This window comes from Netta rufina (genome assembly GCF_964035555.1).
Source record: "Netta rufina genome assembly, chromosome: 1".
In the NCBI taxonomy this organism is placed as follows: Eukaryota; Metazoa; Chordata; class Aves; order Anseriformes; family Anatidae; genus Netta; species Netta rufina.
In genome coordinates, this window is record NC_140123.1 from 155854300 (window position 1) to 156142657 (window position 288358).

Sequence of the window (288358 nt, forward strand, 5' to 3'; positions counted from 1 at the left end):
ATCAATACATATGGCATAGGAAAAGACAGTCACAGGCATAAGTAACATATATTTTAACTAAACAAAATGTAAACAGATAAGAGTAATCCTTAATCCTTGCTTTACATACAAAAGACAGACTAAAATTTATAGAAATTTAAGTAATTCAGGTAATAATTTTAGAAAAATAATAAGTAATATTTTTTAGTTTTCACTGCTATATACATGTAAATGTCATATAAGACCTGCGCATGCTAGAGGGATGAAAAAATACAGAAACACAGGCACTAGGAAAAAAAAAATAATAATATTTTAAAATTCATTAATTTATTTGGCTGGGTATTTGTTCATCATTTTCAAACATTTGCTGTTATTATTTTGCAAAGAAAATAATTTTGTACATAGGAGTGTAAACAAGTGCTGATTCATAACATTGTATTGATATGCAGATAAATTATGTATGTTTATAATGTATACTACACTTACATATGTCTTTAACATATTTAAATTAACATTAACATAAGTACTGTACTATATTTAATTTGAAATTTGTTTTTAGATTTCACACAAGCACATTTAATGCAGTAACTTTTTTTTGACTCTCTTCTTAACATAAACTGAATCTAACATGGATTTTAGGTACAAGTTCTTCCATAGCAAAACTAATCATCTCCTTTACTGCATCCTTCTGCTCAAAACAGAATTCAGAATAACACTTCTACGCCTACAAACAGATAACAATGGAGTTTGGGGTCAACTACAGAACCAAAAGGAAAACACCACTGATGGGATCCTTCACAGCTGAATTTAGTTGGCTGCAACATGGACACTGGCAGCTCATTTGTTCCTTGGTAATCAGTGAGAGAAACAGTCCATTTCATGGTGCAAATTCTTTAACCTCAGGAGGAAATTAAAGATGATGCCTCAGGTTCTGAGATGCCTCAGTTTCTCTACGCTGATTATGAGGAGGGTATGAATGACTAAAGGAGATGTATTGTGTACATCTAGTAAGATGATTCATGTTCTTGGTGTCTATTCATTTGTCTGTGTATTGATTAGAGCTATTACAGTAGACTATTTTTCTGTCTCTTCTTTCTTAATGAAAATATAAAAATGGTCACTGTATGGGTCATGTCATTTACACATCCACCAACGTAAGTGGTGTATGTTAGCAGTTGTCTTTAACTCATCCTCATTCCTCAAGGAAACTGGAAGGCAATTTGTACCCATTGGACCATAGGGTTACTTTAGGATTGCTCTGCTGAAACTGCTACAGCATTGTGAACATTCCATAAAGACCAACACATTAATTGGAGATCTAAGATATGTGCCCCATGAATCATCACTGTATGCTACACTGACATAGGGAGGAAAATTTGCATATATCAGTTATATTTCAAATATAGTTTCCTTAATTCTGTCTCCCACATCCAAACTTCAACTTCCTGTACAAGATGGCTTTAGGGCATCTTCTATCACCAAAAAAGAATTAGGAAACTTTAGGATTTGCATAAGATTTTTGGACAAATATCATTCCAAATAGAGGCCAAGAATGACAATCAATTAACCCCATATTACCAAAAAATACAAAATGCGTAACATGCTTATATTTAAAATGTTATGAAACAAACAGATGAAAATATGAAAATTGTATCTTCATGGAAAAATACTGTAATATTTAAAAAATATGTACAAAAGTGTATATTTTCAAGGAATTAATTAAACAATGATTACTGTATGTAGGCTAAACAAGAATATGATTAGAATCTTTTCCTGATCATTTTAGCAGTCCCAGCGTGATCCTTTGGACTGTTAACTTCTCCTTCATCTCTTACAAAAAATGACCTATCTATTTCTCACCCTACTCACAGATTTTACTGGTCTGTAATTTCATAGAAATTGTTTGCTTGTATCAAATATTTACTGCAGCTCTTCAGAGAGAGGTGCTTCTATACCAAGACAGCATTTGTTTCTAATTTAAGAATGCCTTAGCCTGACCAGGACACATGAAATCTTTATACCAAACAGTTCTACCCGTAAGATTTTAATTACTTTTTACTCCGATATACATGCTAACTTTGTCAGTATTCATATGTATATGTCATTTGAAACTTTATCTTACATAAAATAAAAGTACATATGAGTATGTTGAATTATAACAGAATAAACATTGTCATCATTCATCCATGAAATGTTTATTCCTTTGTTATGTCTCCATGACTCATGCTGAATTGTATATTACTCTTCAGTGAGTCATATTGCAACCTCTCTGGCAACTTGTAGAAAAAAGCAATCTGAAGATATAAAATATTTTTAAATAACTGCAGTTCTGATTTTCTTATAGCTTATACCAACATGGATGTCATTTTCAAGCTATGCAGTCGGATAGTCTGGCAAGAAACTGGACAGAATTACCTCTTTGTTAGCTCTTTTAACAGAACTTCTAGTGTTTCTGGGGATTTCTTCATTTGTGTAAGTATGTCAGTAAGTACATACCATTTTAAAAACCAGGATATTCTGTTTTCCCCTTTCATTTTTAAGGATGACCTTCTTTTTTTATTTCTTTCTTTTTTTTCTTTTTTTCTCTACACAACAAGTTGGAGTTAATTCACATGAATTTCAGTTTTGTTTGCATTAAAGAATACAAAAAAAAAAAATCTAATTGGGACCCCATCCAGATATTTTTTGCCGAAGTTCTTAGAATGACCAGGAAACTTTACTTGTAGGTCAACAAATATTTGTAATGAATATTTGATACGATATTCAGTAAACTTGGCATTACAACACTTAATAGCTACAAGCTTTTTTTTCACTTTAAATTTGGAAAACATATGCTGAAGGTTGTTGGTTTAGTGGTTTGGGTTTTGCTTCAATTTTCTACTGACTGTTTGTAGTACTTCTCAATGTTGCTGGTGGCAAGATTTATATAATAAAACAGTTCTGAGAGCAAACTGTTCTCATATCTACAAGCCTATTGCATACACAGGCACAGTTGGCTAAGTTGTACAGCAGAGGTATCTCATTTGCTTCAAAATGAACATCTATTGTATTTCAATTTGCCTGATGCTTTTTGTTTGTTTGTTTAAAAAGCAGCACTTTTTAAAAGGTTTTCAGTTCTTACTCATTTGATTTTGGGGGCAAGAATATGAGCTAAGATCAGAGGAGTGATTTTTGTAGACCACTCAGGTATGGAAACAAAGAATTCCTTGCTGGGGCAATGTTGTCCTAGTGGGGGAGAGGGATGAGGGGGGGATGTCACAAAGCAATACTCTACAAAGTCCACTTTCCAAAATGGTGGGGAACAGCAACACACAGCATGACATGCTAGAGGATGCAGGCTGTAACAGGTAGTTCAGTGATTTCAAAATGTAGTTTAACTTAATCTGTCTGAATTCTTCCTCATAATTTTGGCCTTGTTTAATTTTTTAATTACTGACTTTACAGAAAGAACAGCTGTTCAGTGCCAGTGTATGTCACCATGGTTGCATATTATGTGACTTTTTAACTTTTTATCTTTAGGAAATCGTCCTAAATACCATGTAGTAGTCACATGTCACTCATTTTATGTAGCAAATGTCTAATAAGTGTCCGGTGACTTCTCCAGATCATTTAAACATATCTGTGGAGATATGTGCAGACGAAAGGTACAAAAGAAAAGCGGGATTACTTACAGTACATTATTGGTGCATGAAGCTACATGTTCAGGAAAATTTGCCTGCCAAAATAATTAAATACTTCTACTGTCATGCATTTCTAATTGAATATAATTTTCAAAATATTTACTTGTCTGCAGTTCTTGACAAGTTGCTGCTACATATAATGTAGAAAATATATGACTTTAAGACTTGCTCAGCATTATGGTAAATATTTCATTCTATTGTTTGATTCTTTGAGGTCAAGGTGAGAAGAATTTGGGTTATTTTTATTCCTAAATTCTCTGAGTACCTTAAAAAATCTGGCAGATAAAGATCACTCATTATTCTTCCTCTTAAAAATAAATAAATAAATAAATCAGTCCATCCAAGTGTTAAAGCAAGTAGACGCAGTTAGCAACCTGATCCTTTCATTGTCAACTTCCAAAAAATCTTCATTTTGTTTAGCCTGCTAAGATGAACACCCAGCTTCCAAGGATAGATTTCTTTATTACTCTGACAGTCCATCAGCAAATGCCCATTCTATTATGCAATTTCTTTCTTCCTCTGCTCAGATATGTGATACAAATGGTCTATATTGTCTCAAGCTGTGTTTAGGATATTAGCTGTGGCAGGAAAGAAAATGTTAGTTGTTATATATTTTTTTTCAGGGGCAGAAGGAGGCATGTTCTGTTACAGTTGCAAAAATCTTAGAATAGACCCATTGTTTTAAACATATTTTCAATGACACAGGTTATTTCATTTAAGGGAATCTTAGAAAATAGCAGGAAAAAAACATGATGCTTTGCTGTAATATGTAAGCAGATCTTTGGTGTTACAGGATAGCTCTCACATCAGTTCCATAAATCATTGTATTCTAATGTCTTATGCAGGTATAAAATGAAAAAATTAAGAATATGTCTAGAGTGCTCTCCCAGTTAGGTTGTTTGAGTTAAGCACTGTTTCCCTCAAAATATGATGGCTAGCCTACTGCTGAACTAGTATTGCTCAACAATTTATATAGCATATGCTCTGGGTGAGCAGATATAAACCCTGTGAAGTACATTGGATGCAGAAGTCTTGCTAAACTGTACATTTCTTTTTTACCCTGAAGAAACCGCTGTTGGTGACAGAAACCTTTAGTCACTTGGGATCTCATCTGCCTAAACCGGTGCTGAGGAGAGAAGCATGATGAAAGGTAATGGAATCCAACTTGGATCTCAACTGTCAAGTTACAATGTTTATTTGAAAAGTGAGAAGACTGGCTTGTAGGCCCCATTCAATGTATATGTGAGTCAAGCTACACCTTCCACCTGGCAGACAACTGTTCCAGTCCTTGACCTTGAGGCATCTTCAATATGTACATTCCAGAGAAGTCATCATCCTGAACTTGATGCACTGCACAGCTGGAATTGGAAGTCTGTGATCCCAGATTGAGTGACAAGAACAGTAAATTCCTCAGTAGTGAATTCTAGTCGTAATTCCAAGATCTTTCAGTCTGTGTGACACTTTCCCCCCATCCACACTCTTCTACCTCCTCCCCCCAAGCAGCACAGGGCAACAGGGAAATGGGGGTTGTGGTCAATCTATAGCACTTCATCTCTGCAGCTCCTTCTCAGTCACTCTCTTCCCCTGCTTCAACATGGGAAGGAGTTGGAAGAGGGTGAATAAGGAGAGGGTGTTTTTGATATCTTTCCCTTGTTTCTCACTTCTTTAGCTTGTTAGTAATAGCCAATAAATTTTACTAATCTCCCTGTCCTGAGTCTGTTTTGCCTGTCACAGTAATTGTTGAGTGATCTCCCTGTCCATACCTCAACCCTTGAGTCCTTTGCATTGTATTTTCTTCCTCTTTCCCTTTGGGGAGGTGGAGTGAGAGAGAGGTTGTGGTGGAGCTCAGCTGCCCACCTGGGTAAAACCACCACACACCTGTACAATAAAAAGAAATCGTAAGATAATTTGATTCAAAGTTGTTCAGTCACTACTGTACTAACAGGGGAAATAAAGGGGATTTTCAGCACATACTGAAAATCTCCAGAGAAGCAGAATGACAACCAAGCCCGAGCTGAGCTCAACTGTGACATGGGTGTACTGCCAACAGTGCCTCAGCTAGCTGCTTTCGGTACAAGAAAAGCTACACTTAGAGCGTATGTCTCTGCCATTTTATTCAAGGTCAGATTGAAATAGCTCACTTGATGTTCCAGTCAAGTAAAATCAGTTTTGTGTAGCACTGCTGCTTCTTTGCATCTTGAGGAGTGAAAAAAAGATTGTGTACTTGTTTGTCTTGTAAGTGTAGTGGCTGAGTGAAATTGGGTACCTCTCAACAGCAGGATTCAGCAGGATTGTTTAATACTCATTCTCACAAACATGCTTTGATGCAAAGAAGCTTAAAGTGTCTTTCAGAATCTGTGTTTGCAGTAGAAATTATAGAACTTCTGTTTCAGAGCTGACTTTTCACAGATTTGGTGGTTCAATTTCTTCTGTCTACAGTTTTGATTCAGTAAGTACACAATGTCAATTAGAAGTTTCTAATGTTTAAGCATTAATAACAGAATCTAATCCCAAAAGTGTGTGAATCTTTAAATAATATGCTGAATTGAGCACATATGTACATCATATGCTGTAAATTGTGCTATAAAATGTTTTATACATATTTTCTATATACTTATACATAATGGTGCTATAAAATATATTTTTATATTTATATTTATATATTTATATATAAAGAATATAAAATATATTTTATAGCACAAAGAAAAGTAACTTTCTTCTTTGCAGGAAATCTGCAATCCAAAGTTGCCTATTACCTCTTTCCATCATTTGGGGTCATAAGATGAACATAAAATGTTAGTTCTCTTCTGAGTATTTTGAACTGGGTATGTCTGTTATAACTGTTTCTACTCATATTTTTTCTTTCATTTCCCCTGCAACACAATGAGTTAATCATTTTCAGATGGTATATCCACAAGAAAACATTATTCTTTAGGAGATATCTTAGAGTGTTCTCCTAAGGTCATATTAATAATTCTTCATTTGCAGTGTGGATATTCACATGATGTTCCACATTCTTCTAAGAGACCACAATTTAAGCTCTCCCATTTGCTCCTTCATGCCCTTTTGAAGTATTTATCTTTTGCAGTCATACAGGAAGGTTGAACATATGTGATCTCGTGAGATTTTAGTAATGTATACATATGAGAATGAATAAAAAAAATCATAGTATGCAGAACCCATTTGTAAGATACAGAGCTAACATTTTCAAGTGATATCTTACTGTTCAGTCTTTAAAGAAGTGATTATTTGTATTTAAAGTAGATATGAAATTGTTATATTCTTGGTAATCTTCATAGCTGAATGCCATTCTTCTGTCTAAGGTCTTCTGATGTTGTCTGCCTGCAGTGACACAGTTCAAGGAGGTCAACCAAACAGCTGGACACAATTGCTCAGCATATATATTTGGTTTGTATCCTGGACAAAGGAGAGCTTCCATACTGTACACAGGAGATAGCCTGCTTGTTGCCAGTCATCAGATGCCATATAAGAAAATGTTATGAAGTTGTATGTTATATAGTAAAATAGAAGTCATGAGAAACATATGTAGACAGTCTCTATTTTTTGTAATCAAAAGCCACATCTCCAAGGATATTTTAAACTACCTCTTTTAAGAAGCGATTTTCAGTTAGTGAAAATGAAATCCAATTGCATTATAAGATTTATTCTTAATACTTAGCTAATATAAACTATTTCTGTCAGGTCTCCTTGTACAGCCTGAGCGGCTCAGACATAGCCACAAAAAAATCCCTTTTGGAGACTAATTTATAATCTGCTCTGGTGTGTGCATATGCATCTGTCAAAGGGTATTTGTGACCTGATTACCAGTTTTCAGAAAGAAATTGAGAATCAGACTTTCAGTTCTGACTGGAAAGCTAAAGATATATTTATGTCAACATAATTTTGCTGCATAATTTGTGAATTATGAAGTCAAAAATCAAGGAAGGCATTGAAAACAGTATTTAAATGGAAGGTGATTAAAAATCAAGTGATTACTACATTATAACTTTGGCAGCAGTAACAGATCCTCTAACTAAACAGTATCATAGCAATTTATGAAGCTGAATTGTCTCAAGGTATCTCAACAGTGTGGGCAAAATAGACTTTCACAACTTCAAAAAAGAGGGACACAGGTACGAATAGGGGGAGGCTTCTTATGAGGAGAGGTAAAAGAAAAAGTGTAAGGGCAGGAATAGGTGCAGGCACATATATCATGCTCTTGGAAACAGTGAACTTCTCAGCTCCACCATGTTTCCTCAGCAATATCTCATCCCACCTCTTCCTTTTGTAGCTGTGCAGACCAGTAGAGAAAAAGTAAAGATGGTTTTGTGGCAATCGCAGTAAATCTTGGTCATATGAAAGAAAGAAAAGAAAAAAAAAGAAAGAAAAAAAAAAAAAAAGACAAATTCCAAAAGTTATATATGAGTTATATATGAGAAAATAATTTAGGAAATCTACATTCTGGAGTATTCCCAGGGAAATAGAATATCTTGTGGTCCTGTCCTACTCCCAGTAGAACTCAAATGGCATAATTCCCACTGGCTTCATGGGAAACAGAACTAGATACTATGAAAAGAATAAGTACGTTGCATTGGAATTTCATGATTCATTTTCAAATTCAACTTCAAAAATTAGTTTTGCTATTTAGATTTTAAGGTTATATAAACACAGAAAAAATTAAGAAGAGATTATTGGAAAGTTTTAAATAAGATAATTTTATTACCATGTATTTATACTCTTATGCTAAGGAGAAAACAAATGCATCAGTATTGTAATTATTGACACATGGGAAGTCACAGATACATCTCCTTCGTAAAGCCAGGGTACAATAAAAAGTTGCTCTTTCTTCTCTTAGCAACATAATTCCTTGATATCTGAAACAAAGAATGCCTTCAGAGAATTTTCCAGCAATACTGGAAGGAGTCAACAAGTCATTTTTTCACAGGGGCTGTCTGGACTAGGAACATACAAGCAAAATATGGTGAAATATTGTGTTCAGAGTGGACTTAAATTGTAATCTGAAATTTAAACTCTTACTGTTCAAATGAGTTAGACATAGGAAAAAAAAATGTTCTTTCATCTGCTGGCTATAGGTCGTTCTTGAGAATGTCTTTGTCTTTCTTGCTAAAGCATTCGCAACCAAGCCTCATTTTTCTTCTCTAAGTAGAAATAGCAAAAGTAATAGCGAATAATAATCTGATCAGTGTCTGACAGCAAGCTTGGACTGCATGAGCCTTTCATACGAAGATTAAGAATTTTGACTCTTTGATCTAGAGTCTTGCCTGTAGCAATTGGCCAGTTGCCAAAAGTACCTTGACAACACTTTGTGTCCACTCAGTGCTTATATTCTGTAGCTTCTGTGAAACTGTGCCATAATTAAATCTGTTTCTTTCAACAATTGTAAGAGATTTTCTTATCCTACGGAGTGGGATTAAATATATCTAGTTTCTGGCCCATTTATATAATCACTACAGGCTGAAATTTGAAGCTTCGAGGTCTTACCTTTTTTCTTGCTTATTCATTATACTATATTTACTATAAAACAAAACAGAATATAGCAGATATGAATCAAAACAAATACAACATAAACAAATAAAAAGAATATACCAAAAAAAAAAAAAAGTCAAATCTCAGTCCTACTACAGACAAATGCAAGACTTTTAGGTACTAGAGTTCATATTAAAAAGAGTATGAATGAAAATTCATTCTGTCAATCTGTACCATTGTAAGATATCTTTTTATTTTATTGCAGGTGCTTGAGATATTTTTCCTTAGAATGAAAAGCTAAAGAAAAATAATGATTCAATGTATTCAGATTATAATCTTAATGAGCAATTGAGCAATTTCTATTTTATTCTGTAACTTTTGCTCCATGAAGTGACCATATGAAGAAGGATATTTTATACATATCAATTTTCATCTTTATGAAAGAACACAGTTTACCATTTCTCTCTCTCTCTCTCTCTCTCTCTCTCTCTCTCTCTCTCTCTCTCTCTCTCTCTCTCTTTTTCTTGAACACAATTTTCTACAAGCTTACAAGAACATGAAGTTGTTTGGGAAGTAACAAGAAATATTTGTAGAGCTGATTGGGTGGAGTATTAGTTTTAATTTCTCAGGCACATATGTGATTTGCACTGAGAGGGATACTGATCATAGGATCCTGGGAAGTAAGACAGGTTCGTGTCCTTCTTTCAAATCATTAAACCAAGACTTAAACTTATATTTCTTATTTCTTAGTTAAGTACCTTTAGTACAAAGCAATGAGTTATAGGTTATAAGTATGTCACAGTATTTCTCAGTCAGGTCTAGACAGGACCTTATTACTTGAATGGCTCTGTCTTCCCCTGTGATCCATCAAAGCAAAAGGGAAGTACCATTAGCTGCAGTAAACAGGACAGTATGCTTGTCACTTGGACAAGTTGTTCTTCTACCTCTGGTCATTAAATGTTGAAGTTACAGACAATATTCATATAATTAAATTATTTAATAAGTCTTTTCTAGTATATTTTTCTACTACGCTGTACTGGTTTCAGATAGGATAGAGTTAATTTTCCTCCTAGTAGCTGGGAGGGTGCTATGTTTTAGATTTAGGATGAGAATAATGTTGATAACACATTGATGTTTTAATTGTTGAAGATCAGTGTTTACACTAACCTAAGGACTTTTCAGTTTCTAGTTCTGTCCTGCTAGCTGGTAGGCTGGGGGTGCAGCGGTAGCTGGGAGGGGACAGACCCAGGACAGCTGACCCAAACTGGCCAAAGGGGTATTCCATACCATCTGATGTCATGCTATACGGGTGGCAGGCCAGGGTGGGAGGACCGGCTGCTCGAGGATCCTGGCAACATACACAACAACATACACTTTACAGAGTTCTACCCATAAATGCTAACTGCATAATTCTGCTCTTCAGAATTTGGAAGGTTAAAATCCTTCCTTCAGGAAGTCCAACTCATAATATTTGCTGTGCTAATTAAATTTATCTATGACTTATTATACATATCATAGTGATATGGTGTGAAACAGAATATACAGGAAACCCTACAAAGAATAGATATGTAAGTTTCCTTAGCAGAAATCCTAGATATCTGATGATATTTGATTCTGTAGGGAACATTCAACAGTGTCAGAGAAAAAGTCTCAGCACCTATAAAATCTTAGGTCTTTCACCATACTTTCCTATGAATTTTACCGGTTATTTTCCTGTAATTGATATTGGCAAGAAAAAAGATAATGTAGAATGAGATAAGAGTGAAGAGTAAAATAAATACAGATCAGAACCTGCCATCTCTGTTATCTTGCTTAAGCCCAAAAGTAATTTCTTTAACGGAGTTATTAAAGGCCTTCTGAAAATATTAACCTCAGTTCTTATCAATGGACCATCTTGATAAGGAAATGGAATAACTTCTATAAAATCAAACATGAAAGAACTCTATAAAAAAAGCTGGACTTCTGATAATACAAAGTTCATTGTGGGTGGTTAATTACAGACAGTGGATTTTCTTTCTATCATTTGTTCTTTTTTATTAGGAGGTTGCTGACTGAAATGGGAGGGGAAAAAAAAAAAGAGAGAGAGAGAGAGAGAGAGAGAGAGAGAGAGAGAGAAAAGATTTAATGTTATTCAGCAGTAATGATTAAAAAGACAAACATTTACCCCACGGATTCTCTGCATTTTGGAGAAAGCAATAAATTCTATTGGTTTGTTTGATTGTTTGTTTTCCCTCTAAAACTGCTGTTAGGACTTAATTCTGAGTTTCTAAAACTATTTAACGTTTTTCTACATTTGGTTTGAAGTTAAAGAAAAAAACTCTTTATACATATTCCCCCTGGGTAAGTATACATATTCTGTAAAGTTCAAATACATAGATAAGAATAGGTGAGACACTTAAAATTTGTGAAATTAGATGACTGTAACATTTCAGTGTGTAAGTCTTCCTGCTGTAGGCATACCATTCTTACTTGTAGCCATGTAGACTCAACTCTGTACTAACACTTCAACCAATAGATTTGCAAAAGATGTTAATAATCTGAAGTATAAGGGCTACCTCGTGATAATTAAAAGCTGTGATGAACTATGATAAGCAGTTCTGCTGAATTGATATGCAACATTTCTTGAAACGTGGTTGCACATTCAGAAGATACTTAATGTTTCTTGAAATCAAAGTAGAATTTAAAAAATATTAACCCCAAAAGAAGTATTATTTCTGGTGCCTGCACTGTTCTGGAGGACTTCAGCATTCTAGAATCTGTGTTCAGTCTCCTGATCAAAACCCCACAAAAATAGCTACCAGCAGTCCTACCATCATAAGACTGAGGTAGACTCATTTTTTTTTTTGTCCTACAGATGGAGAGCCAGACATCAGGGGAAGCCCATATCAGAAGTCACCTGATAAGAGCTGGCAGTGGATTTGATGAAAGTTTGTGAACCTGGAAATATTGTGAATAAAACATTTCAAGTAAGCTGAAATTAACAAATGAAACTTGATTTAATAGAAAATACTTAACTGACTGAAACAGTAAAAATATATTTATTGATATATCTGATTGATGTCTTTTACATAGGTACTTATACCTTGGTAAGGAAAGTAAGAATGTAAATCTAAGAATACATATATGTATATATATATTACAGCGATATTCACTGTAATTTTCATGGTAATGAATGACAGAAGTTCATTTCAGAACTGGGTCTTGCATTTCTGCAAAGTGCAGCATGCTTGACCTCCAATACCCTTGTTATTCTAGTCCTAAGCCTTCCCTGAACAAATTCTGACAGTCATGCAAACTATGGCAATGTAGATCTGTAGAGAGTTAGCAGGAAAATAACAACAATAAATTCATTTCCACTTTTGACTTGAGGCAATTCTCCAGGTAAAATAGGTTAGAGAAGTAACCCACTTCTCCCTGACCTAAAACATCATTGTCTAATAACTGGTGTTCAGCTGGCTGTAATTCTGAAGCAATTACCACAGAAATATAACTTGATGATAAAATCAAATTTGAGACATCTTCACAACATAAACGAAGAGATTCAAATACACTTTCATTAACCATTTACCCCTTCTGTGTAGCTGAAAATTCAGGCATGTGTTGTGCAAGTCTATCACAGTAATAAAGAATAAATAATTTTATTTCTGACTGTCACTGCTTTAGTTCATGTGTTCTCAACATCAGCTTAAGGAATTCAAGGAGAGGCCATCTAAACCCAGGGTATGCTGCAACATGCCATGTGATGTGCAGGGACCACACTGTTGCCCATAGGAACATGGAAGCCTGTGATGGCTCCTGTAGGCCGGAGCCAGCCAGCAGCAGCCAGGGCTCAGCTTTCAGCAAGAGGGATAGAGAGATGGATTTGGACAGCTGGAGTTCTCCAGTGCATTGTAATAATCCACAATAATGTGGATTGGTAATTCTGGTGGATAAAGGGACAGGTATCTAAAAAGCCCAGTGGGCAGAAGTGCCAATTAATTTTCTAAGATATATCTCCAATAAAGATTTATTATTATTAATAATAATAATAATAACAACAACATGTAGCAGAAAAGAAGAAGAAGAAGAAGAGAGAAACAGAGAAAGAAACAGAGAGAAAGAGAAAGAGAAAGAGAAAGAGAAAGAGAAAGAGAAAGAGAAAGAGAAAGAGAAAGAGAAAGAGAAAGAGAAAGAGAAAGAGAAAGAGAAAGAGAAAGAGAAAGAACAAGAACAAGAACAAGAACAAGAACAAGAACAAGAACAAGAACAAGAACAAGAACAAGAACAAGAACAAGAACAAGAACAAGAACAAGAACAAGAAAAAAATCACTTGGTTGTGTTTTTATTTATGTCTACTATATTATAATGTAAGGGGAAAAAATGGCCAAGATATTAGCAGAAGAATTATCTTATATTCAGTAATGAAAATAAAGAATGAAGTAGAATATACATGGCTTTAATGGGACAAGGTAAGACTTATTCATTTTCCAGAGTTCTTTTAACCCCAGAAATTACAGAATCACAGAACTGTAGGGTGTTAAGGGTGGATAGAGAACTACTAGAATGAGGCAAAGCTACAATATATATCTGTACAGATATTTCACCAATTACTGATCTGAACAGTATAGCCTGTCAAATTGGTTTGACAAAAGATTATGAAAATAGTAAGTTGATTTACAGAATCACAAAACTGCAGGTGTTGGAAGGGACCTCCAGATATCATCAAGTCTACCCCCCCTGCCAAAGCAGGTTCCCTAGAACAGGCTGCACAGGTAGGTATCCAGACGGACCTTGAATATCTCCAGAAATGGAGATTCAACAACCTCCCTGGGCAGCCTGTTCCAGTGCTCTGTCACTCTCACTGTGAAAAAGTTCTTCCTCATATTGGTGTGGAACTTCCTATGCTCCATTTTGTGGCCATTGCCCCTTGTCCTGTTCCCACAGACCACCGAAAAGAGGTTTGCCATGTCCCTTTGTCTCCCACCCTTCAGGTATTTATAAACATTAATAAGATCCCCCCTCAGTCTTCTTTTCTCAAGGCTGAACGGACCCAGGTCCCTCAGCCTTTCCTCATAGAGAAGATGCTCCAGGCCCTGTATCATCTTTGTGGCTCTCCACTGGACTTTTTCCAGGAGATCCCTGTCTTTTTTGTACTGGGGAGCCCAGAACTGGACACATTACTCCAGGTGAGGCCTGACCAGGGCAGAGTAGAGGGGGAAGATACCTCCCTTGATCTGCTGGCCACGCTCCTTTTAATGCATGCCAGGATCCCATTGGCCTTCTTGGCCACAGGGGCACACTGCTGGCTCATGGTCAACTTGTCATCCACCAGGACCCCCAGGTCCTTGTCCTCAGAGCTCCTCTCCAGCAGGTCATCCCCTAGCCTGTACTGATACATGTGGTTGTTCCTTCCCAGGTGCAGGACTCTACACTCGCTTTTGTTAAACCTCATTTGATTTTTTCCTGCCCAGCTCTCCAGCCTGTCCAGGTCTCACTGAATGGCAGCACAACCTTTTGGTGTGTTGGCCACTTCTCCCAGCTTTGTATCATTGGCATACTAGCTGAGGGTGGACACTATTCCCTCATCAAGGTTGTTGATGTTGAACAAGACCAGACCTAGCACTGACCCCTGGGGAACATCACTTGTCACAGGTCTCCATCCAGACTCTGTGCCACCAATCAGCACCATCTGATCTTGGCCAGTCAGACAGTTCTCAACCCACCTTACCGTCCACTCCTCTATTCCACACTTTATCAGCTTTGTTAGCAGGATGTTGTTGGAGACAATATCAAAGGCTTTGCTAACATCGAGGTAGATGACATCCACCGCTCTCCCCCCATCTTACCCAGCTGGTGATCTTCATAGAAGGGAATGAGGTTGGTCGAGTATAATTGCCCCTTGGTGAATCCATGCTGACTACTCCTCATAACCTTCTTCTCTTCCAATTGCTTGGAGATGGCATCCAGAACAAGCTGTTCCAGCACTTTTCCAGGGACAGAGATGAGACAGACCGTCCTGTAGTTTCCCAGATCCTCTTTCTTGTCCTTTTGAAGACTGGAGTGACATTGACTATCCTCCAGTCTTCAGGCACCTCTCCTGTTTTCCGAGACCTTTCAAAGATGATAGCAGTTTGGTGATCACCTCTGCCAGCTCCCTTAGCACACATAGATTCATCCCATCAGGCCCCATGGATTTGTGTGCATTGATCCCTCCCAGACACTCACATACCACCCTTCCTCAAGCAGAGGGGAGCTCTCTATTTGCAGACTCTTTGACCTCCCTCCAGGGTCTAGGAGTCCCAATGGAGAGTCTTTAAAGCAAAGACCAAAGGAAAGAAGGCATTCAGTATCTCAGCATCCCCCATTACCAGGACACCCCCCTTGTTCATCAGGGGACCCACATTATCCCTAGTCTTCCTTTTACTGTTTACTTACTTAAAGAATCCTTCCTTATTATCTTTTATCTCTTTTTCCAGCTTCATCTCCAGGCGGGCTTTAGTTTCCCTCATCGCGTCTTTGCAGGCCCTGACAACACTCCTATACTTCTCCCAAGAGGACGGGCCCTTTTTCCACATTTCATAGACCTTCTTCTTCCTTTTGATCTTGTCGATGAGCTCCTTTATCATCCACACAGGTCTCCTGCCCTTATTTCATGAATTCCTACTCTTAGGAATGCACCAAACTTTAAGCTTGGAAGAAGTTCTGTTTAAATGTTGCCCAGCTCTCACAAGCACCCTTACCTTCTAGCAATCTGCCCCATGAGACTCCCCCAAGTAGGTCCTGGAAGAGGTTGAAGTTGGATCTCCAAAAGTCCAGGGTAGCAATCTTACTTTTTGCCTTACTTCTTCCACCACGTTCCATCTTGAACTCCACCATCTCATGATCGCTGCATCCCACGCTGCCCCCAACCTTTACATACCTAACAAGTCCATTCCTGTTGGTAAGAACAAGTTCCAGAAGCACCCCCCACCTCATCGGCTCCTCCACCACCTGCATCAGAAAATTATCTTCAATGCACTATAGGAACCTTTCAGACTGCGCGTGCTTGGCCAAGTTGCTTACCCAACAGATGTCTAGATGATTAAAGACCCTGTGAGAACCAGCACCTGGGATCACGAGGCTACTTCCAGCTGCTTGTAGAAGATCTCATCGACCTTCTCCACCTGATCTGGTAGTACAACCTCACAACAGTGTCATTCATACCAGCCTGCCCCTTCTCACCCACAAGCTCTCCACTTGTTCTTCACCCTCCCCCAAGTGGAGCTGGGTACATTCTAATTTCTCTTTCACATAAAGGGCAACTCCTCCCCCTTGCTTCCCCAGCCTGTCTTTCCTATAAAGCTCCATCACAGCATTTCAGTCATGTGAGCTGTCCCACCACATCTCCATGATTGCAATGAGATCATGGCCCTACGACTGTATGCAGATCTCGAGCTCATCCTGTTTATTTCCCACAGTTTCCGCATTGGTATACAGGCACTTTAGGGAAGCAGCAGGCACGGTTACCCCTAGAGGGATGCAAGAAGATTCTGGACAGAGATTTAGGACCATTACTTCTCTGAGGAGCCCTCGGATGATCCTATGGGACAACTCAGAGGTTTTTCCCTACTATCTTCAACATTGACAGCAATGACTACATCCCCCAGCCCTTCTCTGTCACATTTAACTCCTCTCCCTTACCCCGTCAAACCTAGTTTAAAGCTCTGGTAATCAGTCCAGAGAACTTGCTCCCCAATGCACTTGTGCCCCACTTGCTGAGTCAGAGTCCATCAGCAGCCCACATACCCGTCTTCTCAAAGGACTGCTCAAGATCGAAATACCCAAACCCTTGGTCTAGACACCACCCTTTCAGCCAGTCATTTACCTGTCCTGTTCTCCTCCTTCTTTCTGGTCCCAGTTACCCATCTTGAGGACAGAGGAGAATACTACTTGCACCCCTGATCCCTTCAATTTCCTCCCCAGGGATGCAAAGTCCTTTCTAATATTACTCATTTTTTCTTATCACAGCATCCCAGGACCCAGTCTGAATGATGATAAGAGGACAATAGTCCTCTGGTTTAATGAGCTGCAGCAGAGGCTTCCTAAAGTCTCTGACACGTGCTTCAGGAAGACAGCACACATCTCTGGAGAGGTTATCTGGATTTGAAACAATGAGGAAAGAAAACAATGAGGAAAGAAAACAAGAAGGGAAGGGAAGGGAAGGGAAGGGAAGGGAAGGGAAGGGAAGGGAAGGGAAGGGAAGGGAAGGGAAGGGAAGGGAAGGGAAGGGAAGGGAAGGGAAGGGAAGGGAAGGGAAGGGAAGGGAAGGGAAGGGAAGGGAAGGGAAGGGAAGGGAAGGGAAGGGAAGGGAATAAAATTTCATTAATTTTAATTCCAGTAGATATCTAGAAACATTGTGTAAAGCAAGTTAAAAACTTGCAAGTGGAATTTTGCTGTCAGAGAGTTGAACACAATAAATTTTGATGAGATATCATTTGCAATATAACAACTCAAGGTAGCCCAACATACTGGAAATCTTTCAATATTGCAGGTTTCAATGCCTTTTATTAATCTTCATTTGTTTTTGTTTTTATTAATTTAATTTTTTAATCATATTTTGGGTAATACATTACCTTTGTTGTTAATGCAAAATGCTTTTTATATATTTGGGTAACGCAAAAATAATTTTGAAAATAACTTCATATAAAGTTTTTTTATTTTTTATTTTTCTAAACACACACAAAAAAAGACATCTATTTGCAGAAGTTGAAATCCTCTTTTGTTCATAGTGTTATATTTACAGCAAAAATGTACTCACCAGATTACACAGAAGGTTAAAACTTTGTTATCTTTTTGCTTTATTCTTTCTGAAAATGTATGTGTTTGTCAAAGATACCTAAACTCCGTATCTATGCAGTTGATAAGAATATATGCCAGTGAGTATTTGTTATAATAATTTGTTATAGGCAGTGTTCAAGAAAAAACAGTAACAAAAATCACACAGATAATGTCATGTTGGATAAGGTATTTAGAGTAAAATTCTCTATTGTTATTCATTAGAACTATATCGCTAATACTAATGGCTTAATTGTGATACTTTATTTTGTTTTAAAGTAGAAATATATATTTTTTTTTTCAAGAAGAGAATTACATGCAAATCATAGAAACTTTTGCCATCTGACCATCACATTGCACCAGTATTCAACAGCTTGATTGCAGGAGGATCTTTCCCTCAGACTGAATAAAGAGAGTAATGTACATAAGATGAACTTGGGCAGATCGGAGATGACTGAAATAAAAAATCCCCTCACATGCCCAGTACCTAACCCTGGAGGCTGTTAAAATAAGTCGTTTCCTCCCTGTTTGATTTTAAGGTTCTGTAAACTCTTAAAATTTGTTTCAGTGCATGCCCAGGGCTTCCCCAGCCCCAGCAGCTTGTTGCTTATCTCCTGTCTAAACCTGATGAAGATCCAGAAATGAAGCATTGCCAGGCTGCTTCAGGGTCTGACACATGCTGACAGGACCTCACAAAGATGTTGTGGCTGCTTTCTTTACAGTTGCAGCAGAGGGGAGGAGGCAGTAGCCATACAGATTTCAGCATTTAAGGAGGAAACAGGCTATCTGGATCGAGCACTCTCCTTAGCCTGAGGGATGCAAACCCACACCACCTACCTTCAAGAGAGTCATGTATGAATGAAGCCATAGGTTATTTGAGGGAACAGAAATAAAACAGGTATGTGAAGGGGTGCTCTTTGCATATACTGCCTACATTTTACTTCTGTGGGGAAAAGCAGAAGTTAGTTTTTGTTTGTTTGTTTGTTTGTTTGTTTGTCTTTAGCAGAGCATCAACCTGAGAATGGAGAGTGTGGGTCATCTGTTTGCTTTAAAACAGTTATCTGTTGTATCTGTTACAGAAACTGTTGTAGAAGAAGGAACCCAGAAAATATTCCAACACTGTTCATGTCCTGGCCACCAGCTTAAGACTGTCTTCCACCTGCCTCATGAAAACATATCAGCTATTCAGCAGCTGTTCCTACTACTTTATTATAGAGATACAATTAAGTGGCTTTGTGAGATTCATTTCCATGACCTTTTTGCTAAGAGAAACATACAGTAGTAAGATACAGCTGACTGTAATAACTCAGAAGATAATTACTTTGCTTAATCAACAGAATTATGTCAAGCCCAGGTGGTGTGAACTAGTTATTTATTGAATTAGCTTCCTCTTAAAAGTGACTTCAGAACATTTGGATTGTTTGGGATCACAAACAATAACTAGCAAGTAAACAATGATGTCTCCTATCTGTGCCAACCAGAGAACAGTGCAAAGCTGCATCCCAATTTGTACAGAAACTTTGTGTACCAAGATTAACGTAACAATGGACTCCACATATCCTGGATATCCTTTCCTATAGATTCTTTTCTATTATTTTCTTATTCTTTTCTACTAACCTTCAATTGTGCTTATTACTGTAGGATTTTTTAATATTTTACAAACATACCATAAGTCATGAACAGATTATTTAAAAAACGTGCCCTTTGTGTTTGTTTCTGTTTCCAGCACTCAGACAGGTCACTCTTTATAGTACAATGATAACGTATGACTAACTACTTTAACTAAGTCTTGTTATATATTTGACAAATCTTCCAGAATCTCTGGGTAAGATACCAACTACTATATCATTACTACTATATCTGAAATTTGGTCCCTGTCCCAAATATCACAGTCCCTGTCCCAAAAAATCAAAACACCTACCTCTTCACAAGAGTTAATTTTGTCTTGAGTCCATAATTGATCTCTACTTGCTCTAATGTCATCCAAAGATGGTCATCTTCCCTGGCACACAGGATTCTGAATGAATAAGAATAAGATGAATAATTTTTCCTATAAACTGCAACTAACTCATTTTTTCTCCACAAAAGAGAGCAGAATACTGTTGGATGTGTGCTTCCATGTGTATCATAGAAATTATTAGCTTGGAGACATGACCTAAGCCCTTCAACAGCATATTGTTGCATAGATGTAGAAAATTATACACTATAGAACTAGCAGACAAACAATGATCTTAAGTACATAGAATGATAAAATTTCTTGGAAAGTAGGTAGTGTAGATGATTGCAGTCTAGATTTATCCTTTTGCCTTATATTGTTTTTCTGACAGCACAGTAGTCCTAAATGTTGAAGTTTTCTCTTGAAGCAACTAGTGAGTAACTAGTGAGCCCTCAGTGGCTGTAACAGAGATGCACCCATTGCTCTAAGCCAGGCAGTGGGAAAAGGCTGGCATTAACTGCATCTTTGATGAAGCATGGTCACCTTCTACTCCTGGCTGGCTGCCTTAGATCATGTACACACCAAAGAATTCAGTGAGCACAGGAGAATCTAATGGAAAGAGGTGAGTGTTCAAGGGCTCATAGGTAATAATTTAAATATATGTATATATATATATATATATATATATATATATATATATATATATGAGCAAAACTGGGCATTTATCATTCACTTGTTTTGTTCACAAGGAAAATTTTAAAACACCAGTTCATTACAGCCAGGAAAGCATAGTATATTGCTCATGTGGAACTAGTCCATAGCATTTAACACTACTCATTTCCAAAAGTTGGAATAGTGCTATACAAATGGGAGAAATAAAAAGAAGTCCTAACTGTTATTGAAAAAAATAGTTTTAATTTCAGTGTAAAGTTTCTGTTTTTCTTGGGAAGTGGAGTCAAAACTTCTTTGATAAATAAAAATCCATAAAATATCTTTCACCCTTACCTGTAACTTTGAGAGACAGAAAGGGAAAACAGTCTCCACTGATTGAGATAGAGCTTTAAAAACACTTTGTAAGCCTAAGAATTGTAAAATTGTTGCCTAAAATCTTTTTACCCTTCAGAAAAAAAAAAAAAAAAAAAAAGTAATTTCATTAGCAATTACCTTATGTTGTATCAGATAATTAAATTATAGAAGACTAAGAAACATTTGAGAAACAGACTTATAATTCAGACACCACCTTTGACATTGCAACAGTCACAGCTGGGTTTTGCCTGTTTTTATGGAATAATGGTAGCTATTTATTGTATGTGCCCATTTGACATGTAACTGTCAGAGGTTAATTAAATGAAAGAAATAGGTGTTTTTCACAGTACTTGGGTTATCCATAAATCACAATACCACTCTATATCAATAAGAAATTCAGAGATTGACTTTATTATACAGACACTTTAATTCAGAACATAGAAATAGCTAAAAATAAGTTCTCAGAGGTATTTCTATGTTGTCCCACACAGTTTCAGAGAGTTTGATATTGGGAGATTTAGTGCATGCCTACACGACTGTCAGAAGGATAAAGAATTATTATTTATTTTTTTTTTCCCAGAAAGTGACGTAAGGAGAGCTGGAGTGGAGGACTCAGTGCTGGTGTGAATTTCCCCACCTAGGTTGTCTCCCCAAAAGAAACAAAGCTGATTACTAATATCTTTCCTTCAATCTCCAGGGCAAGAGGGAAATGTAGATAGATGATGCTGTAAGAATTGAACGCATATGTGCTGATTGACTGGCTTCTGGAGCTGTGTTACCCTGTGATTTTATTTGTAGCATGGCTGGGACTGGGCAGGGAATCATGACACTGGTATTTGGTATATGACTGGAAAGCTGCAGAATAGTTATTTAATGATATATGAACCATTTTCTGGATTACTGGTTGTATGTTTGACAATTCCTTTTCCTTTTTAAGTCTAAATAGGATGAAATACTAAATTATACGAGTGCTTCTATTGATACAGTAGAGAGCAGAAAGGACAAAAAGAAGAATTTATCTGACCATTTGTGCAAGGAATCGAATCATAAGTCTCCAAAATGGGTATTTATGTTTTTCGTTATGAAATGGATCCCATTTGAAATGTCATCTTTTATTTAGGTGATTTAAAGACATACTGAGAGTTCCCAGAATAAATACCCTGGTATCTACTATGGGTTTTCTAGTGGTGGAATTTTTTTTCTATCCACATGGATGGTTACCTAGATTTAACATAGAAGTTAATTGTCAGGAATAATTTTTAATAAACATAAAATAATATATGTATATTTAAAATGTCCAAATGTATTAGAAAATTTCCTGAATACCTTTTAGTTTACAGGAAGAAACTGATTGTTGATTTATGTCTTCAAATTTATTCTGTGTGTCATCTTTGACTTATGTCCATGAAAGCATGATTAAGATAGAAAATATGCAAATAGCATTTGCACATGTAAAACGTAAGACTTGCATCTTTAAATGCATCTTTAAAATTTGTCATATCTGCTATATGTCATAGCTTTAATATATCATATCTTTAAAACATTGTAAATTCATTGAGATTTCTGTATGCAGTAACATGTATCCTCTGTACAAAATATCTTGTTCTGATTTGTCTTTTTTCCCACTCTAACCATAGAATCATAACAAAACATTGTCTGGAGGGGACCATAGAGGTTCACAGTGCTTCCTGAAGCAAGGCTAATGCTGAAGTTAGCTAAGGTAGTTCAGGATCTTGTCCAGATGAATTCTGAAAATCTTAAAGACTGGAGATCTCACAACTTCTTGGACAGCATGTTCCAATTTTTCACCAAAGTGGCTTTGTTTCACTAAAGATGGCCTTGATTTCCAAACCTTCTTTTTAGGCAGTCAGTTGTGAGTCACCTCTGGTCAGCAAATATAATTAAAGTTATTATTCAACCTAGTTCTTGTGCTTAATTTTGAATACTTAAGTAGTTGTTTTCAACTGTCAGATATCAGAGACAAGAGTAGTTCCACTGGGATTTCAGGTCCTACATCAGTTGGCTTAACTGAAAAATCAGTACACTGTAGATTTAATAAAATGTGAAAAAAAAAAAAAAAAAAAAAAAAGTATAGGAAAGTATGTCTCTTCATTCAACTCCTGGCATCCTCTAGCTCAGTTGTCTTTTCAGGAACACTTTTTAACTTTCAGGCAAAAAATAACTAGTTCAGGAAAAGAAAACAGGGAGAAAACAAACAAACAAAAAATCTCTGGGTCTATTATACTTACTAGTTTATTTTTTTCCAGAACAATGAGAAGCCAGTGAGCTAAATCTCATGAACATAAGACCACAGACAGAAATAAGTTTTGGATGTAGGTTAGACAGAGGTTTCTGCAACAATTTTCCAAATACAGTAGTAGAAGTAAAGAGCATATCTACTTTTAATAGAGAACAAAAGATCCATGCCTTCCTTCAATAGATATGATGACACAAAACATGGCTCATTAGCATTTGTTTGCTCTTAGATATATTCTATAACAGGTTCATGAGTGACAGAATAGACTTTAATCCAGAAAATAGAAATTCTGGTTAATCCAGAAAATAAAACCATTTTATGTGTCTATATATATATCCCTATGCGTGTATGTGTATTTATTGCCCAAAGACATGTACAACAAGTTTCTATAGAAAATGTATCTAAAATGTTACTCTTCTAACCCTAATATTCAATCAAGAATAATTTCCTGGCATTGTGAAATTTTTAAAAAGACCTCTTAAAAATATTTTACGACCTTTTAAAATTCATTTATTGATCTTTTGTTATTTGTTGCCATTGAACAAAAGTGTAGAAATTTGTCCTCATTAGCAATATTTTAAGTTATTAAACTTCCAGTAAACCTAAATATTGAAAAAAGACTTATGTCAATGCAATGCATGACAACATAAAATCATATAGTGCAAATGGGTAACTGACCAAGGCCTACAGAGTTTGTTTGTTTTGTGTTGTTTTGTTGTTTGTTTGTTTTTTTTTTAATAATGTTTTTGTAGGCAAGTTGTGTTTAGTGTTGCTTAATTTTTTTGTATTTATTTACTTTTCATCCATGTTCATACATATAAGAATTATCTATCCATATGAATAAGAAGATGAAATTTTAACAAATTTTATGAAGAGTTTATAAAGATCAGACTCACAGTCTTTGTATTAGATTAATGAATCTAAGAACTTGGTAATTTAGGAACTAAAAGTTCTGATTCTGAAGTGTGACAAGGTACTTCTTCAAGGCTCCTCTGCACTCTCAAATCTCTCTGAAAGCAGCAGTGGTTAAAGATACTCAGCGTCCTTAAGAAAAAAGTTCAAATTCATATTATACACTTATAATCCATACACACCCACACTTAAACCATGTTTGAATAGTGTTGCTTATATTAGTAATGACACAATTAACTAGCTGAGCCCTCTTATCCTATTCAGGAATTGATACAAAGTCGGACAATATTGATGAATCCAGACATTTTCAAGGGTCATAGCAGTTAAAAATTCAGATAATGTGTTGCAGATTATAATCCTATTAAAGGAATAAGAGCAAATCTTGGGAAAAAAAAACGGAGGACTGTGAAAGAGATTGCTTTATAGAAGGTGACCGTTACATTTCATGCATGTTTAAGACTTGAGAAGTATTAACCGGTCAATAACCTGAGATGTAGTGGCTCACAACTTAAATGCAAACTATGTAAATTTTTAAATGACCTTCCCAGCAAAAGTATTAAGGAGGGGATTAATGTCTGGGATTAACACAATTATAATTCTCTACTGAGGAGTTATGGCTAAAATTGACTGAAATTCCATGAATCTAATTGAAAATTAAATGTTCCTTTAGAAAAACCACTACAAATGCACAAAATAAGATTACACTGTGTGAAAAACATGGGGACACCCTTCTCAGTTCATTTAGTGGTTTGTATATTTGATTAAGACAAATAATTTGTAATATCCGATAAACTATTGTTATATTTTCTTTCCCTGTCCTGCTGCTCCACTCCATGACTCTAATAGATCTCCAGAGGTACTTCCTGTCTTAGTATAGAGCTCAGGTATTTCAATGGAAGAGCATAGCATGGGATGAAAGCCGATGGCCCATGAAGTGCTCTAAAGAAAATGCATAAAGAGAGAAACTCATGAACTATGTAAGGAATATTCTTGGGATATCATAAGAAAAATTTGGGATTGAGGACATTATCATTCACAACGTTGGAACGAGTTAATACTGGTTAGGAAAGGGTAAGAATAACAAATAACTCTTTAGAGATGAAGGAAGGTTGAAAGACCTTGGGAAATAGTATGTATATGCACTCCCCCAGTCCCAAGCAGTGCCTAAAATATCTGCCAAAAGTACAGACACAACAAAAAAGATCATGACACCCCCACTACTTTCATATTCAGAAACAGGTTTTCTAAATCTTTAAGAAGCTATTGGTTTAAAAACTCATTCTTTCTTCCTCAGTGAGATACTTTTTTTTTTTTTTTTTTTGTAACACAATTTTCATGATTTGTGTTGTTATGAAACAAAATGGAGAAGATATCTGTTATCTGTCTGGAATACATCTATATGGAAGATACAGAAAATAGAAATATAGAAGATATATATATATATTAATTTTAAGCTACTCTGTAACACAACAGTTTGTATTTTTCCAGTCATTATTACAATCATTATTACATGGAGTTAAGAAGAGCATTTTAATATAGAGGTAATTTTTTTCTGGATCAATCTATTGTGCTTCTCCAAAATTTTAAGTGTTTTTAGAACTATGCTTTTAGATGAATTAGGTCAATCTGTAATTTAGATACAAATTGCAAGTCCAAATGCCTCCTAAACTAGAATTTCTTTCAAGGATTAATCTGAGATAATCTTTCGTTTAAGATAAATATATCCTATTTTCTTTTTTTTAGAAGGGTTTCAGAAATGCCTTGGGCAAAGCCACTTACATGTATAAGATATTAGTAGCTTAATGCAGAAACCTATCACAAGCCTTTTCTAAGAACAATACTTCTATCTTTGAATTTTGTTGCTTTTCCACAATTCTTTTTACATCTAATCTATGTTGCACTTTCTGTCTTTGGAGTGTTCTTTTGCAAAGAAGGTCCTGGAATGGACCTTTTGAGCTATTGATATCATCCACTGGGTATAACTACTAAATCCCATTTTTATGGAATTCAATCACTAATTTTACTTTTTAACCTCAATGACTCCTTTGCTGTTATGACTACATGAAGATTATCCACAGTGAATACATCAACTTCCATTTGCAGGTACAGGCAGGGTGTAAAAGAAATATGATTCTTCTCCAATCTAATGCACCAACCATTACAGCTCAGTCAAGAACTAAAACAGGTAAAGGACCACCAATCATATCATATACTTGTGCAATATATGTTTTCTGGAAGGAAACAGGAAATGATACAAATTATAATTTAATCCAAACATAAACATTCAGAACCAGAAATTTTATGTTTTCTCTCATTAGGAGACTGAATACTGAATATTCAATCCACCTTCATGTTATGAATGTTTTGGACCAAGGACCACATCTTCCTGTGTTTTTGTAATACTTAAACTCACAACAAAGTCAGACTAAAATTCTTCTACAGATGGTAAGGCACTTGAAAATATACATCACTGGATGCAATTCTAATTCTTGCACATGAATATCTTTGTTTACATAAAATTTGTATGCACTCATAAGCAAATAAGTAATTTTACAAATGTGAATTTTGTTTTGAACACACTCAAAGAAACATTTGCCTCATTCAGTGAAAATATATTATGAGAGGAAAGAAGATAGAATGGGATAATTTAAAATAAACCCATAGCCTTTCTGATAATACTGTTTTAATAAAGCTTTCATTAAGAAAAGCAACATTTTATCACTACATTTTTTCTAGTATTGATCAAGTAAGGAAGATTTCTCAAATTAGAATAATGAATAATGTTTTCTCAGGTATTTTTCATGTAAATATGAGAAAAGATACAGCAAAAAAAGTTCAAGTGAATTCTACCCCAGGTTGAATTTGCAGGTGTAAAATATAATTTGTCCTGCTGTGTTGCTTCAGCAAGTAGGACAGCAGAGAATATGACATATATCTTCCTCTCCTCTGCTCTGGTCTGTGTTAGAGATACAGAACTGGTTCTTTACTTGGTGCTTCAGCTGAAGTGGGTGGAACAACCTCTGAAGGAGAGCAGGAAGTGTGTGGCTCCATATTCTATGTCCTGGTTTTTGTTGTGTCTGCCATGAGGACAGACAGCTGTAGACATGGGACATGTACCCTTGCTTCAGTAACTCAGCATGAAGGTGCTGATGGCTGACCTATTTTCTGCTGCTACAGCCATGGGAGAAAAAGTTCCTGGAAGAGGAAGGGGGTAAACATCTGGAAGCCAGCTTGTAGCACTGAGCAGAGAGCAGTGACTTTTTTTTTTTTTTCTTTTTCTGATGTTGCAGAAATTCCTTTGAGCTTGATAATCATGGCTTTTCACTTTTCCTTCTTACTGAGAGATAGCAATGTACTGTAGTGATGATGAATTTTCCCCTTTTCTTGACATTACTTTTTGGCTAGAAGCCTGTTGCTCCATCATCTCCATGTTGTCAGTTCCTATTGCATTATTGCTTTTTTTTTTTTAAAGTTCTTGCTCCAAAATTATATGATTATGTGAGAATTTAAGTCTTTGATTTATGACAGTGCGCTGCTCTAATCCTACCCCATGTGCCCATGCGTGGAAAAAGTTTCAATGTATAACCTGTGTGTAGTCTGGTGGCTCAGAAATCATAAATCAAAAAGAAATGTAAACCTTTTTTTTTTTTTTTTTTTTTAATCTTGTGAGTTTCACATCAGACACATGATATTTTCAGGCCTCACTCATGATTCTCACATGCTTGGAGCCAGTAAAATTACTGTCTCTTGCCACCCACCCACTTCCTGACGAGCTGCTTCAGGAGAAGTAGGTATACTGCTACTGTTTACTCCAGGATCCAGCATTATATTGCCTTGCAGGGCCAGCATGAGGTTGATCTTTTCCTGATCCAAACACATACAGATTTCCTAAGATGCAAGCTACATATAAAACCGTCTGATCACAGACAGGGAATACAGTTTAGTAAGAGAACTTGTTTCAAACTGTTGAACATTACTGCTTCTTTGTCTTCACAGGAACGGTTCTTGCCTTGGAAAACATACAAGTCTAATTCTGACTATACTTTGCTAGTGAATAATAGCTCAGAAACATTGTACAGATTAAAAATACTGGGACAAAACTACATTTTATTCCTGTAATTCAAAGTGGAAGGTAAGTACAAAATACAGAAGTCCAATCAATGTCAGAGGAGGGATTTAAAGGTTAAAAAAAATCTCTGCTTTTTTTTTTTTTCCTTTTTTCTTTTTCTTCTGAAAAACAGAAAGAATCCTTTGAAAAACAAAGCATAAAGAGATCTGAATAGTTCTGGCTTAACATTATTTGTCAGGAACCTAAACTGCATTCATGTAAATGATAGCTGACCAATAAGTATTTCATAGGTGTCGTTTCATTGCTTACTCCCTTGTCAGCCTCTGCAGCCCAGGATGCCTGACTTTCTCACTAATTCTGCTTTAAGGTTTTACTTGGAAATGGGAGGCTATAGCTGTAGGTCATTGTCACAGGAAATCTATAGTGTGGCAACACCATCAGTTCCATAAAGATAGCAATTATCTTGTGAACATCCACTGGCTGTAGAGAAAATAATTCCAAGGTATTATTCTTAATGGAATGTTTTAATATGACACATTTTGCATAGAGAGAAAAAACAAACAAGCAAACAAATAAAAAACTTCTAATGCTACTGTTTTATTTGAATATCCTTGTACATGTTAGATCTTTATATATATATACATATATATGTATATTTTTAAAATGGTTTATAAACCAAGTTTTTGGACATAAATATGTACTTCATTCTCACACATGCATGGAGGGATGATGAGATAAAAACAAAGTACTCAGAGTAAAAAATGTGTGGTGAAAGCTGAAGAATTGCTGAAGTCAAAGAAGGCTTTACTACTCACTTCTATGAATTTTCACTTAAATTTTCACTCCAGAGTATATGCGCTCTGCCAGAATTTCTTATTATAACAGGCAGATTGCACATTTTCTTACTCTGAAAACTACCTGTTAAATTTTATCTGCTGTAACTATCTCCTTAAATTTAAACATGTAAGAAATCTACTTGGGCTTTCTGTATCTCATTTTTCTTTACATCTGTGATAAGTTCAAAAGATTTCATTGTCAACCAAGTGAAGATGAAGCAAAATTAAAACTGCCATCTGCACATGGAAAGCAGACCGAAATACTAATTGTCATTGCAGCGTGTATAAGGAATCTATTTTGCTGTCTTACAATACAATCCTTTCATGATAAAGATACAATGTCTGAGGCTAGTTGTTATGATGTGCATTGTTATTACCCTTGTAGGACATAAGTCAGAACAGATCCAAACATGCAATGATACGCTTTATCCACAGTGCAAGGATACGCTTTAAATCCCCTCACAGTTGAAGTCTCCAAAGCAAGATGTTGGAAAGTCAGAAGCCTGAGTGGCTATGTTATCACCTTATTTTACACTACCAAAATGCACTTTCTTCCTCATGGGAGAGAGAGATCCTGAATCCTTTCCTAAAGATGTGTACTTCTTTCAAAGATGGAACAGAGTTTGTTTCTTCCTCCTAAAAAGCAGCTGTAGATGTCGATAATTCAGTGGTTAGAGCACTTAAACTCACTTGCCTGAGGGTTGTATTATACCCTGCCAATCCTCCAGATGCATCCTACCCACAACTCATTAAGTTTTTCAAGAGTGTGTGGGAGGTCAAACTTCACCCCTGCCTTTGGAAGAGCAATTCTCTGAAAGAAAATAATGCCAGTTTCAGTGGACCACAACAGGCAACAGGCAACAAGTGAAAGCTTGACTGTCTCATCCAGTGACTGGGACACTCCCAAGAGCAGGAAAGCCTAGTCTGATCTTTACCCTAACAGTATATTTCATGATAAAAAGTCTTTGGAGGAGGCTCACCCTCAGATGAGTAGCTGAGCTAGGGAGAATTGTTAACTTCTGCTCTAAGGCTCTATGGCCCAGGTAATCTTTATGTTCGCAGTAAGAAACAGATTTAATGCATGAATGGAGAATGTTCTTCCTCTTTTTTCTTCACAGATAACCTGCTATTAGAGTACTGCTCTGAAGCTGAGAGCTATGGACTTGATTCCCCTGCAACAGCAACAAGATTTGAGCAACTAAGTTAGTTCAAACTGATGTTAAAGCTATAGCTAGTTTCTAAATTGGATGTTAAACCTACTTATTTACTTCCAGCTATCACTGCATCCTATTCCAGTGCTCACCACTTCTGTGTACTGAGTCACATAGGAAACTTCTGTTGTTCTCCTCACTCTCAAAGAATCACAGAATGGCTGAGGTTGGAAGGGACCTCTGGAGGTTATCTGACTTAACCCCCCTGCTCAATCAGGGTCACCTAGGACATGTTGCCTAAGACCATGTCCCAGGAGGATTTGAAGATCTTTAAGGAGGGAGATTCCACAGTCTCAGTGGGTAGCCTATGCCAATGCTTGGTCACCCTCATAGTAAAAAAGTGTTTCCTAATGTTCATGGGGAACCTCCTGTGTTTCAATTTGTGCCCATTGCCTCTTGTCCTGTCACTGGACACCACTGGAAAGAGCCTGGCTCTCATAGTGAGAAAACACAAAACCAACTGTTTTGAGTGTTGAAAATTCTTTGGCTAGAAATGAGATAATCGTTTTTATTTTTCCCTTTCCTTATTTGAACTCTGTCACTCTTGGCTTGCATCTACTTACTCCCTGAGTTCAATCTGAGCTTATTCATTCCTTTCCCTTTTCGGTTGCCAAAAATGATAATGCCATGGTAAAAGCAGCAGCAAAATGGAGGAAGGACAAAGTCACTTATTTGGCACTTAACATACCCATAAGCTCACTACTTTTCTCTCACCTGCTATGCAGAACTCTGCTCCTTGATCTTGTCTCCACAGCATCCAGTTTGAAAACACATGCAAATCATTCACGTGCTGGATGAGTGTATGGCTGCATCTGCAAATTTGCTTGGCAAGAGCCCGACATTATAAGGGAGCTCTGAGGACACTGGCTGGGTTGTACCCCTCAAGGGACAAGACCTAGCTGATGAATTCTGATCAGACTTATAGGCTTGTATACAAGCAACAATCTGAGCTTTTGTCTGAGCTCGCAAGACAGAGTTTAAATATATATATATATATATATATATATATAGTTTAAAATAAGGCAAGAAATTTCTAGTGATTTTTCAGACCCACAGCTTTGGTTTCCCAAAGTGTTGGCACTTGTTTTATTTTTTTTTCCTGACCTTAGCTTTACTTAAATGTAGATTTTTTTTAAGTTTGTATTATCATGCTATTTGTTAACCTGAGGGCACTCAGCTGATCCCTGGTTATTGCTTGATCTGTTAAATAACAAGACTCTTCCTGTACTTACAAGTGTTATAATTGTCAATTATGAAATGGTATGTTGAACCATTGTGAAACTACGTGTCTCATGACACATCTGTCAGTGGGCATATTATAGTACTTTTTTTTTTAACAGTTTGGGGCTTTTTTTTTTTGCCTTTTTTTTTTTTTCTTAATAAATTGCATTTCCTAGTACTATTCTTTATAACTGAAACTACATTAATGATAATTAAAACTCATCAAGCTAGTACAGGCACAGATTTTAAGAGACTTACACAACACTACTGATAAAAAGATAGAAAACACACTAAGAATTCATTATGTGTGCTGTCATCCAATCTTTCAAAAACATGAATATAATAAGCTACTGAAGTTATGATCTCCCTCTTTGAAATTCAGAAGTTCAACTCAAATTTCATTTGAACTCCTAAATCAATTGTAAATAAATTTGTGAATGAATTTAGGAAAGTATTTTCTAGAGAATATTTTCTTGATTTTGTTTTTAGTTTTAATACTCAAGATCTCAAGATTTTTTAAGCATTTTCTCCATGAGACAGCATAATTTATGATTTTTGACTTGTTTCAACTCTATTTTAAATATTCTGCCTTCCTGAGACCAAAACAGAACTCTTCCTCAGTTAAATGGTCTGTGATTCTCCCTCTCAACTATTTATAAAATTACCTTTTACAACTTTAGGTAAGCATATTTTTTTTGCCATCTTTAAATCCCCAAAGATGAGGAAGATTGTTGTTGACCCCTGATGGTGAACAAAGAGAAAAATGTCCCAGAGCTTCATTAAGATCTCCAGGTGGACAGAGAGATTTTAGGTAAGTAAACCATCCACGTATTTATGCTGATGAAAAACAAAACAAAACAAAAACTACAGAAATGGGACAATTATTTGACAGCTTAGTGTCACTGTTGCTGTTATTTTTAAAATCCACAAAGAATAATGAAAAATGGAAGGAAAGAAAAGCGGATAGACAAAAAATTCTGTTGTGGTAGTCTTTCATTTTGGTAAGTTATCATTCTGGATTCCTGTTGTCTAAAACCAGTAGTTCAGTGGGTAGACTCCAGTGAGCCTTTCCAAGCTAGCTATGATTGATCATGTGGGCCATGTAGTAAAATGTTGTAAGATCTTCAGAGGTAACAGTTGGATCACCTCACTATCAGCATCAGCTAAACCAGGACAACTGCTGGTAGGTGGAAAAAGGAGTGCACTGGATACCTTTTTTGCCATTGCTCCCAACACCTTTCATGAAGAAAGGACAGGGTCTAGGACTGTGGCAGAAGGATCCAGAAGACATCACTCTTTGCATACCTGATTTCAAATTTTTATAAACACATAGGGTTTATTTTAGACTCTCTTGGACTCACTGAGGGAAATGCAGTTTACTATACCAGATTTCAGAGATGCTTGGGATTTGAAAATTTTCAGGAGACATCCAGAAACAACAGAAAATCATTGTTTTCATAGCTAAGCAGTTCCTGGGAAAATATCTTTATTTATTGGTGGCCAATACTTTCATCAGTGATTTCAAAATGTCAGCATCCAAAGGCCTCACTGCAAAGGCCTGCACTGCTAAGTCATATGCTAAGGTTCAACAAAATGTAGTGGAAAACAAATCTGGTCTTAATGCACAGGACAAGTATAGCATATATTCATTTCAAAGTAATTTTTAGCAAATCTTAAAATTATTAATCATAGAATCATTCAGGTTGGAAATGACCTCTGAGATCATTTGGTCCAACCATCCCCCTACCACCAATGTCACCTACTAAACCATGTCCCCAAAAACCACATCCAACATTTCCTTGAATACCCCCAGGGATGGTGACTCCACCACCTCCCTGGGCAACCCGTTCCAATGACTACTCTTTCTGAGAAGAAATTTCTCACAGTTTCCAACCTGAACCTCTCCCAGTTCAGTGTGGGGCCATTCCCTCTAGTCTTATCACTAATTATCCACAAGAAGAGGCTGAAACCCAGCTCCCTACAACTTTCTTTCAGGTAGTTGGAGAGAGCAAGAAGGTCTCCCCTGAGCCTCCTCTTCTCCAGACTAAACAACCTCAGTTCCCTCAACCAATTCTTATAGGACTTATGTTCCAGGCCCTTCACCAGGTTCTCTGGACACATTCCAGGGCTTCAATGTCCTTCTTGTAGTGAGGGGCTCAAAACTGAACACAGTACTTAAGGTGTGGCCTCACCAGAGCAGAATACAGGGGGATAATCACCTCCCTGGTCCTACTGGCTACACTATTCCTGATACAAGACAGGATGTCATTTGCCTTCTTGGCCACCTGGGCACTCTTCCGGCTCATGTTCAGGTGAGCATTGACCAACATCCCCAGTTCCTTTTCCTCTGCACAGCTCTCAAGCCACTGTCCCGCAAGCCCGTAGCATTGCATGGGGTTATTGTGACCAAAGTGCATTTAGCCATTGTGACCTGGCATTTAGCCATGTTGAACCTTATCCCATTGGCCTCTGCCCATCGATCCAACCTGTTCAGGTCCCTGTGCAGAGCCTTCCTACCCTCCGGCACGATGAATTTAACAGCAAAGGATCCCAAAGCACTGTGGCATGTCTGTCATGTGAAAAAAAGTTGAGTGGGAAATTTATATCTCTACATTACTTGAAGTGAAAGAAAGACAGTTTCCTGTTTAGGAAGATGACTTGAAGCAAGGGAGTAAACATATAAATGTTTGTTTGTTAAGCATGAAACCTTGTCTGAATTTGGCCTCATCTATTCCAGCAGACGCGACCTTCTCATCATAGGGTTTGAGTTTGTTCCTATAACTGCTGATGCAAGAAATTCGTTAGGAGGTGCTGTTAGTCAGCTGCCCTTAAGGCTAGTTTATAATTATTGAAGACAATTACAAGATATGTTAAATTATTATATGATGTTATTCGAGCAGGTTAAAACTCATTAGAAACCACATAAAACCTTCTTTTCATTAATGGCATGAAACAATCCAGCACCTTATTTTTGTGTCATAGGCAATTTTCTCTGATGTTACAAACACACCCTCTCATGTATAGTACTGGACTACGATCATGGCCAAGTAGATTAAGAATAGATTAAAAATCATTAGATTTAGGTTCCAATTCCTTTCACTACTATTAATGTGTACACTGGGGAGCAATCTATTAGTAGTGATAGCCTAAATCTCTTTTGCTTCTCCAACCTCTGTTCAAACCTGCTTGTTCTTGCTGTCACATTGCTTCCTGTGCTCTGCCAGCTGCAGAAACTCTTGCATAATGTTCACCCACAGCCTGAGTGTCTGCATGTGATCATACATAAGTCATCTACACTCTCTGAACAACAGCTCATAGCCAGGAAGGAGTGCAGGGAAACTTTTCTTATAATGTCTATTTATAATTTGTCTGCAGGGTTGGTCTTAGTAGATGACTATTGAGTGCTTAGATGAACTGATCTTCTACCACCACTCAATAAACCATTCTGTTGAGTTAGCTACTGACTGATGACTTTTCTCAAATATAGAAGCTTTATTTCATGCAAATTTCATGGGTATTTCCCCCCCATTTTGCATGAAGTAAAACTTCTGGGACTACATAAATATAGCTATTCTATGAAATAGCACACTTAGGTGCATATAAATGTCAAAAGACCAAAAGAAACTTACAAGGTGTAAAAATTAAAAAAAATGATGTCTCTATTTCTTAAAGAGTAGAGTTTAAAAACAAACAAACAAAAAATAAAAATAAACATACAAACACAGATACAATGACAACAACAACAACAAATAGTCATGCCATGAACTACAGTAAAAACCTGAAACTGCTGAGCCTGGAGATAAAACACAAACACATCTTTGATTTGGGAAATATTTGTCCTGCTGTTGCACAATCAAGTGAGTAAGGAAGGGAAAGAGTATGTAAGTTTATAGGCTGCCATCACTTATGCAAGACTTTCACCTGAGATTAAGCAGGTTCTAACAGTAAAATTTCAATGGGATTATAGTTCCTATGTCTGCTAGTTACATTCTGAGTGTTTTCTTTGTTTCCACTTTGGATAAGTAGAAAACAAGAAAAATGGCTAAAGATTTCTACTTCTTAACTGTCAGGGCTGAGCTGCTGGCTTCCATTTCCTTCATGAAACAAGAGAATGGGAGGAAGACAGAAAAGTAACTGCTGGTGTGAGGGTTGTTCTGAGATCATGTATTTTCTAGCTGTGGATAAAAAATAATACTCTGTTCAAGAATTAAGAAAAAAAAAGTCTAGCAAACTTGAAAGATGGGGTAAAAGCTTTTCTGATTTGAACCAGCTGTGGCCATTATGAATGGAATTATCCTAACGTGGTTAGTTGAAACATAAAAGAAGGTGCTTCCTAGTTTGTCAGTATTTTATAACCCCAAAGGAGTTCTCACGATACAGAAGTTGTTTTGAAAAAAATCTGTAATCCTAATTAGTTGCAATGGTCTTAAAAATTTGTACTTTGGACAATTTAGCTGACCTAGTTCTCCAGCCTTTGAGGTTAACTTGTCAAGAATATTCATAATTTCTATGAAACATAACATCACAAGTCTGACTTAAGTTATGAAAATGTAAGGATTCAGATTTAACCTTGAAAAACCCTCTCTCTTGCCTGTATCAGATGTCAGGATTCATAACAAGAGTATGATCACGCATCATTTGATATATTGTAGGGTAACTTTTTGAATTACAGACTATAAAAATATGCCTTGTTGATTTGGGCTTTCCTCTTGGTTATTGTTTGAGGGCTAAATTCAATAACAACCAATCTGTATCCCACCCACTGCAAGTAACTTAGTTTAACATTCAAATGATCACATCCATCAGAATCCTCTGTCAGCATGGGAATATTACTATCAATATCTCTTAATGACAAAAATTTCTTTAAAGGCACTTCTGCATAACAAATCAAGCAGTTTGCAATAGCAGAGATTCCTACCAGGGAGCACAAATTAATCTTAAAATTTACTCCACTGTCAGTACATATTTTAAAAGAAATTTCTTTTTTACTTTCATAAATTCCTTGTTTTTCTGTGCCAGACACTTATGAAAATGTCTACACACATTTCCCCTAACAATACAATACTAAAATGCAGTTGTTAAAAATACCTTGGTAATATAAACAGAAATGCTATCCAAACTTGTGTCTTTTTGGACTGGATTTACTATTGATGGTATAAGCTTTGTGCAAATCTGTGGATGAAGCTGTCTGGCCCTTGTCTGGATTTAACCAGCTTCAACAAAAGAGCTGAACACCTTTCTCACTGATTGAGAGCAAAAGCACTGATTGTTGCTAATAGGAGCAGACATAGCCTGCTGATGGCTGTTTTTTAAGCAGCTTCACTTGAATTTTATAAATGAGTTTATTATGATCCTAGCATGTGAATTTTGACTTTTACACTTCAAGGACCAGACTCAAGTAACCTTAATAGTAACAGTAGAACTATTTATTAGAGAGCACCCAGTGACTCTCAACAAAAACCACTAAACAAATATCCAGTTAATAAACAGGCCCTATAGCATAAAATTCAAAAAAGATTAAGTCACACAAATGAAAAATAGAAAGTGTTCTTATTCCATTTTACAAAGGGGGATTTGTAAAAATAAGAAATTAGAAGATTTCCCTACAATGACAAAATATGTCAGTGGCAGAAAAGAAAAATGAATCAAGAATTTCTGAGTCTCCATCTATTGCTCTAAGTATAACCCTCCCAAACTGATTTCAATGCTTTACATCTAAATCAAGATCCAAATAATAGTGGTCTCAAGTACCTTTTTAGCTTTAACCTCTCCTTTCTTTCTATATTTCTAATAAACTTCACAATAGTTTATCTTACCTATACATAGCACATTCAGTATGTTAAATATTATATCAATACAAAATACAATCCAAACCAGTTCTCAACACATTTTGACAGATGAAAAAATACTCGTATATTGATACGAAGACGGCAAAAGAAACACACACCTTCAATTCTTTACACATTCCTCTCTTCTCCAAAAAAGCTGGGCAAAGCATTGTAATTCAGTCTGTATTCCTGATCACCACAAAACATGGTGGAGTTTGGCCCATGTGGATTGGTATGAAGTAAAGGACCAGGCCTTTCTCTTGAAGAATTCCTCCTCAGCTTTTACAGCCAGACATAACACAATGAAATGTGTGCTATGCAAACAAGCCAATTACAGTATAATATGAAAGATATATTCTTGATGTGCTTAAAATAATTTTGTCTTTGTGATGGAGGAAATTGAAAAGCCTATGAGTACATGTGCAGAAATATTTCAGCTGACCTTTTTCCCTTTGTGTTCACAGAGATTTACCAACCTTGTAAATGTGTTTACTCTTATTTTTTCATTTGTATTTATTACCTTTTCAAAGTATAATAAGTCTGTGTAGAAAATAAATAAATAAATAAATAAATAAATCACCTCCTGGAGGATGTGAGCTGGTGCTTAAAGAACCTAAGAAATCACTAAGAAATCTATGATTTTAGCAGTGGCATGACACAGGACTTTGGAAAGAGCATACTGGTGACTGTGCTATTTGCATTTAGAAATATTTTACTGTCTTTGTTATTTGTTTATTTTCTCGAAAATATAAGTACTTTCTAACATATGGGTCAGACCCATAGCTAGAGTGAATTCCCAGAGACAACTGAATGTTCTAGAGTTAGATTGAGGGTTTGAAAATTATTAGTGCCCACAGCTATCTTTCATAGGTAATGAGAAAGAAAGCTTTGCTTTCTAGTAAAGGGAAATATTGTTAGCATTTTGAGCTGTTTACATACAGTCATAGTCCAGTGTGGAGATCATATCATTCAGAGCTATAGGCAATAGATTTAGGAAGTGTGCTGACAGTCTAACAGTGTAACACTTCAGCTGCACTTCTCAGGAAAAAAAAAAAAAAAAAAAAAAAAAAAAAGAGAGAGAGAGAGAGAGAGAGACCCAATTGTATAGTTGTGCTGTAATGGTATGTCTGTGTAAGTGCACATGGCTACAAATTTGCCCTCAGGGATTTGCAAATATGCCTTTTCTGAGTGTCCATCTTTCATTCTTTCCCCATATTTTTTGCATCTGTTGGACATTCTCAACCAGATTTGCCAGAGGAAGGCTTGAAAAGTTTCAAAGTCTTCAGGTTCCTGCTGTTGTAAATAAAACAGATGACTGAGAAGAGAAGACTCTTAGAGGAAGGACTGCTACATAAACACACCCTTGATTAGAAACATAAGTTAGACATGATACAGAAAATAAATGGTCAGAATGCCTAAGCATGGGAAAAACTTCAATTGAAGCTTTACAGAGAGTAGCAAAATGCATGCAAGACTGAGTCTAAAAACATTTAAATTATACTTCTTGCTTTTAGTCTGTGGTGAATGTGGGGATATCACTGAAAGAGTTTTTACTTCAGTCCTTCCTCTGTGAATGATACATAGGTAGCTGTGTCTGAATTAGCTAAGGAAGCAACACGGGTTCACAGAAACATTAGAAGTGTATCTAATCCACATAAGCACATGAAACATTGTTCAAAATGAGACAGAAATCTTAAAATTTCCATCACACTGCTAGTGATTGATGAATGGAATAACTTATAAATAAGAATGTGGTGGGTGTGATATGGCAACAGGAATGCCCAGGAATACTGGAGAAGAAAGTAATGAAGGGTGTAGCAGTAATGTTCATCCAATAATTCAGCACTGTGTCCTGGTTCAGACTGAAGAGGCAGTGAGAAATGCTTCATTTACATTCTGCAGCAGTATTTTGTTTCCAAAGACTATAGCTATTAAATAAAACAGTGTTTTGTCAAACTGCAGCAGACTTTCAAGAATTACAATTAGTTTCTACATAGCAATTCAAAAATATATTCGTTGCTATCCACATTCAAACTAGAATAACATTCAAAATCATACACTCACTGTCAATTCATGGTGTTAGCAAGTAATCTAAGAATCTAAGTATCTAAGTATCTAAGTATCAAGTATCTAAGAATCACATGCTATACTAGGCTTTAACACTCTAGGTTGACATTTTCAATTCTTATTAAATTAGGACACATAATAAGGTAGTAAACCTTTAGCTTCCCCTGGATTGAGTAAGTGTGGAACTATAGACACAGATCTAGGTTGGACTATATCTTGAAAGAGGAAACCATCTGCATTTATTTCATACAGTGGAGAGGTTAAGGGTTGTGTCCCACACAGACATATGGAATGTTATTATATTCTTTACCTTACAGTCAACAAAGAGGGGAGACGTGGGGATTGTCTGATGAACCCTGCAGTTCCCATGGGCCTCATAAATGTCTAATATTAGAAGTCTGTTCCTCCAAATTTGTCATGACCTTTGCCCTTTCCCTGAGAGGACCTTTAAGTTCCCCTACACTTCATGAGTACTGGGCACATGGGAATGGAACTGAATTTGGGTAGAAGTATATGATCTGTGTGATAATCCTACTTAATTATGCCCCTTTGTTAGAGACAAAGGGGCATAATTAACCATTGATTTCTTGCAGCTTTAATTTTCATTCACTGGATTTGAACTTGCAGTTCAATAGCTGCCCTGTTGAGTGTTGTAATAATGAGATGAGTTGTTCCTGAAAAACATTTGGATGCAGATGGACACCATAACTAATGCAAATTCAAAATAGCTAGACCAGGCTCCATGGCATGCAGTATTAACAACTCTACCCAAGCTCAGTGCCCACAAAATATGTGATTTGATCAATCTTTACAAGCTTTTTTTTTTTTTAATACAGTCTGTTCCTCCCTCCCACATTTGGACTTTTTTAAGCCTGTATGTCTTGCTGTATTTTTTTATTTTCAGATAGGATGGGTATAAGTGAATCTTTAATGAAAGTTCTCACATGAGAATCTAGAACTTTAAGAAATAAATCAAGTATCACCTCATATTTGACAAACCTTAAGAATTAGCACCACTCTAGGACTATAAAAAGACTCAATCAAAATAAAACCGAAGTGCAAAATGTGTTAACAAAAAAGGCAAAACTTACCATAAGCTAATTTTACGGTTATTCTCCAATAGTTCAAGATTATGAAACTGTCAATATATATGAAAAGTGATTTTTCACAATAGAAGTATTTGAAAAGATCATTTAATGAGCATCAAATTCCACTAATTTACAGGAGATTTTTTTCCCATGCCCTTTAAAGAAGTTGAAATACTTTATACATTTGATCTGTAATAAAATATTGATTCTTTGTCTTCGAAAACTCCTGATATAGGACAATATTAAAAAGTGTAAGTTAAAAAAAAAAAAAAAAAAAAGAAAAAAGTTTGGATTGGGAAAATATAAACATGTATTACTTCCAAGGGAAGAAGGGAATCTAGTTGGGAAGATTATATATATATATATATAATTATTTATATTTATATATATATAAAGAAAATATGAAATATACACATCATTTAAATCATCTTATTGTCACAAGGGATAAATTACATACGTTCTGTGATCAAAGCATGGTGCAGGACTATCTGCATGTGTATTTAGCATAATTGAGGCTTAACAATGTTCTTTAAAGAAAGAAAGGTCAGCTTTCATTCTGAAATATCATTGGAGAGCTGGGATCATACGTTAATGCTGCTACCTCTGTTAAAGCAAAAAGATTATTATTTACTGTAATCTTTTTTAAATTCTAAACATTTTTACAAGAATGGAGAATAGGAGCTTGGTTAATGATTATTCAAAGAGTTAGAAACTGACTCACTATTAAAAAAATAGGTATTGACAACTTTTTTCATTTATTTTTTCATGCTAGGTGTTCCTATTTTGTTTGTTAATGGATGATAGTGGTCTCACAGTTAGTATTCTTCTATTAAGAAGTGGTACCACTTTTACATTACAAAAAGCTTTTCATTCTAGAGAAATTATATTTTTGATCTGTTTTGTTCTTTTGAACTTATATGTTCAAATTCTTGGAGGTCATACCTTAAATTTTCACATCCATTCTAGTCCTAACTGGTATTTAAATTATCTGGATTTGTTCCCCAAGACTTTTGTACTGGAGTAGTACAGGGTTTATCTACAGGGTTACAATAGCTTCCCATTCAGAACACAGACATGACATTCACGGAACTGATGCTGACTTAAATTAGCTTTGGATAAGTACCAAAAAATAATTAGAAATGTCCTGTTGGAACTGCATATTCTGTTCCCTTGGGAGCTGAGCAGTATGGTGATAAGTGGAAACAAAATAGTTTTTGTTTGTTTGTTTTCAGAATATGAAATCAGTATAACCACATGGAATTCACACCACTGTTTTTCTAGGATTGCTTAGTCATGTAGGCACATTTGTCATTCGTGCCTCCTTACCTCATCCAGAATTTTGGGGAGAGCCTAACCTCAGTCACTACACAGTTTCAAAGCTCCTGCTTCATTGGTACCCAACATCTAGCTTGTACCTCTGTCTCTATGAAAATTCAAGTTCAAACTGAGCAATAGAGGATGTATCCAGAGCTCCCAAGAGATCCCAAGAGAATCCCAGAAAAATTATTCACTTTTTGTCTATGAGTATGACTGTTACTGCTCCTATGACTAACTTTGTTTGATGTAACACTGACAGTGAATCCAGATCTTTATCTTCTATAGTGGTCTAATAACTGGATACCCATCCATAAAAACATCCATTACAGAGGGAGGAAAAACAAGTTTTCAGGTTTGTTCTCTTCAAGGAGATTGAGCCCACAAATCTCAAGACAGCATCCTAGTCATGAGGCATTGTGAGTGAGAGCACTCACTGTTTTTACTGAAGCTGAAACATTGTTCATCTAGGCACATAACATTGTGGGGCAGATACAGAGAAAGAAAGAGGGAGATTTTTATTTTTATGGTTTTTTTTTGCATAAGGGTTAGACCACTTAATGTAGAGACAGACAGAACTAAAATTCAAAGCCCTGAAATTTCTATGTATTTCATACTTGACTAACATTGTCCATGAATACATACATACATACTTACATAAAGAGTAATAGTAATTATCATCAGTAATTACAGTAATTACATAGTAATAGTAATCATCATCAGCTAAACATACTGTTGTTTTTTTTTTTTTCGGAGGATTATTTTTACACTAGGCAAGGCTGGGAACTAATTCCCAACAAAGCTGTACAGACCAGTGCCAGCGTCAGTGCAAATGCAGGGATGGAAACGGCAAAGAATTTGAAGACAGCAAGATAGTCTCTTTAGCAACCACAGTATGTGTTTCCTCTATTTACTGACTTGTACAGGAAAATTATGTAGTTATGATTTTCCTCTGTGCTCTTCCACCATTTATCCCTTTAGGGACTTATTTTGGTGATACGATTTCTGAATTATCTGAATTGCATTCACATATTACCTTTCTGAACTTTAACAGCAACAGCAGCAGTGATTCATTTGCTGTGACACAGTTCTGTGAGGCATACTGTCTCTGAACACTTTTTCTCTAAAAGTGCAGTGTCACATGACTCTAACCTTGTGACTTATTCAATGTATTTTAAAGTGTGGACTACGAATAAGGTATGTACATTATGGCATTATGTGAATCTTGTATTTATTTTTCTATGCCCTGTATAATCCTTTAGCTTCCTGTGTGCTCTAGTGTCCACCTATCAGCATTGCACAAATTAGCATATAAAACAAATACTTGTTTCAATTTTCTTATCTCAAAACATTTTAAAAAAGAACAAAAAACATTATATCTTATAGATTTTATCCTCTGCTCTTTCCAACATTCTTTATTAGATGATGTATTAATAATGATATTTCTATAATTATTCTTGTAAGCACTAACAGCATCTGTGGCGGTACGGCCAATTTTACGTATTATCTTCATGCACAACCATTTTATAACACAAATACATTAGGAACAATTTCAGATTCCATAGGCAACTTTATTTTGGATTTTCTGAATTCTTGACTCTATAATATTAAAATGGCACCCAATTAATCTAGTTTATCTCTTTAAAGTTGTAAACACTATAAACTAGTGAAACGGTTCCCACTCAAACCAGAAAAAATACAGGTACATGACATCATTCTAGAGAACTACAACATATAATGCCTACCTAGGAAAGGTAAGATGAATTAATGGGAATGTCTTACTTTCCACATACTCATCCAGCTTTTGCTTGGCTGAATTTACCCAGATAATCACTGGGGACTGGGGAGGGAAGGTTTGCATGAATAACTCTTTCAAGTGTAACAAACCAGTGAAATGTGAATAGGTGTTTATTAGATCTGGATGGAATTCACTGTACTAGTGAAGAAACATCTTATATGGACTGAATAAAAGTATTTGTACATCTGCAGATGCCATTTCGCACTTGCTGAAGTATTCTGTATTTCTGAAAATGTAGCTCTTGGAGGGAAGGAGGCACCCTGCTACCAACTTGACTTGATATCTCGGGAAGAATGCAGAGATCTTTGCCATTAAAAAGATGATTGGTAAGGATCAAAGGGCACACTAAATCAGGTGATATCATAGTAGGTATCTATCAGAGGCTTCCAGACCAAGAAGGTGAAGTCCACAAAGTCTTTCTGTAACTGGAGGAAGCCTCATGATTGCTGTCCTCTGCACTCAGGGCAACTCTAACCACCAGATGTCTATGTAAAGGGCAAAACTGCTTGGTGCTAGCAATCCAGATTTCTGGAGTGTATTGATGATACTGTTTCTATGCAAGTCAAAGATCCACTGCCTGTGGAGAAACCCACACAGGACCAGCTCAGGAAGGTTGGTACCCCCCAGGAGGGACCCCACACCAAAGCAGAGGAGTGACCGTGAAGGAGCAGTGGAAACAAAGCACCATGGACTGACAGCAGTCCCCACTCCCAGCCCCCCCACGCCACTCAGGGCAAGGAAGAGGTGGAAGAGTTTCTCACCACTCCAGCCCACCAGCAACAGGTAATAAATTTTACTTATCTTCCTATGCTAAGTCTGTTTTGCCCACAACTATAATTGTAGAGTGATCCCCATTTCCTTATCTCAACCCCTGAGGCACACTTTTTCATTTATCAGGGGCTCTCAGTGGGACTAGCTTTCTAAGAAGCCCCAACTTCCCTATTCTGAATTTATAACAGCAATCTCTCCTCCTTCTTCTGCTCCAGATATTCCTACTTAAAGTGGCCGGCCTAGCCACATTTAAAACATATTCTCAAAGCCTGTCCCTGTTTAGGTTACAACACAGGTAGCTTTCCTTGCCTGCCAATCCTTTGTCTCTCTTCCTCTCCTGGAATTTTACACTGCAAAAACACCTTCTATTGCAAAGACACAACTTTGTTTCTCATAATTATGTGTTTTGTTTTCATGTTGAACATTGGATGTATGGAAAAAATAAGTGAAAAATTGCTGTTATTATCCTACTCTGTATCACAGACTTATTCAAGGTAATGGGTCTACTTACCAATGAAAAAGCAGCTTCTGCTATTTTACCAGGTTATTGGGATTTTTAAATGCATTGTTAGTTACAATGAAGTCAGTTTATTTTTATATTTTAGATTTATACTTATGAACTAAAATTCAAATTTTTGATCCCAGTTTTCTGAAGTAATCTGTAAATTGCAAAATGATTACTGAAAAACAAAACAAAACAAAACAATTGTTATTAATTTATTGGTTATTATTTAAAATCCTCCCCAGATTTTGTTCTCAGACTGAATTGCATCAGTAATACATTTAAAAATTCTTGACACATCACAGACTTCAAGATAACAGATAGCTGCCATTCTTAAGCTGATAAACTGAAGATTGGCATGACAGATTGAGAGACTTCATCACTCTGTTTTTTAGATTTTTACTGGTGGCCAAAAAAGAGATACAAGTTTGAAATTCAAACGCAGTTCCAAGCACATTCTTCATCTCTGAACTGACACTTTTATTTTAAGTTCTCTAAATAAGAAATTCAGACTGTGGCAGACACTTGGCATGGAAATTTTTTAGAGTAACTTAATAAAACTTACCAAATTCATAAGCATCAGAAAATGGATTGCTAAATGGCCAACAATAATTAACCATGCTATTACCTACACTTGTAATATGCCTGCATCAGTTTTCCTCAGGATATTCCAGGTCACCTAACTGCTCAGATGATAAAAAGTGTTTTAGGGTTTCAAGCTTACTCTGCCTAAGCCACAGAAGCCATTTGATTAAAGGAATGGTATTCAGCAAGAAGGAACAATTTCTACTACAACACTTCCTGGAAAAGAACTTAGCGATATGGTTTAGTGGAGGACTTGTTAGTGTTAGGTCAGAGGTTGGACTCGATGATCTTGAGGTCTCTTCCAACCTAGACAATTCTGTGATTCTGTGATTCTGTAACTAGTCAGGGTCAAATATATATGACTCAGTGAAATTCCCAGAAATTAAATTGTACAAGAGCCCACAACAAAATAAAGACAGATTAGAAGAAAAAGTAAAGTTCTAAAGGAACATCAGCAAGATTTATTAAGTATGTTTCTTGACTGAATTCTTCTGTTTCAAGGTGCACTATACTATATAGTACTATTTATAATACTCTCAATGATATTCTGGAGACTCAGAAAACTAATATTCAGTTTTTCAGGAAGTTTTAACCACCACCTTGTACATGGCATGCTGCCACAGACTTTCATAACATACCGTTATATCTATAACTATGAACAATAAGCAAACACATTATAGCCCAAATGTTAATATACTATTGATTACAATACATACAGTCCAATGGACATTTTAGTGGAAGTAATTTTGTTGATGTCACAGGCATGAATGAGATCTTCTTGCACCATAGCAATGCCCAGATATTCATCATTCATCTGATTCATCTGGCCAAATATTATTCTTTCTGATGTTTCTTAACAGCTGCATGGTTAGCTTGATCACAAATATCTAAAAAAGGAGAAATGATGAATTAAAAATAACAAAGAAAGTGTTGATGCTTGCTCATGACTGAGTCAATCTGACTGTTGACCTGGCTCCTATGAATGACAACGCAGAGGGATATAAAGGGGAATGATCAGCACATGTGCCTGAAGACACAAGCTGGATTCTCTGCCTAGGAACAGACTTGCTATGTGACCTTGAGAAAATCACTTAGGCCCACATTACAGAACTATCTTGGAATCTATTCAAGTGGCACATAATTTAGTTAAATGTTTCGGTGCCCTATGAATCTTATCATTACCCTCTTGAATTGGCATAACAGTTCTTTTCAACCTGACAAGGAAGTGTTTTAGATTGAACTGTACATTGAAGATCATGAGATACTCATACTGTGCTAATGAGGATTATGTGATTGTGTGTAACAAATATTTTCATCACTGATCTGGTCCATTCTATAGAATGCTTTTACTATATTCGTCTGTAGATAGTAGAGTACTCTGGGTACTACATATGGAAGAGGTAAAATAGCTATACATACATTTTTAATTCTCTGAGTAAAAATTAACTAATCTCATTTTCAACCCCATGATTTTAGATGCTATCAAAACATCCTTCTACCTGCTTGATGGCATTGAGCCTTCAGGCTGTCTGTGAAGAAATTTTTGTTACCATTATTCCTTTTTACCCAATAAAATTTTCTTATAGATATGTGGGGAGAGAGGTTTAATGATTTTGTACTCTTTGTTTTAGCACATTCATGGGCTAGGCTCTGTCTAAATACAGGAAAAAAAAAAAAAAAAAAAAAAAAAAAAAAGGTCTTCCATTCCACAGAAGTTTTATTCTCTTAACCGTTTCCTGTCCTGTCTTTGCAAAGCAGTTTGTTTTCACAAGTCAGGTTGAACATTTCATTCAACACACTTTGGACACCTCCATCCGTGATGGTGCTTGAATGTGAGAGTTGGGAGGAGTGGGGTGTCAATAAACAGTGCAAGATCTTATTTCTAATTAAAATTGATGCTTTAAAAAAAATTCATTTTTATTTTTTTATTTTTTTGCTTAAAAATAATCTTACCTGTGTAATTAGCAGGCTGATGTTAATTCCAGTTAAGATCAAAACATTATTTTCAAACCATGTATCTAAATATTTTTCACATCCCTAAGCAAGAACAGATTTCAAGAAAAATCACTTTGACTTTTGAATTCCCATTGCATATTTATAAGAACATGCTATTAGAATACATGGCATAAAACTTTCTGCAGGTTGAGTTCTGATATTTACTTGCCAGAAATCAAATACAATAGTAATGTATACTGCAGAGACAGCTATAAAGTTTTTTAAATGATCTAAACTAAGCAGGTTGTTCTGAAGTAAATCTGATAATTTTGAATGGAAATGTACCAGAGCTTGTGACTTAATAAAAAGGGATTTTTTTTTTTAAAATTTTTAATTTTTTATATAGATAAGAGATTACTTTAAAAGTAGAGGAAGTAGATGAAAGAATATGTTCAAGTTTTCAGGAACCTTTTGCATCCTGATGCAAATTTTGCAGATTACAGTCTATGCTTATTATGGTGTTTATTTTAAGAACTTATAAATTATTACATAGCATAAAATAGATATAAATATAATAAAACTTTCTTATAAATATATAATAATAATTATTAACAATAATATTATTATATATTATAATAATATTAGTTATATTATTATTATTATTATTATTATTATTATTATTATTATTATTATTATTATTATTATTATTGTTCCTGTAACCTATACCTTGAAATGATCTTCTAAAGACAAGGAACAGTCAAAATTACAAAATTACAAACTGATGAGTGAAGGAAGAGAAGAGATGTCATTTGGCAACATGCTTTCTATTAATTACAGTCCTGAACTGCCCATTGAATTCGTGTTTCCATCGGACAGTCCTATTAATACTGGAGAGCTTTTACAAGAGTATGCTTCTTGCTCCACATTTCTCTTATCAGGTGATAATATCTGACCTATGCAAATTGGTCCCTTTGTATTAGGACATGTAAATGCCAACATGAACTGGTCCTGGGCAACACATCACATATTTGAATGTCTAGCTCATTTCTCTTACTGTATACTGAAGATGCTTTGGAAACAAATAATGCAAACAGGTGAAGTAATTGTAATTCTATAAATAATGAATAATAATTACAAGTGGAAAAGGCACTATATACTTTTTATATATTGTCACTTTCCATTATCATTATTGATTTGTACAGCACTGATTTTTGAATGCCAGGATGCTTACTACTTCATAAATATCCCTGATACTGATTCTCTGATATTCACTTCTCTTTTCTTAAAGTATCCTTAATATAAAATTGCCTACATGACTGATACCTAATGAGTCAAAAAAAAAAAAAAAGGTTTCAGTGATAAGTGACAAACTAATGAACATTACTAATATTTTCATATTTGGAAAAAGTGTTTTCAGTATTTTTTCCAAAATCCATCTGGTAGCAAAACTTATATTCTTCAAGACAAGTTTTGTTTGTTTGTTTGTTTTTGTTTTGTTTTTGTTGCTTTATTTCTTACCGTACTGTAAGTTGAATTCCTTGGAACATCACAAAACCATTCCTTCAGACTAGATTTGGTGCATGAACATGGGATCTGAGTACTACTTTCCTTGTTTTTATTCTTTTCCCACTGTGTGACATCATATCTTCCACAGCATTCCATCTAGAATATAAATCCTATAATTTGTAATTCCAGTACCTATAAAGTTCTTGCGTTCCTTCACACAGAGGAACTTTCACCCCAACCAGTGCCATATTTGATTTAGTTGATTAAATTAGATAGATATTTTCCATCTATTTTAAGTAGAGAGAGGCTTCTGCAGAGGATAATTTAACCTTGTGTACATATAGTTTGCAAAGACATACACTGGAAGGTTAAGAAGGGTAGGTTCTTAAAATACAGCTTTGAAAAGAACATTCTTTTAGATACTAAAATGATTCTAGTATACATGTAAATAGAAAAAAAAAAAAAAGAAAGAAACATTAAATTTTATCTATTACCCTTAACTTTTGCAAACACTGCAGTTTACAATGTTCACAGGTATTTTCAGTGCAGAAACTGTGTAAGCAATTAAGTAAAGTAAGGGCAAGCTCACTGGTAAGTACAGCAAAAGAAGAAAGAATACTATGTTATTGGAAAAATATAATGAATGATGTTCCACAATGAATTCAATAAATACAGACATATTTTATAAAACACATTAAAAAATAATATATATATATATATATATATATATATATATAAAACAACACTGTTTTACTCTGACCTAGGAACCTAAATAAGGATTGGAATTTGAAATGCTTTTCATTATTCCTTTCTCACTTCTACGGTCATTTTAAAAAATGAAAGGATTTGCAAAAATCATTCGTTCTTAGCAAGAGGAGATCTTTAGAAAGTCTCCCTATTCAAATCTGTATTTTTGTAGGAATTTATCTCGTGTGCAAACACAGCTCAGATATTAAACACTAAACATATACTGTGTGCTGTTCAAAAGTGTCAGCTAACATTTCCCAAGAATATGACACAATATCAGCAAAACTAAACCACAGCAGATCAAAGCATAAAATAGTTTGGAGAACAGAATTCTTGCCATGTAGGAAATTCCAGCAACTTTTCATTCTGAATCAGAATGAAATTTCAGAAATGTCTGTGTTGCTTGTTTGTTTGTTTGTTTTGTTGTTGTTTGTGCTTTTGTTTGTTTTGTTTTTTAATGAAAAGTCTGTCATACATACAATATCCCAAGTTGGAAGGGACCCACAAGGGTCATTGAGTCCAACTCAACTCACATTCATTCTGCAACCATGAGAGGAATGACAGTGTAATTTTCAGCACAGAAGACTGCTAAACAAAAATATCTCCTTGTAGTGTTTTGAAGAATCAGTCCAGAATATTCTACTTTTAAATTTTGAAAAAATAAATAAATATAAAATAGATAACTTAGCTAGAACTGTCATTTTTATATAAAAGTTTCAGTTTAAAAAATCACCCTAAAATTTTAGTTTTAAAAATCACCAGCTTAACCAGTACTTCATATTTTACGAAGAATAAGTTAAAACTAGTTCTCTAATAATACTCTTATGCTTTTTTTTTTTTTTCCTCATGGTGGAAATAAATAACACATGACCTGGGGAAGGCAGTATTTCATTCAAAAGCATGATTAAAGTTCATCTTCATCTTGGCTGATTTGTTATCATTTTATTTGTCTTAGACATCAACACTGAAATATCTACAGGACTCTGAGAACTGCCAAAACATAAACAAGCCCACCAAGTACCTCCTAGGTTATGAAGCTTTGCTGAAATCTGTGAGCCCATAACAGCTCATTGAAGCTGAGCTCAAGTATGAGCCAGAATATAACCCAACTGTACCACTGACATAATGAGGTGACCATTAATCACTACAGAAATCCTGAATCCAATGAGAAAAGACTTGGTTTTCAAAGAACAGATTTTAAATGTACATTACAAATGAATTCATAATCTTGAGTCTAGGCGTACATGCTTTGTGAGTTATCTGGAATCATAAATTATATTCAACATTTGTCAAGAACCATGTAACTCATCTCTGCAGGAAGTCATATTAAGGAACTCACAGCTGACCTATAAAAATGTATTAAACCATGCTAAATTGTAAAGCCGTAGTGTTTGTAACTAGAAGCTCACGGTTCAGAATTAATTTGAAGACAGGTCAAAAACTTTGTTAACAATTTCTAAAATAATTGATCCCATAAAAATGCTTAAAAGGACTTCTTCTGAAAAAGGAACCAAATTACATGCTGCCAGGCCACAGAAATGATTAACAGTTAAATGTGTGTGCTGAAAGTATTGATTTGCAAGTTAATTTGAGGCTTTAAGCATTATTTCTAAAAGGCTCACTGAAAGGCAGAATCTATCTATTCAGATACCCTCGCAGTAGGAGCTCTGCTTTGACCTCGTAACACTGCTACTTGCCGATGGTTCAGGTCAGCCTTCAGATATAAACAGACCAAGTGTTTTATGTTATCACACGCTGCTGAAGATGTTAGGAAACTCATACATTTCTTCAGCTGCTGTAAAGTTCAGTGATTAGAACTGCTTCTGCTTCTATATACACGGACAGCCTGACATATGGCTAATATCATCCATGCCACTGTAACAGCAAGGAACCTGCACCCTCTCCCAACCACCACCACATATTACCAGCAGATCCTGAAAAAGGAATCCTTTATTAAAGGTGTGTATTTATTATATTTGTTAAGTCAATTCTGATTGGTGATATTTTATCTGTGATTTTTTTTTTCTCCTTACATTGTGCTGCACAGCATTCAGAATGTTCCACTCGAGTTCCTTCTCAGCCAGACTCTTATTTCCATATTCAGAAATAACTTCATCAATTCTCTTGTTCCATTGATGATGGACCTGTTCATAAATATTTATAGCATTTGTTACATGCATATTGATGACTGTGGATGGATAATCCTTGATCTTTTCCTGATATTCAGATTTCTTCATGGTCAATTGCAAGCAGTATCATTTCTACCAATTTGCTAAATATGATCTAAGACATGTCATAGCCATTGGACTAATAGTATAGTTGAAAGCAGAAGGGGAAGAAAAATGACCCAAAAGGGGAAGAAAAGTGACCCAAAGCACATACACAGTGCAGGCAGACAGAAGGCGACTAGCCCAAATGGAATCAGAAAAGCCAGGGAACATAGTTTACATGCACATTAGCTGTACTGAAATAGTAAATATTGTCTATCACATTTGTTAATAAGCACAGTTCCACATAATAATAAGCAGGGGAAAAAAATGGATTCGATACCTAATGTGATGCAAACTTGTATAAGCACAAGTTTTGTGCTTATTTGGCCTGGATATGTATTGCTTTGAGGTAGAGGAGTTAGCAGCTCATGTTGGCCCTAGATCAAGAATCTTTGTAGAGACTGTTAAAGTATACCTTCAACAGTCATTGAAGTAGATAAGCTGATCATAAAGAGTGTGATTATACAGAGTGTAGCAGGGAATAGATGCATGTGAGAACTCCTAGACCATTGAAAGGTTTGATTACAAAATTAAGTAACAACAACAAAAGGCTTCTCCAATTCATTCCAGTTGCTACAGCCATTTAACAGCAAAGTTTTAAAGCTGGCATAGTGAATGATGATGTTTCTATCATTTATTATACTTCAGCAGCACTTTAATTATGGTTGAGATCTACTGGCATTACAGTTGATGTAAAATAAATTTAACTGCAATCTTTCAACCAATTTTCCTAGCACAACTGACTCCAGACTGCATCATTCCTGACAGTTCAAATCTTTCAATATATAAAAATACAATATAAAACTGGGCGGACTCCATCATTATAAGTTAACATTTAACGAAGAAATCTTGATTATACATATTCACTTTGATGGAGAAAAGCTATTTGTGCTGAACAGCAGTGGGATTTAGAGAACCTTATAAAGTTTATGAGACCAGTGTCATGGGGTTTTTCTCAAACCACAGATTTTTGAATTGCAGAAGAGGGAAAAGGCCTCCTGTACCTTACAAATTTGGTACAGATTCCATTCATTACTGTGAGGAGTGCCTAAACTACTGGTATTGCTATTTATTGAAAAATGAATGACTGAACAAAGTTTTAAGGAAGTACAGTTACTAGTGATAGAATCTATGTTTGTATTTATTATCGCTTTCTCTTGTTAAAAGCAAAGGTAAATATTCAATGTAATAGATCTCTATTTGGATATCAAAAAGACTCAAACAATAAAAATCATAGTATTCATAGTTCATTAGTATACTTTAAATGTCATGATACCAATAACTTCTACTATCAATTGCAAAATGGACTATTATTATGATAGTTGATATATTATCATATCATAATTATAATATATTATATTATATTTGATATAAGATAATATTATTATATGATAATATTATTATATAGACTATCATCCGCTAGCAGACATGGATTGGCATCTGATACTTTCTCCTAAGTCTGCTAATGTCCAGGAAAGAGGGACTTTTTTGGTCATTCCTCAAAATCATAGAAAAATTATAAAAAATACATGATAAAAATGATAAAAAATAAAAATCTATCCCTGTATCCCTGCCACTGATGATTCTACATTCCTTAACAGGAAGAGTATGTTTTGTGGAAAATCAGAAAAGGAAGAATTGGAAATGTTATTTCCATGTATTCCCTTGTACAACTATTCAACCAGGCTGAATTTCTCAAATTGTTTTCCAAGTCCTCTGCTATGCCTGGTGGACATGTAGAATGTTCAAGTTCAAACTAAAAGTGATATAGAATGCAGTGCAAACTATTTATTTATTTATTTTTTAATCAACTGCAAGAAAGTATTTTGAAATTAACTGCAGTCCCATGTAGCAATTTATTTACATACCACTTCTTTCTTCAGAAATACCAGCACTGGCATTGTGATCTGGGTGACAAATACCAGGACTTGAAAACACATATACTAAAAAATAAAAATAGAAATAAATTATGGATTATGGATAAATGTAATATTGAATAAGTAAGCAGTGCATAAAGTATTCCAGAAGCTCCTTCATGACTATTACACAGTTTTACACAGTTTTTCCAACAAAAGTAAAATATTTCTTTTCCTGAAAGCCCTCAGAAAATGACATCATAGTTACTGCATTTTTGACTAAGAGTCAGGCTTCAAGTAAAGCACAACTCAGTGTTTTGGGGTTGATGACAAAGCCACAACTTCCATGGAAGTGAAGAACAAAAGATATTGGTAAGCAGCAAGCAGCTTTGCTCCAGTGAAGAAAACACTTCTTTCATTATTTCCTTTTTGAATTATCTTGGTGAGACCTAAAAGTTCGTATTTAGGCAAGAACTCCTTTAAACTAGAGGGTGCAAAACAAAACAAAAATTTCATAGATTTTATTTGTTTTCAATGAGACCAAATTCTCCTTCACATTGTTTAATTTTCAAACTTCATGGAAGTTAGAAATTAGACATTTCTGTCTCTATCATCATCTAATAGATTGTGAGGCAAACAGTAAATGTCTAGGGTAAAATAGCCAAAAGGATCGAGATTCCTGGGTTCCTCTCACTGCTGTACCCATTGATACTTGTAGTGCTTAGCACATGACTTAATATAAAAGTTCTCTGAGTTCTCTGCTTCAGCATAGTCTAAAAGAGATTGTTCAAAAATTGGGACAATAAACAAAAGAGAAGGGAAAAATGTAATCAAAGTGATCATCAGAATGCATAGCTAAAATATAATTTTGCAGTAATGAAAATGCCTTTCCTTTAGAAAGCATGAATAATATAGAAATATGAAGTATACCTGCAGGTCTACAGAGGTAACAGCTGTTCCTGTTTTGTTTAAATTCTGCTTTTTAATCATACTGTCCTTTTTGATATTACAGCCACACTGCAGACACTTGTGCCTTCAACCTGCAATATTTTGGGGTAAGCTTTTCTTTACTTCTTCAGCACATCCCAGCATGTGAGCGTATACTGAGAGATAGTTACTCTCAGTAAGTTCAATGCCAATTTAATTTTAAAGCTCGTAGTTTAATAAACACAGAAATCTTTGCTTCAACAAAATGCAATTGTTTTTCTCACTGAAAACATTCATGCAGTGATATCAGATTTGTTCTGATTTGTTTGGAGCCAGGATTTTATAAAAGAATATCTAACAGTCGATTATAGAAACACTGGAAAACATCAGTACAGGATCACACAGGTTTCACTCACATTTTACTAGAAAGCTGGAGTCTGGTTTTCACTTACTGTAGCTAGTAGACATTTGGTTTCTTGAACGCTTCCAATGAATCCCATGGCTGATGTAAAAGCAATAAGAGATCCAACTCCAAGTAACATAAAAGAAATACATGACACTGGTTGGTTCTCACCTGAAGAAACTTTAACACAGGGCATTCACATTGTCAATTCAATTTATTCAATACTTCTACTTAAAAAACTTACTCCAGAAAAAAACAATAAACCTTTGCAGTTCCATTAATGAAAAGATGGAACTACCCATAATGAGAACAGAGAACAATTAAAAGTTATAGATGTTTTAGTTTTAGTTACAGTTTTTGTTCACTAAAAATTATTATGACATACAAATCCTGTGTGGACACAGAATTCTCATTTAATCGACTCCATTCCATTGCTATCCTCCTTCTTTGTGACTGGCCACTTTCCCCTTTCCATTTTACTTGGTTTTGCTGTAAAATTTTTTTTTACTGATATTTTTACTGATATAGAAAGTAGCAGGTGTTCTCATTGCTCCCATCTCCAATGCTTCATCTCACAGTTTCCTCATTGGAAGGGTGCACTGGTGCTCCTTGGCATAATCAAGAAAGACAGCTCCTTAAGAGGACAGCTATTGTTATGTGGCTCAAAACTTACTTCTCTGTGAAATAATTTGATAGATGCTCTGAGAAAATGGAGAGCACAAGTGCCAACTGGTGTTTATTCCAGCCAAATACCCACTTAAATAATATTGCCAAATGCTGGCCTAATGCATTCTGAAATTATATAAAGAAAAGATCAATAGAGCTGATTTATATTTCAGTGATTCTTCTACAAGCCATACAGCAAGTGAGATAAATTGTATAAATTGTACTCATATATAAATTATAGATGTACAAAAACATGCTATATTTTCTCTTATTTTAATAATCATTATGGAATTTGATTTCCACATTATTTGATTTTTTTTTTATGGAATTTGATTTTTCCACATTATTGTGGAAAATATACACAACAGAATAAATAAACTATACATTTCAATTCAACACTGCCACCTTGTGAAAAAAAAAAAAAAGTCACTATGTTGATGCATCTTATACTTATTTGGAAAACAAAAACAAGAACAACAACAACAACAAAAAAAAAAACAAACACAACTATTTATACTCACACAACACACTGAATAAATTGTTTCTGTCAAATAAAAGCCACAAGCCAAATGTCAAAAGCATAATACCCAGAGCCTGGAAAAAAAAAAAAAAAAAAAAAAAAAGGATTAATTTTTTAAATTCAAACCATTTTTAAATAATTAATTTGAAGTTGGTAAATAAGAAAAAAAACGTTTTTTTTTACCAAGAAAATTCCATTGAAGACATTTAAGTAATATTTCCATGCCAATACTTTATTTCTTGTTTTCATTTTTCTGTTTTCTGTTTTGAATTGTAGCTGAAAATATAATCATATATTCAGTCAATATGAAACATATAACTAAGCCTATCAATTACTAAGGGATTTATTTCCTTCAGATACTGCTTTAGAAATTTAAACAGTCACCTGATACATTGAACAAAAAATGGAAGGATCAGCGAAAGCATCAACATGGTATCTGGTCTCAATTGCCTCTAATGTTATATTGTGCACTTTAAAAACACTTTTTTTTATTAACTGTTGAAAACATTTGGAGGCAACATGTATATAGAAAGATTTATATTGAAGAGCAAGCAAGAATTACAAAGGCTGTCATACACTTGTCCCAGAACTGCTGAATACACTATTAACTATTATATAGTTAACTATTTATTAATGATACTAAGGAAAAGTAAGATGGTGAAGCAGTAAAAATACAAGCTCCCTTCATCTACACATCTTGATTCAAAGTTTGTTGAAAACAGCAGATAAAGACTAATGATTTCAATAAGATCCAGCGCACAATTCTAGCACAGGTCTCTAGCACATGAGACCTGTAAAACGATGTAACTAGCTCTTGTGTCCTAACTCCTTAGTATGATTTTCACTTTAGAAGTGAATCTCTCAGTCATCCCCACTTCTAATCATGTGGAATGTAATGGGATGTCAAAAAGTTGAAAATTTCTTTCAAAGGAAATCAAGAGATGCACTCTGTCACCAGTCAGATATGGGCACTCAGTGGAAGGACCAGCCTAGACCGTGACCATAGCAATCCACCTTTAAATACATATAAAATGTACATTAGGACCCATGTACCACCTCAATCACTCTACTGATCAGTTTAGTATGCTGCTGCACTTGCAAACATAAACAAAACCTTAGGGAAACCACATAAGCATTGATGTTTTGAGCATACTCCAGGATAGTTGAGCAGGAAAGACCCTCAGCACTGTAAAGTCCCTGATGAAAGACTTCTATTTCTAAATATCATCATTATTATTATCATTATTGGATAACATATGTTAGTGTTAGGTCAGAGGTTGGACTCGATGATCTTGAGGTCTCTTCCAACCTAGACAATTTTGTGATTCTGTGATTATGGGTCTATCAAGATTCTTGCACTGAGAGTGAAACTCATACATTTGCCCCCCACCAGTTCCTTTTCACCTGTCTTGTATCTTCTGTAAACATATTCCAGCATTCTGGTCTGTCTGGCTTGGTGACAGAAGCTGAAAAGAGTCCAAGAGCAGTGTTAAGAGATGGCTTCTGCAATGGCAGCCCACTGGGACTGTCCTGCTCCTCTCACTTGTATGGTAGGCAGGCACACAAACATGCACAGACTTGTGTGCATGTGCAGCATGTGCATCCTCTTCAGGAAGTATTTTCTAATCCAAAGGGATGTGTTTAAAATGAATTCTGCAAGGTTCTTGTCTTTTGTCTGAATTACTACAGATTGATTACTGTTTGATTGTAAAATCAAAGAAAATGATACAGATGAAGCTTTGATGGTCAAAAACTATCTTGCATTATTACGAATATTATGTACAAAACGTTATATACATATCAAATCTGTTGACTAGAACAAAAGATTCAGCAAACACCATCTTTTCTTTTCTTGGTAAGATTCTCATTGCCTGCATTATAAAAATTTAGTTGCTGAATCACAAAACAAAGAAATCTAAAAGATTCTCAAACCAACTTCACATTGGGCTTGGGTCTATAATACACCATGTAAACTTACAAACAATATTAGACAAATTAGGTAAATGTTTTTTGCATTTTTCCTGGAGAAGATCCACTGCTTTTAATTAAATTAAATTTCCTAAGAATTTTCAAAGCTGGAAGTATTGAAACATTGTCATGGTGCACTGTTCTAATGAATAAAAAGAAAAAAGGTTACAAATTGAATGTGAAAACAGGTATCTGAAATTGTTCTCTTGTAATAATTATGTGGTTGCAATTCTTTATTTTGAGATACCTTAACAGTAATTCAATTTCTCTTAAATCATTTATCTGGAAAATATAAACATTATCTTTAAAAAATGATATACGCTTTAATTTCAATGGCTACAAGAAAATCTTTACCACCTCTGAATATTTCTGTCTTACCTTTGGGAGCACAATTTCATAATGATATGTTTCTTCCTTATTTATGCGCATTGTAACGACATATTTACCCTATGGATGTTTTCTTCTGTTTATCATCCATTATTTCCTGGTTGCAGAAGGCAGGCCTACAGAAACTTCTTTTTTTGTTGGTAAAGTTGTTGGCCAAATGCAGGAAACAATGTACTGTGGTTCAGTCACCATGATCACAACAGAACTCACATTACAAAACAAGTATCAAGTGTGCATTCAACTTACTGCATGAAAATTCTTTTTAACATGACTATCCTGAGAAGTTTACTGGTTTACATGATTCTGCAAAGAATCAGACCAAATGGACGAGTTTTCATAGCTTTAAGATTTGAATATCACAGTGATCCGTAACACTGGTAAGAAAAAGTTTGATGCCCTTGAATCCAGTATCTTGAGTTTAACTGACATAGGTCTTTCAGAAAGGTACTCAGTCTATTTTAAAGATACTGGGAGCTGGAAGAAAAACCTTCTACCCTTGATGGCTAGTGTGAATTGTAGATCCTTCAAAGTATCCACAAAAGCGCACAATTTTCTATGCAAAATCTGTCTGTGTTTTAACTTTCAGCTCTCGATTTCCTGTTATACATGTCTCTGCTCCTTGGCATTCCTAACCAGGCATTAGGAACAAACTGTAAATACTTCCCTGTAAATACCACTCTGAACACTAGAACTATATTGTCTGTACTCTCCCTGACCTAAATTACTTCTGCTTGATGGAATGACATGGATGTACTGGGTCTGGCAGGCATGCAGTTAATTTTCCCTGAAGCAGCCATTACAGTGCTGTGCTCTGCACTTGCAGCTAGAATAGCCCTGGTATCACACCAGTGTTTTGTCTATTGCTGAGCAGTGCTGGCACAGCACAGAGACTTCCTCCAACCCCCACAAAGCCAGTAGGCTGGGTGTGGACAAGAAGTGGGGAGAGGATATCACCAGGGCAGCTGACCTAAACCAACCAAGGGGATATTCCATACCATATGGTATAACACTCAGCAATAAAAGGTGGGAAAGGGGAAAGAGCAGGATGGGCTCTTGTTATGAAGATATCTGTCCTCTCCAACAACCACTATGCATATTGAGGCCCTGCTTCCCAGGACATGGCCGAACACCGCTTGTTGATTGGAAGTAGGGATTTCTTTTTCTCTCTGTGCTTCCGCGCAGCCTTTGCTTTTGTTTTGTTTTCCTTTTCCCTTTAATTATTAAATTATTATCTCAATCTGTAAGCCTTTTTTTTTTTTTTTTCTTTCCAGCATACTGTCTTCTGCTCTTCTGAGAGGAAATGAGAGAGCAGTTCTTGTGGAACTCAGCTGTCAAGCATGGTAAAACCACCCCAGTGGACTCCTGAATTCTGTGACTGGATATTTTCTCCAGCTCTCAAGTAATTTGTATGCAAGCTTTTATTTTCTTTTTTTTTTTCTATCTTTTTTTTTTTTTTTTTAACCTCAGCCTCAGCCTCAACCAGTGAGCCAGGCCAGCGTCCCCAACCAAGGTGGGACCCCAGCACAACACCTCTGAAGCGCAGCTGTCTGACTGGCATCATTTGCCGTATCGATAGAGTTGTCAAGATAAAATGGAAGGAAAAATACAAACTGAAATTCGTCTTTGCTAAACTTTTTTTTTTTGTCTTTGGTCTGCTTTTATTCTAATTTATTCTCAAAACCAAGTTCCTGTCCACGATTATAAAAACAAGGACACGACAGAAATGGTGGCGGGGTGTTTCGTCCCTCGCAGACGACCCCGACACAGCTGAATTCCGAGGGGGGCGCCCCCACACCCCGGGCGCGAATCGCCGAATGCTGGCGAAGTTTGGGCCCTCCCGCTTGTCTTCCGAGCGTCTGTTTCCCGTTGCCGTGGTGACGCTCCCAGGGCAGCGGCGGCGTTGCGGCGCTCTCGCCTATTGCTGCAGTTCGTGGCTGCGAGGCCTCCAGGTGGAGGGCTGATCGGCCTGCTTCCGCGGCGACCGGGAAAGTGTTGGCTCCGGTAGAAGGGTGGCTGCACGAGAAGTGAGTAGCCACTCGGAGCAGGTCGCGGAGACCCGCGGGCAACGAGTGCGCAGAGGGGCGGACTACAGCTCCCAGCATGTAGAGGGGTGGCTCGCTCCCCAGCCCTCCCGTGGAGCAGCGGCGGCAGTTGGCAGGTGCTCTTCCGCGGTGCCCTCTGGGAGTTGTAGTATCGGGGAGGCTGAGGTGCGCTCAGCGTGTCCCGCCTGTCCCATCCCCGGCGAGCGGCGGGGATGCTCGGTGCCTGCGAAGGAGCGGGCGTGAGCTGCTTCCCCTCCCCGAGCTTAGGGTTGGACTATGCGCCAGACATTCTCTTACCACAAACTAACGTTTTTCTTACATTTTGCTCGTTTACTCAGTAGTCTGAAGTGTTCAGAACAAAGTTATGCTATTTCTTTTCATATTCTAAGTCTAATGTTCAATATCTATATCTCAATAAATTTATGCTAAATGAGCACCCTCTTTACTTTGGTTCATGCAGTTCTAGAAGTTGATATTTTCTTTGTGTAGCTTTGAAAGCATATAACATGCTATGGAAAGCAGAATGTCAGAAGACATTGAAAGAATTGAAAAAGAAATAGAAATTGAATTAGACGGAATCAGTGTTTCTTCCTTTGAAGCAGATGATCCTAACGCAGAGGTATCAGAGAAAGCTTTGAGTGACACTGACACAGTAAGTATTTTATGAGCTCACACTGCTTTTATTTATGCTTGAAAGTAATACAGGCTTCAGGAGGCCTAACTAGTGAATGAACTTTTTCCTGACATACCAAACCTGAGGATTTCTCAGAAGCAGTCTAAGTAGTACGGCTTTGTGAAAAATGTAACCTTCAGTGGTGACAAGAAAATAAAAGAGATGAGCATCAACATTCTGCTTAAGTGAGAAAACAGGCCAATAGCTTATTTATAAAAAGTATTGTTTTATATATAAATATAAATTATTTTATAATAAATTTATTTTAGAATCTGAAGCTAGAAGTTTTTGTTTGTTTTTTAAAGCTAAAAAGGTAGATTAAAACTGGATAAATAAACCCATGTGTATTCATTTAAATGTGTATTTAAATGCTACAAGAGACCTATGTTTGAAGACTTCCTGTTATTGATTTCATACAAATTGGTGCTTCAAGTCCCTTTTTTTTTTTTTGTTGGACTTATTTTTTGGGGTAAAGACTTTCCTCTTAAATGTGATTAGTTATTTAGGCCTTTTTTCATTTACTTTGATCTTTCAGACTCATGGCAAAAGAAATAGGTCTGCAGGATATTAGAGTAGACTATTTGGTGCATATGTAACCATTAATTTGGTTAATATTCATATTTGATATGAATAAAGGCAGGCCAAGACATCAGTGTTGATTATTTATGCTAAACGCCATCAATATTTACAGCAATTTGCAAATCTAGAGAAGGCAGTCCATTTTCCCCACTCCTTGCAAAGACTTTTGAAATTTGAAATTTTTAAATTTTTGAAATTTGAATAGAAAGTATCTATGTAATAAAGTAATTTGAAACATCTGGTGTATATGCATACTGTAAATGTTTATATCACCAATTTTGAAATTGATTTGTTTTTTGAAAGAGTTGTAATATCTTTATGAAGAAGATTCTATATGTCATGTGTATTGGTTAATTTTTACCTTGATGCTTTTCTTAATTTCTTGGTCCAAGCTGGTTACAAAGAAAATGTTAATTGAACAATGTTTCTGGTGATAGCAGAAGATAAGTAACTATTATGTGTTCTGATTTTATTTTAATTAAAATGTAAATAAAAATGAAAATTATTGATTGTTGATTGGATGACAAGGCAATGGGAAGAGTGGGAATTCCCAGTACAGAAACTGGGAAAAATTTTGGTAGCAGCTACTAGTAAATTTTCATCAGTGCTTTAAAGGAGAAGTCTGTAGGAGTCTACGTTCTTATATATTATGTATTTGCATATAGTTGTGGCAGTCAGTTGAAAATGTAGAATTTATGTGAAACATCATGCTTTTCTAGATTTCAGATGAATTGCCAGAATTGATTGTCTCCTACTTAGACTTCATAAAAAACAGAAATCAAGATGCTGAAAAAATTATACTGCAAGACTTAGAAGATGATGAAACTACAGGTAAGCAGGGATCAGAGTTAAAATACGTATGCACCTCATATTGCCCATGGAAGTTATATTATCAATATACAATCATCAGTAAAACAATACAAGCTTTTAAGTAGAACAGGTAGTAAAACCTATACAAACTTTTAAGTAGAGCAAGTAGTGAAACCTATCGCATCAGCTTCTGAAAGCATACTGAATCTCTAGAAATAGAATCATGCAATGCTGTCTTCTCAGGTTAACCTTTCAGTATGAATGTATTTTTTTCCTAAAAGTTCATCTGATGCTAATCTATAGATCAAGGCAAGTTATGGGATCATTTTCTGAAACAGGACCAAGGCCAGGTTCTTCACGAGAATCTGAGATGCAGTCACTATGAGCTGAAATTAAAAGTGCAGATACAATTGAGCCCCAAAGGATGTTTAAAGTCTGTCTGTAGAGATATTCAAGCCATCACTGAATGAAAAGGCTTTGTAATTGGGACCAATCTTCCGCTGCCTACTGTGTGACTGAAGCCAAGCTCATAGTTATATTAGACACCTGGAATTGTCTGGTCCGTTTTAGTTATTCACAGCATCATGGGTTTCAAAATTATTTAGTGTAGTGGTCTTTGTGAACAAAAGTTCAATGTTGTCTCTACGGTTTGATATTTGGGGAATGTTTCTTTTCATCCTTTTTGTAATAGGCAGTTATTCTTTTTTCATTACTTTTGCATTTTTTTGTCAGTTTTTGACCTGTCTGTTTTAAGTTCTCCTGTATTTTTCTACCCAGCCTATGTTCCACCATTTTATGCTGTAGAATTTTTTTGCAGATACAGTTTGCACACATTAGGTTCGTACAGAATCATTGTGTGTGTTCCAGTTACATGTATCTGCTGCTTTTAATCTGTAAGAGTGACTCCCATATATGTTTGATCAATGCTTTGTGGTTTTGTTTTGTTTTAAAGAAAAAAAGTAAAGAAAAAATATGGTTTATTTCTTTATAGTGTAAGCTTAGTGTAAGTACACTAAACAGTGTAGCTAGAGCAGAACTGGGTACTGCTACACAATTTCTCTCAGTGTACTAGATTAAATATTTTTCTTCTTTAGGTAACAATTATGACATAGTTCCTTGCCATGCTTCAGATCACTTATCAGAGTTGGCTGCTGAATATAAAGAAGATCTCGAAAAAAATAAAGAAAGGGTATTCTCTATTTAATTTAATTAATATTTATAGTGAACAAAGTTCTATTCTGTAATTTAGATAATTTAAGCTCGGTTAGTTGGCCTCCTGAAGAGACATAGATGTGTTCAGTTTTATTCCTATTAGACTAACCATATGGTATTGAGTTTGTGTATGTTATTCTTCAGAATTGGGACTCAATTGTAATACACCGTATCTATAAGATTTAAAATTTGGAATCAATTTTCTTTATCAGTGCTTGAAATGCTGAGCATAAAAATCAACAAAATTAAAACAAACAAACAACTAAATAATCCTTTGCTATTGATTCCCAGAATATTATCTTAATAGTATTAGAATAGTTTTAAACTTCTCTAACCTTATTATTTTTATGATGACTGAAGGATGTGTTACTGTTAATCTTGTACCTAATATATCTCGTTATTTCATAGGAAATGTTAACATAATAAAACCTGTAACTTTCAAGGACAAATCAAGAGTTATGAACCTCATATTTTAATGGGATTAAAGTGAATACCTTGCTGAAGTTTGTAGAAAAACACAAACGTGTGTTTAATTTAATCACTTTTAATTTGTCACCTCTTTTATAATGTGAGCACTTTTTGTGAAGAAGAATTATTATTCTCAGAGGAACATTGTTTAAAAAGCAAGATTGCTGTTGTGTTTTTTTTTCTAATTACTATAACTTCAGCTATATTACAAATATTAATGTATATCCCAAGCATGTGATGAACAGATAAGCAGGAATAAATAAATAAGCAGGAATAGATTACTTCTTGCAAATAAAAAATAAATAAATGGAAAAAAAAATACAGCAAACCTTGTTTCAAATAGACAACTTAAAAATTTAGTAAGTAACTAGTTCTTTGGCTATGTCTAGAACAGCATTGATGCATAAATGTAGTGCTTACTTCCACAGAAAGTAAAACAAAAAATAAAACAAATGCAAAACACATATTTTTCCAGTTCAAAATGCAAAATACATTTTAAAAAATAATAATATTTATATATAAATAATTCTGCACAAAATACTGTGATTTTGGGGAATTGCTCTAGTATTTCTTACTCTGGAAAACAATTTTTGACTGATGTGCTTGCATTACTCAGTTTTTAAGGATGCTATTCATCAGTAAGTTTGATATTATTATACTTGTCATATGATGGGAAGATTATTCTTGTTCTGGAGGATTTTTATAATATTCTGTTTTAAATTTCATTGCTTGTTTCTTAATGATAATATTAAACCCTATTAGGTATTTTTTAAAATTGAAAATGAAGATTTGCAGATTGCTATAACACCTAGGTATAACAGTCAGTCCACCAATGAAGAAGTGGTCACTGATGACCATTTTGTTGCAGGTAAGCAAATGCATTATTTGTTTGTGTTGATCTTTATCACTATTTTCTGCTTTTCTGTTTTCACGAGTATCATAATATTCTTTGTAAAGAATTTAATGTTACAATATGCAACAGACTTCAGGGATTGGATGTACATGACATATGCTTGTGCTTTTATCTAATTTAAGGATCACAATACAATCTTTCTTTTCAATGTCTTGATAGAAACCTGTTTCAAAAATACTACCCCAGAATGATTGAAATAATTATTAAAAAATAAAATAAAATACAAGTGGTAGCTGGATTGGAGGCACTAAGCATGTTGTGCTTTGGCTGCAACTTGTTTTATTTTTTATAGTCACATTGGAATGTTTCCCTTCACCATGGCCATTGTATATTTTGGGGTAGAGTGGATCAGTTATAAAAAAAAAAAAACAAAACCTTCTGATACCCACAGAAGGCATTTATCCTGAAGCCAATGTGTAATCCTGATATATGCATTGGTGGAATAGGCATGATTGTGGCAGAATCTGAGGTTGCAATAGTAAGTGTACATCATTATTATACATCATGACATCACTAATAGAAAAGACTTGTAGTTCTGATTTCCATGGGGGTATACATTGCTGGCTAAATCAGCACAAGATCGTTTTTGTAGTATTTTCTTGTTAATGCATAAGTACCATTTATTCTTCTCCAATGCATAAGTACCATTTATTCTCCTCTTGAATTATTAAATTAAATTAAATGTTTGCTTGGCTGATTACAAATTTGTAGCTGATGTTGAAATGGGCATAAGCGTTACTTACCCTGAAATAGAAGAAAAATGTAGACAAGAATTTGAGCAGTGGGAGAAAAGACAAAGTGAGCTTGAAGATGAGAAGAGGAAAAAGTGGAAAGCTGAGAGGGAAGCACAGGAAAAAGAGAATGAAGAAGAACATGCCAGAAGGGTGCAGCGTCTGGAGGAATTTGAGGCTGAAAGAATGGAGTTAGAGCTTCTGCACAAGGTAATTAATGATACTTAAGCCAATATGTTGTTGCTGCCTAGATTAATTGAATTCAAGATTTAATGCAAAAAAAGAGAGTATTGTCACAAAGTCTATGACCATCCTAAACTATCTGCTTGTGTTCTTGTGATACCAAAGGAAGGTATAAGACGTAAGTACCATGATCTGTTGGGATTCCTTTTTTTTTTTTTTTTTCTTTTCTGTTTTCTTTGATAAACAGTGAATTGATTTACTATTTTAAATAGTAAATTATTCTTTAGGCTTTGCCTGTACTGAATTTTTACTATATGATACCAGCAAAAGTACTGGAAATGTGCTAAATTACTCACAAACAGTGGTCGCAGTGCCTTATTGGAAAATACTTTTGACCTCTAACCCTTATTTCATGTTTAGATGAAAAATCTAAATCTTAAATTGAAGTAATCTGAACAAAAATCATTCAATTTAGCTCAAGTTGTTCTTCATCTGGGTACAAGTTCCTATACTCCCTTTTCTTGTCTATGTCTGGAAGGCTGAGTCAGGCTTCATCCACTGAGTTCCATCAAAACAAAATATGACTCCCATTTTGACTTGTTTATCTCTTTGGTCGGTTTAGGTCAGCGGCCCTGGTGATGTCCCCTCCCCACTTCTTGCCCACCTCCAGCCTACTGGCTTTGGTGGGGGGGATAAAGGTGTGGGGGGGTGGGGTGGAGGTGGTTTAGAGGAAGTCTTGTTGCTGTGCCAGCACTGCTCAGCAATAGACAAAACATTAGTGTGATATCAGGGCAGAGTACAGCATTGTATGGGTCACTACAGGGAAAGTTAACTTCCTGCCAGCCAGACCCAGTACATTCACTGAACAAAATTCCTGTTTGAAAGATTGTAGGATTATCAGTAACATACCATCACAGAGTGATTTTTCATGCTACTTTCAGAACTTCTGTTTCTGTTCTGTTGCTGTAATGTACCTGTTCTTTGAATGTTTGTTTCATTACCATGGTTTTCATTTTCAATAATAGGGCAAAATTTGAAGTAGTACAATATAGAGGAGGGTGGCAGTTGTTTGGGCCAAATACCAAGACGCTAACTCTCTGATGTTACGCATCTTTCAGTACATGACCAACTCTGCTATTATTGATCAGAGTGTTAGGTTTATTTTGAGACTCACACACCTAAGTTTCTCATCTGAATTCAGACATTCACTGAAGTGGATGATTGTAAAGTCAAGTTATGGGAGTTTGAAGAGAGGATGTCTTGTACAATAGGTTTTATACAGCGTTTATTTTAATTGATTTATTGTACAGAAACAACAAACTGTGATGGAAGATGAGTTACAGAAGGAAAAGAAAGCTTGGAGAGACAAAATGATGCAACATGAGGTAAGATTGTACAATGAGATTTTGTCAAATACTGTGAAGCTACTGTCATATTTGAGAATGAATGTTATTCTGTAACAGTTAATAAACCAGATGCTGTTTATTAATAGTAAAAGTATGCTAATACATGTCTTATTTCAAAAGTGTTTGAAGTCCTTCCCAGTTGTTGTTTTGTCATAGGAATTGATCATGAAGCTACAGTTGCAAATGGAAGAGGAGAAAAAGGCCTCTGAAGAGCAGAAAGAAAAAGAAAGAAAACGCCTGGCAGAACAAAGGAATACAGCGGCTGTAAAAATCCAAGCTAGATTCAGAACACTTTTAGTCCATAAAAAATATGGTCCTATCTTAAAAGAGTGGAAAGATAAAATACAAAAGGCGAAGAAAGCACAAGAAGAAATTGAGAGAGAAGTTAAGGTAAAAGAGGAAAAAATGAAAAGGCAAATGGAAGAAAGGAGTCAAAAAAAAGAAGAGGAAAAAAGAAGACGAGGAGAACTAGAAAGAGAGAAATATTTGGAACAGGTAAGGAGGCGTGAGGAATATGAGAAAAAGAAAGCAAGCCTGAGACTTGAAAGAGACAAACAGCTGCAAATAAGAAGAGAAGAACAGAGAAGATCAAGAGAAAAAATAGCAAAAGCTATGATGACTGAAACTGGAGAAGACAACAAAGAAAGCATAAAAGAGGAACAGACAGAAAATAGGAAAGTAATAATAGAAGAGAAAAAGGAACTAAAAAAGCAAATAGAGGAACAAAAAGAAAAACAGACTGAACTGATGGATGAAACAAATAATTGGATGATTCCTACAGAAGGAAAACTGACACCAACAAATATGCTGAGCTCTGAGAAGAAGGAAGACTCTTCTCAAGTAAATAATGAAAACCTTTATATGAATTCAGTAATAGGCATAGAAGAAAATTACTCACAAACTGGGGAACTTGATAAAGCTTCAAGTATGAACACTTTGAAGCATGAATCTGTTAATTTTGAAGCTACTGACATGGTAGGAAATACACGCAGCAATTCATCAAATACCCAGTCAAATGCTGGTAATAGAGGAGTCAAAGATAAATTTTATCAGTCTGGAACAACAAAGAAATCTCTGTTTCTAGTGGAAGATGCTAATAAGGAAGTCAGGGAGATCTGGGACAGAATTCAAGAGGTCACTGATCATTCCAATAAACTAATTCTGCCTGATGATATTGAAAAAAAGAGAATAAATTGGATGAACACATGTAAATCGTGGTCTAAAATATATGAGGAAAACAAAAGAAAGAAATCAAATATTAAAAAACGACCAAGGAAAACTTCAGTTAGCAAGATGCCTCCATTAAGTATACAGAAGATAATGCATAGTGGCCCTTGGAGTACTCTGCAGCAGGTAACTATACAGATTTAGAATGAAATGGGAAGTTAAACTTTCACTACATTTTGGTATTTTTAGTTTTTGTGTGTGTCGTTGTTTGTTTTGTTTGTTTTGTTTTGGTTTGTTTGTTTTTTTACAGCAGAATGCTGTTTTGGAAGAATAGAAAATTACTGTTGGGTAGGATGTAGTGGGAGTTGTTCCTCTGCACAAATGCAAGATAAGGGAAATGAGAATGATGTTTGAATTCCTGTGAGCATAGTGGAGCACACTGGTGTGTCTTCAGATGACTGACAGCATCTTAAGACTGTAAATGGCAGGAGCTTCCAGCTCCTATCTTCAGCTAAACTAAAGTGGTTTTGCCATTGTATAAGGCTCTGTATTTCATCTCTTGCTTGTTTATCTTCAGAGTTTTGAGAAGACTATAGCCTCTTCCAGAAGCAAGACATTGCTGATCAGCTTATAGATGGTGTTTTGCTGTAAAGAACACCTGTTGCTTTCCAGCACTGAGTATCCCTGTATGCTTGCTTTGTGCTCTCCTCTTCACATCCAGTCTGAGATGACATACCGGACTACACACTCTTTCTAACTGAACTATTTTCATCTGTTCTTGCACACTCTCTCTTTATGTATGGTAGCGTGATGTGAAGCAATTCATACTATTATTTTTTTTTTCTTAGTTTCCATCCATTCAAATTCAATATCTTTAGTAGAACATCAGTTTTATTTATCTTAGTGTGGATATTAAAATCAAATCAAACATTGTTTTTATAATATATTTTCCTATTTAACAGATCAGACCCATCTGTATGAAAGAGTTAACATATTTGTTGTTTGCATTTTCTAAAGTTCTAGTAAAAAGTAGTTTTTGTCTCTCTTTTTAAAGACATATGACATTGTATAATGATATGTTCCATATAGCAACAATTAATCTTATTTATCATCAAATACATGTAGGTCACAGAACTAACACTTGAAGATTTGCCTGCTTGTAGCCTCTCAACGTTGTCTGAGTGTTCAAATCTTCAAGTTTTGACTCTGAGACGCTGTGGTCTAGTTGCACTGGAAGGACTAAGTAGCTGCAAAGACTTGAAGTATATCAACGTGGAGGTATCAGGCATAATTGATTCTTTATCATAACCGGAGTGAAAACTGTTGATTTTACTGCTCAGGTGGTTATGCAATTGCATCCAAATGAATATGGAATCATAGAAACATACAATCATCTACATTGTAAAAGACCTTCAAAATCGCCAAGTCCAAGCATCAGTCTGATCATTTCTACTTCGAAAAGGTCAAAGTCTGTGGTTTGGTCCTGTTGCAGCAAGTAAAAGCTGTAAAAGCCTTTAGTGCTTTAAAAGCATAGGAGTATCAACAACTGTTCCCAAAAGTGAACAATTACAGCAGCAGATTTGTGTTTTATATAGCAATATGTGTTACTAAAACAACATCCCACAAAAGAGCCAAAGTATACTAAGAAAAGTGCATGATAGTATCAGTCTAGAATTAGTATGGCTTGGTGATCTATCCTCATTATCTCATTCTGTCTGATTAATTAATGGATAGGTGCTGTTCACCATAGCACAGCTTAGGGAGGAGTACGTAGGAGAGAGTCCTTTGCTATACACACCATGGATATTAGTGAAAATTACACAGATGCTCAAGGAATGAAATGACATATTACTAGAGGCATAATCTCTGGGTACTTTTTACTGTACATTGTCTTATCAAGGCATTGTAAATTTAACTTCTAATAACTAAGGAAAACACTTTGATATATGACGTACCTTGGCTCTGGAACTTTATGATTTATATGGAACAATTCTTTTTAAATTTTTTCTTGTCTTTTAACACCAATTCATAAGAAAGTTAGTTATTATTAACTTACTTATCTGTTATCTATAATAGTCTTGAATGTTTCTACTTGCCCAGCCACTACTGTTCTTTCCACTATGTTTTTGTTTATTTATCTATCTATTTAAATAATATAATCCTGAGAAGAGAGCTGATAATAAATGTAATTAAAAGCAGTGTTGTCTGTCCAGTGATTAGAGCTGGGCAACAGGGTAGGTTGAAATACTTGTGTCCTTTTCCCAATTTGCTTATCTATTCAGAATGTAAAATTTGAGATCTCTTAATTTGGGATACCTCAAAACATAAAATACTAATATGAGAACATAATATGCATGTCTAAACTTTCAGTCTTTCTAATTCGGTATTTATAAGCAAAAAAAAAAAATCTAGATAAAATATCTAGATAAAATATTGCCTCTTCCAAAACTGTTTTTTTGTTTGTTTGTTTGTTTGTTTGTTTTTAATGTTATACTTTAAATAATAAACAGAATTACCTCCCTGAGCATTTTAAGAGCCAGAATACAGTGCAAAATATATCTTTGTTCAATCCCAGTAGAACACAAAATAAACACATTATTGTTTTAATGGAAAAAAATAGAAATGTTCTTGCACCTAGCCAGAAGTTTGGGATAAAAATAAACACTGGTGATAATCTACCATATTTTTATACTTTAATTCCATTGCTTCACTTCAGATGCTATTAATACTCTTATTTTGCTTTGTTTCAGGAAAACAGCATTGAGATGGTTGACTGTGAAAATCTAGAAAATCTCTGTATTCTAATTCTGAATAAGAACCATATTTCATCAGTTTGTGGCTTAGATGGCTGCATAAATCTCCAAAATCTTGAACTTTCCTACAATAGAATCACTCGAATTGGTAAGAAAATTAATGAAAAATTATTCCAATTTGTATAGGAGAATATTTGTGCTGTTTATATTCAGGATTGTGCTTCCTTTGGATTCAGGGCCAGCCAGGTGCTAAGCCCAAGGAGAATGATGAAATGGATCAGAAAACTCCTGCATTTTAAATCACACTCAAATTCACATTTATTTGTAGTATGGCTTAGCTACTGCCATGCATTCCACCCCCCAGATCCAATAAGTATGGTCAAAAAAAAAAAGAAAAAAAGAAAAAATATGAGAAATAAATGGTCAAAAGCTGAGAAAAGAATGAGTTTAGCATACAGTCATGCAAATCGTATAGGCATAGCAAGTATGCCAACACTTGCTATATTTACAGATGCAGTTAGTTATATTTTTTAGGCTCAACAGATGGCAGGCAACAGGTATACCATTTATCTGCAGTCAACCAGGTAGAATTCACATAACTGTAGACACCTCAACAGATGCATCAGTACATAAAAACTTTGGACTAGGAGTTACCTGTTGGTCATACAGGAATTTTTCATATAGTGAACAGCTATTTACCTCTCTACCTGTTTTATTCCCTCTCTGCCTGTGAAGTGCCTTTCGGTACATATTGTGGGTCAGCTTCTGGCAAGCCATAAATACTGTATGGTGAGCCTTTTGTCAAGTAGATTTGGTATAAATGTAACGAGGATCCAGAACCTTTTCAACTGACAAAAGGTCAGGAAACTGCAGTGCAGTGAGAATAACTGAGATCCTTGCTGTACCTCAGTGGAGAAGTTACTTTTATTGTTATTTGAGAATCATATACATAGGGAAGGCCATTAGGGGTCCCTCAAAAGCAACATTAACAGTTGGGAAAAGCTAGTAGTAAATTACTAGATCATTACTTGAAAGGGAGCTCTCAAGAAAGAAAGTAGTAAATTTTCTCCAGGAAGATAGAGCAGCAGATAGAATGGAACAAGATTTAGCAGCCTCCCTATGGCTATAGGGACTTGGGTTTTAGTACATGATATACTGTGGAATTTGTAAAAGCCAACAAAATACAGATCACTATCATTTGAGGATTATAATATTAACAGAAGTAAATCTTCAGAGATTCATTAATTGAAATAAAATTGTATTTTCTTATGATGAAGAAAAAAATGCATGTAATGAAACAAACAATTTTGTATGAATTACAAAATGTTTTGGGAAGACTAAAAAGGTGAATTTCTAGTTGTATTTTTGGTCTGTGCAGAGTTTGAAGATATTATTTGGAAAGAAGTCTGAGCTGGAAGTGGAAGGGAGATAAATAGACTGTAATTTTTGATTTCTTTTGTCCTGATTTAGACTGTTAATTCTCTTTAAAGTATGTGTAGTAGAGAGCTACCTGGACAGTGGGAAAACAACATAAAACAGTTTTTAAGCTAATGAATGAAACACATTCACATGAAATATTTTAATAAAGTGGTTTCCATTGCATTAAAAACCCACAAACATAAAACACAAAATTGGATCAGTGTGAAGATGAATAGTGCAATTCAGTGATAAATGGCAATGGTATAGGAAAGAGAAATAGGAAATTTAGGGGAAGAAAAAGCCAACCCATACAAACAGTCTGGAAATTTAGCAGGTTTTATATTGATATTTTGAATATTTTTTGCTAATCTGTGAAACATTAAAAACACGTGTAACATTAATACTCTTGAAGAATTTATATTACCTGTGAATAAGGGTGCTGGAATATCAATGCTTGCTACAAAAGCATATCAATATTCCAACAGGGAAAGATGAAACAAAGTGAATATAAATATTGGCTTTGTATCCTTGTGGCCAACAATGCTGGGTAAGATTCTTTCAGATGTACCACACTCGATAGAAATGTCTGCAAGATTACTCTAATTATTATTAGTAATAATAATTAGTAATTAGTAGTATTGGTGGATGAATTTAGGACTGTGGCATCTATGTGGAATGTAGTATCTTCCTGTGGAAGTCTTGTAAAAATACTTTTGTACTTTCTGTTTTATGCAATGTGGTGCTATTTGAACTAAGTTTCTAATGATTTTGAGTGGCTAAATAAATGTTTACAAAAATCAGCTTGGAACCTGCCTTTCACAGTTGCAATGGTGTACAGTGTTGTCTGTTCATTCAGCTTCCACAAAGGGCTTGTGCTGTTTGTTTGTGTTTTTTGTTTATTTAGTTTTTTTTGAGTGTGATTTTGTTTCCCCTAAAAAAAAAATTATATTTTTTTGTAATACTTGTGATTTATTAACTTATTGTTGGAAACATCAAGCACATTCTGATTTTTTTTTTTGATTTTTTTTTTTTGTCCTCATTTAAAATATAGCATCAGTAGAGGGAAAAATGAGAGTTGCCAGAAAACCCTTAACATAACAGTTAAAGTATAAGAAATATGTCTGTTATGATTTTCCACTTAAGGTTGCATGCTCACAAACTTAAGTGGAAAAATCGTGTCAGCAATATACTTAATTTCAGTGCATTCCTATTTGGAAGATGGATGCTTTGTGTAAAAATTTTCTTACACAAAAACTAGCATTTTGACTTTAATTATAGAATATGCTTTCTCAGGATGTCTGTAGTATGTAGGCTAAAATCCTAGTAGTGCTAAGAATAGCAATGAGTAACTCTTAAATACTCTTAAATGCCACTTTGGAATTATTATTTTTAAGAAAGCACATTGTTGTCGCACCTAGAAGTTACTTCAGAACTGCTTTCACAGAATCACAGAATTGAAGGGATTGGAAGGGACCTCGAGAGATCAATAGCTAATAGACAGGAGCTGTGCATAGCAATTTGTAACCACTGTATGCAGCCACTGTATGTAGCCTGGGCATGTCTGTTTAGAATTACTTCTAGTCTAATTAAACAAGACAGGAGATGTAAAAAAAAGGTGCTTAGTGCAGTATGCAGAATATGAAATTTCCAGATCCTCTATTAACTCTGACTCTTCTTACTCTGTGTGTAGTTTGTCCTCGGTCCCACTCCATGGCAATTCAGTGCATTTAAAGTTAACCAGTACTCCTATGCTGTTAACTTAGTAGTGGAAACGTAAAGACTGCTGTTCTGAGGAAGTCTTGGAAGCTGTTAATACTGTCTGAAAGGAAATTGTTTTGAGACCACTAGATGGTGCTAGTTCCCTTTTTGTTTTTATCCAAGGGAAAAAAAAAAAAAAAAAAAAGTGGACAAGAAAATACGAACACGATCTTACAATCAGGATAGTATGTCGTGTATGTTTGAAATTCTTTCAGAATAATTAAAGATTTGTATATTTATTTCCTGAAGCACCGTTTTGAAGTTAGAATATATAACATTTGTTTTAGGAATAGGATGTTATCTCTTTAATATCCAATGCTTTTTCAGGTGAATATGTTATTCAAACTATGTGCCATGGGCAGGGATGTCTCCTACTAGATCAGTTGCTCAGGGCCTCGTCCAACTTGGAACACTACCAGGGGTGGGGCATCCACAGATTCTCTGGGCAACCTGTTCCAGTGCCTCACCACTCTAAGAGTGAAGAATTTCCTCAGTGGCAATGTGGTCTTTAGTTTTATAATCTAATTGATTCTCAGAGGATAATCACAAAGATGTTCACTTCTGCAAAGTTTGCCCAACTTGCTTATGGGAACTTGGGAAGCTTTTGTTGACATAAAGCTGAGATAAAGTATTACATAAAACAATCCTATGAGGAATACCTGAAAGAAGTGTAAAATCAGCAACTCCTTTTTTTTTTTTTTTTTTTTTAAATGTGTTTTTTAAAGGCATACCCCCTCACAGAAGTTTTACTACTATACTTTACTGTATAGGAAAAAACTGCTTTGACCTGTAGCAAGTCAGACACATTGGTACTCCAAAAAGGCAGCCATCACAGAACATCTGGCATATAGTAAGACCATGGAATGAGTATGATTTTACCATTGTAAGAGAATGATTTGTGAGAAACTCTGAAATAAATATGGGTAAAAGAGCGTTTTCCTTTGCATCTTTTTGTAGGAGAGATCACACATTCTTGCTCTTTAGCTGGTAAGAGTAAGTTTGTTGTGAGTATAATGACTGTAGAAGTGTAGGTTTATACTTAAAGGTACTTCATAAAGGTTCTTCATTTCTTTGTTAAAAAAGTACTTAAACAGGAGGCATTTATATTAATAATGCTGGGCTGCCCTAGGTATTAATACAATTTATTATCACCTTGCTGAGAGCTTTCTAAAAACATTTAAAAATTAATTATTTAAAATTAACTTTTAAAGAAATACTGTTTCCATTTTGGGGGGTGATCTTAAGAGAGCTGTCAGTGTTTCATAGAGCTGATGGATTCTGGGTAGGTTATAAAGTCCTCAAGCACAGTAAGCATAGTTTATAATTTAAAGAATGTTCTGTTCCAACAGAAGTTCTAAAGGGGTTGTGAACTATTATTATCGCTTAGTTAATTGGATCAGAAGTTCATCACCTGTACGCGCTGCATATTTGATAGTGTCCAAATAGACTATTTTTTTAAAGTATAGGACTAATATTGTTACTATATATAATATGAATATGTTGAAACTTTAGAATTTTCTTGGTACTCGAAAACCAGACTTTTTTTTAATATATTATTATTTCAGGATGGCTTAACTCAGCTAAAACCTTTAATTTTCAGGTGGTTTGGAGTCACTGAAAAACCTTCAGCAATTAAATGTGGATCATAATCAATTAATCAACACAAAAGGTCTTTGTGAAGCACCTACTCTCATACACCTAGACTGCTCTTTTAATCATCTCACACAAATTGAAGGCATTGAGAGTTGTGGACTACTTCAAATTCTGAAGTTACAAGGCAATAACCTACAGGAGGTAAAAGCTTTGAATTAAGTGGATGTTTATTGTACATACATCTTTGTTAACAGTAGTGTTATTCAGAATGCTCTGTTTGCCTGGGGTGTTTTTGTTTGTTTGTTTTGTGTTTTTTTTTTTTTTTTTTGTTTTTTTTTTTTGGTCTTGTTATGTTTTCCTTTCAGAGAGAGATTTTTCAAAGGTAAAAATGGCTAGCAGTGGTAAAGTTTTTTCTTGTTCCTAAGTCCTTGAAAAATTGACCCTTCAATTATTATATTTCCCTCCTTGTTTTATGTGTTATTCTCTGTTTAAAATGATGTGAAGTACTATTGTCATTAAAGATAAGTAGTAATTTAGGTTAATTTCATGAATGCTGATTCTCCAGACGTTGAAATTTTTGCTGCAACATATATAATAGAAAAGTAGTTTGCTAAATGGACAAATAATAATCTTTACTGCCAAGGATTCTTTTATGCATATGGGAGCTGAAAACTATTTTCAATAATCAGCACAAATAAAGTAGTAAGATTGTGGCTCTTGACTCCCACTTTTTTTTTTAATTTATATTGACTATTCAGACTACGTAGAGGACATTGAAAAATATTTAACACATAATATACATAATAAGAAGATAATACATATATCCAAAATGTGTTTTTTTACTTATATTTAATAATGATTGATGAAAAGCAGATGGTAAGCATTCCATTGTTGTTTCTCTAATTTACATTAATTTTAAATAACCTTCTCTTCTCTATTTAGCTTCCAAGGCTGGAAAATCATGTTCTGCTAAGAGAACTATATTTGGATGACAATAGCATTTGTGCTATGAAAATGCTTCCTTTGTATTGGTTGCCTCTGTTGCAGATTCTTTCACTGTCTCAAAATAGGTAATCAAGAAATCTTTTCCCTTTATGAAGTTGATACAGAGGAATTTCTAACACTTATCTAAAAAGTATAATTCTCAGTATGCTTAAAATATCACCATCTTTTCCATACTTGGAAAGTATGTGGTTGACAAGTAATAGCATTGGCCACCTTCAGCTAAGAAAATTTGAAACAGCAGTAACTATGAAAAGTAATTTTTTCTATTAGATGTTATATGAAAATAATTTTTGAGCATTGCAGCATTATTAAAACCATGGTGTTTCTTTAGCAATTGTTTCTAGAGTTTGTCTGTCAAACTTCATATTTCTCATCTAGTTTATTCAAAACAGACTTTGAAGGCTATTTTAAGTATAACTGCTAGACCTAAATACTACAAGTTTGAATGTTCATTAGGCTGTTTTTTATTTCATATACATGATATATTAATGTCCCCAAAACCAAATGTCAGTACTGCATATCTGCTTTCATTCTTAACTGTTACGGTTCAGTTTGAAGATACAGAATAATAAAGCGAGGTCAAGACAAGCAGTATAAAACCAGATCATTTGTTGAAGTACTATATAATCAGGTTTCTTTTTCATTTTATAAAATATTTTGTACATCTGTAGAATAGAATGATGGTATTTTCAGGAGTCAAAATCTTGATTTTTATTTTATTTTGCCTCCCAACCCTTTCCTACACTTACACTGAGCTAACAAAAAAAAAAAAAAAAAAAAAGGTACAATTATAGTTTAATTTGTGTTGGTAGTGAAATGAATTTTGCTAGTAAATTACTGTTTTTTTCCATATTGCAATGTGTTCACTCTGAAAGGGATTTCTCACCTAAACACACAGAATATACCATTGCACACATGCTACACTGAATATACACTCTGAACTAATCATTCAGCACTTGAGTTAATGAAGAGGAGTTGTTTTAGCATGTGATTCATCTACCATTTCTAGACATTTTCTTTGAGACAAACCACACCCTACAAGTGACTGTACATCTTCACTGACTATTGACAGAGCCTGGACCATTAGCTCACATGTTGGTTTGTCTACATATGAACAGAAGAATCCCATCCTTGGTGACAGTAGTTCAGCAGAGTCAACTATATCTGTGAGCCTGTGGGATAACAGATCTATAAGTCTGAGTCCTTTTTATAAGGAATGCCCTTTATGGAAAATTAATGCTATTTAAGAAAATACAACCTATATTTTTATAACTTTATATAAACAGGTTGTTTTCAATCATCTCTAATGAAGTAGAATGCATGTAAGTTCATACATGGAAATATAACACCTAGTTATTTATATTTACAGAATCTAGTCCTTGAGTTTTAAAGCTCTTTAGGTTTTTTAAGTTCCTCTGGAGTTTGGAGAAACTTCATGCCTGTGCCTAGCAAGATCATTATCTGTTAAGTGTAAAACTCCAAATCACACGTATTGATTTCATTCATTTTTTATTTTTTTTTAGTTCGTTTGTTCTTGTTGCTTTTTTTGTTTTTGTTTTTGTTGTGTTTTTTTTTCCTGACCTGTTCAGCTTCTTATGGAACAGGCAGGAATGTGGAATTCCTGTATATTATGGAATTCCTGTATAATATGGAATGTGGCTCTTATCTTCTTGTAGTTTTCTTTTTTTTTTTTTTTTTTTTTTTTTTTTTTCTCACACATTAAGATGTGACTGCTGGAACACCCAATGTGCCTGCTAGTGAGAAAGCAAACCTAAGAGCCCAGTTTCAGCCATAGCTTGAATTCAGCCTCGAGATCTAGGTTGTGCTGGGCTGGCCATATAGATGTACCACTTGTCCATTCTGTGATCTTATGTTTTTTATTCTCTGTTCCAATGCTTACTTTGTTTGTCCAGTGCCTGCATTGAGATGTTGAATGTCGTCTGCTGAAATAGGAGAAAGCATGTATTTATGCATGAGCAAACTGGATGTGATACAAATAACAACAACAAAAAAAAATCCCTTTCTTTCCTTTTGGTATCTATACCTTATCTCAAATCTTTGGGACAAACAGGACAAGACAGCCTTAAATGCACATTAAAGGCCTCTAGATTCCTGGGATTTCAGTAGCATGCTTTGTTGCACTGACTTTATGTACACTTCTAAGCATCTCCATATGTGTGTGCTATAACATAAGTAAATTGATGTTCTATATAGCAACAGTGAATATAATGGTGCAAGCTATTGAAAGAAAAACTGTTTTTTTACTTTGATCCTATAGCTAGTGCAGTTTTATGGGTTTTGGATTTTTTGGTTTGTTTTTATTTTTGTTTTTAAAGTGTACATTGAGTGCCATTTCCTTTTTACTGGTTGCAGGAAGCCCATATATGTGAATCTGTTTTTTTTTTTTTTTTTTTTTTAATGTAGTACTATAAAAATAATTTTTTTTATGCTAATTTACAATGTTTTTTATTTCTGAGATATTTTGTCTGTGTCATAAACCCTAAAATTGCTAAAGATAAAACTCCAAATTAATTGTTTTAAACCTACAATATAGCAACAAGGAATTATGGCATGTAGTGATGTTCATCAAATATAAAAATGTTCATCTACATGTTCATCATATATAAAAATGGCAGTAATATTACCACCCCGGCTTTTATTAAGTGTTTTGCTGTGGTTTTCATGTACGAAGCTTATAGGAGGTCAACGTACAAGGTGAATACCCTCTTGACTTGATTACTGCAGAATTGGGACTATGAAGATCTGTGCTCTCTTTTGGAGCAGCTGGAGAACACAAACAATAAGTTAGTATAAATAGGATTATTTTTGATATGGTAGATAAAGGTTTCGGTGTAGGAGAGAAAAATATTTCCACTGGAACTAACATTTTTACATATTTAATATGCAGTAAGAATTCATGTGAGATTTATATTTACATGTATTTACAATTATGTAGCTTACTCGTTAATTTCTTCATATAAAACTTTTACAGTGAGACACAAAATCAATCTACTGTTCAAGTAGTCCTTACAGTTTTTGCGCAACTTGAAAATGGACAAATGTATCCCTCTTAATTTCTGTTATAATATTCCAAAGGTTTATTATTATTATTATTGTTTTGTTTTCTAACCTAAGTGTGGAAGATAAGAAGTTAATATTAAAAAAAAAAAAAAATGTAGGCAGCTGCAAAAATTCCTTTTCTGGGAAAACTGGTTTGACCAGGATCAAATTCTTTTTGAACTTGTTGCTCACATTTTTGCAACTAAATACATGCCAATAGGCTTATTATAGAAATGCTTAAAAGCAGCTGAATTCTGAGTTCTTGATACATGTTGTTCTCACCACTTCAATATACATGGTATGTGTATTTTTAACTTAATTTCTTACAGTGACAGTAAGCCATTCTGTTTTCAAAATTTGACAGATTTTCCAGAGCTGTCACAATACATATAAGTGTCATTGGATGTTGAATTCAGTCAATCATGAACAAACTGTCCTGTATTTATATTGTATCTATACTGTATTTATACTGTCATCATCCACATACACCCCTTATTGGTCTAGATTTGTTTATCATTTTCAGTAATTCTTCGCTGGTCATATGTGTATTTCTAAGAATGTAGCACCATGGACAATACTGATGAAGTATACTGCCTAACAGAGTATTCAGGAAACAAGTGACTTGTAGATTTCCTGTATTATGTTTGATTCAACATCAAATATGTTACAAATATGGCAAATATTGCAACATATTTGCAATATTTGTAAATAATTTGTATTGCAAGTTAAAAAATAATAACATTTTAAAGTATGAAAGAGGAATAAACATTACTTAAAGATCTAGATTAACATAAGTTTGTTTTAATTATCTTTCCCTCCTTACTGCTCATTAACATCAGTGACAACTTTCTGGGGAAAAACTGATGCAAAGCAAGATTTGGACCATCCTGAAGAGTTTGTGTTTAAAAAATTTTTGTTTAAAAAAGCAATCTTTATTTTCTCTGGTGTATACTTACAACTATTCTAGACTCTTAAATCTTGTTTTCTGACATATAGTTTCTGTGGCTATCTGTGTCCTGTCCTACTACAGCCTTAAATGGGAGCAGAAAGAGGAAGCTATGGCTTTCTTTTTTTGCAAATATCTTTTACTTTTGTGTCTTCTTTGTAATTTATATCTCTCTTATGCCCTGGGCTAATGTGACAAGGTCAAGTAGTATTAAGTTTTCAGTAATGTCCTTTGTCTTTCTGGTTTGAATTTTCTTAGGAAAAAAATTAACAAAGAATGTCAGTAAAAGGAAAGCTATAGAATGACGGGGAAATGTTTTAACTCTCATAATGCCAACGGCAGGCAAGGATAGTCCAGTAGTCAAATAGAATTTCTAATTCACCACAGTGTATACAGACAAAAATCCCCTGAACCAACTCACTTTAAAAATAAAATAAAATAAAAAATCCATTATGACTTGTAGAAAGAAAGGCTTTTTAGTGTGCAAGTCCCTCATACTTGTTATGTCATTTATTTCCCTGATATTCCTGAATATGTGAATCTTTAATATGTATTATGGATTTTAGTCTTTTAGTCAGTGTTTGCCACTGTTATCTATAATGATATTTGTTACAAATATTAAAAATATTTATGTGCTATTGACTGGTCATAAGAACCTAAAATGCTGATACTTTTTGCAGTGTGTACAAGAGTATTTGATGCTTAATGGTTTTTAGAGTTAATGCTTCTTCATATTTATTTGATACTTTCGAAAACTGACAGGGAGGTAATTGAACTAAATAGCATTAGAACAAGGACAACTTTAAAATATGGAGTGAGAGGGAAATGAAAGTATACTGGCACATACTCAATTGACTTTATATCCGTTTCTCTGAATTTACTATTACAATGGTTTTTTGTTGTTGTTGTTGTTTTTTTTTTGTTGTTTTTTTGGCATATAGTAGAGAAAACAAGCAATTTCCAACAAGAATAAAGAATCCACAACCGAATCTGGACCAGACTTGGTCCAGAATTTGTTAACTAGAATTAAATCCAACTTTGTCTTTCAGTTGTAATGTTTTCCAGCCTGTGCTGGAGAACAGATTTCAACAACAGAATAGCATTTTTGGCTCTGGCCAATTGTAAATTTGTGAAGTGAGTAAGTTTGGGATTTTTAATGGTTATATTTGTGACCATTTGAACCCTGTTCTATAGCTTTCAAAGGTAATAAATATTACCCTCAGAAAAAACTGCTTTCCATGAAAATTAACAGTTACAAAGTGAACACATGCATTGCCATGTGTGATGCCATTCTCCTGTTATGCTTAGGCCTTGTCCTTACAGAATTGAAATAAATTACCCAAAAGTAAGTTTTTCAGCAGATAGTTTGTTTATTGTATGTCTATACATAAACATTCTAGTTTTAGTTTAACACAATTTCAACATCTTGATTTTAATTTTTTTCCTCCCCCATTTATATTTAACATAAAAGTAACTGTTAAATCTGAAAGGTAATATTTGGAAATAGCTGACTGAATAGCTTAACATTTACTGGTAGTTACACCAATGCAAGTTTGTAACTAAACAAAATTTTAATAATAATGGATAATAAAGATTTTAATAGCTATGGTAATACACATCTCACAGTCCGTATCATTTGTACAGATGAATGTCATCTGTTTTCTCTCATCTATTCTTCAATACTACAAATAGGAATTTTATAGTGGCTTTAGCCCTGCTTTGCTGCTTTATTCCACAAGAAAAAACTCTGATAGGCAAGAAGTGCAATTTTGTAGCTGTCTGTATAACTGGCACTTCTGTGACACTGTCTTACTTCTGTACTCAGACAGAGGAAGTGCTAAAAATCTTTTACAGGACAGTGCAGCTTTGAATGGTTAAGAAATACAACTTTGGCAACAATTATGTTGGTTTTAGGGTCTAGGCAGTGGAGAGTGCTGAGTGGAGAAGAGAAACAAACTGACAAGAAGTATGATAAATGAAGAAAAAGGAAAGGGGAAAAGCAGATTTTATTTTTGTCTCCAAAATCAGGGCCTTCTGTTTTATTCTAGTCAAGTTGACTAAAGAAAAGCCAATTGAACTTGTAAATTTTACAATACTTTTGGATCCTCAGAACTAAATTTAAGAGAAATAGAATGAAATATTTACCAATTGAACGAAAACAGTAACACATACAAACAAAAAGTGACCTCCTGAGAAGACTAAGAAATGCTTTAAAGATAAAGGAGGAATTTCGGTAATTAATACTAGCACCTTGGATAGCTAAATGAGTATTTTCTCATGTAAATAAATAAGTTGATATAACTGTAAAAGATTCTGGTGCCTGTTTATGAGCTGCTGCTTTTCTTTAATTAAAAATAAACTTTTCTGTTTTGTTCTTAGTCTAACTGAGCTTGTGCCTTTAAATTCATTTGTATCTTTGGAAAAGCTGGACATCAAAAATAACTGCTTGTCAGGTGAGTTGTATAGAAAACATAAAACAAATGCCCATCCAGACTAGAAGTTCTTAAATAATTTATAAATTCATTTGAATTTGGATTGTTCCAAATATATATATATATATAAAATTCAAATATTATTTATGAGACATACAGAAAACATAAATATTTTTCAAATACGGATGTTATACATATTGATAATAACTGTAGTGTAAATGTAATAGAATTGCTTATAATTCTACATGGTTTTGGTACTATTTGTGATTTTAAATAAAATAATATGGTTCTACTTTCAAATTGATATTTAATTTTGTTTTCTATTACAATACAGACCTTAAAAGTGTCATTGCATGGTTAAGTGGCTGCAATAATCTAAGGGAGTTGTTGCTCAGTGGAAATCCTCTTCTCCAAGAAAGGAATTGCAAGTAAGAAAATAAATTGATTTGCTGAATAAAAATAAATAAATAAATAAAAGCCAGTTAGAAAATATGTTTTTTTTTGTTTTGTCAAAATAACCTAAATTTATAGTTCACTAAATAAATGTTCAGATCACTCTTCAGTTATATGCACTATGAAAATAGTTCTAGTATAATTTTTCCAGGCCTCTGACAATAGTGACAATGCACAATGTAGGTAGTTATATAGGTGCACTAACATTTTTTAAAATGTAAATACAATTTTAATTGAAAGGATTAATAATTTTTCATGTGAAAAAATATTAGGGCAATTTTATCCTCAGAGATTTTTATTTGAGCTGTACTTCTGTGAATGAGGGAAAAACTATCAGTTGTAAATTTCCATCTTTTCTTCTGTCTCCTTAATAAAAGAAAATCATATGTAAATACGTGGCCATAAGAATGGCTAGAGACCCAGTATTGCATGCCGTCTTGGAGAAATATACATTATTTTAAGTATGAACCATTCTAATAATTAATTATGAACCATTCTAGGAATTAATTTCAAAATGGTGCTGATCTTTAGTTATTTTCTATGTGAATAGTGACCAGAGATTCTTCCAGAACTGTGGAAAAATATGCCACCCGACTGTGGGGCTAATAATGTTAGGTCCCATTTCTGTAGTAGAAATGAACATAGTGCCAGTAGCAAAGGAGTTAAGACTGTATCTGCAGTTGCAAACTGTTGTTATTCCCTTCAAACTGTTTGCCATCATCTACTTGCTTTCTTTCTCATGTTTTCAAATGCGTTTTAGGACAAGAAAATATCTGCACCGTATTTAATGTTATGTATTGTTTAAAGGGCTCCCTTTGCCTTTTCTTGATCCCTCTCTTCCCTTCTTAGCATACAAATACTTAGAGAGCAGTCTGAGTACAATTAAGATTATCCAGTTGCATACAGTGAGTGCTCTGAGAAAGCAAACGAGAGGGATAAAAATAGTGCTTTCTGCAGCTAAAGGAAGAAAAATCATTCAGTTTGATACTCAGCCTATAGAGATTTGTTGATCTAAAGTGCATAGCTTCATGATAAGCTCCACCATCATCCAATGGATTTTTTGCAGCATGAGCAAAAGGGAGAGAAATCGGTTCTGCTGTCTGAGCAGTTGCCTGCCGTATTCTAGAACCAGTAGGGAAATGAGAAAGTCTATAGCCTATTTGGTCACAATGTATGATAAGATGTAAATTGACCACAGCTTGTTCTGTTCACTAAAAGGGTCCATCTCTTAGCATTAGAGGGTTTGTTGTTTGGTGGTGGTGGTGTTTTTTGTTTGTTGGTTTTTCCTTTTTTTCTTGCATCAGGCATCAAATGTCAGCCACAGTCATTACTTTGATTTCACTTCATGATGGGTAACAAAGAAATGAAATTTAAATGAGAAAAGGTAGGTATTAGTTCACTGTCTGGGAGAAACTGGAGAAGAATCACAAAATGGTCCAGGTTGTTGGGATAGCTACGTTTGTTTGGTATTAATTTGAGGGAATAAGTCACTACATTATATATAAATTTACATTTCTTTTACAAAGTATGTACCAGCCTAATAATATTTTAATTATTATTTAAAAATAAACTCTATGTAAGCAATAGATGAACATTTCCATTTATTTTGATGATGTATATAAAGGATACCCTTTTTTCTTTACTGTTTGCAGGGTCAAATTTACTCCATTCCATTGTGTGCAAGGATTTGGTTGAAAATTGAGCTGCTCCAGGTCTAATGTTTTTCAAAACTATTTCACCACAATTCTTCCTCCTTTCCCTAATTCCTTTTTCAGAGCTTAAATGCAAAACACACAATCATTTAAATTAAAAATGAGTCCTCATGGCAATCAACTGTAAAAGCACAAAAAACTTTGTAATGCAAGAAAACAGGTTAGATTTATAAAAACAAAACAAAACAAAAAACTACTTTTGCAGTCACCATTTTTACAGATTTAAGAGTATAGATTAATATTAACACATGAAGATATAGTTTCATTCCTTCCCATTCTTTTAATGACAAGAAATAACTTGGAAAAAAATAATCTTCGAAGTGTCCAGCGAATGAACAACTGAATTTTTTACTCTGATGAAATAGGTCCCTGTGTCTTTAGATTCTTGGTTTTGGTCAGATGTAGGTTCATCCTGGAGAAGAGAAGGCTTTGGGGTGACCTTATAGCAGTTTTCCAGCGCCTTAAGGGAGCCTACAAGAAAGCAGGAGAGGAGCTATTTGTCAGGGAGTGTAGTGACAGGACTAGGATTAGTGCTTTTAAACTAAAAAATGGTAGATTTCGATTAGATATTAGGAAGAAATTCTTTAACATGAAGATGGTGAGACACTGGAACAGGTTGCCCAGAGATGGGTGGATGCTCCATCCCTGGAAGTGTTCAAGGCCAGGTTCAATGGGAGCTTTAAGCAACTTGGTCTAGTGGGAGGTGTCCCTACCTATGGCAGGGAAATTTGAATTAGAAAATCTTTAAGGTCTTTAGAATCTTTAGAACCATTCTATGATTCTTTGATTATCCATGCCAAGCAAATCTATTTTTGGAAGCTTTGTAACCAGTAAAATTTGGCACTTAAAAATAAATGAAAATGAACAGTGAAAGTATATACAAAAGAAATGAGGTATGGACAAACACTACCACAAACTGGAAGAAAATTATATGAGAAGAACAAATGGAATTGAATTCTGTGATCTTTTTTTTTCCTGAGAATTCTAGTTTGTAGTTTTGTTTAAAAAAAAAAAAAACAACTTGAAATTTGGCCAAGCATTTGGAGCTTCAGTATGAAGTGTTTTGTTCCAAAACTCTGTGCTTTTTCACTGCTATCCTAAAGTATTTTTTCATATGACAATTTCTTTAGACAAATGTAGAAATTATAGAAATAAATGCCTTCTTTGTGGTGCTAATTTGTAACTTCTTTGTCCATTGACTTATCCAGAATATTGTTGTTTTCAGCTTGAATTCTACTTGTCACCTTTATTGACAAGTCACCTTTGGTGACTTTAACTTTCTGAATGAGCTTTTGTCTCACCTTTATTATCATATTTTATATTTCATTAAAACATTTGCGCAGATGTGACCATCCATTCATCCTTCTTCTCCTTCTCTTACATCTGCACTATTTTAAATCTTTACTATTCTCTTTCTGATTACTTATACTTACACTACTTACTTGCCCTTCTCAGAAACACCAGTTCCTGACTGTCCATCACATAGCTTAGAGTATTTCTCTTCCTCTTTGCTGTTTTGAAAAATAATTGTATTATTTCATAATATAATATATATAATATAATATGTAAACAATGTATTGAAAAATAACTTTCTTATTTACTCCCTCTCACCATTTCATAAATCCTCTGCTTAACAGACTTGCTGATGGTGTAGGTTCACACTGCACATGTGAACCTACACGTGAACAAAAGATGATGTCTTTAATTAGGAATAATCTGTATAAAGGAATCCTTGACTTAGCAACTTTAAGGAAGAGTTTCTGGAATGAAAAATTGGGATGAATGGTTGATTTTTTTTCAGTAGTCATTGTGATCTCTTTTCCTGTTCTGAGAATTCCTTATATTTACACCAAAAGTTAATTGCTTTTATGTTATTGAAGGAGATGCAGATGTAAAAATAATGCTGTTCTTTGCCTTCTAGTGATCTATAATACATAATTGTAATTGAAGGACTGGTCTTAGAGACTTATTATATGTGTTTATGTAAGAACTGGATGGGGTAGAAAGAAAACTTGACATGTGTAATGTGATATGGTCATTACAATCGCACAATGAGTAGTTGTGATAGGATTGTATTTGGAAGCCTTATTAAGAAAATTATACATGGATAGGTTGTTAGTATACTATGGTTGTGTTTTTTTGTTTTGTGTTTTGTTTTCATTTTTTTAGAAGTCTTCTGGATTTTTGGTAATTATATTGTTTGAAACCATATATGTAGACCAGTCTATGAATATTTAGTTTTCTAGAAGAACTGTTCAGCAAAAGTACAGTACCTGTTTTGATTGAATGTAAAGTTTATCTGTCTTCTCTAGAATTAATGTTTCCTAGTCCACAGATATTGGAGAGCAGTAAGAAAAATTGCAAATGCAATTTCAGATTTTTAGGTGATAATCCGGAATTCATATATTGAAATGGTAGAATATCTGTCTGATAGTGAGCTGTTACAGTGGTTCCATTAAATGTACAAAGTTTTTAACCAATAAGAATTTAAATTATTACCAATTGTTTCAGATAAGGAAATCAAGTAATAGTATAGGAAAGTACTAACATAGTAAAATGTTTAAAGATATGAAATAGAACACAACCTTTTATTTCAGATGTAATTAAAACAGGTGACTGAGATTTTGATTAAAACTATGCTTTTTTTAAGCATTCAAAATATATTTCAGCCCATTTCTATCAAAAATGCTATTAAAGTTTGTACTCTATAAAATTATTATTATTTACCAATATGTGATCAGATCCTTTTCTTAAATTCTCAGATCTGAACAATTTCTTTTCAAACTATGGAAATGTGTCCCTAGTAGTTTTAAGGTATATGTGATAAATACCACATTCATAGTTCCATGTCATTGTGTATAGGAGTATATAAGGATCACTTTTACAAACAATTACTTTACTGTTCATTTCTGCAACATTTTTTTTTTTAGAATCAAAATTCTTTAATTTCAAGTCAGTTAAATGTGAGGTCTTACATTGCAGTGTTACACAAGAATGTGTTTAATTTGGTACTTTAGATTACCTGAGCAGAACAGCAGTTTTTAAGGGTACGTGTTTGATAGCTGTACAAATAAATTCCTCTGTTTTCTCTTTTTTCCTTTCAGTGAACAGACTTATTTGGATTCCCATTGTTCATGCACATAATTTTATGAATAAAGTTCAGTGTCTGTGACAATATCTTAAATTCCCATTTGCATTGTTTTAATTCCTCCTATTTTATACAACTAACTGGTACTTCACTTGTAACCTTAAGGGGAAAAGCTTTCTGAATTCCTATTTAACTACATGTACTGACACTTTAGCTTGCTTGACCCAATACAACTTTTATGATTAGACAAGAGATTCATTTGTCTAAAGGATTTGAAGTATGGGATACGATAAGATATGGGTTTACTGAATACAGCATTGACCATAACTTCGGGCAATATGTTCCAGTGAACTTTACATAACCCTTTGATACCAACAAAGGAATTGGTTGTAAAATTTCCCAATTGTTTTGTACTTTCATGTCCAGCCAGTGATAACACCAACAAAAGTGAAGTAGTAAGAAATTGCTTTTAAAAAATTAAACTCTTGGATCAGTCTGAGCACTCCTAGGGGAATGTGTTTCAATGCTGTAATGATTAATAGAGCCTCATAAGTGACAGAATATTCACCAGGAAGTTTTCACTAAATGAAATATTGACTCAGCCCTTCACCAGGAGAAACCCAGCTGGAAAAACTAGTGTTGAGATCCCATAGCTCTAAGACACAATGCTTCCAGCATCCATCAACTTTGATATGGCACTTTTTTAATGTATCACTATTAAACATTAGCTTTGGTAATTCCTCCGTGTGTGTTGAGGGAGGAATTAATGGAATCCATCTAAACCCATCATTTCATTTGAAATGCATTTCAGGCAGTGTTGTTCTTACATTAATGGGCAACAGAAAAGGGAAGTGTTCTGCTTGCAAAAAACTAACTTTCTGTTCTGTTGAACCACATTTTGGAATATTCAAATTGAGTAATAAAACACTAATTTTAAACTTACTATATAATATATGAGCTAAGTATTAGTCCTTTACCATCACAGAGAATAGTCAGGGAGTTCTCAAATTTTGAAAACTTTTTTTTTTTTTTTTTAATACCAAGGGGACCTATAGCCTATAATAAGTGTTCTTTCATGTGTGTTACAAACATAATGAAAATACTGAGTATTGATATATTGATTTAAATACTTTCACAGTCTTAAAACTTTAAAGAAACTTGGACTGCTATAAGAAATATGTGAAACAAGGTTGCAGTTTTAGATTATATTTTGCAGTATCTTAAAAGAGAGCTCAGTGATAACACTTTTTTAAAACAGTAGTTATGTTTTTCATGCATATTTATTCTTACATAAGTGGCCTTGAACATCCTTGTCATAAAAAAGGAAGGTTATTTCTATTGTCATCCCTTGCACAGACTCAAATTCAGTAATTCAAAAGTAGACTTTTTTCCCATCTGTCAAGCTGAATATCATGTTACTTTATGCGGTATATGCAGGTAGCAATGGTATGAAGATTGGCAATGTTTTGTATTCTATGCAGTTTTTAAATCTAGGCCTTTAAATGTGTCACCAAAACCAGTTCTGTATGATCCTAAGACTTAGTTTGCTGTGTTTAAACACAGCAAACTAATTAAATGCATTGCAGGTCAGATTTTCCTGTCGTTCAAGTAGGTGAACTACTAGATGTAGTGAACTGAGAATGTTATAGACCTCCCTGTGTCTGGTATTTCAGCAGTGGTCTGTATACCAACAACGTTTTACGAAATGTTGCTACGAAAGTGACGTTTTCATACCAGTTCTGTGGTTTATTAAGAAAAAAAGTTTTCATTAGTATACTAACATATGAAGTAAGAACAAATATATGCAAATGCTGTGAGAACTATCATAATATTATGTCTTGTTATAGTAAAGTTGGAGTTTTAGCATTGGGATTTTTTCATAAAACTAATGATGACTTTTTCTTTTCTAAGGCCTTCCCTATGCAAGGAACTTCCTAGTTTACAATTTGTTGATGGTGAAGACTTAAACTATCATACTTTACCCACAACTGAAAGAATCAAAAGATCAGAATCAAGAACTTTTCTGGAACTTTGTCAAGTTCAAATTGAAGAAAATGTTACACTGAAAAACAAGGCTGTTGAACTTGGGTAGGTATTTTAGATGAATATAAATTGCTTTCAGAAATATGTCTTAATATACCCTTAGTGTAGTTCTTCATGTTTTTCTTATGAATTTTACTTAGCTTTTTGCGTGGAAACATTATTATGTTAAGAAAGAGATCAGAATCATTGACTTCAGTGCAAGGAATACTTCAGACATATTAAAATATCTGTGGGCCTTGACTTCTGTTGTTTTAAGTTTGGGAAAACAGGTGGTTCAAATCCAAAAATTCTTGAGGTAGTAGTAGTTGGATGAATTCATACATACAACATGGTACAGTGGCATGTTGAGATAATAGCTTAAATCCCCAAAGTGGTATAATCATATCATTAATTTCCAATTAATTAAGTTTCAGCTTAATCTCCAGTTTCAGCTTAATCAAACCTAGTTTGGCAAACAGTGCTCTATTTTTTTTCCTGCCTTTTTTTTTTCCATATCTATCTGTATTATTCACATTCTAAATGACTGGAAAGCTGCAAAAGGTGTCCTCTCTCCTCTTAAAGACGTGGATTATATGGCTCTGTTTATAGGTCTTTGATTTTGTCATAAATGCTGCTTCATTATTATGATTAGTTGTCCAGTGACTTAGATATTGCAAGTTGTCCAGAACTTAGATACTACAAGTGGTAATTTTTAATTTATAACTCCTATTTTTCATCACTTTGCAGTACCTGTATATACCAAACCTCTCATATTTTTGCACTTGGGAATATTGCTCATTTTCTTCTTTCTTAATTCCTTTTCATTTCCTAGCAGGTTTTAAAATATCCCTGTAGTCCTTTTAATATCCGATTTGTCTGCTGGTGTTTGAAAAGATAGTTTTCTTGATCCTGCCAGGTATTGAACGTTATCCCAGAACAGGTGAAGCATGTAATATTTTATGATACTTTAGTCTGAATTTCTGCTTGTGTACTTTGTTGGGTCAGGAGAAATACCCACATTGTTTCAGAATCTAGCTATTTTTTGTTTACATATTAGCCTCTATGTTTATGGGGTCTTGTTAATACCTAAAGGTATTAAAGGTTATTATTTTCATTTATTATTTGATGTTCCAATAGAATCTTCATTGCTCTCAGAACTGAGATTTATTTGAAAAGATGTTTGTTTTAAGTATTATATTGAAATTAGTTTGGGGAGAAGTTAGATCATGGAGTTTTTTTTCAACAGATGTAGTATTTAGGTGGTTCCTGGAACTCATACATTTCTCCATTAAACCCTCAAGAACACTTTTTATCTACTTTTGTAATTTTTGGTTTCTGGTTTGCAGATGGAAAGCTGACACTTCCTAATCTATTTGAAAATTTACCATTTGAAATAATGTTCTTTCTTAAAAGGAAAACAGGAAAGGCAAAAAAAAAAAAAAAGTGTTACTTTTCCTTTATGGTAGAGAAAATTTTCTTACATCCAGAATTTAGGACCTGTTTCATTGAAAACCTTTGCAGAAGAAATGGTAATCTCTAATTATGGTATGATCATCATAGAGCTGTAGTAGAATATCATACTTCTACGTGCACTTCTATAAGATAATAAAAAGTGGGAGAGAAAAGTAATATCCACAAAATTGAATTGTTTATGTAACCAGGGTCTGTAAGAATGTACAGCTAGACAGGTAAAAATTTTTTGGATTGTCAGGCTCAGACCATCCATTATTAGTAGTTGATGCTACCTTCTGGACACTGAGACTTGTCCCTCTAACATCTTTATCAATGACATGGAGCTGGAGATGGAGTGTGCCCTTACCATGCTTGCAGGTGACATCAAATTTGGGGGAAATGGTTTATATATCTGAGTGCAGGGCTACCATTCAGAAGGACCTAGACAAATTGGAGAGAGACACCAACAGGAGTCTGTGAATTCAACAAGGACAAGTGAAAAGTTGCGTTTGTTTGTTTGTTTTTAATTTTGAAGGAGTTACCTCTTTTTGCAGTACAGGTTGGGACTGGCTGGCTGGGGAGCATCACTGCTGAAAAGGACCTTTGGGTCTGGATGGATAAGAAAGTGAATGTAAGACAGCAGTCTGCCCTGATACCAAAGAAGTTTAACAACATCCTGGGCTGTATCTGGAGGAACATGGACAGTAGATGGTGGGAAGTGATTATCCCCCCGTGTTTAGCCCTTGCATCTAAAATAGCCTCCAGTATTTGGTGTCATCAATGCATAAAACACATGAATGAACTGGAACAATTTCAGTGCATTGCCCCTGAGATGGTCAGGAGTTTTGAGCAAGTGCCTGAGAAGACAGATCCAAGCTCTTTGCAGTGATGCATAGCAGGAGGATGGACCTGAGCTGATAAAAAGGAAGTTCAGACTGGTATGGTGGGTTGATCCTAGCCAGTAACTAAGAACACAGTAACTGCTTGTTTGCTTCTTCCCACTCCCTGCAGAAAGATAGGGGAGAGAATCAAAGAAGTGAGAAAATCCCATGGACTGAGATAAAAACAGTTTAATAAGTGAAATAAAGGGGGCAAGGGCAGAGAAGAAAACAAAAACAAAACACCCAAGTGATGGAAAAACAATCATTCAGCACCTCCCACCAAAAGGCCAATTCCTAGCCATTCTCCAAACAATGGCTGCCTTGGATAGACTACACCCCACTTTTATTGCTTAGCAAGACATATAGGAAGAAGTCTCATTTTGGTCATTTCAGGTCAGCTGGCCAGGCTACTTCCAGCTCATCCACTGAGGGTGACAGAGTGAGAAACAGAGAAGGCCGTGATGGTGTACAAGCATTTTTCAGCAATGGTTTTGATAGCACACTGTTTACTGGTGTGCTATCAAAACAGTTGTAGCCACAGCACCATACAGGCTGCTATAAAGAGAATGAACTCCATTCCAACCAGACCGCATACAACTGGGCATAAGGAAAAACCTTTTCACCATTAGGATAGGCATTGCAACAGTTTGCTCAGAAAGGTTGTGCAGTCTCCACTCATGGAGATTTTCAAGACATGACTGGAAAAAGCCCTGAGCAACCTGGTCTGATCTCAGAGCTAACGTTGCTCTGAAGCAGGAGATTGGACCAGAGACCTACTGGGTTTCTTGCAGTGAGAATTTGTCTATGATTCTGTGTAAGTTTTGGTAGAAGGAGTTTGCAGATGTTTGAGAAGAGCAACAGTGGGAAGAAGAAGAGATGGTATAAATGTATTTTCTTTCCTGAGTGTATGTTTCTTTTTTGTTGTTGTTTTTTTTTTTTTTAAAAAGTTTGTTTGTTTTGGTATGTTGTTGGTTGTTGTTTTTTTTTTTTTAGGTTTCAATAATTCATCCACAAAAACTTCTGAATTTATAACTTTGAGATAGTTGAAGCATATTGCATCAAATTTAGTGTCAAAATGATTTTTTGTGTGTGTGTGTTAAAGACCTCTGTGTTTCATTTTGATTAAAAATACCTTTTCTGGATGATTTAACAACCATTGAAAACTGCAGTTTGTGAAAGCAACTAAACAATAGGCTTGTATATAAGCCTTAAAAGCACAGCTATTATATGTACATACGGCAATACTTTCTCCAAACAGACTGAATTAATGTGAAGTTGCTAAAGAACAGGCCAAAAATAGAGCAAACTTCTGTCTGTTTCACGTCTTGCTAAGTTATGAGCCCCTGTAGGTGTGACCTCAAGTATGTAAGCTGCCAAAAGTAATCACTGCTTGCTTCCCTAATCCATGTTTCATACACCACTGCTGCTCAGTTCAATTGTTTGTGCTGTTTCTGCATGCAAGTTCACTGTTCTTAGCATGCTTGTCTTGTAATGAGTAATCATTTAAAAAACTAACACAATACCTTGGCTACAGTAATTTGTTTTCATTAATCAGGTGTCTGGCTACTGGAACTTTATAAATACTTGTATGTATGATATAGTGAAAATGACAGGAATTTCATAAGCAGGTTTGCAGGAGAGAATATGTAAACAATGGTCTTTTTCCATGTGTTTGTAAAGGACTTACAAACATGATTGAATGACGATTTGTATTTTAACAAAAGTTAACTAACTGACTAATGAAAATCACAATAGAGCTGCAAAATGACATTAAGCATAATTTTAACTAGCACACAGTTAGGGGTAGAATAATCACAGAATCGCAGAATGGCTGAGGTAGGAAGGGACCTCTGAAGATCATCTAGTCCAACTCCCTGCTGGGCAGGACACCTAGAACACATTGCACAGGATGGCATCCAGGTGGGTTTTGAGTATTTCTAGAGATGAAGACTCCACAAACTCTTTTGGCAGCCTGTGCCAGTGCTCTGTCACCCTCACAGTAAGGAAGTGCTCTCTCGTATTCAGCTGGAATCTCTTGTCGTGTTGCTGAGCACAACTGAAAAGACTGGCTTGATCCTCTCAACACCTTCCCCTCAGATATTTATACACATTGATGAAGTCTCTGCTCAGTCTTCTCTTTTCCAGGCTACACAGGCCCGGTTCTCTCAGTCTGTCCTTTTATTACAGGTGCTTCAGTCCTAATCATTTTAGGACTGAATCCCTCCTCTGCACTTGCTCCAGTACTTCTATGTCCCTCTTGTACTGGGGAACCCAGAACTGAACAAAATACCACCAGGTGTGGCCTCACCAGGATAGCAGTGACCAGGAGATAACTGCCAGTGCTGGGTAGAACTGGCTTCTTTGTCAACTGACTTTTTGGCCTCCAAAAGGTTTGTTCTACTGACTATTCCATATCATTTTTACTGTCTCATTCTGACAAAATGATGATCTTTGAATAACATAGTGGTCATTGCAGGATGAAATTCTATGTAAAATATGGTCTTTTAACAGTTCTGTAGGCAAGCTTTCAAAGCTTAAACTTCCATGTGGATTACAATCTGATTCTAGTGCTTTTATCTTTCCTTGAAGTCTCTGGAAAACCTTAACTCAAGTCGAGAGATGTCTTTTTTGTTAGAAGGCTACAGGTAGCCTTCTGTTCATAGCATTTTTTTGTGAAAGTAATATCTTGGTCCTGAAGTATGAGCAAGGCTGCTGTATGAGTACAGTCAAATCTTGTGATCTTATGATGAAGATAAAATCTTGTGAATCTTATGATGAAGACCCATCTTCTCCTCTTCTGTTTTAGTATTCCCTTCTCCCAGTGCAGAAGCTTTGTGGCTGTTCTAAAATTTACATGGGATATAATATGCTTTCACTGGTTAAGATCTGATCAAGACTCTGGGTGACTGGCCATTTAACACAAGGCAATGTGCTCATCAAAGCTGGAAGTTGTAAAACTTGCTGCAGTTAGTCTGCTGTATTCAACATTACATGACTTAGTAAGCATCCTGAGAATAGGGACACTGGTGCTTCTGTCAGGGTGATCACAGTTCTTCTTTTGTCTAGATGCCAACTTACACTTAAAATGTTGTTTGTATTTTAACTAAGAAGCAATTTCAGAAGAGTTAGTGTGACGAGACCCCTTGATCTATAAAGCCAAAAAGGTCTCAAAGGCAAATTTACAGTAATGATAAAGGAAATATTATGGTATCAAAAGTCTTAATACTTACATATTTCTTTCTTTGTTTTTTCTCCTCCCTAGTATGTGGTTGGCTTTTCTTTTGTTGTTTTTTCTTTATTTTTCCCCAGTAAAAAAGTAAATCAATCCTGCATATTTTCCATGATAGCTGCTTCCTTTTTGTGGTTTGAGTAAGTGGTCTTCAGGACCCAGTCTCTGGTATCAAGAATGCAGTCAAGACACTGAGAAATCTGCAGTGCTTTGATAGGATGATCCTGCCACAACCTTCCTGAACAGTGTTTTGTCTTCCCTCTTCTCCCCTCCCCTTTTTACTTTTTCTTTTATTTGTTTATAGTTGTTGTTGTCTGCCCTTTGAAGTTTAATTGTGCAGGAGAATCCCAAATACAGTTACAGTTATTTAGTAACCTCCCAAAAGCTGCTTGTGGAAAAAACAAACAAACAAACAAAAAACATATGATCCCTGGTGACCACAGTTATTTCCCACCTGAATTTCCTGTTGTCTTCAACCTCCCCTGCTGTTCCTACTTGCCATGTGCATAGACACTGAAAGAGTGAAAGAGTTCAAGGTGCTGCTAGACCTGACAAGGGAGAAGATGCACAAGCATCCTGTTCTGTTAACAGTTTCCTCCCTTCCCCCTTCTTCCCCTCCCTTCTTTCCTTCCTTCCTGTTTGTTGTTTTTTTTTTGTTGGTTGAGAATGAACAAGTATACTTAGGATAATAGTATAGGAGTGTACTTTTCATCATACAAAAGCTTATTTTGCCTATTATGTAAAAGATCATGTTTGTGGTTTTTTTTTTTTTTTTCCCATGTTATTTTTTAATTCTTCTCACCAAATTTCTGAAATATTTTACTAGTATTTCTTATTGAATAAGTTACTGTACTTACTGTGTGGGAGGAGACAGGTAGAACTTTTTAGATCCTCAAGCAAATATTTGTGATGGTTTAAATCTTTTGAGGAATTGTTACTGTATTTGTGGAATTAACAGGAAAGAAAATATTGTGTAATGGGCAATCCACTGTACAGCTAATGCATGAGTTGTATAATTACGCTGTGTGGATTTGGCTTCAAATTTAGCTGTTCATATTTTACATGACAGTACTGAACTTGCACTAACAAAGAGTGCCTGTTTTCCTCCAGTAAGATCTATGTGTTCTTAAAAGTCTACAAAGTTCTTAGTTAAACTTTACTAGAGGAAATAGTTATTTAGTTAAATAGACTTTTCACAGTAAAATATTATAAAAACTTTGCCTTTTAAGAATGATGAACAGGAAATTCTGTTATTCAAGCTATTATCTTAGGACCTAATTTTTCCAGACCCCCAAGAGAATTGATCTTATTTCAACTTTTTTATCTTGTGTTGCTGACCTAGAATTGACTTTTTGCTCCTCTGAAAATAGCTCCAGATTACAGATCTCTGCATCTATCTGTGGTATCAAAGGAAAACATTTTGCGGGTTCCAAAATTACCTGCTACCTATTACAATAGATAAACACTGTCCAAATACAGGCAGCCTTCTGTATCTGTAACAATTAGTTCATATTTGCCCTAGTCACTTGGATGATGTAGCACAACTAATCAGAGCCAGACTTCATTGGCTAATGTTGCTGGGCTCTTTCTGACAATCAGATGGGAAATCAGATGCTTTGTATGGCTCTATTACTCTATTATTATTATATTATTATTATATTACTCTATTACTCTATTATTATTATTATATTATTATTATATTACTCTATTACTCTATTATTACTCTATTATTAGTATTACTCTATTTCATTGGTATACCAGGCTTATACAGCTTATTATAAAATATTTCCTCTATTAATTCCTCAATTCACTTGACTATAAGTCAAGTGAACAAAGATCTGCAGGAACTCCACTAGTATTTAACCAGGAAACTCCACTAGTATTTAACCAGGGAAAAAAATGCAGAGAATTTTAACTCTTCCTGAAGTTTAGTGTGGCATCTTCCTATATATTAATAAAAGTATTGACATTTAAAAGTTTCCATTCTTGTAAATTCTCTTTAGACATTGTGGTTTGTTGGTTTGAATCTAAGTTTGGGTTTTCTTGTTGTAGTTCTAATGTAAATTCAAAAGTTACTGTTATTTTTATACTAGATACCGTAGTTCCCAAAAAAAAAAAAAAAAAAAAAAAAAAAGATTACATCTCTAAAATTTGCCTCTAAAATTTTTGGCTTTGTAACCACATAGAAAATGAACAGTGAAATGCATGTCATAATGCCTATTTCAGACTGAAGCCATTGAAAAACAAAAAGACATAAATTAAAATAAAAAAGCTAATATGTCTTAGTATATTTGAGATACTACCAAAAAAGTGTAGTTAAGATTTTTAAATGCTGAAACTAATTTTTAGAGTAATTACTGTTAACTGTAAGAATAAGAAAACAAGTAAGGATACATGAAAATATGGAGTAGTGTAGGAATTAATAGAGGAAATATATATTTTTGAAGTGTTCTTACAGCCTGAAATATGTGATAACATTTTTATCTTTCTTCAGAATTGCCTCTTCCATTGATGCTGCACAGAGACAATGCTGGTATTTTAATCAGTTAATGAAACTTAGCATTGAACATCGATGTGCGCATGAGTATGGTGAACTAAACATTACTGACAGAGATAGACCAGAAGCACTGCAAAATCATTTAAAGCAAACATCCACTGGCTGCCTACAGGAAAATAACCTCTTTATCATGGGTGCGACAGAAAATAAACAGGTCTTGTTGGATCCTTCTGAAAGATGGATTACTACTGGCCATAGTAAGGCCACATTCATTAACTCCTCCATACCTGTGCACCAAAAGGAAAATAAAGAAGATCATAAAGTGAAGCAGAAGAACATCGAATCTTGTATTAATTACAGTGAGGAGAGCAAAGGCAACAATAACATGTCAGCCCAGCTCACATTGCAACAGTCAGTTATATCAAGTAATGTGAGAAGAGATCTTAAGCATTTTGATAATGATACAGAAAGGTAAGACATGGGTGTTGGACTGCTTTCAGATATATTAGATGGATAGGCAATAAGTGAGAATTTCTTGTTTAAAACATAGATGTGTGATCTGATAGTGTGAAAGTAATATTCTGAAGCTTATTAGACAGCAAAGTACTTTAAGGTGATGCAGACTGGACTATTAAATACTAATAAGAGAATTTTGAAACTTTCACTTGGCCTCCTAACTTTTCCTTCTTTTTTGCAATACTGTCGTGACACCAACTCTTAAATGCACAAGTAATTTACAACATTAAAGATGAAAAGGCTTGGTGGTTTGTTGGAATTTTGAGGTAGTTTGAACTACAAACCAGTGTAAGTTTTTTGCTGTATTGTTCGTTAGGCACTCAAGATTCGTCTGTGTAAAATTTACAGTTGGCATCATTTAGAAAGCAAGATGGAAAAGTTGCTTAAATCTACTATCTGACTCCCTTGACCTTAGGCCAGGCTCCTGCTGTTGTGATGACTGAAGAGCTAACAGTCTGCCCTGCCCTTGGTACTCCTCCAACATGCCTCAACCCACTTCTTACAAGTAGAGGCAGGGGTGAAGGGCCAGTTCAACTTGTTCTGTGCCCCTAAATTCTCTCTTGCATAAAACAGACTGGTTTATTACCTCTTCAGAATGTATCTGTTGCTGGTATGTACAGATGTTCTGGATGTACAGTCAGGGAAAATAGAAGCTATTTTGCCCAGAAATTTTGCCCTGGAGATACAAACTTTTAGTTATAGCTTCATAAGTATTCAGTTTCAAAAGTATGCATATTGAATACTGTGTGAGAATCAAGCATGGGAAGGTGTGCTTCTTCATGCTGGTTAGACTTATTGTAAATGGGCAGTAGTGGTTAGTTGGTTGATTTTTAAGACACTAACAATATGTCATAAAAATTATTATTCAGGAAGACTATAGAATTCATCATTGCCTCTCAGAAATTAGAAAATCGGACTACAGTAGTCTATTATGGCAGTTGAGTGCCTCAAAAAAAATCTTTTTGAAAAGTGTATTTAGAGTTCTTAGAATTTTAAATTCATTCTGTAGCCAGTTGTTGAACAGTTCTCTTCAATGCAGAATATAAACTTAAATATTTTTTTTTAAACTCAGATCATTTTTTATGGATGCAAAGCTTATAAATAAACCATGTTTTGAGGTTGGTAAACTTAATAAACACATTTTAAGGAAAAAATGCTTGGAAAAAGGAATATTTTATGTACTCCTTTCTTCTGGCTTAACCTCTGAAGTGTGCTGTGACTTGTGCTGGATTGTCTTTTTCACTGAAGAGTACTCTATTATTTAAATAAATGCACTACAGATTGTAAAGTGTAAAATATGTGAAGTCTGGGGGAAATTTAGACACATTTTATTAAACCCACTAGGAAGCTGAAATGAGAATTTTGTGGAGAGAAGGATTCCAAGATAATAATGTCATAATGCAAAGCTCCCATTAAACTTTTTCTCCATCAGAAACAATTAATTAATTAACCTTATGTTTAGGGAGTTCAATCACTTAGCAAATCTAAGTAACCTGTAATCAGTGCTTTTTAAACAATAAGTGACTTAGAAAACGTTCCTATCTTAAAACGTTTTCCCATCTGCTCTATTGGAATTATTCTTATCATGCAGTTTTCAGCATTCACCTTATTTCACTTCAGTATTTTTCTATATAGACTGTGGAGATAAGTGGATCTTTCCAATCTTTCAGTCATTATTAAGCTACTTCTGCTCCTGATAACCATTTTGAAAAGACACTTCTTCTCTAGTTAATGTAAAAGGAACAATACCCAGTAGAGTAGTTCTCTTAGATAAATTGGTCTTCCAAATGTTGTAAATATCCTCCTGTGTTTCTGTACATGTGCATCACATCTGTGCTGTAATTTCTTTACAGTTTAATGGTAGAGCATTCTATTTTTCTCAGGGCATAACACTATTCTTTCAGGTTTTTTTTTTAGTTATAGTTAGGCAGCTATGATAATCCCTTTTTGCTGGTGAGGTTATGTTATCCATAAAGGTACTTATTCCTTACTAGGCTGCATATGGCAGCATCAATGATCCAGTCCCTTTGGAAGAAGTACCATGCCAGGAGGAAAAATAACTGCACCAAAACAAGGAATGATCATTTTACAGAGGTTTCAAGACGGAAGAATGAAGCTGCCACACTAATCCAGGTTAGTTCGCGGCATTCTGTACTTATTTTCCAATTAAATAAGAAAGAATCTAATTTTGTGTATTTGTCATCTTCTATCTATTATTACTTATGATAATGATATTATCAATAGTTTTGTAATTAATTTTTTTTTGTGTGCTTTATTTAAAAATTGTAAGATTGAAGTTTCTAAAAGCTTTCTTTACAAAAAATGTTCTGTAGAAGCATAAAAATATTTGCCCTTTATTCAACAAATATTTTCCCTGAATTAGCTTTTTTATTATTATTACTATTATTTTAATACCGTGTTTTAGTGCATATTGTGCCTGTGTTCTTACTGGTGTGTGTCTATGCTACTAAAATGACAGACACTGGCTGCATAAGTGGTATAACATATCTCGTATCTGTACAACTAACTGCTCTTCCTTTCTCTCCCATCCAACCTACTCATGCCTTTCCTTCTCTTCCCATCTCTCAGAAGATAGGACTGCCACATTCATACTGCCATTGAGAACACACCAGGGCCTATGTTGTACCATACCAGTACCATACTGGGCTAATGGTTAAACAGAATGGATTACTGTGTGTGTGAACTCAAGTCCATGCCTTGGCTCTGCTTAGTTTGCTAAACAGATATAGCATCTATATGACAAGTTGCCAGGGTTCATGGATTTTTCTACATTTTTAAATTAATGTAGCTAGTATCGCTAAGTTTGTTTCTGGAGTATAGTCTGTAGCTAGTATATTAAATTTATTACATTAAAATATGTAAAGTATGTTAGTATATATTAGTATAATATATTAGCATTTTAATTACTACATATTGCTATATTAGCATATAAATATATAAAAATATAAAAGTATATGTTTGTAAAATAGAAAAAATATATAAAAATAGATAAAAATATATTGGTTTAATAATACATTAATAATATTAATAATTATTAATATATTGAACATTTTATTAAAATATATTATATTAATATACTATCAATAAAATATATGTAAATATTAATATAATATGTACTATTATATTACTAGTATATTAAAATATATTTCTGAACCTATTTGGCCTCTACTTTATATTGAAGTGTTGAGTTCTACAAAATTATATACTGAATAAAATGTTTTTACTTTTTTTTTTTTCCAAACCTTTTACAAATTTGATTTCCAAAGTTAATACGGAAATAAATACACTTTCACTATTTGCGTTCTGTGCACTTTATGGATTTGTGTGTCTCTTACATCCATCTCCATTATTCACTCTTTTCTTAATAAAACCTCAGTCAATTTAGTCTCTTTTCACATTACTCTGTGCTTCTTATCCTTTTATCCCTATATCTTTATCTTATTCTATTATATCCTGTTTTAAAAAAGTGACTAGCACTGAATTCCAGAGGTAGGTATATCATGAATTTTCATCTCATTTCTTAAAAATTGCTGTAATATAATTTGTCATTCTTGATCTCAACTGAGCACTGAGTTCGTGAATTCATAGATCTGTGTTAACAGATGGCTTACAGTTTATCTTTCTGTATGTACCATTACGACTTGTTTTCTCCTTTGCATCTGTAAAAACTAATTGTATTTATTGAATGAAATGTATTTCTCAGTTGATCACTCTGTAATATCAGGATATTCTTTCTGAATGGTTATGAAGATCTGTAGGAAAATAACACCAATGAAATGATTAGAAAGCAGATCTAATACATTTAATCATTTGTATATAAATCAGGAATTTTACGTGTAAAGACAGCAATGTTTTCAATAATTTATGCAATTATGAAATCATGTATTAAAAATGAATAAGCTAAATTTTAAGTCTGAATATGAGATTTACCCTTCCTGTTTTAGTGCCTTCATTGCAAAGCCTTTAAATGTCGCCAACACTACTCTGACAACACTACTCTTCAGGAGAGTGTTTTGCACAGTATTTAAATGCTTACGGCATCTTGAATTCTAATTACATCAAATCATTTGGGGGGTAATTGAATTTAGTATTCTTAATTCCATTTATTTAATTTTGATCTCTTGGAATTTTTTCTTTTGTATGATTCTACAGCTTGTCATGTGTTTGTAACACCTTGCTTCTTTTTCTAGCATTTAATTCCTAATGTCCTTCTTTTTCTTAGATATAGTTATTCCTACCAGTAATATTTTTAAAATAAAGATCTTAGACAGTTAAGAGAGAGTGACTGACCTAGGTCAATTGCATGAGATATCTCCCAGAATAGCTACTTGTAAACTATAAAGCATTTAGTATAAGTGTATTTTTATTCTCAGTAATTTGAAAGTTAACACTCAGCTTTTTTGTATGTAGTCATTCCTTTCAGTTTATAATAGTCCCTGAAGGAATTGTCAAATAATTAATTAGTTGACCCAGGTTTGTAGTTGAGGGAGTTGCAGGATTCCTTTCTGCTTACTTGTGGAGAGCCTCCTGAGTACTCTAAGCTTTAGACATGTGCTGGCATTTAATTTGTCTTGTAGTTTTAAATGTCACATAAAGTTCAAAAAACAGATCATTGAGCTATTAAACCAGGGCCCAAGATGTTTTATCTTCGTAATGGGATAACATAGAGAATCTGGAGCTGGGTTTGATCTATGACTTTATATAACATGCTTTAAATTTTTTGTTTAGGCATCTTGGAAGGGCTTTCTTTTGCGAAGGAAACTGGCCAGTGCTCTTGCAGCTGTTAAAAGTGATGAAGTGGAGGCTGAATATGAAGAAATAAATGTGGATGATTTCATGTTTTATGAAGTAAGCATAGTCATTAGTGTAAAAATTTACGTGTGATGTAAAAAATATTATTCTAAAACAATCATGTAAGTTTTGAAAATAAAAGAAATTGAAAAGACTACCAGGACAAGAATTAACATATTGGATGTCCAGAAATAAAGAAGCATTTGGTACATATAACTCATTTAAATGTGTTTGTCATGGATTGATTGCTTCCTGCTCTTTGAGATGCTCTCATAGTTACTGTGCTATTAATGTCACAACTATAGAAATCCATGTATTTCTACAGTTAAAAGACAAACAAATGAGAATAAGGAAACAACTACTTTTGTTCTAAAATGTTTATCTTTTTAGTATTTTAGTTACTGATTATAATGCCAACAATGTATTAATACATATTTTGCTCATTTTCATGAGACAATGAGAACAATAATATAGCTGAAAATACGGAAAATATAGCTGAGATTCAGTGTTGTAGGATTCCAGTAAAAAGAACCCCCTCCCCCAAAACAGAGGTGAAGCAGGCTTATTAGCTCTTCATTTATCTCTGAAGTGCTAAAACGAACAGAAGTCTGAATACAGTGGTAAAAAAAAAAAAAAGAAAAAAAAAAAAAGCTAAATCAATAGAAAAAAAAAAAGGTGAAAAAAAATCCAGAAATGTTTACTATTATTATTTTTTTTTTTGCAAATTATATAATGTCCTTTAAATTTCAAAGCATTTAAATTGGGTCAGAAGTTTCAGTTCTAGGAAATAAAAACTAGCTTCAAATTTATTAATTTTGTAATTATTCAGTAATAATTAGGTAGAAAATAAAATTGTTCACAAGAGAAATATCATTCAGTAAGCAAGGAAAAGAAACAAGAATCTTTAGGGTAATTTTGTCCCTTGTAGCCTTAATAGATACTTTCTCCATTGGTTCTAGACTAGTTCTGCATAGTAAGGCAGCTGTTAATGACTTATTCACCTATTCATCTGTCTGTTTTCTAATTGTTCACATTTGTTCTCTTTTTTATTTGTGGTTTCTGGTAAAGCAAAGCAAACTGATATCATTTAAGACCTAAGTGGATATGACTGAGGATTTTTTTTTTAATGAATCTTCGTGTGCTTATGGTCATCTGAGTATCAACCTTCTTATTATGTCCCATTTCCCTGTCCCCATTAGAAAATAGTTGGACTTTGTACCAACTAATTTCTGGTGACTTGATAGCTTAGAATATTATTTTTTCTTCCCTCTTCCAGCATCTACATGTATTTTAAGATGGATTTTCAGAATTACTATCCTATTGTAAGATAATGCAAAATGCTGGAGAATCCCCATTTGTAGACAGGAAATGTGTGTGTGTAAATGTAGAGATCTGGCTTAAATTTTAGGGTTGATTTATTTTTTTAATTTTAATTTAAAATAAATATGTAGAGTTCAACAATAAATAAAGTTCAACAAGGCCAAGTGCCGGGTCCTGCAGCTGGGGCGCAATAACCCCAAGCAGAGCTACAGACTGGGAGAGGAATGGTTGGAAAGCTGCCAGGTGGAGAAGGACCTGGGAATATTGGTTAATAGTCAGCTGAATATGAGCCAGCAGTGTGCTCAGGTGGCCAAGAAGGCCAACAGCATCCTGGCTTGTATAAGAAGCAGTGTGGCCAGCAGGGCTAGGGAAGTGATCATCCCCCTGTACTCGGCTCTGGTGAGGCCGCACCTCGAGTACTGTGTTCAGTTTTGGGCCCCTCGCTACAAGAAGGACATCGAGGTGCTTGAGCGGGTCCAGAGAAGGGCGACGAAGCTGGTGAGGGGTCTGGAGAACAAGTCCTACGAGGAGCGGCTGAGGGAGCTGGGCTTGTTCAGCCTGGAGAAGAGGAGGCTCAGGGGCGACCTTATCGCACTCTACAAATACCTTAAAGGAGGCTGTAGCGAGGTGGGGGTTGGTCTGTTCTCCCATGTGCCTGGTGACAGGACGAGGGGGAATGGGCTTAAGTTGAGCCAGGGGAGTTTTAGGTTAGATGTTAGGAAGAACTTCTTTACTGAAAGGGTTGTGAGGCATTGGAACAGGCTGCCCAGGGAAGTGGTGGAGTCAGCATCCCTGGAAGTCTTCAAAAGACGTTTAGATGTAGAGCTTAGGGATATGGTTTAGTGGAGGACTTGTTAGTGTTAGGTCAGAGGTTGGACTTGATGATCTTGAGGTCTCTTCCAACCTAGACAATTCTGTGATTCTGTGATATACAAAAAAGAAGAGTCTCATTAGCTGATGTTCTCTGATCCTTGGCTTCTTTCTAGAATAATAAAAAGCAGAAAGTGGAAGATTTTAGTTTTTCACACAGTAAAGAAATATCTGTGCTTATCTACAAAAGAAGGAAAACATCCTGTTTTGAATTATTCAGCCTGTAGTCCAGAGTCTCATATGCCATGTGTCAGTTGAGGTTGTTTCACTCTGTCCTGTCAATAATCTTGTGACTTTGTTTTTTACTTGTTTTGTTTTGTAGAACTATGGGTAGTCTTATTCCATCTGTCTGTTGGCAAGGTAATCACATTTGGACAGGTGCTTCTGAGGCCAGGGAGAAAAGGAAGAATTCAGGGAGGCATGAAAAGAGGAGGCCAGGTCATTCCAGAGAGCCTTGCACTGTATCACCCTCTGGTGTGATTTTTTCCAAGTCGTAGTTTAATTTACTAAGAAAGAAGTAAAACATGTTTTTAGGGAACAGTGCTTGAATAAAGTTATTTTGTTCAGATCATGATAGGAGAACCATGAACTGAGATTTTAATTTGCGCACCAGGCTCAAAGGCTGAACTTGAGATTCTTGTCAAATAAATTACTCAAAACCTTAACATCTTGTGATGAAAAGTATAAGAATATATTTTTTTCTACAGAGCTGTGTATGTGATAAATTTTAAATGTATAGGCCCAGAAAGGTTATCCTTTGTTCAGTGATTAAGTGTTTTGATTTTTAAGATTGGCTGTAACTGAATTCAGAAATTTCTTATGTCCTGTGATGTTTGTCATAATTTTTCCTTTGTTTGTTTGTTTCAAGCATGTATCTTGTGTTCACTGAAGAGATTGTAAGAAATACATGGCATAACTATAAAAGACCTACTGAAAATGTATTATGAAATCGGGATGGGCAATCTTTTCTGGCCCATGTTATAACAAAAACAAGCGTTGGGCTTCAAACAAGTGTGTAGGAAGGAGTACATATTGCTGGACAAAGAGATCCCATATAATAGGATGTGAAGGAGGAGAAAAATGGATGGAAACCATTTTGTGCTGCACATTTCACTGTTGGATAGGATGAGTGAATTGGGAAAAAAATATTTTCTTATCACAAGTTAATGCAAACATAGTAAATCTTGTCCCAGTGTTTTTTGAATAGTTCACTGTTTTGTCATGTTGTCATTATTTTTATACCAGCATTATGAAAGATTTCAGTTGTAATGATTTCATTTTGTATTATCTAACAATTTACAAAGCCACTAGTGTGCAAGCTTCTGTTTAAACCATTTAAAATATCACTATGCTGATGAAGACTGGTCACTCATTAGGTACCAGTCTTCATTAAAGGACTGTTTAATATCTTTATGACAAGTTCAGTAGACATAGTGCTTTGTGGAAGTTGAGGTTACAAAACAGCATGGGGAAGACTGCACTCTTTCCAAAGACCTGTTTACTCCAGTTAAGCGCATTGAGCAGTGATATATTGCTACAAGTCTCTGGCACCATATCATGTGAAAAATGAATTGTGTGTGACTGAGCTGGAGGAAAGGCCTTTATCTAGCTCACAACAGCATGAATAGTAATCGTTTCACCTTTACAATTACTGGTATCTTCTTGTAGCCATATCAGCTCCCATATATTGCCAAAGGTATTCAGAGCCTATTGAAAGCAGTAATGTTTTGTCTGTTGTATTGTGCAATGTCAAACAGGCTATTCCAGATGAGATGAAAGATCTGGCCAGCAGATGTCTCTGAAAGTATGAGCCTGGTATTCAGTGATATTTTCATGTCTTTCATGTGGACTTTGCAGAATTCCAGCCTGTAATGCTCCAGAAGGCTGATATTAAGACAACCTTTCATCAGCACTCCATCCATGTAGCAAATGTTGAGCTCTACAGGCAGAGCTCTTTACCTCTGGTGGATGAAATCTGACAACACATTTTCTTGACACAGCTCTTACTTTTTGTAACCATGTACCATGTATGGTTATACGCATTGTTACTTTTTTGATGAGAATATGATTTAAGTAAAATGCAAAATGTCAGTGTCAGTAGGTTGAACTAATTGAGTATGATCAATTTTAAGACAATTATTTGCTGAGAACAGTGTTTGTGGACATATATCTTATTCTCCTCAAGATGTCAATACTGACAGTTACATGACACAGAAATTGGGTAAAATATTTTGCAAAACCATTTTTTTGATATATATTTTTTTTTTTGGTTAGGGATATCTAGTAATACTTTTTGAAAAAGAAAATAACTTTATATGTTGCAACCAAACTAAAGAGAAATCCATCACAGCTTCCTTCATCAAAAGGAATAGATCCATTGCTCTGAGACAAAGGGTTGTTCTACTTTTGAGTTTGCTTAAATAGAATTTTTAAATCCCATTCCATTTGACAGCTTTTGAAATTCATGACCAGGAGTTTTCTTCACATTTTTTATATAACCACACTCAGCCACACAGCCTTTTTTTGCTTTCCTGCCAGAGCAGCTGGGTATCAATTATCTGTGTTCCTAGAGTATATGGTTGCCTCTATAATGTATTTGCATAAGGTGATGAATCCTTACTGTATTGCGATTTATTGTTCAGGCAGTCTGACTGCTCAAAGATCTTCTCAAGAGCCCAGTCAACTGGGTTTGAGGTGAGCTGAGGCGGATTTGTATAATTTCTCGAAACACGCAATATGTTTGTTTTTTTTTTTCTTTTCAGATAATGAATGCTTCATGATGTGGTTTATCTCAGACCATGAGCTTGTGACTGTGTGCTTGTGTCAATGATTTCTGTTTTCTGGTTTATGCCAGAAAATAGTTATCCTATAGATTATAAGGTCCCCATGATATTTCTTGTAGCTTTTAGGAATGTGGCTTATAAATACAGATCAGAATCAAGCCTTCCTATGTTTTATGCTCCAAAGGATATGATCCCTTTTTTATATGAAATTTGTTATGAAGTTACAGTGTAGCAGAAAAGCAAAAAAGTGTCTGATGATTTGTTCAGATTCATCCTTTTCATTAAAAAATAGAGAAAAAAAGACTGTCTTGAGTAACATATTGGGAGATCAGTCTTTTCAATGAACGTATGCAAAGAATCTCTTGATATGATTCTGCTTCTTCAGCTGCTACATTAATGAATGACATGTTAGTCTGTGGCATCATCAGATACATAAGGTTTCTTTCCTACCTGTTTCAGTAATGATGCTTATATAAAACCTTGAAATGTTTTCCAGTTATCTAGTAGATATCCTTAGCCCTGGAAGTAGCTTGTTGCAGAGTCAGGTTCTGATGAACACAAACACAGATATAAGGAGTTGTAACCATGTCTAACACCCCGCCTTCACAGCTGGTGCAAAATATGCTCTCATTGCTTTCTGGCCTTCTACCATGAGATCTCAGTTCTATAATACCACTGAAATGCTTTTAATTTTTAAATAGAATCTGTCTTCACGGCTTGTCTCTATCTAATTAATGGTCAAATAGCCAGATTCAAAAAAATACTTTCCAGAGGAAAACCCACTCATGATGTATGACACTAAAGATATAATTTGGAATCTGTGTTTAGCTAAATTATATAATTTTTTCTAAGTTATTTTTGGCTTCCCTTTCTTTGACAAAACTGCAAATTGAAATATAGCTTTCTCTTGTATTGTGGTTTTAGAATTCCTTCACAAAACTTGATAGAACAATTTGGGTTATCTTCCTTTGAAAATATGTGTTCTTTCAGCATACATTATTTAAGGGGTGGAAATGAGGATTTCCCTGGCTTTGTAGATTTTGTTTGTGTAAATTCATTGTCTTTTTAATTTTATTTTTGTATTTTATTTTATTTTATTTCTTCAGAGGTAGGAGGATTTAGAAAAAAGCTTCTAGGGACTTTGTAGCTAAAGTCCATAGATAAGGTGGACGTTTGTGTAATGTGGCAGAATCAGGAAGGGGAAGACCTGGAGCTTGTTGTAATTTTAATAGGGGAAGAGTGTGCTTGGGGTCTGAGAGCCATTTCAGGAGTGACCTGAAGGTGCCAGGAGCCTGATATTTGTTGAGGTAGATTGGGATATACATCTGAAAAGATTTTTGAAGCATTCATTTCTGGTCCTTACTTGAACCATGTAACCTCTGAAGCTGAGGTTACTGTGGTTTTTGTTTACCCATCTGTACTTTATATTTGTGTATTCAAAAAAAAAAAAAAAAAAAAGTAGGGACATCTTAAGCTTCCTTTAAAAACTGTCAGGCTTAAGGCAGAAATGCTATTCTGGAAAAAATGTGAGTCATGTAGGTCATGAATGAGTTTGATAAACTACAATGAAATTCAGGGTTGTGGAGAGTTAAAGTTATATATCTACATACATACTTAAGTGAAAGAAAACTTTCTGGGACCATGAAGTTTTAATTATTGATTTATTTGTGTATAGTTCCAAATCAATTATTTGTATGGCTTTACTCATATGTATTTAGAGAAATCACATCTGTGCATATATGCACATATTTTATATATAAATTATATATATATATATGTATATATTTATTATGTATATATATAAGAATTTAGGAGAACAGTTAGTTATCTGACCTTCTTAAACATTTTGGAAAAAAATACACTCGGAGAAGACATTCTTCAATAAAATTCTGTTAAATGTTTTTCTTTAAAGAATACTGTGACTTTTCCAGTAATTTCTAACACATCCTTTTTATAAATGGACAACTACACAACTCTTCTTGTCCTCTAATTTTCTTGAAAGAATGTACTCTAATAATCAACCAGATTTCTTAAGTCTTTAAAATCTCTTGGGGTTAATTCATTGTTGTGATGTTTCTTTGGAATCCATAGGATAAGCAGCACTCTTTCTTTTGGCTTGCAGCGCTGTTTGGTTCTAGCAATCATGAGAATGCAGCAATGCCAAACTTCCCTTACCTCTTGTCCTTCATAGAGACAGAGTTGAAAAAGAAGCATTGCCAGAGGTTAAAATAACCTTTATTAGGGTACTACCCTATTTATCTTCACCATATAATATATGTGAAAAAGCATGAAAGACAAACCAAGAGAAAAAGGCTATTTTTCCTACTACTTGCAGTTCAGAGATATGTTCTCTATAAAATGTATCTGTATTTAACTGGACTGATCTGTCCAGCTAAGAAGCCTGTATACATTTCTTATGTAAAGTTGGTCAAATCAACACATTTAAACGCAGTTTTAAAGTGGCAGAATTCAGGCTGAATTTGAGTTATTTTGGAAATGGGAAAATAATTCAACAAATAGTTCAGTTAAGGATGTTCTTATTTGATATTGTCTTATCTTTTGTAATTTTTTAGAAAGTCACACTGTGAACTGACAACTTTCTAATGTTGAACTAAGCTTTACATATGAATTCAAGTTGCTCAGAAAAACTAGCCCATAGTGTAATCTGATTCCCAAGACTGGATGAAAGAAAAGGCTAAATGCACAAAATATTCAGATCTTCAATTTCAAAGGCAGTTTTCAATCACAGTCTATCAAACATACATAAATAAGCAGAGAAAACTGACGTGGTCCTTCTATGTCAGCTATAAGAGCTAAAAATTTATAATTCCCTAACATGTTTTTCTAAAATCATTTATGCTTTTAGAGGATAAAGTTTTAGCAAGGAATACTTAGGACTTGACTTCTGCCTTTACTTAGGCAGAAATTAAGTTTAGTGTGATAGAAATTAAATATGCTGTCCTAGAGTGGCATGATGTTTGAAAGAAATGTACCACAGAGTGAAATATGTTTGACAGGAATCAACAGAGACAGTTACAACTTTTGGCCAGACCATAGTACTTGCTCTCATATGCCCTTTTATACTGAGAGTATCCACAGGGTTAACATTCAGCACATGATGCCTTCTTCCTCACCACTCATCCCCCACTCCCACCACCCAAAATTCCTGAGCAATCATTTAACCTAGAAGATGTTGAACAGTAGGAAAAGTATTTCTTCTTGTGGCACACATTGCTCAAAAGAAGACTTTGTCAGCCTATTTGAAATAATCATAGAATGCTATTGAACATTCTACCTTGGATTAAAGTAGCGTTTCATTTGTCTTTTTATTTTAAGTTTCTGATTAACTTTCTTGGAGCATACAAGCCCTTAACTGCACTATACAAATATAAAAAAAAAAAAAAAAAAAAAAAAAAAAAAACTGAAAACTAACAAAGTAGAAAGCAAAGACATCACTTGTATTCTATAAAGAAAGATTCTATAAAGATTAATTCTAAGTGTTTATTTATTTACTCTTATTGCATATTGTCTTAATCTTCAAAAACTATTTGGAACGTAGACAGCGGAGCTATTTTGTAAAATCTGTTGGAAAAGGGGCCATTCATAGAATCACAGAAACTGCTGTGTTCCTCTCATAGAATCATAGAATCATTAAGGTTGGAAGAGACTTTCAAGATCATCTGGTCCAACCATCACCCTACTACCAATGTCCCTCCACTAAACCATTTACCTAAGTGCCAGGTCCAACCTTTCCTTCTTTACTGATGATGTTAAAGACCGAGAATGACATAAATTGCATCACTAAAGGTAGCAGAAGTCTGGAGAAACAAGTTAGACAAATCCAGGCAGGTGATCTGCTGGGTGAATCTTTTTTTAAATGCAAAGAATTCCACACACTATTTCTGTGAAATTGTAATGTGGAAATATTTTTGAAAATAAAATTGTTGATTTTTTTTTTTATCCTCCCATTCTCCATATTCTATTGTCATTTCCAGGGGCTAGTCATGAGTACATCGAGTTTTTTATATTAATTTTCTTTTGCTTATTTATATCCTGTTGGCTATTTTTGCTATTTTATCTTGGAATACAATATGAATAAAAGCACTATATAAATACCAATAAAACAATTATTCTGGCTAAAGTGTTGGAGTCCTTCAAACAGTAAGTGAATTAATGATGAAATAAAAGAAAAAAGGAAAGAGGTATAAAGAGTAAGTTTTATGTAATTCATAATTTTGTCAGGTGATTATTGATCTTGTGATTCTGAGGTCCACCACGTTTGGAAATGTGGGTTAACTTCAACCCCCATGACAGCCAACATATTGGCCTTTCAGAGTTAAACTAGTTCTTTGACTTAGAAATAAATATAGTAAAATGCCTATATTACGTCTATAATTTACATAGAACATAAAAACAAGCATTATCATCTTATTTGTTTCGTAATTCATCTCAGATTGCTTTTTTTTTTTTTTCTGTTATAATATAAGTGGATAATCTCAATAGAAATTGATCTCATTTTTAGCCTTAGTTTTTGTTAAATCTGTTACAGTCTTTGCATTTGTTATAATTTAGGACTGTATTTATGGGAAAATATGGACAGAAGCTCCCTGAGTTGGTACTGTCAAAATCTCTAGGCATAAGCATAGTGGAAGAGCATATGTTCAAAAATCAATTATGCATTTACTTCTGTTGGGCAAAGCAAAAGACAATGTGGTATATTTTTATAATATGCTACATACATGTATATGCATACAAGTGCCAAATGTGCTTTATATCAGCAGATATAATCTTAATGATAAATCATTGTTTTGTTTGTTTTGTTTTGGTCTTGAATATTTATACCTTTGAATCATGCTTTTCTTTTTTTGGTGATACTTCTTTTCAATACTTAACACACTAACATTCATTTAATAAATTATGTAAGAAACAAAAAAACAGCGGAGAATATTACATTAATAACTGGGAAATACTTGTGAGAAAAGTTTCAACCTGAATTTTAAAAGCAAAGAACTTTAATTGGATTATGGTGCAAGTATAAAAGATTTGATCTGTGTACTGCATTTTGGTCTGTGTCTTGTTCCACAAAATTGAGTACAACTGTGGAACATTAGTTTTCATGTTTCATGATTTTATTGATTTCTTTTGCAGACATATCCACCAGAGAGGTAGAAACTCAAATAGCTAGAATTCAAGCTTGCAATTGAAATCTGACAGTCAGTCTTGGATCATATGACACGGTCTCCCACAGTATTCTCCTGGAGAAGCTGGAGGCCCATGGTTTGGACAGGTACACACTCTTTGCTGGGTTAAAAACTGGCTGGATGGCTGGGCCCAGAGAGTGTTGGTGAACAGAATGAAATCCAACTGGTGACTGGTTACCAGTCAGTGTTGGGGCCCATCCTCTTTAATATCTATATTGATGATTTGGATGAGGGAATTGAGTGCACCCTCAGTAAGTGTGCAGACAACACCAAGTTGGGGGAAACTGTCAATCTGCCAGAAGGTAGGAAGGCCCTGCAGAGGGATCTAGACAGAATGTGTTGATGGTCAGAGGCCAAAGAGATGAGATTCAACATGGCTAAGTCCTGCACTCTGGACACAACAACCCCATGCAACGCTACAGGCCTGGTGCAGAGTGGTTGGAAAGCTGTACAGAGGAAAGGGATCAGGGGGTGTTAGTTGACGCTCACCTGAATATGAGCCGGCAGTGTGCCCAGGTGGCCAAGAAGGCCAGTGGAATCCTGGCCTGTATCAGGAATAATGTAGCCAGCAAAATCTGCAAGGTGATCCTTGCATTCTGCTCTGGTGAGGTCCCACCTTGAGTACTGTGTTCAGTTTTGGGCCCCTCACAGACACTGAGGCTCTGGAGTGTGTCCAGAGAAGGGCTATGAAGCTGGTGAAGGGCCTGGAACACAAGTCCTGTGAGGAGTGGCTGAGGGAACTGGGGTTGCTTAGTCTGGAGAAGAGGAGGCTCAGGGGAGACCTCATTGCTCTCTCCAATTATGTGAAAGGAAGTTTTGGGGAGCTGGCGTTGGCCTCTTCTTGTAGATAATTAGTGATAGGACAAGAGGGAATGGCCTCAAGTTGAACCAGAGGAGGTTCAGGTTGGAAATTAGGCGACATTTCTTCTCAGAAAGAGTAGTCAGGCATTGGGACGGGTTGCCCAGGGAGGTGGTGGAGTCACCATCCCTGGGGGTGTTTAAGGAAAGTTTGGACCTGGTGCCTAGGGAAATGGTTTAGTGGGTGACATTGGTGGACAATTAGACCAGATGATTTTGGAGGTCTTTTCCAACCTTAATGATTTTATGATTCTATATTCACTATTAATGTAAGATATTTAAATACCCAAATCATTCTTGGACACATTGTACAACACACATTAATTTGACTAATATTTGCAAGAAGTGCTAAACTACTGCTCTTCCAGATCTATTGATTCTTTTGCAAATAGAGGAGGAGAAAAATCACAGAATCACACAGAATCACAGAATTGAAGGGATTGGAAAGGACCTCAAAAGATCATCAGTCCAACCCCCTTACCAAAGCAGTTTCTTTAGAGCAGGCTGCCCAGGTAGGCGTCCAGACGGGCCTTGAGTATCTCCAGAGAAGGAGACTCCACAGCCTCCCTGGGCAGCCTGTTCCAGTGCTCCGTCACCCTCACCATGAAGAAGTTCTTTCACATGTTGGTGTGGAACTTCCTGTGCTCTATCTTGTGACCATTACCCCTTGTCCTGTCCCTGCAAACCACTGAAAAAAGGTTGGCCAAATCCCTCTGTCTCCTACACCTCAGGTATTTAAACACATTGATGAGATCCCCTCTCAGTCTTCTTTTCTCCAGGCTAAACAGACACAGGTCTCTCAGCCTTTCCTCATAGGAAAGTGGCTCCAGGCCCTGTATCATCTTTGTGGCCCTCCACTGGACTCTTTTCAGGAGAAAATACTAAAGAAATGTTCCATTTTCGTATACCTTTATATACCAGCAAAGATGAAGACCAATCTTTCACAGACTGAGTTTACTTGCAGCTTGATTAAATGCCCATGCTTAGAAAATAAATTAAAAACTATTACATGAAAAGCTAGAAATATGATTTGTATAGTGCAAATGAAGAGTAACTTCAAAGAGAACTAGATGGAATAATGTCTAATTTCACTGATTTTCACTGGTTTGTGTCAGACTTCTTTTTTCATAGTTACTCATTTCAACCATTCTACCCACAGACCCCAGGCAACTGCAGAATTCTGATATTTAATAGTTTTGTCTCTGCAGAGATACAAACTTATCAGTTTTATGTATCTGATTTGTACAAATTCACAACTTCACAATCTTAAATGATTGCCTTTGGAATTCAACTTGCTACAGTCTACTTCTGGAAAAAACTTTACCGTGACTTTTTTTTTTTTTTTAATCAAGTATGTAGTGGTTATCAGCATGAAAATAATCACTGCAGTGAGATATGATAGTAGTTTGTAGGCATGTAGGATAGTGATACATCTAATTTGTTGCATGTCTCTGAAGTTTGTTTGCATAGATAATTCCTCAACATGTGCAACTGTCTGAAAGAGGAGATGGGGTAAAAAGGATAATATATATCTTAATCATGAAACAATAATAGAAAGATTGGTAAAGAGACACCAGCTTTCAATTAAACCCAAAATACTATAAACAAAGAACAGAGAATTCCAGAAGCAAGGAATGAAACATGTAAAAATTAATCCTTTTTAAGACTTGAAAATGAAATCAAATTTTATTTGAATGCAAGAAGAATAACTCTGGTTCACAGTTAACTTATAAATAAGATTGGTTTTAGAATCACCAAATGATGTGACCACTACCCAAAGTAAGCGTTTCAAAATAACTGAAATACCATCCTTTTGTCTCTCAGAATTTCAAAGGTTATGGAAGGCCTTCTTGTTTGGTAGTCTAAGGCTGTGCAAAGTCCTCTTTACTCAAGCTGCACAGTAAGTTATCCAGATTTAGGATAACTGCTTCAGATTTTCAAGGTCAGAAATCAGTGCAATCTGAAATAGTCTGTGAATTGGAAAAGGTAGTCTGGTTTTATAAATAAGCCGTTTTTGAAAGAATGAACACCAGGCTCTTTGCTAATGAAGTACAAACAGCCTAAATGACTGAGCCCTGTATAAGTGAAGCCGAATTCTTCAGAGGTATTTACTTACTGTGTGGGAGTAAAGTACTATTCTCACTTACCAGAATGCATTGAACACGTGGTCAAAGAACTCATGGATGTATAAGAAAAATAGGTTATCTGTATATTATCTGTATATTATAGGTTGTCTGTAGGTTGAGTTTGAAACATAATCTAAATTTTGTTTTCATGAGAGAAAACTGAATTCTGTCTTAAAGAATTAAGAGACACCAAGTAAAAACTAATTCTGGCATTCTTCTTCATTCCAAGCTATTAATTTAGTTTGCGAATAGTTCTATTATATCAAAAATAAAATTGATTAACTGAAGAATAATTTCATATAGCCTTGAGTTTTTCAACCCCAGATTTCAATGAAGAATATTTATCTATTCATCTGTTCAACTCAGCAAAAACAAGTTTGACAGAATCTGGCACCTGGACATAAAATACTCATTGACTAAAAACCAGAAAATGAGACTATTTGTGATCTTTAGGCCTTTAATCTGTATTTTTTTCAGAGTTTCACAGTCATTTTTAATAACTTGGGTTATAACAAAGCAACATGCTTAATGTGATTTATTTTAAATAAAATCAGACAACATAGCATCTCCAAAGGTGTTTTGAGTGTGATTGCTCTGCAGGTGGCAGTTCTGATATACGACTTGAGAACACTTGAAACAGTATCTAAGACAGTTTAAAAGAGACTTTTTTAAAGTTATCAAAACTAAACTGATTTTATCAGTGCACTATTTGACTTTACTCATTTATACAGGCTGCATTAGAAAAGGAATGGCTAACTCTAGATTCCACCCGTTTCCCTTCAAAAACACTCCTGTTCTCAAACCAGCTGCACTGGCCAAAGGTAATGTGTCACAGCAACTTCTTACTATTCTGTCTTTATTCATTCCTTAAGGATATGCTATTCCGGGGCGATTAATAAGACAACCTATTGACTCGAAAAACACAATTGCTTTTAGAAGTCTCAGACTTCCTCCTCACCCCCAGATGCAATTTTTCTTCTAGATTTTCTTTCATTTGCTTAATTTTTTCTTTGTTTTGGACTTATTTCAACACTTTACTTCACAGTAGCAGAAAAAAAAAGATGATGTTCTTCATCTGTACATTTGGCAATGGATTAAAAATTGCTAGTTGACACACTACTTTAAAAATACTGAGATATGACAACAGCTGAATGTTTTCAGAACAGCTAAAGATCATTGAGTTGTAATGTCTGCTAGTTACTTGATAAACTTTGAAGTTTTAGTTTTTGTTTTGGAAGTTTTTTTGTTGGTGGTGTTTTGTTTTGTTTTGTTTGTTTTTGTTTTTTCCCTTAAACAGTATTTCGCTTAAACAGTATTTCGTAATGTCCTAATGTTTTATTTCCTACAATTAAAAAGAGAGAAATGTATAATTCTTGATATTTAAAGACTTTAAGTATAATTAAAGTCACCTTTTTGCCCTGTTTATTTAATTGAAGGTAAGGTTTCTAATGAGCATAGCACTGTTAAGAATCCTGTTACAGGACTACAAACCCTTTTAGGTTTATCTGCATGTTTTGAAGTTCTAGACATGCAGTCTCGGTGATGCTCAAAAGTCTGTTCATATGCATAATTCATGTTTTTTTGAATAATTGTTTTCATGGTTTATTGTAGGAATTATCTTGCAGGAATTATAAGCTACTTTTTAATTTTAATTTTTATTTTTATTTTATTTCTCTTACTGAGAAGTATTCCAGGCCCTTAAGTTCCAGTGAACATTCAAACAGTTTGCAGTTATCACCACAAACACTTTGGCAGTATGTTGACAGACCACATTTATATTCACCAGAAAATCTCCACTTTCATGGAAGGTAAGTCAAATAATTTGGGGGAGGTGGGGAGGAAGAGGTATTTGCTTGTTTTGTGGGAGTATTTTTTTTGTGTGTGTGTTTTCCCCAATTATGTTTAGTTGATTTGGATTTGACAAAAATCAAAAGGGAGATAAATTGAGGCTGTTTTCTGCTGCTTTTGTAGCTGTTGATTAAAGTGACATTACTAGAGCTAAAATATATTCACTGGTTAAAACCAGGTATACTAAAAACAGTTATTATTTTTCATTTATTAAGAGTATATGAATATATACATGTATTTTATGAATGTATATTTGATGATATATCATAAAACATTTTTTTCACATACATCATAACAATGTAGATGTTGAAATAGATTTCTAAGACTAGATAAAGATTAAAAAGGATTTCTTACACAGCTGCATTCTTTTGGAGAGAAAGAACTGTAGTATGCTTTGAATAATTGAAATGTAAACATTTCAAATTAATTGCAGACTTTTATTAATCTCTGAGATAAAGTCTTCCTGGAGTATAGTATTGAAATATATATATATATATATATATATATATATATATAATTTTCAAGCTTCAAAAGGCACAAACAACTTCCAGAATAATAAAGGCTTCAAAACAGTTTCCCAAGACCCTACCTTTCAGTACTGTTCCTATACTTTGGTTTCAGTTCAGAAAAGGGAACAGTGTCACAGCTCTTTGACTTGAAAGAAAAAAAGAAATTTTCATTCAGGTCTGGAAAAGAAGAAAAAATTTCAGAAGAATGGTATGTTAAGCTTCAGTATTCTGCTTGTTCCAGAAATAGGTACAGTATATTTAGTTGTTGTAGCTTGCTTCTTTTTAACTTCCACTTTTCAGTAATCTCTGCTTTATACCAAAGTAAAAAATTATTGTTACTTTTACAAATATCTGAGAGACCAGCTTAATATATTATAATATTGTAATTTTAAGTTTCATGTTGCAGGTCTCTATGTAATTCAGAATGTTTCATACCTTGCAGTTAAGAAGAAAATAAACACTTCTATTCTCTTTGAAAAGTGCATTATATGATACTATGCAGATGATCTAATACTATCTGAAATTTTTAGTGAGTTATTCTCTTGCCCTAGGGGTTTTAAAGACATTTCTACTGCACAGCTAATGCTGAAGAGGGCTCATAAAATGAAACCCAGAAAGTACAGTAATAAAAAAGTAGGTAAGTCAACAGATAAGAAATATTCTAGTGATGTCATATAATGATGTAATTCTTAAATCGCAAAATAGACTTTCTCTTTTAAGAAGTTTGCTTGCCCAAAAGTAAACATTTATTTAAATAAGGTGGAGTGTGATTCGGTGAAAACAAATCACACTTTAAGTTTCCATAAAGACCTCAATTTGTTTCAGGAATCAAAAATAATCAGACTTTTAAAAACTCTGTGGTGGATTTTCAAATGAGCATTTGACAGCTATATTAAACAGAAACATTGTTTCTTTTTGTTCATGTACCTCATTTTCTAGTTGTGGAATATTTATTTCTGTATTCTGTGTTTCTTATGTTCTTATTTTGGTGGAATCAGATTAAAATTATTGATTTAGGTTAGTTTTAGTTTTATTTCCTAGGACTAAAATTTTGTCCTTAGAATAAAATTTGTGTAGTGTTATTCACATCTCCATAAATAGCTTGCTTTATTATGCAAGAACTACTTATGAAAATGGCAGTTTGATACATATGAAATGAAATAGTATTTTTTTTGTTGTTTTTAAATATTCACTAGAGAAATAAATAGTACTTATGCAGCTTTTTGCAATTGTCTTTTGGTTCTTCTCAGATTCTTCTTATGTCAATGAACCTTTCTTAGAATATGCTACAAATATATATATTATGATATGCTAATACAAATGTCAATGGACTGTGTTAAGAACAATAATTAATACAATACCACTACTATAAGAAATGTTGAAATATTTAAGAGCCTGGATGACAATAGGACTGAACTCTAAATTAATGATCATGTTAAATGTCCTTTGGAAAGTGTACTTTTATTTATGTTTATTTTTTTAAGTGTTCATTTATTTGTTAAAACTTTATCAGAAGCTACAGTTACTTTTTCCTCTTTTGTATAACTGCAGATCTCTTCTGTGTTTGGTTTTGAAAGTGCTCAAAGACATTTCGCTCTTGGAAGGGAAAAAGTTCAGCATACAAATAAAGTTATTAAAAGTGTTTCTTTGTACATTTTTTTGCAATTTAAATATCATGCCTAAGACTAATTAGATAAAAAGAAATCCAGTTAAAAAAATGCAATGAACAAGCAGTGCTTTATTCCTATGGAAAGAAAAAAAAAAGAATAAAAATTTAAAATGATTCTATTTCAGTCTTGAGAGCTTCCCATGATGCCTTGCCACTTTAACCAAAAAAAAAAAAAAAAAGGTAGTGAATATGTTGCATGCAGATGACTTTCTGACATGTTCCACTTTGTGGCCTGTGTATAATTTTTTTAATGAAAAGAGCTTATTGGGTTAAATAATCTTTTCTCCATATGCTCTCTGGTTTATGTTAGTAGTAATTAATCCAGTCATAAATGTTTGATCGACCAGAGCAAATTTACTATCCTATTTTTGTTGTAATTTGTGTGTTTTGTTGTGTTTTGAATATGTTTACTTTCACTTTGTTCAGATTATTCAGTATGGCATGTGTTGAATTTTTTAACGTATCACTTGGAATATTCTTGAAGTATATCAATAGTGTTGGAAAAAATTAAAAGAAAAACTTTTTCATAATGTTCTTATAGGTTCAAATATTCTCTTCCTGATACAAACTCATAAAGAATATTTTTGTGTATTACATCTAGCACAAAAAATAACCTTTTTATATAATTTTCCTGTACAGAATTCTCTGACAGTCATTGAAATAACATTCTTTTTCTCAGATAAGCAGGAAGTGTAATTTCCAGAACCAGGAAACATGACTGAAATGTTGCACACTCAAGCCCTTTTCAATACAAAGAATATCAGTCCAACCATTCTATGTCATACAGCACACTAACTTGTTTGGTCAGTAAGGACCAAATAGGATATTAACAATTAAAACTAGTGTTTTTTTTTCCTTAAAGTGATGCTAAAACTCAGCTATTACACTAGAAAATGATCCTGATGGGATAATCCCATGTGAGAAGGATCTCCACATATAGTTTTACATCAGCATCAACTACCTCTTCTGAAGCAGTGAGAGCAGGGAGCATCATAGTCTCATGGAGAGTCTGGGGACTTTACAAAGGTAGAGTAGATACACCTTATCCTTAAGCTAGACAGCTCTAGATCAGGAAATTTCCAATATTTCCTGATAACTGGCATCTTATCAGCTTCATCTGCTATGAAGTGAGCTTCTTCCTTATTGAAGCATCATATTAAATCTTGTGGGTTTTCTTATTATCAATGCTGTTCTTTCTTTTGAATTTACAGTTCTTCTGTGTTATATTACAATCATTTGCTTCTTAGCTTTTTGATTAAAAATTCTTAAAGTTATGGTAATGACAGTAAAATAATTTTGTTAGCAATATAGATTTCCTACACTCTTAAACATAGGTAACCAGAACCCACTTAAGTGTGAATTAAAAGGTAAAAAGGCAATTTTCCATGCAATATCCATTTACTGGTATATATGTGTGACTCAAAAGCAAAATTTGAAGTTCAGAGAAGCAAAAATTTATCAACTAATAACAAATAAACTTATAGCTTTTATGCTAAGATTTTAGGATCATTCCACACATCATTTAAGTGTGACTGAGCTCTTCTGTGGTAATGATCTTATTAATATCAGCAGATGTATCAGATGCTGATAGATTTTGTAGGAATACACGGCCTGTCAGAGTGTGTTGTCTGATTCCAAATGCTATCAAACTCCTTCGCCTGAAATTCACAAATGCAATGTATTGAATTAGTCTCCATTCAGTGTGTTTTGCCATTCCTCTTTTATGGCCAGACATCTGCTGGTTTGAAACTTAAATCAGACAGTCATGAACAACTTGGACTCTGAAAATCCTCAGGTGTGGGTATTTATTCCTTTATTCTGGTAATTTTCCATCTTCTCTTAGTACAACAGTGCTAAACACAATGGGATTCACTTGGTTAATTATAGAAGCTCACATCTGCTTTCCTTTATGGAAACAAATAGCCACATTAAAGACTGTTAATTTCCTTCCAAATCAGCATTCCAAAATAGGCTACTTGAATCTCACTGTGAAAGAATTTATAATTCTCCACTGTCTATACGCAAAACCTAGAGTGACTGGCTGGAATACAGAGTCTAAACTGTAGAGATGTAAAAGTAACTGAGAAGTGTCTTACCTCATATGTCTGGCAATGCACCTTTTCAGTAATGAAAAAATAAGAATACTAGCAAGTGCACTGAATCCTGTGGTTTGTATTACAAGGAAGAGCTTAAAGTAGCCTAACCTTATAATAGGCAGTGATTCAGGCAATGATTATATTACAGCAGGCCCGTCCCAACAACTAATGGCTTTAAGGCCTGTTATACCCTAATCCACTACAGTTATGTATGCTTGTTTGTGTAGTTAAATAAAGTTGTGGCCTGTGTTTTAACCATACCAAATGTACACTGTGTCTACTTCAACTACTTTTACTCTACAGTAATATAATACAAAAAGTGTGGGCAAGAAACTAGGAATTTGGCAGCCGAGTAAAACTGGTATGATGTCAGAAATATTCCTGTTTATCATGGGTGCATAAAATTCCAAAGAAATTCTAATGAAAAATGTAAACACAGCAGTTTTTAATTAATGGACTTCACTGTGATTAAAAAATCTCTAATAACAATTGTAGCTTCCCAAAGGTGCATTAACACAGCAGTACAAAATTTCTTGCTTAACTTTGAATTTCTTTGGTTATGTGGATTTTGTATTAGCATCTGAATATTAACTTCTTTTTCTTTTAAGATAGCTGGAAGCCTTGTCTGTTTTTCAACTTGTCACTACTACAGTGCCATATTCATTCTTGTTTAACCTTTCCCTCTCCAAAGGAAACTCTCTTGGGAGAGACTGACAGCATGATATGATAATTCTTGCTGTCATATAATTATTAAAAAAAAAAAAAAGGCAAAAAGCAGCTGAAGTGTGCCTTGACTCCCAGAACAAGAGAAAAATTAAAATATTTTATAGAGGTTAGCAAATAATTTTTAATTTCTAGTTTAGAATTTAAGACAGCAATGCAATACCAATACAAAACAAACAAACAAAACAACAACCAACCACCACAGAAACACAAAGCCCACAGCCCGAAAACGGATTGTACAACATAATTTGTTAAATTAACAACAATCAAAATAAAAACCTACAGGATATTATTATTCCTTATTACACATTAAGTAAATGGCCATTGATCCGTATTTTCCTAGTAGCAGAAGGAAAGCCACTTTTGTTATTGCTTTGTGTTCCATATAGCAGAATAATCTGGGAGCTCCAACCAGAGATGAGAATCCCATTGTTCTAATTGCTGTTCAATTAGGGAACAAAATGTGGTCTTTCTTCCAAGTGAATTTACAAATTGAATTATCTCATAGATGCACATCTGTCACCGTGCTACTTTAATTTATCAACTCTTTTAAAGTTGGCACAGATACATGTTTATGTTTTTCTAATTACAGATATTGCACAACAAAAAAATGAACGTCAAACATTTAACTTTTTTCAGTTTAGCATATTATCATGAAGTTGTTTAACAAATGGGATGCTAGATCAGGCAGTAACTATTCCTTCCATATTGTTTCTATAACATTTCTTGGGTTTGCCCAACTTATCTTCTATATTTGGAGTCTGCCAAGCAATGTGCATTAAATTACATCCCTGGTTCTTAGATTGCCAGCACAGATCATTGTCTAATAAGTCACATTTAAATGAGTGTGCCAGAATCCAAGAAGATGTTTGTATGATTTTGAGCTATTGGACTCTTTCACAGTTCTCTGTGTGAAATCTAAAACATTTGATTGCTTGTCATCAAAGCATACATACAGTTCATTTCCCTGTCTCTCTCAAAGACTGAAAAGTACTGGTATTATAAACTAATCTTTATAATATTGCCTACATTTGGATCTAGGTAGATAAAAAGACTCATTTTTAATAACGAAAGAGCTGTAGGCAATAGTTGAGGTGATCCAGGTAGGTAGAAATTGAAGTAGTCTGGCACGGTGTTAAATCCCAGCAGATTACTTAATCATTTTGCAAAGACGTGAAGATAAATCTTGTGACAGAAATCTCCTAGTAGAATAATTTCTATTATATCCCTCTTTTCTGAGGAGGGAGAGGAGAGGAGAGATTTTTAAAACATATTGGAAAAACTTCAATAACCCACATAGGAAAATAGTGTGCTTTTGAAGAAATTATTTTGTTACTTGAAAATTGTTTGGAAATCTTCAATTATTTTGTCTTAAGAGGTTTTAATCAATTTTAACACTGTCTTTGGTTGTCCATTGAAGAAAGTTGTTATTGCAACTACCTTTGGAAGTCAGAAGTATTTTTGTCAACTCTGTATCTGATCGACATTGTATCATGAGTGTTAGAAAAACTGTACTAACAAAAAATATTTTGTATACTTTCATCTATGTATAGTGCTCATACTGCCACGTATCTTGCAAGTATAGAAAACACGATAGTAACTTATAGTTTAGTTACGATATATTTTTAACTTTTGTTATTTAAAAGTTCAGACAGAACTTTTAAAATGCGGTATATTATTATTATTTCAAGATATTTTCATCACACATCTTATTGTGATCTATTTCCCCACACATTTTCTCCCCTGAAGAACACCAGGTTACTACAATTTTATTTTTTATTTATTGTCATGCCAACATAGACATCCTTAGTCCATCTACATGAAATGAATGTATCTACAAACCTGATAATCCACTTCATAAATCATTCTAATGATCTACCTGTAAATTTAGTGGAACTATTTACTGGACCTTTAATATTTAGTGGACCTTATTTATTGTGCTTCTTTAGTTATTTCACTGAACTTATATCTGATATAGTTAGTAAAAGTAGAGGAAAATGATTTCAAATCTGGCATCCTCTGGATTGATCGGGAAGCTATAAACGTACACAAAGATGAGGGATTTTCTCCTAGACAAATGGAGATAACAAATGTAAGGTATTGCTGATTCTGCCTTGGAAAGAAGACATGGACATCCATATTTTCCATTATTCTTTGATTAGTCCAGTGTGTTGATTGATGAGAGGTTAGCATCATCAAGAGCATTCAGTCAACCAAAAGTTGCTACAATGTGGACTGACCAATACCATCATTTTTTGACATGTTTTGTCAATGCATTATCTCTAGAAGTGTCTATACCCCATTAGAGTTCTTATGCAGGATTATAAGGTAAAGATGTAGTATGTCTCCATCTTCATTATTTGTGTCAAGAGGGCAATTTTCTGAAGGAAAAAGAAAAAAAAAAGTGGAACTCTCCACTTTTTTAAAGAATCATTTTTTTAAAAAGGATCTCTTTGTTACATTACTTTGTAACTGAAATGTGTACTAGAAATGCAGAGATCTGTTCAAAACCAACTTTTTAAATTGTTAAATTTCATAAGAAACTGACTTAACAGAGCAATCCAATTCTTTATTTCCATAAATAAGGAAGCAAAAACCAAACCAAACCAAAACACTATTGACTTTGCTGCAGTATTATGGACCATGACATATCCATATAGAGATGCTCTTATAACCTCTCTCAATAAACATGGATGATCTGCTACGAGGTCATCCAAATAACAAGCTCAAAATGGAGCATCAGATATAATTAGTCTTGTAAATTTATTCTGTCTGAATGCTCTTTCAGTCTTCCCATCTCCTCTGGTTTCCTGCTCTCTCTTCTGGCAGTGTCTCACATATTCAGTTTTGCTACATTTGCAGTCTTAGTGAAAATTTAGATCCTTTCCTTAACACGTCTACTTCTTGCTTAATTCTGTTGCTAGGCTTTCACTTGTTATTATGTTCTAGTCTTTTTGAAAGTTTGCAGTCACCTTTGTAGACAAATTACTTCAACCTCATTGTTTCTCAGATAGTATGGAGTGTGTATTTGTCTGCTTGTGCTATTGTCTTCTTTTAACCATTGGAAACATTTTTCAGTTTTCCTTTGTCTTTCTGTCACTCATGTCATCCACAGTGCCTTACCTACAAAACCCTATATTCTTTTGCTCCTTGTTATATATCTGCTTTTCTTCCCAGTCCTATTTTTTCATACTTTTTTTTTTTTTTTCTTAAACTGACTGATTTCTTCTGCTCAGCATAGAATTCTCACATTCTTTATAAACCACTGTTTGCCTTAAACCCTTACCTTCTCTCAATGTCAAGCAAACAATTCTTCTTTCACGTAGGAAATTCATGGAAGTTGCCTTGCCTGATATGTGTGATTTTGCATTAGTTCAGCTTTTGTTAGTTACTCTTTTTATATTTTTACAGTTTAGGAACCTGTATTATTTGAATTTATATACATTCTGTGCTCAACTTTGCAACGTTTTCAAAATAACACATGAAACTAATCAAGATTTTGTTCTGTGTCATGTAGATGAGCCTATAGACTTTTGGAGTCTTTATTTTGGTAAGGAGGGGACATGGAAGAAACTTGGTTTATTATCTGCTAGTTTAGCCTCAAAAAATAAACTAATAAACTGTCTCATGGTTAGGTGCAAATAACATTTTTAGCTGCAAATAACTTGATTTGAATGCTTATGAAAAAAAACTTCTAGAAATAATCCTTGGCATATACTCTGTTAATATTTCTGATTGAGTTTCAAGCTCTAAAAACAGATTCTTTTAAATATTTTATGCAAATATATGCTTTAGAAATTACTTTAGTTTGGAGATGAGCTAGCTAGCTAAATAATGGTCAATGGTGTTAAAAACCTGAAGAATAGTAACTTTGCTTCTCAGTTGCACATGTATTTATGTTTCTTTATTTTAGAAAATGTAATCCTTTGTGAATATAAAACCTACTTTTAAATGTCTTTTCACTTATTAAGTGGCTAAAAGGTGAAAAACTGCTTGAAGGAATGAATGAGCCAGGTCTGACCTTTGATTTTAACTTGTTCTTGTCGTCTAGACCCAGCTGTGCGCCTGGCGTTGTTCAAAAACAATGAAAATAAACATCTCCATGTGAAACCACCAAGGAAGACATGGCCTGCAAATGCTGGTTACTTTGAAGGTATGAACAAGAATTTCATTTTGTCTGTATGCATATAAGCATATATATCTCCCAATGTCTTTTAAGCAAGCCTACTTGAAATGTACAATACGAAGAAATTGAGGCAGGCAGGAATTTAAGGTCCTTATCTGTTCCTCAGTGTCTCAAGTTACAGCAGTGAAGCTTTGCAATTTCAATTCATTTGAGGGGGTGTGCTCCTTGAGATTAATTCATAATGAACTGGTGCCTAATTAATTTTTTTATTATTATTTTTATTAATTTACCTTCAGGAACATATAAGCATATAAGCAGAAGTATAAAATAGCTAGAATAAAATTTTTTAAATGAAATATCAATTCAAATTCTTCATTTCATAGTTACCTTTTCTCAAACTGCCTATTAATTCCTGATGATTGATAATGTTATTTAAAGGAATTTACTTTAATAAATGTTCCCTAAAAGTCCAACATTTGACAGAATACAAAAAACATTTGACAGAATACAAAACTTCAGCATGCAAATATAAGATTCCAGAAGTCCATAAATACTGTTTTAGTCCTTTTACTGTTGAGATTGATGGTAAAACTCTCCTTGATTTCAATATGGGTAGGATAAGGCCAAATTTGACTATTTAAAATACCTTCTGGAGACATTTTTTTTGACTGTTTTAGTTTCTTTTGCAACTCAATCCTGTGCTCAGAAAGCAGTCACCTCTGTCACTGTATCTTTTTCAATGACATAGCCATACAATGCCTCATCATTCCCAACCCCACAAGGTAAAAGAAAAAATGATAATACTCTATTAACATTGTCTAAACGGTGATCGAATTCAGAACTTTACTTAGGCAGGTGTGCAATTGAGCCAAGTATACCTAAACTGGAATCTTGTCAATTAACCTAGCCATATGTAAGTCCAAATTTGCCTCACATTCATGAGTCCATGCTCAGATTTGGCTGGAAGCAATTCTTGGGAAATTTTGAAAGGGAAAAATGAGTTTGTACCTGTTTGCCTTGCATTCAAGCTCACCGTCTCTGGGGGTGTTCAAGGAAACATTGTACCTGGCCCTTAGGGACATGGTTTACTGGGGGACATTTGTAGGAGGGTGATGGTTGGACCAGATGATCTTGAAGGTCTCTTCCAACCTTAATGATTCTATGAATTTACATAGAATATGAAGAGTCTGTGTACATGTATATGGTACCTTATTTAGTATTTCCATTTTATCGTATCTGTTCCAGTGGCATATCATCATATGCCACCATATGCAAAAGCCATCATATGCTGAATAAATAGAACATACAGACTGCGTGGAAACAAACAAACAAAAACATGGATGTCCAAAGCTTAGAAGCAGTAGTGTGACTGTTCAAAGCCGTATCAAAGAAAGAAACTTAATCTCAGGCTCAGTACCTTAGTTAGTTAGTGCAGGTTTAGCCTACCTTTCCTGCCACTATTTTATCTGTTTCTGCCTTTAGACATTTGGTTCATTGTGGAAAGCGAGTGTATGTATGCAAAATATTATTGAAATTTACATCAAAATGCAAGCACTGTAGTGCCATGCTTTGTTTTTCATGTTAAGGAAGATTGTAGTCCTTTGGCCAGCCAATAAACATTATTTTTTGTCAGTAACTTTATGTTGGGAGCTTACATGCGATCTGCAGAGCCTTCAAGAAGACAAGCAATGCTATTCTGCTTGATCAGAATACAAAATTGTTCTTCTACCTGAGGTATTGATACTATAGATGACATAGCCAGAAAACACTAGGTTGTGAATTAGAATCAAGGGTGCAGCACAGGGTGTTTACTAATATGTAGATACTGTCAACCTGAGATACTGTTGACCAGAATTCAGAGCTTCTATATTTAGAATTTGGATTAACATTCTGTATGTTATCCACTGTCCACCTGCACGGTGATTTCACAGTTGTGTTACCAGTCATTTCTGCCCTCATTCACAGAAAAATTCATTTCCTATTTCCCCTCTCACACCTTTCGACCATTTCTTCCTCTCTTGCCTGGAAAAAATTGCCTTGTGTCTGTTCCAGAGTGGGAGTTATTTCTGTAGCAAGAAGTTGAAATGATTTTACTCTGTATTCATAAATTTTGTGGACAACATATTCTAAATCAACAGAGAATACAGACCAGTTCATTGCATGTTGGAAATAAACTTTCTCTATTTAAGCCCTTTACCTTTACAGACAGGTAGCTAGTACTTTGGCAGAACTTCACTCCATCTCCTTCATAAATTACTAAACAAATATATATATATTTAAAAAAAAAAAAAAGTTTCCCACTTTATTTCTTTAAAGAGGGAAATGAGAGGAGAAACCTTAGCATCAATAGTAAGTACACATGTGTTATCTGTTAAATAGCAGAATCACTACTTTTGAAAGGGGATGCCCTCGGAAGTGAAACAATTAGAACAGTTTTAGGTTTTCAAACTGGAACACATCATGGTAATGAATATTTAGGACATAATCTAGTTAAAGTGTAGGATGAATGTCTTTCGTCTTTATTGTGTCTTCAGTTTGTGTTTAACTATACAAATAGAAAAAAAAAAAAGAATTAAAAAATAGAAGGTATAAATTAAAGGGTAGAAAGCAATGAGCTTAATATCTGATTTTTATGTGCAAAGAGTCTTTATGGCTTAATTAAACAGTAGGTATCATTTATATTTTCTTATACGTTATCTTGAGGAAGTAATTAAAATATCAGCTGCAAATATAACTATTGTATTTGTACAGGTATGATTTTCTGATGTTTATTGTTTTAGACATTAATGAATGGTATACACTTATTAGACAATGGGAGTGTAGCAAATGAAAACCTAGATTTTGTCTGAATATGGATCTATTGAACATAAAAAGAAAACCTTGTAATTAAATAATGTCATCCTCTCCTGAACTTATTAAAATGAATCAATTCTGAGATAAAGGATATGTTCTATCATAATTTGCCTTTTCATCTAGCCTACAGGGTTGTATAATATACCTGCAATATCTAAACATAGTGAAGATACAGTGTTGATGTAATATGCAACATTCTTAGGTTCAAATTAAATGAATAACTGTTTAATTATCATTTTATTTTATTTTTTTTAGTTCTTGAAAATACTCTCTAGAAATACAAATTTTCTTTCTCCAAATCTTGATACAGATAAGACAATATTAAACCTAAAATATAGTGATGCTATATGAAATATTTTAAACAGGCTTTCTGATTGTTCACAGCGTGTTAATAATTTATGTATATTCTTCTTATATTTTTTAATTATAAATATATATTCAGGAGCTTTAGTTTTAAGTCTCTTGCTTCAAATCTAATTTTGATTTCTGAGAAAATAATAACAATAGGTGAAAGAATAGACTTATTTGGCTAATGTTTTACAAAATAGGTTTGAAGAATTATTTCTTTATGAAGATCATCCTGTTTCAAAAATCAGGAGGAACTGTTGACATCAGATTTTGAAAACTTGTGGAAAGCTTTGATCCCATGGGACAATTCATATCTTTAATTTGACGTATGCATTGTAGGAAAACAGCATGGTTGAAGAGATATATGAAAATACATCTTTCAAAGTTTGAGTGACATCATACATTTTTATTAAATTTTGCAACTCCTCATGTTTTGCTTACAGATGTTATGATAATCCCAAAAGGGGACCATTATTTCACATTCTAGTCCAATAGCACACAAGTTAGTCAGAGACAAACTGCTTTGCATTACATGCTTCATCAGCACATAAGGAAATGTTCCTACAGACAATATACAATTTAAAAATACAAGCAACATGTGAAGGCACAGGCATTGGGATGGTACTTAAATATGTTTATATGTATGTGTGTAGATGTATGTATACATTAATATATGTACATACATGTGTTTATACACACATGCATATATTCTGAATATGAATAGATATTAATTGAATAGTGTAGTAAATTATTAACAATTACTCTTTAATATCATTTGCAGTGTCAACAAGCATTTTGTAATGTGATTGCTTTCTCTCAAGCTACTGTTTCGATTTCTTTAAAATTAATTTATTGTATGTAGTCATACAGATTTGTGAAAAACTTCTATTTAAATAAATAGCATTTTTGGACCATAGTTATATATTGTGATATTAGTTTTATTAGGTTATAATGTAAGTCATGGAATATGCGAGTGTGCTTACTATTTCTCTTAAGAAACTATGTCTTGATCAAAGAAAAATAAAAAATGACTTGATATACTGAAAACCTCATTTCCGATGATTTGGTGGACATTTCCTGGGATTATATGTATTACATTGCTTCTTTTGGAGTGATGGGGTTAAGCTTCCAGCCAGGTTGTTAAGTTTCAGTTAGCACTAGTTAGCTGAGTAAAAAAATACATGTCTGTTTACTATTGTGATGAACATGCTTGGGTATTTTTTATTTTGTTTTTGATAATGACATTTCAAAGATCTCAAAATTTTGGAAAAGTTACAATGAACACAGAAAATGTTCATCATTTCCTATTTTGCAGCAAAACATGTTTTTAGAGAGCTTTCTAACTGCTTCTTTTGTTATCTGGAGGCTATTTCAGTCATTGATATAATGTAAAATACAAAGTATTTTGGACAAAGTAGATTAGAAATTAAAAGAAGAATCTATCTTTGACTGCTCTTTTCTTGGGAAGTTCCAATTAGTCCTGGCTGAATGTGTAACAGAGCATCTCTACCAGCTGTGGGTCTGTAATTACGGGGTGTGTAATTCCATTCATACAAAGGATGGATATCTACTTTTACCAACCAACAGTGTGACTGCTTTGTCCTAGTGCAGCAGTATAAAACTAAAGAAGGAGCCCCCGGGCCTAGCACTTTTTTTTTTTTTTTTTTTTTTGCTACAAGCTTTGGAAACAGTATACATCTTTTGGAGTAATCTTTATTCCTTATACATCAACTATTTTGGTGGGTTATCCAAATAATTCCTGTTCAGTGAAACTGGAAGGTGGATTCCAATCTTGAGAGCAAGTTGGAAGAATGCAGTTGATCGCCTGGGAGTCCAGTCAAGTTACCTAAATCGTTTATTATTTGTATATGATTCACTTACAGTTTCTCAGAATTTCATGAACTATGTTCTAATTAATTTTGTAGGTAAAGTGATTTATTAGCACATATATTTATTTTTAGTCATAGCGATATTCATATCCATCAGTGGCACATCTATACCATACAGTTCAAAGAAGTGGAAAGAATATAACTTGGTTTCACGCGGGAATGTACACAGTGACCATTGCCAGGAACTTTAACTTTTTAAAAAATGCATTGGATTATATTATCAGGATATGTTTGCTGTAATTTGGGAACCTGTGGTTCTAATTGTCAATAATGTATTTCCTGTCATTCTATTCTTACTGATGACTAACCATTAAAAAGTAAAAAACATAATGGATACTGTATTAAAACATATTTCACAAATATGACTTTGATAATGAACTTTTTCAGGTGACTTTTAATTATTTGTTTTTCTTCAGATTGTCAGTAGAAATAATACTTATTTTTTCATACCGTTACAAGAAGAAGAGGTAAAATGATCTTCTGGTTATGTCATATAATTGAAAGATAAATATCAAGAATCCATTTAAAATTGTCTGTTTTACAGCTTTCTGATAGCTCACAATTATGAAATTCTTTGCAGTTTCATGTGAAAAAAAATGTAGCAAAGCATTCTTATAGTTTGTTATTACTAGTGCTCATTGAAGAATAGAACTTGAGGCTTTGGGGTGTGGTAGTTTAAGTGGTAATTTGAGTTAATTAAATGAGCTTATTAAAATATGTCTATGTAATGGTAAACACAATTTCTTAGATATTCTGTATTACCAACACTGAAGAAAAAAATTGAATTGATACTGCTTCTAATCACTGATACTTTTAAATATATGTGTGAGAGTTAAGAGAAAGCACTGAGAGTGAAATGCTAATATTAATATTTTTGTATGTTTAAAATATTTTGTTTTTTGTTATTTAAGGACATTTAAATGTGTATTTAACTGTAGTTAATAGGCATTTGTTAGCTGTTTTCATCTTTTTTAAATGAGCTATTTTCAATGGAAAAATGGCATCCGCTCCCAGGAAGCACACATTATTTGTAAACAGACATTTTTTAAGTTTAGTCATCATTAATTTAGCAGTGGTCTGAAAAGGATCAATAACCACATTCTAAATATAGTCTTTCTGTGGTTCTACTGGCTGAATTGCCATGTTTACAGTAAAATGCACTTATTACACATCTCCCAGGCTTCAAATTTGTATGCGAGATTAGGGAAGCAGTTTCTAAGCCATGCGGCACTGACAAAAGTGACAGAATAATGCATTTCCAGAGAATCTAAGGTCTATCCCAAAATGTGATGAAAAAGCATAACAGAAACCTGTACTGTGGAAGGGAATCTGTCTTTTAAAATCAGAACTCTGTGGCTTTGTTTCTTATTATTTAGTGTGAGCTCACACAACAGAACTCTCACATTGAAATATTTTCTCATTTTAAGGAATTAATGGCTCTCCACCAGCCCTTTAACATGTAAAATGAGTAGGTTACTTATGTCCAGTACATCCAAAAAGAGCCAGGATAAAATAAACATAAGGAGTTGGATATCTTGGAAAAAATCTGTCATGGGTTTGGGTTAATCATCTCCAGAAGAAATTCAACTTGATGCCTGAAATGTAAGACTTCTTGGAGAAAGCAGTAAAGCCTGAGGCAGTGTTGATCTGAAGGAGTGCTCTCCATGGGTCAGAGCTGCTCTGCTGGCAGAGTGCAAACCCAGTTCACAGCAGCGGTACACTGAAAAGTTGTAAAAGACTGCCGGGGCCTTACAGTGCACGCACTCAAGCTTCAGTTACATAGTTTTAGTGGCCCAGTTTCTTATTATAAAACAAAACTAAAAAATAAAAGCTGTGCCTAATTTTCCAGCCTCCTGTCCATCAATGATAATGTAGGCTTTTTCTCTGTTTCTGGAATGAAGCAATCCTGAAGTACTGTAAGTTTAAAAATGAATAAATAAAATGTCATTTATGTGCATTCATGCAGTAAACTTCAGCATTTGGATATTTATAAATGATCTAGGCATAGAACATTTTTATTACAATTTTTGCTTTTCACATTCAATTAAAAAAAAAAATGAAGAGAGAGAAAAAGATTTTCTCTTTGCCCGAAGTTCCTAAAGAGGAAGTTCAGGAATACATTCCAATTTAGTATTATAAGATCTCAGTGTAGTTCTAGTCTTCAGGATTCCACTATTCTACTGTTAGATATTTCTGATTTTGACCACATATTTCACCTGCTCATGTATTATCTCTTTGTTCATGCCTCTACTGTTTTGCAGAGTTGCAACTTGTGGTGGTATCAGGACTTTATTAATGCATTGGAAATAAATGTGTTTGTTCCAAAAATCTTCTGAAACTTGAAATTTATACAACATGTAAGCTATGTCACCTGTGCCTTCCTAGCACAGCAGTTAAAAGGAAGTGCGCATTAGGGGAAAAAATATTAAAAATCTTACTGCTATTTTGCTAATGACTAACTACCTCGTGATGACTTCAGTAGGAACGAGATTTCACCCAAAATTTCATCAGAGGTTAAGAACTAGTTTATGGCATTGTTGAATAAGGAAGCACAATATTTCTGATAGTTTCATTTGCGTCTTCTGAGATCTTAGCTCTCCTTTTCTTGAACTGTATGTGCAAAAGCTAGGTAGTGTCTGCTCAGACAATATATATAGATAAGTTGACTCCATTTCAGATCCACAACATTTTATAATACATAAGGCAATCATTTTGGATGAAAAGACCCCTGAGTCCTGAAGCATTTCAAATCCTTTTCCATTTGACCATTCAGTGACCTGATAACTATTTCCTGTCCCGAAGTAAGGTTGTGACCCAGGTCTTAGAGTGCAAAAGACAGATAATTTTAGAAACAAGTTAAATCCAAATGGATTTGGTTGGGGGGGGTGAGGGAGAATAAGTTTGGCTAAACTCCTCTAAAATAAAATGTTAAAGCACTTGGATTTAGTAAGTGTAGGTAAAAGTAATTGTAGAATTTGTTGTCATTTGTTTGGATGCCTGTGGACTGTAGTCAATATTGGGATGGTTTGTTTATTCATCTTGCTTCTACTCAAAAATAGCCAAATGCAAAGGTGTTCATTTTACATGGAAAAAAAATGCTAATGATGAGATCATTAAAAGTGCATTTTCAGATACATTCCAAGTATTATCCAAAATAAATATTTCAAACATTACATTTATCTTGGTAAGTGAATGGTATTTGAACATAACCCATGGGAAGTGTGCTCTGTGTCCATAGAAATATCACAACTGTTGCACTACACAACGGCTCATCTTGCAGAAGTATAACCATTTTGTATGGAACTAAGAACAAGGAATAAAATGGATTCTTATAAACATTTTATAGGAACAAATACTTGTTTCAGTTGAACAACATGATTCATATTAAATCATGATTAAAGAAATATTTCCCATAGTTATGTTTAATAGCAGTATCTTTGCATACTTCAAATACTCTCAAAGGTGGACTTAAGGAAGGCCTTTATCCCAGAGCATTTAATTAATTTGAAAATGTAATTGATTAAACTTTCTTATAAAGGAATTATTTTTATCCTATTCTATAAGGTGAACAATGGTGTTATGGAGAACTGGTAGCATTAATGAGGTCAGAGATCTACAGCTATCCAAAAATGCTATTTTTCATATGATAATGTATTTAATATTGAATGTACAACTTAGTCTTTCTGTTTTTTTATAGCTATTAATGTTGTGGATCACACAGATAATATATTTCAATAATGTGCAACATTTTTTTCAGGCAAAATATTGAAATCACTCAAGTCGAAGTCAGGTTATTAAAAAATTTATATTGTTCAGGTCTAATAGTATAGATAAGTCCTATACCTTTCATGTAATCTATAAAAGGAGACAGTATATATGGTGGACTTTGATGATTTTATGAGGAACTGTATGAGCACCTCAAATACTGTAATAAAAATCTACAATCTTTCAGTGGTATCTGTATAAATTCTGTGATATGCTGTGTATTTCTCTCATGTACATCTTCCAAATTTATACTTTTACGGTTCAACTCTTACCATTTACAATACAGACCCATTTTAGCAGTTGTTTCACATTCTTAGGTTTGTTCTATTTTGGTGTATGCACTGCAGATATTTTACCTGGCTTATGTGTATAAAAAAAGGTGGAAATAATGTATTTTCTAGTTATTTTATATGTGTGTGTGTGTGTGTGTATACTTGTATTCTCTCAGATTCCTAAGAAAGGATGGATGCAGAGATAATATTTTTATTTATTTATTTATTTATTTATTTATTTTACATGACAGTCTAGAATAGTTCTTCTGTTGTAGATTTCCTGTCAGTTTAACAAATTTGATTTATGGCTATAATTTCATAATTTACTACATTTTTAGAATCTTAGAGATAACCCAGTGCAGGTAATCAAATAAACAAATTAAAGTTGCCAGACAAAAAAAATATATATTTTATTTTTCACAATCATTATTAAAGAAGGAGATTTTGAATAACTAAATTTTATAAATGTATTTAAGACCATTAAGTGTAAAAGTTACTAAGAAACTGAATGTGAAACTGAAGTCAGTACCCTAAAGCACTTTCATGTTTCTTTGTTTTGTTTTGTTTTGTTTTTCTCATATGAAGCAAGCTCAGTAATTTTCAGTTTATGAAGAGAACAGGGATTTATTTTATCAAAGCCAGATTATTTTTTTTTTAATATCAAAGTTAAATTTACTGAGAATTTGCTTTAGTATCTCATGGGTGTATATTTTGTAATTGAGAAATTAGTAGTGAATGTAAAAAGAAAAGAAACTATGTGCTACTAAGGCAGAAAGTTCTGATTTAACCTACCAATGACCTGGCTTTGTTTGTTCAGATGACAGTTCTAAAAGTGTGCAGAGAATATTCCCTTTTAATACAGTTATTTGCCGCAAGCCCTGACCTCACTGCCTGTCAGGGAGCAGGTCTGAATTGGCCCTTTCTCTGATATCGTGACATTGCTTCTGTTGCCTCGATTGTGACCTCTGATTGCATGATACCCCTGAGAGTTCAATTTAATAAGCGTGACTCCTGACTCTTAGCCAGGTCTGCCTTCTTAGGTTTTGTCAGACTCTACTTGTACTCTGGTCTACATATGCTAAAACATTGCATAGGCTGTCATCATACCATGTGAGTTGTGTGCACTGTATTCAAAATTCTCTTTCAAACATCTTTCATTTATTGCAAATGGAAATATTTATAAAAACTTACCTGTAATAAATTTTAATAATTGGTTCTTCCATAGCTATGTCTGTTCTGTTTTGTTTTGTTTTGTTTTACTTTTGTACAAATAATTACAACTATTTCACTTTATTAACAACATGCATGTTATCATGCTAATTCCTGACTTTAAACTTTGTTTTATTTCCCCAAAGAGAGTGTTATATCTTTTTGTGATTTCCCATCAACAATGTTCATTATAGAAATGGTAGGGATGAATTCCCTTTTTTCATTGCATAGTTAATACAGTTGCACAAGGAGACAGTACTGATGTCACAGAGCACTATGAGAAGTAGTTAAGTTATTCAGGACTAGTCAAGTGAAAACTGAAGAATCTGTTTGGAATTTGGGAACAGGTAAGTAAAATTAAGACTTTTTAAGTACTAAGGAAAATTGAATATATTGGGTTTAGTGACTATTTTGCTACCTCATTGCATTCTATTCTCCTCTTTTCCTCCTCTTCTAACCAGAATCCTGAGGGAAAGTTTGTTCAGAGACGTGGCTGCCTTGAGGATGATGATGCTATTCAGACATTTCTCCAGTTTTAGTATACCTTGATGTGTTCACTGAACCAGACTTTGGAGAAGTTCAAAGATTTCAGAATTTCAAGAACTGTGTTACAAGATACAGAAAAAAATTTACTTGTGTATTTACTTATGTATATTTTTTGTATTCTTATTGCTAATTCATATACCATTTTCCAGTTGCTGTATCAGTACCTCTAATGTACTGCTTTTCATGTACTGTATTTAGCTTTACTGATCTGAAAAGAAGAAAAATCTTGCTACATCATACAAATGTTATATATTTTATAATTAAAAGATTTTCTGTCTATTAATATTTCTCCATTGTTTTAAAGGATTCTGTTCACCTTTTTGCTCAGATTATTTTGTGTTACAATTTACCTATCTTGAATGAAAAAAAAGGAAACTATATTAGAGTCTTTCTTACAAAACATTCTCTAATATAAGGTAAAAAGCAGACATTGTCTTGTTACTTTAAAACTTGCTAAAAATATGATGTTCGTTCTCCATGACAGTGTCTGTTACAAATCCTAACTGCTTTGTTCAGTTAAATTTTTATTTATATATTTTTTAAGAATTCCCATGTAAGGTACTATAATTTTAACAGAGTAGTTTAGTCTGTAAGATTGTAAAACTTATCTGTTTCATTATTCTGATGTAAAATGTATAAAGTTATCTACTGAAGTTCTTTAATTTCAAGTGTGAGTTCACTTATATAATTGGACTTTATGTGCTTATTGTCCTTTTTGAATCCTGTGCTAATTGCAGAAGCTTAAATAAGTGGCTACGAATAAGCAAAGTTAGGAATGGACAACTGTTTTACCTGTTGTTGAACAACAGGCAAAACAAACTATACTTTTAAGTTTATTATTTATGGCAAATATAAATAGAATGCACATGAGGCAAATTCAACAATTCAGAATCATCATGGTATTTAACTTATGTATATGTCAGCAAGGTGGAGGGTTTAGTGAACTATTAGAGGTTTAGTAAGAAATATACTAATTTAAACCCACCTACTCCAATAATAAAATATTAACAATCAAGCATGTTCATTTTCTCATTAAAAATGATTTAAATAAAGGTCAAAACAAAATTCCCTGACAGAACAGGAGGATCCAGGGTAAAAATAGTCCTTTTTCATTATTCAGTGAAATAAATCATTCAGATCTTCTTTGCATAGAAAAAAATATGCAGTTGTAACAATAACTGATTCAAAATCAGTATAATTAAGTTCAATTCCCCTAGGGCTAAATACTCTTGAATGTGTGTTGATTTAACTAAAATGATGTGCTATGTTTAAATTATTGCACTTTTCAAGTGTTTATAAGCTGAAAATTTCAATCTAGTTTGTAAAGAACTCTATAAAAGTACTAAGCTCTTTGAACAACACCAATTAAGAATTAGTCTGGGGAAACTTGCCAGCAAATCATGTTTATGCTTTTGTTTTCAGCTGTCCTTTACAAAGGGAATTCCCTTTTTTGAATAGATCTGGAATTTAATATTGTTTATTTTCTTCTGTGATGTATAAACCAACAAAATAAATAAATAAATAAAACTTCTTAAGAAGAATTGGTGTTTTTATATCTATCTGTATTTATTGCCTATGCAAGTCCCTGGTATTTACAGTTATTTTTAAGATGAAGATAAATATATAAGAATTGTATCTGCTTGGGGTTTGCCTCTCTTTAGATGTTGAGTCTGAGACTTTTTGTTTCCCCGTTGAATTCAATAAGCATTAAATCAAGCCATGTTTACGTTTGACATAATGGCAGACCTGATCTTCGGAGATACCTCTGCATTTGACTATGAAGTAAATTAATCAGCCACCTTGAACTTAATCTGTGTAGATTTTATGTGTGTATTTGACAATGTAAAGTTGTTCTACTGTTATTCTTTACCTCACTGAGAAAACTATGAAGTGTTGTCACAGTACCCTCATCAAATGTCAACAGGTATTTCCAGTCTACATCAGAAAGTAAGCCAGAAATAGTTTCACCCACACAGAATAAAACACTTTTAAATCCAAAATTATATGTATCCATAATAGATAGAGTACACGACCAATTCACATGTATTCAAAATTGAACTACATTAACAGAAAATTGTTTCAGTGTTACTCTGCACTGATAAGTACCAATGAGTGAAACTCACGTTGTGTACATCACATGTGTTGATGAACAAAAGATCTTAAAAATAAGTTCATATACTATTCAGATAACTATCTTGAGAAAACGTTTATTCTCAAGGGTAAACAAAATTAAGACTTTTTAAAATGTACGTTCCCAAGCTGTGATACACCGTTACATGTTTTTTGTTTACAGTACTTAATTTACATTAATTACTTGCTCACAAAATTATGAGATAATTATTAATGTCGTTTAAATCAGCTTTACTAACTTCGTGTTGCTCCTGATTAATGATTTATGTATTTATTTTTAATACTTGACATAGGTGTCTTCTTGTTACATATCAGTCCCAAATTGTTATTTTGAACCAATCTTTCATTGGGTTTGAATTTTTCTGTCCCAATCTTCTACTTTTAAGTCCTTCAGTATAAACAAAACCTACCTTAATAGTTGTCACACTCAATAAAATTTACTGTTTTATTGTGTTTTTTGCCCACCTCATAGGTAGCAGCACAGTAGTCAAAACCTCCTGCACTCATAGAAAATGTTCTTTTGTATTTATCTATTTTTATTTATTTTGAGAATTTCTTTGGAAAATCTGGTATCTTAATTAATTTTGGTTGGTTTATTTAATGTAGGAAAGGTAATCCTCTTGTTTGCCCTCCATACAAAGTGATAATCTTTTCTTGCTTGAAAATTCTGTTTCATTAATGAGCAGTTAAGCACTTCTGTTCCTGTTCTTGATTGTTTCTGTCAGTTAATTTTAAAAACTGGGAATGTATAGAATTAAAATCTATCAAAAGAATTGTTTAAAAAAAATGTTTATACATTCCTTAATTTTCTCTTGAGCAATATAAACTCCATTTCCATTTTCTGTAGAAAGCATCCTTCATTAATGCATTTAATAATTCCAAAAGAAAATGAGAAAAACTAGAGGTGGATTCTTTACGAGTTAGATTTGGGTGAACAGATAGAAGGTGAATGTAGGCAGTAACCATAAACATAATAGGCTCAATCTACTTCTATTCTATTTACTCATAGTTAACTGAGTGTAGAAATGCTGGACATATCATTTCAAAGTAGTTTTTACTTCTTAATTTCTTTGTTTCTTCAAGGGACTTGACTCCCGAAGATATTTTCGTAACATACTCAAAATTTACTCCTCAGCAGACCTGTTGAAATTTGCTTATGCTGAGTGGCTGAAGCAGTTAGTATATAGTTTACAGAACACACTATTCACAGAAGACTATAAACAAGAATAATGTGAAGATACAGTGTAATGCTGTAAGTGATTGTAAGTAATGTGTAAGTTTATTTTCAGAACTCATAAAAACCCAAGTGGATCTTGAAGAGTGCTGTTTGCAGGAGGCACCAGTTTACATCAGGAATTCACCTCAGTGTGTTCATATGGCTAATATCATGCTTATAGTTCTCATTTTCTTTAGAATTCTTTTCTATTTTTTAGCAAGAACCAATCTAGTCTATCAAACACGAAACTGATGAAACTGTTTCATGTTACTTCCAAACCTATATATAAAAGAAATCTTTAGTGTGGATGGGCTGAGAAATGTTGAAATGTTAATCTGTTGGTTTTTTTGTTTGTTTGGTTGGTTTGGTTTATTGTTGTTGTTTTAAGATGTAATGAGACTTTTTTTACCTTTTATTTTTTTGGGGGGTAACCTGATAAAGCAAGGATCATTAGTGGCTGTGGCAGTGGGTATTTGGATAGTCAGCTTTTCTTTCTGTGTACTCTCCATCTTATCCATCATCTGTTGTTTTACACTTACTACTGAAGAAGTTCATCTTCACTATCACCACACCTTCTAAAATACAGCACTAATATGAAATTTTCTGGCTACAAAGATAATAATAGTACTGTTTGTTATATTAATATCACAACTATAATTGTCCAGATCTGAAGAGTATGATGTTCAGAGAGCCTTCAGTGCCTCTTCTAGTACAAACAAAAATACCCAGAACAAGTGATATATTTCAACTGAGTGGAGTCAGTAATTATATAGCATTTCATTCAAAACTTAAATGGCAAAACATAGTAACCAGAATTAATTATCCATCAATATTGATCAGAAATACACATAACCTCACAATTTTTGATTGTTGACTAACTAAAACAGTGGCCAGGTCATGTTTTGTTTTGCTTTGTTTTGTCCTGCTTTTTCTGTGCTCTAAAATTCAGATGGCCTTTATCATTGACTGAAGTTAAAATAACCTTAATCGTATATTTGGTTCCAGTGTTAATTGACAGTTGTAGTATTTTGAGTTTGCTACTACCTTGATACTAATATGTAAGAACAGGAGTGTACATGCAGAGGCTTTAATGGTAGAAAATTAGTCAACTGGCAGAATTTGGTTCTGGTTTTTGAGTTAATTTTAAAGAAATAATACGTTTGTGGACAAGGGAATGTCATTAAATGTATTAGAGGGTGTAGGCCTTCATTAAACAACTGCTTTAATATTCCTTTATGTTTTCTTCCTGACTTTTCTAATTGACCCAATTAGCGTATTCCTATATTACTATATTTATTTGTCCTCCACTATTTGGTCACAATCTTTTTCCCACTGACATCTTCAGGTCCTATCACAAGATTCAGTGCCTGAATCAGATCAGAACAGTAATAAATTCTGCAAAAAATAAAATCAGCAATTGCATGTGTGACATCTTCCTGTACACACCTCAGATTAAATATTTCTTTATGCTTATAAATCAACTCAGAAAAGTGTTGTATGTCTTAAGGAATGGCATGATATGAAACCAATTTTGTTACAAGGGAAATTAGAGAAGATAAATGAGAAATCATATTTAACATAAATGGTGGAGTAGAGAAAATAATGGCAGCCCATATCATTGTGAAAGTTGGATAAATTGCAAGGAAAAGAGTTCATTCTACCTTGAAGTTGATGGCAGGTCAGTGAAGCATATGAAAAAAAAAAAAAAAAAAAAAAAAAAGGAAATCAAGGGAGTGTTCCATGTCCACAAAAAAAGTGAAGGAGTTAAGCAATTTTATATAGAATGAAATTTTGTAGTTTTCAATAAATCTGTGTGATAGTGGGTTGCTGTGAGAGAGATTAAATGATCAGAAGATATCAGGAGAACCTAATCAGCAATATTGTAATACAAATAGATATAAATAACTTTAAATGAAGCATTTTAAAAGCATTTTGTTGAAGGTTAAGTAAGACTTGAATTTGTTTCAAGGTTGGGAAAGGAAGAAACTGACAATAACCAATAAGCTGTGTATAATATAAATCTAGAGATAGACTAATATAAATCACTACTGACAAATAGTAGTGGTGGTGTATTATGCAGAGACAGGAACAAGCAGTGAAATAGACAAGAATGTGTGGGAAGTCCTAAGTATAAAATTCTGTTTTCCTTGAATTCAGAAGCTGAAATTTGTACAATTTCAGTGTTTTAGGAGTCTCAGTGAAAGTATTCAGCTTTTGCATAATCTAATATTAAGAGTTCAGAAGAGTTCAGATAACACGGGTGGGAGAGGCTGAAATATATTGAGTGAAACAGATTAAACTAAGGAGGTGAAGCTTTATTAGTGGTGCGAATCACCCTGAAATAGACCATAGTGTAGAACATAACAAAAAATAGAAATGAAAACAGGGAGAAAAAGGGCAGTCCAAAAACAGAGTATGGTCTAATTATATTCATGATTAGGAGTGTGGTAAATACCTGGATTTTGGAAAGGAAGAATGAGTGTGAGGGTGAGGTCAAGAACAGTTGCATGGTGAAAAGGAGATAAGTGCTATAGCAGATGAAGAGGTTAGAGAGGAGAAGGAGGTTTGCAGATAGAAGAGTGATATATTAGACCTTAATTATTGTCTGAAAGAATCTGAAATATCTGGTAAAACGGGGAAAAATATAAAAAGTTTTTTTTTTTTAATTTATTTCTTCCTTTCTATATTTGTTTTTATGATTTTTGAAGCACGTGTTCCTGTGGCTTGATCAGCACTCCTATATTCAAAACTCTTTGTGACATAAATGATAATGCATTTGTAGCATCAAGAATTTTTTCAGGTTGTAACCTCCTGGTATTTTGAAAAAATGTCTGTTTCATCTTTGACTCATCTGTGCACTCAGGCACTGCTATAAATATTTCATTATAATATTATATATTATAATGTAAGTATTTCATATAAGTATATAATATAAGTATTTCATTCATTATGCCCCCAGATATGCTAATTACTTTAGTCAAAAGTTACTCAGATGGAAAGTAAAATCTAAAATTAATCTGTCTATGTCACAGACAAGATTCTTTATTTTTAAGGTAGAAAGGTGTTTAACTGTCTGAAAATTCCAGACCTGAGTTGTAGATAAAGAAACATGATGTGGTGATATTATTTTAATTCATATATTTATTTATTTTATATATATTTTTAATATATTTATTTTAATTTATATATTTAATTTTAAGTGAAGCAAACTCCACATCAGTTACTGCTACATGATACTAACAACTGTCTTGAAATCTTATAAATATTACTAATGTATACACTGAATACCTGTGTACATACTAAAGACCACTCTAACTACTATCTATTTTCTTAAAACAGTATTACAGGCATGTAGTGGTAGCTATGTAATACGTAAGTGAATGTAGTAACTTCTGACAAAGTAAACTTCTGAGAAATGCATTAAGTTTTGTGTGGGTAAAGAAATTCTCTTTACCTACATTTCTCTTATGTTCCAGTATAAATTTATGAGTGTTTATGTTTGGTTATTTGTTCTGTTGTTTGTTTGTTTGTTTGTTTTTTAAGTATTTTGTGGTCTGTTTCCAAATTCTTCAGTTTCTTGCCTTAGTATCAGAGTTATTGCTTGTGTTGTAGCTTTCTGTTCTGTATGTATTATACAGATTGTGACAGAAATAATATCTTTTTTTTTTTTTAATTATTATTTTAAAGTATGGAGAGGATGAGATTAAAAGATGGATTTTAGGTCTAGGAATTTGAGATTTTTTATTATTATTTATTAAAACATTATAGAAGCTATGAGAAATAGTAAAAATCCTCAGTGGGTATGCATCATTTTAATTTTCATTTGGAATAATGTATTTATAGTTAGTACACTTGCATATAGGCTCACATGCATGCACTCTCAGAATTTATATTGCTGACTGCTGCTAATCTATACTAGAATACTGACAGATAAGAAAAAAAAATCGATGTATTAATAGCATTGACATTAATTTTATATCCAACTCAGCTACTTAATTCCCATATTAAGAGCACCATTTCCAGAATACGTATTGAGAAAATTAAGTCTGGTCACAGATTTTTTATATTAAGGGAGGAAAACGTAGAATACTGAAGAAATTCCAAGACTTTCTTTTCACATTATGGGTCTTAGTTTCATAGTCTCTAACTTTATATGTATTGTACTCTGAAGCAAATTTTGAAGTGAATTAAATACCCCTCTAAATTCAAAATTTAACTGTAGATAGTTAGCTACAGTGCAGACGTCACATGCTTTTCTGTTTCAAGAAACATATGTCGTATTAAAAGTAGAATATTTATCTTCCCATCATCAACAAATATATTTGAACAAAAGTCAATGCTAAATTAGATGCCTCAGCACCCCTTTGCATAAAAATGACAAAGGGATTGAGAACAGTGAGGATCAATTTTTTCTAAAAATAGAATCTGAAAATGCAGAATCTCAAAAATTTCTCTGAATGTAGACATTGTGTCACTATCTTTGGTATACTGGCTTGCACACGGCCTTGCAGTGGAGAACGTGAGTATGAGGGACTCCTTAGGCAGTGGGAAACATGGGTTTGGGCCTCATGAGATTTGAATCTCAAGCTTTTGCATCCCAAACTATTCTCTTTGGGGATGTTTCAACCCCCTTTTTAAAGCTGACTGCTACAACTGAGAGCACAAGATACATCAAACTTGAAGAAAATCCTGTGAGAAAAAAGCCTGACTTTATCTAGAACTTAGAGCACTTCACCAGCAGTAGTTCACAGATTCTTAGCACTTCTATAACTAACTTAATAGATTATCCAGAAATGCTCTAACATAATATATGTAAACAGTATCTATATTTTAAACTGAACATGAGACGTGCTGTCTCAGAGCATGCCAAGCAAACAGAATTTGACAGACTGAGGTTGACATTTTTCTGGATCCAGAAGTTCAGTTTATTATGGGTTGAATAATATTCATGTGGATTTGGAGACCTTTAGTTTCTGTTTCAAGGACATTTCAGATGCCCAGGTTCTTCTGAATAGGTTCTCTCTACTTAGGTACTCAAATTCTGCAAGAAAATGGCAGTAGGTTCCCCTGAAAACTGGTGGAGTCTGACCTAAGTGCACAGCATGTGTGTGGATTAATTGGTAACACTTAAAAGTCATTATTGCACAAATACCAAATGTAAGACTATTCCAATTGTAAATTACTAACTTGTGTTGTTTAAAAAAAAAAAGTTTGAAAACTTAGAAATAATAATCTAATGTGTGTACACTAATTTAAATACCTCTGAGATGATTTTTTTTCTTTAGGGGGTTCTTCCTTCTTTGATGTATTCCTTTTTTCTTTGATATTCTAAGAGTTGTCTGGGTTTAACAATTAAAGATTATAGGTCTGATCCATTTCAAAGTTGCAGAATGCTTACAGCTCTTATGAACTTCTGTGTAATTTGTGAGTGTTAGTACTTCTACAAAATCATGTCCAGGTTTAAAAAAACAAAAACAAAAACAGAGCCCTAATTTAAGAAAGCTATCAAGCAAATGCCTGTTAATGATAATGATTCCCAAGATCCTCCAACACATGATGTTCATAAATGGAACAGGAAAGTGGTAATGTTGTGTTTTAATGCATAACAGTATTTTTTCATAAGATTTATGTTGTTATTAAAATATAAGACTATGGATATGTTCCAAATAAGAAAATAGAATACTGTTTTCTACATTTTTGGTGCACTTTTCTCTTGATCACTTTCTCATTTCAATATTTTTTTAAAATATTAGTATGAATATATATAATAAAATTTTAATAAAAAAAATTTCAAACAGAATTCCATTAGAAATTCAAACTGCAACAAAGGTGAGTTATATGCAATCATTTGAGAAAAATAACTTCCCAAGTTAAATATATATTTTAGTAAGTTTTATTGTAGCTTATTTTATGTACATTCTCTTTTGGCTGCCATTGATACACAGACTTGGACTCTGGCCCCAGGAGGCTGGAGCTGCCTGCAGAGCTCCTGTGCAAGGCACCTGGCGGGCCAAGTGTTGGACTCGATGATCCATGTGGGTCCAATATTCTACTGGGATATATTCTATCATATATATATATATATATATATATATATATATATAAAATGTTATATATGTATGTATGTATATATATATAATATTTGTATAATATTTATATAATATTATGTATTATGTATAGATTATATGTGATATCCCAATATTCTATTGGGATATTCTGTGATTCTATGATTCTAATATTGGTTTTAAATCCCTATGTAGATTTGCCTTATAATAGAGGAAAAGGGCAATGTTTGAGCAAATGCTTAGTTAGTACTGATCATTTTGCCAGGAAGAAATAATTCTCCTGAGAAATATGGGTAATACTGAACCAAACTTTTCTGTAAATATAAATTAAGAAGGAACGTAAAGCTAATGTCTTGGGGAATTATTTCTCACTAGAAAACAAATGTTCACTACAAATGTTCAAAATTTAAAGGTCGGAAAGCTGTACTGCTGAACTAGGAACACAGGAAAAGAATATCATAAACCTAGGAAAGAAGTGGTTCTTGCTGTATTCAAGGAAGGTGATGAACTCTGTTATTATGACTCTCTATTTTAATATTTGACACTGATCCAGCAGGTCACTGCTTGATCTTTCTTAGGCAGACCTCACAACCATATTAGGATAATTCAGTGATGCTCCATCTAAGCTTTTCATTTTCTGTTTTCCTGATAGTATATCAGGAGGTACATGAGAGTCCTTTACAACAGCAAATAATATATTCTTCCATCTAACTTCTAGACTGTCTAACTACTAAGACATCTATGACTATGAATTATGGATTAGACAATTGAACAAGTTCAGCCCAAGGAATGGATTTAATTCAAATAGACATTCCCTATACTGAGATAAATGAAGAGCTCAACCAAAAGACATTTTTATTTCAAGCTTTTATAAGCAGCTATGATACTTTAACACTATTCCTTTAAAGCTAAAAGATTAAAGCAGTGAGCATACTGCAGAGCCAGGTAAAAGAGAACTGAGAAACAACAGTTTGCAGCTCGTGCAAATGAAATTATAATTTCTATGGAAGAAAATAATAAAATTATTACAGATAATATAGCAGCCCTCTGACAAAGTCTATGAATAGCCGGTATCTGCAGTTCATATTGTCAAAACATGAATGGCAATAAAAGCTTAAAATAAAGAGTATAAGGAAACCATTCACCTTAATTGTGATACTCTATGCCGATATAGTGATTGATAGTTAAATCATTCCTAGTGAGTAAATGGGCTTTATACAAAGTGGAATAACTTACATACTTTGCTGATTCAAGTGCAAGAGATCCACCCCTACAGTTTACTAAATAACTTCTAATCGCTGCTAAATTCACTTGTCAGGAAGAGTAAGGAAAATCTTTGAAAGGGAAAAAAGCAATAATCATCAGAAAGCAGTAAGGTAATGTCTTCCGAAGTGAGATTAAAGAGGGAAAAAAGGCAAAACCAAACATTAAATAAAAATAAAAAAATAAAAATAAGTGTTCTGATGTCTCATAAATGATGTCTCTTGAGTCAAAGGTACCAGGCAGAAAATAAAAAGTTGTTCATGAATGTCCACATGCAGCAATGATGCTTCCTCTGCAGGTTCTTCCAATTCTGACATACTCTTCCTTATGCTTCAAAACATGTCAGGTACCCACCAAAGTGTTCCCAAAGACTGAAGATCCTCCAGAGTTGTGCAGCTTTTTGTTGTAATGTTGATGTTTTATTCTCTTAGAATCTCTTTCATGTGCCAAAATATATGTAATAATAAGATATGCAATTGCTTTGAAATACAATATTGGAAGCTGTCATTAAAGTATCACTAAAAGATCAGAGAAATAGGATTGCCATGCATCCACTTTTACATATAATGGCAAGTTTTTACCTTATGTATTGGTAAATAGAATTGTAATTGTAAATTAATGTGTATTTTTATCCATAGAGATGGTAGAGTGAGCAGCATTCATAGATGTTTTGACAAGCAATTTATCTATATTTTTCTATATACATTTCATTAAGAAGATACTTATTTCCCAATAAAAATAAATTTATTCAGAAGGCCTCTGTTCAATCCTAAAAAAGAAAATAAACCATGTAATGCAAAAATAATTTTAAAATATTTCTTAAATATATCTGAAGAGTAAAATATTGTGGAGTCAGTTGGACTCTGTAATAAAATAAAGTAATTGTGGCTTTTCTTTTGTAAAAAGCAGTATAACAGCAAAAGACAAGAGTATCTTTTTTCCTCCCCAGGTGAAAAAGAAGAATTTTCTCAACTGGATACTACTTTAGATGAAAAATTGCAAAGGAGGAAAGACTTTACATACCAATGGCTTCACACACAGCTTTCGGATTATGAAGCAGCCAGTTCAAAAAATACTAAGAGGTGAGGTAATTGCCTTTAAATTAGATTTTTTTTTTTATTGTAAATTTATCTTGTAAAGTGAAACCTAGGTTAATAGTTCTAAAACAAACATGACTTTGTAGATAGCACACAGTACACTATACTTCCGGGTCCCAAACACAGTACCTTTTAGAATTATTTTAGGCATTGAATAGATACTTCTTCTACAGTGATAGTGGTATGATAAACAGTGCAGGACTTTATGATAAAGTATAAACATAGGTTTATGCAAGCAAAGTTTTTGTATTGTAACTAGTATAGGAAAAAGTGCTTGTTCTTTATATACCTTGTAACTTTATTGGTATGTATTACAGTTTTATGTAATTACATCAACTGTAACATTACCTATATTGTTTGATTCAATTAAGGAAGTAAAACACCCACTTTTTAACTATATGCCATGTATTAATATTTTGTCTTCAAAACCTTCTTTTACATCGTCATGGTATGTATACTTCAGTAAAATATAGTAAATATGCTCTCAATTTTATTTTGTTTATTAAACAGGTAAAATATCAATACAGTTAAAGAAAAAGGTAATTTTATTCCCTAAATGAATGTTAAAAGACTGAGTATATGTTTCTCATATACTTGTCAATAAGTGCTCATAAGCTTGTCAGTACAAGTTACTGATACATTAGTGAAACCATTAATGGGCAGAACAGACAAAGGCATCTGTAATAGGACTAAACAAGGGGTCGATAAGCAAGCAATGGATTTACTATAAGCATTTTAACTTGACTTTCATTAAAAATGTATTTAATTCATAATGAAATGGACTGCATATTGTTACATTTTACATGGGAAAATATTCCACATTTCTAAACTATATCGATGACTGAAGGAAGTCTATGCAGCAAATATTCTTCAGAAAATATGTCAGTTACGTTCCATAATAGGGAAACACTACAAGAGCTTGTTTAAGATATCTGTCATGACTTTTAATTCGAATGAAAACACTGGAGCAGAACATGTAATGATGTTTGAAAGTAAGAAGACACGGAAATTTGTAAAGGCTTTTTTTTTTTAATGTTATTTAAATATTACTTTGTTACCTCTGTGGGTGTGTGCTATGCACTAATATTTGTACTGGTATTTTTAGGATTATGATACCATTTATGCATGTGGCAAAATTCCCACTGACCTACACTGGAACATCACTGGTAGACTATTTAGAACAGCTGATACATTTATGCAAGTGAAAACAGACTAGTGTGACAACTGATTTAGTCAGAATTTATGTCAGTACACGCAAACAGACATGTATTGTATTTATTGATATCTACAGTTTGAAATTAGTGTTTTATGATTAATAAATTAATATTAAAATAGTAGTTGTTAATAATTTATTAATTTTAATATTATGTACTATTAATTGTAATATTAGTTACCCTGATACTTTAACATGTTTTAACCATGGAATCATTTTAAATGATGTCATTGCTACTTACCTACATCTGAACAGGAATGTTTCCAGGATCAGATCCTCACAGGTATTTTAATGGTATACAGCAATATTTATTAAAACTTCCATTTTACATTTTTCCCAGCTGTTCTTTTTTGCCTGAGTTGGATCCTGTGATCTGCAACAGTGGACAAGTGCAACTTGCGGTAAGAACTTGTTTCCATGTGGAATTTTGCAGAATTCAGCTAAGCCTTGATAGTGTTTTCAAATGCATATTTGGTATAAAAACAACCAGGAGCTTTTTTTGATTGAATATAATTCTTTAATGTCATCTCTATTTGGCAATCAAGTCAACCATTGATGGAGATCACAGGAAGATTCAGGCACAAGAACCCATATGTGTACATAGGGTTCTGGTTTCATAACTTGATACTTTTGTTTGTTTGTTTGTTTAAGATATCAAATATAACTGTTTTTAAAGCTTCTAAATCAACCTTTAAAAAGATTTTAAAGCAATAAATATGGTTCAGCACCAATTACATTATTGACTGAAAATGTATTTTTGTCAATCAGACAAGTTTAAATGTTGTTAAATTCTATGTCATATACCTAAATCATTCTAATATGCCCACAGTGTCATTTACCAAAATAAAGTTACTTATTTATTAATATAGTAACATTATTAAAAATAGTGTAAAGTCAGATTTATTTCTACAATTTCTTTACTATTTTTTTTCATAAAATGGTCTCTTGTCTTCTTGTGATTCATTCTTTTCTTTGCAGCATTAAAAAAAAAAAAAGTATTTTCTAAAATGGGTAATTCTGTTGGCTGGCAGGAGACAGAATACAAATGATTTAACAATCTGAAGATTTACTAGTTGAAAAGACTTAGTGTTAGAAAGACCCAAATGTTCCTTTGGTAGTGAGCCAAACTGGTATGATACCAATTTATAGTGTATGACTTCATATCTTATTACCAAGTTAGCAATATACTTGTTGACGTAATTATGTGGGGGTGAAAAAAATAAAATTAAAAACAATACAGAATTTAGCTTTATATGGAATATCAATTGTAATTTTAGTTATGATAGAGCTGTACTTGATTCTAGTGTGTTGGTTGCAAGTATCTGTTTACACATTCCTTGTGTCCATCTGTATCTGAGGTACAATGAAAACCTGAATTTTATTGTATTTATATAGATACATTTTCATCTATTGATTTCAGTTAGTACCAAGTATGAGAACTCAAGTCTTGTGTATTTATTTTATGTCTATTTATAAAGTATGGCAACATGCTTTGTTGGTGTGTTTGTTTATACTGCTGGTATTGAACTGATGCTCATATTGAACTGCATTGAGCTACTTCCAAATTAATTCACATCAGGAACTGACAAAGTCTGTGTCTTCTATTCACATACAAAATATAATATATATAAATATTTTATATATATATATATATATATATAACATATAAAACGAATTTCCATAGTTCCATGATGTGACGTGCCTCTAAGATTACATACCTTACATACCTGTACTTGAAGCAATCTTGGCCCTCTCCAGCACCTGTATTCCTTGGTTTCACCAACTATGCAATATGTGTGTTTTGGAAATGCTTCTTTAAACCCTTCTAAAATTCATGATTGAACAAATGCTCTTAAGAGTTAGACATTACTATTGCCATTTTCTTTAAGTCGGGTTTTTAAGTCTGAGATTTCTTTAAGTCAGGTTTTTCAAGTCTAAGATTTTTCTTTGGTATGATAACTGTGCAATTCTTAGGGTGTTTTTTTTTTGTTTGTTTGGTTGGTTGGTTTTTTTTGAATGTTCAGTGGCTGAAATCATGAACTGGGTGACTTCTGATGGGGTTTAGATGCAGCAGAACTAATAGTTATTTGTTAGATAAAATCTAAAAAAGTAATTGCTCTGATTTGAACAAATCATAATCTAGTAATGTTATCTAAATTACACATTATATAATTATCAATAAGCATATATGCACATAGGTAGATTGTATCCTATTTACAGTAAGCAGTTCTGTCCACAAAATTCTACACCAATCCCACAACAGTATTATGTGGTGTACCCACATAACAAGCAATGTTATGGGATTGTCTCAGCCTGTGCCATGTTACACAGCTGTTACACATAAATGAAATACTGTGAAAAATGCAATAGGTCAAAAAATAGAAATAAAGGAATAAAATATATCTCTAATGTAGAAAGCAGCTTTATATAGGCAGTGAAATAATAATGTGGTTTATACACATAGATGGATGGAGAATTATGTTTTAAAAATTTATATATATTTTGTTAGCTTTTGAAGTTTGAAATGTGAAATCTGAACATAATCCTAATGCTTCTGCAAAGTAACTCAGTTAAAAGCTACAAAATCATGACAATAATTAAGTTAACATTCAGCAGTAATCATTACCAAAAAAGTAGGAAAAGTGCTGGTAATTTGAAAGAAAGATGAAAATATACATTCACCAAATCAAACACAGAGAGAGAGAGAGAGAGGGAGGGAGGAAGAGAGAGAAGAAAAGGGAGGGAGAAACAGAGAGAGAATTAGAACAGGAAAACATTCCTTGGCATTTCCAGTCATTTATTGTCATATGCTCGTTTATAGAGTTTCTTGGTGTGTAATAGCATCCCTAACTTGTATGTGCTACATAAGCCTGGATTCTGAACATACTAGATTAATGTAGTTTTCTAACTGATATCTGTATGCATTCCAAGAGTTAAGACTTTGTTTTTAGCTGACCCAAAATAGTATTTCTGTGTTTGCATATTAACAATAAAGTCATAGAAGTCTTAGCCCTTTTCATTGGAGAATAAACCCTATTTAGTAGCCTGCAGTAAATTTAAGATCTTGTTTTATTAATCTTGATAATTTGGTTAATACTACCACATAAGTGGTACTAGAAGGCATGCTGGCTTACAATTTAAGCTGGGCACTTTAAATTAAATATGATTTTCCTGAATTAGAAGTAGAATAGACTTCCCTATTCATCTTTGTTGCATATTTACTTGAAGTTACCTACATAGTTAACCACTTCACTACTGATCAGCATCTCAAAATTTATGTAACTTGAAATTAGCAGCAATTTTTTACCTCAGAAGATTACAGAATACCTTGATAATTTAATGTAAAAATAGGTGAATATTTGTATGCAGAACTGTATTCAGGACAAATATTCCTTCTGATAAAATTAATTTCCAACTAATAGGAAAAAAAAATATTTTGTAATAATAAAGCTAAGGGCAAAATATCCAAAATTTTAAATGCGCTACAGACTGAAGTCCAATACTGTACTCTGAAAAATTGTACCAGTATCTTAAATTTCTTCTAAATTTTGGCTCTAAGCTATAGGAGTAAAAGGGAAGGTTTTAATTACTTTCAGAGGACATTTAATCAGGTTCTTTACAAACCTTAATTAATTAAGTTTGCTCCAGAGATTAATACAGCTTTAAGATTTACTTTGATTGTAATTGGCTGAAAACACTTGTCTTTACTTGAAAGAATATAACAAATATTTTATATGAGAGAGCCAGACAGCCAAATTAAAATCTAGCATATGACCCTGAATAATGTAGTCTATAAGGTGATGAAACCTCAGCTTCTATGATGGTAGGTAGATAATAATTCCATGTAAAAGTAAGTTGCTTAAAATGCTGTGGCCTTCTGTGTCTTTGCAAACTGTGACATAACTTCTGCTATGCATTGAAACACTTTAGATGGAAATAAGAATGATCAATTCCATTGTTTAGAATCTCTCTGAGAATCACATTGATTGCATTATTTCAATTCAAGAGAAACTAAAAGTTTTAATTTTAAAATTTTAAACATGCAATATCTATGCAATTTCTTAATATTGCTATGAAAAAGCAAATAAAATTGATATTAACAACAATAATGAATCCCGCTACCTGTGCAAAGTGAAACTTTAAAATAATGGTCATTAAATATATAAAAGACAGAAGGAAGCAACAAATAAACTTTGTGCTGACACAAAGGGTACACAGTCACTAAGGAAGAGCATAAAATCTCTGTATCTTTGGAGTTGTTCGTTTGAAAATGGCATGAAGTTTTTAATGAATTTTACATTAAACAGTGCCTGGATAAAGACAAAGAAATGAAACAGGTCTCCATTTCATTTGAGTTCTCTGTTAGACTGGACTACAAAGCTTGTCTACATTGGAGCAATGCTTCTCTTGGTACAGTGAGCTGGTTTGAACAGGAAGTCTGGAGATTGTCTCCTCCAGAATAACCTACAACTTTACAGTCATGGCATTTTCCTGAGAAAAAGGGAGCTGCAGGCCTTAGCTGCCTGAGGAAGGAATTGAGACCCAGTCTCCCAAAGCCTGATCAAGCAGTCTAGCTACTAGTATATTGTGTGAAAGTTTTGTTGCATTGCTACCAGAATTTTCTTTCTCTTTCTCTCTCTGGTTTTGTTTGTTTTTCTGTTTGTTTGTTTAAGTTGAAAAAGTGGACTCTACTCAGACACCTAGGTTCTTACAGGATTTGTGGCTTTTCGGCACTGATGGAGGAAAGGCTTAATCTGCATTCTGGACTCCACTTTTGAAGTGCCAGAGAACAGAAAATTTAAGTGTATACCTATGGTCAGTACTTCAGCTGACTAGGTCTATACTGGGGATTTTGTAGATCTCTCTTCTCCAGTGTCTGATTTTTCCTGGTCAGTGTTGCTGGTCCTCAATATCTAATGAATAGTATTGTTGGATAACTGCTTTAGACATTGAATAGCTTTTAATTTCAAGGAAAGAGAGTTCTTGTTGAGTAAATATGTAGTAATTGCTAGGAAAAAAAAAAAAAAAAAGTGACTCTCGACAATTTACAGTGTGTGATATCTTCCAGGTCAATATTTTTAACCGTTACCATACATGGTGCCAAAACAAGGACCTCTGGCTAATCTAAAAGATGATTTTCTTTTCTATTTTGCCATATTGAGGTACAGGTAACATGCCTCATGCCAAAATGTAGGAGTTCCTAATTAATAAAATACTCTTACCTAAACTATAATTTAAATGCTAACTGATGGATATGGTTAAGTAGCAAAAAACTAAAAGATTAAATTACTTACTGGGTCTTTGATTGATTGAAGTGATACATGTCCTGGATAAAACATAAATATTGCAGAAAATAATCCAATATGACATCTCTGACATTCAGCTATAACTTAAATTATAGACTGGTCAGTAAATGATCTTAAGCTGTTTAAGGTTTCATCAACCATCTGCAAGATTGATTTTCTTCAAAATTACTGTACTAAAATGTTTTCTTTTGTTGCTGCATTGACTCAGATCACAAACCACAATTTTAAGATCGGCTCCTATTTACAAAAATGCTTTGACATAGTGCATTTGTTCAGCCTAGGCAACAATAAAGGATTGTGGTATCATTTTGAAGAAGGTTGTTTGACAGGCCCTGTTTGTTTATTTGGGGTAATGTGAGCTGCATTCAGAAAATGTTACATTTTGTTTCATGATTGTGTACATTCTCTCCCACTGCTTCCAGGCAAGCCCTGTAAGCAGAGAAGACACGGATTTAGATCTTGTTTCCATGGCCAGTGGAAGTGCTTTGACTAAGAACAGAGAAAAAAATAAGCAGCCACACAGACACTCAGCAAGATCTTCAAGTAAGTTATGGGTTTTTTCAATACCAGTTTTAAAGGTCACTTTAAAATAGTTTTGTGGAACTAAGCATGCTTGGAATCCCTAATAACATATGCTAATTATTCTTCTGTTTCTTACCTGAAACCTTTTCATATGTTTTCTATGGTTCTGTGTAAAAAATGCATCATTAATATCAATGGACTTTCCTCTTGTAATTTTAACCCACAGGCGGTGTGACATATACTAGGTCTTCCGATGCCCAAGTTCATAAAATATTGTTTCTTTATACTACAAACAGAATATTTTATGCTAAAAATATTATTGTTTTATGTTCTCCTTCATTTTTTTTCCCCAAAATAGATTTGGAAAATACAACTTCTGTTAACTAAATACCATAACACATATCTTAATCAAGCCATAGATTTCTGTCATGTTAGTTACCAATAATGCTGTAGTATATGCATCCTACAGAACTTACTGTAGCTCAGTGGCAGAGGATCCCTTTATTTTTATCAATCTTTAATATCATACAAATTAAAAGAAGAACATGTATATGAAAAAATAGAATAATGCTTGAAAGTCATAAAATGATACCATTTTCGGATTCATGTTTTATTTTGCATAATGTAGCTGAAGAATATGTTAGCATATTTCTAATACGATGTACTATATTTTGTCATTTGTGTACAAACTGAATTATTCAAATAAATTTAATTCAAAGGCCCCAAATTTTCATTGTGGAAAATATAAGCATTATTAAATAACTCTGGAAAAATTATTAGAATTCATAAATCCATTTAGGCAATGCAGTTTCTTGAAATTATTTGTGTCAAAGTTTACATTCCTAAAATTAGATTAGATAAAATGTAGCATCCTAGTCTCAGTTAAGTGCAGCCATCAGGAAAGAATAAAATTCTTTGTCTGCCTACCATGTTAGAAAAACTTGAATTGCATCCTGAATTTTCCAGTTTCTCTCCGTTGGCTACTAATGAAGCCCCACCATTTAAATTAGATGAGATTGCTGACTACTAGGATCCTGAATTTAGTAGCTGAGCTGCAAATGTCAACAGAAAAATTATCATTATATTCATATGTTCAGAATAGAATGTATGCATATCTGGAATAATTGAGTTAGGTAGTATACACCACTTTCATATTAATGTATAACTGCTGTATAATGTATAATGTATAACCTGCACTATCCTGCCATCCAGAAAAATAAATAAGAATCAGCTCTTTCTCTGAAGAGAGAACTGTTATGCAGAACTTGCCTTAGGAGCTTTAGTACAGTAAATAAAAAAGTCCCATTGTATTATGCTTTCAAAATGAAGAGTCTAGGAAAGAAGCAGAGAACAATCCAACTGGCAGAGTCATAAGTGTGAGAGACAGACAGTCTACTGTGTCTGGTAATATATGTATTTTCACAAAAGACATATCTATATAAGCACATTTACATGTTCATTCTCCTTTCTGTAGTTGAGGAACTAAGGAAAAAAGGGCAGACGATTTATGTTTTTCTATATATGTTTCTGTATGTATTATTTTCTATACATTTTTTTCATTGTGGATATGAGAAGGCTAAACAGTGATGATACATTAAACTGAAATGCATATTACTTATAAAACCAGATATTACTGTTGTCTTTCTACAATTAATATCAAGTAAATAAGCATGTTTATTATATTAGTTCAGTTTGCTCTTCAATAATTTACAATAAATTATTAGCTCAATGGGGACCTTAATCTTTAATCATTAAATCATAATCATAAATCATAATCTTTAATCATTAAATGTTTGCCTCTTTTTTATATGAAAATTATATTAATTATATGATAATTTCCTGCTGTATTCCCTCTTGGTTTTGCATTCTGAAATATTTAACGAAGAAGCCTGGAAAGTGTTTTAGTGATTCAGTAGGTGTGTTCATTTTGAATTAACAATGAATTGATATTACTGAAGAGATTAGAAAAGGGACTGTGACTTTGGACATGTTTCCATTTTAACTAATTATTAAATCAAGTCCTTACACCACTTTTCAGGAGAATTTGACCTCAATGATCTGACAAGATTTAATCAACAAAACATAGCTACACTACCACTTTACATTCTAATTATTGGTAGGGAGTCTTTGGCAAATTGTGCTGTACAGCTGAGAGATGTTACTAAATTTAAGAGATGTTATGGATATCATATATGTTTCTTATATATAATTTGTAATTCAGTTAATGCATCAATAAATCATTGAGATCCTCCAGATTGAAAAAGCAGGTCTAAAAATACAGAATAAATTATTTTAGGTACATTTACTGAAAAAAAAAAAATAAAAAATTGTGTGATACTGAAAAAAATGCCTTTCATATATTGCTGGGTCATGACTGTAGATCATGTTTTTGTAAAGACAAAACATGTAGACTGCTTCACTGCTTTAATTCAGCGGTGTTTTTAGAAAGGCTAAGTCAACATTTTCAGAAGTATTTTGGGGAACTGCCAATTTTCAATGTACTTTTTGTAGGCCTTATTTGCTGAGGATAGGTTCTTAGCATTTCTGAAGTTAAGGTTAAAGATTTTAAAGATTGTTATCACCAGAAATTACTAGGTGTTTCTGAAAAAAAAAAATGGATGGAATGAATTAATCCCAAACTAACTTAATTCTGTTCTTTGACACAAAAATAATTTTAATAATAAAGGAAATGCTGTGGACCTAGTACATCTTAGGCAAAGGAAAGCATTTCTGTATAGCACTTAGGATATTTAATGTGCTTCTCTGTTATATGTTCAAAGGGAAAAGACTGATATGGGTTAAATTATATTAACAAAAAAAAAAAAAAGTAAGTAAAAGATATAACATTAAGAAAGGATAAAAAGTGCTCGGTCAGACTAGTTATCTATCCAGTTTGGAACCTTGCCTGGATTGACGGCCAGTACATTATGTTCTCAAATATACCACCTTGTATTCCTTCCAAAAATCATAGTTATTTCTTTCTGCTCTCTGGTTATTTTTTCTTTTCTATTTCTTAATGTTTGGGGGCTTTTATTTTTATTTTTAAATTTTTTGTCCATTCTCGTCAATCTGCTAAGGTCTTGATCTTTCTGATACTTTGTGCCAATGAGTTGCAAAAGGAAGCAAGTTTAAAAGACTTTTGCTGACTGTATTTTCTGCCTTTAAGTTTTTTACATTAACTCACCTTGCTTTCTTTAAAAAAATGGCAGAAGAGAAAGATATTTTTATCTGATGTGTACCTTCTCTGTAACACATACCCATGGTCTGTGATGTGGTTAGTGCCTTACAGAGTTTTATTAAAATCTTTATTAGCTCTGTGAATACTGGTGTGAATTACTGGTTATAAAATTTTTTAGTGAATAATTAGAAAATTTGTTAGTGAATAGAGCAATAATAGTGTAGTTAACACTAAGGTACAAGGTGGACAATGAATTTTTTTTGCAAGAATTAGAAATTGAGTAATTATTTTTTGATAACAAGCTAGATGTTTTTTTTTTTATGCTAATCCAGAGTTTGTGAGTAGGTTATGACAATCATAAACTCCATTCTATCATCCCAGACTGGTTACATACAATCAATGTTGTACATTGAGATGAGATGTAAAACTACATTGTCTACCTATCATCAGCATTTTGTGTTTTTCTGTACTCTACAAATCTTAAATTTTATTCTCTTTTACTTTCTTGTTTTGTGACCTGCAATCTGACTGGACTTCCCAGAAGCACTAGAATTTGAAAGTAGAATGTAATGGGAGCTGGGCCACTCATTGTTACTTAAAATGCTACCTGTTATTCTCAATTCTTTTCTTCCTTAGTCTTTCAGAGAGTCTCTGATTTCCGTAAAATATTATTTTTTGTGAAACAAAATTAAAAAAAAAAAAAAAAAAACACAAAACAAACAAACAAAAATGCTTGGAGCTCAACCTTGTAACTCCTTAATCACCCCTAGTTCTAAACATGACCTTTAATTGCTATCTCCACTGCAGACGTGTATTGGTTTAATTTCTCAGATAAATTTCAACTCTACCATTCTCATACTCTGTGAAATTAAATTAATGAAGTTTAATAAAGCTGTTCTTACAGTGGAAAGACTTCCAACTCAGTAGAGAAAAAAAAAAAACAATCAACCAACCAACCAATAAATAAATAAATAAAAACCTCCCTTAACTTTGCTCATTTTTTTCACTTTCCTTATTACACCTTTCAATTCTTATTCTTCTTCTTGAGAGAATCCCACTTTTTTTTTTCTTTTTTTTTTCTTTTTTTTTTTTTTTTATTGCCTCCCTTTCTCTTGATAAATCAGAATCCCTAAGAAAATTTTCAGCTTTGTTTTAAGGAGCATGATACATCTTTACTTCTCAAAAAATGCCTGCTTTCCTGCTCCTTTCCCCTTACCATTATAATTGTCTATATATTCCAGTTCCATAACTGCTGTCTTTCATTTAGGAATTGTAAACTCTTTGTGTGCAGTAAACATTTCATTTTTAAGATCCCTCTTCATCCTTTACTCTCATTTATGTTTTACTGAGAAACTTCAGCTGGTATTTTTCCTTCCTTCCTTCCTTCCTTCCTTCCTTCCTTCCTTCCTTCCTTCCTTCCTTCCTTCCTTCCTTCCTTCCTTCCTTCCTTCCTTCCCTCCTTCCCTCCTTCCCTCCTTCCCTCCTTCCCTCCTTCCCTCCTTCCCTCCTTCCCTCCTTCCCTCCTTCCCTCCTTCCCTCCTTCCCTCCTTCCCTCCTTCCCTCCTTCCCTCCTTCCCTTCTTCCTTCCTTCCTTCCTTCCTTCCTTCCTTCCTTCCTTCCTTCCTTCCTTCCTTCCTTCCTTCCTTCCTTCCTTCCTTCCTTCCTTCCTTCCTTCCTTCCTTCCTTCCTTCCTTCCTTCCTTCTTTCCTTCCGCTCTTTCTTTTTTCTCATACAGTCTCCATTAGAAGTTTGCCATGTTACAGAAACTGAGTAAGGAACATTTTAGAAACATATGATCAAATATGGAAGTACTTATTTAGCAGTCCTTTCAGTTTCTTGCTATTTACTTACTTAGTAGAATTTCTAGAAGATTTATACTATGTAAATATATAAAAATTATGCTTTCTCCTTAGAAACATGTAGAAATGCTGTAAGTGTATAAGGGATATTTACAGTACTAATTACTTGTACCAATTAAAAAATGATGAACCCAATTTACTTGAGAAAATCACAACTGCTATCACTATATTAGGAATAAAGCTATCTCTTCTGTAAGCCACATCTGGTAGTATGACCACATGAATGTTAAGATATGCATTTTGTCCAGTAAAAGATTATGGGATAATTCCATACTATGAATATTTTTGTTCTCAGGAAATGAATGTATAGAATGGATGAAAAAGGGTTCCACAGTTCTGAAGTAGTTAAAATTTACCAGGTTTTGAAACGTACTAGAGAATTATGATTATTGCTGTGAACATCATTTCAATATATTTTTTCCACTGAGATTCCTCTGTACATCTTACCAGAATACAAAATATGAAAAGAGATGATATTCCACCACTTTTTTGCATAACATATATATATTTTGTCAGAGGAAAACAGTTAGAAATGGATTAAGCCTATGTTGTATGCTGAAAAAAAATACAAAATAACCTGAGTCTGGAAACTCTTAGCCACATTAGGGTGGTGCTTAGGCAAGAAGCTGTGAAAAGGAAGTGAATTAAAAAAAAAAAAAAAAAAGTGAATAAATCCAATATTATATATTATATATTGGATTTATAAATCCAATAAATATCCAATTATAATGGATTTATAATCCAATATTGTAAATCTATACAATATTCTTCATTATATTTTAAGAATCCTTCAGTATACTGAACTTTACTTGATGTCCTATATGCAAAAATACACAGCACGAGGGAACTTGTTCATGCATAGACAGATATTTTAAAAAGTACTTTTTTGTGGGTATGGTAAATGAATGGTTCTGATAGTATACATTTATCCACATGAGAGTAAATATTTAACAGCAGATTCAAGAATTTTGGCTTTTTTTTTTTTTTTTTTTTTTTTTTTTTTTTTTTTCCTGGTTCTGTAAGTAGCCTGTTAGTTGATATTAGGTATGTCATTTTGACTTTCCAGTTCTTCTAACTGCTGAAATGACAATTGAGATATGTACTATACTTCTATACTTCTGTAAAGTTTATATACCCACTGTTGAAAGGATCATTATATATTTAACTGTTAGGAAAGGCAAAGGGCCTCCTCCTCATTTGTGAACTGTGTAGACTATTAGGAAGCTGTCATGTCAACAAAGGAGTAATGTTACAGATGGATATACACAGGTACAACCATGCAAACCACAGATTAGTTAAAATAGACTGATAAAATCAAGGGCTGTGTCAAATGAGGAATTGATTAATTCACAAAATAAATTAATTAGTGACAGTGTATGTCTAGCTATCATTCTTTGAGAGCATCTTAAATTCAGTTATTGATTTATTATTTTTTTTCCTGACTGGGAAGATGTTTGATTAAGTAATACAAAAGTGCAGTACTCCTTCTAGAAAAGTTATTAAAAATGGAACAAGCAGTTTACAATGCTAAAACCAGGAAAATAAATAAGCAAAACAAAAACAATAAAAAGACGTGCCATAAATTTCTTTCCAGTATAGATTTCTAAGTCCTGAATTTGCAAATAAAGTGAATCGGCATAAGTGTCACCATTCATTTTCAGAGAGCTATTTATCAATATTATCTGTTTGGGAGGAAGGCTTCTCTCATAAATGGACAGAATGATCATGATGTCTATGATCATGAAGGTAAAATGAATTTCTAAGGTGGAGTCCTGTCTTAATCAAACCCAGTAAGCCAGACTAGTAAACCAGATTTCACTATGATACATGTATCTAATACACAAAGAAAAAAAAAATAAATCATTTTTCCTGCTTTTCCTCTATCCACAGATAAAACACCCAAGTGTTTCCCTGTTCTTGCAGTATGCCGTCTTCATAACTAAATAACCCTCTGCCTTTCTCTCACTTTCCTTCCTGCTTCTTCTCTATTGCTCCTGTAGCTAGACTCTGTCACAGAGAGCAAGCAGGCTCTTAAGTTCCCTGACCTAGCATGACTTTCAACATTGTTTTTAGGAACAGATATGCTTAGCTCCCTGTAACATCATGATAAAGCATGTTTCAATGTTGCCTGATGTTTTAAGGAACATAACCAAAATCACCTCCAACCATGTAGGAACAATTTTTATATACTTCATCAAATTTGGACAGATTCAAAAAACAAAGCTGTGTTGCTTGGCAAATTTCAAGTCATTTCTGCAATGGGCAACATAAATATCTCATGTATTTTTTTCTTAGAAGAGACTGACTTCTGAAAACTTCAGGCAAAGCCAATAAGTCAGCCTGTAAAATTTCGTCTTAAATGGACAAAATTTGGGAAATAGATAAGAAGCTGGAATACAAAGGAAATATTGGTCTTTAATAGATTTGCTAAAGTCCTGTTTATGGTTAGGAAAACGTTGTATTTTAAAGGAACATCTTTGGAGCATTATGTTTTTTATGTTTTTTCATCTCTATGTGTAGAAAGGTGATTAATAACTTTTTATAACACATCATTATTCTTGTAAATCTGTATGAATTCCTTTATGTGTCTGAGTTTCATGTTAAGAGTTGAAGAGCTGAGATTAATCAAATATGTAATTGCTGGTATGGTCTGGTTAGAATAGCATCAATGTTTGATAAACAAATTAAATTAATTAAATTAATTACCCCCTCCCCCTCACCCCCCCCCCCCCCCCAAAAAAAATGTTTTAGTTTCAGATCTCTATGGGGAAAGGAAATATATCTTTACATATAAGATGCTCCTGTGGCTTCTCAATACTATTCAAATATACGTGTGAAATATAAAAACATTATGAAAATTTATAATACAATATTTTGTTTGTTTTAATGTAAACAATGCAACTTAAAAAAAAAAAAAAAAAGAAAAAGAGAACATTTGTGATTTGACTTCAGTATAGCCATAAATACCATAAATAACAATATTAAAAAGTAACTCTTCTGAGATTGTTGCATTCACCTTTTCATAGACCTGCTGAACTAGCTTCTTTCTAGAGCTTAAATTGATGTAAACGCTTTGCTGCTAAGGATTCGTTCTGGTCACTTTCATTAAAATGTTGATTTTTTTTTTTCCATGCCTTCTTATGCTGTATTTGCTCTTAAGTAATACAATATGGTAAAGACTTTGAAATAAATTTTCTCTCCAGACACACAATGTTAGGTGGATCGATAAATGCCCTATGATGTCTACTATGCATCATAAAATTTTTACCATAACCTGTTTAACCAAGCTTTTCTTTTTGGACACCAAGAATTTTATTCAAAGCATTTTACATATTGCATTACTTATCAAAACAGAGGATATGTAAACCTTGACATTTGTTAAAAGACCCAGGTTTTAACCAAAAAAGACCAGAACAAATCAATAGCAGAAAACAGATTAAACAACAGAAAAGTAACTGCTTAGAAATAGAAGCTTGTTAACCAAACCCAAGACAAGCTTTCAGCACGTAGTCAAAGGAAATAGTTATTTGATATATACAGGCACCTGAATATATTTCAGAATATACTCGAGCTTCATATAGTTGAAAGTTACAATTAAATGAAAGTACAGTAAATTACTTTTACAACCTGAATCTTCCAAACCCTTGCAAGATAGGAGAAATTAAATTGTTTTTCTTGGCTACCAATTTGTTCCCATATGAGGGGGTGTTAGAATAACTATATATCATGTTAAATTATACTTAATACCAGGTTCTATTTCATTCTAGTACCCATAAATGGTAAAAACGTTGTCATCGTTGCTGTTGTTATTTATTGTTATAGTTGCAAAATTATCATTGCATTATAGAATAAAAACAATGTATTTCTTCTAATTTCTGTTTAGTAAAGATACGTACATATGGGCTTGAAAGAATATGAATCTTTTTGTTATTGCCTTTTGCTTAGTCCCATTACATTTATGGAATATAACATTAAAAAAATGTATTATATGCATGTTTACAACTCTTCATAAATCACAAATATACGTGTGCATACCTGTGTATGTATGTACACTTACTAAATGAAAGATATGCCTTATAGATTTGTTTATAACAAACTAAGACTCTAAATTTCACCTTTTATTTTTCCAATCAAGTTCTGATAATATTAATTTTATTTGTTAATGTATACTTATACCCAAAACATTCATTTGCAAGACACATATTGTAATTTAGGGAAGAAATAAGGTATTTCAAATCTAAGCTTCCTGTGAAAACCATTTATCTATTATTTATCTATTACTAATGCTGTAAAAGAGAACTATAAAGATCTGAAAAAAAAAAAAAAAAAGTATTGGATTGTAAAGTAAGACTTCCAAATAAACTATGCTCTGAAGAACATGTACAGTATCTCACAGTTTTAAAATATTTTAATAATTCATGAATATCTGGCCTTGCAGCATTTTAGATACTTTGGGTAGAACATGCAAAATGTTTGCATTTCCAAGCCATCATTGTTGTTTAGTGAACTCTTGTTTTATTCTTCTGTTCATTGAACCAAGTATCTTCCCAACTTTATGTTATTTTCTCACCTGTTCTTAAAGAATCTCACAAAGCAGTAAATTTGTAAAACTTCTCCTGAGCAAGTATAATCTCCAAGGAGAAGTATAACAAGCATAAACATAAATAAATGGAACAAATAAGGTTTCAGTTAACTGTTCACTTTAATGATTTTAAAAAATAAAACAATAAAACAAGGCTGTATTTGTAAGGAACATTTGGAGGTTCAGTCTCTTAGTTCAAAATGGCATCATCATCCCCAAATTCTTGTCTTCCGTCATCCCCTTTATTTAGACAAAATTTTAACCATTTGATATGGACCTGTCTTTATTGAATATTTCTGAAGGGAAAAAAAATGACTGTTTTAATAATGTATAATTAGAAGACCTGCTGTAACACAGGCACAAAAATATAGCAGAGTTAGTTTTAATTTACATGTGATATTTTTATTTCTTGCAACACTCAACCTAGACGCTTGCTTTATACTTATTAGAAATGCTTCTCTTAGTTTCCCTCAAGAGTGGATTCTTGCCTGGATTCTCAATGGAACAGAAGAAGATATGACTTAAAAATAAGCACAGAAATTTAATGGCACATGTATGATAAATCAGTTAAGTCCTATATTTGCAATGCATTCCATTTGTATATTTTCATTTTCCTTTCTGGTTATTCCATTAAGCTCTAGGAGGAAGATGCAATAAAAAGATGTCTTATATTTGACTTACGCCTTCATCATAAATGAGCTGTTTCTTTGCTTTACAACACTCAATCATAATTAACATTTAAGCAACCAGTAGTTCTGTAATTACAAAGTCTGAAAATTAGGTATAACATAAATAGGAGTAAGCAAACCTCATTATGCTTCTATACCAGTCTGGCACGTAACTATTCGAGAATTCTTCTGTAGGGAATATGTTGTTTTGTCTCAATGGAAGTTTTTCATCACTCCAATTAGACCACTAACTAGAACAGCAACGCTGATAATAATACCCATCTCTCAGTTCAATTGAGTTGATATCAGAAGTACATTCTCAAAAGAGCAAGCATGTTTATATCCACTTCAAAGACATTAAGGTGGGACATACAAAGGGAGTGAGCAGCTGAAGGAACTGGACTTGTTTAATCTGGAGCAAAGGAGGCTGAGGAGGTGACAAAGCACTGTTCTCTTTAAGTACCTGAAAGAAGCTTGTAATGAGGAAGGTGTCAATCTCTCTTCTCAGACTCAAGGCAATGGCTTCAGGTTGTGCCAGGGGATGTTTAGACTTGATATCAGGAAGCATTTCTTCATGGGAAGGGTGATTAGACAGGCAGCCCAGGGAGTTACCATCCCTGGAGGTATTTAAGAGATGTGGATGTGTCACTTAGGGACATGGGTTAGCAGTGGACTTGTAGTGTTAGATGAATGGTTGGACCTGACAGTCTTTTCCAACCAAAATGATTCTATGCTTTGCACTTTACAGGCCTAACATGGTGATATTTTCATTCTAAATTTGTTGTTCATTCCCTGCAATGATTTCATTTTATTTGTCTGAAAATGCTAAGAATCCTATGAATGATGGGAAGGAAGGATATAGAGTAGCCTATGCTTTGATTAACTTTCTCTAGATCAATACTGTAGGTAAAGCTTAAAGCAGACAGTAGAAAGTCTAACCAACACTACAGACTGCATAGAGAAAAAGAGCGTCGTGACCACCAGAGTTTGGGATATCCTCTGATTTGTTAAACCCAGATTCAAGGGAGCAGTGAGTATCTGGAATTTTACAAAAATACCTTCAGGCTGAGGAAATTGTCCTGCCCTGCTACTGAGACCACAGGGTCTAGAAATTCTGAGCTATGATTCTCACATAGAAGGTTGTTTTGTCAGACAGATTATATACACTCAAAACTAATAACTTATTACATTTTACTTACAAAATATTTGACTATGCTACCCTCTAAGCAATGTACAAATCAATTACAATTAAAAATAAAAAATAAATATGTGAACTATTGACCATGAAGTTTAGACAAGTACAATTCATGCTATGACAGATACTGCCATCATTCTGCCAAAATAAAAGGGTATATTACTAATTTGTAAAGACTTCTCACAAGTATCTTATAGCGAATTACAGCAAGTCTGTAGGGATTGTTTTATGGAATAATATACCTTTCACAGCAATGTTGAGACAATATATCCCTTGCAATGAATTGTGTATAGTTTTAAGTGGAAAGCCAGAAAACTATATTTATAGATTTCTGAAATCCATCATGAAAATAATATTTATCGGTACAGATAAGTTCATAATCAAGTGTGGTTGTTAGTCTAGGAATAATCCAGGCTAGGCAATTAGGATATGTTTGACTTTCTTTTTTCTGTATTCATTGGGCTCTGTCACTTTTAAACTAATTTTCAAATTTATTATTATTGGTTTTGTTCTGACATTTGTCTTTTTTTCAAAATAATTCAAAATAATTCAATATTAATTCAAAAGGTAATTCAAATATTTCTTTCATCAAAATATAGAAATAACTGCTATCTTTAATATACCTTTATCGTTAATATAATCTTGAAGATGAATGTATTAAAGAGTCAGTCTCAAGCATACACTAGCCCAAAATATTTTTCCAGTTTAAACATGTAATAGATCCATCCTTCCTTCCTTCCTTCCTTCCTTCCTTCCTTCCTTCCTTCCTTCCTTCCTTCCTTCCTTCCTTCCTTCCTTCCTTCCTTCCTTCCTTCCTTCCTTCCTTCCTTCCTTCCTTCCTTCTTTCTTTTTCTTTCGTTCTTTCATTCTTTCTTTTTCTTCAGACGTCATATTCCACAGTATTAAATCTTTTTATGGTTTAACAACATTTCCAAATTCAGAAAAAAAAAAATTAAAATCTTTCATGGAGGGACACATTTTTTTTTTTATATTATCACCATATTAGATGTATTTTTGTTTCCTTAATCAATTAACAAATTTGAAGGTCTTAGCTTTCAATGAATGTCTTACAGTTCCCAGTCAAAAGAATGAATAGAATGTTTACTGCTTAGTTAAATAACTTTATTCTTTGCTCTTTAACAAAAGCCTTTCTGTACTAGATATCTTCTACCATTTGAGGTGTCAAATAAAAGGATCCAAAGACAAGAAAACTGCGGTCCTGTAAAGGCAAGACAGTAGCATTTTAGACCTCTATCAAGTAGACCTGGAGTAAATTATATATCTCAAGAAAAAAAGAAAGAAAAATAGAAAAAAAAAAAAAAAAGAAAATCAATTGACTATAGCCATAGAGCCATAAGTAAACAGACAGGTTTACTTATTAAAGCATTAAAGCTACTAGAAAAGAAAAAGAGAGAACTATTTATAAGATGCATTTGCAATAATTAAAAATTTCATAAAAGGGAACACAAAGCTGGTAAAAGCTCCTGACATTTAGATCTAGCTGACTACAGAAAAGTATCCACAAGAAAACAGAAAAGTTCTGTTTGAAAATGTATCACTATTGTTACCTATATTTCTAAATAAGCATGTTCAATCATATAATTTAAGCACTTTATTATTATTATTTTGGGGTGGCTATTATGAGAAATTTAGTTTTGTTGTTTCAAAGCACCAAGAGGTTGACATATCAAAAATGTTTACTAAAGATATGTAATTGGTAATCTTTTCCTTTGATAGGTGGCAAAAAAAAATGTTTGTAAATTTTGTATTTGATAATCCATCACACTAATTGTATATAGATAGATAGATAGATATAACTGCTATACTGTGAACATCTTATCATCCTCTTGGCAAGTTTAATTTGTTTTCAGACACTTAGCATGCTAATAGGTGTCTAAGAAAGACATTTCCATCTGTTAAATGTTGTTTTGTATAAATATAATAATTTGAATCAATAGTTGTTTAGTTTATTAAATTAGTATATAGCCAGTATATAACCAGTATATTTTATAATGTATATATGTAATATTATATAATAGTATATAATATATAGCTAAATTATTCAGTCATCTATATATATGACAATTATTTTTATTTAATACATTTATGTGTGTGCTTAAACTTGCTTTGGCATCATTCAACTTTCTCAGAGTCCAAGTATTCCTGGGCTTTGAAAGAAGAAATGCTTTCATTTGCTAAGATATTAAAACAAGAACTTGATAAATTGATATGTCTTCTGAACTGGACCTACTTCAATTTGGAAAATGCTAATTTATCAGTGTAAAATATACTCAAAACGGACACATAATGGCTCTATTAAAGATAGGGTAATTTTGTTTAGTAATTTTACTGTTTATTTTCATAAAGGCTTTTTTTTTCATAAATTACTGCTTTACGAAAATACTTTAACTTTTAAAACAGAGAGGAATACAGAGTTAGAAAACATGATTGCTATCAATTTTTGACATAGCAATATATTTTGTGATATTAAAAGAAACATGAAGCAGTTAAATTTAGTGTTTGCTGTTGTTTAATTTCATATATTTGTTTGTTGCTTAGAAAAGAATGTATCTACACCAGATAAATCACATCTGGGTCCATCTTGTAGAGAACGGATATCATTTCGAGACCATCCAGTGCAGCTCAGCGGAGGATGGGGAACAGGAAAAAAGAGGCAAAAGGTTAAAAATGTTAGTTGAATATTGGAGATTGTTTGACTAGTTGATTTAATCAAATTTTTGGTTTCCAAAGCATGTGGAGAACTGTTTCCTTTTAAGCCTATGAATATATATATTCACACACATATATACGTATATATATGTATATTATTCACACATATATATACATATATATATAAACATATATATATATTCACACATCTATATGTGAATATGTATATGTAGGTTTATTATCAGCATAATAAGTTTCAGTTAACTAAATGCGACATTTTATTATACATAGTTATAGTGGTTTTTGGTTGTTAGTTTTGTTTTGTTTTTGGTCAAATTACTTTATACCTGTCAGTACATTGTCATACTTAGTGTTTTCAATTGCTTATATGTTTCTGTGGTTTAGAACACAGAATCAATCAACTCTACAAGAATGAATTGTTGTACAGTGAGCAAGTTTAGGCTTGTTTATAAGAAGTGGTTGAGATGTGCAAATGTAGTTAGTAATAGTTCATGATGTATGCTGTATATCAAATCTCTAAATACTCATTTTTCACAAATAAAATACATGCTTATAAACTGTGTTATGGACTATGACATCCAATAATGTCATTCTTAAAGTCAGTTTAGAATATTTTACTGAAGCAGCTAAAATTCATGGCAGGCTGGAAACATACAAATAGTGGGGATGCATTTTTTTTTAACAATGTGAGAAATCCTCTTGAACTTTCACCCTAAATTTTTGTAATAATATGATAAAGTCACCTGCTAAACTCTTTTATACTTTCAAATATTTCTAACCTTTTCCTAGATGGTTAAAGAAAAATAAATTTACTACGATCTTATTTGTGCTGGGGTAGTATAACCCTACGTCTACAAGACACTGTTAACTCAACTCTATTTGTTCATGTAGTCCTTCAGACCCATGTTTAGAAGTTCTGTGGTACAAAGAGATCTAGAGAAAGAAACAAAATAAATTATTTAGTTTATATAATAAACTATTAATACTACTTTGAGGTAGAAAACTTGAGATGGATATCTAACTCATTACTTCTAGTGAATTCTTTGCTCATTGGTATACACAACAGAAAAGGTTTGTCGTGTTTTTTGTTTTTTGTTTTTTTTTTTGTTTTTAAATTTAGTTTTATTTTATTTATTTTATTTATTTCAAAGCCTAACATTTTAATGTTTTCCACTTTGAGTATTGAAGTTGCTAACCGGATCTTGAGAAGTCTGTCTTTGGATTTCCTCATCTGTTTTTGTCCAATATTCTGAATCCTCAATTCTTTACAGACTGAGAGAGAGTTGGGAAGGATAATGTGGCTTGAAAATTCAGTCATTACAGAAGATAAGTTCTTATGTTGTGTCTTCAAAATGTACTTAAATTTCATTATATTATTTTGTGAGTTGCTTTTATATGCTAACACATACATGTGACTGATGTTTCAAAGAAATTATCTCAATTTTTGTGAATATTCACATCCATTTTCACATTCAAGGACAGCTGATACCATGCAAAACATTGCAGCATTGCTGTCGATACCTGTTCAATAACTTTGCTCATTCCTATCACAGTCTCATTGAATATATTGAGTTGAAAGAGACCCACAAGGATCACTGAATCCAACTCATCATGACTCCACACAGGACAACCTAAGAATTGAAACATATTTCTGAGAGTGTTATCCATACTTGAACTCTGTCAGGCCCAGTGCCATGACCACTTCCCTGGGGAGCCTGTTCCAGTACCTGACCATCCTCTTGGTAAAGAATTTTTTCCTGATACCCGATGTGAACATCTGCATCTTTAAACCATTCCCTTTGATCCTTGTCACTGGTGAGCAAAGAAAAGACATGAGCACCTCCTTCCCCACTTCCCTTCATGAGGAAGTTGTAGACTATAATGAGGTCACCCCTCAGTCTCCTCTAAGCTGGATAAACTAAGTATTCTTACTGACTCCTCATAAGTCATACCCCCTGGTTCTTTTGTTGCCATTCTTTGGACACATCCTTCTTATATCCTATTAAGGTACTTTTTTTTTTTTTGTTATCACTTTATTTTGAAAAGCCAGTGCAGCCTATTTCAGAGAAGATTTCATTCACTTTTAGAGGAATGATGATCAGCACAGTTCCTTGTCCTGACTGTGGAAATGCTGTTGTCTTCAGCAGAGTATAAAATGTCATTAGATGGTTCTACAGTCTAGTTAGTTTCCCAATGTATGTAGCAAGTCTACTGCATACTTTCAGTATTCTAAATTTCTAAATATATTGTATAATACCTTTTAAAAATCACCCCCAAAGACTGCAGCTTTTGTCATTTCAATTGTATCATTAAGAATATTAGTTTTGAAAGAAAGCTTTGTTAGTTCAAAATATTTGTCATTGTATGTGGCAGTATGGTCAGTAAATAGATCCACCACTATTACGGGTACTAACTGGAGATCAAAATGCAAAATCAAACAGTTTACAATTCAGCACTCCTTGCAGAATGTTCCATCTATTTAGACTGTGCATAATATACTGCACATCAATGCAACTGATGCAAAGTAAAACAAGGATATTTGTTATTCAGATTTCATAAATGTTAGATGGTATAATAAAAATATACTTTACAAAAGTTTTCATACCTGATCTCTTTTGCTTTCCAGGTGTTTCTGAATTAGAAATACCAAGCCTAAGTAAAATGTTTTGGCAACATTTTTAAAGGCACTTTATTTTGTAAGGAAAAGGTAGTAGCTTTATAACATACAACTTACTAAATTACATGTTGGAGTGACAAGATTTGCTGACATGCCTTTTGAGTTTCATAACATGCTTAGTCTGCTATTCCATAAATTGATATTGTCATGAATATGTTAAGTAGCATACCTAACAGAAATTAAGTTACAAAATATGCCAAAATACATTGTTGTTTTCATTAGATAATATTGCAATACGTAATAGAATGTCTTGTTATTATATCCAGTACATTTTTAAGAATTGCAGTGTTGAAAGTACAGTGTGTCTGGTCAAATATGGGTAAAAGTCCAAGGCGCAATTTCTGTTTAAGCTAGCAGAAAGACCATTATTGTTTTCAGGACCAAGGTGAAATCTGGGCAAATGTCTGTTGCTCTTACACCTTACAACATGTAGGGTCAGAAGTAACATGAATGCTACATCTGGTGACATATTTACGACATGACTACTTCAAGCAGCAGAAAGCTGTTTCATGCTTTCTTTTTGTCTCCCTCATATTTTCTATTTTCTTTCTTTCTGGTAGTTTTTTTGTTTGTTTGTTTGTTTTTTCCCCTCTATCTCCACTCTATCAAATACAGCAATTCCTATTCAGGACAAGAACACATAATTAAAAGTAAGTTCCTCTGAAAATCTATTTCGATATGTTTGGGTGGCTGTGAGTAGAGTGCTTGGATCTTGAGTTCAGAGCAAGTCCATGTGACGGCCCAGGAAAACATGAACCCCAAATACCTAAAACTGCATATTTCTAAATGTGCTGCTGCCTTTGTGGTGCTCTAAACTTCTTCACGGTTAACTAGCATAATCTGCTCAGCACTTTTTTCTTTTCCCTGTATATCCTTTAGTAGGAAAGAAGAAAGACTTCATGTGAAAAACAAACAAACAAACAAACAAAAACACTTCAGAAAATCTTCCTTTCCTTGCCTATATGAGTCTCGATTCTTGAAAGAATCTCATTCTGTAGAAAAAAAAAAAATTCAAAATCAAGGATGAAACAACACAAGTGAGTTTAATCATTTACCCTTTAGTAGGTGTCGTTTACCAAACCCAATCGAACAGCGTTTTTTAACCTTTCCTCAGGACGGATCACTGAGATTGCTTTCGCCGTATAATTTATGTGAACATGAACTCTGATCGCCAGTATATTCTTTAAACGCTCCTTTGTTCGAAAGGTGTCATTAGGAGCATCGTTACCTGCAGCAACAGAGAAGTGCATTCTGAATCAGGAGGTGTTAATGGTACTCAGATTGTCCATATTTGAATGACAAAACACGATGACGAAATATTTCTAGCTGAATAACAGGCCAGTTTTCTTGCTTACTTCTTTAGATACTTTTCAGACAGTAGCTGTGTTTACTCAAATGATTACTGCTCAAGTAAATTTCTTATTTTAAGAGATCTGCAAATAATGGGTACCCAATGTGCCTTTAGGATAGACATTGCTGTGGTCCAGGATGAGCTGGTATTGCATTTTGGGTTAGTAAATCATTATAATTAAGTACCAATAATCTAGTACTAATAATATAGTACTCAATCATACATTCATTAAATGAGGGTCTGCTGTACGAAATATTTATATTTTTCAAAAATATGCCACAGGTTACATCCAAATCTCACTTCAGACACATGGTTGCAAAGCAGCCACTTGGTCTCCAACTACAGCTATTATACCCACAGTGAGGAATTTATTTAATTTTTTTTTTATTATTATTATTTTTTTTAATCATGATAACAGAAATTTATATTTCTGGAGGCACAGCCTTTCCTTGATATACACTGAAGTTAATTCTATTAACATTAATGGAAACCAAGCTAATATTCTGGGACACTGCAATATCTTAATACTGTTTCCTGTAATGAGAAAAACACATTAGAAAAGTGGTTTTTACTGGATGGCCCCAAGAAGGCAGGAAAGGAACACAACCATGTAAAAGTCTGACTAGTCTGATTTCACATCTGAGATCCAAGCTGTTTGTACTTAACTGTACTAGCTAAAAATAAATAAATAAATAAATAAATAAATAAGTTTTCCTCTCTTATTTCTTTTTACAGTCCTAAGTGAGAAACTAATTATCTAATTTTATTTTTATAAGATTTGTGGAAAGTATTAGTCCAGCATAGGAGTTTGGATCTTTGGCTGTTAGTCTGTAGGAAGCAGATGAATGACAGTCACTTCTGAGTTCAATGTTGAATAAGGTCTTAGAGAATGGAAATCTCATGGCCCACAGTGAACTTCATCACTTGTAAGATCTTGTGTGATAAGTGTGAAAGTCGTACAGTTCATGCATGTACCATAGTTCAGTAGGAATGGGGGGCCACTGTCTTCTCACAGAAGCAGAGAAATGTGATTAGAGTAGGAAAGAAACATAGGTATGGCCTGGAAGTAACAATATAGTCTAAATAAATAATCTAAACCAGCCAATGTATTTCAATGGATAAATGATAAATTGTTCCTCAAGGTAGGTAATGGGCAGGAAAGTGCTGATCATACCTCCTTGGATCCACCCTCAAGATACCTTCAAGGTGCCAAATTGGGCTGAGTTTTTTTCAGTTAGCACCGAAAAAACTACTGGAGAGTTGTTTATGAAGTCCCATGATGGCCAAAGTGCAGGGACCGGGTTTTCCAGGAGATTTTTAGAAGAAATATTTTGTATCTGCCTCAGACTGACAAGTTGTTGAAGGCTGGAAGTTGAAATGAATGGCATTATGAACTATATTGTTATTCGTGAGCAGATAGACAGATTGTTCTTCATGAGCACAGAAGGACTTCCTCTGCTATTTCTGTGACATGGATGCTGATGGAACGGGTTATCATTTACCTAGCTGCCAAGAAGGACTACAATTTGTTCCTCTTCTGGTCCTCGCTTGAATGATCGATGGATTTGTTTAGAATTAGCATCCTTTACTTAGTTTCTTAGCTGACTGATTGCTGTCTACATAGCTAGTTGTTTTTGTTTGTTTTGTTTGTTTTTCATCCAAACATTAAAGAAGACCAAATACCCAGGTAGATGTAAAATGACCCCTGGCTGAAATGCAGTTTTACTCGCAGTAATAAAAGAGAAAGACCAAGAGTATTTTATGTTCGTAACAACCAATGATGATTTGACAAAGTTAAGATATGATCAGAAATGTTTGTTAATAATAGCTGAGGGTTGCATTTTCTGTATTCCTAGCTTATTCATTTGGTAAATTACTCTTAGGCAAAGAAACCAAAGGTGGTGGTTGTTGTTGTTGTTGTTATTTAGACATTACTTCAGGGAGTCTGAGCGCAAATAAGCACTATTAATCAGCTGTGCCAAAGGCAAAACAATTTTTAGTGGAGATCGCTATAGCTATCAGGTATATTTCTAATAAAGAATAAATGCTTCTATTTCAAGTGAGAGCAGTTTACTATTCCTGTGAACAACGCTCTACAAAGGAAAAAGTAAGAGAAAAAAAAAAGAGGGGGGGAATAAAAAAGGCTTTATTTTCCTGCTAAATTTGTGTCATTAAATTAGAGTTGTCCATTCAAAACTGCATGTCTTCTGCTACCATCACCATGTGTAGGAGGTCTAGAGGTTATTCATTGCAAGAACCCAAGTCAGCCGTAAATTTGACCCTAATCTGACTAATACGTTGTAATTTGCGCGATTTAATTAGGTTCTCCAGTAATTTTCCTTTAAACAACAACTTGCTTAATGTGAGAAAAGAAGTCGTGCCACAAAAAAAACGTGTTTTCTCCAGCGCCAGGTGAGAAGAGAATACTTAGTCTCGTCTAAGTGATAACTTCTGGTGTTTTTTCTTCCGTCGCAGTTTATTCATAATTTGCAGCTTCTGTGAAAGCCATCTTGATGCAACCAAGTGCGCTTCCTGCTGCTAATTTCAGTGTCGGTCCCTGAAACCGTAGCGCTGTGCACCAGCTCCAGAAAGAGCACAGAGAAATCTGTGTTTGTGTAAGGATTTCCTTAAATAAATTCGTTTTCCATTTTACGAGCAGTGCGTTCATTCTTCGTTACGAGCTCAGTCCCATTGATTTCTGTGCGAGTTTTGCCTGAATAAAAGCCAATAACGACAAGCTGTGTTTTATACCATTCTCAATTGCAGGTAGCATCTCGGGTGGCTGCCGAGCCCATGCAGTGCACAGCTGGGCCATGAGCCGGCGTGAAGTCCGGTCCTCGTGTCGCTGGTGGGGAGGGATGCTCTGGATGGGGTGCCATGCGGTCGAGGGGGCAATTTGCTTTCTCTTGGCGGATACCTCTTACTCTGCAAGCAGGAGGCGAAGAGAGGCATCGCGCTTACAGCACCTCTGCTTTAGCTGATTGATACTTGACGAACAAACCCGTCACCAACCCCCCCCCGCACCCCCCCCCGGCCCCCGTCCTTGCTCCGGTACAAATGCAGGCAGAAATAAGGGACTTTCGTGCTGGGTCAGGTCCCCCACGCCCATTGCTCCCCGATACCCTCTGGAAGCAAGCACCGCACAAACGTCTCAGGGAAAAGGTCTCTCGCAGTGACATATCCCAGGTACGGGTTTTGTCAGGAAAAGTGAAATACTCCGAAGCAATTTGTAATACAGTGGATTAATTTTGATTGCCTGGGGTAGAAACAAAAAGAATACTGTCTCTAACCATAGACTGGGGGCTGACTTTATTTGCCAATATCAATATTTGTGTGGAAAGCTTAAAATATGTTGTTTTTCCAAGAGCTGAAGTTTTAAGAGGGGAGGAGGGGGAGGCCCATGAATGAAATATTAGCAGCATATCGGTTAACCACTAAGTCCTTTTTTGTATTCATCTAGTCGTTTCTGGTAAGAAGGGCGGAGAGTTTAAAGGCTCGGGGATAGATGCTCCTTAATGCACACTAAGGTTTCGAAAGATACAAGCAGCTCTCAGCAAAGGACAAAATAAGGCTGAGACTGTACAGAGCCGAGTGCTGAAAGACGGGAACAAAATTGCCCTGTGGCTTTCAGCATCGCTGAGTTACACATTTTAAAATCAGATCTAGCACACATCGCAATGAAGAGAAAAAAAATAATTAAAAAAAAAAAAAGAAAAAAAAAGCAACGGTTCTTTCAGACGAGCCAGTCTTGAAAACCAGCAGTCCCTGTCAAAGTTAGCTCAATGCATCCATTTGTTAGTGCTTCCAAGCTGAACAGGGATCTATTTCTTAGACCCTGTCCCTTCTGTCTCACACCTTCCTTCAGCTTCGTGCTTAGAAACCAGAATGTCGACCCATATTTCATGCCTTAAAAGAAATCAATTCATCTGAAATGACAAGAGAGCCCCCCACACATTCTCCAGGCCCCTCGATACATTCAGAGCCTCGGGGTCGCTCCGGTAATGTTGCCCGTATATTTTCGGAATTGTCCTAATATTAATCAAACTGCCAGCAGGGAAGACTGCGTAGCTTGCAAAGAAGGGCTTTTCTTCTGGCTTGCTCGTTTGCAAAGGTGCGTTAATGCTCAGTGCTCCATAGTCAGAGCCGGGCTGGTTCGCTATGGTAGATCGAGGGGTTGTTGGTAAAACATCAGCGTTAGTTACTTAGACGTCTCCTGCACTTAAAATTCACAATGAGCTCATTTTGGGGAAACAAACAAACAAAACAAAACACATAGGAAATCAATTCCCGGGAGGGGGAGGAGGTTAAAAGCAGGAATTTTCAGCCATAACATGCTAGAGTGTTTCTTTTTCACGTTTGCATTTTGCTCCTAAGGCGTCTATTTCTTTGATGTGCAGAACGCTGTTTGTATTTTGCACTGCGTGTATCTCTAATTTGCTGGAAAGCACAGCGGAGCGGGAGAAGGGGGTCGGTGGGACAGGATTTGGATTTCAAAGAGCACATGCAGCTGCTGGAGCAATCCCCCCCCCCCCCCCCCCCCCACGCCCCGGCCTTTGTAGCCAGCAGGTTTGTCCCCGCGTGAAGGAGGTGGGACAGACGCCCCCTCCAGCAGCCCCCCGTCTCCGACTGAAGGAAGGACCGTGACTGTCTTTTCTATGTTCCCGAGTGGGAATCAGGACGCTATTCTTACACGAAATGCTGAGTAACTAGCAGATCCGAGAAGCGTCGATAGGGCAAATCTCTTCCCCCTCCGACAGTGCTAAGGTGCATGGGGCTTGAGTCCCACAGCCCAACTTTCAAAATCCTTTCTAAACTTGATAAAGGGCTGTAATAGCAGCCAGATAAAGCACAGATTAAATTCGTGTTGGGTTTGTTTTTATAGTCCATATGTAAGTAGATTCCATTATAATTTGAACTAGATCAAGATAAGAGATTAATCTGTTTTTATAGAGCATCTCTGCTGAGATTTCCTATGGGGCTAAGATTAGATCCACACACTAAATATTATCTCGTTCCATTTTGTGTTGAGAGAAACGTTAGATGACTTAAGAAGATTCATTACATGTTGCAAGAAGAAAATTGTCGAAGTTCGTCCAGTTCTGACAGCAATCCATCTCTCTTAAGGGGAGAAGAGGGACAGGGGAACCTTCCCGTTCACTAGTTGCTTGTCTTCCCACTGAATATGCCTTTGAGGCACATGAAATCTTCATTTTATCTGTGCAGGTGTCGTGGAGGAAACCTCCCAAACAGCTGAGGTATTGTCAAAGCGCCAAACTGCAGGAACCGTGAAATGATCGCTGTCATTACGTTTTGGCTGGTTTGTGGATAAAATCTGGGAGCGTCTGAACCTCGAGTCTGGCTGGGAAAGGCTCCAGGCTCGGGCCCGGTGTAATGAGAACCGACACTTCACTTTCTCTGCGCACTGCCCGGGGACGGACGCGGCTCAGCGGTCCCTTGCCCTGCCCATGTAGTGAATTAACCAGCAGAAGAGCCGTCGATTTGCTCCTATGCCTTCAGTTATCTGCGAAGCTACAGATCCCAGGCTTTTGGTAAAGTCACTCCAAACAAAGTCAATTAAACACTTCCCCTCCGAGCGGAAAATCTGAAGGCTACCCTCCTACACCAGAACCGATTTTTGTTTTCTCAGGTGAACAAAAACTGCCCTTTAGTAAGAAAGTTTATTAAACAGGATTCGGATCGGGCCCTTTTTGCAGCTTGGCTGCTGAGACCCGAAGCACAGTCGTTACTTTTACTCATTAGAATAGGATGCTCAATTAAAATAAATAAATAAATAAAAAGCTTAAAAAGCCCAACAGCCCTCAAAGCCCAACTTGTTTTAGTATGCACTGAAATGTATTGCAGATTTTTTGCTTGCAGTAATAATGCTGCAAGTGATTCTTTCTCACAAACAGGATGTCTGGAAAATTATAACTCAGCCGAGCTAGATTTTGAATCTGTAACTTGCGATTGCCCTCATCCCCCGGGGGGGGGGGGGGGGGGGAGGAGGGCTTGGAATGAGCGTGGAGGGTCTTACACTTTCTGCCGCCTCCGCGGATAGGGTCGCTCATTCCCAGGACCGGGCAAGAGTTCCCGAGCAATGGGGACCTGGGCACTCATTGCTTGGTGGGTTTTGCTCTAGCCTACTCCCGAGCTGATAATAATAATAATGATAATAATAACAACAACAACAATAATAATAGTAGTAGTAGTAATAATCATTGCATTTGAACGTGAAATGAGTGACTAGGTGAAGCCTCGGCAAAGAAAGAGGTGGCTTCTGGAAACGCTGCACCATTTGGGCACCTGTCCTCTGAGAGCTTTCTTTCCCTTTGTATTTCTCTATTTGGACCCTCCTTCCCTCCCGCAGCTCTTGTCATATACGTACCCATTCGAGGAAACACATAGCTCTGCTTTTTCCCCTACTAGTCCTCAGCTGCCCTGTATAAAACAACTCCTCTGAAATATCCCGCTCTCATCTTCACAGCTTCTCCTTCCCACTTTCCCGGATAACTGGGAGAGAACATCGGAAAGAAGCGAATAATACCCCCCAAATTCGTTTAGTCCGGTCCCAGGTAATGTTGATTTCTTCCCATTCCCCTTTCGTGTTGTAACTTTTCTGGACGGAAGAGAAGTGTCGGTATAAAATAAATTCAAAAATAAAAACTCCTTCTCTGTGTCCAGACATCCATTGCTAAAACGCGGTACTAGGATGGGAATAAGGACCCGGGATGCGGGCTCCTGGGCATTCGGAAGGGAGATCCTCGCCAGCATTGGTGCCGTGGCATTCTCACTTTATTAAGTAGATGCAACAGTATGACTAGATCCCCTGGCTATGCAAGGGCATCGTTTCGGCTGGGACCCGGCATCCAGAGCAGCAGAGGCAGCCTGAACTGAAGAGCCCAGGACGACCACCCCGCGCAGGGCGTGGGTCCTGCACCGTGCAGGTCCACCACCGAGCTCGCGTTTCTTTCCCCCAAACGCTCATTTTTCAGCAGCGAGACGCTTGCACTTTGTGCGATTTATGCGGGATCTTCATTTCTCCATTCGGGTCAGTAACTTCTGATCTCAGGAAGGGCAGGAATGTGAGAGCGGAGGGGGGAGGCAGCCGTGGCTCCCGCGGGAGAGCCCGCGAGTGCCGGGCAGGGAAGCCTCCCGCGGTGCGCGCCCCCCGGCTTATCTCAGGGGACAGGCTTCCCTCGAGGAGCCCCGAGGCACTGCAGGGGCGAGCTCCTTCACACCACCTCTGGCCACGAAACGTCTCTCCATCACACATAACACCCTTTCACAGAAGGTTTAGGAGATACTCCATCTCTGGAAACACAGCGGCACATCTGCACGCTGCTCTTAATAACCGGGCTGCCTGGCGGAGGGAGTCAATCCCTGAAGAAAGATGCTTTTCAAAGCTGTCTCACCTCAGCACACGACTTTTTTAAAACTTTTTTTTTTTTTTCTTTTCTGCCTTGTCTCCAGGGACCTGTCCAACCCTTTTTAAATGGTTTTAGCCCGCTGAAGTCAGCTTTCTGCTTCCAAGCTTTTAAGGAGAACGAATGCCATACGTGGCGCCAATTCTCCCCTAGGTTACATCTCTCCTTCCCTTTGAAGTCAGCTGGGTTGCAAAGAGGTAAATGAGAGCAGGATTTGGCCCCTGTAGCTAACAATGTTGTGAAACCGCTCTGTGGTTTACTTACTTACTCATTTTTCCTGGGGTGGCGGGAGACTGTTTTTAAGACCCGGTTATAATTTGCGTCGGTCCCCATTTTTAATACTCGGGGCGATGACCGTGCAAACGTCGGTGTAACGACGGCGCTGCCCTCGCAGGGGAGCGCTTCACGGCGACAGGGCGACATCGAGCGGAGCCGCCACCGGGGCGAAGGCGCTGCGGGAGGGGGCTGCGGGGGGTTGCTTGCTCTGCCGAGGCGGGGGAGCGGAGGGGCAGCCGCTCCCCAGCCCGATCCCCGTCGCTGCAGGCGCTGCCACCGGCCGGGAGGGTACAAGGGAGTACGGGGGGGGAGGGGGGAAGAGGAGGTGGCGGGGGGTCGAGGGATCGAAGCCTCTGGATGCGCTCCGGCCGAGGCCGCCGGGCAGGGAGCGAGCCCCGTCGCCGTCGGGCCGGCTGTTCTCCGCCGGCTGGACACGGGTGGCCCCCGGACGGGCACCCGCGCTTTCTTCAGCCTGCCTTGAAAATGCCCCGCTGCTGCTGCTGGGAGCTGGGGCTTTCACGGGCACAGGAGATGCTCCTCGTCCTCGGCTCCCCTAGAGTTTACTAGCTGCCGTTAAAGAGGGACATTTATTGGGATAAAAGTGGATTGCAGGCTGCAACAAAGTTGCATGTGTCTTTCATTTAAAAGACACCGAGAGCTCTTTTTTTTTTTTTTTTTTTTTTTTCCTTTCTTTTTCCCTCCCCTAAGGCATTTAGTGCTTTTAAGGCATAGTTATAAACAAGCTGCCGAAACGCCAGCACACGGAGATGCGGGCGGTAGGGCCGGGGGGCAGGGAGAGGATCTGTTTCCTTGGGTCTGGAGCAGGCGTAGCTCCAAAAGGTGCAAGGGGGAAACGTGCCGCTTCTGCAAGGACACGCAGAGCTCACACCGCCTCCGAGCAGGCCGCCGGAACGGTTCCGAGCACCGGGGCCTGCCCCTCGCTCGGGCAATGCCGCCGTGCTGACCCCCACCACGGGCCTCCCTCGGCGCCCCTTCCTCTTCTCCGGGCTCCTACCTCCCCCTCCACCCCCTCGGTGCAGCCCCCCTCCGTCCCCAAAGCACCCGCAAGCAGCCTCAAATCCTCCAGCGTCCGCCTCTGCGCTCCCCCGCGCATCCCTCGGCGGGTCGGCCGCGGGCCGGGGGGGCCGAAGGGCGGCCGCCGGAGGGTGTCGGAGGAGGCCGTAGCGCCGCGAAACGGGGCGGAGGGGTGGGGGTGGCCGCCGGCGCTGCGGACTCATTGGGAAGCAAGGGCAGGTTGTGCCTGTGCGTGTGCGCGCCAGGCGATGCCTGCAGCTGCTTGATGGGGCGGTGGGGAGAAATCGCTCAAGCACGCACGTCTAGCTTTGCTCTTTCTCCAGAAAACAAAACAAAACAAAACAAAACCAAACAAACAAACAAAACAAAACAAAACAATAACAACAACAAAAAACAGGCTAAAGATCACCTGAAGAAGGAGCTGGGAAGTACACGAGACCTGAATTGGCCTTCTCTTCACCTTTGGCTGGGTTCAAAGGAGAGGTCTCTAAGAGTCTCAGCAGCCCTGGCTGGCCATTACCGCACCTACACTTATACACTTCAACTGCTCATTAAAGCTTTGTTTCTTCTTCCACCACATGGGGGAAGGGCCCTTCAAACTCATTTCTGAAATAGCTTTCATAGGACAAACTCGGGCCCACGATGCTGTAATACTGATCTGAACAGATCACAGAACTGTTTTTTACCTTACTCTAATGAATATGAGAGTAAGCTTTCTTTCACCAGGAAGCATGAAGCAAGTCTTTTGTGTAACTTGGGACTTTTCTAAATGTTCCTCCTCTCTCATCTGTGTTTTAAATCCTGTCCATGTGCAAAAGGACCAAGGAATTTAACATTTCAAAGCTCATACTTTGGGTGAAAACCACCCACTTTTTCAATATCCATAGAAATGCACGCATATACGGCTCATTTCTTTTTATTAGTTAAGATTCTGTTTTGTTACTTTCTGTTTTAACCGCCTCATGCACACACGCACACACCACACACACATGCACACACGCACATGCACGCAGAGGAGGACTGGAGGTCTTTTCGATAGCAGCCACATTCCCACATTCTCCTTCAGGCCAGCTTGTGAAGTGAGTGACTTTTGCTTTTAAGTTCCTCTATTCTCCATTCCCACTACACGAACAACACCCTCCAAATTTCTTTCTCTCTTCTACTTTAGGACCAAACTTCTGAGTTTAATAAAGAAGGAAAGCTGGTTCTTAATTTTACAGTTTCAGAGAGCAGGACTGCAGTTACCAGTTGGATCGATTAAAGAAAATTCTTTATTTGAGCGTATGTGCCCCAGAAGTTACCTTGCCATGATCCTCCCCGGGATTTGGGGGAAGAGGGAGGGCAACCCAGGATTACTCTTTTCAGGATCCCTAGAGAAATGCGAATACGTTGCAGAAGGGAAATGTCCTTTCCGTGTGCCGTCCCTCCTCCCTCCTTGTCTCCCCTCACCCTCCCCGCACGCCTGTGTGTGTTTGTCCGTCTGAAACGGATCTATCTGTCGAAAATGGGCCTGGAACTCCCTCCTGTGTTAGGATTAGGTCTTGGGGGACCTGGGGAGGAGTTACAATGCTTGCCTATTTTCATATTCATTAGAAATGGGAGGTTGCATAAGGATCCCTGCTGAGCTTCAAGATATAAAAGCAACTTCGGGTTCCCCCTTTCAAGACAAGACAAATCAAAGGTTCAGAGGCAAAACAGCTCCCTGAGCTCTGAAAGTCTTTCCCTCCCTCCTTCCTTCCCTCCTATCCACTCACCCGCTCTCCCTCCCCTCCTCACAGTCCAGCCTCTGTCTAGGGAAGAGGCTCTCAAGCAGCCTTAGATGATTATGGATTTTCTGAGCGAGAAGTTTGCCCTGAAGAGTCAGCCGAGCAAAAACAGTGACTTTTACATGGGAGCAGGAGGCACTTTGGAGCACGTTATGGAAACTTTGGACAATGAGTCCTTTTATAGCAAAACGTCAGGCAGCAAATGTGTGCAGGCCTTCAACCCTCTGCAAAGGGCTGAGCATCATGTGAGGCTGGACAGGACATCACCCTGCCAGGACAATAACGGTAAGTCTTCACCCCAAGGTTATTCTCGCTCCTCTGCTTCGCCCTTCCTGGAGATGTGCTGGACAGTCTGGGGTTCCTCCTGCCCGAGGAGACCAGAGGCAGCCACGCAGTGCTGGCATGGTGCTGGCATGTGGGGTGCTACCAGGTAAATAATACTAATAACATGTAAGGGCAATGGCAATGATAATGATAATAATAGAATTATGATAATAACGATCGTGATTACAACAACAGAAATGTTCTAAAAGCAGGAAAAGGCGACCGCTCGCTCGGAAGCCTTCTTTGCCGCTCAGTGCCGCCCCCCTGGCTGCTGCCCTCCCTCTCTGCCGGCCCCGGGCAGGGTCCCTCGGCTGTGCCCCCGGAGCACCGCGGCGCTGGGAGCGCAGCGCCGAGCAAGGGGCACGGCTCGCCGGCGGGGAGGAAAGGGACGGGAAGGAAAAGCGACCGAGATCGGGATCGGGATCAGGATCGGGACCGGGGTCGGGCTTCCCGCCCGTGCCGTTCCGGGGCTCGGGGCCGGCGTGCGGTGATCCCAGCTCCGGCTACAAACAGCGGCCGGGCGGGCTCCGCTTCCCCCCCGGCAAAACTCCGGAAAACGCAGCCCTGGGGCTCGGGGACGGCGGCGTCGCGAGCACGGAATGCGCTGTCTCGGTGCGGTACCTGCACGGGATGAAACCCGAGGGTCGTTTGGTCACGTCTGGTTCTGCCCAGTAACGCTTCGCGGTTATAGGATTTACCTCTGTTATTGATATGATTTTTTTTGCTGTGCTACCGAATAATGCACGACAGACATAACGTGTGATTCTTCATACTGACTGAAAACGATTGAGATAATTCAAACGTCAGTGTATTGTTACTATAATAATAATAATAGTAATAATAATAATAATAATTAATTTTCTAGCTGTTCGACAAAGGAGAACGTGGAATGTTTTATTTTATATAGAGTTTATAAATCCTCCCATTATTCCACCATGATGTAATTCATGTTTAGAAAAAAAAAAATTTAAAAGTTCATCCCAGCAGAGTCGGAAATACGGTTAAAATCAGCTGCAATAATGAGACTAACAATAGACTAACAATATCTTACATTTTTTGACTTCATATAGGTATTGCTTTTTAATATATATATATATTTTTTGAGAACATCCTTTTTGGATGAAACAGTCTGTAAGAAATAATGACAGATTTCTGCAAGTGCAACTTCGAAAAACTGCAGAAAATTGATTTGCCCATTGAAGTTTTTCTTAATTAGCTCATTTAATGTGTGCCTTGGGGGCTCTGGGGCATTTCCTACCTATGTATGTATTGATGGTAAGTGTATAAAATTTCTGTTTTGTTCAAATCACCTCTGAGTGAAAGTAAATAAATTATTAAGAATGCGAGAAAAACAAACAAAAAACCCCTCCAAAGCAAGCCCCTTATCGCATGTTATATGACATATTTGTAAATTTTGGTTTCATTTTTTTTTGTCTGTTTCTGGGATTAAAAAGAAAAAAAAGCCCGTTTGAATCTTGTAATTTACTGCATGATTATTTTTTTTTTCACTGATGTGAGATACGTAAAAATAGAAAAATAGAAAACATTTTCATTTGTATTAAAAAGCTACCGAGAAATATTTCTTATCTCTACGACTCAGATTTTACATAAAGAGAAAAAGTTCCTGCGATCCCTATGCAAAGTATTTGAAACGATCTCTTTTAACAAGTTAACATTTTGCAGAAACTCTCTGCATTTTCTAACCATAACAAACTTAATTGGAAACAATTCCACTTTACAAATCCAGGAGAAGATATGTGGAATCTATTGAGTTTGTAAAGTGAGGTTGATTTTCAGTTTCATTTGTTTCTTAATTTGTCAGTTTACAGCTATTTAGTTTACTCTAAAGTTATTCTGCATTTTCATAGAAATAGAGCAAGCTTTGTTTATCTGCTTCCAAGCTTAAAGTTACATTTGCCAATAGCTTTGTACCACTTATATGATAATCTGTTTTGGGCTAAGGCATCTTATCTGTGCAACTCAAGTTGAATCTGATTTCATGGATTATTACCTACTTTACTGGCAGAGTAATATATTCAAGTAGTCTCTTTATACTGAAAGATTTTATATGATATTTTTAGACACATTTTTTTAGTTTAAATTTAGTGATTTAGTACTTTTATTCTATTTGTCATTAATGCAGAGTCCTTTTCCTCCATCTCATATGGGAATACATGTAGATACAGGATCTGGTACTTGATGACACTGTTTTGTATGAAACTTTCAACCTAAAGCTCCCCTTTTAACCAGTTATTTCCCTCCCCCACCTTGTATACAGTGAACTATGGGATTACTAAAGTGGAAGGACAGCCTCTTCATGCAGAGCTGAACAGTCCCTTGGACAATTGCAACAGTCTCAGGATGTCTCCAGTGAAAGGGATGCAGGAGAAGGGGGAACTGGATGAACTTGGTGATAAATGTGACAGCAATGTCTCCAGCAGTAAGAAGAGGAGACACAGAACAACTTTCACCAGTTTGCAGCTGGAGGAACTGGAGAAAGTATTCCAGAAAACCCATTACCCTGATGTCTATGTAAGGGAACAACTAGCTCTGAGAACAGAGCTCACTGAGGCCAGAGTACAGGTAGGAACCAAATTCCAGCATTTCCATGGCAAGTTCTTCATTGTAAGAAGTGATAAGTGGCACTCCTGGGGATTGTGCAAAAGCCCGTAAAGCTAATGTAAATAGATGATTTCGCTTTATTTCTTTTTAGACATAAGCTGCTATATTACTGTGCTAAAATAATTTGTTCTTCTTATTATTTTTAATAGCTTGTGTTGCTGTTCTAGAAACTTGTTTAAAAGATAAGAAAATAATATCAATATGAAAGTAGTCTTCATCTTTGGTTGTTCTTTACTGTCAGAATTTTATGTAGTTTATGCATTCAGTGAATGCATAGTGTTAATGTGTAAAAATCCCATTAAAGAGATATGTTTTATGTAGTTCAGATGGTTGATGATGCAGAACTCTGCTGCAGAGTTTGTGTTGCAGTATGAAAAACAGAAATTTAAAAAGCAATCAAATTCCTTGTTTATTCCAAAGAGTAAGCAATGAAGCTGCACATATATAAATGTACGTGTGTGTGAATGCTTGTGTATGCGATTGCATGTGATGTCTGTGTATGGCAAAGACATAATCCTCTCATCTCATGTGAATGCTTAAAGCTAGCAAAATTGGGAAATGCATTTGCTTGTTTTTAAACTTGAATACTCAACAAATAATGTTATTCTAATTTTTGGATCAATACATGCTGGTGGACATTAATTTCAGTGTTTGAGCTTTCTAACTGAAAGATGATTCATTCATTATGCATATGACTTTGATGTTTATGATTTATGACTTTGGATGTTTAATGGTCATAAAAGAAGCTAGAATATCCAGGAAAAGCAACCCTTCCCCCATTAAGATAATCTCCCTTAGAAAAAGGTGTTAACTGCATTTTGCAAGTTCATCATGTTTTAAGACATCTTCCCCGTTCTGTTAATACTCATCACTTCAGTTTAGGGAATAGGAGTCCTGTAGATTCATACCAACTGAGATTAATTCTTTTAATTTAGTGACTTGAATATGATAACAACTTCACAACTTGTAATTAAATGCATACATGCATATAGAGAAATAGACATCAGCGCACATACATACAACTGAAATTAAACCAGGATCACTTTCAGAAAGAAATCCCATTACTTAATTTTATAAATAAGTGTTCGTTTCATGTCTGTTCAACCAGATGGCATACACACTGTTGTCATCTGAAAACAGTCCAAAATCATCTGTCAGTTACATTGATACAACATCAGTGATGCCAATGGAACTTAGTTCAATAGCATTTTAACTCTTTGGGCTCTGTGCAATCCCTCTCCCTCTGAATTTGGGACAATTTTCCAAATACGACTTCTATTCATTAGGCTTTACTCATGACTTAAAAAAAAAAAAGAACAAACAAAACCAACCTTGCATAATGTTAAATTTCTTCTCTTACAATTGCATAATTCTGTAATCATGAGAAACACTTCAAGAATAAGTTAATAGGCAGAACAGGGAGAGGAGAATAAGACTTAAATTTGTCTTTTTTTTTTTTTCCCCTCACATTGTTCTCAAAGTTTTAGAATCTTCATATGCTAAAAGTATTAGAAACAAGAGGGTAAATATTAAAACATAAATGTCTGCACCAGTCTTTCATATAATATCTACTTCTATTTCATTTACATATTTTCCCCTTTCTTAAAAGATAACCGATCTTTGCATTTCTCATACACTAAATATAAAGGGAAATGGTGATCATTTTTATCCAGAGTAGCAACAGTATTCCATCACAAGATTAAGCAATTTTAAAGGCCTTACATCATTAGAGGCAAGCATCTGGCAATGCAAGGATAACAAGCAGCAGATTTTTACATTACTTTGTGGAGGCAAATGGTTACTTTATCTCTGCCAAGAGTCAGTTTCTAGTAAAGTGATGTAAACAGAAACATTTTGGGGGATTGTCAAAGGAAAAAAAAAAAGTGCTTTTCTCCTTTAGTCCCTATAAATTCAAGCAAATTGTTTGATTTAGTTTAGCAGGGTGATCAGCTGGATGCCTTACCCACATTTCCCTTCACTGCCATTTCATCAATATCCAGTTTAATATTTATTCTGCATACATGCAGAGAGAGCCAACCTGAACCTAATTTATCTAACTTGTTCCCTTTCCTGCTTCATGTCAGTGAAGTAATTGGCACCCATTTTAAGGAGATTGTCAAGGTCTTTTTTCAATGAAAGAGCCTCATTACTAAATTCCCTTAGTGTGTTCTTGGTGCCTCCTGTGGAGACAGGAGATTTTTTTCCCCCTCTTTTCTTTTTGCTGAGCCTCAGGCATAATAAATAATACAAATTTACCAACAAGGTCCTTAACAATATATACTCAGCAGTTACATGCATGGGCCTTGCTTTGATTGCTGAGTGCATTTTAAAAGATTGCACATACTAAATTTGCCATGAGTCCTTGAGAATTAAAATAAACAAAATTATTCTCTGGTTGCTTAAGGAGCATCAAAATAAAGTTCTCCAAGAGATCAAGATAAAAAGTGAATTATAAAACAAATAGTGTTATTTTTAATATTCTACCATCAAGGATCAGAAACTCCCTCAAAATGATGTTCATAGGTGCTGTTTACCAAAAAATAATATTAAAAAAAAAAATCCATTAATATAGGCATCTGTTCAAATGGGTTCACCATTCATTTAAAAGGGAGACTAGTCAATGATATTGTTTCCATTAAAAAAAATAATCTGTTAATAGTGTGACTTCTTTTAAAAAAATCAAAATTAATTTGCTGAGCACTAAAGACTTAGTTATATATTACTTTCACAAAGGAACACATACTTGTCTTAGCAGTTTATTTAATTCAAGATGAGTCTTGAATTAAGACTCATCAAACTAAACTGTTGGAAAGAAAAAAATGTTGAAGACCATTGGATGATGACAGATACCAGTCAAAGCAAGAAATGTGCATATAATAAATTTTGAAATAACACACAATACCTAATTTATTATAGAACAGTTCAAAGGTTATATAAGCATCAAGAAGGCAACTTTTAGTTGACATGTAGACATTGTTTCAAAATGAAATTATGTTGTAATCTAAATGTAAAGTGTAATCTAAATGGAAGTGTTTCTTCCATTGTTGGAAACATAGATATTTCCTAATACAAATGTGAAAAATGTCACAGTAGTTTTAAACTGTCTATGATATCATGATACTTCATCTTTCTTCTCTGTTAGCTGTAACCTTTGGTTACAGAAACTCTTTTCTGTAGCATTGACTTGTGCTAGCATTTCCTGCCTTTTTATTATAGCCCTTGATAAAGTCTACATGTACCTCTAGGAAACAGAGCACAGGTCTGTCATATCAAGTCAGTGGTCTTGTGAAATTAAGAGAAAGTCTCTTTACAATGCAACTTGCTACTACTTGCAGATTTTTCATTAAAGAGCTGACTGGCAAAATTAGCACTACCTGATCATCTGATTATTCTTTTGCCTATTTTTTTTTTTTTCAAAGACAATAGATAGGAAGTAACATATTTTAACTTTTTTTTTTTTTTTTTTTTTTTTTTTTCAATATCTAGAGATAACTTAACACTGAGAAGATTAAATTTTAACAGGAACTACAGGAAATTCATGAACTTCCCTTTCCTAGATAGACAGTCATTTAGTCATTTCAGTCATTTTCAAAGCTGCTGAAATATTCTTTTTTTTTTTTTTTTTTTTTTTTAATGACTGCAAACTATGTAATTAAGTTTATCTTCATGATTATCTTCTTGCTTACTCTAGGTTTGGTTCCAGAATCGAAGAGCAAAATGGAGGAAAAGAGAACGTTACGGTCAGATCCAGCAAGCTAAGAGCCATTTTGCTGCCACTTATGATATATCTGTTCTTCCAAGGACTGACAGCTACCCTCAGGTATGGTGAAGACCAAGTATTGTTTTTGTTCTCTATTTGTCTTCTCTTCCATTCCTAGGCATATATCTACACAGAGGATTGAAGAAGACTTTTCTGTGTTTAGTTTTTACTGTTCTTTAGACTCGTTGCTGGGAGATGAAATTGTGAACAACAGTTTTGACACCTAATATGAGTAACTAACTCTTAAAATACAAGTATTTTTTAAGGAATGATCTTAGGAGCTGCAGTTTCACATAAGCTATGTACTAAAAATTTTTGGCAGTATGGTTGTGTAGCTAATTATATTTTGCACATAAAATTACATGTGGATTTGATCTACATACACATTTTGGATGTAGTAGAAACCCACTGAGATTGACAGGTGATCTCTAAGTACCTTCCTTCTGATGTATTAAACACACACCATTACTTTAGAGACCTCAATAGACCATAGAATGTAACAAGTAACTAGCATTAAACTTTTTATGGTCACAAATGATAAGAATTGAATCTATACAGCTGGGAGAGGGAAGTGAGGAGACAATAAAGCTCTCCTGAACAATAGTAATTTGATGACTTTGTTCTTCCTCTTCCTCTTCCTCTTCTTCCTCTTCTTCCTCTTCTTCCTCTTCTTCCTCTTCTTCCTCTTCTTCCTCTTCTTCTTTCTCAGTTCTCCTTCATTATATAGTAATCTATTATTGTGTAATAAGATCTTAACCTTCTGTTTCTGTTCTCCAGTTCATTTTTTCTGTCTCGCGTTACAATCTGTCATTGTTTTCCTGCTTGTTTATTTCATTACATTGAATAGTTTTGTTTTGAAGCCATTGCTTTTCATGTCTCTTGCTTCCCATTGTTTTTACCATACAATTTAAAAAGAAAAGGCTCCAAAGTAAAATTGTTTTATGTGTCCTTGTGGCAAAGTAATTCCACTACTCTTGTCTTGGTTTTCAAGTTCATCAGGTAATAGGGTCTCTGTTAGTCTTAGGAATACACTCATATTCAAAAACATTATTGGTTCTGTCTATGTGGGCTTGTTTTACTCATGCTCTGCATTGGCTGAGTATGATTAGCTTTGGACCAAAGGTTTCAGGCCCATGTCTCCTCTATCCTACTTAATGTGCTTTACTTAGGAGGTTGAACACTAGGTTCAGTGTCTAAACCAGAGCTGGCTTGTGTTCTAGTAGCTCAGAGTATGGTCACAAACATTTCAAACAGGGTGGAACGCATCATTCTACTTGTTAGTATTTATAATGTAACAGTGTATTAATGAAACTTACATCAGAAACTGTTGAATGACACTTGGAACTGTTCAGCCTGGAGAAGAGGAGGCTCAGAGTAGATCTTACCAACGTTTACAAATACATGAAGGGAGGGTGCAAAGAGGACAGACCCAGGATCTTTTCAGTGGTGCCATGACAGAACAAGAAGCAATGGGCACAGACTAGAACACAAGATGTTCCGTCTAAACATCAGGAAACACTTCTTCACTGTGCAGATGATGCAACGCTGATATAGGTTGTCCAGAGAGGCTATGGCGTCTCCCTTCCAGGAAATCTTCAAAAACCACCTGGACATGGTGCTGGGCAATCTGCACTGGGTGTCTCTGCTTGAGAAGAGGTGTTCGGAGCAGATGATGACCTCCAGTGGTCCCTTCCAACCTCAACCACTATGATTCTGTGATATACTGTATGTTTAAGAAGGAGGACACAGTATGAGACCTACCTAAGTGGAAGTGTGTGTAAAAAACAAAAACAAACAAACAAAACAAAAACAAAACACCACAACACCAACAACCCAAATCACACGTAGGTGGACTCACAAAGACACAGATGCACAGACACTGGTAGATCTCACTTAAGGTGTCCAAATATCTTTAGAAGAAACTTCTGGCTTCTCTATGACATCATAACAGGTGAACAGTGATTTGGCATTCCCATCTCTGACTCAGTTTTCTAGACTGGATTGGCTGTCTCCAAGCTCTTGTATTTTTAACAGGACTTCATCTACAAATGTTCACAATAGTCAAAAGTTTTATTAGCAAAAAATAAGGAAATAAATAAGTCGTTGGTAAGCACTTAAAATTCTTGTCCAAAACTAAAAGTTCTTTTAAAAAGAAACATTTTCAAAAGATAGGAGAATATCACTAAAAAAAATCTACACCCAATGAAACATCTATTCTGTACTTTCAGATTGTTAAAAATATGAGTGAATTCACAGCATTCTTTTTTTTTTTTTTTTTTTTTTGGATTTGTTAAAGAATATCTTCCCTGGGCTGATGACACATCTAAGTTTCAGGCTGGCAAAACTTTCTATCACTGATTTATAAATTCTTAAATATAGGAGATTGAAATGGAAATGTTGATAGCATAATCTATATAAAGCATCTCTTAAATATATAGAAATATAAAATGTATACTCATTTATAAATATAGATGTGTATTACTCACCTACAATGACAGACTGTAGATAAACAGATAGGCTCAAACATAATTAACTCTTGTCACCTGCAAGAGAAAGTTGTATTGTACCATAATGTATGAATAGGAACAAGGAGCTAAATGAAGTCCTCTGTATATTGTCTGTTTCAGTTGGATGCTTATATGCATAGTTTTGCTACATGATAAAAACAAGCCATCTTACTCCTCAATAAAGAATGTGGCTACCTTTCTGTATACTGCAATAAGAATTAGTATCAAGGCAAAAATCACAGAACAGCTAATGCAATTTCATGTTCTTACTAACCTACTGGTAATTCTTTGTAGTTTCACATTCTTAAATCATCATGATCAGTAAAACCACATATATGGTTTATCATGAATATATAGCTTATTTCCAGTGAGAATACTTTATACTTAAGTGAGAATAAAACGAAAATCCGTATTAAAAACACAATAGCCCTAAATTAAAATCTTTTGAACTAGAACATTTATAAGTGCCTTACTCAAAGGAAATTAATATATGATACATGATTTACCTATAAGTTCATTAATCTATTCCACAGAAAGTGGTACTCTGACAGAAAGGGATATTTAAAATTGTGGCCTGCATGTTTGGTCTTAGCATTACACGATAATTTCCCAGATCAATTCCATTACTTCAGTGCTCTGAGAATGCTCACAAGTGGAAAAAATAGTGCAAGAATGTAAAGCAAACCTTTTATTATTTTTTTTTAATTAATTATTATTTTTTAAATTTGTACTGTGTACAAGCTCTCTTATTGTGACACTGACATCACTAGAGATTAGATAGATTTTGCCATACTTTCAAATAACCAGATTTTCCTGGGGACTGTGGGATACAGGTTACTCAAGCTTGATTATGAGTCCCTTCCTAACATGGAGGAAAACAGACTTTTTTCTTGGCAAAAAATATAGGATGATGTTGAAAAAATGATAAAATCAAGCTGGGATATTTATTTACTGCTGTGTGGCAGAAGAAAAAATAATGAACTTGAATTTCTGGTGTGCATTATATGAATTTGCAGTCTGAAGATTTCTGCTTTGAGCCCCACCATGAATATGTTCCCAAAATAGACATCCAGCTTGCATTCCAGAAGAAACATCAGTCTCTTTTGCAGCCAACAGAGGGTGTGGAGACCCCTGCTTAGTCTCTTCATCAATTATCTTCCTCAAGTACAAATTAAGAACATGATGCTGCTCTACAATGTATGACTATATAAACCTGAAAGGTTTTTCTATGAGAAAATTATCTTTTCAACTTATTTCAGAGAGAAGGCTGGCTGTGAATTTTCTATAAGCCAATCAATTTTGCTATTAAATTACAAATTTTTATCTTCAAAAATAGTAATAAACATTTTTTTTCCTAGATCATATTTGTTTGTGTTGCTAATTCAGTTGCCCATTAATTATTTTTACAGCATGTGGACTTAAGGTGCTGCTTATTGTGCAAAATTATTGCTTAGTTGTCTGTCAAGAACTTAACTAAATTGTCCAAATTCTACACAAAAATATCTCCCATTAATTATATTGGCAACACCTGGATTGCAGGGGAGGACAGTTAGCAGACTATTTTGGGACAATAATCTGTTATTCACCTGAAATTTCCAGGCCTTCTGTGACTACTGTTGGAAAATATAATAATGGAAGAACCAAATAGAATTAAGTTAAATGGCAAGAGGTAAAGCAAGCATTAGTTGACGATTTCTAAACGCTAGATGTTTTAATGTCAGAAATATCATAAAGTTTATAAGACTTCACTCAGGAAAACTATTTAACTTATGACAAAATTATGCTGAAAAATAGATTTTCTAGCACAATACTTTTCATTAATTTTAGTAAAAGGTTTCTGTTTAATTAGTTTCAAGTTTCTCTTTTGGATATTATACATTGTAGTCTAAATAATTTATTGGTTAAAACCATTATCCAAGACGCTTTGTACTTCATTAGTCAGCAATATTCTTCTGATGGTATGAAAGCTAAGAGAATGCATCCTAAGAAGAGGAAAATGAATGCAGATTCAACTTGCCTAAGTAAATATTAGTAAACAAGTGATACTTAATTTGGTCTTCTAAGTGTAATGTCTAGTATTACTTAAGATGTCTTGGGATATCTGAGACACTGTTATGGTGTTGACAAACAAGACTTAAAAGAAACAAGCACCATTCAGGGGAGGTAGTTGCTGGTCAGATAGATCTAGACACTTGTGTTTAGGAAATTTAATCAAAGAGACTTTTATAACAGAACTTGTTTCCATTTAGAAGTAGGTGAAAATCTGGTCAATGAAGTAGTCTATTCCTAAAGTAGGTATAAAATAAGTAAGGCAATCTCTAAATATGTATTTTTTTCTCTGTTGCCTAGTTCAGATGCAGACATCTACAGATGTCTTTGATGGACATATGTATTTTGTGTTGGGAAAGGAACAACAAAATGGTTGCTTCTTACTTTATTGGTCTTGACCACTTTTGGTGTACTGTGCCCTGTGAGAAGGCTAATGTTACAAAGGCTGACTTTGTCAGATTCAAGACCTCAGTATGAGAAGTACAAAGGTACCAGCAAACCTGAGATAAACTAATCTTTATCCCCTCCTTATTTTCCTGAGTGAAATTTGATCAAAAGCCTATATTATTATCTGTAGACCTCTAGCTTTCCCTGTAAAAGTTAAATTTAATTTATAGTTATACTTATATATATGTAAGTGTATGTAGATGTAAGTGAAACATCATGTAAATAAACAGCTGCATTAATTTGTGCCCTTGAAAAGCAGACATAAGGGGCAACATTATATATCTCCACCCCACTTGTTCCCTTCCTACACTTCACTTCTTTTCCTCTTGTTCTCTGAATCTGGTTCACCTGTCATTGTCCTTCAAAGTTCCTCTGAAATGTTTTATCTTTTCAAACTGTTACACTTTTCATGCACTATCACATGTGAAATTTGTTTGTTCATTCAAATTTACTTGATAATGTAGGCAAGAGCTGGACAGAACTTAATTTACTTTCATGGAAAATCCAGCGTAGTGTAGATGGGAATCCTAAAAGAAGGCAAAAACATTTTAAAGATATTGGAACTGCAGAGATACAGGATGGAGGGTGCAGAAAGAAGGGAGAATGTTGAAATCGCACACACACACCCACACACACACAAAAGAGTGAAGATTCTGAAGTTTACATCCCATCCATGATAAAGATAAATCAAATTAAATATGTTGAAGAGCATGGCATCACATGACTTGTTTTGGCAGCAGAAGTGTGTAGAAGTGGTATCAATATACATGTGTTTTGTACTAAGCCCTTGGATCATCATTACAGTTCTGCTCTAGCCTTAGTACATATGGGTAATTCTCATTAGCAATAATCAAAGTTACATGCACCAATTAAATTTTTCATATGGCATGCATTAGACACCACATGTTATTTGACTTAAAAATTCTTTTAACTGTAGTAGACATAAATGACAGTTAATCACGATAGTTCATTAAGGCTATGGGTACACTGATTAAGTAGGAGTAGATGTGGTAGACATATCTCAGCTATCTTCAAAGAAGCTTTACAATATACTCATGCTGTCTAGCTGTGACAGCATGGAGCTCAGGCTGGGCCACCACCTGGGTAGTATGTTTCTTGGCACAAATGTGCTGACTGTTGCACTGCTGTGGCTGATCTTTCAACAAGAGTAACACTTCTCATCTTTTTGGGTGGTGTCTGTTCCACACAAAGTAGTTTGTGCACAGTGCTTTTATTTTTTCTTGATTCTAAACCACTGTATGTTTTGAGACTCCTCAGAGTCTCAACTTTGAGTGACTTTAGCTGGGGGTTATTTATTTACAAGGCAAATTCTTCTTTTTTTTTTTTTTTTTTTTTAAGACAAAAACTTCTTTTAAATGTTATTTTCAAGTATGAAGTATTGTGTTTAACTGTATCATAGATGTGAAATGTAACTAATTCTTATTGTAACTGACCCTAAGACTGCAGTAGCAAGAGGTTACAGTTTATCTACAAAACATCTTGTACTAGAATTAAAACTTGATAACTTTTCAAATCCTGCATTATTTTGCTTTTTGGCAAACTGGTTAAACAGTGAAGATTTTATTTATTTATTTAGTTAGTTTTACCATATGTAAGGCTGATGTGGACTGAACAGAAATATCTTCTATTTTATAGCTGTATCATTAAGCTTCTGGCTTACAAGATCCAACTTGTATTTTATGGACTTATTTGAAAATGGTGTGCTGCAGCTCTCATATGAACCTGAACCCAACAGAGTACAGCTGATCTTCACATGCTCACTAGGTCCAGTGGCTCTGCTAGTGTAAAGAGGATCACAAATTACACCAAGGAGTATTTTGTCTAGATCAAAATTAAAAAGTCAGTGTGAGTGTGGTGGTTCCAAAGCTAGTCATTGAATCTCTGTAGCTGGAGATATTAAAAATTTGATTGGATAGGACCTAAGTAACCTGATCTAAATTCAAAGTTAGCTGTAGGCAGGTGTGTGGAATAATAATACCAGAGGCTCTTTTCAGCCTAAATTGTTCTATGAATTGATGATTCTGCAAACTCAGGATGTACAGGCAAATCTCTGCCCATACTTTCAGTATTTCAAAATCAAACAAACAAATAATAATAAAAAAATGTAGTAAGTGACAGGCCAAATTAATTGTGCTGATGGACTGGGAACAGCCTACAGATTATAAATTGTAAACTAATAGTTTTGAGCAGTTTTAATGGCTATTGAATTTAATCTGCCTAAGTAGCCCCCTGTGCAAAACCAGGTTTCAGATTTTCTGTCAGGGCAAGGACTGTTTTTTCACATGAAGAAAGAAGGAGTGACACAAGTTTACCATTCATACATTATTTTTTTTTTCTATCGTCCGCATGTTTTCTATAGTTAGATGGATCCTTAAATGTTGTTTTCCTTGCTATGTCCAGGAACATCCTAAGAACAGAGCCAATGGGTATTATCTAATTAGTATAATAATAACAATAACAGTAATAAACTATTGGAATGGTAATCTAATATCATAATATAGCACAAATAATATATATTTATTGTGTCATACAATAATAACAATTTAATATCTAGAGATCTTAATAGTGATGCCTCTTATTTATTTATTTTTTTTTTAATCATGTGAAGCACTAAAACATATCCACTCAAATAGTAGCTGTGTATGGTTATGTGTGGTTGTCTGTTGGGAAGAGACTCTGGTCTGGATAGGCATGGGAATAAAACACCAGAAAATTAAAATATAATGCAGCACCAAAACAAACAAACAAACAAACAAACAAACAAAATTAAATATAATACATTTGGTAATGGGAGAACCAAAACTAGGTAAGTGATAATAAAAGTCAGAAAATTTGAAAAATGAGTTTATGTGACTTCTCTGCATGATGTATAAGAAGACCAAAGTTCTAGGAACTTGGCATTTTAGAAGAAAAAAGCAATGAAACTAAGAAGGATGACCTATTACCTCAGCTAATTTTCCTCTTCAGTGTCAAGCAGAAGGTCATATGCTTAGGAAGTGACATCATAACTATGTTAACAGCCATAACTCTCCAGTTATATTCTTGTCACAACTTTGAAATCCTACTTTTTTTTTTTTTTTTTTAGTTCCTATTGGGAAGGGTGCATGCATGTATGTGTGTGTGTATAAAATATACAGTAGGTAAATATATTGAAGGGTTCTGGTAATTTCATGGTAACCACAAGAGCAAAGCTCAAGTTGTTTGTGATGTTAACAGAAACCAGAGATGTGCTGCATGTATAGGCTCATTCACAGTCTCTGAATTGCCTTTTATATAGTTCATGGATCACACAAGAGCTTAAGAGGAAAAATATTTTCTTTAAATTCATGTACATAATGTCCTTTTTCCTTCCAACATACCAGAAGAAGGCCTGATAATTTTGACTTATTGTAAAGCATTACTATATTTATTTTTAATACAGGAATATCTTTTGCACCTAGATTTCTCTGTAAGTCATTTATCCTTGCTGAGAAATGAAAATCTAATATCAAAAATGAAGTCACTCAACTACTAAAATTAATGGAAATTTAATATGACTGAAACATAGTTCTGAAAACTATAACTGTCTCTTGAAAGAAGATGTAAAACTCTTCTAACATCTTAAATAATTTCTGAAGTTCTGAAGTTAACTCATTTGGATTCCCTCCTCTAATGAAGAAACCCATGGCACCACTTTGAAAGTTTTAGCAATGAAAGCTGCTCACATATTTCTTTAACAAGACATTGATATATTTTAGGATTTGTGGCTGAATTTTGTCCTCATTTATACCTGTGCAAGCACATGGAAGTTAAATTAAAAGAGATTTGTGTAGGATAAAAATATCAGAATAACTGGTGGTACTAAACTTAGTTTGCTGCAAAAAAATTAATAGAAATATGTAAAGAAAGGGTGATTTTGTGATACCTCCAGACCTCATAGGTTATTGAGCACTTTCAAAATGAGCCTCTGAACCTTCTGAAGTCTTCCCACCATGACCACATTAAAAGCAAAATCACGTGGACTTCCATTTGAACAGTTTATTTTTTATTTTTAAAAATATTCTTCCTATAATTTTATCTCTGCAATCTGGGCAACTGCAGAATTTGGGATAGGGTTTCTTAAGAAGAAATCTGAGTACGTCAGGTAAATAAAACTTTGTCCCTTGTGAGTTAGCTCTGGGGGTGATGAGCTCCTTCAGAATTAGCTCCTGTATTAGAAGTTGCATAGATGCATTAGTCTCTCTCTGGACAAATTCATCCTGTTGTGAATGTTTTGAGACTAATAATTTGGCCTGAAAACACCATCAGAAAGAATGGTGTTTTATGTGCATCTGTTTGAAATATATGGTTTTTTTTTTTTTATATATATATATATTTCTTGGATTCATTTTAAAATGTATCATCTCTGTTTTCCAATTCAGCAAAGCAAACTGGAGGGAAACAGCATGGATATAATAAGAATGGGTGATTTGTTCTGTAAAAAGAAAGGGAAAGAAAACCCCAACAGTTGCTTAATCTGTCACTGCTGCTGCAAGAAATGTACACATAACCACAAAATACAAAAAAGTACAACTAAAAGATTCTAGTGTTCCTGTACAAAAGAAAGGCACGATTTTTGAATGGATGACTCTGTTTCTGCTTTTGTCAGTTCATGATTGAAACAGAGTATGCGCAGTTTGGGCTTTCAAGAAAAGCGAAAGATATTCTCAATCTTATGTCACCTGCTATCTTCTTGATTACTTTTCTTTGTACTCTAATCATGCGTCATATGGCTCCAAAATCCCTCCTTCAAAAAAAAATTTGCAAAGGCAGTAAGCCTTGGATGATCTCTCAGTTGCCATACACTTAACTAACATGTTTTCCAGCTCTTTCAGGGTACTTATTTTCTTTTTGTCAGCATCTGTAAATTCTCACACTCTGCAAAGGATGTGAGAAAACTTCCAGGCAAAAGGATACTCAGGAATCCTTGAATCCTGAGCCATAAAACATGTACTGCTGTCTTTGGGAATATTGTGTGTGACTCGTTTGTGCAACAAACGAGGAGTCACTGAGGGAGCTGGGCTTGTTCAGCCTGGAGAAAAGGAGGATCAGGGGCGACCTTATTGCTCTTTATAAGTACATTAACGGAGGCTGTAGTGAGGTGGGGATTGGTCTGTTCTCCCATGTGCCTGGTGACAAGATGAGGGGGAATGGGCTGAAGTTGCACCAGGGGTGTTTTAGGTTGGATATTAGGAGGAACTTCTTTACTGAGATGGTTGTGAGACATTGGAATGGGCTGCCCAGGGAAGTGGTGGAGTCACCATCCCTGGAAGTCTTCAAAAAATGTTTAGATGTTGAACTTAGTGATATGGTTTAGTGGAGGACTTTTAGTGTTAGGAGGTTGGACTTGATGATCTTGAGGTCTCTTCCAACCTAGACAATTCTGTGATTCTGTGAAACTTTCATAACCAAGGCAGTGGTTTAAATAGGTCCAGACGCTATATGTACTCCTGAGATAAACCATCTGTTCTCCGAGAACTAAAATACAAAATAACATTTCTGATTATAAGTCAAAACAGACTGAGGTAGCTAAGGAGTACTGAGGCAGCTGAAGATCGTGTCAAGCTGTGGAGGGTCTCTTCTGAGCCAATGTCTGAGAGTGTTCTAGAAGTTGAAGCTAGGAGGCAAGAATGGGAATGTTATTTCTTTTTTTTTTTTTTCAGCCTAGAGAAGAGGAGACTGAGGGGATATCTTATATTGGTCTGTAGATTCCTCACAAGGGGAGCAGAGGGGCAGACTGATCTCTGCTCTCTGTGGACAGCGAAAGGACCCAATGGAATGGCATGGAGCTGCGACAGGGGAGGTTCAGTCTGGGTGTTAGGAACAGGTTCTTCACCAGGACGGTGGTTAGGCACTGGAACAGCCTCCCCAGGGCAGTGGTCACAACACTGAGCCTGTTCAGTAAGTGTTTGGAAAATGCTCTCAGACATAGGGTCTGATTTTTGGGTGGTCCTATGAGGACCACGCAGTTGGACTCACTGATACTTTTGGGACCCTTCCAGCTTGGGATATTCTATGGTTCTGTGATTCTATGAAGAGTTCTGAAACTCTCACTGGAGTCTCTCTCCTCCTGTAGATCTCAGAAGGCCCAAAGGAAGGAGGAAAAATTCTCGGTCACCTCCCCCAGACACTTTATTCACTCCATTACCTCCCAACAGATCACCTAAAATATGCAGAAGATGCCAGAGGTGCGCCCAATTAGCTGTGCGTATGTGTATGTTTGGAAAGGAAAGCTGTATTTATGTGAGTGGGTATGTTAGTGTGTTTATGCATGTATGTGTAAACAAGGAGACTGGGCAGACCAAGAGTTTGGGAAGACATTGCTACCCTGACTTTCCTTCAGTCCTCTTCAGGAAACCAAGATGAAGCATTTGCTGGTTCTTTTCTACTGCCGGAACTGCCAATGAGCCCAAATTAGTTTGCCAGCTCCTGATGACCTCTACTAATGCAACAGTTTGAAGTACTAACTTTTAAAATAAGACTCTAATTACCTCATCCTTTCTATCTGCACTAGATCTCAGCTAGATGAGTTCGGTGAACTATAATTTATCTCTTTACTTGTTGGTGGTTTGGTGGGTATGTGTTGTTCCAAAGTAATAGGACAATGGGAAAATAACCCTCAGAATTAGAAACATTTTTTTCAGTCTGTGTGTGACTCATAATTTATTACTTCCACTGACCTCAAATTTGGCAGGAAAAAAAAATTCAGCTACAGTGATAACCTACACATATTAAAGCCAAAATTCCTTTTTTTAATGCATTTGGAATGTGACGACAAAATTAAGTCTGAAGTGAGAGTTCACTTTATAGTGTTAACCGAAGAATAATTGCAATTACTCCAGTGTATAGCAGAGAAAAAAGACGTGGGCTCTATCCCAATGCAGCAGAGCAATGGCATACTCAACAGAAAACAAATTTTTCAGAAAAAAAAAATCACAAAAGAAAAGGATATAGAATATGGTATAGGATATAGAAAAAGGATTCTGAACTGCAAATGATGGTTACAAATGCCTTGCATCATGATGTTTTCTGGTCTACTGCAGTTTGTAGTTTGTTTTTTTTTTAAAGTCAATATTTAGGAAAAAGATATAAGTAAAAGCGGAGAAGAAATAAATAATTAAAAAAAAAAAAAACTACATAGAAAATTGGTGAGTGCATGTGAGAAGTGACTGAGGAAGTCACAGTTTGCCAGAAAGTATATCCATACAGTTGTGATGTAGAAATATAAAGAGCAGGGAATTAAAAAAGATAGTGTAGCTGCTGTGTGTGAAGTTTGATTAAAGCCAAGTGAAGAGGACAGAAGAAAAAATGCACAGTCACAGATAATGATGGGAACTTACTTGTGCCAGGCCTTGAAAAACTTTTTGTATGTTCATCTAGTAATAAACATGTGAAAAATACCTATGTATAGTATCTATTCATAGATGATAGGAGAAGTCCGGAGACTCAGAATGAAGCTTTAAGTGCCTGCCAAGTATAGAAGGCATTACACATCAAAGCATGAATACATGGTTACTCCAGATCTTCAGCAGACATTGCTGGTAACCACAAAGTTTGTCTCCTTGACTGTCATGGAATATTTTCCAGGGATGTACAGCACAGCCTGTTAAGTCTGAGAGCTGAAAAAGAAATGTCCTCAAGTATAATTTCATATAAAACTATTATGAAAAGAATTTTTGTCTTAAAGCTATCTTTGAAACAACTTCAGGAAAAAAACTCTTGGATATATTATTAACAACCATGCTTAGATCTTATGGTTTAATTTGCTTTAAAGTCATTTGCAGTGCTACACAAGATTTAATATTATTTTAATATTATTTTAATATTAATTTAATATTAATTTAATATTAATTTAATATTAATTTAATATTAATTTAATATTAATTTAATACTTATTGGGCTTTGTAGCTAAAGAAAGCCTACTTTGTTTTGTTCACAATTTTACACTGTTTCCTACCATTATATTAAAAATGAATTCTGTTTAGGGGAAATTTTTATCATGAATACAGCTATGGTACTGTATACTCTTGACACCTTTTCTTCAATGGCAATTGTATGCCTTCCCTAATTCCACTGACTGGCTGGGCTGATGGCATCCTGAGGTTCAATGGTAAACATCCAGGACAGACTCACAGAGAAAATGGATGACAGAGTAGGGAATATGATTTAGCAACCCCAGCTCCCAGGTGGTGATAGTGATCCATATAGTGTCTTCATAGTATGTTTTTAACAAGATTGCAAAGAACTAGATACGTAGTTGCATGTTTTTGAACAGAACTAGTTATGGATGTACTAAATGAAGCCAAGTAATGCAGAGAACAAAAGGTGAAATATCTAAATTTAATCTTGTTCATTTTATATGTTCCAGATTCAGAACAATCTGTGGGCAGGGAATACAGCTAGCGGTTCTGTGGTTACTTCCTGCATGCTACCACGAGATACTTCCTCCTGTATGACACCTTATTCCCATTCACCCCGGACAGATTCTGGATACACAGGCTTTTCAAACCACCAGAACCAATTCAGCCATGTGCCCCTCAATAATTTTTTCACTGACTCTTTACTTTCTGGGACAACCAATGGACATGCTTTCGAAACCAAGCCGGAATTTGAAAGGAGGTCCTCCAGCATTGCAGTTCTACGGATGAAAGCCAAAGAGCATGCTGCCAATATTTCCTGGGCCATGTAAAATAGCAGTAACTTTTGGTTTTCTTTTTACTTATTTTTTTTTTCTTTTGCTTTTGTTTGTTTGTTTGTTTGTTTGTTTTGTTTATAGCAAACTGAAAACATTTTGATTTTGCATATTTAAAGGACACAAAAATAAGCTGCTGTGTGTGGAATGATAGAAATCACAATATACATGGTCTGCTTTAAAAAAAAAAGAAAAAAAAAAGCAATATAATATTTAACAATAAAACATAAGAATAAACCAAATAGATCTACCATGCATCAAGCTCAACAAGCCATTATATATATATATATATATATATATAAACATGTTTTGTTTTACCAGTTGATGAAATGTGATTATAGAACCTCAAAAAAGAATAAACCTATTAAGAAAACTTGTCTACTCCATTGGTTTTTATCAGTCCTCTAGGCAAAATTAATACTTTAGAAATGAATACTCCATCAGGGAAGAACTCTGAAAAGGAAAATAAATTTATTAGACAAAAGCCATGAGGTAAATCTCTAAACACTCCATGCAGAGAAGGAAATATATGATCATTTATGTTGTAGGTGAAATCTGTAGACCTGACTCTCTCAGCACTGTGCTGCTGCTCTTAGAGAGCTCACTGGACAACTGTTGTATTAGTGCACAATGAAAAGAGAAAGTTTTTATTCTCTTTATTTTATGAACCTGAGTGTATTCCTATTAAAGATAACAAGATTTTTAATGAAGATATCAGTAAAAGCAGGATCACACTGATTAATGGTGTTTCAAAGAAATGCACAGGTTGTGTAGATCAATTAGTGTTTGAATAAAATCTTTAACATTGCAGATAGAGTATCTTGAAACTTAGGTGACAAAGAAGGGCATGGAAAAGTACTGCAACACTTTCAAGAGAATCCAGATTTAGAAACAAAATACAACAGCAAAGTTTTGCTTCTATTTCAGTCTTTTTTTTTTTTTTTGTTATCCTACAGTCAAATTGAAAAGGAAAAAATCCAACAAGACTTTCCAGTTTGTCTGTAACTAATCTCAAGATGTTATAAGAGTACATTTCATTTAATTTTAGTAACAGTTTGTTGATACTTTGCTTATTTTTATTATTTTTTTCAGAGTGTAAGACTGGCTTGCTCCCTTTAAAGTCCATAGGAAAAATCTTTGTGACTGCAGTGACAGCAGAATTTGGCTCTCAGCTCCCAGCCTATCACAAAGGAATTAAAATGTCAGCAGACTTTCTGACATTTCTGGTGGAAAAAAAAAATAGAGGAGAAGAAAAATACTTTACATCTGGAGAATTGCTATCTGCTTTGATTTACTTCTCCTCCCTTTCCCCTGTCACATTCCAAGCTCCTTCAGATGAGTGAAATGTCAGCCTCTTTGAAAGCAACAGTCAGTCTCTCAGGTTCATAAAGGCAAAGTAAATTAATTGAAATAAAGAAGGACTCGCATGGCTGTGATTAGAACAGGATACAACTCTCTGGGCACCCCATGCTCCTTCTTGCTTTTCTCTCTGGCCATTAGTAACAAAGGGAGGGTGGGTGAGGGGAGAAGGGAAGATCAGGGAAGCACATTTCATCACTGCAAAAGCAGAACTACCAGAACTAATAAGAATGTACTCAGAAGAACTCCCAGATTGTCTCTGCTCCTACTCATGAGGCTAAACTTGAAAATAAAAATAGGAGATGTGTTGGGATGTGTCCATTCTTCAGTCTTTCAGTGGAATAAATAAACTTAACTTTGAAACTATTAGGATCAGTTGAAAATGAGAATTTCACAGCTAATTCTTAGCTGATTGAAACTAGGGTTGTCATATTTGCTACTAGTAATAAACTCAATGTTTAACACATACATACACTTCAATTCGTGGTTTCCTAATTTTATTCTCCTTCTAAAAATGAACTTCAACTTTGGCCTGAAGAACTGGGAAAGAGCATTCTGGTTAGAACTTACATTTTCCTTTTTATAGTCTGTTTAGACAGTAATAAAATGAGTCTTAAGATTTAAAGTAAAAAGATTTTTATTAGTACAGGTAAAGACACCACTTTTATATAGATACTTGCTCTACATACAGAAGTGGAAATACAAGTGCATTCCTTTATTTATTTTTTTTTTTTCTTGTAAGCAGGTCAAACTATTTCTAGTTCTAAAATATGTTTTTTATTTTTCTTTTTTCTTTTTTTTTTCAGTTTCCTCATAATTTTTTTTTTTTAGTATAGTATATAGAACATGTCAAATTGTTTTCCAGATAATATTTATTAGATCATCATTATTGGATAAAGAAGCAAAAGCTGTCAAACTTTGAGCCATTTTTAATTGTTGCCTGTCATTCAGCTTGCTTATTTATTTTGATAGCAGAATTTGTAATTATTGTCTTGTGAAATCTGGAAAAAAGTTAATTGTTGCAAGGCATTTTATGTCAAGAATAAAATTAAACAATTCCTAGGAATTTATTGCACTGACAGAATGCTTGGGGAAAATTAAAATCAATTTTCAAAACTACAAAATTTTTAGATGCTTGAAGACTTCAAAATCAAAGGGGAAAATAAAAGACTGTCATCTTCCTGCTGATTATAATTAAGTAAAAGGGATAGAGTTCTAGTTAAATTTTCTTCCTCAGTTTTAGGAATGGAAATTATTTGTTACATGTTGCTAGCATAACTTTATGCATTGGGCAAACAGGTATTCAACCCTTCATTAAACCTGAGGTGTGATAAGTTGCAGACCTGCATTTAGCTTGTCATGCTCTTGCATCAGCCTCGTCTCGAAGAATGAATGATAGTCTGTTGGTTGCAGCATTTCATTTAGCTAATGAAAAAGTATCTTCGTGTTAGATGTCAAGTACTACAACAGGGTCACATTCTGCCACTTTTATTCAGCAGTGCTTTACTCCATGAGTAGGTGCATTGATATGAGTGAGACTACTCACATAGGCCAAATTGTGAATCACTTGTAACTGTTTATTCACAATGGCCCTATTCATGCAAAGGGCTGCTCACCACAACATGAGTAATCGGTTCATAATCAAGCCCAGCTTAAGGTACTATTCAGCTTTGGTAAGGATGGCAGAATCTGGCCTACACTGGCTGAAGTCCAGACTCAGACTTTTTAACCAAGATGAGTAGCTCCTTATTCCAGAAATAGTGCAAATAAAGTCAACAAGGCTATTTGTAGGGTTCTCTTATAAGAAAATTCTAGAAAAGAGACATTTCAGTAAATGCAAGTTATTCCAGTAAGTTTAAATTCAAGGTAGATTATTTTATTTCCCACTCTCACATTTGACAGGACTTGTGTTCTTGTGCTTTGATTTTATCCACTTAATGATTTCTTAGCATGAGCAACTAATGTTTTTATTGCTCCTTCAACATGTGGCAGATGCACTAAAAACAAAAGGAGGTGATTTACATAGCCTTCCTGCCAAGTACTTTAACTAATGTTTGAGATATGTGATCATCATGTAATGCTGAGCAGTAAATTTATAGAACTTCTGGGCAAAGAGTCCCTATCCTGTTAAAAGAGAAAGTGAAATATTGTTGTAATTATTACTGTGAAGAATTTGTGATGACATAGTGCTGAGCTCTTTTTCCTCCTATGATTGATTCATCAACAATTTGAAAATGTTAAGCCTGTGTTCGAATTTTATATTTTTTTTTCCCCCACGGGTGTAAATTCATCTATGAAAATTAAAACTGCTTTTTAAGATTTGTACAGACTCAGGTCAGTAATGGACAACACTGCAATTAGCAGCTAAAGACCCTGTCTGCTTACCATAAAGGTGGTCAGAAGAGTTTGACACCACTGATTTCTACCTAAAATTTAATTGGCAGTGTTACATACCACAGAAATGTATCAATGAAGGCAACGTTTGTTGCTGAGAATAAACTGAAATGAACTGTAATTCTTACTTGCCTTCTTTACTGTCATAATATTTTATGCTGTCAAGTGTTGAAAAATTCCAGTTCAATATAATAAAAGCATTTTGTTTTGACTGTAAACTTTATGGTAAGGCCCTGAAGTATATCATTGAACAAATACAAGCAATGCAGTGTATTTAATATTGTGATTTTTTAAATGATAGAAATAAATGCTTTTGTTTGCAAATAATAAAATTCAGTATTTTCAAAATGACAGAGATGAACTAATGCTTTCTTGATACATTTCTAAATATTTGCCTGTCTGATCAAAGGTAAAAACTAATTTTGGAACACTTAAATTGCTAAAAGTCAAGGTGTTTCCAGGGAAAGTTCTTTCTTTGATAAGGCAATGATTTTTATTTATTTTTTTCCCAGCACTTCCATACCCAAGTTACAAGTGGTCAACTCATGTAATCTTGAGAATACACCCTTCCTATCCCTCTGCAGTGATCTAGAACAGGTTTGTCTGTTATCAGAAGGATAGTATGTGTGAGGTACACAAAGCTCATTCCAATGGCTACTTATTTATCCCAGTTATTTTGTATCAGTCTTGAGCAGCCCAAAGAAGCTGAAATACATATATGGTTTAACTTGGTTTACAGCTGCTTTGTATTGCCAGTGCAACACAAAACAGCTGTGGTAAACTGGTGAATTATTATTTGAAATATTGGCAACATAAGCAAACTTATTAAGTAAATATCCAGAACGTAAAGCTGGAGTAGTTGGAAGAACATATTTCAGATTTAAATTGTGTAAAATAAGCAGTAGAATGGGCAAACCCTGAATGTGAAGTATATGTATGAGAGGTGCAGTGTGCAGGTATGATGATTGGAAATGGCAGAATAATCTTCTGGGAGGAGAGTCAGTGTGCAGTGACAGAGCAAGGAGAAAACCTAAACACATGTCCTGCCATTCCTTCTCCTGAGTAAATTCCGTTACCTAAATTTCACCAGGACCTATGAAAATAAGAATTATTTTATTGCTGCCTTCCTTATCTCCATTTGCAAGAATGGCGTGGGTTTAGGGAAGGATATACTGAATCCAAAAATTTACTCAAAAGGACTTGCAGGTGCATGACTGTCACTGCTAATAAAAACATATTGGTAAGTTAAAGGATTATTCTGGGGAGAGAAATCTGGTCTCTACATTCACTAATCATGCATTTTAGATTTTTTTCCCCGTGCATTTTCAAGGCAGCATGAGGGCAGAACATTAAAGCACAGTGACAGTCAGACCAGTGAATCCACCAACTTTCTGGAGCAAGGCCAGTTTCCCTTGCACCACAAAGCTGTGGCATGCAGGTTGTTCTGTTTTTGGCTAGGATAGAGTTAATTTTCCTCCTAGTAGCTGGTATGGTGCTGTGTTTTTGATTTACAATGAGCATAATGTTGATAACACACTGATGTTTTAATTGTTGCAGAGCAGAGTTTGCACTAAGCCAAGGACTTTTCAGCTTCTCACACCACCCTGATGGTGAGGAGTCTGGGGGTGCACAAGGAGCTGGGAGGGGACAGACCCAGGACAGCTGACCCAAACTGGCCAAGGGGATCTTCCACACCATACGTTGTCATACTGAGGGTGGCTGGCTGGGGTGGGGGGAAATGCTGCTCAGGGATGGGCTGGGCATCAGTCAGTGGGTGGTGAGCAATTGCATTATTCATCACTTGATTTTTCTTCTTCTTCTTCTTCTTCTTCTTCTTCTTCTTCTTCTTCTTCTTCTTCTTCTTCTTCTTCTTCTTCTTCTTCTTCTTCTTCTTCTTCTTCTTCTTCTTTCCCTTCCCTTCCCTTCCCTTCCCTTCCCTTCCCTTCCCTTCCCTTCCCTTCCCTTCCCTTCCCTTCCCTTCCCTTCCCTTCCCTTCCCTTCCCTTCCCTTCCCTTCCCTTCCCTTCCCTTCCCTTCCCTTCCCTTCCCTTCCCTTCCCTTCCCTTCCCTTCCCTTCCCTTCCCTTCCCTTCCCTTCCCTTCCCCTCCCTTCCCCTCCCTTTCCCTCAACCCACAAGCTTTTGCTTTTTTCTGATTCTCTCCCCCTGCCCCACTGAGTGGAGGAGAGGGTGAGTGAATGTCAGTGTGGTGCTTAGCTACCATCTAGGTTAAACTACAACACAAGTGAAGGACATATCATAACACTCTCACATAAGATGTATTTGAGATATTGACCTGTTTCTTTCTGTTGTTTTTGTTCTTCTAAAAAATAATAGGAAGATTATGTTGTTCTTGACCAACTCAGTTTCTTCAAATACTGTCCACACATGAGATGTCATTGATTTTTCAATATATGAAAAAAAAAAACAAACAAACAGTGGATTTTTTCACAATATGTTATCTTCTCAAACAGCTGTTGTGAGTCCTCATAATAAATAGGTCAAAACTTAGCTCATGCTACCCACCTTCAGTACGATGATTATTCCCATAGGAATAAGCAGTAGTCTAGACTAATAAATCCATCAATGTATAGGCAATAATATTTATCAAAGTGAATAACTCTTACAACCCCCCCCCCCCAAAAAAAAAAATAAAGTAAAACTTAGTACTTTTTGATTGGCTCACAATTTGATGTTATGTGAGCATTTTTCCATGTTCTTATCCCAAATATAGCAAGCTTTCATATTCCATCAGCAACTAGCCACTTCATCTCTCAGAAGCTGGGGAGATTAATGATGATCTCTGCATCCTTTAATTAATAAAAATAAAGGAAATAGGCTTGATCCTGCCTGCCTTGTACTCCTGTGAGAATATCCATATGTACTTACCAACCACAGTTTTGTCCCACTGTGCCAAATCTGCTATAATCCAGTAGTTGCAAGGGATTAGACTCTTGCCTGCAAAATTGTTCTGTGAATGAGCACTTACTTTATTGATATGGAGAGGGATATCTAAGAGAGTTAAAAGCCTTTTATGTTAAAAACAGAGCAAAATCCACTCTGATAATGATTAACAAACTGTTTGTAGGTGGTATAAAGTCCTAGTTAACACTTTCATGATTTTCCCTTCTCAGAAAGAGTTAAATTAAAATGGAAGCTTTGTTAAACCGTGTCCTCAAAGAGAGGTAGAAGTATCTGAATCTCTATAAGACTATATTTACTCCGGTATATTTAGTCATTCTTTTTATTTATTTATTTAAACTATTAAAAATGTAAAACAAATGAGATCTTTAAGAGTGAAATAGACCATATAAAGCATGCTCATCGCATACTTCTTTCAAAGTGGGAACAACTCAGCTTCTAGAGTACTGTAAATGATTTTTTCATTAGTCTTCATAAACATCTTAATATATAATGAAATACATATTTACATATTGAAAAATGTCAGAAGTAACTTAAACAGATAGGGTAAATAAAATAATGAATAACTTTGGGAACCTTTTAGAAAAAATAAAAAAAAAAAGGATTGGATTAAAGATCTGAGTTAGTGAGTATTATTTAGTAAATGCTTAGGTAATATATACAATGAGAAAAGAGGAGAATGCAATCATTAACTGGGAGTTTATTGAAAATTTGGAGCCAGAGCATTCAGTGTTGGCAAAGAGGGATGAAATTTTCCTAACTCTACTCAAAAATGTCCTTATGATCAAATACTAATTGAAGTTAGTGGGAATCTTTCCAGGGACTTGACTTGAGAACAGAATATGATCTTTAATAAATACATAATACATTTACAGCTCTAAATCAAATTGTCCTGGAACAACATTATTAGTTTATATGAATGGTTTCTTGTTAGGTAGTCCATTCAGCTATTTTAAAAACACTGAACTTTATTAAATCATTGTTTTACATCTAATTGATTACATTATTTTCCATATTTTTTTCTATTATTGTTATTATTTTGTTTTTGTAAGCATTGGAGAGAAAGGGATGGACTGGACGATGTTTTTTTTTGTTTGTTTATTTGTTTGTTTTTCCTTTCTTTTTAGGGAGACCTACTCTAAGTGTTTTAATTTGAAAACAGTTCTGCAGTTCTACACATATGCTAAACTGATAGTCTAGAGGCAGAGTATTAACCCTTATATAAACTAATCGGGCTACTTCTCTTCAGGAATTTAGGCAAATATTGTAACTGAGATAAACAGAGAGTCACTTATATGTCCACATTTATCTACACTTCCTATTTGTGCTGCTAAATGCTTAAAACAACACTGGCTCATAAATTTACTTTTTAATTCTCATTCTTTTGGCAGTGTTTCCTACATACTGCACTTTTAAGAATGCAGCTTGGTCTCCTCTCAAATAAATAAGAGCCACGGAAGGAAAAAACTGCAGCTACAAAGTAGTTCTAACCCATTAAATGCAGATGGCCCACAGGGGGTTTAATCATAAGAGAGAGAACACACATCATGCTGAAATATAGAGCTGTTTTCTATCACTTGTTACCATTTGAATGTCTGTCCCAGGAAAGTGAATTCAATATATCTTTCTGGCCATCAGTTGCCCTCTGAATACTCCTTCTCTCTCTGATGTAGCAAGATTTCCCTTTAGAACATACAGAGATGAATGAGCTCTTACCACACGTAGAAGTGAAAGAAAACATTTCTTTCTGCACCAGAACAGATGAGATTCATCATTAAGAGAATGGATTTGACCTTGTCAAGTGGACCAAAGCAATTTATAAACAAACTCCTGCAGGGGAGGCTACTTTTGGCCAAGTACTATATTTGCAGTGTTTTACTTATGCCCGCTGCTACCTTACAATAACTTCACAAACAGGCTGACTTCCTGAAATATAGGGTGCTGAGAGATATCACAGATGTACCTAGAAACACTGGGATAGCACAGGGTTACCTCCCTAGAGGCTGTATAGAAATATATCCACCCACCTTGCTATCTTGTTCTTGCCAAAAGTTACTGATCAGTTGTTCACTACTCATATTAAAAGTTCACTTGATGTTCAGCATATGTATCAAACACCATATTTATACTTAAATATGACATTATCATATAGTTGTTTGGGGCCATTTTGGAAGACAAATATGTAATTTGTCCAATATATTTGTGGAATCTACTTTTCAGAATACTAACATAATACTAACATGATAACAAAAACAGTTGAGTGTGTGTGTTTATTTTGTTTCCAGGCTTGGAAAAGAGTATGAAGAGTCAATGGCTTGCTACAAAGTTGTTTAGACCATACTCCCTTTTTCCTATCTGTATTTTTTTTTCTCTTTGATAGAATTCTTTCTGATAGGATTCTTAAATTGCAGGTCAGAATTTTAAGTTTGCAAGTCTGAGCCACATATGCTATTTTAGTGGGAGCAGCATTTTAATGGGTACAAAAGCAAAATGGCCCTCATCCTGTCCTGTCCAATAAGAAGAAAGAAAGCAAGGATATGCAGTGACTCAAAGACAGATATTTTGTGTAGGAAGAGAAGACTGAGCCAATCCAAGGGAATTGCTGCATGATGGATGAAGGAAAGGCTCACTGGATGTATAAGCTACATATCATTGTTTAGACTATGCTCTGACTTCTAGGACATATTTCTGTACCTACATCGACATTAGTCAAGACAGCAGAGCCAGATGGCATTATCATTTCCACTTTGGCTCCAAAAAGGGAACCATGGAACATTTATAGAAGATAACTGACTAAAATGCTCATTGTTCAATTAGACCCACTTTTCCTGTGTCATGTATCCTATGGCAGCTGGTGCCCAAAGCTCTTCAACTGTTTCTCTCTCTTCTGGCTGTTATTTTTGAGGAAATTGTGGAGAATGGTATCAAGTGTGGTGGACTTCTTTGTGATCATAAACAAGGTGAAGTTACTACTTACCTCAAAGTCTGTGATAATGGACCTGTATACAGTGACAATGTTTTATTGTAATTTTTGTTCATACTGCCTTAAAAGACATAATTATGGTCAATGATAGTGAGAAGGAGCTCTTTCTTCTGATAATTAGAAGCTCAAGTAAATTATATGAGGAATCCTTCAGGCCATTAAGTCTCCCAAAATTTTCAGAAAGTATGGAAAATAACATCCATCATTTATGAGTCTTATGTGAGTAACCAGGATCTTGATACATATTTTAGCTAGGGAAAAAATCTATTCTGTCCACGTCTTGACTGCTTCATCTTAGATGCCCTTTAATGTTCAAAAAACAAGAAAACAGTTAACAATGTTTCATTTCCAGGAGATCAGAGTATTGACCCTTTAAGGTCAGAACAATGAAAAGAATTTCCCAAGTCCTTAGATGCCACTATATTGAATATATTCATAGCTGCTTAGCAGATTTATGCCTTATTCATCAATGGGTCAAGTTCTCAGGGTCTTCCAACATGAGGCAGTGGAAAAAAACAAAACCAAACAAATAAAAACTTATTTCTTATAATTGTTCTTTCTTAATGCACCTTTCAATGTGTGCTAGGTGTTTCTAAGTCATATATGGAGATGAGGGACACAGTTCTGATGCTGATTTCCTTAGGTATGTAATCATATCTCCACTCTGATTTCCAAAAGTGTAAAGAAGAACAGAGTCAGGGCCTTGTGCCTTGGATTCATTATTCTTGCAATGTAAATATATGTCATACAGAAATAGGAGAAGATCACAGCAAAGAAGAAGTGATTGTGTATTACTGTGTAACATTTATCTTGACAATTTTTTTTACAAGTATACATATGTTTACAGTCTTTAAGATGAATATCAGGGTTCGCAAAGAATTTTTATTACTTCTTTTTTTTTTTTTTTTTTTTTTTTGAAGATACTGTAGTTTATTATTTGCCTTATATGAAACAAAAACAAGTCTGTCACTCTCTCCACTTTTACTTCCAAGATGGGATAAAAGGTATTCTGCTCTGTCTCTGAATTTCTCTTAAAGCACTAATTCATCCTGAAATCAACCCTCACAGTTTTGCTCTACCTGAAAATTCATTAGAACATTTGTAGAGACATTTTGCTATGTTAAGTTTGGTCCTGTAAATATCTAGATTAATCACATTTCTATTGTTCTTTAGCATTATTGATTGTGTTGGAAACTGCAACCTATGATAGCAAGTGATATTTTCCATTTATTTTGTGTGTCCGTATTCAGCTGAGAAACCTTGGAAAATTGTCGGGGCAAGAATTCTATGAACTGCAATAGCTTGTTACAGATGACATTTTATTTATATTAACTTCACCACTTCCATTCCTTTTTGGCATTCAAAATACATATATAAAGTGTTGCTGTTACTTTCCAGTTTGAGCTTAGAGTTCTTTGTTTTTACATAAAATAGTTCAGTTAGATATCTATAGTATGTCAAATTTTTATAAGTCTTCAAGGCTTTGCACATCTGCTTTTCTTTTTTAAATATACAGGCTGGCTGTCAACTATTGTCTCTGTTTCACCATGTTTGTAAAGTTGTTGTGTAGCAATTTATATGCCTTCTTTTAGCCTTGATAGACTGTTAGAGTCTTCCCATTGAATTATTTGACTGACCTACTAATTAGTTCTTTTGAATTTTCTTCCTTGTTTTTGTAGGACAATATGGATTTCTACCAAAATGTATTTATTTTTACCACTCCCATTTATTCAGCTACTTGATTCTCACTCATTAGTCCTCTTAATCATTATAAAGACTCCATTTAATTTCTTAGCTTCATCCCATCCTTCTCTTCATTAGTACAGAATTTTTTATTTATTTATTCATTTATTTATTTTTCTGACAGGAACCTTAATATAGCTTTTACTGTACTGACCAACAAATTTTTCTTCATAAGTGTGTAATCATTGCTCCTGCTGATGCTGTTACATATGAGATTCATACCCAAAGGCTTCTTCCATTTAGCATTTACTACAGAAGTGCTGTCAGCCTCTTAGCTTTTATTAGTATCATAATCTGGTTGTAAATACGCTGGTGGTGGGAAAGCCATGGTAAAAGTGAATTAACCATAAGTTATATATTTTTCCATGATGAGTATATTCTTGGATGTGGCCATTCCTTTATCTTCTGACCATCTGAAAAGTTCAAGGGGAGTGAAGAATGAGTATTTGATTCTTTCTCACTGTGGAAGTATCTCATGAGGAGATGTTTTAAATGTACCTTTATCTTTGACTGACCACCACATGAAAAAAAAATCATATATTGAATATAGGGAGGAGATTAATAGAAAGGGAAGAACATACATGAACTACACACTGTCAGGGGAATTTGTTTTTTAATATGTTATTCATATAGAACAAATTGATTTTGCTTGTCACAGAATACAACAGATTTACTGTTACTTTAATAGCTATGAGGTATTCCCTCTCTCTCTCTCTCTTTTTTTTTTTTTTTATTTTCGAAATTTTAAATAAAGATTCCAGCCAACCCACATCTTATCCTAAAGATACATTAAGCTGTATTGTCCTGTCTTTCTAAAAAATACAGGTAAGGCATTTCAAGGATAGTGGCCAGTGATAATCCCACTTGCATGAGGTTTTGGCATGCTCCGAAAATTCAAATGCTCCTTTTGCAAAAAGTTTGCAAATCCTGAAAGGTTTATCTGTGAGCTTTCCTTTGTGTTGCTGAGACCTAGGGTGAAGAAAGCCTTTAAGATCAAGGTCAGAAAAGAATTCTCACCTGGAGTGCTTTAAAGTTGAAGACATAAGTACCTCTTGGGTTAGGCTTCATCTTAGCTAGGGTGTTGAAGTTGTAACTTTTTTTTTTTTTTTTTTAACATCATAAAAGGCTTGTTTGAATTCTTTGACTTATATTTTAAACTGTATGTGAAATTCTCTGCAGAAAGTTTTGTGAAATACATTAAAATGTAGAAAGTATATGTCTGTTTCAAAAAAGAAGGTATAAGTCTGTTTCAAAGTGGGTGATATTAACAGAAAATTGTTCAGTCAAAAAAAAAAGTTGTCTTCCCCTCCCTCCCCTCCAAGTCTGCAACATTTGCCAAAATTGATATTTGTATCCAATTTTTTTGACTTTCATAAAAATATGATTTACATATTTTCTGATTTAAAAGAGGTTACAGATAAATTGTGTAAGCAACTGCAAGTGCTGTGTAGAAACTACTGATACTTAGATGTACTTAGATTGAAAACACTTCATTTTGCATACATTTTATTAACAGAAACAAATATTAACAGTCAATAATTTAATATTATAACATCAGTTCTGAAACTCTGTAGTACCAGCCACTGGATTTTACTCCCTTCCCTTGTTGATAACTGTAAGGGACATGAGCGCCCAACTGCTGTCAGAGAGCCACAGGGCTGACACCACTCTTATTGTGAAACATTTTAATTTGTTTCTCAAAACAGTTCACCAGACTTAGACTGCAGAAGTGCCTACCAATCTCATAGAGGAGTTACTCTACATTGGACACCCAGTTATAATGCTTTGGATAAGAAAGAGTTTTTACAAGTCTGAGTCAGAATCTGGAGAAAGGGTCTTTCGAGTTTAATGTCATATCTTGAAAAGATCATCTCACATTTTTACTTTTTAGCTCTGTTTGTAATATACTGGAAATCACTGACAACAGTTATGAGTATTTATCTTGCAAAGCACTTGCATAGCATGCTCCAAAATTAATGTGCTCCAAAAAATTTTACCAGGGTTGATGCAGGTAAGAATACTGAAGAACCATTTCTTTGATGAGTAGAATGCAGCAGTTTAAATATCCTATTAACCACAGAAAATAAGTATAGTATCACCACAGGTGCTGTTGAAAAAATTATCTGAGTAAAGGAACTAAGGAGCTGAGTAAAGGAACTAAGGAGCAAAATACACACTGTAAAAGCAGCAGCCATGTCCAAGAAGGAGTATGCAGAACTATCCCTTTCATGGATGTTATTTTTTTGCCCTACTTCTACCCTCTAAACATTTTCTGTATATCTTAACTGCATGCATCTGAGAATGTATGTAAAGACATTTTTCTGATACATTTTCAAGTATGGAAATGTAGGTGATTTATGTGATGTTTTCCAGTTCCTGTGATGGCTAGTCCATGGAGGTGTATCAGCTTGATACACCTTATATTGCTCCTGACTGTTACTGCAGGAAATAAGTGTGGAAAGATACAGAAAGGGTGCTCTATAGTAATATGAAAGAGTATTTCTGCCCAAGAAACTTGCATATTAATGAAAAGCGATGATCTCCTCAGATCAACTAAAACAAGCTATTAACCTACCTTTTTTACCTCACTGGCTGCAGAAAAAGCCAAGGGAACCTGGCCTTCTTATCTGAAATCAGTCTTTGTGAACTCTTTATGGAAGAGATGTTTCTATGAAAGTATCCCCACTGGCTTACTAGGCAGAAGGTACATATATCTGCCTGGCTTTAAGGCATGGGGACCAAAAGTGATTGCAGGAATGGCTTCTGGTATAAATTAAAACCATCCTAGGTTTGTATTAGTTTATTGCAGCTCATCTAATGGATATTGTCAACAGGAAAGAACATAAGGTAAACTGTATCCTGCCTATGTCTGAGTACTCAACTGAAGCCAAGTTGGGATTTATTACTCTGATTCTCTATCAAGAGTCATTGCAGATCTAGCACTACTCATTGCACATGGATCTGTCTCCTTTAGATCTGTCTGATGTAGTGATAGTGCCTGTATTTGGTGAAACCTCACATAAAGATTGAGATAAGCAAAGGGAAGAATATTATTTAAAATATGCACAGGTCTGCACATACATGTCATATCTCACAAAAGTTGTGGAAGATTACAAGTTGTGGGGGTTATAGCCTCTAAAGGTCTTTAGGTACTTCTGTGGTAAGAAAGTTTCTTTCCTATATCTTTTAAGAGGAAGGGAAACCCCTATGGGGAGGTCATCTGTGATATATGTTATCTTTGAAATGTGACTATTTTATATACCAGGTTCAAACAATGTGCAGTACACAAATGTATGGAAACCTCTGAGGACAAGTATGTGTAATGGTTCCTCCCTCTTCCTACTTCCTTCCCCCTCCCCACAAGTAAGGCTTGCAGATGTTTTCTTCTGCTCTTTATTCTTTTGTTCCTGTTTGTCTGTGACCCTTACTCTCAAATGATTCTTTTTTGTCAAACTTTGTTTTTTCCTGAGCCTTTGATCCTGTGCTTTGACTCTTACAATAATGAACATGACACTGTTTGCTAGATTTGTGTTATGATTGCTTATCTCTCAAAGTTCCTGTGAACAATCATACACAGTTTTGCCAGTGTCTTTCAGAAATGGGGGCTTCCACAAAACTTGCCACCTGGGCCTAAAAACAGGTGAAATATAAGCTTGTGTATGTAGATTAAATACTTAGGATTACATATTACAATTTTACATTTTATTATCTATCCTTCCTTTGTTTATATGTATATATTTCAGTTTTCCAGCAATCAAAGATTAAAAACTATCTAAGTTATCGAACCAAATTGAGAAGACACAGAACAGACTAGAGTCTAGGGCTCCATTGCTGGGTCAGGATAAACAGTTCCTTGTTCTCAGAAAGTAATATTTCCTTATCTTGATGCTTTTTTTCCCCTTATTTCTTTGCCCAGACTTCTCAATTCAACTGAGAGAACCTCTATCTGCTTCAAGGAAAATAAATATGCCTACACAGAAAACATTATGGTTGTTGTAACAGAGTATTAGGCATAGTATCTGACATATGCTGTGAAGATACTGTAAACCATGAATCTAGATTAACAACTACCAAACTTGTAAGGTTCTCCTCCATGCAACTGTGAATCAGATACATATATAGAGTAGCATACATGTGTAACAATAAAAGGACAGCTTGAGAGAAATTACAATCATGACTTTTCATACATCTCCTTTCAACTGTTCTATTGATTTACTAGAATCTTAAGGTTGGTGGATCTCCTTTGAAGTAAGGTGACTCTCTAGTCAACACAAAGCTGATCAAGGATGCCACTTCTTTGCAACAGCAGTGGAGGAAGTTATCTAACGTTACTATTGTCAGCTGCACACAGACCTTCAGGTTATTTTAATTTCTGCCATAGGCAGACAGGCCCCAAGCTGTGTTCAGATAATCAGAAGCAGCAGTAATAATTTGGAAACAATACTTTTTTTTTCCTCAAATATATGTGCTAAGTACAGCTTAGCTGGAACAGAAGCAATCAAATGCAACTTCTGTAAAATGATTGGGTGAAATGAGCAATCTGTGGGAAGAACAATAAGCAAGAAGATAATGGCTTGGACAGTAAATAATTGATCTTATTTTCCTGCTTTTTCTTCTTCAATATGTACTTTTTAAAAGCAAAAAAAAAAAAAAATCAATAATTATTATGCAATGTCGGAATAAATAAGTCTAGATAAGAGAAAAAGGTTCAACAAAGACAGGTAATTAGAATAGAAAGAAACAAGTTCCTGCTTCTTTCTTTTTTCTTTTCTTCTCTTCTCTTTTCTTCTCTTCTCTTCTCTTCTCTTCTCTTCTCTTCTCTTCTCTTCTCTTCTCTTCTCTTCTCTTCTCTTCTCTTCTCTTCTCTTCTCTTCTCTTCTCTTCTCTTCTCTTCTCTTCTCTTCTCTTCTCTTCTCTTCTCTTCTCTTCTCTTCTCTTCTCTTTTCTTTTCTTTTCTTTTCTTTTCTTTTCTTTTCTTTTCTAAAATATCTTCACTTAAAAAAAATCCAAACAAACAAAACCTGAAAGACAAGCAATATAAAAGGAAAACTAAAATGCTCCAAAGGATCAAATTAGTATGAAAATTTGGCAGTCAATAAACCAAAATTATCTACACTGATTCTCTCTGAGAGTAGCTGTTTACAAAGTTACCTAGAATAAAAGGAAATTCTGGTGAGATCTCTTCTTTCAAGAGTTCACATTGGTTACACTTAGAAAAATCGAAAATAATTCTGCTACTCTTGACCCATTACAAGTGACAGCTATCAGTGCTGGGAAAGGTATCTTATGATTTTCTAGTGATTATCTTGTAATTTCTTATTTGTATTTTCTAGATATATGCAACAGGAAACAATAGTTGTTGCTGGAGGGCTGCTGGCAGAAAACAATTATTTATAAACAATATAAATAAAATCCTGAACTGCTAGTAAATTGGCTAAAAGCTGGCAACCCTGAATGGGCTTAATGAAAGGTTTTTGTTAGGTAATAAATTTAAGAGACATGTATACTTAAATAACAAATTTGAACCAGTTCCATACTATAAGACAAACATATATGTTTGTTATAATTTAAAAACAAGAGTGGCCAAGGTTTGGATCAAATCCTGAGCTTCCCCAAAGTCTAGAAATATTCTGAGAATTTGTGGAGAAAGTGACATAAAGCAAGTGGAGATAAAAAACTGTCAAAACTTCGTATTTGTAAGTAAACTTCAACAAAATGTTGACATGTTTTAGTCTGGGATTACTTTTTTATAAAGAAGAAATGGTTTGGTTAAAATGCTTACACAGGTTACATAGGTGCCAGATTATAAGTCATCGATGGGTCTTTGTTGTACCTCTAAAAAATCTTAAACACAAGAATATGGAATAGAGTATGCCTGAATTTTTCAGTACTTCTTAATCGAGATATTATTACAAAATATATACAGAAACAGTGAAGGTTAAATCCTGATACAAATGAAATCAAAGAAAAAGCTCCCCCAAATCCTAATATATTTATTTTTCTTCTGTGTCATCTTTACTATGCTAACGTTTACTTTGTTTCCCACAGGCCAAGTGCAAAAAGTTATTCATTTCTCTTCTACTTAGGATGATTTTTTCTCATGCCCAGAATCTCTTTTTGGTGTTTCTGGATGCAGATTTATAGCTCAATCAACTTTGTAGTATCCTCTCTTATGAGTGGGCTTTCTCTGGACACTATGAAATACATACACTTCCTCCATCCCTTTTGTTTGGAACTTCTTTTTAAATCTCACCATTTTTTTCCTGAAGGTCTACAGAACATGCATTGTATTTCACTACTGAATTTAGATTATATGCAAACTACTTACCATGCCCAGATGAGACTCAGTTTACAGTTCTTCAGGATATGACCATGCGTTTAATGCTCAGCTCTGAAACAACCAATAATCATTAGCAGAAGTACTGGAGTTCAGAGGTAGCAGCTTGTTACAAGGAACCACATAATACCACTTTATGTACGTTTCTCTTCAAAATCTACAGTTTGATGATATCCAGGTTTTGAGCTCTTAGTATTGGGTCAAAAGCATCATGATCAGACAATACAAAATATTTATCTGATTTGAAATTTAATTTATTTATTTTAGTTCTATTTTAGTTTTATTTTAGTTTTATTTTATTTATTTAAATTTCAATGATTACATATATATATATATATTTATTTATTTTTTCTTCTCTTTTTTCTTCTCTTTTGTTAGCCTGTTGCAGAAGGTTGTCATGAGCTGGAACAGGCTCCCCAGGGATGTAATCGCAGCACCAAACTTATTGGAGTTTAAGAAGCATTTGGACTCTGCTCTTAGCACAGTCTGAATGACCTGTGTGGAGCCAGGAGTTGGACTCGATGATCCTTGTGGGTCCCTTCCAACTCAGGATATTATATGATTCTGTGATTCTATGATTTAGTTCATATAGGACAATTTTTGTGTAAATGTTACGCTCTTTTCCCAAACAGGCCCAAGCTCTGTGAAAGCCTGAAGGTGTCATATATAGCTCTGCATCCACAGTGATTCATAGTTTCTTTCTATGCAGATAATTTTCTTAAAAGTTTTTCATGTTGATGAGTGCTGGGTAGATACTTTAGTAGAACTGAGAATACTAGCCAAGGATTTAAGCATTTGCCTCAGTGCTAGGCAGATTAACTCAGAGATGCATGTTTATTATCCAGAATATTTTCTTTAAGGACACATTTACAAACTTCGTGTATATGATTCACACCAGAAATGTAAAGCAGCTCTGGCTATATGCAGGCTTTTCCTCTCATAACACTCTCACATATTCATTCTGAAGTAAGATCAGAAACAGAATAAATAATACATCATAAAGCCACATTCTAAATTTTTTAAAATTATAACTTGTTAAGGTGAATATATCATGAATTTTACTTTTTTTTTTTTTTTTTTTTTTTTCATCGTTTATAATTACTTTTATCTAAATAGAAGATTTTCTTAAGATGATTCTTGTGTGTCAGCAAGCATATTTATTGGCACCCTGGAATTAAACTGGAGCTCATGGAGCTAGATGTAGAAATCCAGGGTTCTTAGCCTGACCTATAACAGACACATGTCATTTGGTAGAGGCAAGACAATCTTGTAACACTTACTCATCTCTAATTTACACTTACTTGTTCTGAGTGCTGAAAAGCAATTTTTATATTCTTCTTTCAAAATTGTGATCCATGATTTTTCTTTTTGGAGAAGGGATTTGAGAACCTGTGTGTAAGTTTAAAGGTTCAAGACGTATGGACAACTTACATTCTAAATGGAATGCTTATGAAACTGTCAGCTTGAGAGCAGAGGTGAAAGAAAACACATCCAGTCCTGATCCAAACTGGAAATCCCATGCCTAGAAATACAATTTGGAGCTTGCACTTCCTTGACTTACACCCATTAAGCTTTCCACTATTTATTTGATAGTAAATTGTTTAGGTAGAGCTATATACTATTATGGTGTATATTTATATGTTTACCACTCATTTTTTATTACGTTATCATTAGTAAACATATCAAATTAATGTTGAAAAATTATATTTGCCAATTTTGTATTCTTAGAACAAATCAAGTTATTTATCTACTGTTTGCCTTGTTTTCAGTACTGACGTAAATTTAGTTTAGAAAGGGAGAGGAAGAAATACAAGTGAAAATCTGCCTTTTTCATGGTGAGAGGCACTCAAGGATAGGTGCAGTGCTCATTTTGGGCTGCTACAGCAGTCATCCAATATCTATACAATAACTGAATTGTGCAGATTTTCCCTCTATCTTCTCCCGCTGGTAGTAAGAATTCAGTAGCACTTTTACATGCATATACACTTTTAAAACTTCACAAAGGAATGCTTTTGTGAACTGCTATTTCAGATATAAACTAAACCAGTGAGTCCTGATCAGTATAAAGCAGGAGGCAATAAAGGTAAAGCAATCATGAACATCATTATGGATGGACTTGGCTGGCCTTTTTGAGCATCAGATATAAACAGTTCTAATTTAGGTTGATCAAACTTTAAGGAAGTAGAGTCGCGTCTGAAATTGATCTTATGCTTTTATTATAAAATATCTGAAACTATAATTTAACCAGAGAGATAATCTTATATATGAAATTAAAAACAGACAGTATGTTGCCAAAAACTGTTCTTTTAGGAACAGTCAAAAAAGAGAAGCTGGAGGGAAGGAAAATTTCTTATACCAAGGATGAAAATGAGGCAGAGCCATTGCAAGAGCTGTGGTGAGTACCAAGTGGTATTATTTCAGCACATGAATCTCTGGTTTCACTATAGCATATGTAAACATGAGTGTTTCTACTCTGACTTACTCTGGAACATTGGAGAGACTGCTGCATCCATGTAAGGAATGTGCTGTTGGTGACACACTGTGATGCTCCAGGTTCAGCTAAGCCACTTCATGAAAGGCAAATGGCTGTGCCACTCTCTAGGCTGCATTTTGAATTCTTGCTGTATCTGAGCAGAGTGTGATTGATGAACTGTGTGCAAGAAATAGTGTAAACACCTCTTAAAAAAACCACAGCTGCACTTACATCAGAGTTCTAAAAGGCAAACAAAGCTGGGGTGTGTGGGGAATCACTAAAAACTGAAGAAAGAAGAAAAATGGGAACATTTATATTTGCAGAGAAAAAAAATAATGTACATATAGAATGCTAAAGTAAACCACAAATTATTAGGAGTCCTCTCTCTATTTTTGCAATATTTCTGAAGGGTCTGCATGTATTTTTATTGTGACATCACTCTTGTTGTGAATGCATTTCTTACATGGATTTCTGTGGAATGGTGAAGTTGACATTAGGATTCTCTTCTATTTGGCTCCCATGTAACAGGAAAGTTCTTGTACTAAAGATTTTACACTTAAAAGAGATCCATCTTGTACAGGTAATGCACAAACAAATTGAGGTATGATATATATGATGTATGATGTCTATGATATTACTATAATCTCAAGTATTATGTTTTGTTTAAATGATACCCATAAAATTTCATTGCTTCAAGCACATTTGTAATTGCATCCTTCACTAATTCACACATAAAAAAATGTTTTTAACAGAAGACAGATACCAACTGGAACAATTTTCTTGGGGATATGGTAGATTCTGATTATATTCCTAAAAACTGTAACTTAGCTAGAAGTTACACATTCAGGACAAGTTAGTAAGTTATGTTCTATTGTCTGTATTTTTGTGATCATACTGATCAGCATAAGTGATAGTAAACATTAAGACATGCATGTTTGACTATTAAAAGAAGAAATGAAAGGAAAAGTGGTATTTCTGAGGTTTTATTCATTAATAATTCTGTATGTATAAAAATTTGGAAACATAATGTTCAAAACTACCAGATCAAACAAAAAAAAATCATTTGATATTTTAAAATTTTCTCTAATGATATCTGCCATTGAGTCGGTGTCATGAATGAAAACACATGTATATTTCTAATTGCCCAAGATGCCTGGTCAGTTCAACAAAACCAAAAAAATAACAACCCAGAAATGCCTACACAATTTGCCTCACTGAGTTCTTAGTGTTTCTGCCCTTTGGTGAAGATTGGACCAGGGTAAGATCCTGGAGAAAAACTCATCTTATGCTTCCTAGGAGGCCCAAAATATAGAACAATCTTAGAAAGAAATATATTGTTTGAACTGGGTTTGTGGACACCATGTTGGCTTCCTCTGGGTTGCTGCTGCCTGCTTTACACTTGTAAAATCTATAATACTCCTCAGTTATTTTTCTATGAAACAATCCAACAGCTATATTCACTTCCCACTGATTTTCATCATAATTTTACCTACAAAAAAAAAAAAAAAAAAAAAAAAAAAAAAGGAGAAAGAGGAGAATGCACTTAAATTTCATTTTTTTTTCAATATGTTCATATTTATGAAACCTGATTGTCACATGTTCCATGTACCTCTGTGCCTCACAAGTGGAGAAGATAATAAAGATTATTTGTAATTAAGATCGTGTTTTTCCTCCTTTTATCACTCTGACTTGGTTTACCTTTTTATACAGTAGTGTCTCTACAGGATAACCTAAAAATAATGGGTGGCCTAAATATTTTACAAAATAAGTGTAGCTATTCAATCAATTTCTTTGGTTAACTTAGTTTAAATTCATTGCCTTTTAACCCACTTGTTTCTGTACCAAGAATTTAGGCACACCCACCCACACCCAAACATACATATACTACACAAAGACAGAAGTTTTCATTTCATGTGCAGAAACATCCATCTTGCTGGTAGTGGAAGGGAAAGGAAGTCTCCCAGGAGCTCATTCCAAATGCAATGTCAAGTTTACAATAAACAGAATAATTAAACAGTTTACAGTATTTATTTTATTACTATCCTTGTGATTGCTGAAATTGTAAATAAATGCTCTCCTTGCAACAAATTTATTTTGTTTTCCAGAAGGACAGATTTGCTTCCTTTCCCTGCAATTATAATAATGGCCAATACATGTTTGTATTTAGGTTTCTGTAGCCAATGTAAGCCAGACAGACAGGCAGCTGTTGATCTTAAAGGATTATCACAAAACAAGTTCACTTAACTTTAGAATGTAATTTATCATTCAAGACAAAATTCTGATTGTGTTTTTAAAACAATTGCATTTAAAAAATTGCAAGTACAAAGTATATACAAGATATGAAAAATGATGTACTCTTCCGTGAGAAATGGTACTACTTCATGGTGATCATGTCTAAATGCTTAGTTAGGCTATCAAGATAAGAGTCATGCTTATATCAGCCATACAGTAATTGAATACAAAATGCCAAAATGTGCTGACAAGAAAACAGATTTCCTCCTGAAATCTTTGGTCTCCTTGACTCAGCAAAATTCATTTTGCACCACCCTTTTCCTTAAAAGATGGAGGCAGGATTAAGGCCATGCTTGAAAGATGTTCCCAGGGACTTGGCAGCTTCTGAATGTCAGCAATATAACTGTATTTTTCTAAGAGTCTAATTCAAGTCTGAATTGACCTATAAATTAAATTAATATAAATGCACCATTAATGTAGATAGACATATAATCTGCTTCATGAACAGATAATACATTCCTTTTCTGGTCAATTCTTTAGGTAGTAGTTTCTCAGGTGGGTAAGAACACACACGAGTACTGTCATGGCAGTAGTTTTTCTGAGCACAAGGAATTAAAAAAAAATTATATGGAAGGTTCTAGTACAGTTTCAAGATGTAGACAGAAATGTCTTATCTGAACTTATATAAGGTCTAGAGATCTTAATATTTTATTGCCTCTGGAGCCAAATTTTGACTTAAAACTTTGAAATATTTTCAGATAATTAGTCTCCTATCAAAAAAAAAAAGAATTAGATAAGCATTGGCAGAACCATCAAACTTCACTTGATTGCAGCAAACAATTTAATAAAATACAATTTAATAAACAATTTAATAAAACCTGACTAGAAACAAACAACCCTGAATTAAAATTGACAAAACTCTAGTATTTTTATTAGTTCTAAGATAAATATTTCAGTATCTTGGTTAGAAGTAGGTTTTAATAGAGGAAACATGCCCATTTAAATTAAACTCTCAAAGATTTCAAAGCTCTCCAAAAGTTTTGTTTGTCATTATTATTTCTTAGTCTGAGCTGAAAATATTTTTTCTATATTTGCATTCTTTCAGTCAATAAGAAACCAAATTTTTCTTCAAATACATTCTGACATTAACTTTATTTTTTTTATTTTTTATTTTTAATATAAATTTCTTGTCATAGAATTCTAATGGGTGAATAAAAAGGAGAAACAACTCAAAAAGCGTAGCTGGATTTCTTAGGCTGAACTTATGAAATATACATTATACCAAACATTTTGTTTTGAATGATTGTTCTCTTTCCTGTGCAGAAAACATGAGCAATGCTCTTATTCTGCTTCTTCTATACATCCATCAATCTGTATGTCTTAAACCTTTATATGTATCTGTCAACACTTTCCTTTGAAAAAAAAACTTTACAAACAAACCATTTGGTATTTTGTTATTTGATAATGGGTAAATCCTTTGGTATTATACTCATATACAACACAGGACATCTCTAGCAGAGGAAAGGAGTCAGCAATAAAATCAATTGGAGATTAAGCTCATTCACAAGTGTTCAGTCCCCATTGAGCATAATGTTAAATATGCGTGACTACTTCATTCAATAGGAGGGCTATTGATGGGGTCCCAAAACCCTAGTTAAGTTTTTATAAGCCTTTTCACTAGAGAACATAATTGCTATTTCCACATACCTACATTCAATTTTCAGGGATTACTCTAAGTGTGAATTCTCAGGTATTTCTTCCAGCTGTCTCCTGTCAACCTATAATCCCACATACAGAGCTCTGTCCCTGCAGGGTAAGCACTTGATCCTAGGGTCAAAGGTCCTTTAGCTCTTGACTAATGTACCTCATTAGAAGAGGAAAGCAGAATGTCTCCAGCAATTCAAATGTCATGAGAAGTAACAGAGCTATATATTTTTAATCATGTTAAACAGGTTTGTTTTATTGTAGATGTTGGGGAAAAAAAAAAAAAAAGCAAAAAGGCTTTTCATATATAACCAGTGGAAATGCCGTATGTCTAGTTCTGTGCATCCAAAGTTGATATAGAAGTATGGAACTAAACTGAGAGGAAATAAAATACTGAATAATATATATACAGTAACTACAGTAACTTTTTTTTTTTTTGTTATGTTGGAAGACAGGACATAAATGAACAACTATGATTACTCAAGTATTTGAACTAAAATGAATGTATTAATTTAGTCAGCTGCTGGGTTCTTTAGTACTTTGTTTTAATGTTATGCAATGGTTTTATCTTATTCTGAAAAAGTAATCACCTCATAAAGCAATAGATTTTGATTAAGCAATGAAACTGGAACAACTGAATTCCTAAGCAAATGTAAACCACTACATTTTCCACAAAGGTATTTTATCAGTTCATTCTAGTCTTGAACAAATTTCCTTTGCTTTATAAATTGAACACAGTTATTTGCATTCTGAAAAGATGTTATTTTGAATGTTTTTTTACTGCAAACTAACACCAAAAATTCTAACTATTTGTCATCCTTTCTTTCTAAAGGAGATTTACAAGCTAATTATATGAGCTAACTTGTTTGTTAAATTTGAACTGTAATTATTCAATTGTTGAACCTCATTTATCGCAGTAAGTTAACTTACACACTGGTATCCAAACAATTGCAAAGAAAGAAACGTCAACTATAGTTGTAGAATGTGTATTTAAACAAACAAACAAAACCTCAGACATTTTGTGTATTCATTGAATGGAGATATATAAGATGAAATCCTCATGTGACTGAAGACACTCTCCCACAGATCTCAAAATGGTTTGAAATGACTCTAAAAGCTGTTCTACCAGGTTTCTGCTGGACAGATGTTCTGGGACTGTGTCAAATTTTCTAGATTTTCTAGACATTTTCTGGAGTACTGGTAATCTTCAAATACGTGACACTATCATTAGATGGGACAAAACCAGAGAAAGATATGATGTCACAATCCAAGTTTTTATATCATGACCAAAAATGTTATTCTGGTACTACTTTAATGTCAAAAAATCCTGTAATTTTTTTTTCTGTGTCATTTCTTCTAATGTAATTATGAAACATAAATGTGAGACAAGGCACAGTTATTAGATTGACTTATACATTTGGAAAATATTGGACAATTCAGACACAATTCTTTATTTTGAGATTGTAACAATTATAACAGCAGTACATCTATACTTTATTTAAATTCTCTCTTTCTGAATAAAATATAACTTCACACAGTAGTTTAGAGATGTATCAGTAAGTATTTTTAATATCACTGTATAACAAATAAATATTGAAGATTTTTGCAACCTGCTGGTTTGCCACCATTGTGGATGATCCATATCATATTGTTTTAACTTTTGAGTAAAATGACCACAAAAATTGAGGTTTTATTCCATTTGGAGGCAGGGGAATTACACGGTGATTTTTTTTTTCTTTGCTTGTGTTCCATGTATTAACATAAAAGGTACAAATTTCAGCTTTCTTAAAGGAAGATGTCTCTGGAAGACAGGTGGTTTCACTACCCACAGCAGCTACTTTCAGCCAGCATTCCAATCCAAAAAGATGACTTTCTAAGCCAAATACAATTTTAAGCTGTGCAACATTTATCTCTCAGTCTTTATTTTAGAGTGTACAGCTACGACTTTCTACCTGACTTTCTACCTGAGTTCACAACTCAGCATATTAACAGTGTGTACGCTATTATCTATTAAACACTTGGCTCTGATTGTCCACTTCTCTGAGCAGCCATCCACTTGTGTCTTTCTTCCAACAACCACTATAAATTAAAAACAGTGAAACTTAACAGCTCAAGGAAACTAAATCATCCTACAACAATAACACAGTTTAATTTGGGCTGTAGCAGTGAGAATGGAGTTACTGGACAACTTCATGTTTGTCTTACCAATACATGATTTCAAAGTGTCATTTACTACAGCTGTAAATTCTAGCCTTCTGGTTTGTAAGAGTTGTATTAAACCCATTCTGCTCATTGAAGAAAAACAGTTACATCTGAGGTAGCTGTCACTACTAAATTGTTTTGTACATTTATTTTCCTGCTGGCTGTTGTTAACTGCTACAATCCTCTTTATAATAGAGTGAAACAACCCTGCTGGCCCTCAACCCTTTCTCCACTGTCCTACCTATCGTAGCCATGTTTTCAGTTTTACAAACTAGTTCATACATAAAAAGCTCAATATTGACAGAAGAGGATCTTCTCTCAAACTATTTTAATGCTGGCAATTGGTTACAGTGAAAGATGCAACATACTGTGATAATTATGTGCTTTAGGAGAAATTCAGTTATATATACCTAACAGGCCTATTTGTAAATAACCCACAAAAGTACTTGCTTCCTCTGGACTTAGGAATGTTATATATCTTATGGTGCCTGAAGATAACTGTAATTTTACCTTTCATTTCCATGGCATTGTCTCCAAAGTATCACTGCTGATGGTCCCATTTCACAACTTGCACACTGTTGAGAAGTTGACAGCTAACAATATAATAAAAAGGTAAATGGCAGCTTGAGAACTAACCATGCTTTTCTGTTTCTCTTGTAATACCAGGTGGCTAACTGTATTCGTGGTGGGTGTGTCCCTTGTCTCTTCATCAAGAAGCACCAAACATTTCACAATAGCAATGGTATTCAGGTTTATTCAGATTGTTCACAAAGGAATAAGACACCATCTTCCTACTTAGGATACAGACGTAAAAGCAATGCAGACTTTGACAGAACAAGTAGGATTGGAAACATACCTGGATTTACAGAATACCTTCTCTCCTTCAAAGATGTTGAAGGGCATATAACTCTACTTCATTTCCATTGCTGTAGTGAGAAAAAGCTTATGGGGACAGTTAAAAGCTATAATCTCAATGTTAATGCTATATATTTCATAATGCTACTGTTCTGCATCTGCAGACTGTCCTTTTTTGTGAACAATATGTATGCTTTTGATTTAGTAACCAATTACATTTTAAGCCCTAACATTAAAAGGAAAAGAAAAAAAAAAAGTAAAAAGTGGGGAAATGATTGAATTACATAGAACATATTTTTCTTTTAAAATGCAGTAAAGGATTCAACAGTTCAAATTGCTCAGGGCTGATCACATTTCTTTCAAAAGGTGCTCTGTATCTTGGGGGCAGTGTACATATCAATTCCTGCTGATAGTTCAGCAGATGCTTTTTTCTTGAAAGTCACAGAAAAGAGTTGCAATAAAACTTGCATTAACAGCCAGAGCTCAAACTGAGGCTGCCTCTTGATTTATGCACTCTCCTTTGGTTTTGATCTTTTAATGAATGTGACTTGCAACATTATATACTCTCCTGGGATTTTCTCACTTACCACTCTCATTACTATATTCTCACAGTTGATCTGATCATGCAGTTTCTTATAATCAGGAAAAAGAAAATCAACAGACAGCAGTCAACTCTGCATGATTTTGTGATTTTTTGTGGCTAAGGATCCAATTCACAATTCAATCAGATGAGTGTGAGGATTCTGTTTTTATGGGGCTTTGGATCAGGCTATGAGTTAAATGCCTTTTCAGGGCATATCATTTTAGGTTATTCCTTGTGCATCTAATTGTTCAAGCGCCCTTCATCTCTAACTAATGTAAGTAACAGCAAAGAAGATAAAGACAAAAAACCTTGCAGTTTCTCTATTGTTCATAACAGTCAAATTCAATTTTTTTTTTTTTCCCTAAATTTTAAGGAATACAATTATTTATGAACTACTTTAATCAGAGAATATGGCATATGGAAAGTTCTTCAAGTACCATCCATAGCTCTTATTTAATCCTAAGAAGCTGTACAAAATTTTACATTATACTTGCCTCATGAAAATAACTTAGGAGGAAGAATCATTTTTCAAATGTTATTAATAGATAAAAGTAATCCAAGTATAAATGTTTCCAGACTGCAGCTACTGTGTGTATCTAGACTAGACATATATATCTCAGTGTTTTGTTTTTTTAGTCTGACTAATTGTCTTTGTCTTTAATGAGTCTCCTTTAAAAATCTGCTTTATGTTTCGCAAATACTTAATCATCACTTTGCTTCATCTTTTTATTGGTAGAGCTTAAACATACACATCCAAACTGAAGTGGCATTACCTGAGGAAATGCTGGGCAGAAATCTTTTTTCTATTATTCAGATCAAATCTTTTCTCCCAGCTAACAAAAACAATGATACATTTGCTTTTTGCTGTAAATAGAAATGAAAAAGCCTGTGAAAATGGGAATTGTTCCAGTGTGCATAAAATACACTTAAAAGGGGACCACAGGAGAAAACATCCCTACTCAGGACGCCATCCTGGCCCTTATGAACTGTATCAAGAAGACTAGTAACCCTACTCATGTAAGTAAACATTACACACGTGTTAAAGAGTAGGTGAATGGTGTCTTATGGATGGAAGCTTTTACACTCTAATGAAACACCTTTGTGTATGATGTTATGTCAGTGGAACAGCATGTGGCTTTGGTACATATAAAAGCAATTATGGAAGCAATATTGCAATCTAACTTGCCTTTTTCCATTGGTTTCAGAATTTCAAGCTCCCTAAAAGCTCTAACCCATGTCAGAATGACTTTCTTATCATTTCAGAATAAAACTTACAATTCCTTTAATGGCCCAAGAGCTTCTCTGTTTGTTTGTTTGTTTGTTTGTTTGTTTTTAGAAACTGCAAATAGTTTGAGATATTCTAAATATAATAGTGATTTGGCTTCTGGTTATTTATTGTCTTTTCACACATGTTGTGTCTTGAAACTATAGTATAGCACATGTCCAGATTTCAGAGAAAACCCAAAATGCAGAGTCAGATAATGTAACTACAAAGAGCGTGTTATAGCACTAGCTTGTATTGGCCACTGATAACCTGCACCATCTGTCTTGCCTCTGACATGTTAACTGGATGAGGAGAGATGGGGCAGCCTCTAAAAACAGGAGCCATTATGAGAAGAAACAGCAGCCTAGGAGTAATCAGGTATTTTGTTGAACAGTTCAAGAGATCTTTTGTTTGTTTGTTTGTTTGTTTGTTTCCTTCTTCTTTTACCTGCTTTAATGTTTGGTATCACAACAAACACAGTGCTTTGTAAGTGATTTAGAGAGAATGACTCAAAATTTTCTACCTTAATCAATACAGTATTATTGGTAAGGATTCTTGAAGCCCACTGAGCCAGCCAAGTATCTTTCTTTCCCCTTTTCTCTAGTTTAGGACTTGAAACCTGGTAAGCTCTGGCACAGTTGCACTGCTTCAACACTTCATGCCTATCCTCTTGCTGTATCATCAAGATAAGTTATCCTGTAAGTAATAAAAGATTCATTTCTTTGTTTCACCTGCAAAGAGCTTTGAATATGTCGTCTGTTAATATAAAAATAGTCTGACACACTGTTATTCATTATCTTATACTGTATGCATACTATATGATCATATATGTACATACATATAGAGTCAGTTAAGAAAGATTAGTATGATTTGTTTATGCATACAGAGGAAGTACTTATTTTTTTGAAGATTGTGTGACCCATACAATAGGTCACATGGTGGCACGTGGCAGACTTCACTGCCTATGGAAATACATGTATAAGTTTCTTTGGCACAAATATTGTGAAAATGCATACAACCTCTAATGTTCTAGTAGAGCTGGAAGAGCAGTCCACAACCATTGTTTTATTGGAAATTTTAATATAAGCATCTCACTTCATACTTGTGAGCTGTACAGAATGTTTCTGGCTACTGACTAGATGGACTGGGAATTTGAAACAACAGAGTAACTGTCTCAGCATTTCAGAGCTCAGTATAAAAACCCGGGGAGGGATGAGGTGGGAAGGAAGACGCTTAGTGTACAAAAAAGGGGAAAAGCTAAAAGAAAAATTAAATACGGTATGCATGTCAACTACTGACCACTCATTCTTATCATGCTGTGTTTTTAAGTGGTTCTCCATTTTGTTTAGACAATAAAACTACTCCATGTATAAAGGAAGTCCAGCCTTCCCTTTCATGGAGGAAACTTGTATGAATAATAAATTTTACCTCTTCCCAGACTTAATTTCATTTTTTTTTTCCTTTCTTCTTGAAATGATATTGAACTGAACTATAATTGTTGGTAGCCTGCAGGACTCATGCTGAGCTGAATACAATTCCAGCTCCGCTGTTGATTTCTTTGCCTCCTTAGGCTCTTCTGTGAACAGAGCTGGAAACTTGGGTGTATTGGTTTCTGCTTGTTTAGAAGTATTTAGTTCTACTTCTTATCCCTCTGGTTTGAAAACTGGCACAGTAGATGGAAGGGTTCTGAAAACTGAACGTAAGCTCCTGAAAACCATTATTATAGCCTTATGATATCACTTGCTGTGGCAAATACCAGACACACCTAATATGACATGCCAATTATGATGCCATTTTCTTTATAAGAAGCATGAAAATTTGCATGCTAATATGTAGTCCTAATCACAGCCAAGGTCCCTGTTCTGACCCTTCCCTAATGTCTGGGGATGCTTTGATAGTTCCCAAAAGCTAAATACAAGAGATTCAAGAAGACAACCCAAATGGTACTCTGGTTCCCATATAGAAACTGTAGCAATTTTCTTGCCTTAGTAAATAATCTCTGCCACTTTTATCTATGGTCTCATAAAGACCTCAGTGAGGTCTTTGGTACAAGTATTGTGTAGCAGCTTTTACTGGTCCTCTGTGTTGCGTTTCTTTCTTAGTATGAACTCTGCTTAAAGACTGTCTACCCATGAACGTTAACCATTTGTGATCACATAACACCCTCCCACAAAATGTGTGTCTAAAATTAAACTACAGATGGTGTTCTCAAAGGTTAACCTTAGCCTAGGGTGCCAAATACCCTTAGAATCTCTCCACAGTCAATGGAAAAAGGAAATGTCTCCTTTAAAGCAGTATTCCTCAATCTGTGTTCTGGGAACCAGTAGTGGTCTGGAAGACATCTGATGGTAGTTCATGAAAACGTTGGAAACATTTAACCTTCCCCTGCAGAAAACACCTCCAAACTATATACAGAAATTCCTAAACATGCACACAAGCAAACAATCAATTTGATCGAATTTAAAACTAATAAACAAACCTTGAAAGGGCACTTGGCTGTAAATGAAAACCATTATGACAACACTTCATAATACATTACTAAGTTTTTTTTTGTTTGTTTGTCATTGTTTTTAAAGGTTTGGTAGACCATCAATTAGAAAAGAACTAAAGCTTAATTTTGAGTCTCTCTCTCCCAAGTGCCTACATGAAGTAGCTAAGGAAACTAATTTTCCTTGGATAAAAATTGATTCTTATCTTAAAATAACAAAATATGAAAATTAATGTCCATGGGATAGTGCATGCACCGTAGTATCCACCAACTAAATGGTCATTTTTGAAAGCTTTGGATAATTATCATTATATCATCTACCATATGGATGATAGATGATATAATCTATCTATCAAAAGGATGGTTTGAAGAAAGTATCTTAAAAAATCAATAAATTCTCCTCAAACTGAGCAGAAGAGTCTTTACTTTTTAAAAATAAGCTTGGTGGTGTTTGTTTGTAAAGCAGAGTTAGTATCAGAAGCATTATTAAAGGTCAAACAGACCATATCAAATAAAAATATTCTAAATTGCAGCTTGTAAAAATATAATCTAATAAGAAAATGTTTTCATTTGTTATTTTGTCTGACTAAGGATTTTGCTAATTATAATATCTCTATGGTTATTTGTATCAAGTGAAACTCATTCACATGTGTAAGGCACCGTAAGGATTTCTGCCTAACAGATGGGCTTCTCATGGTTTTAATTCCATTTGGAAATTTTAGCTTTGTTGTGCATGAAACAAAGATGAAGAAACCCTTGTGAAGGACTTTCTGTGCAATCCTTATCTATATTGAGCTGCACCAGGAAACAAATCTGATGGTATGCACAGCAAAGAGATGAAGTTAAAAAAAAAATCTTTTTCAATCCATCATTTTGAATGTTTAATAGTTTTATTTTGGAGTTAAATACATTTATTTTGGAGTTAAATACTTTTTTTTTTTTTTTTTTTTTTTTTTTTTTTTGCTTTTTTGCTCAAATTAGCAGTCTAGGTCCTCTGACAGTAAATTATAATAATCTGTATTATGATCATATGATCATAAATCACATCCTAGTTAAGAGTTTATTTCCAAATAAACTGTGGCTAACAGTTTTGGGATCCCATCCCAAAAGTTGCTGTTAGGACATTTGTTTCTTTTCATTTGAACTATGCCAACTTTTTTCATGAAGTATATTTCTTACATGTCTCAACAGATTTCCCAACATAAGCACACAGAATATTCATTGTTCCAGGAAAAAATAGAAGAGAAAAAATAGAGTTCTATGTATGAACAAAATAGTATCTAATAGAAGGCTGATTTCTCCAGCCTTCTACATTTTGTTAAAGATAAGTGAAGTGTTTAATTAACCTATTAAACATCAAAGAAAGAGAGACATAATCAGCTGCTAATTATTTTGTAAGTTTTAAAGTTTTTTTGCACGATTTTTTGGTAGTTTTAACTTTTTATTATTATTATTATTATTTTTTTTTTAGTTTTGAGGAACTGATCTGTCTGACCAGAATTTTAGGATAAAAACAAATGTAAATAGTGTGGCATATATATCTCAATCCATGATGCCAAGTCAGTCACATTTTGTAGTACACTAGTATCTACTAGGTAGCAAGTCCAGAAAGAACATCCCAGGGGAAGTAGGGAGTAAGCAAAGCCTGCTGTTTCACATCTCACTCTTGTCCTAGTATGGAGTCCAGCTGTAGCTGAGGTCTTCACCAGGACCAAGGAATTGTAAATGGTTTCCCACTGCTTACCTATAACTAAAGAAAACTAGATCCAAAACATAGGTTTGTGAAGTTCCATTACGTCCTGGAGGTGTTTCGATATATTACTTCTGCCTACATTTCTATTCAAAATGTTCCTCACATTATATCTATCCAAAACTATCTTGGAGGCAGTAACAAGGCAGCCCATTTCAGAAGGCAAAAAGTTGAAACCAGAGAATTATATTACAGAGGGCTGACTTAAACTCAGTAATTTCTTGCTGTGATTTCCTTAATGTGATTACCTATATTTGCAAACTGAACAATAATTTTAATAAATGTGTTCAAGTTATCAGAGAAAAGTCAGACATAGCTTCATTTGTTTTTATGCACAATTTACAACAAATTTATATTTTCAAAAATAAAAAAAAGAATGTATATGAATATATATATATTTAGAATATATATAACAGAAATTACATTATTTTTTGTTAATGTGAATATTTGTGGAAGAATTTCCAGGTATCGATTAAGTTTTTGGACACAATCAGAAGCTGGAAAGAGAATGAAAATATCATCTGGCAAATGATTTTTTTGTGGTTGTTCTGACTAAGGACAAACTCAGCACTTCCATATTCTCCACAAAAAAAAATAAATGGTTAGGAGGAGGTGAATTTTGTTGTCATTCAGTCAAAATATTTGATTTCAATGTGTCTTCTATGCTCCATCACAACATGAAGAGCATTCAGGAAGGAAAAAAAAATCAAAAAATGCTTTCTAAAGTAAAAGTGTAGGATATTTTGACAAAAGTTAAAAAAAAATATATTATTTCTTGAGTTTCATCTGCATTTTCTACAGAATTAACACAATTCTATAAAATATTTTTATTCCAAAGATGTAATTTGTTAATGTAAAAACGCCTAAAGTTTTAAAAAATAGTCCAGAATTTAAGGCTTTCTAGTTTGAAATATCTTTTTTCCTCAAAGATTTTGAAGTTATAACTGAAGAGCAATCTTTATCCTGACCATAAATTGCCACCTAATTAAGACTTTGTTTCTTAACACACTGAACACACTTTCTGGGCCAGTAAACCAGCATAGGAAAAAAAATTAGAAATATTAATTATCAGAGAAGTTAGACTAAGAGATAAAATAGATTCACTCCTTCACTCCATTATACAGTGCAGTGCTATGTAGAAATATACGAGTTAATTCTCAATGAGAAACAGTGAAATGAAAAATCAATGCTTTGATGAATTCCCAACTGGTTCTACAGTAAAGTCACAGAGTTCACTTATCATAATGCTATTATAAGTACCTTTTTCTAAATGAAGGTTAATAGCAACATGCTGTGTTTGTTCCTAAATACAATGATGTCCATTTAATAACCTTACCATGAATTATATCCTCAATGCAGCCATTTTCCCCATCTCCTGCAAAAATATCTATCTTTATTGGTTTTCAGTTGTAATCCAGAGCAATGCCTCTCTCACAGACTGCATACATTTTACAAAACCATGTCAACATACACTCCTTGAGGAGGACATTGTTTACTTTGGATAAACCTGCCTTATGAAGGATAAAAACATTCTTTGTGCATGCTTATGAAGGACAAGAGTGAGTGTGCTACTTATGAAATGTTTCATTATGCAGTATGTGGTCTCCTTTATATAAATAATTCCTTTCCCCTTTTCTGTGAGAATACTGAACAAATAATTAAATGAAAAAAAAAAGGCTAGGAAGAAATTAGTATAAACAACTTGAAAGATGATTCGTAAGTTGAATTATGTTAAGTATATTTCCTACTGAGACATCAAAGTACATTTGGAAATGTGACATACATGTATCTTTTCTTTCCCAGATTTTGTATTTTAGCTTTCTTTAGGGTGCTGATAATTATATGCAATAACTTCATAGAATACATCCTTTTTTTTTTTTTTTTTTTTTTTTTTTTTAAGGGTTTTGTCTTTGTTATGGCAGTCCTGTGAGAGATGCTGTAGAGTTCACAGTCAGAATATATAAGTGCTTATCTGTTTGCTGTCTTTATGAAGCTTGTCAGCCACAAGGGAAAACAAAAACAAAATAAAATAAAAAGATCAAACAATCAACAAAACAACAAGAACAACAACAAAAACACAAGTGGCAAAGAACTAATAAAATGATGTTTTTTTGTATTTCAATTGCAGTAATATCTTGTGGACCTGCTCAGACATTGAGGGTATTGTTTTCTAAAGTAAGCAATGCAGAACTTAGGTTTATAAAAGTACAAGGGCAATTAATTCACCTTTTAGGTGTCTAAGTCAATGAGCTACTTTTAGTATAGATCAGATATTTTGTTACCTTGCTATACCTTGTTTGAATGTATATCTGCAGCTGGATGTTCGCAGAACTTCCCTAGACTTACCAACACAGAGAAAATAATGTATACTTAAGCGTACCAGGAGTCCTGATGTAGACTTTCTACCACCTGTGTGTCCTGTTGGGCCTTCCTTATCAAATAAGAGAAGCATTCTTATCAAATCCGGACTGACTAAAACCAAGACTAAGAAAGCAATATTCTTCTCCCTTTTCCTTTGATAGTGTCATTGTCAAACAGTCAAATGTCAATTTCAAATTAAATGCATCCTTGAGGTTGAACTGGAACTGAGGTCTTCTCACTTGGTCTAATGACCAAGCAAGGCAGACTCATTCCTGTGCTTTATTTCCCTCCACTTAATGAAATGTTATTTTTATGGAAAATTTAATATAAATGCAGTAAGAGTATGCCATTCATCTTCTCTTTTGAGTAGCTTTTATAGCGATGCCCCATAGACAGTTTTCACAGCACAACAGAGCATATCATATGTACAAATTCTGTGTGAATTTATGTAAAACACCCCTGCAGCTTCCTAAAACAGTGGAAAGCTGCAAAGTTCAGAAAACTATTATGTATAAATCAGACATTATTGTCTTTTCAATTTCAATTTCAATTTCAATCAAATAAGCTTCAAATCATCAACAGGATGGAATTATACACTTTTTTGCACTTCTTGTCAGTGCTGCTTTCACACTCATAGAACGAACTTCTTTGACATTTTCTGGAACTGCCTGGTAAAGAGCAACAGATATATTTTAAGGTTTTAACAATTGATCTTGCTTTTCACTAAGACATCTCAAAAAAGAGAATTTCTAAGACAAGGAAAGATGAGAGTAGACTTGAAGGAAGCCAATAGACACTCCCTTGAGTTGTAGCAGATCTACTGAGGTTCATGATCAAATACAGTGTGGTTCAGAGGAAGTTCTTGAGTATGTCTGCTGTGTAGTGTGGAGTTCTTGATCAATAGCTGATAGATTAAATATTTTTAACATTTTTAATAGAGCAAAATATCTTCAATTAGAGTACTTCTAAGACAGATAAATTCACTTGCCAAATCAGGGTAAAAAATATATGAGGCAAGAGGGAAGGATTTCACATAAAAATGAAATCTGAAACAGACTGTGCTTTTTCCTAGAATATTAAGTTTAGAAAAATGTACAAGATTCTTTAGGAAAAATTCTCTAACTTGTAGGGTTACTGGCTATTTTGAGATTTCGTAAAATACTTTCTGGCTTCCTTATAAGGAAGATAATTGACAAATTATATTGCTGAGAAAAGTATTGTAAGCCATTGTTTCCCTAAAGAAAACCTCCTAGCTGGCCAAACCATGCAATAGAATTTCTATTGGCAAGAGTATTGACTTAAAGATTAAAGTTTTTTTTTTTTTTTTTTTTTTTTGCTTTTTTTTTTCAACAGGAATTGGCCTGGTTTGTTATTTTTTTTCAGTGAATAACATTCACAGAATCACAGAATCACAGGATGGGCGGTGTTGAAAGGCATGTCTGAAGATCATCTTGTCTAAACCCCTGCTGAGCAGAATCAGCCAGAGCATGTTACACAGGATGCCATCCAGGTGGATTTTGAGTATCTCCAGAGAAGGAGAATCCACAACCTCTGGGCAACCTGTTCCATTTGCTCCTTCTTTTAATCTAAACTTTGGTGTTTGTTTTTCATGTAATAAAAGCATGAGATTTGTGAACAGTAATCATAGACTTCTGAGATGGTCTACAATAGCAACCAAGATTTTCATGAGTAATAAGCATCTGTATCTCTTTCAGGCCACTGAACTTTATGTTGAGCGTTATCTATCATCTGCAAAGAAGACAAAACAGAAGAAATAGGTAAGACAAGAAAAATGGAAATGTGTGGAAGACAAGCAGATAGCTGATAGACCTTAACAGGTCCCATCAATCACAACTCTATGTTGAGTGATAAATAAATTCTTCAGTTAATAATATGGACAGTGAAAGTCTTAGGTAGATAATGAAAGTACTTAGAATTTATGAAAGTTCTGCTGCATCCATATTGGTAAAATATATTTTTATTATCTTAGAGTTTTTTACTAGTAATGTGAGTACTATAACTTGAAATATCAGGTCTTAGCATCCATGTAAGTGGTAAGCATATAAGTGGTCAGATTTGATTTAAAAATGCCACCATCACCACCACCAATGAAAAGATCATAGTCTCTTTTCTTTCTTTTATTTTTTTCTTACATTTCATCTATGGTTGATGAAGTGGTTCTTGCTATCAGTAATGCAACATAAAGGAAAAACTATACTATATTAAACATATACATTTTTTTTTCCCCACAGTCTAGTTGTTTCCAAAATCATCACAGAAAATTAATATGCCAAGTACAATGGATCAGAAAGAGTTTTAGATGGAAAGAAGCCAAAATATATTTTCAAGAAAAATATGGAGCTGCAGGTTTCATGAAATCATAAAGATTCATCCTTTTGGCAGGCTAGGAGTCAATCTTATTTAAATTCCTCCTGCTCTTAATGTCTGTTCTTGGCAAAATTCCCCTAATAAGGTAAAGGGACCTTGATTTCAAAATGCTGTAAACTATTTATGTTACCTTATAACATGGCTCATTTGACTCCCCTTTCCCCACCCACTCCAGAGGGAATAGTATATAACTTTATGGAGAGAGAACCTGGGCTATTTTGGCAGTTCTTCAAAACAGAAATAAAGTTTGAACAAAGAAATGCATGTAGGGAAAAGATATGGTTATGTCCTCTGATTATAGAATTATTATATTTTTTTTATTTTATTTGGTTTCTATTGCCTCTGGGAAAGTATTTTCCATCCATGAACTAATTTCTGGTGTTCTTCATGTACGTAATCCTCTTGTTTTCCCACAACACTTAAAAGACAATTTTTATTTTAGAACTTACTGTACATATTACATTGGATTCTTCAGCTCCTCAAAGAACCACCATGAAACTTCTGGAGTCTGTTATATCTGTCTGTATGGAGTCAGTGTTGTACACTGACAGTGAGTGTATCCTGCACAAAGGACGTGCAGTGCAGACATCCTGAACAGGGAATGTAAGTGTATTGGAACAGGAATGTTCAGGTACAGAGTTAGATGATACAGTCCTGAACAGCGACCATGACAGTTTCATCCGTGCTTCCTACACAACAACAGAACATACCTGTGTGCTTTTTATTCATTTGGAAACAAATGATATTATTAACTAAGTTAAAGAAATGGTTGGCTTTATGTTTATATCAATTATTCCAACAGGCTTTTTCACCGTACCACAATAGCTAAATAATAAATATGCTGGAAAACTTCTTACAGATTTATCTAGTCTCTAAAATTACCAATTTGAGAATGAAAACAAAAGTACATTCATGCAATGGTCCAAAGTACTGATGAATAATATATACCTAGGACCCCACCACACTGTTCCTACCACATATGTGGTTGAGAAATAAATTTTATCATTCACCTTTGCTTGCCCTATTCCATCTCTGCCTGAAATACCTTAAGTCCTGAGCTGCATCAAAGTCTCTGTCAAAAGCACAAAGAAAAGAGTTCATTCTCCTACCCCTCAAGGTGATAGAACATTCACATTTCCCCCACTTGCTGCTGGTCAATTTTGAGGTAAACAGCAACAACATATTTACTTCTGTTATCTAATATCTAGATAGTCAACTCCTAGACCACTTCACCTACTTAAGAAAGAGATGGGCCAGTTTTCTTCTTTGTTGTTGTTTGTTTGTTTCAAACTATTTTTTTTTTCCATATTCTAGATGAAGAAATCAGGAGAAAAAACTAGATCTGTCAGGAGCTTGATAGGTTATCTAATTCATCCCCTCTGGTAATATCCTTGCTGTGTCTTGCCATGCCTTGCTTTGCTTTGTTGTGACTTGCCTTACTGTGCCGTGCTATGCCTTGCTGTACCTTGCCTTGTGTTGCCTATTACTGAAAACCTACAGAATATTTATTCTTATCTTCCTGTCTTGATTTGCTCTTTAAAAGCAATTTCAGTTTGATATCAGATGTTTTTTATGTTGGAAAATATTTTTTTTTCCCTTGCCTTCCGTTTCCTTGCCTTCCTTCATTCCCTTCCTTCCTGTCTGAATAATGATGTATAAGTGATACAGGATTCTATTGTCAGATTAAAGTGATCAATTAAGAACCTCTGAAGAGTGAGAAAGACTTCAAGTCAGGTCCTTCATGAACAGCAAAATATTTTGATCATCATGTGGGCAATTGGCTTAGGTTATAAGTAAGGGATCATTAATAGGTAAGGGATGTATTAATAAGATCATTTTGTCTGAATTTTTGAGAGCTGAAATAAAGAACTGTCTAGAATGGGACAAATATAAAAATTCAAGAGGTCATATCTCTATGCTATGCAACATCCTCCCATGTCTGAAAAATTGGAAGAATATGAAAGACAACAGCTTGTGGTGGAAACTGAGAAACAGGAAGAGTTTAATAGGGTTGTTAATAAATATAGTTGAAGACTTCAATTCTTTGCTGATTTTGCTACAACTGACATTTTAGAAGAGTGTAGGCTTTGTGTGAAAACAACTGTCTGGAGATGATAAATTAACTGTTGAATGGTCAGAGCACAAAGAGTAGCATTACCGAAGATGTAACCCTGCCAACTTGTAGTTCCTCTTTCTTGACTCTTTAATTGGCCTCCACTGCCCTGCTGACATGGTAGTCTCTTTGGCATGTTTTCTCTTTGTTCTCCCAGGGCAAGAGCAACCCAGGATGGGGAGCACAAATGCCTTGTTCCACCTTTGTTCTTCAAAGCAGTAAGATACACATATGGAGGCCATCATAGATCCACTAGTGCTGAAGCCAATGTTCTGATACTTCAGGTAAAAGCAAATAAGCATTTTGGATGTTGTTGAGGAAGGGATATCAGTTTAATACCTAAATTAAGATTAAGTACCATACTAGTTGAATCATTAATTTTAAAGAACCATTAAATCACTAATTACTAAAGCTAAAATCACAAGCAATGTCTGACCTTATCATTTTTTGATAAAGACATATCTAAACTCAAACTCAAAACTAGTGCTCAGAAAAGGCTTCACAGAATGTTTGTCCTGATAACATTAAAATATGCAAATCTCTTTGGAAATTGAGAGCAATTCTAGTTTCTGGAAAGCTGAACTGGTGTAATGTATGTTAAAGGACTGTGAGTTACTTGAGAGTGTTTTGATAATCTGAGTGGATATGCCATTCCCTGAGTGTTAGATGCAGATACTTTTAAGGCATTTTGCACAAGAAAGTAGGGTGGGAATTCAGTCAACAAGCAACAGAGACACCCTTAGCATTGGATATCCAATCACACAACTTCAAATAGCACTTTTCTAACCAAGCACTTTTCTAACTTGGTTCTAACCAAGAAATAAAGGGTAAATAGCTTTAAATCACTACTTCATAACTACCGCTTAAAATGGATTAGAGTAATGCAGTGAGAATGCATTTATGGACTATCTGAAAATTTAAATTAGTCATTTGAGTAATTTGCTCAGTTGTCAAAGGCAAATCACCTATGCAAGTCTATGGGAATTTTGCCTGTGTAAGTCATAAGTAACCTCGAGAAGACAGAGCCCATGATGTTGCTATTATGATAAAATACCCTTTGGATATTTTACAAGCAGAAACCAGGATTTATAAAAAAAAATGGACTCCATGTGCTATTCTTTGTGGTATTGAAAGCACAGAAGTTAGGTTAAAAGAGATATTTCTAATAAAGTTTCAACTCCAGCCTGCTATGAGACTTGAGAATGTTCAGGCTGAATCCTACTGGGAGCTTCTACGTGGACCTAGAACCCCTCTGGGGAGACTTCTACCTTTGCTCAAAGCTAATTAGAATTCATGTTTTCTTAGTGAGTTAAGAGCAGTGATAGCCATTCACCCTTAAATTGCAATTAAGCTTAATGAGCAGCCCAGGCTGCTTTGAGTAAGTATCCATCCAGCAAATATTTTGACACTTTCCTTCATTTCAGGTTTACCACTGAGCACTCAGCAGGCGCTCCCATTTTAGCAAGGAAGTGCTAATGCCTTCAGTCCATCCTTTTATTCTGGTTAGTATGCATCTAATTGATAGCTCACCTCTGGGAAAACAAAACTAACAAATTCGGGTTAATGATCTGGCAGACTGAGAGGTATGGCTAAGTGTATTAACCCAGTCAACCCAAAACACCAACACCTATAATAATACAAGGAGAAATTAAAAGATTCCTTAGCAATACCATCATACATCACAAGTACTTTTCAAATGGTATCAGAAAAGTTAAGAATAATGTTTGCAATGACTTAATTTGTTTTGAAAGGATATTCAGTTTATAAAATAAAAATAAACATATCTTGTGGTAGAAGTCTAAGTAAAGAACCAAAGGTTAATGCCAGAGGACTGATGCAAATATAAGTTCTTATTATTACTTTAGATTCCTTCACTGAAGCACAGCGCCTCTACAAAACTAGATTGAGGGTGCTGCATTCTCATCACACTGCACAATCCATCTTCTCTAACTGTAGGTGTCCACATTTCAGGTGCTGGTATATATCTGGGTTATTTGTGCTTGTTTCTTGCCATGAGAAGCGTGAAAAGGGATTTATATGATATGACTGATCATATTGTTTCACGTATGTCCCCTAGAATGAGATGCTCCACACCTTGGATATTGTTGTTCCTCTCTATTGATTATAACAGTCTGGACAAAAACTTCAGCTGTGTCTCTCAGTCATTATTTCTAACCTATTACCTGATTTCCTTATGAAAGATGGTACGTAAATAAAGGTAAGAGGCATATACAGACAACTGTTACTCAAAATATAGCTGTAGAGCTAAATATTCAGCTGTTGAAGTGTGCTTTACTGTAGTTGCTGAAGCCTTTTGAATTTATACCAGCTAAGAAAAAGTTTCAAGATGATATACAGCACAACTCAGATCCTCAAAAATTAGTGGTCCTTGTGAGAATGGACACCTTAATACTTCTGTAAAGTACAAGGCATTTTTTTATGTAAAGTACAATTCAGAGACATCTTTTGCACTTAGTAGCTTATTCCTTTACAATGGATTTCAGAAGTTACTAATTAATTGTACTCTAGAACCTAGAGCCAGCTGGGAAGATAAAAGCATGAAATCATATTTATTAGCTATACTGAATTGCCTCTTTATAAAATAAAGTTACAGTTTTTCTAAAGACAGATGTTCAACATTGCATTTCTAAGTGGTTCAGATCTCAAAATGGATTTACTGATTTATGTGGTTCAACGTTAAAGAAATTATTTAGTATTAATCAAGTATTAATAGAAAAAAAAAAAAAAGGAATGGACTAACACTGACCTTTGTACCATATGTTTAAAAAAAAAAAGAAAAAAGAAAAAGAAAAAAAAAAACTCTGCCACAGTTAAATTCAGTAAACTTACACAAAAGGTTCTCAGAATCTTTTTTTTTTTTTTTTTTTTTTGTTTTTGTTTAAATGTGAAAAAGAAAAATGTAGCTAATCTCACAAGATGAAGATATCTGATACGTCAGAAATATTTACTCTCTTGGCTTTCTATCACTCCAAGTCTGGTTCTAACCTTATTGAACATAATACTGGCTTTTTATATAAATTCTGGGGAAGATTATGAAATACTGTAATACACTGGTAATAAACTGAATGTCAGTAATGTTCAGCTTTTGGGAAATGTATAATGCAAAAATGAAAATGTTATTTCATATTAGGGTAGGAATGATCACTTTCTGCAGTCTAATCAAATTTTGTATTTTTTGCAATCCTCCATATAATAAAAAGGTAAATATATTTTGAGTGAAAACTTTTTTACTCTACACTCAAAAAATCACACCTTTTTTTTTTTTTTTTTTTTTTTTTTATTGGCTAGAGAGGTATTACATCTAGGTGAGGTTGTTTTTGTTTTGTTTTGTTTTTTCATTTTGCACAAGCAAAAATTAAACAGTTACACTATATTTATTGAATATTTATGAGTGGCATTTTACAATAAGGTGAATAAATGTGTTGTGACAGCATATCTCCTATCTCTACTCTGATAGAGTCTATTTAGATGTTCTTTAGCCTTGAATGATTAAAAGAAAGCTACACAAAATCTGGAGAGGGACTCTATCGCTACGTAACGTAGCGATAGGACAAAGAGTAATGGTTTTAAACTAAAAGAGGGTTGATTTAGATATCAGGAAGAAATTGTTTACTTGGAGGGTGGTAAGGTACTGGAATGGGTTGCTTAGTGAAGTTGTGGATGCCCCATATCTGGAGGTGTTCAAGGCCAGGTTGGATGAGGCTTTGAGCAACCTATTCTAGTGGAACGTGTTCCTGTCCATGGTGGGGGGTGGGGTGGGAGTGGAACTAGATGATCTTTAAGGTCTCTTCCAACACAAACCTTATGTTTTAAAATGCTTACTGAAAGGAGCATTCCCATCATCTACCCTCTCTTACTAACTCAATTTCTTGCAAATACTTGGATTGAAAATATGGTAGCTGAAGATTTTGGATGGAAAATCAATGCTTCTTTAATTTCAGCATATGATTTTTCAGATTTTGTTCTGTAAGAAACAATATTTGAGCCCCAAATAAATGAAAAGTTCAAGTAATGATGAACATTCATCATTAACATTCAAAAGTTCAAGTAATGATGAATAGATGTAGTTTAAAGATAAACATGGGGGGGGGAAGAGGGGAAGGGTGAACAAAACAAAACAAAAACAAACAAAAACAAAACTCCTGACATGCCTACTTTTTCTTGTATGTTTTTGATTATAGTGCACAAATATTCATAGTTTGGGTTATATTCCATAAAAAAATAAATAAAAAATAAATAAACAGAGAGACCCAGGAAACCTTTTTGTAATCTATGTTATGTCTAAAACATTCAAAGACATCTCAATAGAATTCAGAAAGAGTAAAACTCTAATTAAGGACAATCCTTCAATAATCAGAACTGTTTCTTGCAGTGCATTTGGATAGCCATATAAAAAGCTGGTTTATATTCATTTTTTTCCAAAGAAAATGTACATTGATATTCAGGCATATTTATTTAACATCTCACACACAAGTATACATACAAATGGGAAACACCATCATGTTTACATAGATGCTGTGTTGTGTTACTCAGCCCACAGGGATGTAATTGTGATGACAAGTAAATAGTGATGAATGACTGAGGTCTTGATATGACAGCTGGCATGATTTTGTATGAACTGATACTGGATCTTAAAATGATGTTGAACACTTCATACCTAGGCAAAAAATCACAAGAAAACCCTCATGCATAATAGGTAAAAATATGAGAAATACAGAAACGTCCTCACAAGGGCTGTCTTTTTACTTCAGTCACAGGTGAGAATAGAATAGGTGGGTACAGAAGAGAAATCATTACCACACAAAAATTTATGTAGTTGTGCACTGGCCAGAAAAGTAGAACAAATGAGTTTATCCATGAAGGTCACTAGTGCCAAATTAGCTAAAAAAAAATAAATGACTAAAACTGAAAGAGGTTTTTAAAAGTTTTTGGCAAATCTTGCAAAGTGTAAAACAAAACAAAACAAAGCAAAATAAAAACAACCCTAAAATTTGAAATTTCTGCCTCCACCCAAAAATATCCAGTCAATTTTCAAATAATAAAAAGATATTTTGAAATAAATTAATTTTAATTGCACTTAGTTTGCAATATGTCTCAAGAATGTTTTGGAATACCAGAAAGAAACATTTGAAACAAAATGACATTTTATTGTTTTCAGGTATTTCTCATCCCTCTTTTAGCCATCCTAATTAGCCAGTTCCTTAATACCTATATGAGCAGCCTGAGCTCCCCAGAAACTCAGCTTTCAGAGATAGATTTATTTTTTCTTTGAAAAAAGCAGTTTCTGCTGTTGAATCTGGATCACATCTAAAGATCTCATCATTGTAAATTAGATGGTATGACCCTGCAATATTCCTTGTATTCATTCAGTAGGAAAGAAAACTGAGCCAAAAAAAAAGTATATATTTTAGTTTAAAATAAACTGGTACATGGCTAACATAGAGCAATGATCTGATTTTATTTTGCATTTCATCCCACGTCTTGTTAGGAATGATTTGACAAACTTATTGATAGCAGATTATTAGTTGTTTCTTCCAAGTATAACTTTGTATATCTCAAAAACTTGGCAACAAATCTATTACACTAAATGACTTATAGTACCTTGAGAGGATGTCATTATATAAAATTGACTCAACAAAAGATGACACAGCTCATTGACTACTTTAATGCATGAAGGCAATTCCTAACTGGATATTCAGTGAGGAAAGTCACAATTAAAAATTTCAAATTTTTATTCCCAATATCATCCTTTAATAGTCACTGAACACTATACTTAAAAAATAATAATTTGTTAGAATGAGCACAAAGCATGTATAAAAACATTATGCTTATGATTTCTGATGACAGCTATACAAGCTCTTCTCAGTGTTTAGAAAAGATGCTGTAAATGCACATTCAACCAACCAGTAATCCATTACTATACACACTGTTGCCTAAATATACTGAAATTTTTTTTCCATTCCATCTTTGGAGGGAATAAATATAATCTTCACACTTCTGGCCAGTAAGCTTTATTTTCAATGAATATTCTCTTCAAATTTGTCATATTCATATTAAACATTGAAAGACAAATCACTTATCAAAAAGGCCCATTTAACACTAAAATGAAATAATTTAATAAAGAAAATATTTTCTGTAAATAAGCAGTGACATAAAATTATAGAGGATAGGTACTTTCCTGCTATGAAGAATGGAGGAAAATAAATATATATTTTTTTCACAGATGTAGTAAGAGGTCACACAGGTCACCATGTAAAAAGGTCACACAGATATGTATGTATACATATATTTAACATTAATTTATGCACAGACTTCAACCAAGTTGTTAATAAAGATTTGCAATGCACTTCTACATATAATCTGTCCACATGGAAATAATTCCAACCTATGGTTAAGATATTTTTGTCATGAAAACGGAAGAAATATATTCCTGAGCTGGCTCAAGATAGTACTGTAGAAGGTCAACTGACAGCTTACAGGGTGGAGTGGGTTGTCTGTTTCACCTCTCCCTGAAGAGATATGGATAGGATGCTGTAGCCTAAATGATCTGTCTCTACTGCTCATTTTTCTGCTGTAAGGGTACTGATCAGTCTGTCTGTGAATGCCACTGGAGAACAGACAAAAGACAATAAGTGGGGTAGAGTGCTGTTATCTGTGGGAACTGAAAGGTACTAAGCTAAGGTTGTTGAGGTCTCAGCAATAAAGTCTCTCTGAATAAGGCAGAATGATTTAATCTATGCAAATCCCTCTGAAGCCTTTCCTTACCTCCTGCTCAAAGTGATGCTGAATCTTTCACCTCTTTTATAACCACTTATCACTCCCATCCTTTCACTACCACACAGCCCCATCCCAAAGTTCAGTGATCTAGACTATTTGCAGCATTGAGATCTTTTATTTATTTATTTATTTATTTATTATTTTATTTTAGTGCAAAGTTATTAATTTATTTTAGTGCAAATAGCACTCTGAAAGGAAAATCTTGGTTAACCTGAAATTAATGGCAAATGTTCCATGTCCTTCACTGAAGCTGAATTTCATCCTGCAGACTACATTGAGTCCTCCTTTTGTCTGGGACCACATAAGCTATAACTCTTGGCAAGAAATAGTCTCTTTCTCGCTTCTCATCGTCATGTAAATATGTAAATATTTCATATTTATTACTGGTTTACATGCATATAGAGAATGCAGTCCTAACATTATAGCATTTTAAGCACATTTTTAAACTTAAGCCAGAATGCAGCCAATTCTCAAACATTTTGCTGAACTGAGACCAACATCTTTAAACACAATACTGTGGTTATTTCTTCTTTTGGATCCAATTTGGCATGTTTTGGGTTGGAGAGAGACAAATTTCAACTGTACTGTTACATTTCCCTCCTTTAGAGCAAAATTATTTTTCTGAAGTCTTAATGCACAAAAGAACTAAGACTGTATTTTAGGACAAAATTTATTTAAAATCAAAGTTAATTAGATTTGGCAGAATTTGGCTTGATATGAAAATCTGGACGGTTGGATAAGACAATAATATTTAAAGGAATTTCTATTCTGAGTTTTCTTCTGCCATTCATCTAAATCCCATAAAACACAGGCTTTTTTTGCATGTGGAAGTGTTTGGGAAGGAAGTAAGAATGTGAATATTGCAGCAGCATGATTGTTATCTATTTTATGAAAATAAGAGAAATCATGAGAAATAAGGACACCCTTATTTCTGTTCCTAGGTGTAATTTACCTGAATTCATCTCCAAAAGGAAGGAGAGCATAAGAAAATCTACTTAAGGGCATCATCTGGTGTGGAACTGCTATTATGGAATAGACATTCTAAGCTGTTTTGCTTTGCCCAAAAGCTCTGTTTTCTATATATTAGAATAAAAATGGTTTTATTTCACATTTCCTCTGTTGATTGAGCTTTTTGTGCAGAGTGGTAGGATGTTATCTATGTGAATCTACAGCACTGAAATGTTCAAGGCTTCAGGAAAGCTTGGGACTAGGAAATCTGTGTGTCTTTTATCCTCTGAATATGATTAATGATGCTTTGTGTTTTGCAAGACATTATTAAAAACAGAAGCCTATGACTTCATTGTCTCTGACAATGACTTTGAACATAGGGTCAGTTATTCCACTTTTACATTTCTTTGCAAGATTAAAAGAAAGTAAAAACAATTGCATTGGGAGGGGGAAACTTTACACAGATGTGACAAAGCAGGATACACACACGTTTTCAATATGCTTCTTCCAATGAAAATTCACCTCATTCATATGATACTGCTGGTAAGCAAACACTAGTGACAGGCAAATCTAGCCATCAGGAAAACATACTGGGTTCAGGATTATCTCAAGTACCACATGCTAGAATTGTTGAAAACATTAAGCAAAGAGTTCAGAGACTGATTGGGAAAATTACAAGTAACAGATGTAATTTCTTATTTTCATTCCTGAACATTCAGTGATTGACAAGAAAGTTATCATTATGCAGAACTGAAACATGTGCAATAGCAAATATGTATATTAAAATACTATTGACCTATTAAATATCAGTGCTTTTTTATTATTATTTATTTTCACATAAAATACACTACTTTCACAAGTAGAATATGCTGTATATTTATACAGTTTATATACAGTATTGTTTAAAGTGCTGGAAATCCTAGATCTTCCTCCAATATCTAAACAGGAAATTATTTGCTCTTTTTGAGCTATTCCACTCAGCTGTGATGCATTATTTTATTGAATTTCTGCAATATAAGGGTTATTTTTTTACTGATATCTTCACCTTTTGTGAATGTCAACAAGATTCCCATTGTACAAAAAGCCCAAAGGGGAAACTTAAGTCCCCACAGAAGTTAGTAGGAAAATTAAAAATGCTTTCAGCAAAGTTGAGGTTTGCTAAGTAAGCTGAAAATATGTTTGTAACAAAACCATCATCATTTTGCCCAGTGACAGAGGAATGACTATTATCTAACACTAGCAGTTTTCTGCCATCAGAACACTCATTCAGAGAAGACACTAGAAAAACATGGTACTTTGTTAGTCAAATATGTTTTTCACTGTGTTTAATTAACACCATTACAAAAATTGGCCTGCCAAATGAACAATGTGTATAACAGAATAGAATAAATAGAGAGACAGTCATAGTATTAATCTTATGCATGATCAAGGTCTCTTTTTCTGCACTGTTTTTCATGTAACTGTTGTTACATATATTTTGGCCTTAAATATAAGGTGTGGTAGAATCAGTTGTGACCTTCAGAGTTAAGTCTTAAAAATGAACCAAATCAGTACATAATATCAGGGCTCTTTTATTTCCCTGAAGTTAAACAACATAGATTTGATTATTGTTTGCAATGATATTTTTACCCATTGGGTTACAGTTCACCAGTTCACTGAAAGTATTGACATGTTTAGAACTTTTGGCCTGTCTGATATAGGCAAACAAACAAACAAAAAAAGTAAATTTCACCATTTTTTGCTATCTGTCCTCTGCATCCTTTTCTCACACCTTGTGGCTTGTCAGACCTTGTTAGACTGGCAACCGCTCCCTGATGGTGACACATATAAAAATCAGTTACTCATCTCTGATTATCAGCCACAAATTTTTGTCAGATTTTTGTTGTTAAGAGCATGCTTAGACTTATTATGAGTTTTCATATGGGGCAATATCTGACAAGAAACATATAAATGATCTGGCAGGATTACAGAGCTGGGGTATCCAAAAACATCAAAGCCCTGGGCAGCATAGACTAGAGAGTAGCTGGGATCTCTGAGATAAAACTGATGGTTCTTCTTTATTGCTGGGTCAGCTGTATCTTCATGCCTTGAAAGGTAGGGATCTTAAGAAGCTACTACTATATACATATATATATACATATATATAGTAGTGGCTCTATTATATAAAAAGTGGCTCTTTATATAGCAACTATATATATGCCTGAGGAAACCTGCATAGCTGGAAGCTCATGGGAGCTTTGTAGAAGCTAAGTAAGAAAGCAGAGGATGAGAATTGTTTTGAGGCTTCCTTGTTTTCCCCCAGGAATTTACAAATTCTGACATAAATATTATTATTTATCTCAATGACTTTACAAGAAATTTGGTTCATTGAAGATTTGAGATTAGTTTCTGCACCATGAGTCTTAATATTTCTACTGAGGGTCCCCACTAGCCTCTGGAAATTCATACTACTTAGACTCAGAACTGTATTACTACACTGTTGCAGCAATAGTAGACAGAAGGTAGACTTTGACAAGTGCTATTCCATTATTCAGCTTTTCTGTCAATGCAGGTATGACTCTGGAAAGCAAGCAAGCAAATAAACAAACAAACAAACCAACAAAAATACACACACACACACAAACAACACTAAAACATACAAGAATATTTTGCTCTGACACATGTATTTTCTCAAACAGGAGATATGTAAATATGTGAACAAACAACAAGCATGGAGAGGTCTTGCATTTAACAAATAAAGGTAAAAAACAAAGGTAGCTCTTTTAAGCGTCTATTTATTGATATTTATGCTTTTGCTTGTGTAAATAACTTTTCAAATATAAACAATGATTTTATTACATAGTCTGAAATATGTGATGTGTCATATTAACATGCTTTTATATATCTGTCTTTTTTATACACAAGCACACACATATATATGTAAAATATATAAAAAATGCATATACATGTACATAAAATTGTTTTCTTGAAAGTATGATCAAACTGTGTCATAATTATCTACTGATGGATTCTACATTTATTAACAATAGTATAAATCTGAAGAAGTCCATTACTCTATACAGTAATAGAGCTAATCTAATTTTAGTTTAACCAATAGCAGCTTCTTGTCCATTCTCCTTGGTTTCTCTTTATAATCAGTTTCAGAGAATTACTGTTCTAATGTTACATACACCTCACTGGACACCAGGCCACAACCTGACCTTAAATTTATATGAAAAATTAAGTGGAAGGCAAACGATTGAGCTGTGGTTTCTTTCAGTTCATATCATTGCCCTTGCATCTGGCTGAGGGTAAAAAAAAAAAAAAAAAAAAAAAAAAAGCAGCTGCCTGATACCTTAATGTCACTTTTAAGTTTTACGCTGAAAAAGCACTAAGCAGGACTTACTCAGAGTCATTTTTCAGCCAATTCTTCTTCCTGGAAATGTGATGATGTGAAGACAGACAGAACTGAGGGAAGAAACAGTCCAAAAACCATCTCCCTCACTCTATTATTACGAATCACTCCTGTTATAGACGGAAAACTACACATACCCAGCATGCTTCAAAGAAGGAAAATGATGTGACAAAGCTATAAGGTTAAATTAAACAGATCTGATCTATACAACCAATTTCATGTCTGCATATTTTTCCTTTTAATTAAAAAGTAGTTTGAGATTGTTCTTACAACACATGATATCAAGCTAATGTAGTAAATCAGATCATAGTGTAGTTATGCACATCTGTCTAAAAGAACTGCATGAGTGTGGTTGTCACAAGTTAAATGAATTGGGGATTTCTTTTGTAATAGGGAAGGTAAAACTAACTTCTAACAACATGCACTTTGAAGTGAAGTTTGTGTGCTATGTTTCAAATACATATTTCAACAACCATCATTTTAGGCTTTAACAACCTTTCACATTTCAGCTAATGACAAGTACATTTTCAGCTTAACCAGTTACTCATTCTAACATGCATAGGTTCTGGAATTAGATGACGTAAGCTTAAAAATGAGACTTCTTGATTCTCAGTTCATATTTTTTATCCTTTTTTTTTTTTTTTTTTTTTTTTTTGTAAAAAGCAAATCTTGCACACCAGAAATAAGTGCAGCAAAGTCATTTAATAACATTTTTCCTCTATGCCTTCACTGTGGCAGATGATCTGTCAAATAAATCATGTGGTAGCTATAAAAATGTGGGAAACTAACAGGGAACAAAATATCCAGTGCTGTATTGTCAATGAATTAAAAAGTCCTTTTCCATGCATAGAGGAGCATGACAGGACACTATCTATTTCAACACATTCTCATTTTGTGAGAATGATAGAACTCTTCTGGAAAGACTATTTGAAGAGAATTACCAGCAGAACAGAACTACAGCAAAGTGGTAGGGATTTCAGACATTGTCAATTGATTTGATAATACTTAGAAACCTTATTTAGGAAAAAAAAAAAAAAAGAGAGAGAGAGAGAGAGAAAGAGAGAGAGAGACCCTGAATTATTGTGGCCTCCTAAAAGACAGGTGGATACTTAGTTGACGGTTGATGACTAAGTGTAAGAAGTAAGTAACATTGAGCTCTCCTATAGTCAACAGATTAAAACCAGAAATTCTAAGACAAGTTTTATTTCACCTATTCCTACTTTATGATGGAATGAGTTTGGCCTATCTGTTTCTGCCTTTCTCCACTGATTTGCATGCCTAACATAGACCTAGATATTTGGATTAAGTGACAGATCATAAAGCTTGACAAAGGCTTGATATATGTTTGGAGGATAGAGCAGATTATATCAGCAGCTCTTTTCATATTGCTGCTATTAACAGATATTACTGCCCAAATTACAGTGTAACACTGGAAAGTTTGAAGGCTTTTGCAAGACTTATTCTCCATGGTTTTCTACCATGCCAATAGGTCATCTTGATCTTCAGTGGGTGAAAAAGCAATTAGGTCTGTTTTTTTCTGCTGACTGCTATCCAACTTCTGATGACTCTCTGGACAAAATATATCTTTGTTAAAAATTCAGCACTCTTTTCACTTCAACTATGACATAAAAGTTTACAACACACTTTTGTGATCTTCCCTACCTCACCCCCTCAAGCAAAATAACATACATATATCAGATACGGTAGTGGTCTTAACAGTGGCCATAAAAGGACAAGACAATTCAAGTATTATGATGCAGCAGCCAAACTCAGGCTGCTGGCTAGTTGAAGTGTAATTATTACAGTAGCTATAACCTGACCCAAATCAACTGAATGATTTACCATCTCTGGTCGTGCTCTGTGTTTAATGTCTGAAAACTTGTTTGTTTAATGTCTGAAATCTTGGTTGAGTCAAAAATCGCTCTCCAGACTTTTGATAGTAAAATTTAACTCCCCCCCCCCCTCAACCCCCTCCCTAATGTTATCCACTTCATTGACTTTCAAAACAATGTTGATCTTTAGATTTTCTCACATATCATTTTGGGTAACATTTAACTTATCCAGCTAAAAATACTATAAATGCTGGACTCATGTACTCATGGACTCATGGGCCAGCAGACCACTGAGTTCACCCACAGACCAGGGATCACAGTACAAAAGTGCGAAACCAGTAATATACATTTCTCTATTTTATTATTATTATTATTATTATTATTATTATTATTATTATTATTATTATTATTATTATTATTATTATTATTATTATTATTATTCCCACTCAGGGCAACCAAACTTTGTCCTATAGCCTGCTTTAGCTGGTAATGTACAGATAACTGTGATTACTTAAGTGAAAACATGAAACCAACAAAACTTGTTTCAATAAAAATCCACATTCTGTTCCAATCTATGGTGTTACTGAAATTTGAAGAATGTAAAAGGAGATAAAATGTGGCTTAGATTAAAAACAATATTTGTTGTTTTTTATAGTTTGGGTGTGAAAAGGTCTACATAATCAATAAGTTCCAAAGCAGTGGTGAGTTTTTAAAGCCCTTCAGATGCAGAAAAAATGGGAATATTAATCACCACTGGGCAATAGATCCTTTTTATTTTCTGGAAAAACAATTCTTAACATTATGTGTTTGGTTTATGTTAGTGTGCTTGCTAATGAGAGATTCAAATTAATTTCAACTGATGCCAGGAAAATAACACGTTCAACATTGTTGGGTAATACATATGTACAGAATACCATTGCTGTTTTATTAGACAGTGAAATTACTGATCACTCTTATAGAATAATAAAATATATATTATGGAAGAGCTCTTCATTCAATTTCTAGCTTTAAACAATAGATATTTTCTATACTGTAAATAGTAATAGTCCTAAATATATACCGTCTAGCACTTTAGTTTGAAATGAGAGAATAGTCTACTCAGACTCAAAACCATATGCTATGGCTAAAGACCCATGGAATTTACAAGACTTTTAGTATAATTATTCCTACTTAACAGAATTATGGATGAGAATGTAATAGAGGTTGACAGGGTTTACAGTACTATAATCTAATGAAATCCCTTGGTAAAGTGTCTCAAGTTTTATCTAGGTTATTTTTGAATTTGATTTTATGTTTATTATTTGGTCTAACGAGAGACCAAATGTTCAGAAGAGAGATACTGGCTTTAATGATTTGAAATCATCTACCTATTTCTCTAGGAAGAATCATAGTAATAAATAAATAAATAAATAAATAAAGTTCATATTTGACTTGGGAAAGAAACATACAGAAACACAACTTAAATAATGTTTTATTATGCTCAGTAACTCAATATCCTGTATTATAAAGAAATCTTAGTAAGTTTTTGGTAATTATGAAGTGGTGAAATATGTATTTCCCTTAAAATAGAAAAATAAATAAAATATTGCATAAATATATTTTAAAATTCAGCACATACAAATCACTAAAATTTATTATTTCTACAGTTTTACTGTTAATCTGGAAAAACACTGATAAATCCTTCAAAGTAATTAAAACTTAATGAATATACATACTTTATATATATATATATACACACACACATACTTTCATTAGCATTATTACACTTACAGATAGGATAAAGAAAATAGCCATAGCAGAACTTTTACATCATTGCAGAATGAAGGATCTTTAGAGCTCATAGCAAAAGTGTTTTAATGTTGTTATATAAAACTTCATGTAATTCTAAGTTTTGAATAAGATTTTATGGATGAAATAAACCTATTAGGTTATACAAATCTCTTTATGCAATATTATTCGTTATTATTTTACATAATCTAATGTTTTTTCCTGACTAGTCAAATGTCACAAATGTCAATCTCCCAAACACAGAAGTGTCTTCATTACCCACTAAATCCAGAAATGAAAAAAAAAAAAAAAAAGCTGTAATTCATCTTCAAATACAGTGTAACAGCTCTGAATAAGAGATAAGAGGAAGCCACTCTTGGTGGGTATGATTTTCACTGTTCTGTGGGGAAAAAAAGTAAATCTAAAATTTTATAGAAGTAAAAATTATCTAAATTACCTAAACCAGTAGGTTTTCTGCCAGAAGTTTGAAAGTGGTTTTAGAAAATACTAATAATTACTAAAGCTATTTTAAAACTCTCCCTTCTTATTTTTTTTATCTTGTATTTATAAATGATATAATTTTATATTTGAGGGATCTAATTTATTAGTACTTATTAGATAGAGCAAAACTTATATTCATGCTTTCTGCTATATTTTTTTCTTAGCGTTTTTCTTCAGGTCATTACTTTTCTTCATTTTGTTAGTTGAGTTAGATTCCTCTGCTGAAGTACTGAGTCACAGATGATAACAATGGTAAATGTGCTAGTGTCAAGTCTCTTCTGGCATTTTTACTGGTTTGTGTCATGTTGACCTGCTCTGTAAAAGGTGAGATGACAGCCTTTAAAAAAGAAAAAAAAGTTAAAAACCCACCCTAAGCCAGTTTGTGTTTGTCTTCCTATGACTTGAATTACATAAGTGGTTCTTCATTGATGGGAAATTTTAGTGAACAGAAGGCTGTGTCAAGATTAAATATATACATATATATGCAGTTAATTTAAAAGTACCTAATAGTAGTTTAATATGTTTTAATTTACATGAGTTTAATTTACATTTACCCTTCAACTAGGGGCCCCCAAAACAGATTACATTAATCTCAGTGGAAAGTATCTTATTTTTTAACTTGGTGACTAAATATGAAAAATGTATATCAAGCATGCAGTTTTGAAGTTAGTCTAGATATTTAGTTCTCTAGCATTTATTTAGCTATAGTGTCAGAAACATTTGTGACTTCTGGTTACCTTTCAATTTTAATTTAGCTTTCTTTGGTTTTTGAATTTAAAGCAAGCAATAGCTCCTTACTAACAGTTCCAAATTTTCCTTGGGACGGGGGGGAGGAGGGGGGGGTCAGAGAGGGAAGCAATCTTCAGTTATTCCTCTAAGAACATTTTGTTAATCTGAAACACTGAGGGGCAGAACCCTAAGTAATTAATAAAATTACTAGGATTAAATAGCAAAAGTGTATTTTAGGGCATGAAAGAAAATAGATGTAAAAGCCCCCAATGAACCAAGGCAATTTACAATGCATAAGAAAAAGAGAACTATGGAAATTCAAGGTCCATTACAAAAAATATATCTGCAATCTGAATAGTTTTCCTGACCCTATGGACATCCTGTCATGTTACATGTAACACCTTTTTGCCTATAGTTACATTAAGTGTCAGAGTTTAAGATCCACCCGTATCACTAAGTAGACCATTTTCTCCTTTTTCCCCCCCATTTTATTTATTTATTTTTTTTCCCAAGCACAGATAAAAGTGTTTATTTCTCATTCTGTATTTCTCCATAGACCCCCCCCCCCCCTTTTTTTTTTTTTTTTTTTTTTCCTGGAGACACGCTTATTTAAGTTAAAACAAAAGTTTTGTGCATGTCTGTGTCTGTGTATTATTAACTTTTGGTTAGAAAATATTCAGTGATCTATTCAGAGTTAAATTTGAGGCCTAGCTTAATGGACTGAAATGTTTCTTTAAAGACACTTATTTAAAAGATTAATTAAAAAAGTGTTTCTTTCCCACAATAGAGATTAAACCGTATATCAGAATAGTCTGAGTGTCCTGTGGAGCTACTTATGAACTAGTTAGTGGTGACTGACAGGGCTACCCAGTGTGCCAATGTGTCTCTTGTTTAGGTTTATCAGATAACTGATGAAATGTTAACACTGATGGTGTCAGCTTCCTATTCGCAGTACTGTTAGATAAACAAAAACTGCATAGGATTGTTTGGGATTTTTCACTCATTTGAATTCTTAATTTGTCTTTTCTTGTAAGGTCCCTGTTTCTAATTAGCAGCATTTAAGAGGGGATTAACTCTCTTTTTGCCTTTACCAAGTCTACCATGTCCAGTTTTACATGCAGAATGGAGCTTTCTAGTGTAATTACAGTTTATGTCACAGAAACTTAAAAATAAACATATAATGATACTTTTACCTTTCTTCCAAACTTAGGTTGGCTCCTCAGTTGAATCAGAAAATTTGTGTATGAAAACAGTTTGATACAGTGTGTGATGAAGTTTTTTGCTAATGTAGATGCAATTAAAAAAACCTTCCTTTCAGAAGTTCAAATAGCTATAATGACAGAAAATGCCAACATAGGATGGGAATTCTCAGTTTTGGCTTTCCAAAATTAAGAGGGTTTCTAAATTAGTTGTATCGAGTCTGGCTGGGATGGAGTTCATTTTTTTCATAGCAGCTTGTATCGTTCTGTTTTAGGTTTGTGACTAAAATGATGCTGATAACACACCGGGGTCATAGCTATGCTAACAGTGCTAACAACATAGAGGCCACTTCTGCTTCTGACTTGCACCCCTCCCCCCAGAGAATAGAATGGGTGGTGCATAAGAGCTTGGGAGGGGACACAACCAGGCAAATGACCTCAATTAAGCAAAGAAATATTCCATATTCCATAATGTCATGTTTAGCAATAAAAGGGGGAACAAGATAGTTTAGGGAGGTTAGCCACCTAAGTCTAGATGGAGGCCAGTGACGAGCAGTGTCCCTCAGATACTTTAAATGACTAGACTTTACTGAGATACATAGAGTTCTAGACTACTAAAATTCTGATGTTACTAAAAGTATGATGCTATTAGATTTCTCTCCTTTGTTATTATTATTATTATTTTTTAGCTTTTGAATTTCCATTACTTATCTTGCATTAAAAATAGTAAGTCTTAATTATTACTGAAATTAAAATGGAGATCTATCGCCTACTATAAATTACTGAAAATTTGCTTTCATGCTTTTTAAATACAATCAATAAAGTATAATTCATCTGATACCACGAATCATATTTACCCAGGAATAAGAAAATATCTTGACATAATAAAAAGGTGAAGTTCTTAGTACCCATTTCATTGCAAAACAACAGCCTTATGACTTTAAAACAAGATCCTACCACATACATTCATTAGCATTATTTTTTTTTTTCTTGAAATCTCATGAATCTGAATATAATCAAATTATGAGTTTAACATGTAATGTAGAATGACAGGATGTGAAAAGCAATCCTTTTGCATTGTAAATACTGCAATGGTGATGGAAGTAAATAAGTAAGAGTACTGCTGCTGACCTGTTGCAGGAAGCCCATTATGCAGTCAGGGTTAGTTTTCCAAAGAGCTTACCGATTTCACAGTTAAGTTTTGCTGATAATTTATACTATTGGGTGACATTTCCCTGAAACTTTGTACATCCAAAAGCTATCATATTTGAAAAGTAATAGCACTCAGCTGAAATCCCGGTTGAGTGTAAAAAATGAAACATCATTTTAAAAAAGGGAAGAAAGAAGGACCAAAGGAACTACAGACTGGTGAGCCTCACATCTGTGCTTGGCAAGATGATGGAACAGACCCTCCTGGAAGCAATGTAAAGGCAAATGCAAGACAAGGAGGTGGTCTGAAACAGGCAGCATGGCTTATCCAAGGGCAAATTGTCCCTGATCAATATGGAGTCCTTTTATGATAGAGTGACTGCATCAGTTTACAAGGGAAGACAAACCAATGTAATCTCCCTGGACTTCTGTAAGGCCTTTGACACATGAAATGACATCCACATTACATCCTGATCTCCTACTTGAGAGATGGATTTGAAGGGTGGACCATTCAGTGGATAAGGAATATTGAAGGCTTCACCCAGAGAATGATGGTCAATGGTCTAAGTCCAGGTGGAGGCCAGTGACAAGTGGCATCCCTCAGGGGTCTGTCTTGAGACTGGTATTGTTTAATATTTTTTATCAACAACATAGACAATGGGATCAAGTGCACCCTCAGCAAGTTTTTAAATGACACTAAGGTGAGTTGTGCATATAGTGATATAATGAAAGGAAGAGATGCTATACAAATGACAGGCTAGAAAAGTTGGCCAATGTGAATCTAATGACGTTCAAGAAGCTTCACTTGGATTACTGCATCCAGGTCTGGGGCACCCAACACAAGAACGATGTGGACCTGTTCTAACAGGTCCAGAGGAGGGCCACCAAGATGATCAGAGCACTGGAGCACTTTCTTCCCCTAGGAAGAAAGGTGGACAGAGCTGGGAATGCTCATCCTGAAGAAGAGAAGGCTTTGGGGTGACCTTATTGCAGCTCTTCAACACTTAAAGGGATCTGATAAAAAAGATGGAGAGCAACTTTTTGCTCAGGCAGTTAGTGACCAGACAAGGGGGGATGGCTTTAAACTAAAAGAGGAGAAGTTTAGATTAAATGTTTTTTAGGAGGAAATTCTTCACTCAGAGGGTGGTGAGGTACTGGAACAAGTTGCCCAAAGATGTTGTGGATGAACAACTCCAACATCCCTGGAGTTGTTCAAGACCAGGTTGGACGAGGCCCTGGGCAACCTGTTCTGGTGGGTGGCATGTCTGCCCATGGCATGAAGGTTGGAACTAGATGATCTTCCAACCCAAGCTGTTCTACGATTCTCTGATTTGTTCTATGATACATTTGAAACTAAAATTGTTTGCAATGAAATTCCTTATTTTATGTTTTCTACAAAATATAAGGGTTATAACAAAACTCTTCTTTTTATAGTTAAAAAACAAATAAAAATCTATGTATGGTGGAAAATTGTGCTCAAGGAAAAAAATCAGTACCCTGAAAAAGTAGCAGTTAATATTATTGACTGTTTTAAGTCAATTTCCCTCTCAAGCTGGCATTCATTGTCAGTCACCATCTCTCCAACATACAGGAGCTGTCTTTTTGATCTTCTCTACACATCAAATAACAATAGTTTAACTCTGATTGAAAACAAAGAGACCCAAAGCCATTTTTACCACACTTTTTGAAAAATATATAGTCCTTATTTTATGCTTCTGACAAGCAACAAAATTTCACATTGAATAGCAATCCTAGAAAACAGATGTTAAGAGTATTTCAGACATTTAGGAATTGGAATATACTTAATATTGCATCATTTTGCTTTCCCACGTACTTATGGAACTAGATTTAATTTAAAGAACAGATGGTACAAATCAGTACAACACCACTAATGCAAATTTTAATTAATCTGAAGATCTTTGCCTTCCCACTTTGGAATCAGATATTGTCTGTTGCGGGTTCAAACCTTATTGGCTCTGGTAGTCAGAGACCTGAAGCAACAGTTACTTCAGATTTGCAGAGCTGCTGGCTTTAAGACTGATGAGATACCATTCTTCCAGTGGAGTTGCACAGGTTGACTTCAATAAGAACAAATCAAGATCAGACTCCAGATTTCCTTTCAATTTTAACTGTTAATTTGCCATGTCCAACAAATAGATTGCATATATGGACATGAGGCTTAATAGCTCTGAATCCTTTGAAACATACAAGATGATTGTTAATGGGTTAAAGACTCCCTACCTCTGTAATTAGAAAATCTGCAATTAGAAAAAAGGTCCTGATCTCTGGAAACCATGCCTTGTTAGATTTCCTTAGTAGAAAAGATGGTAATACGTAGCATTACATGTGGTTACTGTTAGTCACATCCTTGCTGTAAGTTACCATAGTGTAGCTAAGATAATCACTTGTGACAAATGGCAGCAAGGCAAATCAGTCTAGGTAGTTTCCCTTGGAATATAGATACTATATGAGAAGGGACTTACACTGTTTTTCACTAGCCATTTTCCATGGGTGCAACGAACAACCATTAACTTAAATTTGAACTGCACGTAAAGAGAAAACAAAATGATTGTGTTACTATGCAGTCTTGAACTATGAAAATGATTGTCAGAGTTAGGTATTTGTTCACACCTTATTTATTTATTTATTTATTTCCCAGTAGAGTTAAACAGTTCAAGTTCTTTGTATTGATTTACTGAATCTGGTAGATTTCATTAATTACCTTAAAAGTTGCTGTTACTCCTAAGTATTCTTGAATTTATGGAGGAGGCTGGATGGTGAGATAAGAAAAATCTTCGTTTTCTTACACAGAAAAGGAAAATACATAACACTTTAATGAGAAAAAGTTAGAAACATTTCAAAGGGCCTTTCACAGCTATCTGGCTTTCAGTTACATGTATGCTGTGGTGTTCTGACATAACATTGTAGGAGCCATATAAAACCAACTAGTAAGAAACTAGTAGAAAACAGAAATTATTTTGGAAAGTGTTTTTAGAAGAAAAAAAAATAGTTTGCTAAATTTATTTTCTGACTTGTGTTATAAAACCAAAGCAAACTTGGGTTTTTCAAAACCATAGGATGATGACATAAAACTTAATAGAAAGATATGAATTTTCATTGATGGTAATAGTGCATTTTATTGAGACTGAATTTCCAAATAAAAATGTTTCATTCCAATTTAACGAACAGTTTTCCAGTTCTACACAGATATACAAGATACTAAGATAAGAGAAGAGATATTCTACATGCTTCAGTTTATTTTCTGGAAAGACAAATGATGATAACTCAAACATAAATGCTACAGAATGGCTCATGTCACTAGTGTTAAAGCTGAAGAGATTTAACAACTTTTTATTGAAAACCTCAGTCTTTTATTTATAATTTTATAATTTTTATAATATAATATTTATAATGAAACCCTTTGATGAGGCATAATATATAGTAGAAGAGTTTTTTAGATGTTTTCTCATTCATTCATTTCATTAATTTCCTTTTTATTATTATCATTATTTTTGCTAAAGTCATTGCTGAGTATCATTTGTTTAACATATAATTGTGTAAAGAACTCCTCAAAAATCTACACAAAAAATACCCTTTACTCATGACTGTGAAGACAAAACAAGTGATAGAAATGGAAATAGGGCAACGCTAAACTTCACCCAATAGATTTTTGTACAGCTTTTTCAGAACTGTCGATGGTAGTGTAAATCTTGTGATAGAATCCAAACTCTTCAGTGACTTCAGTGCCAAAGAATACTTAAAAGGCAACAAACCTCAAGCTCCTAAACTAGACATTTTGTTTTAATTTTACTCTTGCACTCTACAGAAATGCTTTATGTGTAGCAAGTTTTTCTACAGTTCAGATTTGCTCATAGTGTATAAAAAGCTATTTAGAAACATGTAAGAAATTATTAAATCCTTAAGCTATGACATACTTTCCTGTTGTCAAACTTGCATTCTAGCTTTCTTTCTACTGTATATTTTTATCTGTCTGTCTGACTGTCTCTTTCTCTCTTAAAGTAACTTAGAATATTTACAGTATCAGTAACTCATGGATCTTTCTCAATGTTACCTTCTAGCTATTTTTAGAAGAACTTTTTAGTCAGTTGGGTGTATGTTTACTAGCTTCTCCTTCCCCAGGTAATTCTCATTGTAAAACTCTTTGTAGGAAATATCTTGTAGTTATAGGATTACAATTTTGTACTTTATTGTCTTTAGGTTTTATAATTCCTTTGCCATCTAGACACATCATGTTACAAAACAATAAATAAGTGATTACATTATGTGGGTTGTATTATGAAAAAGACGCAACATCATGACCATTAAGAAACATAACATTACCGTTGTTGTCATGTAATGTGTACAAACCTTGGAGAACACTATTTTAAAATGACATTTGTTTTTAAATGGTCCCAACAGCATGAAATTCAAATATATATATATGTATATAAATATATATAAATATATAGATGAAAGAGAGAGAAAGGGAAAGAGAGAGAGAGAGAGAGAGAGAGAGAGAGAGAGAAAGACAGAAAGACAGAAAGAAAGAATGAACTAACGAACCTTGGGAACCTTGCAATGCTGTTTCCTTTTTCCTTTTTAACTAGTGGTACTAGTAGTTCCTTTTTAACTGAGGCATCCCAAACTAATATAAAAGATGTCACTTTAATAGTGAACCAGTTAAAAGGTATGCCACAGACCACACATCATTAGCTCAGATGGTGTGTCTTTGTTATTCAATGGAAGCTGAAATTTTCACAACCTTTTCTCTACTTGTGAATGTCTTGTCCTTTCCAGCACCATACCCTTCCAACAGTGTATGCCCCAGGGTGTAATCTAGGCTGACACTGAGGTCAGAGCAGACCAGTCTTGTGCCTTGTCTGTCCCTGGCCATTCATGCCTTCTTTTTTCCCTAGTCCTACTTCCTACTGAGGTTGTTGCCATCTCTTCTAGTTCTGCCAACTCATGGACAGCTGCTAAATGTATTCATGTTAACCATGCTGACTTGGGAATTGGGACCAGATTAGGGGCACAAACCATTTTACATGGATCAGTGAGAACCACAACAGCATGTCTGACTGTCCTTATTGTACAGAATTGCTACAGTATGTTCCCATTCACAAGCCTCAGATATTTGCCTTTTGAATGCTGGTGTACTAATTCTCATGGTTTTACAAAGATTTCTAGCCTCTGGCTAATTTTGCATGTTCTCTTTTCTATGGACATTTTTTTTTTTCCTTTTCAGTTATCTAAAAGCTGTTGATTTTCTCAGTTGCTGAGATGATTCTGAACATCAATAGCCTCATGGACTATTTAATTTATTGCATACAGGAGTTGTTCTGTAATTATGAGCAAGTTACATTGTCTGGAACACGCATGAGCCTTCAGAATGTGAACAAAATATTATAGTAAGGAAAGATGTGAATGTGCATTCTTCAAGCTTGTGTGTCATGTTTGCTATAGGTAGTACATGATGCACATGAAGGGGATTTGGAACCACATTACTTGGGATAGCTGAAAAATACTGAGACATATGTGTGGCATCCTTGCCCATGGCAGACAGATTGGAACTAGATGATGTTTAAGTTCCCTTCCAACCCAAGCCATTCTGTGATTATATGATTCATAGTGTTAAGAGTATATAGGTGGAGGAATGTGTTCTTTTACAGATCTTTTTGCAAAACAACAAATAGGAATTTGGCTAAGCTATTTTTATCTTTCCTTATCTAAGAAGTCAGAATTAGTTGTTATCAATTCTGATAATAACTCAATAAATATTATTTTACAGAGCCAGAAATATTGTTGCTATCCAAAAATCTACTGCCAAACACTTCACCTAGAAATTCAACACAGTTTTTGACATGTTACATTTTGGTTTATTTTGGTTTATGTTTCTAAAATTTGAAATAATAAAAAACAAAACAACAAAAAACCCACAAATAATTTCATTCTGTTTTGAATTTGGCTCCATGAGAAATTGTTTAAAATATCTCACTAAATGTTATTTACCAGTCTGTACATACACCTGATTAATCTCCACAATAAATACATATTTAAAAGACACTAGGTGCTAAAAGTCAAACTAATATAGAGAAAAAGTATGTATTTTAATCAATTGCTATAGGCGCTGTCATTTCATAATACGTACCATTATAATATGTATGTAAATAATATGTATCATTTGTATCATTTTAGATAATACATAGATTTTACATAATATGTATCATTTTAGATATAACATTGAAATGTGTTTTCTAGAGAATTATTTCCAGTATCAGTAACCATATGGAAGAAGAAAACCACTAAAAGAATGAAAATAAGATGGCTTATATCACCTGCATAACTTGTTTTGTTCTCTGCCTTCAGGCTTCAAAATCCACTTCCCATATTTTTTTCCTTTCTTTAAAAATAATGTACATCAGTTTAATTTATCCCAGGTCCCAACAGAAGGATCAGATTTTAAGTATTTAATGCTGTGGTTTCAAATCCAATTTTACAGTGTTCATCATTTCAGAAGTAGTAGAATCCAAACAGAGCTTTTATTTATTTTTTTATTAAAAAAAAAAAGAGAAAAAAAAAAAGAGAAAAAAAAAAAAAAGAAAAGCTCAAGCATTTCAGTGTGTACATTCTTTTATTATTCTTATTTTAAGATATAGTTTTGGCATGAAGCTGTAACCTAATAAAAGCTTCTCAATGTGTTTTTTACAAATAATTCTGAGATTAAGAATTGTTTCTAATTCAAAATATGTAAAATATGTTAAAGGAGTAAAACCTTGCGTCTATTTGCACATTTGTGTGTATTTCTTCCTACAAGACCTACTGAAACTAGTGCACAAGAAGACACTATTTCAAACTACCAGGAAAAAAAAAAAAAAAAAAAAAAGAGCCATTGAACGATTGTAGAATAATTGCTTTGCATCTGTATGTAAGTACACAGTAGCTGGTATATCACCATTGTTCCTTCCTCCTCTTGGAATCAGTTGAGCAGTTTTGGTTACCTTTAGAACTTGACACTAGTTTGAATGATACAGTATCATCTTTTATTCTGGGCATGCTCTTCGTAGAACAACCACAACAAAAGATTCAAACAATCTCTACTGCCTCTATGATATGTGGTGGGGGCAACCTCTGCCATCTGAGCCAATCTGTATGGATGTGTTCACTATTCTACTAGTCAAGTCTGCCACCCTTACAGTATTAGTGTCTGTGTTTCCACTGCCTGTAGGGTGCAGACCCTACAATAAAGATCATAAGAATAAGATCAAGGGCTCATGAGCCAGCAGTGTGCCCTCGTGGCCAAGAGGGTCAATGGGATCCTGGCATGCATTAAAAGGAGTGTGGCCAGCAGGTCAAGGGAGGTGATCCTCCCCCTCTACTCTGCCCTGGTCAGGCCTCACCTGGAGTACTGTATCCAGTTCTGGGCTCCCCGGTACAAAAAAGACAGGGATCTTCTGGAAAGAGTCCAGCAGAGGGCCACAAAGATGATACGGGCCCTGGAGCATCTTCCTTATGAGGAAAGGCTGAGAGACCTGGGTCTGTTCAGCCTGGAGAAAAGACGACTGAGAGGGGATCTTATCAATGTTTATATATACCTGAGGTGTGGGAGACAGTGGGATTTGGCCAACCTCTTTTCAGTGGTTGTTGGGACAGGACAAGGGGTAATAGCCACAAGATAGAGCACAGGAAGTTCCGCACCAACACGCGAAATAATTTCTTCACGGTGAGGGTGACAGAGCACTGGACCAGGCTGCCCAACGAGGTTGTGGTGTCTCCTTCTCTGGAGATATTCAAAGCCCATCTGGATGCCTACCTGGGCAATCTGCTCTAAGGAACCTGCTTTGGCAGGAGGGTTGGACCTGATGATCTTTTGAGGTCCCTTCCAACCCCTTCAATTCTGTGATTCTGTCATTCATTAAGCAAGAAATAGCTATGCTATTTCCAGCAAGTAAGATTTGCTTTATACGTTCTTCCCTGCACCTCAGTGCATAACAAGTGCAATTCTGAGGTTCAATCTCATTGACTTCAAAAGTGGGTCTGTTACTCAAAGTCAGTGCTGGGTCTACAGACCAAACAGAAGATTGGAGTGAACAATAATATTTTTGGGGGTCCACAAAAATTACAACTGATGGAGACCAGAAGGAAGCATTATTTGTGAAGAATACAAGTCAACACAATACATCAATGCAAAACAGAGGACTAAGGAGAATCTCCATCCTTTACTGGATGTGAGGAGGAACTTAGTTACAAAAGATGAGGAAAAGGCGGAGGTGCTTAATGCTTTCTTTGCCTCAGTCTTTAGCAGCAAAACCAGTTGCTCTCTGGATACCCAGTACTCTGAACTGGTGGGAGGGGATGGGGAGCAGGATGTGGCCCTCACTATCCATGAGGAAATGGTTGGCGAACTGCTACGGCACTTGGATGTACGCAAATCGATGGGCACAGATGGGATCCACCCAAGGATACTGGGAGAACTGGTGGAGGAACTGGCCAAGCCACTTTCCAACATTTATCAACAGTCCTGGCTATCGAGGGGGGTCCCAGTCGACTGGTGGCTAGCAAACGTGACGCCCATCTACAAGAAGGGCTGGAGGGTCGACCCGGGGTACTATAGGCCTGTCAGTTTGAACTCAGTGGAAGCTCATGGAGCAGATTAGCTTGAGTGTCATCATGTGACACTTGCAGGGCAAGCAGCTGATCAGGCCCAGTCAGCATGGGTTTATGAAAGGCAAGTCCTGCTTGGCGAACCTGATCTCCTTCTAGGACAAAGTGACGTGCTTGGTGGATGAGGGAAATGCTGTGGATGTGGTCTACCTTGACTTCAGTAAGGCTTTTTACACCGTTTCCCACAGCATTCTCCTCAAGAAACTGCCTGCTTGTGGCTTGGACTGGTGTACGCTTCATTGGGTTAAAAACTGGCTGGATAGCTGGTCCCAAAGAGTTCTGGTGAATGGAGTCAAATCCAGTTGGAGGCCGGTCACTAGTGGCGTTCCCCAGGGCTTGGTATTGGGGCCAGTCCTCTTTAATATCTTTATTGACAATCTGGATGAGGGGATTGAGATCATCCTCAGTAAGTTTGCAGACAACACCAAGTTAGGTGCACGTGTCGATCTACTCGAGGGTAGGAAGGTTCTGCAGGAGGATCTGGATAGGCTGGACCAATGGGCTGAGGTCAGCTGTATGAAGTTCAACAAGGCCAAGTGCTGGGTCCTGCACCTGGGCTGCTACAACCCCAAGCAGAGCTACAGGCTGGGAGATGAGTGGTTGGAAAGCTGCCTGGCAGAGAAGAACCTGGGAGTGATGGCTGCTAGTCATCTGAATATGAGCCAGCAGTGTGCTCAGGTGGCCAAGAAGGCCAATAGCATCCTGGCTTGTATAAGAAGCAGTGTGGCCAGCAGGGCTAGGGAAGTGATTGTCCCCCTGTACTTGGCTCTGGTGATGTCACACCTCAAGTACTCTGTTCAGTTTTGGGCTCCTCGCTACAAGAAGGACATCGAGGTGCTCGAGAGAGTTCAGAGAAGGGCGACCAAGCTGGTGAGGGGTCTGGAGAACAAGTCTTATGAGGAGCGGCTGAGGGAGCTGGGCTTATTCAGCCTGGAGAAGAGGAGGCTCAGGGGCGACCTTATTGCTCTCTACAGATACCTTAAAGGAGGCTGTAGCGAGGTGGGGGTTGGTCTGTTCTCCCATGTGCCTGGTGACAGGACGAGGGGCTGAAGTTGTGCTAGGGGAGGTTTAGGTTGGATATTAGGAGGAACTTTACTGAAAGGGTTGTTAGGCATTGGAATGGGCTGGCCAGGGAAGTGGTGGAGTCACCATTCCTGGAGGTCTTTAAAAGACGTTTAGATTTAGAGCGTAGTGATATAGTTTGGTGGAGGACTTGTTAAAGTTAGGTCAGAGGTTGGACTCGATGATCTTGAGGTCTCTCCCAACCTAGACAATTCTGTGATTCTGTGATTCTGTGAAGTCCTGGCAGTGGGCTTTCATAAGTGCAATAAATGACTACCAAATACAGGACTGTGTCACATATGTGTTTGATAATAGGAGAAAATATACATGTCAATGTTAACTACCCATCTGACTTTCCCAGAAAATCTTTTCTCTTTTTGGGATACTCCCGTTAGGGAAATCTGTAGCTGATTATAAACCAAATATAAATTTAACACATGAAATGGTAATTGTGAACTGAAAATTGGTTAAATGAATATTTTTACTGCACAAAATTTGCTGTTGGAGGAAATTTGGTTACAGTATCCTACCAGAGTGTAAACCACTAGTGATGGTACCACTGAGGTTACAGGCATAATGATGAAATGGCATTTTGGCATCTTCTTTGTGATCACTATAAGATTAATTGAATTAACTGTCAGTTCTCAGAGGCTGTGACATAAGACTGTACAAGTAACCAGTGTATGATGTTGGAAAGGAGCCAAAGATTTAATAGATATAGAAAGTGAATTACCTTCTTCACTATGAAGGGGTTCCTGCAGGTCAGGGTTCAGACACATTAGTGAGGTAATGTAGCAGAGCTTACACTGATACTACTTCTTCTAGTGATGGTTGTAGGAGGTTTGTCTGTTGGGCATCACAGATGGCCCTAGACTGACTTCACAGGGTGGAGAACACACATTTTTGACATAAACATAAAATATCAGATATTTTTATCAGGTATTTGACATAAAAATCTGATAAATATCAGATACTCTCCCCTTAAAAAAAAAAAATATAAAGAAAAAAGAGAGAGAGAGAAAAAAGAAGGAAAAAAAAGAAGTAAAAAATGAAAGAAAAAAGAAGAAAGAAGAAAAAAAAGAAAAAGAAAAAAGAACAAAGAAAAAAAAGAGTTTCAGATTATTGCTTATATATAGCTTCCCTGTATTGCCTTTTCTTTGGAAGGTATTGTGGAATGATAAAATTCACCCCCTTTTTAAAAAAGTGCAGCCAAAAATAGCCTGGACATTTGATACTGAAGTTGCTCTTGTGCTACCCATTTAAGTTATGTATCAAGTCTAAATTTAATCAAGGCCACATTTTATTTATACATTTCATGCATTAAACTAATTTAAACTTTTAGTCAGATTTCATTAGAGGAAATACTACCGCGCACATCATGCAGTAGTAAAGCTAATGTGCTTCAGGAATTTGAAAGGATTTAGAGATTGGAGGGTCTGATTTCCAAATTTCTTCTTCTTTTTCTGCTTAGTGCTTGGAGCAGGTCTGTATGCTGCATGCAGTTTGTTTCCTAGGACACTAATACAGTCAGCATGCTCTGTACAAATGTGTAAACACAGACATTCCCTGTAATCAGTGCTTTTGGTGTCTTAAGGCAAGATTATGTTTTTTTTAGGAAATGTAATTTATGTTCAGGATTAAATTTCTCCTCCAGACTGATAACGTCTTGAATGTTGAATGAGATCATAAATATTGTGTCCTGACTTTTTGTCCTCCATCTTAGATCTTCATTGACTATTTTAGTGTTTAAGGAACGGGAGACTGAAATAAATGTATCTATAATGACTTACTTTTGCTTATATAGAAATATAGTCTGCAAGGCTTGATAACATATAATAATAATAGTTATAACTAAAATTGTGGACAACTACAATAACACTCCTAGTCAATATTCTTGTTTTATTCTGATCACTTCTAAGAGTGAAAGAAAGAAAGAAAGAAAGAAAGAAAGAAAGAAAGAAAGAAAGAAAGAAAGAAAGAAAGAAAGAAAGGAAGGAAGGAAGGAAGGAAGGAAGGAAGGAAGGAAGGAAGGAAGGAAGGAAGGAAGGAAGGAAGGAAGGAAGGAAGGAAGGAAGGAAGGAAGGAGGGAAGGAAGGAGGGAAGGAAGGAAGGAAGGAAGGAAGGAAGGAAGGAAGGAAGGAAGGAAGGAAGGAAGGAAGGAAGGAAGGAAGGAAGGAAGGAAGGAAGGAAGGAAGGAAGGAAGGAAGGAAGGAAGGAGAAAGGAATATAATAAAATAGTAACATAGTTCTAACTAAATTTCACTCTTCTTGTTTGCCAGATCTATTCTGGTCTGATGTTCCCTGATGCTGTCATGCCAACTGTCTATGAAGTTGTATAATCTGCACACTGTCTTTTATTTTAATTGAAAAAAAGTGATTATATACATATACATATACATATTGCAGACTCACAAGACAGATTTATTTATCTTTGCTACATAAATAAATAAATAAATAGTCTGCTTTTACAGGCAAAGCAATTGGATTTTATTGTCATGTGGGGCCTTTTTTTCCTGCAGTTGCAATTGCACCATACACCCCAAGAATGGAATTTTGCCATTCTCGTGTGTGTATTGTATCATACAGTGCTGAAAAGTCAGTACATGGCAAAGCTTTAGTGACCTAGGGCATATTTGAACTTGTGATCTGGAGATGAAAGACTTCATATTTAATTCCCAGTCCCATGACTCATCCAGTCCCCCAGCATAGTTTTGGTTTGGGAAAGAAGCTTTTGAATTACAAGTGTGTAAAAAGCTTTCTGACAGAGTTGCAATTTTAAAACAAAATGGCCTGATTTACAGTCATGTTGAACCCTCAGAGTCCCACTGAATTAAGAGTATACAACAGTCATAAAAACAGAACTTACTTAGCACCTGTCTTCAAACCACTGCACAAAAGGTAAACATTGTTATAGCATCTAGGGATCATGACTCCAGATGCATATATGAGTCTGGGCTTTGAAAGGAATGGCTTATATAGCATCATTCCTTCTCTTCTCAGACTGTGAGGAAACCACTACAAAAGAGCTTTTGAAGACACTGGACATGTGGTATGTCCTGAAGGGCTAACAAGACTAGGAGTTCTGCTTTTTGACAGCAGAGAGTATGATTGCATCCCTGTTTGTGTCCCTTTGTCAAACTCTTACGTTTTACCTCCATGCGTTTTGAGGAAAAAAAAAAATAAAAATTTCCTCTAGCAGCAAATTATTCCCCCAAGCTCAAGTACTTTGTTTCTCTGACAGAAAGGTGTTTTTTTTTTTTCTTTTTTTTTTTCTTTTTTTTTTTTTTCAACATGGAGTCGGGCAATCAGAGGGTGTGTGTGTAAACATGGAGCTGCACAAAAGAACTGAAGTCTCCCCTATTGTGTATATTATATTAGTTCAAGTCTCAAGCCAAGTACCTCAATGGTACTCACATTATCAGCTAACCTTCAGTGTAAGACAGTTGTCCAAGTGGATAATTTCAGGCAATCATTCTCAGATCTGTCTCATATTATTTAACATTCTCAGCTCCTGCCTACCTTAGCGGTATGAACACAGCTTTGGAAGGCTATGTGCTGTGGTTAACTTAAACCCACACTCATGCACAGCCAATGAAAGCAATGTAAATGTTCTTAGGTCTTACATAACTTCTTAGCAATTGAACTCCCTTGAGAATACATAGACATACCAACCATTATTCCTCACAGAAAAAAAAATTGGAATGTGGTAGCTAAGTTAAAAATAATTTTAACAACAGTATCCAGGAGAAATGTTGCCAAGATAAAGAAATCAGATTAGGAAAGTGACAAAGTAACTTGCGACCTCAATTAAGCAGAAACCTCATGAGATCCTTTCCTTTTGCATTTTTAGCATCTTAAGCATCTTTAACACAGATTGTAGCACTTCTCTGAACAAAAGAAAAATAAAAAAAAGAAAAAGAAAGAGAGAGGTTTTCTTGCTAATATGAATAATAAATTACTTCTGGCTTTAGCTAGATAAAATATGTGTCATCATAAAATGGATTAATTTAATAAGTAGAGACATTATAACTAGCATATGAAGCTACAGTGGAAACTTCTGTCTGGTGTTATAGTACCTGTTTCGTGGAAATTTATGTATGATTAAACTCTAATTTAGCCTAGGAAAAAAGCTAAAATGCAAACAGCCAGGAACATACATGTAAACAGGAAATAGAGCTATAGCAGTTACTTTATGCAATTTTGCTGCTCCCTCACTGCCTTTGAATTGGCACAAGATGGTCATACTAATTTCACATGTATCACTTTCCTTGCTAACCAAAAGACAGCATAGAATCCTGTCTGGAACCAGGAAATTTTCATCCTATGAACATGAAATTGATAGATATCACTTTTAAATGGATGACACGACTAAAGTAACCTGAAAATACAAGGCTTTGAAAACAAAGCAAGGGATTCAACAAATTCTGTGGCTTGCTTCAGCTGCATAGGGATTACATCTTTGAGCCAAATTACATAAAAAGTTGAAGGTGCTATTTGCTGATCTAATTTTGGTGCAGGAGATCTATATTTCTGCAGATTTTTTTTTTTTAATTATTATTTTTTTATATGTCAGCCAGACTTTGTGAATGCTAGAATTAAGTTCACTTCTTTTTAAGACAGAAAACAAATATAACTGCTAGGTTTACCATGGTTTTAGACAAAACTATTATTCCCTTCCATGGTCCTCGGAGAAGGAAGCAGTTCATTTTTAGTTTGCTCTGTATTCAGATATTTCTTGCAATAATATTGTCAGCCATAAAACAACAACAGCAACAACACTTAGTATGAAATTGGAATATAGTTTTTCTTTCTACTGAAATTCAAACTGACAGGAGTTTTTTGAAAATATATATTTTATGTTAATCAGTTTACACTGGTTTAATGCATTGCATTTCAAAAACAAACTAAAGGCGGTAAAAAATGTTGAAAGCTCTGGTGTTTCTTTCCTCCACTAGGTGTCACCATAAGCCAGTGGCTTTGGATGTGAAAATGTAAGAAAAAAGTTTGTTAGAACAGAGGTTTTATATTCAATCCTGGAGGCTGCAGTGGAATAATTTTACTTGCTAACCACTGAAGAAAGCCCAGTCCAGCTTTGAGATCAACAGAAAGTTCTGCTGATCTACACCACACTGAATATCAGAGCAGGACTGAAGATGTTCACCAAAAAAAACCACAACAACCAACCAAACAATCAAAAAACAACAACAAAATTCACAATAAACAACAAAACAACATCCTCCCCCCAAACAAACAAACAAACCAAGACAAACAAAAAATAAATAGACTGTTTCTATAAAAGTCTTTAAGAGAGTTTTAAGATTCCTTAATGGTGTTTATGAAAAATTGAAGATTTGATTAAAAAAATAATAATTATTTGAGATCAGAGAGTGGAGTTCAACTGTTGCTGGAGCAATTCCTGTAAGGAAGAGCTTTTCACCTGATTTCAGAGAAAAAATATCATTGTTTCACCCATCTATGATTTTAACCTTCCCTTTTCCATTAAAACACCTAACTCCAATGTCTCACTCATCTGTCATGGAATGACAATTTAATAGAATAGTATAGAATAGTATGAGGTGACTCTTATGCAGAAATCACAGCATTGCCCCCTTCATCTGCAACAGTTGGATCCCATTGACACCTAAATGGTCTTTGGCTGTGATGGAGGTGAGGGGGGTGGCAGAAAAAGAGAAGAAAGGCAGGTATTATTATTATTATTTTTCTGGTGCTGTATTCACTTAACTTGTTTTTATTCCTTTTTATTTCTTCTTTTTCACAGTAATACTTGATGTCACAATAAAATTCTAGACACTAATTGGATCTATTGGTTACAATTTTTATTATTATGGATGCTTATTAAGAATTCTTCTAGTCTACTTTATGAAAAAAATATTGAGACTTTTTGTGAAACTTTCTCTACATTTTAATTTTAGCCAGACTGCATTTACAAAAAGTACAGCCTACTTCTGTGGTTTGATTCCTTGATGCACACTTTTAGTCAAATTAGGAAATTCAAAAATAAAAAAAAAGTCATGAAAACACAAATTCGAAGGCATAACTTGAAGGTTGATCCATCCATCCCACACGATCACAGCACTTTACTGTTTTTGTTCTTTGTACTGAAAGTGAGTTAACTCTAGAAGTCTGAGGATACAAAAATAAAATGTATTTGAACACACTTGAGTACACACAGACTGACTGTAAAGTAGGTAATGTTGCTTTTGTTCACCACTCTAAATAGAAATTTCACACTTTCTGTGTAGACTCGGATTTTTTTCAATCTTTGTTTCCAAGGCCACCAGATAATGGCTCCCCTTAGAACTGTTTTGAAGAATAAGAGAAAATATTTTGTAAAAAGTGTTGACCTTTCATCATAAAGTGACCCAAACAATCTTAAAACAAAATAAAACAAAACAAAAACACATCAATAAACAAAGGAAATGCTGCTAACACCTGGTGAGTCAGGACCCCTACCTGAAAAGCCAATGTTTGAGAATGAAATAACTGTTCTGAAATTTGTGCCTGTCTCCTCCGAACCCCACAAAAGGAGTCATCTATCTATTCTGTTCAGGTATTTTTCATATATCCTACATTTTGTAGCTTTCAGAAGCTGTTGTGTGTATATGCCTTAAGGGATGGCCAAGAAAGAGCACTGGTCTTGAGCATGGGTAAGGTGGTGTAGAGAGGATTTTACCTTTCTGGTGAACTCTGTAGGTTTGAATTAACTTTTTTTTCTTTTTTTTTTCTTTTTTATTTATTTATTTATTTATTTATTTATTTATTTATTTATTTTCCCCATTAATCAACTACAGTCATAAATACCATTTGTATTACTCTAATTAAAAATGTGAGTTAGCTCTTTTCCCTTTGTACTGGAGAAGAACCACACCAGCCAGCTTAAGAGATAAGACAATGACACTGATATATATATGTTTTTTAAAGGATCCTAACTCACTGAATGAACTACAGTGGTAGAAGGGTGTCACAATGCTCTGCTACCAGACTTTTCATAGTTGGCATTGAGAAAGATCAAAGGAATCTTACAATATGTGCAAACCTCAATTGAGAAATTCATCTGAAAACATCACAGCAATTTGATTTTGATTTCAAATAAAAATATTTTACAGGAAATGCACTGTCAGGAGTATAATTCACAAGACTTTTAGCATAGAAGACAGATCATTACTGGATGTTTGTAAGCACTGTGATTTACACTGCTACTGGTCTGATCTTTTCAGTTATTGGAAAATCCAATGACCTCAAAAATACCACACAATCCATGCAAATGACAAAGAAATGGGATAGTAATGTAGCACAAAGCTCCAAGTAACCCTGAACTAAAAAGAGGTTGTGGGAATTTCCTTTAGTTAACATGAAGTCTGAGAACAAGTAATTGTACTAGGAGATGGAAAAAGTAGAGAAAACTTAGGCTGCAACAAAGGATTAAATTTCTGGTCAAAGGATTCTGGTTCAAAAAATAAAATAACCATATTCTTTTTTATGTTTCATATTTTTAAAGAGTCGCTAGTACTGTTCCCATCTATGAAAGTGTTTTGAGTAGTGAAGCCTGAAAAGAAAGAAAAGCTGAGTATAGAGTGAAAGTTAGGTCTGTTTGTTTGACTTCAGTGAAAACTTGCTTTCTAGATTAAGGGAATAAAAGTCTTCATCATTACTCAGCTTTACAAAGGCACTAATGCTGCTGTGCACTCTTTGCCAATTAGTTAGCACCAATCTGGAGAATGCTGACCCTCTTTTATTTAATCTGTGTGGGTCTACGTCTTGACTTTCAAAGCCATTATTTAAGATGACCAGATATATTATAGTTCTTGCAATAGTTTACAGCATCAGACAATGAATTTTGCCTTCAAAACACAAAATAGCATTCTGGGATACTTTACTTTGAATTTCTCACTTATCTTTAAAATAAATTAAGTTTTATAAAATTATTTGGTGTCTTGCCTTGAAATCTTTTGCCAGGTTGTAAGTAGACCAAATAAGACTACTAAATATTTAAAATATAACACAAAATCCTAGCTTCAGTAATTAGTTACTCAGAATTTGACTCACTGTATCACACACACACACACACTCATATATATTTATGAATTATTTTGAAAACAAAGACAGGAAGTTTTGCTGCTAAGTGTCGTAACTTTCATAGCAGAGAGTAAGGCTTGAAGCATATTATTTCTAAGATGCCACCACTGAAGGTAGTACAACACATCAGAGTTATGCATTGGTTTTGGTAGCTATCAGAGGTACATACAAGTAATTTTTTATTCTGATGATAGATTCTCAGTAGAATTTATGGAATGATTACAAATTTTCTACTATTGAAGTCAATGGGATGCTTTCCTGCAATTTCTATGAAGACATTTTATAAACAATATCGGGCCTTCTTCCTAGAGAAGAATTGTTCTGCAAGGTTCTGCCCTTGTTCTGCAAGGCACCAAATGCTGCAAAACTCAAAGAAGGCTGTGTAAAAAACAGATTGAGTCAGGCTGATTGATGATTCCTGGCTACTCCTGTCTATATTGTTTTCCCACAGAGAACAATGATCACAGTCATAGATACTTACATTTTGCCAATGAGCATGATATTTATTAACCAAGTTCTGTGACATTGTAGGTATTAGTTAATAGCAAACATTATACTTGAAAACATATTAGTACTCAGCCTCCCAACCTGGAATTCTGGTATAGGGAACAGAATAAGCCTCCTACACTTCAGGTGAAAGTAATTAGAGACCTGCTGCTCCACCTGGACTGTCAGGAGTCCATGGGGCCAGATGGGACCTACCTGAGGGTGCTGAGGGAACTGGCAGATGTGATTGCTGGGCTGCTTACCATCATCTATCAGCGGTCATGGTCATCTGGAGAAGTCCAGATGACTAGAGACTTGCTGATGTGATGCCTATCTATAAGAAGTGTTGTAAGGAGGACCTAGGGAACTACAGGACTGTCAGCCTGACCTTGGTCCCAGGACAGGTGATAGAATAGGTCATCTTGAATGTAATAATGCAGCATTTGTGGGACAAGTGCAGGACCAGGCCCAGCCAGCATGGGCTCATGAAAGGCAAGTCCTGCCTGACCAACCTCATCTCCTACTATGACCAGGTGACCCAAATGGTGGCTGAGAGAAAGGCTGTTAAACTATTCTACCTCGACTTCAGCAAGGCCTCTGACATAGTCTCCCACAGTGTTCTCCTGGAGAAGCTAGCAGCCCATGGCTCGGACAGGTACACTCTTTGCTGGGTTAAAAACTGGATGGTTGGGCCCAGAGAATGGTGGTGAATGGAGTAAAATCCAGCAGGCAACTGGTCGCCAGTGGTGTTCCCCAGTGGTCGGTGCTGGGGCCAATCCTTTTTAATATCTTTATTGATGATTTGGGTGAGGGAATTGAGTGCACCCTCAGTAATTCTGCAGACAACACCAAGTTGGGGGAAAGTGTCAACCTGCCAGAGGGTAAGAAGGCCCTACAACGGGACCTGGACAGGTTGGATTGATGGGCAGAAGCCAGTGGGATGAGGTTCAACATGGCTAAGTGCTGGGTCTTGCACTTGGTCACAACAACCTCAAGCAGTGCTACAAGCTTGGGGAACAGTGTCTGGAAAATTGTGCAGAGGATAAGGATCTGGGGGTGTTGGCCAATGCTTGCCTGAACATGAGCCAGCAGTGTGCCCAGGTGGCCAAGAAGGTCAACAGCATCCTGGCTTGTATCAGGAATAATGCAGGACCAGGGAGGTGATTGTCTCCCTGTACTGTGCTCTGGTGAGGCTGCACATTGAATACTGTGTTCAGTTTTGGGCCCCTCACTACAAGAAGGGCATTGAGTCCCTGGAGTGTGTCCAGAGAAGGTCTATAAAGCTGGTGAGGGGTCTGGAACACAGGCCTTATGAGGAGCGGCTAAGAGAACTGGGATTGTTTAGTCTGGAGAAGAGGAGGCTCAGGGGAGAGCTTATTGCTCTTTCCATCTACCCAAAAGGAAGTTGTGGGGAGCTGGGGGACAGCCTCTTCTTGCAGATAACTAACAATAGGACTAGAGGGATTGGCCTCAAATTGCAGCAGGGAAAGTTTAGGTTGGAAATTTCGAGAAATTTTTTCTCAGAAAGTGAGGAGAGGCACTGGAATGTGTTGTCCCAGGGAGATGGTGGAGTTTAAGGAGATGTTGGATGTTTTGCTCAGGGACATGGTCTAGTGGGTGATATTGGTGGGAGGGTGATGGTTGGACCAGATGATCTTGGTGGTAGTTTTCAAACTTAATGATTCTCTGATTCTATTTGAAGAAGCAATACTGAACACAGAATTTTCTTTCTACGAAGTGTTCATCTTGTTGGCCCACCATAATAGTCTATGGATGTGCTGTTGTTATTATTTCCAGGGAAAATATCCTCATGGAAGGAAAAAAAAAAAAAAAAGATGAACCTTGAAAGTAAGTATATTTTTCATCTGGAAATTGGTTCTGGATACAAAAAAGCAACACCTAAAATTTGGTTTGGAAGTCAGTGTAATCTGGGGCAGAACTGCTCTATCGTCCATAAAGTGTGTGTCTATGAAGACAGTGGATACTTTTTTACACTGTATTAATGTAAACAACTCTAAGCATTTATCCAGCACAAATTTTACAGCTTGACTTTGAGATGGCAAACATGAAAAGAATGCTTTTTAAATAAAATAAAAATCTATCCCTCTCAAAAAGTCCAGATAAACTACTTAAAATTTCTACCAAGTGCGTATTCATTAACAAAGCAAAATCTGGATCAACAAAACTTCTAAACAAAAACAACAGGATTGATATGGCACTTTGTTAGATGGATCGCTTTCTAGGGCTCTTCACAGTGGTGTGCCTCACCTGATACAGCAAGCTATTAAAGTTCCTGGAAAATAACCAGTCTTTGCCGGCTGGATCTATTCTTGATTATCCTATGAGATATTTCTACATGTAGGCTATGGGTTTTCTGCTTGGGGTATCAGATATCACTTGTCTGCTTATCTAATGTTTATTCATGATGTAATAGATGTGGTAGTGATATCACTACCTTGAAGCATCCACACTGGTCTCACCCCAGCAGTATGCTATAGAAAGAGGTAATTGCAAGAGTGTAAGAGTAGACAATGAGTTTTTGTATGCAAAAAAGGGGGTATGTATTGGATTGCACTACCCTGGTAATCAGTGACAAAATGATCTCTTTGGTGCTAGTTGCTATTTTATAATACAATCTAGCCAGCCACCCTTTTTTGAAATGGTCAAGAAAGACAATATTCTTCATGTAAGTAACACTTAATGAAGTTCTTTCTAATAAGTACAATGATCTAACTAGCCATTCTCCTTCCTTGGGACATTCTTCAAGGATAGACTAGAGCAATTCCAGACCCATTTGCATTAGAAATTTCAGATTAGCTAGATAATAACACGTGATCATCAAGACCTTTTGGATCTCTACTTTCAATATGAATGTGGTCTATGAAGAAAACAAGAGACCTTCAGTAAAGGGGTAACGTAACATGCTGGATGGCATGTTCTGCTTGGACAAAGGAGATAACTGTGCTCCTCTGAAGGATGTATTTCTGAAAAGAAGAGAGAAGCAATTCCTTCTTCTTCATATAGTTCATGAGAAATAATAAAGTTCAAGGACTCCTGGCCCAGGCCCATGTCCCAGTTAAGAGAAGCCTGTCTATACCTCACCTCTGTGGTGGTCATCTGATATTAAGAGATGGTTACCAAATAAGAAATGAAAGGGCCTAGGGGAATCCCTTCTGCAGTTGGAAGCTCAGTGTTGCTGCTAAACTCTGTTGTAAACCTAGTTTACTGACTTTGGGTAATGATTTTTGCTAGGCCACAGCCACAGGTCACAGCTATGACCAAGACTCAGGAACTTGCTGTTCATGTACCAATGGAAAGAGGATCATCTGACACAGCTGAGTCCATGTGGCAGCTGTTTCACTGCCTCCCTTCATTTTCCTCTCTTCCTTATGAGCAATGGTTTCCCTGCGGTCATTAGTAGTCACATGCTATACAGGAGTTTCTTTGCTGATGATCACCTGCAGAATTTATTTTTTCACCCTCAAAGATTTCCTCTTCTGCGTTATGAAAGCAGTTTTTTCCACCTAGCCCTAAGCATATATGTACTTTGTCTTTTTCACCACAATCTTTCACCGGCGTTGTGGGCTAAGCAGACTGTACAAACAGTGAATATTCTGAGTAATAATCTGTGCAGAAAGATGGCTGCCATGCTTTGGAGTCAAGCAACTCCAAGATTTTGTCTTCAATATAACAGCTGCTATTTAGATGGTGTGGATAGCTAGGGAAATCAGTATCACATGTTTGAGACCTTGTAACAAGAATAGCATAGATGTGGCCTTCACAGCCCTGCCAAACCACATATCTTGCCAGCAAGTTTGCTTCATGTGAACCACGTCAAAAATAATTTTAGATAAAAAGTAATGAAAACAGTTGACCATGATATAAACGACTTTAAGAGAGGTCACATCCTAAATATTTGTACCATGCTTCTAGACTGAAAACATACTGGTCAAAGAATTTTCAGTCAGAAAATGAAAACTTTGGCTATAAATTTCATAGTAGCTGTTTGCCACATGACTGGAAAGAGATAAAAGCACACTCAATGAGGGGTAACAGGGCACCTTGTACTGATGTTCATTCACTCATCTTTCTATCTACTGTTTTTGATTTACCATGACTTTTAGATCGGTGGATCAGTATTTTGCTGAACTGAAACCTATATTTCAGTAAAAAAGGTAATCACAACACACTCCATAAATATATTTCCTGCAAAACAAAACAATTGTATGTACTCCCTGGACTCTGACACTGTGGGTAGCTCTACA

The 288358-nt window shown here is 34.8% G+C and overlaps 3 protein-coding genes across 3 annotated transcripts; 2 read left to right on the plus strand and 1 right to left on the minus strand.

Moving 5' to 3' along the window:
* Nucleotides 1–46166: 46166 nt before the first annotated feature.
* TSPAN19 (tetraspanin 19) lies at nucleotides 46167–57618 on the minus strand (the record flags this gene model as incomplete). The annotated part of the gene is made up of 9 exons (XM_084305839.1): nucleotides 46167–46247; nucleotides 47314–47397; nucleotides 48814–48957; nucleotides 51582–51692; nucleotides 53687–53761; nucleotides 55054–55184; nucleotides 56192–56264; nucleotides 56374–56466; nucleotides 57595–57618. 9 exons carry the CDS (start codon nucleotides 57616–57618, stop codon nucleotides 46167–46169), a joined length of 816 nt encoding a protein of 271 aa, XP_084161965.1.
* Nucleotides 57619–61098: 3480 nt separating this feature from the next.
* On the plus strand, nucleotides 61099–172361 carry LRRIQ1 (leucine rich repeats and IQ motif containing 1; the record flags this gene model as incomplete). The annotated part of the gene is made up of 26 exons (XM_084306004.1): nucleotides 61099–61239; nucleotides 62559–62670; nucleotides 63744–63838; nucleotides 65092–65197; nucleotides 65954–66183; nucleotides 67467–67541; nucleotides 67719–68915; nucleotides 69855–70007; nucleotides 71480–71630; nucleotides 76260–76453; nucleotides 77195–77322; nucleotides 83643–83716; nucleotides 84030–84123; nucleotides 90860–91036; nucleotides 99027–99500; nucleotides 101540–101678; nucleotides 104295–104414; nucleotides 118247–118336; nucleotides 119199–119323; nucleotides 119985–120080; nucleotides 120424–120509; nucleotides 128412–128513; nucleotides 150992–151124; nucleotides 152693–152753; nucleotides 158081–158201; nucleotides 172222–172361. The coding sequence occupies 26 exons, from the start codon at nucleotides 61099–61101 to the stop codon at nucleotides 172359–172361; spliced, it is 4614 nt and encodes a 1537-aa protein (XP_084162130.1).
* Nucleotides 172362–186935: 14574 nt separating this feature from the next.
* ALX1 (ALX homeobox 1) lies at nucleotides 186936–207319 on the plus strand (the record flags this gene model as incomplete). The annotated part of the gene is made up of 4 exons (XM_084282060.1): nucleotides 186936–187167; nucleotides 189485–189789; nucleotides 193520–193648; nucleotides 206999–207319. 4 exons carry the CDS (start codon nucleotides 186936–186938, stop codon nucleotides 207317–207319), a joined length of 987 nt encoding a protein of 328 aa, XP_084138186.1.
* Nucleotides 207320–288358: the final 81039 nt, after the last annotated feature.